Raw genomic sequence first — 227,795 nt, 5'->3', positions numbered from 1 at the left:
ATTGTGACCCACATAAAAACGGATGGAGCTTCAATCACACTGTTGTGACCACCATCTTGACTTTTTTGACCATACGAGGACACCCATGCTGCATTTCTCCCCAGCCCAGCACACAAAACAAACCATTACTCTTAAGTTGGGGGCAGGAAAAACAAAGCCTAGACTTTGATCTCTTCCAACCAGCCTCTGCTCTCAGCCTGAGTCATTAAAAGTTTACTATATAAAAATCCAGGAAGGAGAGGGAGCCACAGGGAAAGGTAACTGGAAACTGGGCGTTCAAGACAGCTAAAGAGGAAACAGGCCGTAGCCAGAAGAAAGGCTGGCTAGGCTAGGAAAATGGAACAGCCACGGGAAAGTCCCAGGTCCCAGGCTGCTGGTGTTATGGACCAAACTGAAGCAGCCCCGTGGTCGTGGGCATATTCCAGCTGATGTTGTGAAAGGGGTGACGTACGCCAAGATACGGTGAGCAATGAGGGAGGACCCAGCCAAGATGATCTAAAAAACTACGGAAGAGGCCAAGTCAAGTTCCCAGCATCCTTTTTTTCCTCTCAGGACAATTACGCAATGGGTTAATCAACAAAAGGCATAGATGCTCCCAGAGCATGGCTAAGGAACCTCCCCCCCCACTCGGTGGATCGAGGAATCAGTCTGCTCACTCTCCGTGGCCAAGTCCACGGATCGAGCTAAAACCTTCTCTTAAATCTCAAGCGAAAAGCAAAGTCTAGCCACTAAAAAAGGGGAATTAAAACCAAGTGATGTTAACTTAGAAATCACGGCCCTGGTTTTCATCTTTTCATGGGACTGCAAAACAAGTTGGTTAGCAAAGCCTTTGTATGGGAAGGGAGAGATGTGCTGAAGTTGTCCCGTTAGACAAGTGAGCATGGCTGACCCTGGAGCTCCGTTTTATTCCAGATGCTCTGAGATTATCGCCAGGGGTTGGTTTCCTCACATTCCCCTGGAGGGGCCTTGTAAAGAACCCAGCTTTTTCAGACAGATGCTTCACCATCACCCACCGCCGCTCTGCACTGCTGTCTGCATCCCAGGGTTGTCCTGGAGACGCTTGTCTGCACAGTTAGACCGCAGGCCAGCCGGGGAGGGGGTCACAGCATTCACTCCTCCTTGGGCATTTCTGCCCCCAGCTAATGAAGCCGTCACGTTTTCGGTACAGCTGACTTGATATATCCATTTCCTGAGTTAACTTCAAGGGTCCAAGATCTTCCAAATGACAAATACTCTTCAGCTGCACAAAGACAGTGGATTTGAGGGTCCATTAAGAGTTACAAACCCACACAATGTAAGAAGGCTGGATTGGATTCCTACAGGCTATTAGCCGTCTCGAAAAAGAGGAAGGCCGTTGCTGGAAGGGGACATGCTGAAGGAGCAATGTGGGGAAAGGCCGGGATGCCTGCAACCCTTCTTCACATCAGCAGAGACAGTATGGAGGTGCTGTGGCCACAGTTCCGGCTCTGTTGGGCAGCAGGGCAAGCAGAGTTTTTGTCCAATCTTCTGGAATTTGTGCCGGAAGTTCCTGTTGACCCAAAAGTAGACAAAGCAGTTGAGGAAGCCACTGCCAATGGGGAGCCACAAAGCAACGAATTCTACCCATTCGTGGACTCTTTCTTGAGTGATTGCTGGGGAGAGAGAGAAGACGGGCATGAGTCGGTTGCTACAGGGCACGTTTCATTTGAATGTCTCGGCTCCGTCCTCTTGCCGTAGGCGAGTTCAAGACTTCATCACTTATACCAGTCTGATGCCTTCCAGGTACAGCAGTGTTGCGGCAACCAGAATCCTCAGGAAACACGTCGTTTGAGGATTATGGGATTCATAGCTTATCTGGAAGATGTCAGACTGAGGAAAGCTGGTCTAAGCATTGAGATCTGCACGTTTAGACAAAACGTATTTGTTCTGAAAAAGGCCTGCTGAATTTACTCACAAGCCCATGAATCAAAGAATCGGAAGTTGTTCTGCACACCCCCCGATGACATTCTCTTGCCTCCTCTTCCCGTAGGAGAAACTAAAATGATATCCACACTCACTCGTGCTCAGGAATCCACTAATCCATCCTCACTCTCAGATGACAGAACACACAACCTCCAGCTCCGTAGACTTACTCCGCCACCTCCAGTCTTTTCATCTAAATGGCAATACTTAATCTCATCAATTGAGGCAAATTGTACAGCAGCCTTTGGCCACCTGGTATTTTTCAAATGTGCAGAACCCGAACCTCTGCGTCGGGGGAGGTAATTGGAATCGCACAGAGACGACTGTCTGCGGGTCACTAGGCCGGGGAGGCTGATTAGAGCATAATTGCACATTACAACTGCCGATCCCAGAGCCCTGCCGTCCCTCCCCTCCGCCCCCCCGATGGCGCACGCTGTTTTCCTTGACCACAGTGTATACGCCCACGGAGTGAGCTGACCGCCTGGGTGAAAAGGAGCACTCCTGGGGCAAGAATGCAGGGGGTGCAAACGCCTCTGTGCCTTTGCCCGGGAAGAGGAGCCGTGCCACCCACCGCCCCGGGGCACTTACAGTTGTACACGATGGTGCCGATGCAGGGGGCCCAGCAGGCCAAGAAGGCAAAAACAACTGGGAGCAGGACCCGGGCAGCAGCATCCAGCTGGAGCAGCCGAAGCCTCTTGGGGCCCCCCGCCTTCCCCAGCAAGCTCAGGTCCTTTCCACGCCGGCGCTGGGAGCGGGCCACTAGCCAGAGGCGCACGTTCGTAACGGTGATGGTTCCCGCAGCTGGACAGAAGATGGTGCCAGCGATCCAGAGGGAGTAGAGGGTGTTGGAGCCATAGTCTGGCTCACACAGCAGGGCGGCTGCGGAGAAGCGGACCTGGACCACCGCCGCAGGGGCGGGGACGGCCAGCGGCAGCAACAGGATCGCTGGCAGGAGCCAGGCGGCCGCGATGAGCAGAGCCACCCGCCTGCCGCTCAGGAGGCGGCCGTAGTGGAGAGGGAAGAAGACGGCCACGTAGCGCTCCAGGGAGACCCCCGCCAGAGAGTAGAGGGAGGCACCAAAGATGCTGGAGTTGACAAAGGCCACCACCCGGCAGTAGGCAGCCTCTTCCCCAGCAGCCTCCTCGGGGGCTGCCGGCCCCAGCTGCAGGCTGCGGTAGAGGTTGAGGGGTACCACCAGCACGGCCAGCGCCGCGTCTGACACAGCCAGCGAGAGCAGCGTGAGGCGGCTGCTGTGGCTCCAGCCGGACACGGAGGAGGCCAGCACCGCGATGGCCAGCCCGTTGCCCCCCATGACCAGAAGCCCCAGGACACCCAGGAGGCTCACTTTCACCATCCAGCTCTGGCTGCGGTCCCCAGGCGGGCACAAGGGTTGCTGGCTCTCATCCTGGGGGTCCCGCGCTGTCTCCTGGCTCGTCCCAAGGCCGTCAGGCACCCTTGTCCCCCTGCTGGTGTGGGAGACCCCCTCCAGACTCAGGATGGGCCCACCTCCCCAGCCTTTGTTCCTTTCTGGTGTGCCCAGAAGCTTCTCCCGCCCAGGCACTAAGAGCTTGGGCTCTCTGGTCAAAGGGATTCTGGCTTCTGCCCAGGTCTCCTCCTCAAAAGTAAAGGCCACAAGCAGCAGGAAGATGCAACAGTAGGGGCTGCCTGAGGACATGATGATTACGAAGGTTATGTTGGTGGTGGTGGTTGCTGTTGCTGTTGCAGCTGCACACACACTGTCCAGGGAAGAGTTTTGGCCTGAGTGTCTGCAAGTGGGGCCTTATATGGCTTGGCTTCCTCCTGAGAAGGCAACATCTTTCCTCAGGCTGCCCAACTGAGAAGCTGTGGCCAACCAGCTCAGAGAAAGAGAGGGGCCCCAAGGGCTTCACCTGAAGTTCATTCCCAGCCTTGAGTCTTTCACACCTCCCGGTGAGCAGCCCAGCCTGATGTTCTCCAGGTGTGTTGAAGGAATTGTAGTCCAACAGCCCTGGAAGGGCCCAGCTTGGGGGGAGTTGGAGCAGTTCCACAAACGATGAGAGAACCCTGAATTTGGGACCCTTGTGAAGGTGATGTAAAAATCTGCCCTCTAGATACGTATAGGACCATTTTCTAGGCTACGTCACCAATTGACTTTTTCCAGTTAGGTCTGCAGTATTCCTCTTTTTGCTGAGATAGTTTCCAAGCAGGAATTCTTTCCTTTCCACCCGGCTCCAGCAGCTGAGGGTCCATTCAGAGCTCCTCAGAAGCCCTCTTTAGGGCTGAGCTGCCGACTGGGGGAGGGAGGAACGGAGGTCAGATGGGAGCCACGCTAAAGTTTCAGTCCCAGGGAGCCAGACCTTCTCAGCTGAGAAGTACTTCGTGTCCACATCGACCCTGGACTACGGATTGCTCACCTACCTGCAGTATTTGCAGAGTTAGAGCCTGTGTTTTTAAAACCGTCTGGAAACAATGCAAACTTGGTGAAAATGAGATCAAGAGGGAAGTGTTGACAATTTCGGTTGACTAATTTGTGGGGGAGAGGTGGGCTGGGTCAGGCTGTAGTGCGAAAAACGATCCCTGCGTTCTTTTATTGCAAAATGAGCCCTAAGTGTGGTGGTGAACATCATTTTCGTCTAACTTGCAAGCCACAAACTCAATGGCCGGTCGGTGCAGGGCACCTCCCAGCACCCAACCGGGAAGGGGCCAGAATGAAACTTGGAGGACCATAAGCTGAGCTGAGATCAGCTGCTTCCTTGAGTCTCCCCCATCTCGTCTTGATCTGCTGGAACCCCACAGATCTGTGGCGGCAGGTCCTCAGCAAGGCAGGGCGGCTGCCTGCAGTTGCGGGGAGCAGGCAGAAAGGCTGGACCCTGGTTCCAGAGAGCAGGAGAGGTAGCCGCTTGTCAGTCCAGCAATTTCCTAAGCAAAAGTCCCTGAAAGGAGAATGTCCCCCGCTTCTCCTTTCCCTCCGAGACTTGTTAAATAGCCACCGAACTTCACATGTTTGCATTTGAGGATAAATGCAAGCAGCGTGTTGCTGGCGCTGCTCACCAGAGGTTTGGGCCCAGGCCCAGCCCAGTCTCCTCCAGGGCGTAGACGGCAAGGAAGATGACCTTTACTGTTGGAGGGGGGTGAGATCCGTTACCAAAGGGACAAGGGAAAACAATATCTTCGATCCCAAACAAGCAGAAAGCCTTGGAAGTGGCCCAGGCAGACCCCTTCCTACAGCCCCCCTGCCAAGTGGGCAGAAGGAGGAGGAGGAGATGCAGCCCAGTCAGACCTTCACGCTTCTGTGATTATCGCCACTCTCGATAAAAGTAGTTTTAGCCTTTCTTGGCGCCGATTGCTTGGCCTGGTCTCCCTGGCTGGGCTGACCCGGGCGACCTCCCTCTTTGAGATCACTTTGCTGTCATTTGGGTAACAGAAGGAGAGGAAACCACACTCCATGGGGTGGAGAACATTCTTGGGGCTCTAAAATGTGTTTGCACCCCCATGACATGCGGACAGAATATTCTTTTCATGCAGAGCAAATTGCAAATCATCTTCTGACGGTGCCTAGCAGGTTGGCAGAGGTGGGGCTGTTGAAAGGGATCCCCCCGAAATTAAGGCTGCAGCGCCCACCTTGCCAGCCGCCACGAGGGGGCAGCAGAGCCCCATTAAGGGGACCTCAAGAGAGGGAGGGAGGTAGAAGTGGGCCGGGGTGGAAGGAGGGGAGTTGGCAGGGAGGCTGAATGGGTGCGCTTGCCCCCTCCGTCTCTGCCATTGGCCTGGGCTGAGGCTGAATGGGGCCTCCCTGAGGTTGTACAGGGGGCCCAAAAGCCAGCCCAAAGCCTTGCATTTTGGCCACAAGGGAGGGGCAGAAGGAAGAGGAGGAGGGGGAGATTGCAGGGATAAAATGCAAGTTGGCCGGGATGGTCAATCTGGACAGGACTATGCAAATGCCTCTGTGCGCATCTCAGTCTGCCATCTTTGTTTGCAGGGTGCCCCTGGATGCGTGAAGCGTTCTCTGCCAGAATGGATAGTGAGGAAGTGCACATGGGGTTAAGGCTGCACCCCTGTGACTGAATTAAACATTCACACATTACTTGCGGGAACAAAAGCCTTCGGGCCTCTCCTCTGTTTGCTCCATCTCAGTCAATTCCTTGCCGAATACCATCCGGGGAACCTTGAGGGGGGCGTGCAGTGCCGTCACCAGGCACCAAGAGCCTCGAGCGAACCACAGAGACCCTCCAGCCCTTTGCAGGAGTTCAGAGGCACCTTTCCTCGCCAGGCATCCCAAGGTGGTGCGGCCCACAGACGTGGAGCCGAGCCTTACGGGATCCGCCCCGATACTTTGGCTTGTTTGACTGTATTTCACTATAGCTGATGAAAGCATGTTGCTTAAGAACCAGGAAAGACAATATAAAATCACACTGATGTCAAGGATGGCTAGGAACAGCCACTCCCTGCCCCACTTGCAAAGCTGGAAAAGATCTTGCTGGGGGGGTCACAGAGGCATGAAAAGCGAAGCCCCCCTTCCTGTCTCCTGCCTCCTGTCTCTCCGCTTCCTGGCGCAGCAAGCTGCTGTGGAGAAGGGGCTGGGTGGGGGGGCACTACAAAAAGGCCTGCCCCTTGTCACTGTTGTTCTACCCCAGGCCAACAACAGCCCCCCCCCCAAAGTCTCACTGAACAGAGGAGAGGGGCTGATACAGGGAGAGGCAGCATTTTCTGCATATCAGCTCTGGAACATGAGAGGATGAATCGAATTATATCTGAGTCTGGTGCAGATCTCTTTGGCTATTTGTCAATCTATCTATCTCTATCTATCTATCGCTCTCTCTCTCTCTTGCTCTCTAATCATATCTATCTATCTATCTATCTATCTATCTATCTATCTATCTATCTATCTATCTATCTATCTAATCTATCTATCATCTATCAATCATCTATCTGCATGATGCCTTAATCCTATTGTGATTCTACAATAGGATTAAGACAGCAAGTAAAAATATCTAATAACAAAACAGGACCAGCAAAAAATATATGGCACGCATTGCAGAGGATGACTAACACAAACATATTCCCCACCAAATACCACTGGGGAGATGAGCCTGATGAAAAGAGCAGGTCTGTATGGCTTTACAGAAGCCCAACAGATCAGGGCCGTACAGGCTTTGGAGGAATGCTATTCTACAGCTGCCAAGACAGCACGTCTCCAGGGTCCTACAAGGTGACAGTATTTTACAGCTGGAACCTGGAGTGGGCCAACTTTTCCAAATCTTACTGGCCAGAAATGATGGTCCTATAGGTAACCATGTCCTGAGTCTTGAAGGGCTTTGTAGGTGACAACCAACAGTTTGAATTGCACCTGGAAGTCACCGGTAATCAGTGCAACTTGCAGAGCAGTGGTGTTATCAGTTATTTGAGAGAATCTCTGATCTGGGCCTACGTTCCCTATTCTGCTGGAAGGCATTGGGGCACACTGAGCAATTGAGCTGAGATATGGAGCTCTTGCTCTCTTCTTTTTTGGAGCAAGTCCAAAGGTGAGAAGGAGCCTCCACGCAAGAGACGGGAAAGCCATTCTTAATCCAGTAGTTCATTTCTGGGACATGAAGAACCATCTGTTGCTGTAGTGGCTGTTTCAGAGATGGGATGCTGGCTACCAACTTGGCTGACTTCAAAAAAGGGTTGGATCAATTCAAAAAAGGGTTGGCTCAATTTGGAAGTCGTGAGGATCAACAGCCATTGGCCTCGATGGCATGGGACCCCTCTTCTGGAACACCTTGGGCAGTTGGTGGGCCACTGTCAGAACAGACTGCTGCACTAGACGGGCCAGGGGTCTGATCCAGCAGGGCACAGCTTATGTTCTTAAGGTCTTAATCTGGTTTGAAACCTTCCATCTGACTGGAGAAGGCCCGCAGCCAGGTTTTTGACCGGTCTAGAGCAAACGATGATCTCTCTCCATGCCAACAGCTGCGAACCTTAACAGGTACAACAATTCCTAGTGAAGGAACTTCCTAGTGATTTGCAAAAGAGCCACACCAGGTCCTTTCACAAGCCAAATAGTGAAACCTTATGAAAAAGGGCTCCCAGTTTCTCTCATCTTTATTTCCTTATATTTGAAAACCAAAGGGATAACAAGGAAACTGATGTTCATGAACCTTCACACATTTCCCTCATCTCTGTCATGTTGAAAGGCTTTAGGCAGACATCCTGTCTCCCAAAGTGTCGAGGCCATAAAGATATGGGAGAAAGTGACCCCGATCTGCATTCTAGGGAACAATAAAATTCAGAAGATCAAAAGGGGGTGCCCTGAACTCTGACCAGTAACCAATAGGTCATCAGGAAGATAAGTTTCCCCCAATAATAAGGACGATCCAAAACTTAGGCCAATTTCAGCCAATCATTTGTTAATTTCGGTACCTCTTTGTAAGAAACATGTATAAAATCTTCTTCTTTGGGTGTGACCAGGGCTCTTCTCTATCTTAAGGGGAGACCCCAGCTGACTCTATTGGCTTTCAATAAAACTTTAAAATCTCAGCTGGTACTTTCGTGTCTGATCTTCTGCCAGACTGAATCCTAACTGCAGAGAGTCAGAAACTCAAATTTTGCTAATGATAGCAGAGCAGGAGAGCGAGGGGCAGTGACTGAGGAGGGGGCACCAAAAAGGAGTCAGGTGCACAATTCTGCCAGGGCGGGGGAGAGGCTGCTCTCCTGTTTCCGTTGGCCATCCCGTCCCAAGCCTTTACTGACCTGGAGAAGTGGCCAAGCACAGCCTGCTTAGTTCTGGAAGATGGATGTGCGCGCAACTGTGCTTTGTGTGTGCCAAATGGAGGAATGGACGGACAGGTTCATACTGCAGAAAAGCTCCGTGACTGAACGGTTTCCAGAGTCCTGGGGGGGCGGTTGGGGAACTGCTGGACAGGCATGTGCGCATCTCCCTTTGCACCCTGCAATCATTCCCGCCCCCTGCTCAATCGCGCCCTGCAATTAGCCGTGTTCTGTGTGTCTCGGCGCGCAGCTGTGCTGTGCCCTGTGCTGTGGCTGGCTGCTGGTGCTGCTCCCGCCACCCCCGGGCCTTGCCGAGGGGGCTCCTGCACCTCCCTGGCTGGAGAACGAAGTCAGCTTCTTCTGGGCAGCTCTTAGGTCGCTAGTAAGGCAAACCTGCCTACCACGTTCTTGGCTTCCGAACGCAGCGAAGAAAGACGGGGAGGCCAAGAGGAGGGCTGCTCAGATGACAGAAGAAGCGGGTTCGGGCAGGACGCAAAGCCCCCGAGGCCTCCCTTGCTGGCCAGGCTGCTGGCCCGAGGGACAAAGAGGACCGCAGCTCTCAAGCCCAGGAGGAGCCGTCCTGCAGTGGGGGGGGGCGAGCGGGCAGAGGGAAGCGAGGCAAACCGCCCGGTGGGCCGTTGAGTGGGATCTCCTCCCTCTTCCCAGTACTGGGACCAGCTGGTGCAAGCCCACTGGCAGGATTCCTACTGGTGAGGACAGCTCAACCGCGGGAGGGGGGTTGCCGGGGGGGGGCTGGCTGAATGTTGAAGGATTATTTATTTATTTCAAGATGCAGACGGCTGCCCACCTTAAGCGACTCTGGGCGACTCGCAAGGACAATACAGGCAATGAATAAAACAACCGTAAAACAGGAAAAACAGTGAAACAGTGAAACAAAAAACGTAACCCATCCCCTTGGGATGCCCCCCAGCAGGCTCAGCTGCCCCCTTCCATGCTTTCCACCTGTACCACCCTATTCCACCACCTCAGTACAAGAACAGGCCTTCACGGCCTCCCGAAAGGCTGGAAGGGAGGGGGCTGCTGAATCGCCAGGGGGAGGGTGTTCCACCAGGGAGGGCAGCCACAGAAAAGGGTTTTGGGTCCCATGTGTTCTTCTACCATTTCTGGTGGGTGCCAAGAGGAGGGAGAGTCCTCTCAGCCTTAGCTGAACTCACCCACTTAGCTTTGACTTCCTGCTGAACCCCGGTCAGGACTCGGCACGAGCTCCATGGCTGGCAGGGCAGAGAGAGAAATGGGCCGGTTTGGGCAGCTGTGCCATCTTTCCTGGCCTTGTAGGGCAGCTGACTGATTCTGTGGCTGGAGATCTCATGGCACAGTGGGCAGAGGGTCCTGGGTTCAACCCCAGACACGTCCACCTAAAAAGCCAGTCATGAGACTAGATCTTGGGTATGGACTCAGCAATGGCCGCAGCAGGATCTGGTCTTCCAGATGAGCCAGACTCCTTTCCCCAGGACCTCCGGATGCCTCCAAGTGGTGTCACTTAAACAATGACTCCTTCCAGCTCAGCTTCCAGTGGCTCCTCCATTCCACACCCAGGTGGCTTTCTTGGCCACAACGTGGAGGAGGGTTGCCACTGCCTTCTTGTGGGGTTTTCTTGATCTTCCCGTCCCATCTACAGCCTGAGATTTTCAGGGGGCTCCCATCAAGTACTGATCTAGACCTTTGTTTCCTCCCTCGAGACTCACCCTCTTGCTGGGCTGCGAAAGAAGCTTCGGGGCCCTGATCTTCAGCTTCAGAGAGTTGGCTTTGGGGCTTGCTGCCTTCTGGCAGGAGGCCATCCCCACGCACTGTGAGCAATCCAAGTGTGGGGTGCTGCCTTTGGGCCACCCCCTTGTCTCTTCGACTGGGTTCACCCAAGCGTTCAGTGTGTTACTAAATGAACCCATTTTCTGCATGTATCTGATACATCTGAATGGTAAACTACCACACAGGCTGGATCCACACTATCTCCCCCTGCCCCTCCAAGTTTAAAGAACGCCAGCATATTGTGCGTGAGCAGCTGTGAGGCTTTTAAGTGACCTGCTTAAGGGTGTTATGCAAACACCATTGCTGGGTGTTTGCATTTAGGAAAGCATTGATTGGCCATGCGATCCTAGAGGGGGCATGAACCCAGGACTGAACAACTCTTTGCAGGGTCATTATGGCTGATGGCCATGGTTGTGGAGACCAGACTGTGGAGCAATACTGGCAATCAAATCCAGTTAAGCTTGGAATCAGAAAAGGAGAATCCATGGATCCCTTCCTTTTTTCCTTCTCTGAATCCCAGGTTGAGCTGGTCACATTGTCATCTCTCTGTGGCCTTGTCATGAGCTGCATCCAACAATTTGAAACCAGACTGGGACACGCAGCTTGCTTCTTCCACCCATAGCACATGATGAAGTCAAGAATTATCTTCCCAAGGTGACTTTCCTGCCAGCCTGCTTTCCTTGGAACCAGAGAGGCACCAACCCCACTTGGTCCATCAGCCTCACTGCATTGAAGGGTGGCCCTCAAGAGCTTCTTCCCTGAGCTAATCCTCAGGGTCCTGAATGCCAGGCCACAAAGAACAACTTTTTGTGGTGAGATGAGGCCTACTGAGTAAAGTCAGCCTCAGTTTGTCGCAGTGCAGACTTTCCAAAATTGCACCTTCAGTTCTTCTCTTCCATCACATTGTGGTCAGGGCAGTCTAGTGAATGTCCTAGGTGGATTCTTATGAGCCAATTTCAACTCAGTTCAGCACAGAGCAAAGAAAATGGCTCCCTCCTTCTCCAATTATTGATCTTTTCATTTCCTTTTAAAACTTGAGCCTGTGTGTTTTTCAAAGGAAGATCGGCCAACTTTGTGGAGGCATGGAACACCGCTAGAAGGTCTTATATTCTTGGAGAGAAGTCAAGTAGAAGATCATGGATGAAGGATGCACGGGGTGCAGAAGTTGGTCAGACTGTTGTTTGGAATGGCTGAAACCAGGAAAAGGTCCATCTCTATATTTATTTATGATATTTTAAAAGTTTATTCTCTTTACCTTGAGCCCCAGGGAATCTCTAAGTAGGGTGGGAAGTTAACCCTGGTCTCCTCATTGCTAACCTAACATTCTAGGCAATGCACTGATCTTCCACAACCTCATCAAGGCAAGGCAAGGCAAGGCAAGGCAAGGCAAGGCAAGGGAAGGGAAGGGAAGGGAAGGGAAGGGAAGGGAAGGGAAGGGAAGAGGAGAGGAGAGGAGAGGAGAGGAGAGGAGAGGAGAGGAGAGGAGAGGAGAGGAGAGGAGAGGAGAGGAGAGAAGAGAAGAGAAGAGAAGAGAAGAGAAGAGAAGAGAAGAGAAGAGAAGAGAATGGTTACAGCGGTCATCCTTGTCCAAGGTGATCTGAGTTTGTAGTATGAAATTTGCCTTCATTAGCACATGGCGCAACATATTTTAGTAGCAGGGACAGCCGTTTCTCTAAGGTTTCCTCCATTTAAGGACAGCTCCATCAAAGGGAAGAAAGAAGGTGACCTGTATTTGTTCCACTGGTCTCTGCTCAGTGCACACCCTGTTTCAGATTAGGAATGGGAGCCCAAGGTTGGCAGCTGACACACAATACTGAGTCAGACGAGGATAGTTCTGCGAGAGCGGAAGATGGAGCTGGTTTTTCCCCATCAAGGTGGCCCACTCTGCCATGACGGAAGCACACAAGGAGGTCTCCAGTTCCTCCTCCTTCAAGAAACATCTGCTCTCAGCAGAGGGATGGGCTCCAGCATGAATCTTATCAGGCACAGGAGTTACTATGGTGACATCTATTATCCCTCTTTATACAGAGATGAATCAGGAGCTATAAATAAGAAATCTGTGGCAGATTGATCGGTGGGAGTGGGGGAGGTAAGTATCTGGGGCAAAATGGATGAGGAGGATATTGGGGCATCCGGAACATTCAGCTCCTGATTCCCTTTCAACATTAGCCAGAGGTCAACAGACGGGCAGGTAGATCTCTTTGCACGGAGCAGATGGGAACATCAAAATCAGGTCGCATCTGCTTCTGAGGAGGAATAGATTAGCAGGTCTGGAGTCACAGGGGAGATGTGCCTTCCCTCCCTCTGGCACCTACTTCATGGGCAGCCCTTTTTTCCTTAGATGCTTGTTTCTCTTACAAGACGGGGGCCAAAGGTAGCAAGGACCTCCTTGAAGATGGAGGCTCTTTGGGGAAACAAGACTCCGGTGGAGCCAGGCCTGCTTTCAGAAGCCAGCCAGCAAGCAGGACAGCTGAGGGGCTTTTTGAACAATTCAAAACAGAGACGCAGAAATCTCAGCCTCCAGCAGCTTTGCCAGACTCTGCGGTCCATGCAAGCCCATTTGCTACAGCAGGTGCTTTCCCATCAAACTTCATCCTTGTCAGCATGAATACATCTCGCTTCAAAGCCCCATTTATTGTGAGAACAATTTGAGCAATTATCCTGACAGTCAGAAATAATCACTTTGTCTCTGCTGAATAGAGCTGTTTCATGGTTGCAGCCTGGCTCCTTTTGTTGGGGGGGGTGTCAGGTGGGGGATGGCCGGAGTGGTGAAAAACTGATGTTTTTGAATGCCCCAGCATTATGGCAGGCTTGTGGAGTGCTCAAACATGCACTGGAGGGGTGGTGTGTGTGTGTGTGTGTGTGTGTGTGTGTGTGTGTATGGGAGGAATATATTAAATTATTGCATTGTGTTATGTGATTACATTTTACAAATTTGTGTCCAGACGTAAGGAAAGCTGCACCTCAGAACATAACCATGCATTAAACCGGCTGGGAAAAAGGGAGTCCATCTTCTCAGTGTTAGAGAGTCTTCCTCAGTCTGCTGCTGTACAGATGTGATGTATCTCAACTCCCAGCATTTTCAGCCAAGGTTAAGCAAAGGCCAGAATATCTTAAAGATGGCAGATTGGAGCAACTGGCACCGGGGGGGGCGGCTTATTTCGGTAAGAGAAAGGATCTTCATGCATTTTTAAAGGGGATTATCCATGAAGGAGGGAAGAAAGATTTTAATTATGAGTCTTAGTTCCATGCTGGAGAACTGGAACCCCTGTCATTATTATTATTAGGGTTGGTCACACAGTCAGCCAGATGTTTAGACTGGATTTGGCATTTTTATCCACCTATTGAGTCCTTCCCAAGGACCTGGGATAGGCAGATATTGTGGTTTGATGGTGTTACCATCATATTGTCGCAAGATGTAGGCTGTTCCAAGTAAAGCTGTCTTTTGCAATTGACTGATGGCGATTTTGTCAATGTCGATGGTCTTCAAAGGGTGCTCCAGATGTTTTGGGATTGCCCCCAAGGCACCTATTACTATTGGTATGATCTTTGCTGCTGCTGCTGCTGCTGCTGCTATTATTATTATTATTATTATTATTATTATTATTATTATTATTATTATTATTATTATTTGTATGGCCGCCCATCTCATCTAAGCAACTCTGGGAGACTCACAACAGCTAAAGACAATCTGTTAAAAACCAATATACAAACATATTAAAACTATCCATAATCAATTTAAAAATTAGGATCCGTGGCAGAATTCATCCTATATCAGCTCAACACAGAGCTCCCTCCATTGCCAGACCCGCAGGCGCAGTGGCAGAACCGTGACTTCAGGGCCTTCCTAAAGGCCGGGAGGGTCACGTTCAATCGAAGGTTCAAGGGGATGATGTTCCACAGGGTGGGTGCCACGGCCGAAAAGGCTCTCTTCCTGGGCCCTGCCAGATGACACTCTTTCATAGATGGGACCGGTAACTTGCCTCTCCTGCCAGTTAAAGCTTATTAAAGCTTAGCCAATTAAAAACAAACAAAACTAAAAATCCATCAATGGCTGCAGAGCACAACAGAGAGAGAGAAAAGTGGATGTTTTTGTTGACTGCTTTCCTGGAAACCCAACACATTTGTTATTTTGGAAACTGGCCATAGAAACTCTTCTTCTGTCCATGGTACTGAAGCATCACAAACCCGGATCTGGAGTCATCGGCTGCTGCTTTCCAAGTGCTGAAAGAGCTTGGCAACCACTTGCCAAGAACGTTGGCATGGGCCTCCTTCTCTCCCCACCCCGACCCCTCTTTCTCCCCTTCTTGTTTTTAATTGTATGACAATGGGACGCAACGGCCTTGATGATGCTTCATTCCAGTTTTCATTCAATGCTCCCCTTGAGTCTCAGAGCTTCCAGTACTTGGCATTTTATTCATTGTGAAGGGTATGAAGCAGCAGTTAATCACATGGAAGTGCTGACTGCCCTGGAATCTCTCTGCGCTGAGCTCCTGGGCAGCACGTCAGGGCGGCTGTGATCAAAAGCAGGAACGGACAAGAAAATCTGTGCACCGTTTGCTGGCTGACATGGCTCACATTGAGACGGGTCATGAGATGGAAATTGGAAGGCACCCTACTGAAGGCATAAGCGGTGGTGGCAAGAGAGAAAAGCAATAGACAGACTGAAACGCAGAATCAAAGGCATACATTTTGAAGCTCTCTTTTCCGTCTGATTAACCGCGTAAGAGAGCCACTGAATGGTGCTCCCCCCTTCCTCCCCCAGCCTCGCAGTTGATTTAGCTCTCTCTCCTGAATATGGCAGCAAACCAGCAGGACAACGTTTCATCCTCCCAGGATAGTTACGGCTGCTATTCTTGAACAAAAGAAGTTCAAAGAGAAGCTGTCATGTTAAGCCACTGAATTTTAATTTATTGACAAGCTCTTTTTGTCACCGATGGTCTGCATCACGATGATGAGTTTTGATCACATTACATGTGTAAATTAGTTTAGCAAAGCTGGGGGGTTTGTACTAGGGCGGCTGTATGAATGGTGGCCATGAAGGTTCTACGGCACGATCCTTCTCTGGGCGTCCCCCGTCTCAACCTGCTCCTCCTCCTCCTCCTCCTCGTGCCTTTATTCCCCTGATTTAGGATAGGGTTCCATAACATAGACTCTAATTCCACCAATGTTGATGTTGCAAGGCCTGTTACTTTGTATGGTGCCGCCGGTCTCTTGGCTATTTCTTGCTGCAATAAGACTAACGTGCGGCAATTAAGAGGTGTTACAATCGTGTCCTGGCAGTGTCTGAAGAGCTGTCACTGGAGGAGTAGCTGAGGCCTTCCTCGCTCTCGCGGGAGGACGCGACCCGGGGCACTGAAGCGCCAGCGTGTTCCACTGTGTTGCCTTCTGGCCTCCTTTAGGGCTTTGTTTTGGGAGGCGAAGCCTCTCCCTTCAACCTCAATTACCGTTTGCTTTGGGCGAATTGGCATCGGTCCTCCAAACCAGACAGTTCGGCCGGAGAGTGGGCATCCTGTGTCTTCGAACAATGCAAGGCTTTGGAAAGGGTTTTAAGGGAAGCAGGTGAGATTTAGAACGTCACGGCTGCAAAGAGAGGAGCCTCGGGGGAAGGAAATCCTGCACGTGTACGGAAGGCTTGTTCTTCTCAGTGGCGTCTGCACGCAGGGTGACTACCTCAAATCTCCGTCATTCATGCTTTTCTGCCAGTTAAATAATGTGTTGCCAGTTCTTAAACTCAATGAAACGCCCTCTGTAAAGCTAACCCCCCCGAAGTCTGGCTGCGCTCGTACAAGCGGTTTGTCGCTACAGATTTGGTCAGTGGGCACCTAAGTACCCATCTGGTCACCATGACTGTGACACAAACCAAGGGGTGCCACAGCACATTTTGTGACACGCCGTGCATTTGCCTCTGGCCAGAAATGGCGTTGTGTTTGAAACTGGCTGAAGCTTGCAGATGCACTGTTGTTTCAAGATGTTTACTGGGACATTTGTGCCTTTCCCTGTCAAAAAGGTGGACTGCGGAGGAAACATAATCTCTTCCTTTATTTGGCCGACTTCCTCAGTACATCTAGTATTTCTCATGCAACCATCAGCAAATGACAACATCACAGCAAAAGACGACCACGTAGCACATGGAGGGAAAAGGGGACTGGACCCGAATCGCTTCATGCACAGAATGAGGCCGTGAAATGGACAGAAGGGCCTTCACAACACGGGTGGGGTCCTTTCGTGCTGCAGACGTGGCCGTGTCCCCTTTGCCACGTAGAAGGGAAGCCTCATCGCCGTCTGAGCCCTTTCTGCACATGAGGGGGGGAGGGTCCTGCTGCGACACCCCAGTTGAGATGGCAGGGACCTCACAGCTGAGCCTCTGGTGTGGGAAGCACCGGCGGGGCTGCAGGTCACTTCACAAGGGCCAAAAGCCCTGTGGCAGGGAACCCCGGGCTCCAGCTGCAGAATGCAGGCTGGTGACTTCCTCAGGTGCCCATCCTGGGGGCATGTCACCCCACTCTGTGAAGCTCATCCCATTGGGGTGCCTCTCTTTTCTGCCCCCTCCCCAGGGTACCCTGGCTTTATTTACCCCTTCATTTCCAGGGGGGCCCTTGCAAAGAGAACCCACTGATCCACCGAGGGTGAGGCTGCAACACCAACGGAAGCCTGTGAGAGACCAAGTTAAGGTCAGGAGGACCCGGGCCCTTCGTGCGCGCTTGTGGGCGTATCTGAAGGACGGGGACTATGGGCAAAGGGCACTGCACCCCATTCCCGCTCTGCCTGTTGGTTCCTCTCTTTACACTCTCTCACTTTCCTTTGCAATCATGGTGGCTCTTTGGCACTGCCCCAGCTTGGAGCCTCTGCTGCCCAGGGAAATCCTTTCTACCTCCATCTGTTGGGGACGTTGCCCTCCCTCACAACAGGGCCATTCCTGGACTTGCTGGCCTCCGACACAAGACTCTTGCGCAACGTCGCTGTGGTTGTGCCCACACGGCAAGGGGGGGCGAGAACACATCCTGCTCTGCAGGGGTGGGAGGAGAAGCTCTCTCTGGCCTTGCTTTCCTGGGGAAGGAGCACAGGGAGGGGAGACAGACGCAGCGGCCAAGGCCCGGCAGGGTCACTGAGGCGAGTTCAAAGCGGAGTCAGGGGTGTTCCCTTTGGGGCAACGAGGGGGTAAGGCCTTGTAGCTGTAATATTCCACCACCTGCTTGGGCACCTCTGCCAGCACACACTTTGCCAGGGCAGTTGGAGAAGCCTGGAAAGCAAAGGAGGCCGAAAGGTTAGTGCCACTTTCCATCCCGCACTGGCCTCTCTGTGCTGCTTGGCACTCTTCAGGCAGGTGGCGAAGGTAAGAACACAAAGACCCTGAATACAAGAATGCCTACTGGCGGAGTACAAAGAGATCTGAACCGCCCATAAAACCAGGAAAAGATGCACAAGGAAAACCCCCTCCTGCTTGAAAGGGGCGGTCCCAGGACACACGGGCACGCAAAACGCGCAGCTGACATGCAAGGACACTGCCCTTCCTCCAGACTGGTGCGCCCGCAGCAGCCTCCTTGCTGGAAAACCTTTCGGGAGCAGTTTGGACATCCCGTCTTTCCCTAGACCCCTCTGACACGCAGAGCCGAGTTCTGCCTAGAGCAGAGGGGTGGCCCTGCTGGGCTTCCTGGATCAAATTAGCCTTAGATCCCATTTTGCTTGCAATGTGTCCAGTGATGACTGAGATCATCCGGTGGACCCTGCCCTGCTCCGAGAGGGAAACTCTGGGCTGGGCGGATGGTGTGAAGGGGAGACCGGGAGTCAGTGTCACCTTGGCCACATCTGGGCAGCGCCAGGAGAGAAGGGAAGAAAAGCCTCTGGAGCAGAGCAGGAAGGCCGGGAGAGGCCAGGGAAGAGGCCTGGCAAGCTGTTTCCCAAGGGACACCCGGGGGACCCTGCAGCTCAGCAACGGGAGCAGGGCGTTCACCGGGGGCGCCTACGGCTGCAGAATCCGCAAGGGCCAGCCAGCTGGGGGGCTGCATTTGCTGTCCTCCACTGGGGGGGCGACTTACGTTCTTGAACTCCCGGAAGGGGACGAACTGCACGATGTCCCGCATGACGGGCTCGCCCTTGGGGGAACGAAGGATCCCATCGTCCCCATCCAAAATCTGCATGTCGGTGAAGTCGGCATTGCCCACCCCCACAATGATGATGGACATGGGCAAGTAGGAGGCCCGGACAATGGCTTCCCGCGTGTCTGCCATGTCGGTCACCACCCCATCGGTTAGGATCAGCAGGATGAAGTATTGCTGTAGAAAGATGTGCCGAGTCAGGAGGCGCTTGCAAAATAAGCAGATGAAGACGGGAGAGACCCTGGAGGGGACAGTCGTGGTTGCAGACACATCTCCTCCACGAACGATTCCCCTTTTACACGGCTCTGCCCCAACAGCCATCGGCCTACCCTGCTGCCACTCGCTAAAGGCATTAAGAGAGAGCAGAAAGCACGCTGGCTCATCCTGGAACGGAGACCGCTCGGGAAGCCAGTGGGGAGAGGTCAGGCTCCATCGCAACCCACCAAGAAACCAGCCAACCCACCTCCTCAGGGCTTCCTCCTGCAAAGGGGGGGGGGCGGAGGAGGGGGGGCTGCCAGAGCAGGCGCCTCCTCTGCTCTTGGCAAAGGACAAGGGCGTTCCCTGCCAAGAGCTGCAGGGCTCCTGCGCGTGGATCAAGAGGAACGACTCCCGGGGCAGCCAGGAGCTCAGCCCCAGTTAGCACAAGCCAGAGTGGGTGGAGGGCCTAATGCCGGAGAGGCCGTCCTCCACAGGGGCTCAGCAAAGGCCCGGGGGGCGGCTGGCGACATCCAACGCGTCACAGGGCTCGGCGTTTGGGCAGATGGCGCTAGTTCCTACGGAAGCTCTCCGCAAAGCTGAACGAAGCTTCGGGGCAGAGGTGCCATGGGAAGGCAACTCATTCCAATCTTGAAATCGGATCACCATTCAAAACAAATTGTCAAATGCCTCTGAACTGATCAGGCAATTCATTTGTTCTGTTTTGTTTTTTAAAACTGAATTGCTTACCTTAATCAAATTGACCTGATTCAAAATGTCAGACCGAACTGATGGCTCCAATAAGGTTGGAGCTGATTCACTTCCTCAAGTCCTTCTGCTTCCCCACCGCCCCTCTCTTGCTCCCCCCCTCTCTTTGCCTCCCCCCCTCCCTCCCTCCCTCCCTCCCTCCACCCACTCACCCCCCAGGGCTGTAACGATCCATTAGCCGCTGTCATTAATTGATAAGACCGGCAGCAAAGCTTTCAGCCACCTACTGAGCCATGAGCTGACAAGATCCCAGGACAAGAAAAGTCGTGTGTGGCCCTTGGCCCTTGCCTGCTTGGCACATGTCAATAACGAGGGAGGATTTTGTTACAGCCCCCAGCCCGTCCAGCGCTTCCATGCATGCAGGCAAGGGGCCCAATCCCCAACAGTAACGCTCCCTCCCAGTTCTATAGTTTTCCCTCAAGCAGAAGGAAAGCTTGCTTGCTGGAAGTCTGGTCACAGGGCTTACATCCCATAACTGTGGAAGCGCCGAGGTCAGAGGAGTCTCGGTCCCCAACCTGTCCCCCCAGAGGCTTTCTGCTGATTCCCACATGCTCACCGAAGCTTCCTGGGTCTTTTCTTCGTTAGCGGCTACTCCTGCCACTTTGGAGATGATGGGTGCCACGTTGGTTGGTCCGTAGAGCTGAATCTTGGGCAAGCAGCTCTGGTAGGACTCCACCACCCCCTGGATCCCTAACGAGGAGAGGGGAATGGCTCAGTGGGGCTCCTTCTCTGGGGGACAGCAGCAGCCCAGGGAGGGGGCAGTTTTTCCCAAGTTAAGGGAAAGTTTGAACTTAAGCCAGGAGCAGAGAAACATCCTTCCTACTGCTCCCAAGAAGCCCTGGGCAGAGATTACGAGCATTTCTGCGTGCGTTTTTCCTTGTCTGGATCCAGAAGGGGTTTTAGCTGTCCCGGGGGAAACGTGCTATGTGAACAAGCTAGAGTGAGGATGTGCTAATCCGGCCACAGGTTCCAGCAGTTTTACTGGCCCTGGCAGGGGCGGGAACAAGCATCAGTGACAGTGCCAATCAGAAAAGCGGGAGGAACAGAAGCCCTCCAGATTGTGCCCTTACCTTCGCATTCATCGTTCGCTGGGTTGAAGTTGATAGCAAAATCATGGGAGACCTGAGGGAGGGAGGGAGGGAGGGAGGGAGGGAGGGAGGGAGGGAGGAAGGAAGGAAGGAAGGAAGGAAGGAAGGAAGGAAGGAAGGAAGGAAGGAAGGAAGGAAGGAAGGAAGGAAGGAAGGAAGGAGAAGGAGGAGGGCTTTATGAGGATTCTCCCCACTTGGATCCGCATCAGCTCAAGCACGCTGCTTGGCTTCCCCAGCTGAGCTGCTCCCCCCGCTCGAATGCATGCATGGCACACTCAAGATTGATTAATCGCGGAGCCTTCTCCAGCCTCTGCTTCAGAGGCTGCCCTGCTGGGCATCGCGCATGGATGGAAGTGGTGGCAGCTGCTCCATTACCCGGGAAGGCTCAGAGCTGTCAAGTGCCAGGGGATCCGACATCTCAGCAGGTCGGCAGGAGAGGGTGGAGGGAGGCCCAGAGGGCAGCAGGGTCAGGGCTGGGTGCAGAGATGGCACCGGGCCACCCGCCCCCTTTGAGCAGCTGCCTGACTCTGACAGGCACGCCCACACCCAGAAAGGCCGGGCAGCGAGGTCCCGAATTGGGGCGGCAGAGCAGCTGAGAGTCTTGCGGCCGAGCACTTTGACAGAGGCAGAACCTTCAAGAGCCAGCATCGCGCTGAGCCCCTGAAACAGGTCAGTCGATAAGACGCCAGGGGTGGTCAGAAGAGCGGAGAGGCCAGCCGGACAGTGCGATTGAAGCTCACCCAGCTGGCGATCCGGCCTCCCACAGAAACAGTGACCAGCCTCCTCTCCAAAGTGCCAGTTGCCTCTGGGACCAGGATGCGTCTCCTCTACTGACCCTGCCCAACCATCTCCTCTCGGGTCCCCACACCTTGTTCCACGCACGTCCCTTGACTTACTTCATAGTTGGGGGGGATCCTAGCTCCAAAGCCCAGGGCAGAGAATTTCTTATCACTGTGGAGAAGCAGGAATCAGGGTCACTCCGGCTGCGGAGGGCCAGGAAGCCAATCACCCACGTCCCACCCAATCTTCAGCTTTCCCCCAAGACCCCTGGCTTCACCACGGCAGGGGGAGACTCCTCCAAAGTGGCTGGGATGAAGCTTGAGCTGGCCAGGGAGGGACCCTCTGCTCTGAAGTGTAACATCCCCTTCGGGGACAGGGGAAAATGCCTTGGGACTGAAAGCAGCTTGGCAGAGTTTGGGGCTGGACTTTTCCCAGCCCCTTAAGCCCTGCAGCAGCCAAGGAGGGGTTCAGTCCCTCTGCTGTGCCCCCCCCCAGAACTGTCATCCCTCCCGGCTGCTCTGTGTGTGGGGGGGAGTCTTCAGAGGTATACCTTCAGTCCAAACACACCAGATCACATCTAGAATGGCCAAGTGATACATCTATCAGGGCCACAATGATTTTGGGGTGCCACAGATCCTGAGAAAGGCTCTGCAGATGGCATGGAGGAGATGCCCCAGCCCAGGCCTACTTTCTCTGCCCCTCCCCCATCCAGGAAGGGTGGAGGAAGGGGGTGAACCCACAGGGCAGGGCTGGGGCCTGGCAACACTGGGCCCCCCTCGGTCACCTGTCATAGTCCTGGCAAATCTCCCCCACGGCCACCAGAGCCTTCAGGTATTCGTTGGGCTGGTAAGGATTGATGTAGTGGAGGGAGCAGCTGTTTCGGGGGTCCCCGTTGGAGGCTGTGAAGTCAATGGCAACCTGGGGGGAAGGCAGATGGGGAAGAGGTCAGAACCAGGGAGCCAGGGGGCCTCCAGCTCTAAAGGTTAGTCTCCCCAGCTCTTTGGCTAAATCACGGTGGGAAGACCCACCCTTGCCCATCATTTGTCAGGAGGCCTGAGGATGATGGGCCCCGAAATCGGCCACAGTCGAAAGGCGTGAGATTGGGAGAGGCTGATAGAAGATCCCCAGGATCTTCTACGTTTGCTGCTCGAACTGTCCTGCGGGCTGGGGGCGTAAAGACAAACCCACCCGAAGGAACCAGAATCACCTGGCATACCCTGTTTTTTGAACTTGGAACGATGGCAGAGTTGCCGTCTCCCTCTCTCTCCCTCACGCACACCCTGAGAATGACGGGCCCTCGTTCCTGGACGCTGCCCATCTCTTGCCCTAACCAGCGAAGTGGGCCTGGAGCCAGCAATCTGTTCCTGGCATGTTCTGGGAACTGACTCACTCCAGGAAGGAGATGCTCTTTCAAAACGCAATCTGCCTGCTTCTTGTTTTTAAAGAGAGAAATCTGTGCAGAGCTGTTGACGGGGCGCTCCAACAGGGATGGCGAGGAGCTGAGGGGACCAAGGAGCTGGCATGCACCCAGCCCGCCGGGAGGCACAGCCGAAGATCTATAGCCCACATTTGCAAAGCCCCCTGCCTCCCCCCCCACTTGGCCTGCAAAGGACAACATCTCACTTGCCAAGATAAGAACAGATATCTGCACAACTTGGCTGCAAGTGGAAAAGCAGGGATTGATAAACAAGCCCCCCCCCCCGCACCGAAAAGCACTTGGGCTGAAGCAGGAGGGGCCCTCCTGCCTGGCTCTGGCTGCCACAGACCTCTGGCTTGCTGTGTGCCAACCGAGGAGGCCGGGCGCGGCTACTCACCGTGAAATGGATCTGGCAGCCGCCCATGATGTAATCCAGGAAGGAGTAGACCCTGTGAATCTTCCAGAGAAACCGCGCGTCAGCCAAAAGCAGAGGTGGATGAAACCTGCTTCCTGCCAGCCAAGCTCTGTGCCCAACTCAGGCGACAGATCTGCAGCCCAGCAGGCAGGAGCCCAACGGGCAGGAGGAGAGAATTACGAGGAGGGGCCCAGGCCCGCTGTGACCCACAGATAGGGTGAAGGGGGCAGGGGCCTGTTGGGGTCGGGTTACAAGCGCTCAGAGGAGACCAGTCCCCACCGGTCCGCAGATTCCCCTTTGCCCAGGCCCCGTGCAGCCCCCGCTTAGAATGAGGGGCTGACCCACAGACGCTCCCCTTACCTTCAGGTCCAGGAGAATGACCACGCCAGAATTTCGGTAGTTTCGCTTCTTCAGCTTGTACTTCGGATTCATGCAGTCCCACTGGATCTGGTTTGCGGGGAGGGAAGTAGAGTCTCGCCCTATTTCTGCTGGGAAATTCAGCTCCCTGGGCATGGTCCAGACCCATCCAGCCCCCGTGGACGGCCGCTTTCTCTCCAGGCAGCCCCCCGGCTTTGGAGCAACCTGGTGGGCTGCCGGCCTCCTCCCTGAGCACCAACCTTGTTGCCGCCCGTGGCTTTCTGCATCTCCTCAAAAGTGGTGTAAAACTCTCCGATGAAGTCATGCTTGCCCCGGGAGTCATAGTCGAAGACAATGCACTGCGCGCAAGGAGACGGCCCTTCAGCACCCCACAGGGAATGGGCCCCTTTATGCCAAGGGCCTGACCTCCTCGCCCCACCCTGGAGCCGGGTGAGGCAGGCGTGACAACCTCATTGCCCCCACGCAGCCCTGCGCAGGCTGGTCTCGGAGGGCAGGACGCAGCACATAAGCAAGCGGTGTTTCGGGGTGCCGGCACTGTGGGCAAGCCACCCTTCTAGTGCCCTGGGGGCTCTGCTGAAGTTGCAGCCCAAGTGGCTGGGGGGCTGGGCTAGGGCACCAGCCCGTTGAGGGGCCCTTCACCCCCCAAAAACTCACCCTCAGCTTCCGCTTCTCTTCACAGCTGCAAAGGGAGTTCAGCGACACTTTGAAGGGTTCCCAGATGGGGCTCAGGTTGTTCTTGACAAACTGCAAAGCACGGGCCCACGTCACCACAGGCAGCCCTTTCTTTTAGGGGCTGGGGGGTCCCTGTCCACAAGGGCCCAAAGACCCCCTGGCTGGGCTCCACCTTCAGGGCCTCCAATGAATGCCTCCCTACTCTGCTCCTTGAAGGTCTCCGGCTGATCCAAATCGAGGGGGAGGACAGTGGCGAGACAGCGGCAGTGGGGGGGGGAAGGCCTCGGGAGGGGGCCCGTGAGCCCCGAGGGCTCTCCAGCGCCAGGGCTTCCGTGGGTATCGTGGCAGTGGGCTGGAGCAGGGCGAGTGCGCAGGACCAGTGTCCCGGGCTGCCTCTGCCCACTTCAGGGAAGCTGCCTCCCCTCCCCTCCCCTCCCCCCCTCCTCTTCCACCTGCAACCTCGCCGCACGAGGGGGCTGGGAGGATGGGCAGGGGAGCCCCTCTCACCAGGTGGCTTTTCAAGGAGATGGCTGCTCGGTCGCAGCCCTTGGGTGGCTGTCACCCTGTCGCACTCTGCCGCGAAACAGGGACGGGGAAGGTAATTTCTTTAATCAGAAATGACGCATCAGTTTCATGCAGTAGCTCTGAATGCCTTAATTTTGCCTCTTTGCCTAATTACTATTTCCAAGTTTACTGAGTTTCAGGTTCATTTTTCTAGGGTGGCCGTTTGACTTCTTGTTCTCTTCTAAGGCCTTTTCTCCTTTGCCTTTCTGGCTGATTGAGGTTTTGGGTCCCTTTCCGCCACCTTCTGGGAACCACACATGGTTTTGAGAAGCAGTCGGGGCACCTCCGGGCACTTCTCCTCAGCTGCCCGAAGGAAGGAAGGCTTCCAGGCCTCCCTTTCACCATGAGGACCAGAAGCTTACAATGAGCAGCAGCAGCAGCAGCAGCAGCAGCAGCAGCAGTGCTCCTGAATCCCGCCTCTCCCCCCTCCCCCCGGCCAGGGGGCATGGGGAATTTGTCCCCGGGGCCTAGGAGGGGACTCTTACCTCAGTCCGGTGGACCAGCTGCTCACTCCCGTCATCGTTGATCCGGTAGATCTCCAGAAAGGGATCTGACTTACTGAAAAGATCCTATGGGGAGATAGGATTAACCGCTGCCAGGTGGCTGGCTCTCCAGCTTCTCTAGGGTCCCAGGGCAGGGGTGGGCAAACGGCCTGATGCAAATGACGCGGCATATTGCAAGCCCACCCTCAGCTGTGTCCTTTGTGGGCAGGTGGGCGGGCAGGTGCAGGTGGCATCGTTTTCGTGCCATTGAGGTCTGTCGCAGATGCCGCCGGCGACCTTGGGCAGGGAGTGGGCTGGGCTAAACCTGGGGAGATTCTGCTTAATCCCACCTGACCTGTTACTTGGTGGGTGGCTGAAGGCCCCTCCCCACTCCGCTGGATTGTTGGGAAGGTGAAGTGTGGGGGGGGCAGGGTCTCCTGGAAGGAAAGGGGGCAACGCGATGTGAGAGGCAAACCTCATCCTGCACGCAGGCTGGCTGGCACAGAAGAGAGAGGCCGAGCCCCAGCCCCACTCGGGGGATGCAGAAGCCCCTTCCCCACTGACAGACCCTGTGCCTGCACCTTCTACCCGCTTTCTGCTCCATCTGTTCAACTTCTAAATATCCTTAAAAAAAAAGGCATTCATATTCAATTTCACAGCTTTATCCTAGCCTGATTTATCTCTGTCACGTAAGATGACGAATTTGCACGGATGGCTCTGACTGCAGGCGCACCCATGCACGCACACACACACAGACACACACAGACACACACGCACACAGCCCATTTGCTAGATGTTTGCTGATGATGTCAGTTTTTCATTCCTAATAAAAACCGCAGCTAAAGCTGCACCTTCCTGTCAGCTCCTGAGCAGATGGTGGCAGGCAGGGCCCTTGGCAGCTGTTCGGCTCTCCTGCTCCAACCTGGGCCTTCCTGTTCCTCGGGGGGGGGGGGCGGGCAGGGAGGCTCTACTGGCACAGCACCCGTCCAGACCAACTTATCTCCAGTCTCCAGTCTGCATGGCTGTTTCCCCCTGGACCCCTTCAGCATCGCAATCCCTTCTCCGTTGCCCGCCTCCCCCAAGCCAAGGGTGGCCAACATTGACCCCTCGTGACCTCCCTGCCCCCGCCCGCCCGCCTGCCAGGGCTACCTTGTCATCCAGCTTCTTTGCCCGAAAGAACAGCTCCACGAAGCCATTGTCTCCAGAAATCTCTTCCGAGGTCACCTGTTAAGGGGGTCAAGTGGGGGCCCTTCAGAGGCCAGGCCTGTTGGCCTGGAGGGCCCCGGAGCTTCCGCTTCCAACCTGCCCGGGCTGCAGAGGGGTGGGGGTGGGGGTGGGGGTACTCACTGTGATGGTGGACTTGCCGGCAGATTTCCCGTACTTGAGAAAGAGCAGTTTGTTCACCCGCTTTTGGGCCACGATCTACGAGGAGGAGCAGAAAAGTCAGCGGGTGGCGCCCTGCTTAGGGCAGCGGCATAGCTTGGCCCACTTACAGGAGCCTTTCCCTGCAGACGCTTCTCCTGGCTCTCGTGCCTGGCCCACTGGCTGGCAGAGAAATGTTTGCCCTAACCCTAACCCTAAGCCCCGGCCACAAGGCCAGCCACCTTGCGGTGGGGGCAGGTGGCTGGCAGGTGTGGGACTCGCTCACGCCTCTGAGCCAGTTCGTCACCCCTGAGCCAGCCGACCCTCCCCTTACCAGGGACGCAAACCCCGTCCTGCCTCCGGCCCCTCACGATCCGCCTTCCCTTCCCTCGCCTCACCTGCCCCACCGTGCACTCCATGCCTCCCAGGAAGTCGTCATCGCCACCGCCGTGCCCGTGGATGTCATAGACCTCAAAGCGCAGCTTCTGCACCTCCTCAAAGTAATAGTCCACCATGAAGACCTTGGCGAAGACCGGGTTCAGGTTGCTTTTGATGACCTCAGTTCGGTCCACCTGGGAGGTGCAGAGAGGGCGTCAGTGTGACCCACCAGGGGCCGGGACTGCAAAGTCCAGAAGGCTTGGCCTGCGCAGTGAGAGGGAGAGAAACCCAGAGCCCCCCGGCTGCCTGTGGGAAGAAGCGTGGCTTGCAAGCCAGCTCCGCGAACGGGCGCGGCGCTTGTGGTCACCGGGGCCAGGCAGAGGCCCCCGGCTGCACGTCAGGAGCGCTCCAGGGGATGCAGCCCAACAGCGCTCCCCGGGAGCCCTCGGGCATCCCTGGGCCTGGCAGCTGCCTTGCTCCCGAGCTCCGCTTCTCGGCTGCCACTCCCGTGGGCTGGGCGCGGGGCTCCTGCAGGGCTCCAGAGCCAGAGGAAAGGGAGCAGCGGAGAGGCTGGGACGGGCCCGCGCCCCTCAGGAGCCTCGCTGGGCTTCAGTGCCGCTGTGCCCCTGCGATGGGGAAGCTATGGGGGGGGAGATGGGACGCCTCTGTTTCGGCTGTGGCTTCTTGAGATGGGGACACCAAAGGGGGGGGGTCCTGCCATCCTAGGGACCCTCTGCCGGAAAGGATAGAAACTTTGACGAAGCCTTCAGAATGGAGTGAGCGGAATGCAGATGAGATGGAAGGAGCAGCCGTCTCCCAGGCACTGAGCCCAGCTTCGAAGGGAGGCTGGGGGTGGGGGTGGGGAGCCAGGTGTGGGGCTGGCAGAGCTGCTTGAGCAGAGGGGTGCTGGCAGCGTCTTGCTCGCCTTTTCACAGCCGTACGGCCTTGGCCCTGCTCCGGCCACAGGCTCACCAGGCCATCCCTCCGCCTCCCTCCCGGCCCCAGTGCAGAAAATGCTGCTTCTCCCACTGTCTCTGGGGTCTTGGGCAAGCTGCCCCCTCCAGGTGCCTCCGAGGGGGCCGGCTTGCACGAACCCACCGGACCCCCAAATCTGGGTGCTGTCTGGTGGGAGTTCACGCCCGGTCATCATGGAGGGACTGGGGGCAGGACTGGGTCACCTTGTGGAAGGAGGGGGGTGCAGGATGGTGAGCCTTTCCTGGCCATGCAGCCAGCAGCGCTCTGAGCCAGGGACCTGTAAGGGCTGTTTGCATCAGCAACTTATGCCCTCCAGCAGTTGGGAAGTGCAGCCCCTACACCCTGGCCACGCCGGCCGGGCGCAGAGGGTCAAATCCAGTCTGCCTGGCACTTTCCCAGCCCTTCGAGAGCTCTGGCTCCAGACACCACCACAGCAGACTGTGGGCTGGCCAGGGAGGAGGCGCCTTGCCCAGGGACCGAGTTTGGTCCTGGCTGAGGTAGCAGCTTCTGCAGAAAACCTTATTCTCTTCCTGGAAGCCACAGTTCGAGAGTGGCAGCGAACGCTTCATGCTGAATTTACCTGTTTGCTCTCCCCAGGAGCCATCATCAGTCACGCTGCCTTTCAGAAAGGAAATCAGATTATCTTCTTATATAACTTTATGAAGTTTTACTGCCTGGATCTGCCTGGTTTCCCATTTCCTCCCCATCGTTTGTATCACGCATCCTAGATTGCCAGCTCCTCATCAGCACCCATGTCAGCAATTTCATCTCTGTATGGTTCCTAGAAAACTATCTGTACCTTATCAATAAGTAATCGTTGTCAAAAAAGGAGAAATACAGAAACTACCAGGAGTCAGGCTGCATCTTAAGCACAAGCCAGCTGGCCCTGGCAGGAGACCTTCTGGCCCAGCGCCACAAAGATTTTGGCTAAAAAAAAATATGTTAATTGTTAAGATGCCGAAGGACAAGGGGCCCCTTTGCTGCTAAAAGCCTCTGTGGAAGCTGAGCAGGTAGACGAATCTTTTCTCAAGATACTGACCTGTCCAGACATAAAAGAGAAGGCATAGATTTCCAATTCGGATATATATTTATATCCAGAGAGAGAGAGAGAGAGTCCAATCTGCTCTTTCTCTTTCTCGGGGCAGCCAAAAACAGACCAGAAAGTTAAGGACAAACAGCCAGCCTTCTGGTGGTCTCAGCCTGCTAATTCGGCTTCACTCTCTAGAGCTGGGCAGCTTTCTTGAGCTGAGGCAAAAGTTCCCTCCAGCCTGGTGATACCCCTTTTCTTGGCGGGGGGTCCTTCAAACACACACACAGAGGTACCCTTGCTCTCTATCTGCACCACAGCAGAGACTTCCATTTGCCTCTCCAAAGGCTGGTTTTATTTGCCTTTCGGTGAGCCAACCCGGGGAGGGGGGGGGGGCTCATGGCAGTTGATTCCCCCAAAGCCCCTTTCTCTACTCCTCCCCAAATATCTTCTTCCCAAGGAGTGGGAGGTTTATTAATTAGACACACAGTCGGAGATAATCTTCTCAAAATAAGCCACGAAGCTCATCTTGAAGCGGAGGCTTAATCCATCTCCTCCCTCGTGACCCACATGTCGAGCGCAGCAAACCTGCAACCCGGAAGGGGCAGCGGGTGCCTCTGGAACCCCTCAGTGGAAGGGCCTCAGCCCAGAGCAGGGAGGGGGCAGAGGAGCCAGTGAGGCCCTGGAAGGGCAATGGCCTGCCTTGGGATCGTCGCGGGCACGGGCGCGGCAGGAAGGAAGCCCCCTTGCTTGGGCTGAGCCGCTGAGATGACTTTGCCGTCTGCAAGAACAGACATTTGCACAGACACAGGGACGAGACGAGCCTGACTTTTCGGCTGTGGATGTAAAGAAGGGGACGTGATCTGCACAGGGGACCCTCCCCTCCCCTCCCCTCCCCGCAGCTGGAAGAGGAGAACGCAACCGACCTTTCCCATCTCACGAGCACCCCGAATGCTAAGAGGGCCACAGCACCAAACTGCAGACCAGCTCCCCCCCCCCCCACTGGAGCCGCATCAGTTTTCAGCTGCTCACAGAGGAAATCAGGCCTATTGCCCCCTCGTTCTACGTTGTCATAATTGCCAAATGATGCCGGAGCATGAAACGGTAACTTTATCAATGTCAGGGCCACACCACCCTTCGGGACATCAGCCAATGTGATTTTCCATGGCTGTTGACATGGGCAAAGACAGCCGGGCTCCCTTGGAAATATAGCAATATTTCAGTATTGATTTTTAAGCCGACGGGTCCACCTGCAGCGCAACCTGGATCCTCCCCCTGGGCTGGGTGGCTGGAGCGGGGCCCTCCAGCCTGGGGCCAGCCCCAAATTATCTCAGCCCAGCGCACGTTGCCTCCAGCGAGGCCCGGCTGGATGCCCGGGAGGGCTGCGGTGGGAGGAGGAGGGGGAGCCCGGCCCCTCCTCTGTTCTCTGCAGGGCAGGGGATGATGTGGCTCAAACTCCCCCCCAAAAGGCCCCTTTTGAAGGCCAGCTGTCTGCCTGCCTTTCAAGCGTCCGGCCCTTGCTCGGCTTGATCGCGGCTTCACTGTACTTTCCTAACAAAGCGACTGGCAATCAGTGCTGGCTTCAGAGGAGATGAAAGAGACGTATCCTGCAAAGCTTTGCTGCCAAATCAACGGACACCTTTTATATCTGCTCAGGGGACCTGGTGTGATCCGTGATTTAGGAATGAGTTGCTCACCGACGCGGTCTGCGCATGGGCAATTCTAAAGAAAGGGGGTCCTCTTTTATTGAAGCTTTTGTGTGAACGTCTGCAGACGGGCACGAGATGCGCTTTGACATCATTGCTCTTTTCCCCTCTTGCTTCTGTGCTGCTGAATTCCCGAGACCCAGGCGCGCCCCCCCTCGTCTCCTTAGGACCCAGCCCTGGGCGCAGGAGGGCTCGGCCTCTGTCCCTCAGCTTTCCTTCTGCCACACGGAGGGGTGCCCTGCCCCCCCGGCCACAGCCCGAGGTGATGATTCTGGGATCCTTAAACAACTCAGACGAGCAGAAACTGAACTGAATAAGAGAGGTGTGCAAGGACCTCTGAACGGTGGGGGGGGAAGGGGGGATCCGATCCGCAGGGCATGGTCAAAAAAGTCAAACCAGCAGCCGCCACTGGGCAATCAACACTCTGCTTGCTCTTATGTGCGATACATGCACAACGCAGATAAAAACGGGTGGCGCGTTCATCGCTTTGGTGACCACCGCCTTGACTTCTTGGATCCCAGCCTGCAGACCCCCCTGCCTCTGTCCCCGGAAGCATCGCCTTCAACAGCTTCCCGCCGGTCGCCTTCTCCTTCTCTGCATGGCTGGGAGGCAGAGGGGTTTTCCGTAAGCCCCTCGCCAGAAGGTTCTGGCTAGAACCCCGGCTCCTCCAGCTTTGCGGCCAGGTATGCGCTGCGCAAAGTGGGACGGGGCCAGAGCCCCTGCAGCAGAAGCAGAGGTCCGAAGACAGGGGGAAAGACCCTGAGCCCAGCTGGCTGACCGGCAGGGCGCTCTCGGGAAAGGGGACGCAGAGTCAGGAATTGCCTGCTCCAGGGGCACTAAAGGCTGCGTCTACCAGTCTTGTTTCAACGGAAAGGATGCTCCCCACCCCACCACACACACACGCCCCACAAACGTATCTGTGCTAGAAGGTGCCAGGCCTCAGGTGTTCCCAGCCCAAGGGGAGACCTCCTCATGGGGAGGGGCCCTTTCAGATCAGAGAGGAAGCTTCGGTTTCCTGAGCAGAAAGGAGAGCAAAGCCAAAAGCTCAGGACTGAGGCTGGCAGCAGACTCAGGAGCCACATCTTGGAGAGGAGCAAGGAATTGGGGGCCAGAAGCTCGTCAGCCTCAACGTTCACCCGGGCCTTGCTAACAATAGCTAAAAAAATAAGAGTGTTGTAATTAACGTTTATGCAACCATTTGGGCTGTTTCAAGCAACCCTGCAAAGGAAGTTGGTGTTGGCATCACCTGTTGGAGCTTCTGCCAACCTCCAAAGAGACACGGGCAGCGTTGCTCTGCTGGTCTTCAATCTCGGTGCCACTGCGGCCACAAAGGTTCTAAAAGACGGTTGCTTTTTGGTTCCCTTGAAGCGCATGTGAAAGTCTCTTTCGTCCCCCCCCCCCCGCCAGTGAGCAATCAAGAGGTGCGGCTCTCTGCTCCCCCCTCAGGACCGATACTGCCAAGGGGAAGCCTCTGGAGTCCATCTCCCCAAAGCAGGCAGCCCACCTTGCTGTGGGCGCCCTCGCCCGCTGCTGCACCGCAGGAAGCCTCTTCCAGAGGCCCTGGAACACCTCCCCCCCCATTTTACAGGTGCCACAAAGATCGCTGCTGGCCATGCGCTGCCTGGAGGGCTTGGGCACAGGGAGCTCTAAGCCCTTCTTGGTTAGGCTCTGCCTGAGCCCCTCCAGACAGCGATCCAACTCCTTGTTCCACACTGGAAGGCCCTTGATAGACAGGGGCATTTTCTGCTTGACTCCTGGCCCAACTGCCTGGGCACAAACTGCTGGCCTGTTGTCTGGGAGCCCCATGCAGAGGAGGAGGAGGAGGAGGAGGAGGGAAGTCTGCGGTGCCAACATCTAACGAGCATCTGAAGCTGCAGGCAATTAACCCCGAAGCACTTACAGAAACAGCCATATGCCAGAAAGCAAGAGAATCACACGCAGACTGGAGCCTCAAGGACACCTGGCAGACCCTCCCGCTGCTGCTGCCGCATGTACAAAAGGCAGGGGGGCTCCCGGGCGGGCGGAGCAGCAGGCCCGGGGGGCGGGGAGGAGGGGGGAATCACCTGCACCTGCTCTGATTTCAGGGGTGACTCACCTTGGGGGGCAGCGGCAGTGCAAGCCAGGCAGGCTGGGAGTGCCATCGCCCAGTCGCTGGATCCGACCACTTTGCGCCGTGGCAGGCATCCGTTCACACTGACCGAATTTCGGGGCTTGACTTGGGGCTTTCCCCCAGCCCCAAATAATACCAGAGCTTGCTCTGCGAGATAATGGGAATGAGGCTTTTGCGCATAAGGGAATTTCTTTCAGCAAACTTTAATGTCCTTGTCATTAGGAAGCATCATTTCAGTTTCGGGGGAGGGAGGAGATGCCTGCTACTCAGGCTGTACGGCCCTCAGCACACTACGCCGTGCACATATGTGTCTCTGGGTGCTACTCGTTAAACTAGGATTTCAATGGCATGTGATGATAGCTAAGCCTCCTTTCCAGTGATTGCTTTGCTTAGCTTGTTCTTGGATTATCTTTGTTGACTTGATGAGCTGAGTGTGGACATCAGCTAGAGACCTGACAAACAAGCCAGCCTTCCAATAATCAGGAAATATTCTTTCTTCCAGAGGGCCCCAGGCCAGGGAACCTGAAGTGCAAGCCAGGGCAAAACGTTGCCTCTTTGGGTAGCTTTTCCAGGTAAATTCAGCCATGCTGGGGAACTTGAGCGGGGAAGATGACCGCAGCAGATGCTCCTGACCTGCACGGACCCGCTGGTTCATTTGACTGGCTTTGGCCCATGCAGGTGAGAAGAAGGCAAGGCCCAGGCAGAGCGGGGCCACCTGAGGACCGTGCCAATCGAGGGCAGGACTGCGGGGCAGAAGCAAATGGAAGCGACAGAGCCTCTGAGCTTGGGGCAAGTCCATTTCCCGCAGCCCAAGTCTCTGACATAGGAAGCTGGATTTCATGCAGGGTTCTCAAGCCTCCGGGAAGGAACATCAGCGAGGGGGTTGGAGTGGCCACCTCCATCCAGTTTGCAGCCAGCAGTAGCAGAAATGAGAGTCCATTTCTCATAAGTGCCGAGATGGAGCGACTCCAAAGAAGCCTTTGGCCCCATCAGCATCAAGGAGTTTCTGCACGACTATAGTGCAATTTCAGCAGGGGTCTGCTCCTTGGCCTTGCGCACTTGACAGAGTTGCATTAATCCTAGCTATGGATCTGAGAGTAGAACTGGCTTCCACCACAGCTGGGAGGAACCACAGGACCAGAAGCTGGAAAGCCACCAAGAGCTCACGCCTGGCCAGAGAGAACCCTCTCTGACACCTTTCGGCTTCAGCCCCTGCGCTCTGACCCATCAAAAGAGCAACAAGCAACGAGCAGCTAACCCCTCCAGGTGACCCCAGAAGGTGAGCCAAGTCACCTCCGGGAGAAAGGCAAAACTCTCAGAGCAACTAGTAAAGTTGTAGTGCCTACCTTACTCAGTTTAGTCAACTAGCTTAGTCAATTAGCATGAACTGACTCAAAATACCTCCAGTTAGCTGGGCAGATCCTTTAAATACACGATTTTTTTATACGCGTGCTAGTAATTCCGAAGGTGTTACGCATCCTCCTGAGAGACATTCCACTTTGCTACATCACAAAAGAAGAACCCCATCTTTTCCTCTTTTAAAACGCAATTTGCATGTATTTCACCCACATGTGAATAGAGACACCTCTAATAGCTGACTTCCAATCGATTAATAAGTCATCAGTTCATTCCAGTGAAAAAGCTGGTCCCTTCATCCGGAGAAGCAGACAAGCAGACTGCTCTCTCACCCCACCCTGGCAGTAGAAACCAAGGCATCCAGCTGATAAGCTGCCTTAAGGGCCATTTAACACCAAGACCACCCCTTGGCCAGATCATTTCTCGGGGGTGGGGGGGAGATGTTTGTGCTCTGTGGAGCAGCAGACAGATGGTCTGTGCCCAGTTCTCCTGTTCTGTTCCTCTGGCCCTGGTCCTGCTCTTGCCCACAGGGTTCCCACCTCAGGCCCCTGAGATCCCCGCGTCCTACCAACACCAATCCTCCAAGTCTTCCTTCGAAGGAAGAAGCAAGCATCCTCACACACAAGCCAAAGAGATCCAATGCAGCCTTCAAACAAAAGACAGCCGAGTCCTTTCGCTGGGCTTAAAAACCTGGTCCCAAAAAACAGACACCTAAAAACATCTCAGCATATTCCGAAAAGATGCTTGGACTTTGGCGAGTCTCCTGCAGATGTCCCCAAAAGGCAGGGACAACCATCACTGATGCATTGCAAGGATACACGCTTTTGCCCAGATGCATGGCTGGTAAATGGGGATGCAACAAACCTGTCCCTAATTTGTCCCTTGGTCCATGTGGAGAGAAAGGTTGACCTGGAACAGCCTTTCCTAACCCCCTGAAGTGTGGGCACAAGTCCCACTGCCTTTGAACAGCTTGGAGAATGACTTTGCTGGTTGGGTGTGATGAGAACTTCAGTCCAGCAGATCAGAAGGACCCTACGCAGGGGAGCTGCTTTGAAGGACAGGCAGGAGATGCGCATTTGGGACCAGCCCAGATGGTCAGAGCGCCGCTGCTGGGACTTGGGCAGCAGAGGTCCTTTACGTGCTCAAGATGCTTCCCTCAGGAAGAACTGCCCAGCTTGCCCTCCTCCTGGGCGCCAGCTCAAGCCCCCCGCCTTCCCTCTCTCCCCCCGCAGCCGCTCCCACCTACCTCTACCCACTGTCCTTGGGACTGCATGAGGAGGGCAACGCAGGGGTCCGACTTGTTGAGCGTGTCCCGGTCAAGCAGGTGCTTGCAGCTGACGCGCAGCTCCACCTTGGAGACGCAGGTGGCCGAGACAACGCCCAGGTTGGCCTGGGATGCTGGGTCCAGAATTTCGTTCATTCTCGCTGGGGAGCAGGACGGGAGCCTGGGGAGAACTGCAGCGGCAGGAGGCGGCGGAGGCCCAGCCCGTGCCCACAGGCCAACCGCGCGGTGGGGCTGGCAGCGGAGCCGGATGACGCTGCGAGGCTGGCTGGTCAGAGCATTCCCACGTGCCAAGCGCCTGCTTCCACGGTCTGGGCTGGTGCCTGCTGGGCGGCTGCCAAATGAGGCTAATGAAGAGGGCTTTCTCAGAGCAAATTAAACAGCGGTGCCGCTTCTTCCTTTCCCTGATGTTGGTCCCACTCAGCTCCCTTGCTGCTGGCACCGCTTTCACCTGGGTGTACCCGCGCCCTGGCTCTCACTAGGAATTGGGGACGGGGCAGAGACCCCTCAGTCTTCTGCTCTCGAAAGAAGTGGAGCAAAGGCAGAGAAGGGAAGGGAAGGGGTTCCCGTTTCACATCCCCAACAGCAGAAGCCGCTCTTGCCTGCGGGGCTTTCTGGGTGTTGGCTTCCAAAGCTTTCGCGTTGGGCTGGTCCAGCAGAAGCGGTGCCTACTGGGCCGAGACACCCACGTGCGCTGCCTCCGGAGGAGCCCCCCTGCTCCTTTGTGGGAAGGGTTCTCTGGCCAGGAGGAGGGTGGCCTGCAGATACCAGAAGAAGCACAGGTGAGATGAAGGGACAGTCTAGGGGGTCTCGCCTGCCTCGAGCGCAGCCCTGCCCTTTGGATGCAACCGCCAAGTTCTACATCCTGTCAAACCCTGGGCACCTGGGCAAAGGCAGCAGCCTCCAGAAGCAGGGGCAGGCTAACACGAGGTTGCTGATGGTGCCAGCAAAGGTAGGACGGATGGTGTCGGACCCCTCTGATCTTCAGCTGCTGCTAGAGCTGCCCTTTCTGCCTCATCTACTTCACCCGGTTGTACTTTTGTTCAACCAACCAGAACTTGTCTATGGCCTGAAAATCCAGCCACCCTGGACTCTGGCAGATTCCACATCTCCCAGGAATGCCGAAGCCAAAGGACTTTCATGCTGCAGTTCCTGCCCAAACCTTGCTGCCCCTCAGTGTGCTCCTGGCCAGTAGCTTGGGGGGCGGTTGCCCAGGGTGGGTGGGCAGGAGAGCCTGCTGGGGCTCCACCACCTCATCTTGTGAAGGCTGAGGAGCAACTGCCGTGGTGCCAGCCCTCCCCTCTCACACACCCCCCTCCTTTTCCCCTCTCTCTCTACAGGATAATCTAACACAGGGAGGGAGGCAGGATGGCCCACGTTCCACGCTGTTGAAGCAGGGTGTGTGTGGCTGCTGGAGGGAGGAATGTGGCGGGGAAACCCCCTTGTTCAGGTGGGACAAACACAGCTCACGATGCCCATGGCTTGCCCTGGAAGGGCAGACGCCGAGGGCACTGGGCCCACCATGAGCAGCAGTGGCCAGTCCATCTAGGCTCCGCAACAACCCTAGCTCAACTCTGTGTGGCACAAAAGCCACCTGGTTTGCCCCATGGCACATTCTGATTTGGAGGATGAGAAGATCGGGCCCCCATCCCTGGGACCAGGGGGCAAACCCTGCTCCTTCCCTCCCAAAGGGAGGGCTGCAAGGGGTCTGGGCTTGGACCCATGGGTGGGAGATCTCTTTGGTGGGAGGCCCTGAGCCTTCCAAGGGTGCTTCTGCCAGAGCAAGCTTGGGCAGCTCCAGGAAGCAGGAGGGGGGTCCCCTGGGGAGAAAGGCAGGGGGGGCTCTTCCTCTGATTGCACCCAGTTGGTGTTTTGTCTGTGGCTTCCGGTGGACGGCAGAGTTAGACTGTCTCCCCCACATGCCCTCTTTGCCCCCCCCCCCGGAAATTATAGGCTCTGCATTCAGCACATTTGAAAGGTATCTGGATGGGGAGAGCATCTTTTGCTGGATCCCACAATACCGATGCCCATCAAATCACCCGCCAGCACCTTCATGTGCTCTGCTGCCCACGTAGCACATCCCCATATGTTGGGATTTTAATCTACCGAAAAGGATTAAGATCAACATTGCCTACAATAAGGAAGGATGCATGAAGCAAGTTATGAGTTAAACTTTGGGGCTGAGTTTCCACAACACACTGGCTATGATCGCTGGATTAATCCAGGTTTGGTATTTACAGAGTATGTCAACTTATCTTTGGCCGGGCGCAGCCAAAGCAGGAAGGGCCCCAACCAAGGTTAGAGCTAAGCCAGCTTCACCTGCTGGGGGAGGGAGGGACGGAGGGCAGCCCCTGCTCCTCCTGCACTGACCAGACTGGGCGCGCGACAGGAATGCCCTCCCGCAAGAGCCCCTTTCCCTGTCCCGGCGTCTTCTACGCCACCAGATAACACCCGGACAATTTCTGGGCAAAGCGGCTCCCGGGGCCGCCCTGAGCGGGAGAGCAGCTGCCCTTCGTCTCCTCCGGGGCGCGTCCCTTCCTCAGCCAGCCGGCGAGGCGGCGTAGCCCAGGCTGCTGCGCCCACACAGCCGCCGCAGGCATCGCGACGCGCCAGATCCGGCGAGCTCAGTCTTGGGGCTGCCGGGCGCCCGATCGGCCACACCGGCGGTGCCGAGAGTTCGTGGCTCCTGCCCGGGGCGAGCCCGGAGCGAGCGTGGCAGGAACCGAGCCCAGCGGCTGCCAGCGCACAGCCCAGCCAGTGGCCGGCCGGGACTGCAGCGTTTGCGCGCCCGTCCGGAGCCTTTCCCGCCGCCGCCGCCGCCGCCGCCGCCGCCGCCCTCTTCCTCCCGGCAGGTCCCTGCGCCCGGGCGGGACGGGAGCCCAGCGCGCCTCTCCTCCCGCTGCCGCTGCCGCTGCCGCTGCCGCACCCGCCGCCCCGTCCGCTGGCCAGCCCAACCTCGAAGTTCCGGGCGGGGGGCGACAAAAGCCCGACCCCCGTCCCCGACGCCCGCGCCGGGCTCACCGCTTCTGCCGCCGGCCGGAGAGTCGGGCTCACGCGCGGATCCGTCGCCTCGCCAGCCTGGCTGCGCCCGAGACTCTCCGTTGCGCGGCGGCGGCGGCGGCGGCGGCGGTTAACCACTTCGGCGCCAGGCTAGCCGCGGAGGCGGGGGGCAGGGGAGGAGTCGGGCGCGCCGCCGCGCCCCCCCTCCCGCTGGCTCCTAGGCGGAGGCCGGGGGGCAGCCCCACTCTCTCCCTGGCCGGTTCTGACCACGCGCTTCCCTCCCCGCGGAGAACCGAGCGCTGCTCGCCGGATCCAGCTGGCCGGGCTCGCCAACGCTTTGGGGTCCGTCCATCCGCTCCGCACACGGGCGTCCGGGGTCGTGGGAACGGCCAGCCCGGCCGGCGGGAGAGAGAAAGGGCTGCTTCGCTCTCCGGCCCCAGTTCTACTCCTGCCTCTCCTCGACCGCGCACGTTTCGGAAGGCGGAGCGGCGCCGGAGCGTTGGCGGCGCGGATCCCCTTCCCGGAGCGCTCCGGGCGACCCTCGCGCGCACCTTCGCTCGCTCTTGGCGGCCGGCGGGCAGCCGGACCGTCCCCTGCTCGCGCCTCCCGCGCAGCCCGGGAAGGACAAGGCCGTTTCTCTCTCACTTCCAGCTCTTCTCTAGCGGAAACGGCCCCTGAGCTGCTCTTGGGGCTCAGCTGCCAGGCAACGTTTGACCCCCAACCGCCCCCCACGCTGCAAGCACGGAGCTCCTCCTGGGCGGGATCGGCGCCAGTCCTGCACTTACGGCTGCTGGGTGCCGCTGGGAACCCTCGCTGGTCTTTCTCCCACCCGACCAGCAGCGGAAGGCTTGCCTATCCCTGAGGTCGTAGCTTGGGCCAACCTGCCCTAAACTGATGCTGTGGGTTAATCAGGCCTCTCCCAATACCATCACTTTGGACAATCAGTTTGCACTCTTGAATCTCCAGCATTTTACCGCCACCTTGGCTGCTGACGCCATGAGACGACACTAGCCTCAGTTCTGCTGCCATTTTTAAAACCCTGCAGCTCATTCGCCCAGTGCCACTGCTGCTCGTGAAGGTCTGGGGTTGTAAGAGGGCTCCAGGGAAGCAGGTGAGGCTCCTAACTTGGAACTTCTTCGTAGAAGAGGTTAAGAGAGGTTGGCGGACAGCTCTGATGTCCTGCATATCGCATGTCTTTTCTGAGGCGTCACCTTTGTGAAATGAGGAAATTCATGCTTCCAACTGTTTATGAGGCAGTTACTGCAGGACATGCCTCCAGGGCAGGGTCGACATCCCATTCATCCTTTTTGGGCCCTCCCTGCAAGCTGAAAGGAAAGGGGTCTTGGACTCTGGCCTTTGGGGGCCTCTCAGACTATAGGCCTTTCTGGCTCAAATATTGCCTACATCAGCCCCCCGCTTTCTGATGGACTACATTTCCCATCATTGTGGCTCAGGGAATATGAAAATTGCAGTCTGGCAGTGTTAGAGAGTTCAAGTAGTGGCTCTTCAGGCATTCAGAGTCAGCGGGCAGGTGCCAGCATTCTGGGACTTCTCCTCTCAGGGCTGCTGGATTCTGAGGGCTCCAAAGCTGTTCCTGCAAGGCTGGCCAAGCAGCTGAGGGACGTGAGGGGGTGGGATCCTCTTCTGGGATGCCTTCGGGGGGAGGCTGTGGCTCCCCAGGCGCAGAGCAAAGACGCCGTCCTGTGGGCTAGTTGCTGGTGGAAGGAAGGGGTTCTGCAACTGCTCAGAGACTTCTCTTGCAACGGGGCAGGGGAATCCCAGCCAAGACTGCATGAACTGGGATAAAAGTGGGCTTCGGGGCTCTTGCCCCAAGAAGAGGAGGGAGGGAAGGGGCAGTAGTTTCCACCCCATGTCCCAGGGTCCTCCTGGCGCCATAGATGCTGTGCTGCCATGCCCTCCCCGGGTGCTGCTGAGGCTGGCTGAAGAGAGACCAAGGAAAGGTCTCTCTCTGCTCTCCTGCCTGAAGGGGAGAGCGAGTGGTCTTCAAGTTGCAAGCAGGCAGAACCCCTTTCGCCACCCTCCAGGATCCCAGAGGCACCCTCAGGGTCCTGGCCTCTGCCAACTTCAGCTCATTTTCCCCAGGCAAGGCATCCTGCACCCCACCCACTGCTAAATTCTTGGGAAAGCCACAAGGACATGGCTCTCCAAAAAGGCATTTTGGGACAAGTAAGACCACACTACCTCTGAATGCTAGCACCTTATATTCATCGTAATTGTACTGATTTTTATTTTTATTAGTGTCTTTGGCAGTGGAGTAGCATAGCAGCTGCAGTAATAAATACACAATAAATAATAAATACACTTTATAGATGCCTCCTTATAGGTGGAAATCTCCAGCCTCTGCTTGCACGAAGTCAAGGCACCTTTTCTCTACCACATCTACAATAAGAGAATCAACAACATCAGCAGCCAATCTTATAAAGCCAAACAAGAAAAGATTAATGCAGAGGAAGCCTTTTAAATACTTCCAATCAGCATGTAAGTGGTAACTATAATTGTTTTCTTGCAGGCGTTGTTACTCTGCGGGCTTCAAGGCGTGAGACCTCATGGCCTTCAGCTTTGCTCGACACCTTCAGCTGCCCCGTACTTGGAATCCCATCTCTAGTAAACCGGGCAGGAGTTTCATAGGCCAGGGTAGGAAACGGATGAGGTCTGAGAGAAGCAATCAAGACTGACAGGCAGGCAAGCAGACGCAAACAGCAGCTTTTGCAGTGTTCTCCCCATCCAGAGATTAGGTCTTAGTCCTCAACCACAGGCCATCTCTCCCCGGCAAGGCTTGTCTCAGGCTGCAGGTAGCCCCTACCGCCCCCGCTAGCCAGGGCAGCTGGTCTGGGAGGCGCAGGAGGAGGGTGCCAGCTACCCCAGGCAGGCCGGGGGTGAAGCCTCTGCCCAGCCAGGGACAGTCTCCTTGCTCTGCAGGGCAGCTGCCTGAGATAGATGGGTTTCATTAACCACCTTATTGCTCCATCCATCCTTCCTTCATGAGGCTCGGCGCCTGAGGATGCTTTTGGTGCTGGCTCACTGCTAATGGTCAATTTGCCATCTTCATTTAAGCCTTGCCATTCCCAAAGGTGCAGCTTCGTGAACTGACACAGCTGGTTGCCCAGAGCAAAAGAAAAACAATATTGTCACACAGCACAGTGTCAATGCCTTCCGACAGATGTTTTCGTACTCCGCCTTTCAGCCCAGAGAGAAGCGCTCTAAAATCAGCAGCAATGCAACCCCCCCCCGTGCTCCAGTGGGTTCCCCACCTGCACCTGCCTGGCAAGCCCTTCCTCTTCCCAGAATGGGCCCCTCCCCTCTAATTTAAAGGGGCAAGGAACCAGATCTTGCCTTAACATGTTAATATTTTCCTGGCATTTGCATAGCCCACAATGGGGCTGAAGTTTTAATTTCAGGTTTGGGAGGAAGGAGGAGTGCAGAGAGCCATCATTTTAAAATGGGTCTTTAAAGCAGAAAGAACACCAAGTGATGATTTATAGGCACAGAAGAGTTAAAATACATTGACAGACATTATTGGCTTTGGACCCCCCCACCCAAAAAAAGTCAGCAAACCCAACTCAGAGCCTTGGATGAGCTCTCTATGGGCTCAATGAGCCGGGTGGGATTCTGTTCATTTCAGGAACCATATTTTGAACTGAAACATCCCACTACTGAGAAACGCCAGCTTCAGACCCGAGTATTTTATCTGTTCAGCCACAGCAGATCGCAGTGAGTCACTCCTCAACAGTGCTCTTGCTATTGTGCATGCTGCACGTTATTTTTTTTCCTTTTCCCGAACAAAACAGGTATGATGCATAACGGAAGGTTTGTCAGTCTGCAACCTTGCTTTTAGTGTTTACAGCCATGAACTCCGTCATCTGAAGGTCATTCCTGAATTCACAGGTTGTCCTCCAAAAAGCCTGCACGGCAGCACCTCTGGCGCAAACCCTTTCCCGCCCCCTTCTACACCTGCGATTACTTCCAGCGCATAACAGCATGGAAACACACGCCAATGCAATTGCGACATCACGCTTAAAGTAAGGGCGAGCGTTTGGACGGCTGCATCTTAATCATTGCAACTTGGATACCAACCCCAGCACGTAAAATGATGCACACACAGAGCATACGTAGATGCTTTTACCTCCTTATGGGACTCCTGGCCTTTTGTACGCAGGGGGGTTCTGCAGGGACGCAACGGAGAGGTGCAGGTTCTTCGCTGTCCCCAGAACCCTTGGAGGAAGGTGGATTCTGTTTGTGCTGCCAGAAGTAGTGGGTGTCCCAGCGCAGACCTGAAGCCCACTGACAGTAAACATGTTTTTCTAAGAGGGTTGTTGCCAGAGGAGCTGCTCGCTGTCAGGCTTGAGACACCCACCCGTTTTTACAACACCGCCGAGGCCCTCTCAGATGGCCTTTCCTGTCTCCTTTGCAGTTGCAGAGACCCAAAGCTGTGTTTAAACCTATCCAATCAGTGGTGTGAATTGGTCTACGACCTTGCCTAGGCAGGGGAGCAGCTAGATGACCCTCTTCAGACTCAACCAGTGATTGTTGGAGGGCTGACGATCCCAACTCCCAGCAGCTGGCAGCAGCAGCAGCAGACCACCTTGGGTTTGGAAGCTCAACAGGAGAGGCTCTGCCTGGTTAGGACACGGAGGCCCCTGGGAAATTCCCAGTTAGAAGACTAGCCTGAGAAAATGAAAGCCACCTGGGCAGAAGACAAAGGCAAGCCACGTCCACGTGGCTGCTAAGAGAGCCACCTTGATGGCTCTGGAGAGAACCCTGGCATCATGCTCAGTTCAAGAGCATCTTTGCAATTCTAGGGAGCCCCAGCAGCTTCTCACTCCACCATGGCAGAGAAGGCTGGGCTCCCAGGGCCTATGCCAAGGAATTGGCAGGGCGTTGGCCTAATTAATGTGCTCAGTCAAAAGGAAGTCATTTGCTAATTAAATGAGAGTTAACAAGAGTCTAGTAGCCAAAAAAGAATATGTGTGTGTGTGTGTGTGTGTGTGTGTGTGTGTGTAGAGGGGGAAGGAGAGCCTGGGAGCTGGGTGTTTCCATTGCGTGCTGAGCTGCCCCACAGGGTGGGGGGCTTGGAGGTGGTCAGGATAAGCAGCCTCCCTCCTGAGAAGCAATCCCCTCCCCAGGCCGCTGTGGCCTATAGAAAACAGAGGAGCTGATCAGCTTAACTGCGACGTTACTGAGGGTCTTTTGAGAGTCTCCTCAAAGATGCTTCTTTTTGCTGTTGGTGACAACTAACGGAAGCTGATGCGGCTCGGCCTTGCCAAGCAAAGGGCTGGCCCTGCTCCACCTGCGCCCCAGGGCACCGCTGCCGAATTAAGCCCCCCCCCCCCCCGCGCAGGGTCCCAGCAGATGCAGGCAGACAGTGAAAGTATCAACATGCCCACGATGGCCCAAGAGCCCATTGGCTGAAGAGAGCCCAGTCTTGGCCTCTCCTGGATGACATTTTGCTCTCTTATCCCTGCAGGGTCCCTGTGAGGTCGGCCATCACCCTTACCCGCTTTCAGACGAGGCGAGGCCGGGAACATGACGTCACGTAGAATCACCCATGAACTCAAGGCCCAAGTCCAGCTTCAGGCCTACATCTCAGAAGACATGTTCTTTCTCCTTCTGCCCAGCCCATCCTCCTTGGGTACTGGGCGTAGACCCTTTCCCACCTCAGCCCCCTGTAGATAAGCTTCTCTCTTGCACTCTGCCGGGGGCAGGATATACTTCCCGAACCAGCTTTGCTTTGTCGTATTGATTGGCAGGGCTTAGAGTCCACTCCAATCCTCCGACTCTGTATTGTACTAGAAGTCTTTCTGTGATTTTCTCCTGACAGCCAAGACACTTCCACTGGGATGCTGCCAAGGAATCTGAGCCCTGACCGATCCACGAGCTACGCTGGCTGTAGCTTTGCCACCCCCCCCCCGTCCATCCTCCTCCTCCTCCAGCTTATGTGCCTTGAGCACCACTAGAAAGGTTGGCCTATTTCAGCAGGACTCCTACATATTGCTAAATTACTCCGGTGACGTATCTTCACTGAAGGCAATTACAGGAATTCTGCAAAACTTCAGGAGTCTGACAGCTCCTTTTCTGACTAAACAATCTGATTAAAAGGTAGCAGCTTTCGTGAGTTGCAGCTCCTGCCTTTTAATCACATTGGTTGGTTGGAAAAGAAGCCACCCGAAATCCAGAGACTAACATGGCTCTCCTATAAGGAATCCTGCAGGCAGCTCTGATTGCCACGTCTCAGAAAGCAGAGCCAGAAAAGGAGGCTGAGAACAGAACGGAACCAAGGAGCTGGAGCAGCTCCCTTAGAACAAACAGGGGCAGTTGAGGACCTTAGTTTAGAAGGGACACTTTCCCCCCAATTCTAGAACTGGGATTACTGAACAAAACTGATCAGGGGAGGACAGTGACCACTGCCAGAGGAAGCCTCCACCCGTCCAGCACCTTTCATGCTCCCGCTCAAACGAGGCACCGCCCAACGTCTTCCGAGCGGAAAGCCTTTGCCTATCAGGGTCACCTTCCTAGCAGGCGCACTGGGCTGAGAAGTCAGTTTGCACATATTTGAAGGTTTGCAGCTCTCACAAGCCAGGAAGGTGTAACTGGAGTAGCCACTTTCCCATCTGTGCTGACAGCCTGAGCAGCTGGTGCATGGAAACCTGGCTACTTTGTCAGAGCCCATTAAGAGCGCGCGTGCGGCAGATCTCAGAGGAAGTAGAATGTCCTGTCTCTAATGAGAACAGTTGGCAGCACTGGCTGCTTCCTGGGGAAGGCTTGGGAACACAGCCTCCAGCGCCAATTGCTTTGCAAGGCCTGCTGCTGACACGCATTGCCCAAGTCTGAAGAGCTCTCTTGTCCAAGGATTCTCCACCAAAGTTGTTGCTTCTAGCACAAAGGGGTCTAGCCAGTAAACTGCACAGAAAAAGGGATGCGTGCAAAGGAACGTATGCCAAGTTCAGGTGGCTGGGCAGATCGATCTGACCTGCTCTGCCATCTGCCTGTTGACACTGATTCTATACTAGCTGTCCCCTTCCCACCGAAAGCTTTAAAAAATTAATCAGGAAGGTATCTGCTTTGCACTTCTCTGCAAGGAAGTCTCTTGATGCTCTCTGAATGCATGGCAATTTGGCATTTTTGGGAGGGCACTCAGTTGGGGGAGGCTGCTGTGGAACACAGGGATGGCCCACTTTCAGGTCTTGAAATTCCCAAGCTACATTATAGGCTAGTATATTTCTGCACTGTAAATACCAGGGTTAGGGAGAGACCCCCCCCCACCCTTTCTGCATCAGAATCCTGAGGCATGTATTGAGCCAGGGATCTCCAGTAGAATTTGCTCTGCTAAACCGCAGCTAGAACAATGCAGCATGATGCATCAAGGAAGGGCCATTTGTACAGGAGCTCAGAATGTGAATGCAGTGCCAAAGGTCTGCTTCTCAGGTTTGGAGTTTCAACAACCCTTCCAGGGCTGTAAGTAGCGGGTCTCCTCCAGTAGCTGAACGAGTGCCAAGTGACTGCTGGGGAAGTCTCCAGCCTGACAGCTACTGCCCCCGTGCGGAGACTGGTGCCTCTGCAACCCTAACCGAGGCAAAAGACATTAGCATCTTATTAAATGGTGACAGATGTCCCAGCCTGGCTCGCCATCCCAAAACTTATCTGAAGCATAAATGTCATTCTCTTGGCTTATACCTTGTCAAGATCTACCTAGAGAAAACCATACAGCATATGCCCCAATCAGCTGCCCGCAATAAGGGCCCTGTATTGTTGAAAGATTAAGATGTTGGCAGGATTTCAAAGACCAAACACTTCCTAAGCAATCCGCCACCTCCGCTTCTACCAAGCAACTGGAGCGCTCATGCGTGCGCAGATCTGCCCAAGAGGCCCCAGCTCTGAGCAAGTGACCCTCCCCTTGCGTCCAAGGGCATTTCTCAGGACCGTCAACTAAGCCCAGCTTCTGACTGACTGACTCTGGTCACCGTTCCATCCTGCCAATGTAACGCACAAGAGGTGAAGGGGGCAGACCTCACTCAGGACAGTGAAAAGAAAAAACCCAACTCACCCACAAGACAAGAAACCGCAGAACTCCTAGCTGTGCATTCCCTCTGTGGCTGTCTGGATTCAGAAGACAAAACACAGATATGATAGGAAACACCTCCCCCAGGAAGCATCACTAGGTCCCACTTGGAAAAACTTCTACATTTATATAGAAAAGCATGAAGACAGCACCCCAAAACAATAATGTATGACTTTTCCTTTCTGATCCCTCGCAGGCTCCTCTTGAGTACACTGAAAATCTTATGTGACCCACCTGCACCCTGGACAAACAGCAGCCCATCCTTCCTCCTGTGTTGCTTTCAACACGCACGCCAGTGGCGGTACCTGTCCCATTTTGTTCCCAACCACCCAAATGATAAGGGCCCCAACTACCTGCAATTACCCAACTCAAAACTGCCAGTGACCCAAATGCTAGAACTGTCACAGTCCCTGCCCAGCCAGCGAGTGCCACACTGCCAGGCAGTGCGCAGAGGATGGTAAGGGCACCACACTTCTGAGGCAGCATTTCTATCCCCCCCTTTCCACTGCTGTATCCAAGCACAGGAGGACACCACACCATTCCAAATCTCTCCTCTTTTATTGTGCAGATCTGTCCAAGGAGTTTATTTCTTCTTCTCCACGTCCTGCTCTGCTGCTTCCTTGGCTCGTTTAGCCCGGATGCCAAAGAGCCGAGCGTTTGCCCTGGCCATGCGCAAAGTGGCAAAGGCCTTGAAGTTCTTCTCTTCTTCCGAGATAACCCGGGCTTTCTCCTTTTTGTATACCTATGAAAGGGGAGAACACAACGTCACACGCAGCATATACTAGGGTTCTTTTCTGCTTTGGACAGGTTATCAACTGCAGCTCAACCAGGACACTGGGCCTGGCTCTAGTAGCAGAATGTTCACGGTCCCATCAAGAAGTACCTAGTAGCAGGATTTTCCAGGCTCAGTCGTATTCAGCACTAAAACTCTCCAGAAAATATTTTTCTCCGCAACCCACGTGCTTCTAATTATGGTTTAAGATACTGAAAAGAAGCTGGCCAGCTGTCAACTACAGAGCTGCATACAGTTCTGATCATCACATCCCAATTAAGGAATCAGAGTCATGAAGGGAGACCAAATGAATTAAAGGGTTGGAATGGCAGCATGAGAATCAATGTAGAAAATGTCTTGTTTAGGGAAAAAATGAAAGGTGGAGGATGCGTGAAGGCAGGGCAAATATCTACAGAACTAAACAGGATGTGGAGAAAATGTATCTTCCAATGAATTAAACCCAGTGAAACTGTTTCTTCACACCAAGTATCATAACTTATGAATCTTAGTGCCACACTGAGGATATTTGCCTTATAGTTATCAAATGTGATTCGACAAATTCAAGGGGAAAGAGATGCCCGTTAACAGCTTCAAAGCATGATAAGGCTGTCACTTTCATATCCTGCCACCAGAAAATTTTCATTGTTTAAATACAACAAAAAACAGGCGAAACTTGAGTCCCTTGAATTCAGCACCAGCATAATAATGGCCAGGGGGAGCAAAAGCAGGGCAGGTCCCCTCTGTGCCCATTCCCTGGTGGTTCAGATTTGGAGCACAAGGAGTGCGACAGACAGCTGGAAGTAATGATTTGGCAACTTGCCCTTTCCAAGCTTCTGTGCACATTGTAATGCTTCGCTAACAGGCAAGAAGCCACCAGAGAATGTTCGCTTGGACTGTCCATTCAGCTGTTTATCTGCAATTTCAAGGAATAAGTCTACAGCACATGAAAAACCCATCCTCCCCCAAAAACACCCAAAGCAAAACTTCAAACTTCAGTTAAAAGCAGGAAACATCTACTGGCTAGCACCAAGTGTTTGACGAAAGATATGGCAAATGCAAGAATGAGGGTCACTCACGGTTTTGATGGGCATAACTGGTCCAGAGAGCTGTGTGGCCATCTTGAGTTCCTCTGCCTATAGGAATAAGGAAGGGAATAACGATAAGAGACCATGCTATTCCTCATCTGGACTGCAGAAAAACAGTTCGGTGAGGAACGACAGATGGTCCCTATTATGCGCACAATGTTTTTTTTTTTTTAAAAGAAAACATACACCCAGAAACTTGGGTAGTTGTCAAATCTCTTAAAATATTCATGTTCTTATTTGAAATCTCACAGCTTTTGGCACTATTGTCCCAAAACTTGCAAGAACTCAGGTGGAAATACAAAAAACAAGTGAGACTGGATTATTTCCCAAGATCGCAACTGTTTTACATTTTTTAAAAAAATATTGAATGTTGGAGCCCACTGACAACTTACGGGGAGGGGTGCTGCATTTGCTAGGACGTCTGCAGGAAGCCAACTGCTGGCCCATGGCTTATATGGGCTTTCAAAAGAGCTTCCGGTGATGATAAAGTAGCCCGTGTGGAAAAGGGGCTGGGAATCATCAGTGCAGGAGCCTCTTGGGACCAGCACCATTTGAGGTAAGTCCCCACTATTATTTACTAAGCAAGCCACAGTAACAAATTTCATCTAACAAATTAAGCCAAAAGTAAACCAACACATTATGGCTTAGTGCATGAATCGAGCTTGGGGGTCTCAAAGCTTCCAGCTTGGCAACTCAGATCTTCCTTCAAAAGCATGTTTTACATTTCACCTTGGCGCTGCCTCTTCTGCTCCAATACAAGCAAACGCTAGGCTTTCGGGTGAGGAACTAATTACGAGGTGAATCAACAATGGGCAATCCTGTTAACCGAAGAACAAGCTGCAGAGAACCATCAGCGCCAACAGAGGGAAGATCTATTGCGCCTCTTATTCTAGGTAGCACGTTTGACACCCAGATTTTAAATGCAAACTCCTACCAAAGTCAAGGCTGAGATTTTAACGTGCTTTACAACACTCTTTGCTCCAGCAAAGCTGCAGACAAAGAGGCTTCCAGACACAAACCCCGCACTTACTGCGCTGTCTCCTTTCTTGGGTGCAGAAGACTTCCGGGGAAAGAGGATGAGTTTGGAGCGATATTCCTTTAGCCGTTGGACGTTAGCTTGCAAGGCTTCGGTAGACCTGTTGCGGCGCCTGGGATCCACTGCAATACCAATTGTCCGGGCAAATTTCTTGTTGATACCAGCCATCTAAGGAGTTATTTCGAGAGAGGCCTCACATAAAGGTAAGCTCTGCATCGCTACTCCTGCTCCTTCTGGGGAGGCAGGACAGTCATCAACTGGAAAAGGGTTCAAAGCACCATCATCACGGAGATTACAGATATCTTGGGGTGTCATCATCTGACTGTAAAGCTCTCACAGACAGCAAATGGCTTACTGGGACTAAGATGAGAGAGACACTGGCAGGATCTTGCTTAGTTTATCAGAACCTAAAGCAAATTCTCTGAAAATACATACCTTGGCCTACCAAGAAAACTGGCCAAATGAGTTTCTAATATAAAAAGAAGCCTCAGCGTAGAACACCCCAGATTCTCAAGTACAGGCAAGACACCCCATTACGCTGTACCCCTACAGGCATTTCTCTCCCGCGCCTCCCCGTTTACTCACCCTTAGCTCTTCCAGGCTGAATCCTCTGCCAAAACGGACTTTTGTATGGTACCGTACAGTGGGGCACCGCACAATTGGTCTAACTGGCCCAGATACTGGGCGTGGGGCGATACGACGGGCTTTTGCCTGGCGGGCTTTTCTCCTGAGAGGGAAAAAGCAACAGAAAGGCATGCATCAAAACCTGCTTTTCCTCTCTGAAGATACGCTACAGCAAAATCATGCGAGGTGGTCACAACAAGGAGAAACAAGGCACTCCACTTTTTTGCGGGGGCTACAACCATCAGTTTTATGGGTTCAAAGGATCATCAATGCAGTACAGCGATTCCGGAGAATTCTCATCATCTGGCCGCAGCAACAAAGCCCCAAGGGCTTGTCCTTCGTATTATCGAAAGAGCCCTTGTCGTTTGCTGGAAATCACAGGAGCTCAGCGGGCTCTCGGACCTCACCTGCGGATCTTCCTGGCAGGCTGGTTAAACCATGTGGCCACTCGTCTTTGCCAATCCTTATGGAAATGGGGCTTCAAGATCATGCCATTCCGGCTGGGCGCCATGCCTGCTTAGATCCCTGAAAATACAAAACCGTCTGGGTTACGCTAAGCTCCTTCTGGATACCGTTTCAGCAGCAACTTCATCGCTGACAACATTTCACTTTTCCCCAGCAGCGGAAACTACTGATTTGAAACAGACAGACAGCGAGATGCATCAAACCCCTCTCAACCGACGCCCTGCCCAGGCGTTACGAAAGGCACTTCCAATCATTCCATTTCCACGTGCTTTGTTTTAAACCGAGGTTACACTGACGGGGAATGGATGCCACTCAGAGCTGGCTTCGACCGGCTGGAGCAGCTTACAGGCCTCTTAAACTGAACAAGCTGCCCTGCTGCCAATTACGGTCCCTTTAACACCGCGGACCCTCAAGTCTACTGAGCCCCCCCTTCACGCGGATCGCGGCTCCCGCAGAAGCCCCCACGCGGCTTTAACGGGGCAGCGCGTTACGAGGTAAACCCGAAAGCGGACCGGCGAGCGCGAGTGGGACGCCGGAATGCCGCGCTCTTCCGGGAGTTCCAGCCCCGCGCGAAGGCCCGGAGCGGCGCCCGAAACGCCGGGCCAGGCCTGCCGCACCCGGCCGCCGACCTCGGCTCTCGCCCCGTGGGGCAGCCGGGCTGGCAGCCTCGGAGGACGCGGGCCTTCCGCGGCCCGCCACCGAGAGCTCCCAACGGGGCAAGAGGCCCTTCGCTCCAAGCAACGGCTCCGCTTCTCGCCGCCGGAGCTCAGCCGCAAGGCCCTCCGGAGGCCGCTCGGCCGTCTCGGGGGTTGCCTCCGCAGCGCGGGAGGCGGATGGCGGCAGATGCGGCCCCGGGCGCCCCCCCAGCACGAGAACTCACCTCCCGGGAGAGAAAATGGCCGGCCGGAAAAAGAAAGAGGGGCGCGACGGACGCCGGGATATGTTGCCGTCGCCGCGTCCGAGGCGCCCCGGAAGTGGCGCCATTTCACCCCGGCCAATGCGCGCAGCGGAATTGCCAGTTCCCGTTTCCAGTCGCTTTGCCCCTCACAAAGATGGCGCCTAACTTAAAGGAGCCGTCCTCCCCCCCCCACTGGTTTCCGTTGTACCTCCTTTTACGAAGTCGAAGAAACGCAGGTCGCTTTTTCCTAATCTGGTGCCTCCCAGATATACTGGATTACACCCCGCCATAGACTTAATGAACATGCCTGTTGAAGATGATGGGAGCTGTAGTCTGTAATATCTGGACAGCATCTAATGCAGGAAGACTGGTATAGACACTGGCATAGACTCGGCCAGAGACCCTTGGCGCTCAACCGTGTTTTGAAAGCATCCCCGACGCTAAAGCCTGCTTCTGTGGGGATGGCGCTCTAGTTCAAGGAGGGGATTTTTATGTTCTTATGGAGGGAGCGCTCAAGAAGGAAAAGGCAGCCACGTGGTAAGAAAGAATCCCACCAACAGCCGTTGGCTGCCAGATATGATAGCTGCTAGAAATCAAATCTAATTATATTGGGCTCATGAATTGGTGGTCCTACAACATTCCAAGGCTTTCAGATTTACCTCTAGCCACAAATTACAACTGGTGCCGTTCAGGAGTCAAAACCAGGAGCATCAGAGGGCTGGTCCTAAGAAACCGGCTCCCGCCGTTGATCAGAAGCCGCACCGCCCTGGCCTCTGCCTGCTAAAGCAAAGGTCCAACACACTGTTGATCTTGCTGTTCGTCACCGAAGACAAATTCCTTGTATATATTTTATACTTGGTCATTAAAGTATTTTGTATTGTCTGCGGCTCTGTTAAGCCTGCACGCGTGAAGAAGGCAGCCCAGCCACATCAAGAACGTTTTAAAAAACCTTGAAAGATCATTTGCAAAAGATCCTGACACCAAGTCTAGGAGAATTGCCCTCGCTAGCCTTAGGAGGAAAATGTGTTATCTTGAATGAAACCCTTGTTGTTGTGCCTCAGATAATTGTTACAGGCAGTTGCATCGTATCAGCAGAAACAACAGGTCATGCTGAATAAGCAATGGAAATAGGCAGTTAAGGCTAAATCAGGTGCTTTTGGAATTTTGTAATACAGCATTTTTTAAATAGTTGGACAATATGGAGTCCTTGGTGCTCTCTGAGCTTGGTGGTTTGCTTGCAGACGTTTCATTACCCAACTAGGTAACGTCATTAGTGCTGGTGAGTGTGGGGTTTTGTTCCCCATTATATACAGCAGCTTGCCCTGCCAGTTTTGGTGGGGGTGCGGTTTTCTCCTTGGCAGTTCCTCAATTAGGGTATTGTTTTCTGCTTGTCTGGTGTTAATCCCTGCTTATCTGGGCGTCGGCTGCTGGAGAAGACGTTCTGGTCTTTCCATTTCCTCCTTAGCTTTTTTATTCTCTGTTTTGAATGGTGTGTAAGTATTGGACAACGTACAATTGTTTGGAAAGATGGTGATCATATAGCAGTAAATCATGGTTTCACAAATGTAATAAACACATTTTTTATGTAAAAGAGATGGAAGATTCTAGAAAAAGCAGAGAAAGAAAACTTCACCTTTATATCCCTCATCCTGAAATCTGAGGACATTGTTCAGAACAGGGAATAGAAAATGTGGTTTTCCTAGTTAAAACCCCCTTAAGGTTCAGCAATACTCGGATGTGCAGCACTTCTGAATCTTTATTAAAATACAGCAGCCCGTTGCAAACAAAATACAAGCCTCTCCAGTTTGCCAAAAAAAGGCAAACACGTGGATGTGCCCTAAAATTACACTTCATTTATGTTGCTGTTCCTGAATTTCTTTAACAAAGGGGTTTTCATGAAGACGTTGCTAGGCTGCAGACTTGGATGGCATAGGGAGCTTATGGCCTCACTTTGCATCTTGCTGAGCCCCAATGCTCAGAACCCTCTGCTACCACCTAGAACGGCTGGGCTGTCCCTCACCAAGAACCATTTGATGAGCTGAATATGAATCGGGGGCCCTTGGAAATTGCCATCACCAGTCAGGAACTGGGTAGCTTAACCTCTTAGCTCTCCGCTGGAGCAAAATATGGGGCAGGTTCCTCAGCAGACCACCAGGTGGCAGCGACGGATCATCGGAGACTGCTGGGCTGAGGCAACGGAGCTTCGCGAAGGCTTACGCAGCCGAACTAAAATAGCTGCTTTTCTCAGTTCTGCAATGCAATGGCCTATTTTGAAACTGTACCAAATGTCTCTCCACACTGAGGTAGCTCAGTGCGTGCGTACAAGCCAGACCCTCCTAGCAGGTGAGGTGGAAGTGAGGCAGTGCTGCGAGTGGCCCACACTGCCTTGGACAGGTGTGAACAAGAGTTCTCTCTGGGAACTACAGTCTCCTAAAGGAGATTCAAATTAACTTTGGGGAGATCCACCAGCCAAAGCTGTGCCCGTCCTCCTCCTCCTCTCCGTAAGTAGCACCCAGAACTGTTGATAAAGCTCGAGTCCCTACAGTTTCTCCCCGTCCAGAGCAACTGGAGGAATGCTCTTGCATCCAAGACGCAGGGTCAACTCAGGCTGTGTACCCTAATCCTTGCTGGTGGGTAAACAAAACGGTTCTAGTGAGGAAAGCTAAGCAGGAGACGCCAGGCAGAGAACTGGGTTTGTTCCACAAAGGGTGGGTCGCTCAGAGCAGCTCTGAACCAAAAGCCAAGGGGCCTCAAAAATGGTGCTTCCGGCACCGTTCCCTGCTCGGCCCACTTACAACCCACATCCAAACCGGGCTGGACGGATGATGCAGAAGCAAGGCTTCCCCCAGCGCCTCTCGGTTTGGAAAGGAAGCCTGACTTCATCCCGCTGCTCTGCTTCATGAACGGGTTTCAAACGGAGCTCAGGTGAGGCTCTTGCTCCTCCTTGTAGCGGGGCGATTGTGGAGGCGGGGGTTCTTCATCTCCTACGTCCTGTTTGTCTCTCTCTGCTTCAATCCAGCTCTGGGGGGAGATCATTTTCTTGGGCCCGTGGGGGTGAGGGCCAAGAATGGCTTCAATGTCATCGTAGTTGATGACTTCTTTCTCCAGGAGGGCGTCTGCCAGCTAGAGAGGAAGAAGTTGGCAGATGGTAAATATGCCTAAGTAAAAGCTTCTCCATTTGCCACAGGAGTGTAAAAATGGCCCCCGATAACAGGAAACAATTGGTCCCTGCAAGCACTCTGAAAACGCAGAGCTTTGGAGAAAGATTTTAGCCCCTTCGCCACTTTGGAATCTTCCAATGCTGGGTGTAGTCTAAGGCCATCTGCAAAATGTTTTGTGCCAAGGTAATCTGGCTCTAGAACATCCTTCTCCCCTCTGAAAGAGGCTGACCAAGGACTCCAGGTGAGGTACATCCACTTCCAGAAACAGTTGCCCAGAGCCAGAAATTACTCTGTCAGTGAGAAAACTGAAAGGTGGTAAACCTGCCACATTTTTTTTCTGAAAATACAACGTATCTGGAACATCATGAGCTGCCTTTACTTCTGCATGACCTACCTCCAGATATTCCAGAACCAAATCTCAGACCAGCCTGCTCTGGAAGAAAAACGGGATGTTCTAGAGACATATCACACCAACGTGAAATGTTTTGTGCACCCTTGGCAATCTCTTAGTTCTGGCGCTCCCCAGGTAAGTGATAACATGGGAGCAGTTGGAAAGACGCGGGACAGAATTCATCCTCTGACATACAGCTCTCTTCCCCTACCACAGATCCCGCTAGTCCAGAAAAGTTAAAAGGTGAGAACGTGCACCATGGACAGCATTGTACAACTAGATGTAAGCAGGAGAAGCTTCCTGCTCAAGAGAGTAGCTGGTCCATTAAAGAGTGCAGAAAGCCTCTCTGTTTCTTTGGCCTTTCGAGGCCTGGATAGCTTCCCAAATGGCTTTGGTTGGGAAAGGGGGCACCTTTCAAACCGTGTAGTCTTCAGGGTGCTGCAGCGAGGTCACCTTAGCAGAGGTCTGATTTCTTTGTTAGCTTTAAAGCAGGACTGTTAACATATATCTTTCTTTTAATGCAACACTTGCTCTGAGGTTCACTTTCGCCTCACAGGAGAAGCCAGAAGGGAGCAACTTGTTCACAGCTGGTGCTGAGCCCCACCTGCTGATCCTCTGCAGCTTTTCACCCTCCCCATGCCACTCAGCCCTCCAGAACTGTATTAGGGCCTTACCATCTTCAGTTTTTCCCGGTTATCCATCAGTAGTTTCTCCGTGTGCCTATAAGCTTGGGCTATCAGCATCTTCGCTTCCTAGAAAAGATACCAAATGGCAATGGGGGAAAGGATTGGAACAAACCCACTGACCACAACTCGCGCCCTTTCAGGGACAGCTCCCAGCCAGGAGAAGAGGTGGCTCAGAATTAAGTGTCCTGGCCCTGGTAGGACTGTGCCACTCAATAATCTTCCTGCCTGGGGAGCTGCAAAGGGGGAGGGGGTCTTGCTTCAGGAGCGCTGTGACGCGAAAGGAACCAACGCCCCATCTCCTCTGCAGCTTTGACTCCAAGGTGAAAACTTACGTGGTCCATCATTTGCTGCAGCCCTTGGCTGAAGGGGCGCCGTCCAATCCCCGGGCCACTTTCAGTCTCTGGGAAGGACAGATGGCCAACAGTGGGCATCATTCCATATTGTTTCACCATCGAATAGGCTATCCTAGTGACCTTCCTGAGGTCATCTTGGGCCCCTGGAGCAAGGGAGGGAGGATAAAAACAAAGGCAATACCAGAAACGTTTTAAAATGCTGCCAAATGGCTTTTTTACTTCATCAGAAGGGAGGCATTTTGAGAGAGTGGGGCACCCAGCTGCCCCATGGGAGGCCAAGGCAACCAGGTAGCTTCCTGCTCCTCTTCTGTGCAAGGCAGGCCTTCCTCACCTGTAGTCACTTTGTTAAAGGTGATGGCTTCTGCGACTCTGCCCCCCAGGGCCATGCATATCCGCTCAAAGAGCTGATCCTTGGTCAGCAGGTACTGGTCCTTTGGCAGGATCTGGGCAAAGCCCAGTGCAGCATTTGTGCGAGGAGCTATGGACACCTGTGGCAGGAAACGGGGGAGGAGGAGGAGCCATGAGCTGACCTGCCACGCTCGGCGAATCTAACCTCGCGGCAGAGCGCCAGCGTACCTTCATCACTGCTTCGGTGTGCTCCAGCATCCAGCCCACCAGGGCGTGGCCTGACTCGTGGAACGCCACCACCCTCCGCTCCTCCTGCGACAGGATCTTGCTTCTTTTGGCAGCTCCTACAAAGGGGTGGGGGGAAAAGCTCTGTTTTCCAGGTTGTTCCTAACATCACAAAGAGGGAGAACCTTTGCCTCTTTCCTTCAAGCTCTCAAAAAACCTCTTGCAGGCCTTGAGACATGAGGCGGCCAAGGAAGCAGGGAACGACACTTGCTTGAAGGAAGGTTAGAAGTGGATCGCTGGCCATCAACGCAAGTCCACAATCTCACACCTGAGACTTACAGATCCATTTCTAGTTTTAACTGCCATTAACTCTGCCTCACAGAAAGATATCCTTGCAGCAAAGACACATCCATGCGTAAAAGCAATGCCTGCAGTTAGAACCATACAAGGTTCTTTTCCCAAAAGAGCCGGCTGTTTAGGTGAGAATGTTTCCCACCAGAAGACCTCTGCCAGCGTTGCTCTGCAACTCATCCTCTACAAATTCCAGCAAGCGTGGGTACTCTAGGCCAGCAGCTCTGGAGGACCCCCAACTCAGAAAAGGCTAAGCTAGGGTCTGCATCCATCAGAAAATCCTTACTGCAACAAAAATGCAAACGAAGAACCGCCCAATCTTTGCCAGCAGTCTGGAAGCTTGTACCCATTCAACTGTGTTTAGAGAACTCCTGTCAAGGCCAAGGCACGTCGTGCATGTTTTTCTCCAAGCGTGACGTACCAGAGATGATTGTCACGTCTGATAGCCTCGTGGTCCACGTCTGATCCTAAATCAACCAGGACTGGGACCCCACATGCTTTGCTTGGCCGATGGCCTCTTAGAGGGCCTGCTCAGGTGAAACCAGCTCTTCCTGCAGAGCTCTCCTCACGTGCCTAGGCTGAAGAACACTAACACTCCCCCCCCCACCAGAAAGCAAGCCTTACCTGCAATTACTCTCTCCACAGCGCACTCAAAATTGAATGTGTCGATGGATTTATGACCCTCTCTCGCAGCATGCAGAGCAGCCTCGTTACAGATGTTGGCAATGTCAGCTCCTGCGGAGAGAAAGCCACAACTCTTGCTTGGCTTCTAGAGCAGCGTCTCTCAACCTCGGGAACTTTGAGATGGGTGGACTTCATGGCTGGCTGGGGAATTCTGGGAGTTGAAGCCCACCCATCTCAAAGTTCCCGAGGTTGAGAGATGCTGTTCTAGAGGGTCAAACAGTTGGAAGACAGCTGGGCACTCTTAAGTCAAGATAGGATCCTCAGTGGGGCAACCCACATTGTCCAGCATACCACGTTAGAAGAGGAGACCCAAAGGGCAAGCAGTGAGACCAACGAGGGAGAGCGAAGTGTCAGCTCCACTCCTCACTTGCCAGCCCAACGCGGAAGGAAGTGCCGGGCAGCCAATCACCTCTTGAGTTGCAGGCGGTCCTCTTCTCCTGGCCATCCGACCAGCTAAGTTTCAGCCAATGTTTCTTTGGCTGCAGCCTTCCCTGTCTGTGCAATAGTGGCTATACCGCCTCCTCTTGCTGGATCTGACCTTGAATGTGAATCTATTCACTGCTCCACTAAGAGTTTCATCTCTCATCTCTAACATTCAAAAACCTTCAACCCGGGCTGTGTTCTATTATATGACAGATATTCGGGAGGTCTCGGGATTTACACAAGCTCCTTACCCTTGGGGGCTCTGATCAATCACCTTTTTAGGGAGCAATATTTTTCATCATTTTTCTGCAAGTAAAGGCACTGGTAGCTGGACAAAGTGGGGAAAATGTAGCTGACATACTGGTTCATTTTCCTGTTGTTGTGCAAGGTAATAAAACATTTTTATTTAACATCTGGCAGAATTTACGGTAGAGAAACCCTGCAGAGAATGGGTTCTGGAATTCTTTCCAACTTCTTTACTGTTGATCCCCGTAGATGGCATCAGTATTTTATTCTACATAATGAAGTAATGTATTTGGGGGGGGGGTGTCTGTGTCTGTTGTCGTGTGGATGTGTGAACTGGGAAGTCCAGGGGAGGCTGTATAAGATTTGCTCTTATCGTGTGACTGGGATGGGGCTTAGAAAGAGGCAGCCAGCAACTGTGTGAGCCGCTGCTCAATGGCCCCCCTTCCCACAGGGATGCAGGCAGGAGGAGAGTTTCTGCCATGTTTTCCTCTGGAGCCCCCAGCTGAATCCAGCCCGCTTCTCCCCTGCCCCATGAACTTTGGTCCTGTTCAGTTTTTGGAGGGTTCTCCTGCGATTGGACAGACAGACAGGCAGTTCCCAGTACCTTTACAGAATTTCTTTCCAAGATTTTATGATGTTGGAAAGAATCAAAACGATTTTTAAAGGCCCTTGTGCCTCATTTACAAGGACGTAACTCTGGGAATGCGGTTGTTTTTCATCCCTTATTTCCATTACGGCTCACTTTTTCTCAGGAACGGAGGGCCGTGCGCAGGCTTTCCCTTTGAACTGAGAACGGTGACCAGTTCAAAAACACTTGAGGGGCTTCCCAAGTGGGAATCTGTATCTGGGTCTCCCCCATCCCGGTCCAACATTCTAGCCTCTACAGCTGACAGATTTAATAGGATCTTTACAGTGCAGCTAACACAACATCACCCCTTTTATCCCCCACTGCCCTTGGAAGATATTTATTATCTTCCCCACTTCCTCAGTCCTTTTATTTGGTTTTCTCTATTTAATCCTCATTCAACGCTAGCATCCAGGAATTCTCTTCTAAAAGCTTTTCCATCAACCGTGGCATTTTGTTTGATTTAAAAAACTTAGAGAATAAAAAGTTCGGCAGAAGAAAAGAAAACCAAGCGTGCTGGAGTGGGAATTCGGAAGTGGGCTGGAAGGAGGCTTCTGCAAATGAGAAACAGGCTTTTCAAGGAGGGAGCAGACAGCCCGGGCTGCTGATTGTGCTGTTTAAGCAGGATTCCAGCCACAAGCCAGGCCTGGCTGCCCTCCCAGAGGTGCTCCACCGGGACAGCAAGGAGTTAATCAGGCCCAACCCCAGGGTGCTCCTGGGAGGGGAGCTGGGAAAACCTGGCTCGGCATGGCCCTGGGGCTCCTCCGATGCTGACTACACAGTTTGCTGGGGAAGAGGAGGAACATCTGTTCCGAGTTGGTGTGTGTGGGTGGAGTGGACAGAGGCAAAGTGGCAGCAGCTACGGGGTGGGGGCTGGGGGCGAGAGGGAATGCACGGCGGGGACTCTGCTCCCTCTGCACAAACAGGAAACTGGGATCAAGAGCCCAGTTTTAAGTTTAAAGTGGAAGGGCTCCAGAAGCAGGTGAGTCTCCTTTCTTCCCCCTTCGTTCAACCCTGGCTACCACACTGCTACAACCGTGAAACCTTCTTCTTTCCCATTCCCTGCACGGACTTCTGAAAGCTAAACTGGAGAACGGAGTCTGCTGCTCCTGCCCCACAGAAACTGGAGCCACGCATGCAGGGCAAGCCCAGCAGATGTGGCTTCAGCCCCCTTTGGCTCAGGGGGATGGGGCCTGGAGAAGCTGGAGCTCGCTGCTGACACGTACCACTGAAGCCTGGGGTGAGCTCGGCCAACCGCTGGGAGTAGTAGCTGCTAGGCTGGGACAGCTTCAGGCCCTTCAAGTGGTGCTCGAAGATCTCCCTCCTCTCCTGCAAAGAAGAGAGCAGAAGTGTTTGGGACCTGAAGGCACACACAAGCGGGACAGGCGGGCAGGTGGGGCTGCCAGATTTTCCAGAAGGGGTGGGACTCCGTCAGCAATTGGGGAAAGGAGGGCAGACCCTCAGCCATTCAAAGGGCCATGTACAGGCTCTGCAGCGTCTCGGCCTGGGCACGGCTGACCTTAAGAGCCGGGGCCTAAGCGCTCCAGGAGCCTGTCTTGGCCCTGACTGCACCAGGCAGCCCTCGCTGCTCCACGGCAGGATGTCTGCAGAAGGAGTGGGCGCTCAGCCAAAGATGCCTGATCTTGGACGAGACTTTCCGAGGCGCAGCCACCAAGCCTCGGCCTCGACAGCCCAGCCGTGACTTCATTCAACAGGGAACGAGCGAAGCAAGGTGACTGCCGAGATGGCCGGCCGGCCCCTCTTTTCCCCAACGGTCGTGGCTCTCATCGGTCCACTTTCACCCCAAAGCCTTTTCACCCTCACACCACTTGCACCAAGACAGGGAATCCAGACTCTCAAACGCTCCCCATCCTTCTACGCATGAATGAAAGGAAGGAAATGGCGGGGGGGGGGGCGGCAGACCAGGTTGGCCCTGTGCCAGAAAGTGACTCATTTGGCTGGTTACAATGGCCTTGATTAGAGCGTCAGGCTCAGCTGCCAGGATTTCCTGCTCCTTCTTCCTTCGGGGCAGCTGCGCAGCTCACGCTCCTGGTGCCAGATCAGATCAGGCATTTGAGGAATTTTATGCCAAAACAGAGAGCAGCCAGGACAGGGCAGCTTGGCCAGAAAAAGGAAAAGTAGATGCTGCTATTCTTGAAACAGAGGAGCCTGTTTCTGCCCCAAAGAAGCCACTGTGGAGAGAGAGAGACGTGCAGTTGGGGTCCTCTCTACATGGGGGTACGCCAGTGCCCTGAGTTCAGCACTCATCCGCTGGAGAGCAGAGACGGCTCCAACTCTCTTTGCAGACCCAGCTTCCTCGGCTGGAGGACACAAGCAGCAAACTTGTTTAAGCTCTGTGCTTTATCTGTTTTTAAACAGACATCTGGATCACATGGATCCAGACTGAATGACAACAACAAAAGTAGGGCAATCGAGGCAAAAGTCAGCCCATGCAGTTGGAGATCTTAGATTCAAGAACCTGGGTGTGCACATCTGCATCGACCTACCAGCCTTCCTCACGGCTGCCCTCTTAGAGGGCTGAGACCAACTGATCTATGATCATACCTGCAGAGTGGGCAGATCGATAAAGATGTGGCGATCCAGCCTCCCAGGTCTCATGAGGGCATTATCCAGGATATCCGCTCGGTTGGTGGATGCCAGCACAATGACGTGATCCGTGGTCCCCATACCTGCGGAAGAGAAAAACTGGAACCAAAGAAACAACTGGGATGGGCAAAAGATGCAGAGATGCCCTTCTCTGGGCAATGGGCACAGCTGCAAGCCATGCGTGCAAGGGCAATCCAGTGTGGTATGCTGGGCCACTGTAAGAGGAGAGAAGCTAGGGAGGAAGGTGCTCATAAAACTTCGTGGGGAAAAAATCCCGAGTCACACAATTATAAATCTGCCAGGCTCTGAACTGTCTCTTTAAACCACTTGCTGCGTTCTTGAAAATACGACTCAGACATGGGGTATGACTGGAAAAACGCCACCCAGTCTTTGCAGGCAGCTCCAACTGTAAAGATGCTGGCCCCTTCTGGATCCCGCATACTTAGCCCACAACTTCCCCAACCATCTAGCATCAGCCAGCATTTTGGGCCACAGTTTGCCAGAAGCCTGCCACTTTTAAATGGAAGGTCCGGCTCCTTCCAATTCATGCAAAACAGCCCTGTAAACTCTTTCCGCTTCTTGAAACAAACATGGCGACAGAACAATGTTGGTACTGCAGCCAGAAGGAACTTGTCTTTGCCACTTTGCTCAACACCAGCCCAGCTGAGGACTTCTCCTCTCAGGGTGCCGGAGAGGCAAACCCCAAAGAAACTACCATCCAGTTTCTCACTTCACTTTGCAGCATAATAAGCAAGGAAAAGGAGCAGCAGCAGCAGCTGGGAGCCCCTTGAATGAAGCTGATCCACACAGCACTACTGTCTTCCAATGGCCACAAATCCACGGATGTAAGCCTGTGGGACTTAACTCTGCAGGCCAAGCCTTTACAATTCCAAGACCTGACACCAATCTTCAAACTACAGTTTTTAGTTTCTGTGCAGAAGTGTTAGTCCTCAGCACATGCTGGCTAAACATACACAATGCCTCCAACATAATTTCTTCCTTCCAGGCGCCCTATCCTTTTGTTCTCCTCCAGATACGCACCAGATTGTCAATGCCTGGAACTGGACACAGTACTCCAAGTGGGTCTGGCCAATAAGAAGAGTGTGGAATGATGAGGACTTTTTTTTTTTTTTTTTATCATGACCGTACAACTCTTCTTGATGAAGAACTGGTCAACTAGCTTTATAATCATCTAATGGTCCAGCCCATATTTTGTCACCTTCTCTGTCAGGAAAGGTGGATGCCAAATATAATCAAGGAGACAGCGATGTAAGAGGGCTACCTGCTTGCCTGCATTTGTCTGGAAAAACGGGCTTCCCGACCATCACAAGGTTTGCTATCTGGGATGCCTGGCTCTTAGAAAAGGCACTAACGTTTCAAAGCAAGGTTCAAATGTAAGGCAGAAGGAGCCACAGAAGCTTGAGGAACAGAGACTGGCCAAACATACTCGGAGCAGGGAACCAGAGAGTGGACTGAGCGCTCACACGCCAGCGTCTGAACTTGACCCATTCTCAGTCAGTCTAAGCAGCAATCCTTCTAAAAGCAGAGAGATTCGTTTGCTTACAGCTCTATAAACCAGGCAATGCTGCTGCATCGATCCAGAAGACCAGACAGACAGTGGCTGGCTCTGCCGCCTCTAACGTGTATCGGGCAGGACTTTTGCTTAATTCAAGCAAAGCTGCTTCTGTGGAGGCCTCCCCCTCTATCGGTCACTGGCTGGAGGGCAGGCTGGCCATCTTCCCCACACTACTATGTGCCTCCCTTCTCTGAAGTGACTTAGTCTTTATATTTTTTTAGATTTTAGATTTAATTCCACCTTTGTTATTTTTTTATAAATAACTCAAGGAGGCGAACAAACCATACAAACCCTAACCCTAGCTCCTTCCTCCTCCTATTTTCCCCACAACAACCCCGTGAGGTGAGTTGGGCTGAGACCGAGCGACTGGCCCAGAATCCCCCAGCTGGCCTTCGTGCTGCAGGCGGGATTTCAAAAGAATCCCCAGAAAACACGGAGAGCCTCCTTCCTGCCCGAGCCTGGGAACTGTCCTGGCTGAAGCACTGAGGAAGAGAATTAGAGCAGGAGGAACTCCTTGAACTGCTCTGCTTCCCTGGGAGAGGCATGAATTGCCCATCTTGGATGGCACGTTTCACTGTCATCTCCGTGGCCGGCAGTGTCAAGCGCAGCCTTCGTCTTCCCTTCTTGCCGACAAACAGAAACTCATCAAAGGAGACGGAGCAGAGAAAAACATCAAATCTGACAATTAAGGGAAGCCCAGACCTCCAGATCTAAGGAAACAGGCAGCAGCTTAGGAAAATGATCCAGAAATGGGGCGGGGAGGGAAGAGGCATATTTGAGGCTCAATGCCATAGTCAGGAGAGGGGAAGAGCTCTCCTTCTTGGGAGGGAAGAAAAGACCCTGGACTTCAAACACTTTGCCATGAAAAACTGACCGTCCATTTCTACCAGCAGCTGGTTCAGAGTTTGCTCCTCTTCTGTGTTGGAGAAGCCAGACATGTTTGTCGAACGCCTCTTCCCCACCGCGTCTATTTCGTCTATATAGACAATGCATGGGGCACAAGCTCGGGCTTCTTTGAAGAGACTCCGCACCCGGGCAGCGCCAAGACCTACAGATAGGCAAAGTGGGAGTTACTCTCAGTGCTGGCCAAGGGATTCCCTCGGTTGCATCGAAGGAAGGGAAACTTGGCCCTCAAGCTTCTGCTCCTGTTGGATAGGGACCGTGACAACGCTCAGCCCAGCAAAGTCACAGGCTGCTGTGTGCATTTGTAGCAGGGCCGGTTTCTGCCAGGTGCCAGCAGAGAGCAAAGGAGCACCAAGGAGGCCACTGGAGCCCAGGAAGCGTGGCTAGCAGAAGTTCCAGTGCTTCCTCTGGGGTCTGGGAAGCCCCTCGAGAGAAGTGTTCTCTACAGAGCCACCCAACCCCCGGAAAGACCTTGGGGCCCCAGCACAAGCTTTCTACGGTCAGAGGTGGTGGAGGATCAGTAAGAGGGAAGCATGTAGGAAGGAGCAGCAGCAGCAGCGGATCAGTAACAGGTCTTTGTGGGAAAGCTTTGCGGTTCCCGAACAGCAAAGTGCTCTTTCCCTGCAGAACAAGATACTTGAAAAATCGCTTTCAGGAGAGACTCAGTAGCAACTCACTGAATTTTCTCACTGAATGTTTCTAAGAAATATTCAAGTCTTCGGATCAGTTGTAGGGAGGATGCTCCAGAAAGAAATCTCCCCAGAGGTGCACAAGCCTTGCCACCCGCCCCACTGCCCCACCCCAAGGAGATGCCTGGAAACTGGCTGAAGCCCCCCTCTGGCGGGCCAGGAGCCTCCAGCCAACTTCTGCTCTGCATCAAGAGCCAGAGACCTCTGGAAAGCCTCTCCTTCCCCCAGGTGGCTCCAAGACACCCTCAGACTCACCACCGATCACCTCCACAAACTCGGAGCCAGCCATCGCCAGGAACGGCACTTGTGCCTCCGTAGCCACTGCTTTGGCCAACAAGGTCTTGCCACAGCCCGGTGGCCCAAGCAAGAGGGCACCTCTGGGCACTTTGGCACCCAGCTGCAGATAGCGCTCCGGACTCTAGAATCAAAAGAAAGGGATGGAGCAGAGAACGCCAGAGGAACAAGGGGCCGTTCTCAAAGGTCCTCTTTCCCACACATGCAGCAGGGGGCGAAAAACATTTTGTAGCCCCTCCTACAGACTCCTTTGTCTGAACGTGTCTTGGGAGGAACACTTCTCAGTTCTTGGAAACCCGGGGAAAAGGCCTTGCCACATTCCTAGATGAGGCAAAAATTGGTCTGCAGCTTCCCCTAAGGATCCCGTCTTTGGCCTGTCCATTTTCCAAGGAAAGTTATGGTTTTTACCTTCAGATAATCCACAAATTCCTTGACTTCTGTCTTGGCTTCGTGCATGCCTGCAACATCCTTGAAACTGATACCTTTCCCTGATTTGCCATCCACAATTGTGAAGCGAGCCCTTTTCAGCTGGTTCTGCCAGGGAGGGGGAGAAGAAAGCAAGCTCTAATGCCTGAATCTGTTGTGGCGCTCCGTGGGAAGGAAAGTTCAGATACTGACCGCAAGAAATATGGGGCGCATGGCACAGCCCGCGTGTCACCCTCCCCAGGGCAAAGTCTTGCTTCTCACTTGGATTCTACTTCCTGCTCTCAGTCACAAGGGCTGGGGCTGTGTTGACTCAGCTGCTGCCTTGACTGAGGTCTGATTGGCCGCGAGCAAGCCATGGGGAACCCTCTAAGCGCTGCAACTATGCTCCAGCTAAACACGTGCCTAGCAATCAAATACAGAGATGCCCATCTACGCTTTGGAAGGCCTGATGGTGATGCACCTGAGCGTAAGCAAGCTTTGAAGCAGAACGTGCAGCTCCCAGACCTGCCTCCTTGAAGGGTTCTGTGATTGGGGGCAGTGGAACAGCCCAGAAAACGGCAGGCGTCACGTTCTCACCATCCCCGAGCCAGAGTGACGGACAAAATAACAATTCACCTAACCAGCCACAACACAGATTATTATCCTCTGCCGAGCTGATCTTTCAGCTCTACTCTCAGATGGGCTTGGACAAAATGTGCAGGAAATGTAGCTCTCGAGAGGAAGGGAAGCCAGGCTTGTGAGCTTCTGCAGCCGAAGTCAGAGGAGAGGCTGGAAACAGTTTTTTCCCTCTGCCCCCCACCCCCCCGCCCAAGGCGGTCTCTAGGTTTTAGGGGAGAACTTCCACATCCCTGGAGGTGCTGACTGGGGAGCCTGGGTTGGAGGCACAGTCCCAAAATCTTTGAAGGGGCACGCAGTTGGGGAAGGCTGGATTCTGAGCGCTTCCCCATGCCAGGCGAAGATCAGCCGTCTCTCCTTAGCTGAGCGAGTGCAGGGGTCTGCCCAGCACAGATTAGCAGGCGTGTGACTGCTGGCGGGGGGAAAGGGGGCGGCTTATAGCAGTTTACAGTCCTAAAGCTTAGGTAAGAGTTGTGGCCAAGACCTGCTGCCGGGGCAGGCTGCTGGCAATGCAGAGACCAGAGAAGCTTATGCCCAGCTGAATTTATTAATAAGCCGCATGCTATGCTGCCATGCCCCAAGTAGAGGTCTGCAGACTTGTTCCAGCGAGGGCAGCGGCCCTGACAGCTCCTGGAGCTCAGCTTTCCCACCGGAGAGGGGAAAGGGGCTCCCTTTTTGCACACGCCCCTGTACAGGAGGTAGAACAGCATGCAATCACAGCAGGCGACAGGCAGGATGCAGGAAGATGGAGCCCTGGACCGGCCAGTCTCTGTCCACCCCCAACCTGGGCGATGTCAACCCACCCCAAACAGCGAGGCTACTTACGAAGGCACTGAAGGCGCCTTCCCTTCCTGATGTGCCAGCCAGCCGAAATATGTACCACAGAATGCCAACGCTCACCACAGTCATTCCCAAGGTGTAGAGGGCACTGCCAAGACAGGAGCACACGAGGGTCAGGCCTTAGCAGCTAGAGACAGGTCTGCATTTGGGGAGCCAGAAGTATAGTAATTTGGAACAGCTTAAAGAAACTGGCTTTCTTAAAAAATAAAACAAACAGAGTATGCTTTTTTGGTGACTGTAAATGCTTAGGGTGCATGTTCACTTTAGACCGCCAAGAGAGGAAAGACAGGTCCCATACAACTTTGGTTTGGTGGGCAAGACTTAAAGGAGAACCTAAGCCAGCGCGCTGCAACAGAGTGATGCTGCACGTCTGTGTTGTTCCACAGGAGCCTCTGGCGACCTGGCCAAGAGGCAGAGTTTGCTGCCAGAACTGGACCACCAGGCCACTCCCAGGTAGCAGGCCTTACAGCTAGCAAGGGAGGTGCCATCTGATGGAGACCGCTCACTGGTCAGAGGAGAACATGGAGAAAGGATGTTGGAGGGGCAAGAGATTGCCAAAAACTCCTCCAGAGCCTCCTCCTTCAGACCCAGCCTAAACCATGCCACTACAGCCCACTTCTGCCTCACAAAAGCTTTCACTGCTTCCTCTGAAAGCAACACAGAGCCTTGGAATGTCCTTTTACTGTTAGCATTAGAGAACCCAGTCAGCCTTGAAGGACAAAATTCTTCCCTTCAAACTCCAAAAGTCCCTTTTGGCCAGCTTTAACACGTGCAGAAGCATGCAGCAGCAGCAGCAGCCTAGGGCTTTTCGAAGAGGTTACCTGCTCTATGGAAGACTCTTAGATTGACCATTCTCCCACAGTAGAAACTTTTAACCTCTGCAGAACTGGGCTTCTGCAGGACAAAATCTGTACACTTGATGCGATGACCTGCCTTATGCTGACATGTGGGCCTTTCCTAAATCAAAGCAAATACCGCCAGAGAGGCTCGTTCATGCCTCAATGCACTGTCTCTGCTGAGCTCACCACTCTGTGATCATTAAGTCCATTAAGCCACCGGTGCACTGGGAAATTTGGCTGTTGGTCGTTTCCCCAAGAAACTCCTTTGCTCAGAGGCCTTAGGCTGGGCTCTGGCTGCCCACATCTGCAGCCTCCTATGGAAATTAGGCTCTCTGTTATGCAGCTGTGCGATTAAGCTGTGAGCCAGACATTCCAGGCCAGAACTTGTCCTAGACCCCCATCTTCAGGACAGGCCATTTGTGCTGGCTGCCCAGTTCAGCACGCCCACTCAACCCCTCCGGGCTACTGTGCACCTCATGATCAAAATGCAGACATGGTGGACCCCAGAGGTTGCCACAGTGGTGGCAGTTCAAGTCCTCCTTCCTAAACTCTTCGTACTTTCCAAAGAAGCTGCTGCGCCGGTAAGAGACGGGGATTCGGTCATTCAAGTCGATGTTCAGCTCCTCCTCAGCTGCTCGCAGTTTCTCCTCGAACTTGTCAATGTTAGCCACCTTCATTATGTAGGTCAAGCTTAGTTTCTGTAAGACACAAAGAGGAGCAATGTTCCTGTGGGAAAGAACAGCCTTCAGCAGGGAAAGGGAGGGGTGGGCTATGCACGCAGAGCTGCCATCTGCCAGGAACTGGTGGGAGGGGCAATTCTGTGGAGGAAGAAAGCAGCCAGACAAGGCAGGAAGGGCTCCTCGAGTTGCACGACCTCCCAACCTGCCAACTTCCTGGCCTACTTGAAACCTGGGCCAAAATGTGCTTCCCTGAGATTCAGAAGAACAAGCCGAAACCCTCAATCGGCAGGACTCTTTTTTAGGGAGGGGGTCCCTTCCAAACTATAATCAGATGTATTCAAGATCCCAGGAGGCAAAACTAATCAGCTGAAATATAACACCACGGATTATTTCAGTATTGCATGGTTTCCACACGCAGCCCCAATTTTGGGGCTACTGACTTCAGTGGACTAAAAGCTATGGAGGGAAATTACACCGAGGTCGGGTACAGTGTGAAGCAAGTGGTATGTATGGCAGCGGTGGTGGTGGGGGAATAATACTTAACTGCACATTTTGCCTCCAAACCTCTCAGAATCTGAAATCCACTCCTATCAAGACTAATGGTTTTTCCCAATGGCCCAGAACATTCAAGGGGGAAACTGCCCAGTTGATGGCATGCCACGGTTGAAGGTTAGGTTACAGGGGAATCCTCCTATACCACCTTGCCTGTGCCCGCAGACGGGATGGGAAGGCCCTTCTCCTCTCCACGAGATGGGTGAGAAAGCAGAAGAGCCTCTTTTTTTGCAGTTACAGCTAAACATCCCTTGAGGAATTCTCACGCAAGAGGCTGTTCGCTCCCTCCCTTTGTAAGCAGCTAGCCGCAGGTGAAAACTATTTCACTAAGTCAACGGATGATCTGCCATCTACTTAAATTTCAATGAATTATACTATTTTTATTGCATTATTTGCTAATAGTTACTATGGAGGGGAGGTGGAAGCTATAACTCAGTTTTTTTTCAGACTAAATTCCCAGAGCCCTTGATGGAGAGGCGAAGTTCTAATGATAAAAAATTGGCTGCATTTGAGTGAACTCTTTTTTTCTTGTCCTTAGTCTCTCATGGACCCCCATCAGGTTTGAAAACATCTGCTATAAGTGAACAGGAAAATGGAAAAGTGGGATATAAATGATTCCTTAAAAAAACCCAGGGGCTAAAGCGATCCAGAACAACTACAAGCAATCTTTTGCTTATCCAAATATTAATATACTATATTCTTGGTATCTGGAGTTTTCCCACTGGTTAACTCCTGAACTCAAAATTATCTAGATCAGTTCATATTTAAGCTCAAATATTCTATTGTAAGAGTTTGACCAAATGGCATCAGCTGCGTTCCATCTAGGAGGGCCTTGCAAGTGATCAAGTAACAGACATTCATCTGCTGACTTCTTTCATTCTTCACATCACCTAATGAAATTATTCAGAAAAATAGGAACAATTCATAAAATGGGGTGGGGGAGAGGAGGACTTAGCTATGACTGAAAAATTTTTGCTCCTGATTTAAAAGCTCAGGGGTCACAGTGGAAGTTTCCAACGTCCTGAGGACTGGCCTTGCTGAAATGGACACTCACAGGCCATCCAAAGACGATCGCTCCTGGATGCAAGTAGATTTCCACGATTTCGCTCTCTGGCACCACCTGCACGCTCTGGACTTCCCCCTTTGCCAGCAGCTCATTCACAAAGTCATTCCAGGAGATGTTGCCCGCACTGGTGGTCAGTGAGTTCAGCAGGCTCATGATGACAGCAATGAGGAAGAGAATCCTCAGGCGCTCACGATACATCTGGTCTTCCCTCTCCCGGCGTCTCTTTTCCTCTGGAGAGAGGAAACGTAAGAGCACATCAAGATGAACATTACAACAAGCTGATTATGCCTCAGGCCACAGTCTGCCTCCCTGGTCTGTTTTTTGTTCCACATTTCAGCCTTCCTCGGAAAACAAAGCCAGGCTAGAAAACTAGCATCTGGTTTGCAGAACAGGGTTGTGTTTCAGCCCTTGTTGCAGGGGCTGAATGAAGAGAGGCCAGCAGCGGGGCTGGCCAGCTGGGTGGCAGGCCAGGCCTGCTTAGGCCAGGCCAATGGCTTGGGAGCAAAAGATGTTATGGAGCTACCTAGCTGGGATTTCAAGCCGAGTCCTCAGCAGGCAAGGGAGCCTCGTGTTAGCCAGCAAATATTTAGTCAGGCAAAAGTAGACAGAAGGAAAAGATGACGAGGCAGTGTATTTATCTTAGAAACCGCTCAGGCTAGAAGAGCACGGCTGCCTTCTGCAACACACGTGAACCAGTGGACAAGCTGCCCTCTCCAAGGCGAAGGCTGCAGACAGTCCAGCTTTGCACCAACTCCTGCACCTTCCATAACCTTCCCTGGCATTACAGGGAAGGAACTTCTCTGTCCTGTGAACCTAGCTCCTACAGCTTCCAAACCATGGCTTAGCACTACCGGTGAAGCTGCTGAACGTGGCATGATTTTGGCAGTCTAAAAACCTAATAAATGCATACATAAACAAACAGGCCACACTGGCTTCTAACCACCTATGCTGAAAACTGGGCTTAGCATTACCATGACCTCAGCCCATCCACACGTGTGCTATGCTTGGAAGTGGACTGGAACCCCATGAATTATGGAAGGAAACAGGCTTCACAGGAATGGCATCAGACAGCTTGCAGTCTCAGCCTCCTTCCACACTGTAGACAGCAGGGTCCTTCTCTTCAGCACGTCAAGCCTTTTTTCCGAGTCACACTTGAGAACCGTCTGCCACTTTGGGGCCCACGTCTGCTCATTTTCAGGACCGTTTAGCAAGCCCCAGAAGTCTCTCTTTGTCAAACACCTCAGAATTAAAAGGTGAGATAGCTCTCCTTCCAGAAAAAAGGCCCACGGTGCTTTTCAAGCACTCTCCACAGTTCAGACTCCCCAGTACATGGCTGCATTCTGGTCAGGAGATCTATCTGCGGTGCTTCAGATTTACAAACGAATCTGTTAACAGAGGCACCTGTCAGCAAGCTTAACCTGTTAAACTGAGCACCCCACAAGAGCGACGGGGCAGAGGTGCAGCCTGATCCCGTCCTGACGACATGCAGAGGCTGGCGCTGCATTTTGCAACTAGTTCTGTCCCCAGTTTCTGCAGGAAAAGGAGCACGGGAACGAAGGGCAGCTGCAGCAGTGGTTCTCAAGCGAGCCCCACTACGCCTGCCTTTCGCCTGCAACGCAACTGGCCGGTCTTCCGTTCCCAGCTGCCTGAGCCAATTCACCCCCCCAGCTCCCCCCAAGATGGCCCAGGGATGGAAAGCAGAGCTGGCAAAGACACACGCAGACGATCCAGAAGCTTCATGAGGGAGAAAGCGACATGGCCCAGCAGGAATCTCTTATGAAGGCGGTCCCTGACGCCAGAAGTAGGTCTCCTCTAGAGGCAGGAAGGTGACAGCCCCTCCCTTGAAAAGTCTGTTGTCCGAGGCCCAGTTTCTGGCTAAAAAGGAGGCTGGAGCAGCAGCCAAACTCCCTAGTTGTTTTCAGGAACTCCCAAGACAAAACGCTCCCAATGCCGCCTGACCAGAGATTCCAGGGGACTTAATAGCTTGCACCGTTTTAAACCACAAGCAGACTTGCAAAGCCCTTTCATCCTGCGCTCTGTCTCAGACGGCTGGCACCTCCTCTAAAGAGGCCACAGGAGGCTCAGGGAACAAGGCAGTCCGCTGCTGACGGCCTCTTTGGACAGCTGCCCTTGCAGCCTGGCGGGGGCTCAGGGCTCACACTCTCCGCCCGGTAAAACTGTCTGGCCCGATCAGAGGAATCTCCCCCCAGCAGTCAAGGCAGATGTTGCCCCTATGTTCTTTGCTCAGAGTAAGCCCCCTCCCCATTACTGGGGGTCTCCCTCAAAAGCAAGCCAGAACCCGGGGGTTGCTGTGGGAAAGTTCAGAGAAGCCGACTGGCCAGCTGGGTTCGCACGCAATGCTGGTCTCTAATACAGTGCTTTGGTTTGCACGGGGACCAGTCACTGGGGTTTCTAAAGCCCAGCTTATTATTTAGCCTGCGGTATATTACTCAGTGAGCCGGTGTGGTGTTGCGGTTAAGGCTGGAGCCTGGGAGGCTCTGAATTCTAGTCCCGTCTTAGGCGCGAAGCCAGCTGGGAGACCCTGGGCCTGTCCCTCGCTCTCAGCCCCAGGAAGCAGGCAAGGGCAAACCGCTTCTGAAAATCTTGCCAAGAAAACTGCAGGGGCTCGTCCAGGCAGTCACCAGGAGCCAACAGTGACTTGAAGGCGCCCTTCACCAAAAGTTTACTCAACACAAACCAGGCTCACGTAGCTTGACTCTATCAGTAAAACTGCAGGAGAGTGAGAGAAACCGCCTTTCTCTGCTCTGCTTTTGGTCTTGTGCTACCTCTGTTGCCACTGGTTACGCAGAGCCTCTGGCACCAAGTTTTATCAGCCGGAAACGGCCATCACGCCTCTCCAACGCCCTAGATAGTCCGTAACTACGTCGGCTTCTGGCTGGAAGACCCCCTTGCAGGCAGCCTCGGCAGGGAAGTGATCTGCCATTAACTCCCTCCCTCCCCCCCCGCCTAAAAGCTTGCAAGAGTTGCAGTGACCAGGCTCCAGAATGCCTTTTAAGTAATTCCTGCTCAGGTGATCTTTCTCCCCAAGACACAGAGGAGGATTCCACCTCCCCTCGCAAGGAGGCAGAACAGTCGACATAAGCCAGTGAGACTCGAGGCTTGTTCTCTGAAGATATTCCCTGGGGCCCTTCAGACACCCTGAAGCCCCAGGTCCCGCAAGGAGCGCTTACAAAAGCCACTGTCCTTGCCAAAGAGGCTCAGTTGAGAGAGAGGTCCCAGCTGCCAGACCCTCCACTCTTTCTTTGAATCAGCCACGTACCATTTTAAACTGGGACCGCATGGGAAGAGAGCTGCCTCTCCCACTACGGGCAAATACACAGAAGTTACAGCAAGAACGTTTCCAACTAACCACCAGTTGCTGATTTCATTTGAATCCTTCTGTTTTTCCCAGGGGACGTATAAGCTGACTTAATGGATCGGAGAGACCCAGAGTCACCTTCTGTTCTTGAGTGGCGCTTCTGGCCCACCCTCTTTCAGGCACGCTCTTTCCAGTCTGTAAAACCCAAATAGCAGTAACTGCCTCCTGGGGATTACGTCAGAGCAATGTTTCTCAGCCTTGGCAACTTTAAGATGTGTGGGCTGGCTGGGGAATTCTGGGAGTTGAAGTCCACACATTTTAAAGTTGCCAAGGTTGAGAAACGCTGTGTTAGAGGAACTCAAGAAAAAGGATCAAGGGTTTTACATGGATCGTATTGTCCGCGTATGACAAAGAGTGGCTAGAAGGCTAATTCTTATGGAGGGAACTGTGAGCCACCCTCCACTCCCTGGTACCGTCTCAAGGGGCCAGAACAGCACGCCTCGTGGCCAAGAGACAATTGCAGTGTCTCAGTATGGCTACGGTGCACATGATGAGCGGCAAATCTCCTCCCCACCTCTGAGAAAAGCAAACCTGCCTCCCTACCGGGGAGCTCGCTACTGTTATAGGCACCTCCTTGCCTATCAAGGAAGGGTTTTCAAATGGACCCCAAACAAAATGGCCACACAGACCTCAACGCTTCAGGCCGCAGGGGAGACCATGCCATAAAGGGCTGACCTTATCAGGAACCAGGCTTGTAGCCTGCTGTTTTGCCCTCTTGGTGCACACAGTGTTTGAGATAAAAGATGTGAGCACCTATGCCTGGTCTGTATCAAGATGTACGCAGATATAAATCTTTAAAACAAAATAGTCTAATAAGATCCTGAATAAGCATACGGGTAGCTCTTTACAACAGAAACATCTAGCAAGGCTATTCTTTCCCTGTAAACAATTTTAAGACTGATGTATTAAAAAATTAAAAAGAATGAGATGCAGGTATTCCCAGCTCCAGCAGAATAGCCAGCTCCTTTTCCCCCACCCAGGGCACAGCTCCCTTATGGCAGCGTGGCTTAGCGGTCGTTTGTCGTACAGTACTTGCAGGGTCACCAAAACTAAACGCGCGCAGGCAAGAAGGCACAACCGGTTGTCTAGGAGAAAGGTGTGAAGCCCCTTATAAAATTAAGCTGGGGGCATAAAACAGCCATGAGTGCAAAAGGTTTTTTTAAATCCAAGAACATGATGTCAATTTAACATTCATATGTTAATACTTGAAATACATGTAGGTTTGTTCATCTAGGAGAACTCAGCAAAGCCAGACAAGAAAACAGGAATGCTTCTGGGCATACCCTGCAGATCAGATCCAACTTGTTCGGAGAAAATTAATTCAAGCCTTTCTTTTAAGATGCAGAAAAATCTGAACTGGACGGGAGGCTAACCAGTTTGACAGAAAAGAGAAGATGAACGTGCTCCACCAAACAGATAAATCCCTTACAAAGCTTCCCCCTCGTCCAGCCCATAAAGCCATTCTGTTGGGGGCTTCATAGCAAAACACTATATACGTCGGAACTCACCCTCATCTTCCTTCGGGGGTTTCCCTTTGGGCTTTCCATCGCTTCTGCCACTGTGATGAGAAGCAGAAGTAGAGAAGTAGCAGCAGGTGCCGCCAGTAATCAAACCCGCAGTCACGGCGAGGCATCTCTGATCTGTTTCGCACAAAGAAGAGCCACAAGTGCAGAGCTGCTCAGCCTCCATTCCAGAGCAAGCGGAGCTCTCGTCGTTTCAGGCCCAAGGGCACGGGCTTGGCTTGACTTTTAGCACCCCGGGGAGGAGACGGGACCGCAGCCTCCGCCTGCTCTGCTAGGAGACCGGCTTGCCAGGCGGCTCTCTAAGCCTCACCTGGTGGGACCCGTTCCGTTTGGCCGGGGAGGCGGCAGAAGGGGAAGGCCAAATTCAAGCTGGTGGTGGAAGACCGCCAGCTTGAGAATCTCCAGGGAGCTCCTCCTTCCCCGGAGCCGTTTCAGAGCATCCTCCGCATGAGCTGCTCCTTCAAGGACTGTTTGGGTGGGGGGCGGGGGGAGAAGAGCTCCTCTGCTCAGGGCCCACCTGGGCCGGGATGCCGATCTTCTGCGCCGGATCCAAGCCCGGAGAGGCGCCCGGGCACTTTAAACCGTGTTATGAAACGGGGGGGGCGGCGGCGGCGGCTCTGAGCAGCCTGGTTTACGAACTGCGCCGCCGGAGCTGCTTTCTGGATCCCCTTCTCACCGCGGGTTAGCCCTGCGCCCTGCGCGCCGCGCACAGGCCCAGCATCGCGGAGGGAGGAGCGATCTGAAAACGTCCAAGCGGCCGAGGGAACGCGGGCAGGCCCCGGCCCGCTCTCCTATCTAACCCGGCGGCAGGCCCGGGCGGCTCGCGGTTCCCGCGACACGGACGGGGAGCGGCGGCCCGCCAGCGCCGCGCCGCGCCGCGCCGCGCCGGGCGAGCCGAGCCGAGCCGAGCCGAAGGGCGCCCGCCGGGAAGGGGCTTCCGCGCCGCCCGGCGACGCCTCCTACTCACCCAGCAGCCGCCGCAGCTGGACCGCGGCCCACGCCGCCCGCGCCGCCGGCCCTCTCGCGGGCGCTCGGGACAGGAGGGGCTGCAAGGCAGAGCGGGGGTCAGCGGGCGCCCGCAGCCCGCGGGCACCGCCCGGCTCGGGCCTCCCGGGCCGGCCCTGCCCACCCCCGCGCCCGCCGGCCCGCCGCGTACCTGAAGGTCATCGCCTCGGCTGCGCCCCGCGGGGGCCCGGGGCCAGCGGCGGGCCAGAGCCCCCCGGGCGCCGGCCGGCGGGGGAGCCCCGGGCCGCAGGGCGCCGCGGCCTCCCCGCCGCAGCAGCAGCAGCAGCAGCGAGGCGGCGCCCGTCATCCCCGGGCAGGCAGGCCGCGCGGCGAGGCGGCGGCGGCGGTGACGGAGGAGGCGCCGGCCATCTAGGAAGCGGGCAGCCCGTTCTCAAGATGGCTGCTGCCGCCCTGCCGGGAGGCCCCGTGCCACCGGGGGGCGGGGGAGGCCCCGCCCCTCGCGCTCCATCCGTCGCGGTCCCCAGCCCTTAGGGGCGGGGCTTCAGCCGCCGCCCCGCCCCTCGCCTAGCCGGGACCCATGGGCCGTGTGGTGCCGCGGCTCCCCGCGGCCCCGTCCGGGAACCGGGGCCTTTGTCGCCCCGCAGTCCCCCGCCCGTCTGCAGCGGAGCGAGCGAGGATGGGCCGGGTCTCGGCGGCCCCCCGCCCGTGGCCCCGGGAAAGCGGGCTTCCTGGCGGGCACGGCTCGCGCGGCCGGCGCGAAGGGAGAGCCGGGGCGCCGCTTTCCCGGGTGCCGCGCTCGCCTCCCGCTTCCTGTCCTGCTCCCGCCCCGCCCCCGCCCCCCGCCGGTAGATCAGGCTGCGGGTAACAGAACCGAGGCCAGCAGGACGCGCGGGCGGGAGGGAGCGACGGGCGCGCCCGGCGTCCCGCGCTCAGGCGGAGCTCGGGGCCGCCGCCGCCGCCCCGCCGGGCCGGAGCGAAACCGGCCGAGCGCTCGGCCGCCACGAGGCGCTCCCCTGCACGTGCGCCGCTGCCGTCGTGCGACGTCGCGGTTGCAGAAGCGGGAGCGTCCCGGCGGGGAGTCTGGGGCGACTCAGCGGCCGAAGCGAAGGTGGGACGCAGAACGAAGAGTCTGTCACGGAAAGCGGAGCCAAGTAGGGAGTGGGAGAACTCAGCGCCCCGGCAGTATCTGTCTGTGTATGTATGTTCGCTTGTTTTCTGGCTCCAGAAGTGGGTGCGGTGGCCTTCCAGTTTGCATGTGGACCCGGCAGGGTTACTGAAAGGGTGTTCCCTTCACCCAGAGACTCTTTCTGAGTTTGCACACACCTTTAATCCCTGTGGGCTCCCTTCATAAAAAGGCATGGGGAGTCAAGTTGCAGAAGTCAGTTTACTCAGCTGGATAAGCAGGAGATACTTAATAGTTGAGCAACAAAGAGAAAAATGATTTGGTATGGCATGACTAGAAAGCAAAGTTAGTTTAGGCAAAAATAATGCTAAAGCTGTAACATTTTGTTTGAAGACCAGATTTGTAATGCTTGAGAGGCTTTCACAATTTCACTGTCAAAAATATCACTGCTCTTCCCTAAATAAATGGTTCCATCCTCTGGAGACCACGTAGCAACAATTTCCAAACAACAACAGACTTGCAAAATTCTTCCTTGTGCTGTTCGTATCTCAACAATCATCTTTGTGACAGACACACCCAGGATGTTAACTGGTTTCCTCCGGGACCCGTGTGAGTAAACTTTCTGATCGAATGAAGAGCCTGCTGAATAACCTATGTGCCAGTTTAGATAACTGGTTTTTAACTGACAAGCAGCTTGATGTATAGGCATAAAATTCGGCTAGATAGCTTTGTTGACAGAGGTGACTGGGACTGTTCTGAAGAGTACGGTAATGGGTGTCCTCTGAAAGAACTCACAGGGTACTTCACATGAATGTCCTCATGCTATATATATCTTCTCTATAGGCAGTCCTTTTCAATTACTTTTATTTTCAAATAATTAGGGTTAACATTGTAGCTACATTTGAATTTCCAATTTGTGATTATAAAATTGTGTGAAAAACACTTTTATTACCACAAGGGTCCATCAAAACGCATGGGGGTACTTGTTTCCCCAGACTCACTCTGGCATGTTACCTATGGGAGTTAAGGGGCAGCAAGAAAATTCTTTTGAAAGTGAGTTTGGAGGAAGTTGGCTGGGAGAAAAAAAATCTGTCAGTTGCATTAAGATAGTATTTCGTATGATGAAATACTGCAAATGTCTGCCTTGAATGTAGCTTCATATGCTGGAACATTGAAGCATGCAAAATTATAAAAAGATACTCATCTCGGAAACGTCTGGTGCAGAGTAAAACACAGTCAGCTTGGTTCTCTCATAATGCCTTTTACCTTGCTGTGGATGATCCTTATGATGGATTATTAGAGTTACAGGCCTCTCCATTTTGGCTCTGAAAATAAAGTTTAATTGCAGCCATTCAGAGTTAATATGTAATTGCATGCATTATCTTCTACTCTGTGGACATATGAAATGTAACCTTGAAAAAAGGTGATTTCATGCAGTGTCCTTTGAGTGGTAATAAAGCTTTCTTTGGGAACACATCCAATGTTCAGCCATCACAGATAGAGCCGTACTCTATCTATGACATCAGTGGGGGATTTTGGTAGCATTTTTTCAGGTTATTTTGCTGCTGCTGGAGGACATTAATAGAAATAAATAAATAATTGCGATGGCTCATGCAAATGAATTCATAAATGGGCTATGTGGCATAGGACTCATTCCTTTACTTCAAGGAATCATTTTTTAAAGCTCCTGAATTGTGTCTCGGCCATGAAATAGGAGAATTTCAATTTCTAGGGCAGCCCCTATATTCTCCACAATTGCTCAAGAAATTTTAGGACACAAGCGGGGAATCTTTTGCCTTCCGAGTTTCTCCTCTCTCCACGGGGCGGAACAGAGCCAGAGAGGGCAGCCTGGAATTTCCAGCCCCTAAAAAAAATACCGCGTTTCTCAGCCCCCTGGGCGCGTGACAGTTCGTCCCCCTTAGGAAGAGAAAATCCGGGTTTCGGTGGCGCGATCTCGGGCCGCCCTCGCTGCCAAGCGGAGGCTCGGAGGGACCGTGGGATCCGCCAGGAGACGGGGGGGGGGCGGCGGCGGATGACGCGTGTCTTGGGCTTCCCACGCCGGGACTCCGGCCGGCTCCTCCGCCCTGCAGCCAGAGGCGGAGGGAGCCCCCGAGGGCCGCAGCTTCGCGGGAGAGCGCCGGCAGGGCTGGGACGGGCAGGGGCTGCCGAAACGGGGATCGCTGGCGCCCTGGGGCCAGAAAAACGGCGGCTGCTGCCTGCGCCGGGGCGCGGGGGAAGCCGCCTCCCGGCCGGGGGCATCATGCAGCCAAGCGGCTGACTCGCGAGCAGCGAAGAAGACCCCGCCGGCAGCAGACGCGGCGCAGCAACTGCGCGGCTCCGGGGCCCGTCTTCCGCGCTGCGCCCACAGAGCAGGCCCGGGGCGACGCGGCCACGCTCCGGCTCGGGCGCCCCCTTTCCGGCGACCAGGCCCCTCTCGGTTACCCGGGCAACTGGCGCACGGGGCAGCGCGGCGCCCCTCACGTGACCTGCGAGGAGACTCGCTAATCCGCCGGACTTCGACCAATCCCAGGGTGCCTCTCCTCTCTCTCCCCTCCCCCTCTCGCTTGGGCTGCCCGGGAGAGGTCCTCCTCCGCACGCGCGCGCCCGCCCAGAAGAGGCCCGATGTCCCTGGGACACGTCACGCGCGCTCTAGTCAGCGTCGGGGCAGCGGCCGGGCTCCGCCTCGCTGCCTTCCTCGTCGCTCCGCCGCCAGCCAATGGGGAGGCCCGTCTCATCGGACCAATGGGGAGGGCCGGCTCTGGCGGCGGACGAAGCGGCGGTGCCGTGAGGAAGGAAACGGCGCTGTCGGGCGGCCGAGCGAGCTTGGCAGGCCGGGCTTTCGAGCGAGCGGGCGGCCGGGGGGAGGCAGCGAGAGCCGCCGGGGAGGCGGACGAGCCATGGAGCGGGTGGGCCGGAGGAGGCGACGCCGGCACTGCTGAGGGCCCACCGCTCCCGCGCCGCGCCGCTCCGCCCGCCCGCCCGCCGCCGCTCCCTTCAGGCAGGCGGCCGGGCCGGGCGCAGGGAACGAAGCTGCGAGCAGGCCTCGCGCGCTCGCCGTCGGGCCTCCCGCCGCCACGGAGAAGAGGCGGCCGTCGCCGCCGCGCGCGGGTAAGAACGGCGGCCGGGCCTCCCCTCCCCTCCCCTCCCCTCCTCCCCCCCGGCGGCGCGGCAGGCGGCGACCTGGGGGGTCGTGCGTGCCCGGGCGGGGAGGGCGCGGAGCACGTGGTCTCGGGGAGGCGGCGTGGGAGGGCCCCTAACTGAAGCGGAGCGCACCTCCGGCGGGAGCAGGGAGCGGCCTCCGCCGCGGGGGAGCGGCCGCGCGGCCGAGTGACAGCGCTCCCCTCCCCCTCCCTCCCGGGGGAGGGTCGCGGGGCTGCGGGGCGGAGGGCTCCCCCTGCGCTGGGCGGCGCGGGGGCGCGGCACGGGGGCTCGAGGTCGCCCTTGCTGGCCCGATTTCCCCGGACGCCCCTCCGCCCCGCCCCGCCCCGCCAGGGGTTCCCCGCGCGTCGGACCGGCGGCGGCGACGGTAAGCCAAGCGCTGCCGGGGATGGCGAAGACTCGTCCTGGTCTGGAGGCGCGCCCCCGCCAGCCGTGCCCGGGGCGTCACGCAGAAGCAGCTGCTGGGGGTTTCCGGCATGCCGAAAAGGAAGGTGGTGCGGATGCCCAGGAGGAGGCCGGGGGTCCGCTTCTGAGTAAGGGGCGATGGGTGGGAAGGCCCCGGCGAGAGAGGCGAGGGTAGCAGGACCGGGAAGGAGCGGTAGCGGGGCAGGAGCAACTTCCAGCCGGCCGCAGAGATAGGCGCTCGGTGCGTCGAGCCGAGGTAGGTGGCGCAGGTTAAATGAAGGGTAGCCTCGCTCGGGGCCTGCGCATCCACAGCCGAGCGCAGAGGTGAAGGAACCGGGGTCGGCGTAGCAGCACGGGGAGGGATTGCAATTGCTGGAGCCGATGCGGTGAAAATGACTTGGTTCTGCTAATCTCCCTTTAATATTTCATCATCGCTCAGCCAGCATTGCTCTGCCTGTGTACAGAAGCAGTCATCCACCAGCGAGGCAGGCTGAGCTGCATTTATTTTCTTGTTTAATCTCTAAATTGCTTAGCCTCTTCCTTGGGCTGCCCTCCTAAAACAAGAAATAAAAAGCAGCTGTATGTCTTCAAACAGAATTTAAAACCTCCCACCCACCTAGTCTCTTAAGAAGAGGATTGATTACATGTTTAGAAAGGCAAATCATCCCCCCCCACCAGAAGCCTTGAGGAACTGAGCCCTCTAATGCCCTCTGCCCTTTTCCCAGAGAAAGCAGCTGTCCTGTGAAGGATGTGTGCGTGTGGATTGAAAGTCCGCCTGTTCATTGAGGCACAAGGGCTGGTGTGTTTGGATCTGCTTCTACTCTTAAAATCGGAGCTCTGTTTTGATAGTTGCAGGAAGGAACTACTGTTCCCTCCCCCTCCTTTCCTATTTTGTACACAGATCTCCCTTGTCACCAGGAATATGGCCATAGAGGGAGCAGATCAGTCACTCTTTCAAAGCCAAATGCATCTCTGGGGATTGTTCTAGAAACTGAATATGGACAGAATAGCCTAGTCGGACAGAATAGCCTAGTCAGGCAGGCAAAGAGGAGAATAACAATCAGCAAACGAGATGTTTATGGTTGTGCTTGAAAATGTTATAGGTAGTGTTCCTAGAAGTAATTCTACTCTTATGGACAATGGGAGCTTGCATCTTGAGTTTTTCACCTCTTCCCCTTCCCTTCACCATTTTTAATGTGTTTTTCTATGGCCTAGTGTACTCAATTATTCTGTTTCCTGATGAAGTTCAAGATATCCTAATTTTTGAATAGAGTTAAAGTGTTCATAGTAAAACTTATTTTGATTGAAGTAGAGGGCTTAAATCTGAGTAATAAAGACCCTCAGGTTCATGCTGAAAGAGAACTCTTAAAATAGGTTAATTAGAGATGCTGCTAGTGATGAAAGTAGTTGAAAAGTAAGATTCTTTCTTCGACAAAGTAGAGACATTCTTTATAATCTCTGATTACAGTGGGTATTTGTGGGAGGCCCAAAGAACTGATTTGTACTCAGAATGAGAAGAGAAAGAGGGCACTGCTTCATGCAAGGGCACAGAAATTCCAGGTAGGTCCCTGAGGAATTGAGAGTATTTTAGGCTAGAATTCTCTATGAAATAGAGATAGTCACACAGGCAGTCTGGTATTTACTGCTCAAGTAAATACTTATTCTGCTTTCTGTCCTTAAAGAGTTAACTGGCTAAACTGGTTGAACAAGGCTGCATCTTGGAGGCTGGGCTTGGGGACTGCCCTGTCTTTTGAACCTTAAGCATTAGGAACAAGATTAGAACAGTGTATTGTGGCTGCTGCATGTGCATTTGTGCTCAGTTGTTACGCATAGTTGCATGTCGAGTTCAGTTCTCATGGCAAAGGGACATTAAGTGTTTCCCAAAAGCATTTTTAGTTGTTGGACATTGCCTGGAATGGATAATTAAAGGCTTAAATTATAGCACACAGTAAGGGGTACCATGACATGCTAGTGATGGCACATAGCTGCTTATGGGTTGTGCTTCTCACCTAAAGGTAGATGTTAACATAATTACTTTTTGGCATATAGCTGCGGAGCTTCGCATTATGTGTTTTCCCCCTTGGTTTAGGTACCAAAGAGATAAAATAATAAAGGGTAAGCTGTGTAGATGAGATATTTCTCCAGTAAATTTTATATCAGTTTGTCTTGCTTAAAAGGAAGATGGGCTAATATTGTTAAGTCTAGGATGGAGATGAGGAGAGACTTAGTTGGGCAGTATTATTACACTTAATGGGTAGCTCTAACGATACGTCACAGTGAGTGCACCAGGCGGCATTAAGATAATGTATATATTCTGGGTTAATAGTATTCTGAGTATTGAAATCTGAATTTAAGCATTTTTCCAGGGAAATATTTCAAGAAGACACAAATCACAACTTTCTGCAGAAATTGCTATTAAGAACATAATCTTTAAATCTTTAATATTTCTAGTTTGCTTCACAAAATAAAATGTCCAGTGATGCTTTAGAAGATTCTGCTTTAATTTCTGTAGTAGGCCTCTGTTTGCCAGGAAAGAATTGTTTCTTAGCAATGCTAATCGTATTGTGTCATCAGTCTGGTCTCTTTAAGTAAACCACATGTATATAGCCATTTGAATTTTATAAAAATAGGTAGTAAATATGTTGAGGTTCCATACAGCTTTGCTTAATTTTCTTCTACAAGCCTTTTTCTTACAGCAAACATACAATTAAAATACAGTTTTTGTGTGTGTAGTGCTGTAGGTAAGCAGTGAGAGAAACTGCAATGTCAAAAAGGCAATTTCATATGATAAGAACCAAAATACGGGGGCAAATATGTTCAGAATATTTATGGCTACGGAACAGGGAGTGGAATAAAAAACTGCATTGTCCTTTGATTTAAACTTGATGTCTGCAGTATTGTTGCTGCTGCTACTGTTTGTTTTTAATCCCTGTATGTGTTTTTTCATTGGTTTGCTATATTCACTATTTTTAATGGAATAGATTTTCTTGGTGTGGTTCAGTTAAAAAAACGTTTTAATGATATTCTTTAATTTTGCTGCTTGACTCATGCAGTTTTGCTAAATAACCTTCTGCTGTATCACCAATACTTCAGTAGCATTTTGGGGAAAATGCATAAGAAATTTGTGTATATTGCAGCAGCAGCAGTTTAATAATAAAGTGGAGCCTATTTAAAACACATGTATGTAGCCAGATTTACTTGCATTTGAATCAGAACATTTAATCTTGATTTGGAAATTGCTATCAAATCATATTAAGGGCAATACTTTGTTGCCAAGGATAGACTTAAAACCACATTTTAAATGGCATTTTTAAATTATTAGAATCTGTCAGAGAGGTATGTTATAGTATTTTAATTTATTACTCTAGTGAGTCTAGTTTAGAACAAGCTGTTCAGTTCAAGATTTAACCTGGGACTTGTCCAGTGGAGGGTATAAGGAAACAGACCCATGCTAGACAGCATCAAAAAGAAAAGCAGCATAGTCAGGACAGAGATGCTGTGCTGATAGAGATAAAGCAAATTATCGTTGATAACATTTATCTTGATGTGCGTAATCACAATTTGTAACTAGAAACCCATATGACAGATCTGACAGCTGTCCTATAGTTAGTTTTCAACCTAGGTATGAAAGAGGTATGAAAAACATGGCTTTGTCTCAAAAGCACTTGGTAAAGAGAGGTGGGGGTTGGGGGTGTCCACAATGTCTTACATCTCACAGTGGCAATTCATAAAAAGTGGTGCTTAACAGTTGGCATCAGAGACAATTAGCGACCCGAGATATAACTAAATAAAAAACTGGTACTGGTGGATCAAGTGCTCTGCTAGTGCAGTTGACTAGCTGAGGCAGTTCCAGAGAGTAGTTGACTCATTAGAAGATGGCAGGGTTCCTGTGTGAGTGGTTATGAAGCTTCGGCTTGCATGCTAAGAAGCTTCTGTACCTTCCTCTGTAGAGAACTCATTTAAGAGGGTTCCATGAGTTTAAAAGAGTTGCTTGTTGTCATACCCATTTTGTTAAAAGGCATTCAAGTGTTAGTGGTTGTTTGGTTACCAACAGTGTAGGTAGTCTATGTATGGTTGATGGTTATTTCATTTGAGAGGATTTTCCCAGAGGTTCGGTAACCAAGAAGAAGTAAAAATAGTTTACCAGAGTAGGGGGTGGGTTTCCAGTACCTTGCTTTGGTAATACTTAACTCTGGGTGTTTGCTTTGCTTTGCTTTGTTTTTTTTTTTTTTTGCCGTGGTTTTAGAAATCTGTAAACTTGGTTAATATGCTGTTTGGATTTAAGAGAAAATGCTGAACCTTAATTGTGAGGCCTGACCTAATTTTTTAATCATCTTTTATAATACTATGGCACTGTTTCTTCAAGGTATGTTTTTTCTAGAAGTTTTTACTCTGACCTTTGGTTCAGCAAACATAATGACTGTTATAAAACTAAAAGGATTACACAGTGTATCTTATATGAATACCTTAATTTTATTAAAGTTGCTTTATTAAATTGTGAAATATAACTGGAGATGATATACTTTCTTTTGTGAATATTGGTAATTTGATTTCTCATTTTCCCTTTGTTGTTATAATCATATTTCGTGTGTTAAATATTGAAGAAACTATATTTAAACCTCTTTGACAAATCTTGCAATTTCTTAGAAAGTTGCTATATAGATTCTAAGCAGTGCTTAAATCTGTCCTTTTTCTAGCAAGCTGCTTTTTTAGCTCATTATGTGAGTAAGACTGTTCTGTTTGGCACAGTCTAGATAAAAAAATTGACACGTATGGGAATTCAGCAGGTACTTCCTCATAGCTATTAAAAATGTGTCACTGTTTTTGCTGGTGGGGAACATGACCTGAGAGAAGCCGGGTGTTTTATTCCTCCCCCTCCCCCTCCCCCTCCTCCTCCGGTCAAGTTCTTCATTGTTTTTACAGAGAAAAATAAGCATCCACATTCTTGTCAGCATTGCCCCTGCCATCTGCCATTGGTTTGCTGCACTGCCCTTGGCATTTACGCTCTGAATTATTTATCCTCAAGGAGTCTGTGGGCAGACTCTGCCTCTTTAAAAAAAAAGTTGAGAAGAAGATTCTGTTTGTGACAGCAGAATGATCTTTGGTATAAAACAGATCTGTTTTTAAAGGCAAATATTCTTAATTGCTCAATAATACAGAATTTTATAAACCTATCAAACACTGTCTGAATTCCTCTGTAAGACTGTTTTATCTCTAAGGGTTAAATGTTTGTTGGTAACATATTTTTATTATAGATGATCCAGTTTTTAAAGATTTTGCTGGAAAAAGGAAGTGTTATGAACAAATGGGCTTTAAATGTAGAGGTGAGAATAGCAACCTTGGACTTTCCTTGTGATTAGAAAACACAGTAGTAATATTTGTGTGTATTATTATAAAATCTAATGAGTATAATGGTACCATTTGCAGGAAGCTGTTAACCTAGGCTTGCATATCTAAGTAATGCAGAAAGGAAGTTTGTGGTGAAAAGTAGTGGCTAGTTCATGACCATAGCCCACTAACAGTACTGCTGCCTTTTATTGGTCTGTGACTAGGAAATGGAATTTTAGCATTTGGGAAGGCACATTTGCAGCTGTTGAAACCTCATCCCTAGTCATTAGGCATGCTGTGGATGTGGAATAATGGAAATTATTCCAAAGACTATTCTAGATTGTTAACTGAAGAGGCATCATAACTAGTGGTGAATGGTTGAGTTTTAACCCTATGTTAAGACATGTTTCGTTTATCTGTAGGTCATTTACTAAATCATAATTTGCTGTGCTCATGAAATGTGTTAAGCCTAAATTTACATTTTGGCTTAGAATGATGTGTGAACCATATTGTGCAATTTTTAAATGGTCAGGGCTGAGGTTCTTCCTATGTCAAAGGGCAGTGGGCTTTATGAAAATCTGTTTCACATGATGCATTCTGAGGTCCTTTAGAGAAATTTCTTCTAGTCCCAAGTGCATGAGTGCATTCATAACTTTCACTGTGTAGTTACATAAAATGAGAATTCCTATGTTCTACTTATGTGAAATAGTTTAAGCAGAAATACAGATCTAACTATTACAGGAAAATGGTGGCAGGGAGTGTGGTGGAAATAATGAGAGCTTTTGTTGCATCTTTCATTCAAATTGGGAGTTATAAATACATAAGAGCCCTCCTTCAGGAGTGAAGGCCTGGATGTTATTTGCCAAGGGGCCAAGCAGATGCCTCTAATGAGTCTGCATGCAGGACTAGGAGGCAGTTGGACTATCCTGCTTCTATCCCCTGGCAACTGAGATTCAGGGGAAGATTGTTTTTGATTCTAGAGAGAGAGAGCATCATACGGCTATTTTTTTGATAAAAGTAGATTCTAACATTCTGGCTCATAGTTAAAAATACACATCCATGGCAATCTTTTTGTGTTATTTTATTTAGTCCTAATAAAGGTCACTTCCCTATGGATTTTGGAGTGGTTTTCCTAGTTGACATATTGCTTCTTGAAAACCAATGTTGGTTTATTTCCTTGCAAGTCATATTGTGTTTGACTCTAGTTCGCATTTTAATGAGTTTGGCATATGTGTTCAAGGTTGCCTTGTACATATCTGTAGTTAGGGTTGTTTTGATTATATCCAAAAATACAATTAATCATGTTTTATATTTGCAGATGTTTAGGCAAGCTTTAGAGATGTTTTCTGACATTGGTTGTCTTGAGTATACTCTGGAGTTAGATCCAAAGATTGGTCTGCATGACTGGAAAGTGTAACTGGAAATGGTGTCCAATGAATGACTGCCGTTCTTTTGGCTGTGACATAGAAAGCAATCATATTCAGGAATTCTTACAGTCCTGATAATTGGAATTGGGTATTCAGGAGTTTGTTCCAGAAGCAGATTGATAGAACAACTGATTGATTATGTGCCATCAAGTTGGTGTTGACTCTTAGTGACCACTAAGGATAGGTTTTTCTGCAGGAGGATCTTCCCTAACCTGGTCCTTCTGATTTTCCAGTGGTGTACCCATAGCCACTGTAACTGAGTCCATCCACCTTGCTGCTGGTCATCCTCTTCTTCTCTTTCCTTCCATCTTTCCCAGCATTAGAGCCTTCTCCAGAGAGCTAGGTCTTCATATAATGTGTCCTGAAGTAGATAATTTGAGCCTGGTCATTTGTGCCTCTAATGAGAACTCTAGTTTGATTTGTATGGTGATCCACTTGTTTGTTTTCTTGGCTGTCCATGGTATTCTCAGGAGTCATCTCCAACCCCAGTGTTCAAAAGCATCATTACTGTTTCTATCCTGTTTTTTCAGAGTCCAACTTTCGCTTTGATAGTGTGTCACAGGGAATACCATTGCTTGACTCATTCTGATCTATACCTGCTTAGCTATAGACACATCATGGCACCTGAACATCTTTATAAGACCTTCATGGCTGCTGTACCAAGTGCTGGTCAGTGACGTGTTTCTTGACTGTTGTTCCCTCACTGTTGATGGTTGATCCTAAAAGGCAGAAGCTATTTAGCACTTCGATAGGACAACTGGGGAGACCCAAATTCAATATTCAGCTATGAAGATCTAAGTAATTACAAGCCAGTCCTCCTCTCTTAGCCAAAATTACCTAAAAGGATTGAATTGAAGGTCAACTGGATTAATCTATGTACTGCATTCTAACCTGAGAAGATTTAGTAACTCTTTTTTTATAATAAATGTGACTTGTAGATTCTTAATTTTAATCTTCTTGAAACTGTGCTGGAAATAAGTAAAGGAATTCTGATTTCAGATGCTTAATCCAAACTATATATTATCTCTTGCCCCTCTTTCTCCTTTGCGGCATAGACTTTTATTGTACTGGAGGCTTTTTTTGGATTTTCAACATGTCCTCAGGAGATCCTAGATAAAAGCGTTGCCATTAGTTTGCATTATTACTTTCTGGCATTCATGCTGAAGCCTTAGTAAGCCAGCAACTGAAAAGGAAAGTCCAAAGTTTGTAAATGGATTTCAGTCATTTTGCATCAGTTATTTTTAGCTGACACATTAAAGCATTGATTTCAGATAAGATCTTTTTGATTGATTTGAGTGTTTCAGAAATCAGTGTTGTAAACACCGATATGCAATAATGCACTTCCTAAAAAAGCATGAGCCACTTTTGTGTTGTTACAAGACAACAATATGGATATGCCTATATAGTCAACAGGAGTTGAGTTTGAGGGAGTTTTGTTTCTTTTTTTAGATTTTTATCCTGCCTTTTTTTTTTTCATATACAGGTATGACAGGTAATAGTGCTATAACTACTGCTTAGTTTATTATGCTTGAGTTTCTGCTGTGGCTTAGTACAAGATCAGATAGCTGTGTTCAGCATCAGGAAGTCTGACCCAGTAGATCTGGTATAATTGCAGCAATTATCTGTCTTTGAGTAGTAAGGATCTACATTGCATCCCAGGAATTTTCTTCTCCTAGAAGCCTCATCAGTGAAATGTGAAAGGGCAGTTTTACTGCCCTTAATGAGTCATGTTTGCACTGTATGGGAACAGGGCACGAGTGCTTTATTTGAGTTCAGTCTTGGCAGTGGAGATAGGCGTCCTGCCACCCTTGGCTCCTAAAGTGCTTTTGCAGTAAAGTTCTTCATCATATGGTAATATTCTTAAAGAGAATTTAGTTTTGTATACAATAGTCATTTCAGCAACCTTTAAAAAGGAATATCTATTAACCCAATCTCTGACTCCATGCCAGTTTAGATTCCTAAGGGGCTCTATTTGTTTTGTGAAGAAAAGCTAAGAGTAGTTTTAAAATATTGTTTTCTGAACTGTCTTCACAAGATGGAAACAAAGTGTTTGTATTTTGTCATGCATAGTAAGTTTATGCAGAAGGAAATGCCTGTAGAGCCCCAGTCCTAGCAACATCATGCTGTCCTTCTGTGGCATATTTAGCAGCTTTGAAAACATGTGCATTCTTTGTTCATGAGTCATGCCTGTTAAAGTTTGCAATACAGCTTGTAAGAGGACATGTAGATACTTTCCAACCAGCATTGTATTTTAGATTGCTAAGGCTGAGTATGCAGGGTAAAATCTAGTGGAGCAAACAATAACCCAATTTATTATATAAAGTTTGATTTTCCGAGTGAAAATTCTCAGCTTTATAGTGTACTTCAATTAATTGTGGCAAATTCTGACCTATATATTTTGTTTATTGAAATAAAGTTGTAGATGCCTGCTAACCAGTGAGATATACAGATATTGTAGTAACTGCTTAAATATTATGCTTATTGAAAGATAAGTCTTAATGTTGCTTTATAGAAGATGGGAGGTGGATTCACAAAGCCCATGAAGCTCTACCACTGCAATAGCCGGTTCTGATGATTATTGTGGCTAGGGGAAGGGAAGGCGAATTGCGAGGCGTATCTCACTGGTTGTTGAATTTATTCTGAAGGATTGTTCTAATACTCCCCGTTGTTACAAAGGCTCTCAAAATGGTTGAATTATTAGCAGCCAGCATTGTGACAGGCTGCAATGTTCTTGTAAATCTGAAATTGTTCATTTTCTCCTAAAACACAGGTGCTTTCAGACACCTGTGGCTGCAAATCTTGCTTGATTGTTTTTAGTTGTGCTGTATAGTCCTTAGAAAGGGCATAGTTCTGAAAATCAATCTAGAAATATGTAAGTAAATGATGCTTAAAGTAACCAAATGATTGAATAATAACTGCACAGGTATGGGTCACATAAGTTACAGTGTTTTTGGAAGGCTTCCATTTATGGTGGGATGAGGTGCAACATTTACATTTTATCCATGTGAATGTATCTAAGAAATCTGTTAGTGGTTAAGATTATACAGCATAGATATCTCTGTGCCCATTTTGATTGTGAAATTGTAGAAGTAATATCTGAGATGGTAGTTCTATCTAAAGTCGGTCCAGATAAAATGGAGGTCCATTTTCTGATAACATATGGATTAGGCTGCTGTGATTGATGTTAATAGGATTGCCTTTGAAAACTGGAATCTTCAACAGATGCAGCGATATTATGGATCAGGAATCATAATGTGAACATTTCCCTGCAGCTTTAAAACAGGTATAATGATTTTTGGTTAATAATCATATGCTAGGGCTTTTCTATCATACAATTTGTCTGTGGACCCTTTCTAAGACCCTATTTTGGCCCCTTTGTAGATAGTAATCTGTGCATAAAAATATTTTTTTAATGTTGGTGATTTATTGTGTAATTGCAATCCTGTATGATGCTGGCATGGACTTGACTTTACCCTTTCAACATCTGATGGAGGCCCTTTGACTATGGCATTTAAACTTTGGTCCTGAATTACTGCCTGTTCTGTTTTATTCACTTTTAAAAATCCTTTTATTTGGTCCAGTTTCTGATGAGTTGTTCAGGAATCTATTTCAGGTCTTAAAAGCAAGATTAAAAATCTCAAAATAAACCATTTCAGATGGTTACATTTATTAGTTGCTGATCTGAACTAAGGAATTAATGAATATTTTAACCTTGACATAATTTTCAGATAATCGTCAGGGTGTATGTCAGAACTGTTTCACTCTTCTGTGTGAAATACTCTGCTTGAAAGTTTTTCAACAATGCTCTTTGTGTAAGGAATAGCCATTTAAGCTGCAAGTCCTTGAGCAATGAAAATGTTTTCCAGCCCAAATAATTTCAGAATTTAAATCATCTTAATATCTAGTTAATACCATATGTTGTTTTGGAAAGCACTTTGCACATTCACTAGCTCCTTGTCTTTGATAGGGAAATCACAGCCTTAGTATATTCAAATAGTGTACCTTTTACATTAGTGCTTGAAAGGTAACTGTAGCAGTTTGTTCTTAAGCTGTTACTGTTCTGAAGGTGTTTGCATGAAATGGGAAAAACTGGTTATGAAAAATACACCTCAAAAATAATTGTGGTAGTTACTTCTTATTTTTGTCAGTTTGCAAGGTGTATGTTGAAGCATTCTATCAGCCATACTGCTAATGTTCTTGCATTGTGCATGTATTGTTATGGGGTATAATTTTTGCTTAACTGTATTTTGCTTTATATATTTTTTCTCCTGTTGTTATGGAAACTCAGTACAATATAGCAGTGATTGCTAACAAGTGCTAGGTTATATTGCCTTTTTTAATGAAGATGTGTTAGTCATGTTGCAGTTTTTCGGCCATGGAATTTTGCCTGTTTGGAGATGTTCTTAACATATTGTAGCATGACTGCAAGTCCAGCATCTTTCAGAATGTAATTGTAAATATATTTTACAAGTAGTTCTTTTGGTTACAAGAACTGGATTCCTCAGTGGGGTCTTAAAATTTCCACAGCATCTGTTGAGTGGGTTTGAAATCTTGTATTTTAAATTTATGTAGCTAAACAATTTTATTAGAGATATTTTACTTCTGTGTCATGGAGTTCTTTTGGAAGATTTTAATATTTTGAAATGTAGAGGTTCACATTTGTGTGCATAAAGAAGAAATATCTTTTAAAATACATTGTAAAGCAACAAATGATTTGTGCTCTGTCATACTGTCTGTCTTGTCCTTAAAAGCTTGACCTTTTTGTTCTTTATTTAAAAGTGGTTCCATATTATTATTTATGCTAAAGGGAAATGAATTTCTGCTTAGTTCATGTGGCTTTGTTTACTTCTCTGTAGGAAAAATGTTAAAATTAAGTTTCTTTTAAAGCAGTAGAGTTCTTATGTAAAATAAGTCAAAACATAAACTTCATGTTGTCCCAGATTGACAGAACTGGCCTTATCTCCATTAACAGACACAGGGAAACCATGGCCTATAGTGCACAGTTAGTGAAACACAGGCATAGAAATAGTCCTGCATCTTGGATTATTTTGAAAAACATCAGATGGACAATTTCATATTCTGGATGTCCTTATTTTGTTTGTGTGATTTAACTAGACACCAGTGTGGATTAGTTAGGGATGTGTTCTCTGTCTGGCTTGAGCCTTTAACTATCTAAAAATTCAGATCTGTAGTAACTCCGGTCCTTGATTCATACGATTATGGAAAACATGATATAGCAAGACAAGGCAATGTATTATTAAAAACAGTGCTGTCATGTACATAAGCACTTCACCACAGCAATGTAGTCTGGAAACATTTTCAGAAAGCAGGAATTATTTTTCATGAAGCTGTGGGCTGCCCAAATATCTCAGCATGTGGCTTGTGGGTCTTACATGGGTTGCCTTTGGCACAAACTGATTTAAGTTTAGATGTGACCTAAGATGAATAAAAACCATTTGAATAATTGTTCAATACTGTAAATGTTGTACATATTACAGAAATTAATATGAACACAAAAATACACAGTTCCAATTTCCTCCTAAATTTGGACACACAGCCTGCTTGACCATAGAATTGTCTTAATGGGTAAGTTGTTTTTCAGAGACCTTTTGCATAGCTTTTCATAAAGCAACAAGAATTAGAAAAGAAAACCTGTAAGAGCATTACATAAAAATGAAAATAATCATACACCTTAAACTAAAACAAAAATCAGAGGAACTTGTGGTCATCCTTAATTTTGAGGGTCAGTTTCCATTTTTGTAAGTAAATGATGATATCTAGGGGAAGACATGATAGGAATTACTGAATGTACCCATTGCCTGCCACCCCCCCCCCCAGCCATTCTAAATGCTTTCCTCTTGATGATAAGATGTTTCTAAAAGAATCACATTCTTGTGGGAATGTTCAAAGTCCTCTGTTTCTTTTCCAGCATAAAAATAGCTGACAGAATAGATATTGGCTTGAATTAAGCAAGTTCCTTATATATCGCCAAATGCTTCTGTACATGCAAACGTTGGAATTCTCTTGGGTTTTCTTTCTGAATACTGTACAGCTAATACGCTGCATTGGAGAGTTTTCGAGAGCTTTCCTCCTATGTGTGGGAGTGCCTCGTTGGATGAATAATGGCGGCAGCGGAGCTTGAGAGTACTGTGGCCTATTCATCACAAGGGTTGGATATAAACTACCGTGCATGTGGGCAAACTTTCCCATAGTCCTCTGCTTTCTGCATATCATCTAAATGGTAAAAATATTTGGCTTTCTTAACATCATAGTTTCCAGCGGCATATTCTTTCTCTGGCTTCAAAGCAGCCGCCAACATAAATCAGCAATTGTTATAACTGTTCTACTTGCAGATAAACAAAAACAAGAAAGCCAAGATTTCAGTGAGCTTATGTATGAATTTAATATTAAATCACAGTTGAGGAATATTTTGGAATTGATCTGATTACTTTTTAAATTGTACTCTTTTCATCTTTTCATATAACTCATTTAACAATAAATGATTGTTTTAGTTTTTTAAACCCCAACCCCAACATATAGATGGTTCTGATGTTCTTTTAATTAAAAAAAAAAAGATGATCCTGATGGCAAAAGCGTATTTGAGAGAGTACATGGGGCTCGGGGAGGATTCTGGCTGGCTACTATGGAGAAAGAGTATTTGTTCATTTAATATGGTTTAGTGGCTATTTAAGATTCATATTGCATCCTTTTTGCTCTGGTATCACTCCATTTTTGAGGGTATGAGAAATTAAACAGGGTATACCAAGAGTCAGGCACCACAGACAACATATTACATAAATTACGTTAAATATTTGATTTGGAAAAGGGGACGCGGTGGCACAGCGGCTTAATGACGCTGAAAGTTGCCGGCCAGAAATGGTCGACACTTTAGCGGTTTGAGCCTAGCTCCGCACAGCAGAGCGAGCTCCTGCTTCCTCCCCAGGTCCTGCCAACCCAGCAGCTCGAAAACTTACGTGAGTAGATAAATGGGTACTCTCACCCCGGTGGGAGGAAAAATACTGGCAGCGCTTAGATGCCGGGAACGCGGAAGCTGCGCACGCCCAAAAAAGGCGCGAAGCAATGGAAACCCCGCCTCTTGCGCTCGCCAGCTGGGCTCTGCTCTAGGAAGGACGCAATGGCAAACCACTTCCGAATCACCTTGCCTTGAAAACTGCAGGGACTCGTCCAGGCAGTCACCGCAGAATCAGTAACGATTGAGTGTGGATTTAAAAAAAAAATTGATTTGGTTGCCATTTTCTTTTAAATTCTTCCTTATTTATTTGATGTATGACCTTTGAACATTTCGGAGTACCTTAATATTTTCTCTGAAAAAAATAAAACATATTGTGATTGGCCTATGGGGCCTGATTTTGGTGCACCCTATATATAATCAAGCTTGTGAAGCTTTGTATAGAGTGTTTCTGTATTTCAGAGTCATTAATTTCTTAAGCTCTCTTTGGAGGAAAAGATTGTCTGTTGAAATAATCATCAGATCATTGCATGTTCCCAATAAATCATTCCTTTTGTTAAAACTTACAATTCCTGCTAGTTGAGAGACAATTTTTATTTTCAATGGGTGGTAAAGAAGCAGAGTACCTTGAGATGTATCCTGAAGAGATCATTGTTACCACCTAAAGAGGAATCTACACCATGTTGGACTTGTAACAGGAGTGTGAACAAATGGTAGTTATTCTTAGTTCTGTATCATGTTCAATGCAAATTAGTAGATTTTAAGCCCATTAATTCTGTATGTTTAGTGGAAATATCAGGTATTTTCTTTTATCAAGAATAAGGGAGTATAATTTAATAGCACTGTTGTCCATTGTAAACAGACCATTGCTCTGTATTGTATTTCTGGCTAAACAGTATTGTTGCTAGTGTGCCACTCAGTGTTTCTGCTTGCATCTAAGTTTTTATTTATTTATTTTATTTTTATTTATTTAATGTATTTATTTTTCCATAAGTAAATAGGTTAATGATATTGGATAGTGGAGAAGATGTAGAGAGAGTGGGAAGGAAAAAGCAGAGAGACAGCAACTACTTTGAGGGTAGGGTTTAGTTATAATAATGACCAATTCAGTTATCTTACTTTTTACTTAAAGGTTACATAAAAGCTAGATTAAAAATTTTAAAAGTATGTAGGATTTTGCAGTTAAAATTCTGATGCTTTTAAGTTTATAGCTTTCTATTGGATCTAAACCTAATCTTGTTTAGAGTATTCTTTCCTCCATGTCAGGATATATACTAGGGTTGCTGGAATTTTCCAGCATCTTCCATTTGCCCAAATCCTGTTTGCATGTGAAAACAAAGCAAAACAAATTACTTCCAATAAAAGCAGCAATATGCAGTTTCACATATTGAACAGGAAGACCCCATGTACAAACTTCAGTAAGCAGTTACAGCAGAGTAGTTAATACAGTTAATTTGTCTGGATACTTTTTTCAACTATTTTTTTTTAATTGGGTCTTAAATTATGGGCTGAAGTTTTGAACTTTTATGGTAATTAACTTCTTAACTGACATCATAAATTGCCCTAATGGAGATACAGGAAGGATTGTTTTGGTGTTGCAATTAAAATGTTGAACCAGTACCTGGGTCTGGGGTTACATGGTCTAGCGGTGAAGGCTCCAGGCTAGAAACCAGGAGACGGTGAGTTCTAATGCCGCCTTAGGAATGAAAGCCGGCTGGGTGACTTTGGGACGGTCACTCTCTCTGAGCCCATGATGCCAGGGTTGGGCAACAAGGCGGCCAGTCAATTCCTATTGCAGCCAAATGGATCAATATTTGGTTGATCTGGAGGAAAAAAAGTGGACCCTGCACCTGCTGGAAAAACGCTAGGAAGAAAAAAATATAGCTTAGTAGCTTGTTTTAGGATATGTTAAGTTGCTTTTAAAGACAATTATTAGGAAAAAATTGTAAAAATCCTGTGAACTTTTTGAAGGAAGATTCAGACATAAATATGGTAGTCAAGGATGAAGGTTGCTTTTGCCATCCTAAAAGTTCTGTGAAGTGTACACAATGCTGTCTATACAAACAGTGTTAGTAAAATGTATTACTTTACTTGCTTTGTTTCATCTCTGTATCACATGCAGCCTCTTTCTGTTTAGAATTGCAAAAGATCCCTGTGGCAGCTAACTGAAATAGAAGTGGTAATATTAGAAAGGCATTTTTCTTTTCAGGAGAGCACTTTTTAAAAAAACCAGACTCTTTGCTTTTTATTTCAGCATTCCCTCTCCATCTGTTCCTTACTTTACCCTGAGCCCTGAAAGTTCATCCAGCACCTGTCCCTTAAATGTATCCTCCTTTCTCATATATTCCAGTTTAGATCGCTTGACATTATTGATAACTTTGTTTTGGTGACTGCTGGTGCGTTTCTTACTTTCTGGAGAGTGCATTGAAATGGAACCTTTCCTAATTGTTCTTCTGCTGTTCTTCTGGATTGGCTTGGTTTGCCTGGCACCCCATTGGCTCATCGTTTTTTCAAATTCAGCAGAGATATAGAAAGTACTAAGGCATTCCCATAAGCTATTTGGTCCCCCCCTCCCCTGGCAATTTACAGTTTAAAAACGCTCTGACTATTGAGAGGATTGCAAATAAAATGAATAAGCAAGCATACTTTAAAGCAAGAAAAACACTTTAAAATTCGACGTTTGTATTTGTAAAAACTAAGAGTTTTATGACATGAGCAAATGAACAGTAGCCTACAGAAGCTGTCTGATTACCTGTTTGTAATTACTATTGTAATTGTTTCAGGCCTGTGTTAATACTTTTTTAAAAATATAAATATGTGTTTTATCTGTATTTGATATATTTTTATTTATTGGTCTTGGACTATAAATAAACTTCAACTTGATGTCTGGTTTGACAGCAAGGTATGAACTCTCTCCCTCAAATAAATAGTGCCCCATTTATGCAACCAACATGGTACAATAATGCTTATAACTCTCATTTATTCTCCCAGTGTTTCTGTGATGTTAGATGTGATTTTCAGATGCATATTTAAGGCCATTTTTCCAGTAACCTTTAGTTAATATGAACTTCACTGAATATTTCTGCAGCCTTAACATTTTATTATTAGTTATAGTACACAGTGTCTTGCTTTTCCTCTAGAGGTACTTAGGGTTCCATCCAAAGGGATTTACAAGACCAGATATGATTAGCTTCAGCTGGTGCATTATATCATGTTAGACAATTATTCAGCTATCCCATTTCATTGCTAAAATTAATATTTTATGCATTCTTTTGTTTAGTTTATTTTACTAGAGAATGCCGCATGTGTAGATGTTGTATGCTTGCACAAGTCTTCCTTTCCTAGGTTTGCCTTGGCTGCTTTGACTTAAGAACAGCTGGCTTCTCTGCAGTTATGAGTCACATCTTGTCCTAAAATGCTAATACAGACATCAGATATTCCTATGTGTTAGCTTCTAGAATACTGCTTCTGTATTTAAAAATAGCCATAAATAGTTTAATTTTAAGGTTATACCTTTTCTTTAGAGGTAGAATATGTACTAGTTTCTTCATATATCCTTTACATTCTCTTGTTTTGAAAAAAAAAATTCTCAGAGCAAGGATGATGAGTAAACAAGTTATATAAATTTGTGAGTTGCAAATTATCCCAAGTGGTAAACTTGCTATAAGATTAGTGTGCCATCCCCAACCCCTGTCTTCCTGGTGCTAAAGAGCAGGAATAATTCTGTATTATATATATATGTGTGTGTGTGTGCGCGCATACACAAAATTTCAGTTGTATTATCCTGTCAAGTATTTTGTGTGTTTGAACCTTTTCTAGTAGTGGAGTTTTGGAGGAGCTAAACAAATGAAATGAAAATAGAATTTAAAGGAAGACATTGTCTATACATTTAAGCCTGCATTTTTCTCTGAAATATTTATGGGCTATTTTTTGTTTTTCAGAATATAGCACTGCTTGGGGGACACCCTTTTGTTGGATTTTATCTATGTCCAGCTAACTGCTGCTTTCAGCTATGGAATCGGTAAATATCATGCTATTTTCTTATGCCTTTTTACTTTTTCAGTGGTATAGTTTACATAAATATGATTTTAAAAAATAGAAAGTGGGTAGTGTTTTTTCATGGCACTTAAATAGAAGTCTTTTTAATGGTAAGTAGCTGAATTGGTGCTGGTTTGTAGCACAGGGTAATGTCTTAAACTTGCTCAGAAATCATAGTTTTGTAAAAAATCAAATATAGCAAGCTGCTTTTACCTTCTGAGCCCTTCTGCTGATTGCAGTCTAATGTGAGATTGGCTGTTCCCTTTTTTCTCTCATCCCCTTGCCAGGAGAGAGTTATGTGGAAAAGGTTATATCTGATAGCACTTGCTACTTGCTGCAAGTGACCAAGTGCTGAATGGCAAGATAGTTTTATGATAGGTTATTATACATCCTTGGCTGCTGGCTCAGTAGTGTTTTTGCAGAGTACTGTGCCGAAGCCTAGCTTTATTCATACATCTGAACCGAAAAAATCATGGTAATGTGTTAAATAGACCCCAAAGATCTTTTCTTTTTTCTAAAGTCTTTGCCAGTTACTATTAAGTGATCACTAACTTGCAAAGAAACAACTGAAATTGCACTTCAGAATATTGAACATGATTTTTAAAGGGGTTTCATTGCACTGTAACAGCCATTCAGCAAGTATGGTGGTCTAATTATGGATTGTGCTGTAGATTTGTACCTGACTCTCCTCTCTTCCATCTATTTGAATCTATGCAAAAATTATACATTAACCAACTTTTCAATTCTGGTTGAGACTCAGCCATGAGAGGCAAGCAGAGTGACTTGTTAGTGAAAAGGAGTGTTCTTTTCTACCCACTTCTGCAGGAATGCTAGGAGAGATTCATGTCCTTCAGTTCAGCTGAAGACCAAAGTCCCCCAGTTGCTTATAGCCTGTGGACTAGTGTTTGCCCATCGTAGTGCTCCTAAAGGGTAATATGGCCAATGTTTTAGTACAGGATGGTTGTTAGCCTTTTGTTTGTCTGTCACTTAGAGTTAGAAAATATTAGTATCCTGGCAACTTTGCTAGATAAAGGATTGTTTTCCTTCTGCAGTTGGAAAGTTCTCTATCAAAGTATATTCTTACTCCAGTCTATAGCTGGAGTAGCTGTTACTGAAAAGCAATTATTAGAAAATGTGATCTGTTACTGAAATTAATATATCAGAGCAGAAGATCTAATTCAGTTAACTGGAGTAATTACTTGAATTTTTTGATTAAGGCTCTAACTGAAGTTGAGCCCATTAAATCATGAGATGTGATTTTTGGTCCATGAGACTGTAAGAATTCTAGATGACAAATTGGCAGCGTTGGGAAGCCTGTCAATTGCCCATCTATTCAGTAGTGACATTTTATTGATGGAGATCTCTGTTAATTAAAAATGGTATTTTGCTTTGATGAGCATCAGTTCTTCTCTGTGAAACTTAATACAGGCTATGTATTTGTAGTGGTGTTACCTAGTCAGTGTTGGCTGATCTTGAAAAAACTGGATTTGTAGGCTAGCCTGGCAGGTTGGAAAAAATCATGGAAGGAGGCTGTGACAAACCACTTCCATCCTATTGCTAACAAAAGCTTGAGTGCTTCTGCTTAACTGCCAGGAGTCCAGTCTGATTTGAGGAGGCTTTATTTTATATGCAGTAACAATTCTTTTTTCTTTCTAATCCAGTGGAATATTGGAAATAAATTATATAAAGGACCTCAGGACTTTGTCTTTTGATCTGCCTCTCTTTCAGCAGGATAACTTTGAAAACTGAACAGAACTGGACCAAATGTTGGGGGTGAGGTGGGAGACAGCAGAAGAAAAAAATGAGTTAAAAATGGTTTACATCCAGCTGGGCTCTGTGGAGAAAAAAAATCCCAGTTGCATCCCTATGGGAAAGGCAGTTCAGCAATGGCTCAGAATGTTGCCGAATCCTCCATTATAAGCCCTCTTCCCCCTTTCTTCCTGGTTACGAGACTCAGGAGCTGTTGTTTCAGGGTTGGCACATCCTTATGAATCACTGCTGAATGCACTATTTTTATTGTACTTTGATCAAATAAATTATAGTTGCTGTAGCTTTGACTTTACATATTGGGTGTGAATGTTGGCACTCTTAGTGTTAATGCTGTTTCAAACTTTAAAAAGGGTTAGTTAAATGCATTCCAGACAGAATACTCAACTTGCCTACCATTTTTCACAAAAAAATCTGGGTCTTGTAAAGGTCCCCAAAAGATGAGTGTCAAGTGACAAGTGTCACCGCACATATTCTGCATTTTGATGACGTAGGGCTTAAAGATGATATTCCCATGGACATAAAAACAGACTTAAAACTGTTAATTAGAGGGCTTACTTTCATTATCTTATGGAGATGTTCTTTTGATTGACAGTGATCCATTGAATGTGCATACCTATAATCCTTTACCAAATTTCCAATCTACAACAGTACTAAAATTTCATTTATTTCTGATTTATTACTTATTTAAAAGTCTCATGCCAATGATGAATGATAAGGGGTAGGTTGCTGGAATGTTGAGTGTATACTGATATCTAGGAATTATAGCATATTTTTAGATTGAATTGGAAAAAGTACTTTTTCATGCTAGAGTATTGAAAGAGCAGTAGCCGTCTGGTAAATTGGAAAGGTGATTCTTGGATGGGGAATTATTTGCAAATAATGATAGGCTGCCATCAGTGGATTCTTGACTTGCTATGAAGGAACATACTATTAATGAAGCTGAGCTGCGGTTGTAAAGGTGACTAGGAAACAAATATGCTCTTACATTGAGCTCTAGTGAAATACCAAAAAATGCAACACAGCAAAGTTGTTAGGTCTTTGAAGTACTTATGCCACGTTAATAAACATAATTTTATGTGCACATTCCTCAGAGTTAGCCAGCTTTTGTTTTCTTGTAGAATGCTGTTTCTTATCATTACGATCCAAAACCGATACACTGGGACTTGGTGACTTCAGAAACAAAGAATTTTGATGTATACCACCTGACAGCTGGTGTAATTCTCACTGCTCACAATTTTCTGTACGGAAATTGATAGGTCAAGTCTTTCTTTGAGCAGGAGTGAAATTCAGATAATGGATTCAGCAGTAGAATTTCACAAAGTTTCCCGTGAAATGTAGGTGTAAGAATAAGAGGATGAGTATAGTTATGCCTCTAAATAGAAATTTTCCAACCTTAAATCCTGCTACATTTTGACTTCCCAAGAATACAGTTACAAAATTAAGGGTAATAGTAAAAAGAGAGCTTTACCGTGTGATTCAAGAGAGAAGCTATCTTCTGAAAAGCTGCATGTTATAAAGTAAAATGCTTAGACAAAATGAGACCAAATTATTAGGCTTTTATATTAGCAAAATTACATCTTGGGTACACTGCCATTTAAATTATTACTGATTCTTGAATGATTAGGGAAAAATTGTAATATAGCTTGAGCTATTCAAAACCTTGAGTTAAATTTCAACTGCTTTCCTGAATATATTTTCAGACATTTTCTCCTATTAAGGTTAGAAATTGTGTCTTTCTGTGGTATAATGCTGAGAGAGAAAAGGTTAAAATAGTTGGTGTGAATCGATGAGGATTGGGAATGGAGAGATAACAATAGATCCATATGGGCTTATAAAATTTCTCTAGAATGTGTTAACTATGTTCTATAACATACACATTCCTTTCTCTGGAATAGCTCAAGAGTTTACCCACATTGCTGCCATGGGTTATGACCAAAAATATTGTGAAGACAGTATGGTTTGTATGGCATGGGCAATGATTCTTGATCATTCTAGTATGTTAGTTTATAAAAAAATTGCATGTATGCTGTTTTGAGTTTTATTACTCACTATATGACAAGACTCATATATTCTTACAGTTATCTTTTAAAATAGCTTTCAGCTGTTTTTCAGAGTCAGGCTCATATTACCTTTATCTTTTGTTTTGTAAAATACACCAGTTGTCTGCACTCTTTAATAGTAAACAAAAACATTCCCATGAAGGTTCGGTTTATTTAATTTAATTCCAATTTGTTCAAAAGCACTTTCACCCAAAAAAATCTTTCAAAATAACTGTCCCCTTTATCTGTTTTAAGCTTTCTTACATTGACTCCTTGTTAAGCTTTTTGCCAAAAGTTTTTAAGTCTTTAAAACCTTTTTTTTAAAAATTCCTTTGTAATCCAGAAAAAATAATTCACCAAGTGGAATTTTCTTATCCTGCCACTCAGAAAATCCCTCTTTAGCTGTACATTAGTTACATCTGAAAGTGGTTAAGAAATTAGCCTTGTGCGAACCTTATGTCCATATAGGCTGCGTTACGGCTGTGAGCTTGATTGAAATCCCTCGACTCCGAGCCATTCAACTCATGAGCTGACTGTAAAAACCTCAGGTCCTGCAGTCTACTCAGGAGGAATAGCTGTCTGGAGTGCAAGTGGGCGATCTCACATTCTTTCCTTTTTCTGGAGAGACTTATCCAGCCAGAATTCACCGTCTGGCTGCCAGTCTCCACTGCAATGCTGTCCCTGCTCCTTCAGGGACATCTAATTCTCCATGAATCGTCACTGGAAGCTACTAAAGTTTCTAAAGTAGAGATATTACCAAAGACTTTTTCGGATCATAATCCTGTGAGTTTGGTTTATAAAAGAAAATCTAATTCTATTAGATGGAGACTAAATGAAATGTTCCTACAGAAAGAAGCAATAGTGGAGGATTATAAAAAGAACACAATTTTTTCAAAATAATTTAGGTAAAGGCACTGATTTAAGAATGGTTTGGGATGCAAGTAAAGCTTTTATTAGAGGTTATTTTATACAACATAACAGTGAACTTAAAAAGAAGAGCCAAGAGAAAACAGAAGCTATTTTGGATGAAATAAAGAAAAAAGAATTAAAGAAATTTCTAGAGAAGATAAGTATTTCTCAACAAATTAAGCTTTTACAATGACAGTTATCTGTGTTAACAGTAAGAGAAATGGAAATAAAAAGGAATTATGTAAAGCAAAAATTTTTTGAGTTTGCAGATAAACTAGGGAAGTGGCTAGCATATAAATTACCAAAAGAAAAAGAAAAGAAAATGATATTGAAACTACAAGAGGGAGATACTGTATTAATGGACAGTGCAGCTGTATAAAAGGCGTTTCATCAATATTATTCCAATTTGTATACAGGAAGTGACATCTCTCTAGAGAAAATAGATGAATATCTAAAGAAGCAAAATTTACTAAGGATCATGAGGAACACAGATGGATTATGAACAGACCTAGAACAATAAGGGAAGTTTCTGAAGCTATAAAAAAGATTAAACTAGGAAAAGTGCAAGGACTAGATGGATTTTCAGGCTCTTATTATAAAAGTTTTGAGGACGAACTTTTACAACCTTTACAAAACACGATGGACTCTATGCTACAGGGAGGAAAGATGCCAGAGAGTTGGAAGGAGGCCAATATAACATTAATACCCAAAGAGGGACAAGATTTGACTTTAACAAGGAACTATAGGCCAATATCATTATTGAATGACTATAAGTTGTTCACAACGATTCTAGCTGATAGACTGAAAATAATTTTGCAAGAATTTATTCATGAGGATCAATGTGGGTTTTTACCTAAAAGACAGTTAAAAGACAGTGTTAGAAACGTGTTGGGCATTTTGGGATATTTGGAGCAACATAATGAAAAACAAGCCGCATTGATCTTCTTAGACGCAGAGAAGGCCTTTGACAATTTGAACTGGGCTTTCGTGTTCAACGTTTTGGAAGGTATGGATTTTGGGGAGAACTTTATAAAATAGGTAAGATTGATTTACACTTCACAGAAAGCACAAATAATTGTTAATGGAGATCTAATAAAAGGAACAAGATGGGGATGCCTACTGTCTCCTCTCTTGTTTATTTTGTTCTTGAAATACTGAATAGAGATATAAGACAAGATGAGAGGATTGTGAGAGTAAAGATTAAAAAAACGTACAAGTTAAGGGCTTTTGCAGATGACTTGGTGTTGGTTCTGGAAGACCCTTTAAAGGGATTTGAAACATTAATGGATGTTTTAAATTAAAACATGGATTAAAAGAATTTGGTGCATTAACAGGTTTCAAGATTAATAAACAGAAGACGAAGATATTAACAAAAAAATGTGAAAATAGAAGATCAAACAGAATTGATGAATAAAATGGGTTTTAAGATTGAGAAGAAGGTAAAATTTCATATCACTATGATGAATACGAATTATATGTTATTTCAAAATAACTCTGTTAAGACGGAATGAAGTTAAAAACGATATGTTAAGATAGGAGAAATTATAACTCTCATTGCTGGGGAGAATTTCTGTGATAAAAATGAATGTCTTGCCTAGAATGATGTTTTTGTTTCAGACAATATCTGTTTTGACAACTGATGCACCATTTAAGCAGTGGCAAAAGGAGATATCTAAATTTGTATGGCAGGGGAAAAAACCACGAGTTTAATATAAGGTGTTACAAGATGCAAAGGATAGAGGAAGATTGGGTTTACCTAATATGAACTTTTATTTTGCAGCTTGCTGTTTGGTTTGGATGAAAGAGTGGGTGTTGCTGAGAAATAGAGGGCTTTTGGAGTGAAAAGGACATGACCTGGGGTTTGGGTGGCATGGATCTTTGTGGTATGATAAAGTCAAGGTTAATGTGGATTTTAAAAATCATTATGTTAGACATGCCATATTGAGAATATGGAATAGATACAAACTCAGGTTGTGCCTGAAAACACCTTTGTTGATCTCAGCACAAGAAGCAATTTATAGACGAGAAATAATAGGCAAACACGAATGGCTAACTTATTGCCAGATACTAGAATTTTGTCAAGGGGAATACAAAATAAAATCAAGAGAAGAACTGGTGGCAGAGGGATATAGTTGTCAATAGTTCCCTTATTTACAATTATTAGAAAGATTTAAACTAGACAAAAGAATTTACGGTTTTGGTCATTGTAAGACTGAGTTTGAAATAGAATTGTATACAAATGATGAACATGTGATTGCTAAAAGGTATAAACTTTTATTGAAATTTGAAACAGAAGAACAAGTGAAAGAATGTATGATAAAGTGGGCTAAATATTTTGGTTATAATACACAGATGGAACAAAGGGAAAATATGTAGCTGAAAGGATTGAAATTTACACTATGTTATAATCTTAAAGATAATTTTAATAAAATGATGTGCTATTGATATAGGTCACCAGAGAAATTGTCTAGAATGTATAAAGGCACTTCAAATTTATGTTAGAAATGTGAACAACAAGAAGGGACATTTTATCATGTTTGGTGGACATATAAAAAAGCTAGAAAATTCTGGATTCAAATACATATACTGATTCAGAGGATTTTAAAGATTAATATACAATTGAGACCAGAGGTTTTTCTTTTTGAGATTGATCGAGCAGTTGGAAAAAAGTCATGGAACTTTGTTTTTGTACATGATAACTGTAGTGAGATTAACATATGCACAAAGATGGAAAGATTTGGCATTACTCACAATGAAGGAATGGTTGGTGAAGATGATGGAATTTGCTAAGATGGCTAAATTGACTTCTTTGATCAGAGAAAAAACAATATGTACATTTATTGCTGACAGGAAACTCCTTTTAGACTTTTTGTGTGAAACAGAAAAAAAACAAACTTATGATTTATGGTTTGGATGATTAGACAGGATAGATTATAGAAGGATGTAACCATAGAGTAAGAGGTAAATTTATAATTGTATTTATAACTGCTGTAAAGGAGGTCACAAGCTGCTTCTCTGTATCTTTTTTCTATTTTGCTTTTTCCCCCCCTTCTTGCACTTTTAGCTTTCTTTGATTTCTTTCTTTTTCTTTTCTTTTTCTTACTTTATATTAGTTTGTATTAATTTTTATGTTTCTTTTAAAAACATTTAATAAAATTTACATGCATGCATATATATATAAAATATAAATATATTTATATAGCCGCATTATATCTCACATTAAAGTGGCTCTGGGCGGCGTACAACAATTAAAAAGAATAAATACATAAAAAACAATCACAAGTAAAAATAACTATAAAAGCACACAAAACAGGAAGGGATAAAATTAATAAGGAAGCCATCGCAAAATCTCCCCAGTCCCCTGGGACCTCCCGGCTTGATCACATAGCCAGGTCTTGAGAGACTTGCGGAATGTTGAGAGGTATCGAACTGATCTCACTTCTGGGGGGGAGAAGATTCCACAAGGCGGGCGCCACGGCAGAGAAGGCCCACCTCCTGGGACCCGCCTCTCTAGCAGACGGGATCCGCAGCATGCCTTCTCTGCCAGATCTGATGGGATGGGCAGATGTAATCAGGGAGAGGCGGTCCCTCAGGTAACCCGGCCCCATGCCACGAAGGGCTTAAAGGTCAAAACCAGCATCTTGAATTGGACCTAGAACCAAACTGGCAACCAGTGCAGCTCATGAAGCAGAGGTGTAACGTGTACCATCCTAGGGGTACATATAACTGCCTGCGCCGCTGCATTTTGCATCAGTTGAAGCCTCTGGATACTCTTCAAGGGCAGCCCCATGTAGAGCGTATTACAGAAATCCAAACGGGAGGTGGCCAGGGCATGAGTGACAGTGATTAGGTCCCTCTGATCTAGAAATGGGAGCAACTGGCGGACAACACGAAGCCGTGCAAAGGCCCTCCTAGCCACGACTGCCACCTGCTCTTCAAGCAGGAGTCGTGAGTCCAGGAGGACCCCCAGATTGCACACAGGGTCTGTCTGGGGCAGTGCAACCCCATTCAGTACCAAAGATGGCATAACTCTAGCACCAGAAGGCCCCAGAACCCACAGCCACTCAGTCTTGCCAGGGTTCAGTTGAAGCCTGTTGTTCCCCATCCAGACCCTCACAGCTTCCAGACACTGGGATAAGACATTCACAGTATCGCTTAATTTGCCAGGGGCAGAGATGTGTTATTGGGTATCATCAGCGTACTGATGATACCTCACCCCGTGGCGACAGATGAGCTCACCCAGCGGCCTCATGTAGATGTTAAATAGGAGGGGGGAGAGCGCCAAACCCTGTGGCATCCCACATAACGGGCCAAGGGCAGGATCTCTCCTCCCCAACCACCACCGACTGGAATTGGCCCTAGAGGAAGGAGGTGAACCAGCACAACACAGTGCTGCCCACCCCCTGTTCTCTGAGCCAATCCAGAAGGATACCATGGTCGATGGTATTGAAGGCTGCAGAGAAGTCAAGTAGGGCAAAGATGGATGTGCAACTCCTATCACGCCCTCACCAGAGATCATCCAGAAGCGCAATATTTCAGCTATTTTTTTTGCCTCCAAAACCAGCGTATTAGTTTGATTATGCACTACTGTATGGGACCCAGGTCAATGAAGTCCTGCTCTTTCCTGCTGCTGTGGCTCTTATGGGGACAGTGCGTCAGTTTTTGAAACCGTTCTGTGTTAAAAATGCAGGGGAGAGGTAACCTAGACAAGACAGCTATCACATAAGTAGTTGGTCTGATTTGGTGGTATGCAAATCTGATAAATAAATGAGGAAAACACTTGGAGCTTGCTGCAGTGGCCTTTTGCTAGTGGTTATACTGAGGAATACAAATCTGTTGGATTTTCACCAGAAAATCCACTGCAGTGTACAGTGCTGCATCTGTTTTTGTGATATTACATGCTGTTATAGTATACTCATATTTATTTACTCAGTGATGAGTTCCACTGAGTTCACTAGGGCTTACTGCCTCATAAATGTGCTTAAAATTGCAGCTCTATTTTTTCCACAATTATGCCAATTTGGGTAATGAACATAGACCACCAAATATTTAATGCAGCAAGAAGATGGTTCATTTAAAGTAAATTCTGTTCTTGTAATATTGCTAGTAGAGAGCTGGTTTGGTGTAGTAGTGAAAGTGCTGGCCTAGAAACCAAGAGATGGTGAGTTCTAGGCCTCCCTTAATCATGAAAGCTGGCTGGGTGACTTTGGGCCAGTCCCTCTCTCTCTCAGCCCAGCCAAACCCACCTCACAGGGTTGTTGTTGTGGGGAAATATAGGAGGAGGAAGGAGGATTAGGTGTGTTTGCTGCCTTGAATTATATATTAAAAAAAGACAGGATGAAAGATTAATACTACTACTACTACTACTAATAGGAGGAGGAAGAAGAGATGAATTAATTTATTACATGCACATATTTAGGTGGCCAAGTTCTTTAAGAAATACTGAGTAGTGTTCTTCATTCAATATGTCCATGTAAATAAAGATTTGGGACACTAAAATGTTATTTTTAAAAGAGCAACCCTACCTCTGCCAATTCTGTTTTGAGTAGCAGTGCCATTCACAGCTTCAATTGATTTAACATTCAGTGTTCTGTATCTGAAATCTATAGAGGAAGTGGCTTCAGAAAAAAAAATGAATTAAAAAAATCACTTCCATACATACCCTAGGTTCATATTTAGCACTTTTTTTATATCATAATAAAAAAGGATAAACTCTTACACTTTACTTTCTAAGCTGAACATGCCAGAGAGGATTAAAATCATGTGTGACAAGTTAACATTTTAGTGACTAATGCTGCTATGGGTCTTGGGAGTGGATGTGCTAATTTTAGTTCTTCTCCAGAGGCATAGCTAGAAAGTGGAAGAATCATTTGGGCCTACCATTTGCAGTCCTGAGCATATACACATGTTGTTTCCTTCTTCATAACATTTCTTCTCTTTTCTGACTTGTTCTAAATTAATTTCTTAAATTTCTTAAATTCTAAACTTCTAAATTAATCGACCATGGTATCCTTTTGGGTCGACTTGGGGAGTTGGGAGTGGGCGGCACAGTTTTGCGCTGGTTCTCTTCCTCCAAGGTTGATCCCAGTTGGTGTTGATTGGGGCGAGAGGTCCAGCTCGCGGCCCCTCCTTTGTGGGGTGCCCTAGGGTTCGGTACTCTCTCCGCTCCTTTTCAACATCTACATGAAACCGCTGGGTGAGATCATCCATCACCATGGGATGAGGTATCATCAATATGCTGATGATACCCAGTTATACATCCTCCATTATTGTAATTTTGCAATTTTAATTTACTTTAATTGTTTTGTAAACCACCCGGAGTCGTTTAACGAGATGGGCGGTGACATTCAATAAATAAATAATTAAAATAAAATAAAATAAGCAAATAATGGGTGAGGATATTCTCTGTTCAGATGTCTCTCCAGAGCTTAACTGGCCATGTTAGTAATGTGGGGTTTGCAATGGAGATGCTCATTGCCTTGTTGTAAAAGCAAATATATTCTCAAGGCTTGGGATAAAACAGACTTCTGGTTCAATCAGTTCCATCCGTCACCACGGATGATAAGGAATTGGGGATGATACAGTCTAAAATATTTGGGCTATCTTCTGTTTATTGCAAACTAGAAATGAAAATTTGTCTCCTGTGCTTTAATGAAGAGCATGAAGTGATCAATGATTTGCTTTTTGTATCTGAGTGGTTACTTTTTTTTGAGACAGTCAGTGCTGTGAAAGAGTTTCTGTACTATAACTCGATACTGAGGACTGAAGAGCAATTTTTTGCAGGCACTAATAAGTAGCCTCTGATTCTCAGAGAAGAAGTTCTGTTGAAGCTCTAGAAGGACCATCCACTGTCTCTATTTGGTCACATTTTACCTGCTTTTTTGCATATTGTTAGCAGTGGAGCTCTGCCCTTTGTTCAATTCTGAAATAAATAACTAAAATTTTGGGACAGCTAAAATGAGAAACATTTTGTATCATTTTTAGACATGCATACATACTCTGCTAGATGGAGGAAATGCTCTGATTTAGTTGTCAAAATGCTTTAAGAAGAAGGAATAGGTGAATAGGAGGGGGAGAAGCATATAAAAGACTGGAAAATGTTAAGGAGAAGGGCTATACAGTGAAAATAATGAATTTCTGCTTCAAGAAATATTGTGCCTGGAGTTAGAAGGTAGAGCCCAAACGAATTAGAGCTCCATGGAAATGACGAACAAAGAAGGATCTGCCTGATGGAATGGACCCATAGCAAAGGAGGATACTAGCCTTGCCTTGGAACGTAGTAGAGGATGAGGCTGGCCCTTGAGAGGACGGGGAAAAAGAAACAGATTCCTAAAGGTGATGACAACTACTGCTCCTGTCATGTGCCGGCCCTCAGTGCCTGCAATGAGCATGGATTCATTTGATGGTGAATTTCTCCCTCGTGAGCTACCAGAATAAGCAGGGAAAATTGGGAATGTTTCAGTTAATACAGTTCAGCCTTTCCCAATCTGATGCTTTCTGGATATGCTAGACTTCATAGCCAAGCTAGGAGAGGATGGCATATCCCTTTTCAACATAGCTATAGCTGACTTTACTTGATCCATGATGGTTAGCTTAACATGGTTGTTCAGGGTTCTTAACAGTTCTGGTTACTCTCTGGCAGTGGTAAACTTATTATTGCAGCCTTTTAAGAAATAGACTTCCTCTTTATGTTGTACAAACAGAATAAAATCCATTTGTTGTACTTAGCAGTCTTTTTTTTAACCTCATTCTTGCAGTCTTGCCAATATCCTGTATTTGTTTTTCACAGGAAAGCTTTTAACTTTTCTTTAATGCAAGCTACATTGTGATAGATTCTACTGTACTTGTTTTAATGCTTTGTAGTTGTAACATAGAGCAAATAGATTCAAAAACTAAACATTTTTCCCTTAATTTTTCAGTTACAAGAATTATTTCACTCTGAGATTTTTTTAGTTTGAAACAGGAGGCTTTCTTGGTCTCCCTGTTCCCTGGCATGAAGTGAAAGTCCATCCTCAGTCCAGGTGGCTCCTTGCGGGAGATGGGGTCAGCCGCGGCAGGGGAGCTCGCCTGCTATTCTTGCCCTCTTCACGGAGAGTCCTTGATAAGCGGCCAGGGTTCTCCGGGGGTCCTTGGAATAAATCAATTTAAATTGTTGCTGTGGTATGATTTGGTTCAATATAATTTCAGTCCTTTTCTTAGTTGTTAATTCAGAACAGCTAATCTGCTCAAACAGAATGAAAAAGAAGTCCCTGTTTTTGGCTGTTATTTTTTTAACTACTCAAATTTATTAATTTTTAAATCAAATGTAACATTGTGTGACTGTTTACAGAGAGTGATAATTGAGCATGTAAACATTGTTGGCAAAAACGGGCTACCAGTGCATAAAGTATGGCTTGGATCTGTTACGTGGATTTTTAAATTTATTTGTAATTTCCTCCCATTAGTTCAAGGCCAAACATGTGACTGTTTTACTCTCATAACAGCCCTATGAGAAAAAGTTGAATTGAGAAATAGTGACTAGCTCTACATGCACAGTCATAAGCTTCATGGCTGGATGTGATTCTCTGGTCTTAAGCTAACATTTTAAGCACTGCGCTGGCTTGTCTAGCAATTTAAAGAACTGTAGGCATTTGGCTGTTGACAATCTAGATGCATCTATTATTGTTATTTTGTTGTGGTTTATTCTTTGAACTTTATACAGGAGATAAAATTATCTTTGCTGTAATAACTCAGCTGTTTTTGTATAGTGCTATTTAGGTACAGGATTTTAAAAATATTTACTCAGTTTCAGATATCACAAATATAAATACAATGAAACGTGACATCACTTATATATACCTCAAAGCAGTTTGTATATGTTACGTTAACAGATTGTGGCATTTGGGTTTTTCTTCAGACACAAAGATGCACCTCCAGTGCAATAAAGGATGTTGCAGTTGTTGTATATGGGACATCTAATTGATGCTGTTCTTGCATCAGCCATCATAATTGCATCTTTTGTTTTGTCTGAAAGTTCAGTTTGAGACATATGTTAACATAAGGAACCAACTAGAGAGGTAAAATCAGAATGTTGTTCAGTAATGAATGTAATAACAATGAAGAATTTGCCAATAAAGCGCTGTAAAATGTAGCATGATTGAAACTGCTTATTCACAGGCCCAAACGTGTCTAAAGAGCCGTAGCAGAATTAGTGAGTACAAAGCATGAAATTTACAAACAGCTAATATTTTGGCAAATGCAAGGCTGCATATATTTAGGTTAGAAAGAAAATTGGGTTTCTTAGACTTGATAAGACTCGTTTGAAAGCTATTTGTGTTTAAACTACTGTAGAACTGTCCAACCATAAATAAGCAATGATACATTGGGAGTAGCATGTAACGTTGAAATGCTGCAAGTCTAAATATTATCAGTTTGCGGAGATTCCTCTTTCTTCATTTAAGTCAGGTTGCCTAATTTGGTGGAAAGGATTTGGCTTTGGTGCCACAGGAGTCTCTATTTTCCTACAGGTAGGAGAATGTCCCTAAGAAGATTGAGGTAGATTTCCTGCTTTATGAGGATACAGATTCTGGATTGGCTTCCACATAGCAGCAAACAAAGAGTGTGAAAGCAAGTGTTACTTGGAAGTTCTAGGGAATGTCAGCTCAGCACCTATCCTGATAGGCAGGGTACCTCCAGGTCTCTCCACACAAGGTTTGAGATGGTATTGGAAGCAGGTGGGCAAGCCAAAGTAGCAGTGGGTGGGACCCAGTGAGACTAGCAGTACCCTCACCAAAAAGCAGATACTGTAGTACACTGGATGTAGACATGCATAGTTTTTCTCAGGATGATCAGGGCTGGAATCAAAAGATTATAAAGTTTATACAAAAATAGTAAATTGATGCCTGTGTTGATCAAGTCAGGCATACATTTCAGATGATAAAGGACGTTCTGCTTGAAAATTCAGTGTTATGGTTATTCCATTATTATCCATGCACAAAATTATTAGTCCTTAAGCACAAAAAATGCCATAAATGTTCACTAGTGTGGAGGGAGGTACCAGACAGACAGATTTTGTGTGGTAATTAATTATTGTATTAATCCTTATCAAGGAATTTAGCAAGGTAAAGTTAGTTCAGAAGATGGTTGAAAGGGCCCAAAATATGAAAAGGCCCAGAATGAAGAGAAAAAAAACTATTATCTGAATCATATGCTGTTACTGAAACTATAAAAATTCTTTTCAGAAGTTTTCAGTTGTGTTGAATTCCTAATTGTCTGTTTTGATTATCCTGGAAGTATTTTGAACTTGAAATGCCTGCTGAAGGTCTGGAACAACCTGTTTCAAACATGAAACAGAACATTTTGCACTTGAAAGTCTTGCATGCCTCCACAGCTCACTCTGTGTCTTTTAGACTGTATACCTGTCTGGGCATGGAATGCCTTATTACTGATGATACCTGTACTATGTAAGCTGCCACGGAACCTTGTTGGCTAAAGAGCAGGGCAAAAAGGATTCCACAAGATTTATTTATTTATATCTATTTTACTACATTTCTGAACCCCCCCTAAGTAGAATATAAGAGCAAACTCAAAAGATAGAACATCTAATCTGTTAAAAACAACATATACTAATGACAGATATTCCTAATCGTTTTAGGGATTACACTCCTGCTTACTGGGGAGTATATTCCATGATGTGAAGGTTGCTGCCAAGAAGGCCTATCTTCTAGTGCAAGCCTCCTTGACTTAACATGGAGATCAAGACCTTAACAGGTCTTCTCTCAAGATAAGCATATTCATACTCGGCAAAGCGGTAACTGATATACACTGGTGCCTTGCTGTATAGGGCATTATAAGCAATAACCAGCACTTGGAATGTATGTGTGTATGTATTTATGGATAGATGGATTTATTTCATTTATACACTGCATGTTGCAGTAGTCCCATTGTGAAGTGATCAGGGTGTGGGTTATCTCCCAAGGTGTTGTAGTATAGGTAGGGTAACACTGACACACCAGCTGAAGCTGGCAGAGGCACTCTAGGTATGGCCTCAACTTGTTGATCAAACAGGAGCTGTGAGTCTAGAAGAGTCCCCAGGTCATGCACCAGATCAATTGGGGTGGGGTGGGATGGGGTGGGGTGGAAGGTAACTACCAAGGCCTATCTTAATAGATAGTAAATAAATAAATTAGACTTGATTTGTGACTAAAATCTGAAGTAGGAAATTCATTGAATTGCAAAGTACTTTGAATTAGCTATAGATGTTATGATACACTAAAATTTCTTTTTTCTTCTGAAAAGCTAAGAGTGCATAGAATTCACTTTTGATATTTTAACAAATAAATAAAGCCACACATTCCCAGCATGTTTGCACATTTGTGTTTGTGCTTGCCTGCAGTTTAAATAGGCTTGGTTCTCTTCCTTTCCAGCTGCACTTTAATGCTAGCTTTTATAAATCCCCTCAGGTCCACGCCCTGATCTGTAATACATCCAATACACAGATGCATTGTTTAAGGCCTTGCATTCCGCGGAGATCAAAGAGTCATTCGACCACATCCCCTAAACATCTGAAGCTGTTACAATCCTGGACATTCCTTCCGGATCCAGGTGCTACACAATTATTAGGTTGAAAGTACCAAGAATTTCTGCTCCTAGCTTTTTGTTGTTACTTAATTCTGACTTCTTTGATTCACTACAGCTGGGGAAAACAGATTTGGTTTAGGCTTGTATGATGGTAGCTCATTTCATGCTCAGAATTGTAATTATATTCTTTTCTTTCAAGCTTACAGCTGTAAAAATGTCTTTTCCACTGTATTACGTAAAACGTGTGTGCTTGCATGTGTGTGCATCTAACTGACCTCATGTACAAAACATTACTAATATTTACCAGCCTTTATAAACTTTTAAATTGATAACTTCTGGCACAGAATGGTTGATTGGCTAATTTTACCATGTATAACTGCTGTGTTTCCAGTTGAAGGTATGAATAAAACCATTCCATTCATGAAGCAAAAGCTGTTCTCTCTTGCCAGCTGTCACTGACATCTGTCTGTGTACCTTGAATATAGCAGCATTCTACATGTTTTTCAATGCTTAAAACTATTCTAATTATTTTGCAATATTTAAGGCCCTATCAACTGTTTACTTGGTAAAAGGAAGCCCAGCATATTTTATTTATACTATGCAGAAGGGATTTTTAAAAATCAAATTCTTTATGGAATAGGCCTTCAGCTCTTAGTTGAGCTAAAGTGTCTTTGAACTTTGATTACCCAACACGGTGTCACAACAGTCTGTAAGCTTTGGAGCTTTTCAGAACTTTTAATTGGACAAAATGAGAAAAGAGGCAGAAAAGCTGAAGAATTTTCCCAGTTCCCTTTGTGTACTGCTAAAAAGTTCTGAGGAACATTAGCAGTGACAGATCTTTCAGGAAGCTTGACTTTAGGGGTGTGCAACATTTTCCTGTGCATGGAATAGCTTGTCTGGGTGGCCTGACCCAAACTGAAACACATGCTTTGGGTGTTTCAGTCCATGAATGGAACAGAATTGGGCTTTTTTGATCCAGGCAGCAGTAGTTCATCAGGGAATGGAGAAGCCAAGGTCATGGGTGACTGAGGGAAGGGAGAGCGCTGGGAACACTCGAGAGAGCAGGTGCGCTGGTAGTAGGATCTTCTGTGCTCGAGCCAGCTGAGAGGGAAAGAAGGATGATGCGCACTCTACTCCCTTCTTCACATTTTGTTTAGTTCGAAACTCAGAACAACCAAAGCATTCTGGATCTTAGCTCAAACCACAGCTGACCCAGAACAGCCTGACAGACTCTCCAGAGTATAGTGGTTCTGTTCCAGGTTCAAAACAAACTCTGTCCCCCTTTTTGTGCTCAGTCTTACTTGTCTGGCATTATTGGAACTTGGCCCTTGATGTGCTTCCAAAGGACACCAATCTACCCAGTTTAAAAAACAAAACAAAACATAAAATATTAATTTAGTTGCTGAGAATTCTGAAGCTTTTGACATTAACCTGCAATGTACGTTGAACTTAATAACTAACATGTAACTTGATTGGTTGTATTAATATTTTTGTTATATACATGACTAATTACATTCAAACATATTTATTTTCATTATTAAGATTTTGCTGTGATCTTGAGCTACCTTTTTAGGAAAATAGCATATTGAAAGATTTTTAAAAGTGAATAAATAATTATGAATACAGAATTATTTGTTTAACATTTTTATTGAATGTATGTCTGTTGAAGTCAGAAATCTTGGAGAGTAATGCATGTGAAAAAAAATTTCCTTCTTTAAAATTAAGTGTTCCTTTTTTGGGGGGGGAGAAAGGGTTTGCCTCTTCCTGGATTTCTTATTTTAATTCACATATTTAGTCTGAAATAGATTGAAAACTTAATACAACACTGTAAGGAGTAATTCTTAAAGGAAAGAGATAATATTTTCTGAAAAACTACCATCTGCTTAAGCAGTTATATAAATAAAACAGGTAGATTATGAATTCAGATTTGCCTCTGGGGCTTTTAATGTAAAGTTACTTGTACACGTTCATGGTTTGGTGGTAGATGTTGTACAACTTCCCATTTGGGCTTTATCTGAACAATAGTGATTTAAATCTAGAACTTGTAATAGGTTGCTTGGGTCAGAATATTAATAGAAATGCCTTCCAGGAAAACAGCTACTTGTCTCTGCCTGGTTAAGGATAGGAAGACCACTGCATTCTGTTAAATAATATATACATAGGCCAGTATTTATAGCTGTCCTTTATAGTATGGCTGTATAATGCTTCAGATTCAATTCAGAATAGTTACTGGGGAGATCTGCTGGTAGCGCATTAAAGCAGCAGTGCCCTTTTCCAGGCTCACATGGCTGCTGCAACTCTATGCCATAAAGCAGCTTTTCGGCATCTAAAGCAGGGCCCAGCACTCGTCCTCTTTTATTTTCAGCCCATTTGTCTAAAGATCGTTGTGAATTTTAATTTCTGCCTGCTAGGATAGTAACTGTCTCACTCATCTTTGTGTCATTAGCAGAAGCAGCTAATGGGAAAAGAAGCTCAAAGACAGACTTGCTAAAAATGAAATACTAAAAGCACAGATGCAAACAATTCCAGGCAGAAAACAAAACCAACCAGAAAAAGAAGCCAGCAGAACAAAGCAATTTAGCTGCACAGAAACCCTAGCAAAGAATGGAAAACAGAAAAAGACATATACAGGATAAGGAAAGTCATCAAGACAGAATGTAACAAGACAGTATATGTGCCACCAAGAAATTATGTAAATATAAGATTGATGCTAATAAATAGCAACATGGTTAAGCAATACCTGTTTACTTTAAATTTAAACCTCTCCAGGTCTAGATGAGTTACTTCCTAGGGTACTCCAGGAAATTCCTGACATCTGTTATCTTTGAAAGATCTTAGGTGAAGTAGTAAATGACTGGTAGGGAACAAATGTTATGCCTGTTTAAAAATGGAAAAAAGGAGAATCTAGGGAATTAAAAGCAGTCACTGACTGTAGTAGTAGCGGTAGTACAGGGCTGCCATCCTGGGCCTTGCGCTGTTCAACACTTGTATCCATTTGGACGAGGAGTGGACACTTAAAAAATCTGCAGGGGACACAAAATTGGGGGGTTGCAGCTAATATAGGCAGCCTTGAGGAGTGGGCCAAAATGAATAGGATGGCATATAACAGGGAAAATGTAAAGTTTTGCATCTGAGTAGGAAAAAGTAGAGTATAAGTATAGAATGGGGGAGACTTGGCATGGCAGCTAGTACAAATGAAAAAGATCTTACTGAACACACATTAAACATCAGTCAGCAGTGAGATGCAGCTGCTAAAAAGAGAAATGCTATCTTGGAGTTCATTAACTGGAGAATTGAATCCAGATCGCACAGTCCAACAGTTGTTCCATTCTGATCTGACCTGGTCAGATCCTATTTGGAATACTCGGTCCAGATTTGGCACCACAATTAAAAATGACAAATTGGAGCAGGTTCAGAGCATAGCTACCAAGAGGATGAAGGATGTAGAAGCCAAACTTCTGGGGAAGAGTTAAAGGTCTGTGTTTGTTTAGCCTACATAAACGACAACTAAGGGGAAAGGTTGGATCTTCATCTGTCAGAGATGCTCTAGTGGATCCTGTAATGAGCAGGGGGTTGGATTGGATGATCTCAGTGGTCACTTCCAACTCGGATTCTATGGATGAATGCTCATCATAGTGGAGGGGGCTTTCAAACGGTGTGCCCCAAGGTACGATTCTGGATCCTGTATTCATCAACATTTTTATTAATAGTCTGATGAGATAGAAGAAATACTTATCCAGAAAACTGAGAGCATCGTCTCAAATGAACCTTCTCTGTTAGTACTATTTATGAAGCCATTAATTTCCTACCAGTGATTTTCCTCCTTCCCGACCCATTTCCATGGGTCAGAAGGATGTGAGAGAACCCTATCTGAACCCATTTGAATTCCTTATGACTTTGGAATAGTACCAGCTATCTCTGTGTGGATTAGTGAGAAGAAATAATTATCATTGGCTTTGATAAATCTTGGGAACTTGTTCTGTTACATTGCTTATGGATGCTCCTGTCAGCAGGGCTGTGGAGTCAGCACATAAAACCTTCGACTCCCGACTCCTTTATTCATGGTACCTCCGACTCTGACTCCTTTAATTATATATTGATATAGGAAATAAATTATAAATATACTAATTATATATTTCCTATATCAACTATATATATCAACTATATCCTATATCAACCATCAAACAAGGCATTAAAATTAAAATATATCCTGAAAAAAATAGGGTAATCAAATTATTATCTATGAAATAGGAAATTTTAACATATTATATTATTTATATTATATACAATTTAAATTTATTAGGAGTTGGAGTCGGTACTCCGACTCCAGTAACCCAAGGATTGCTTCCAACTCCATGACTCCGACTCCACAGCCCTGCTTGTCAGGTAGCACTGATCTCACAATCCAGTGACTCCAGTGGCCATACATTTATTTCTGTTTCTTCTTGTAGTGAGTCACTGGTTACTCTGAATCTTCCCATTCTTTTGTAAGACACAATACTGTCCTTTCTGCTCTTCAGAGATCTGTTTCTTATTTTGCAGTGGCTCTATTTTTCAATCTGAAGGGTTACAGCCCGTTTTTTTTGCATAAGCCTCAAAACTATTTCTGAGTTTCAATAGTCCAGAATATTTTCTATATATGTTTTTCTAATTTTCACATTCATCAGCTGGGCTTTCTGCTTTGCTTAATACCATTCTTTATTCAGCAATTGATATTGCACCTCCTTTGTTGGGCTAATAAATCTTTGTCTGCTCTTAGGAGCTAAGTATGGCCACTTATTCCTGTCTTATTTGTACTTTTTCTTCAAGCACTGCTACAAACTTGCAAGATGATGACGATGATGATGATGATGATGATGATGATGATGATGATGATCTGCCATCAAATAATTGTTGACTCTTAGTGACCACACAGATAGATTTTCTGCATGGTGATCTGTCCCTAACCTGGTCCTTCAGCTCTCCCAGTGGTCTTGCAAAGTGAGTGAGAAAGAAAACAGAAACATGGCCATGCCACAAGCATTGCAAGTCAGGGCTGTAGAGTTATGCCCTTTAGTTTCTCTTCTGTTTCTTAAGGTGCCACCAGAAGACTTATTTCTTTCAGTTGTTTCCTCAAACTTTTAGGCTGGTTAAGTATACCTTGCTGATTTAAAGGGCAAATTCAAGGCCCTCCCCCTTGAATTTTGCTACTCAACTCTACTGACAAACTCATTAACACTCATTCAGTGAGATTGCTCCCTAGAAACTGACTGTCTTATATCTTCCTACAGTTTGCCATAGCCTCTGGTTGTTCAGCAGGAAACAGATATTCAGTCATCCACAATGGGCAATCAGCAGCTGTCAGAACGTACCTCTTGCAACCAGCCCTGTAGGGGAGATGACCTTTTCACCCACACAGCTGAGCACAAAGTCTGTTAGAACACACAGCTCTCTGGTCACTCCCCTTTCTTCCTTATCTGTTCCTCTTGCGGGGCATTTCTTTTTGTGAATAATACAAAACTTTAGCTTGAAAAAGGAAAGGTTTAATACATTTACTGTTCATATAGATTGTCTGTTGAAGTGTGTTTGGAGTGTAAAATGCAAACAAGAGTGTTTTCTCATTTTAAAAGGTGCCCATTTTGTATAGTAGACCAGTGTTATTCAGTGGTTAGAGTACCTTGGCTTGGCCAAGTCATTAGCCCAAACGCCTGCTATAGCTTACTTTGAATCTCTGCTAGGAATTACTGCCTCCCAGCCTAAACTATAATGTGCTTATAAAGTGAACCAGATTACTTAGTGCTAGTGTTACCCTGGATTTCAGAATGCTATTTACTGGCCTTCAAAAGAGAGATGAAATCTATCTGATCTATATTTGCATGATGGCCTGTTTAGGTCTGATTCTTATTTTTTATTTATTTATCATATTTATATATTATACAAATGTATGTTATTTCTCAGTGCCAAACATGTAGTTCTTTCTCTAGTAAGTCACACAGTATGGGCATTTCCTGGATGGTTTCATGCTTCAAGAAAATGGAGGAACTTAATCTATAAGTTGACTTGCAAATAACACCCAGGATTGGAATATTTTAAATATGAAGGCCTACAAATTATACAGCAGAATCAGACTGGTTGGCTATTTCTGTTTCTGATAGTCATTATCTGTACAGATCCATTGAGGACAGGTTGGAAGAGCTGATAGGAAAGGCGGCTTGCCTGCTGAGCTTCTGCTCATTTCAGTTAAATGGTTTTGGTGAAGTGCAGTCAAAGGAATTATGTGTGCTTGTTTTTAGGCTTCTAAAACCTTAAAAATAACCTTTAACTTTGCATTTGTGAGCTGAATCTGTTGTGTTGAGATATATGAACTGGAAAGTAACCAGGGGGTACATTTTAACGTTAAAACAGATTAAAAATAGCCTTGGTCCTCAATTTCTTTTTAAAATTTATGTATGAATGCTAAGGTAACCCTGACCTTTTTTCCTGGTCTACTTAGGAAGCCTACTTTTGGGGATTTTTTCCACATCTGGTAGCAGTGATACAGCTTTCCAAAAAGCAGAACAGACTTTGAAATCTTAAAAGTCAATAAAGGCAGCTGACTGTACCTATGAGCATTGCTCAAAAAATATATCCTATGTGTTATTCAAGCCAACTTCAAATCCCTTGAACTGCATTTCAGTATTAACAGCAGTTTGACTATCAATAATTGAAGTGGACCTTTCTTACTATTATTTGTCAGTAACTGTAAAGACAAGTATATTTTTTCTGTGAAATTAGTACCTAAGGACAAGAGTTGCCTCTTCCTTGCTAGTTATTTTCAACCCTTGAAAAATCAAAAATAGATTTAGATTGTAAGTACAAGTAAAACCTTGATTTAATGGATACCCATTTAGCAAATGTAAAATGAAATGGACTAAAGTTCCATCCAGTCATCCTTGATTAGCAGACAAGTCTGTTGCATCCAAAGTAGTAAGTACAAGGCAGTTAAAGTCATGTTATTTTTATCTAAATTGTACAGCATCCGTTGTGATTTGTGTAATGATGTCATTACTCAAATGATATAAATTAATACATATCACATCATCTGGATTAGTTTAATCATTTTTATTATGACATGATTATGCAAATGATATAAATAGATGCAAATGGCATACTTTTGCATTTAGCAGACAATTGGAAATAATGGACACCTCCCCTCATTAGTCTGTTAAATTGAGGTTTGACTATATGTTTTAAAATCATAGGCCAGTTTAGATAATTTTTGTGACTGTGGAATCTGTCTATCCCAGGAGGATTAAAATAACAGCAAACTAGTTACAGTACCCCACTTTTTGGTGCAAAAGAGCTACAATATTTTTTCTGGGAAATGGAAATTGGTTCAGAAGAAATTTGGTGGCAGGCATTAATAACCTCCTTGTGAATAAACGTGACAGGCTTGTATTGATGACCATGTTATTTAGGATTGTGGAAACATTGAAAATTAGAAAAAAATAGTTGTATATGTAGAGTACACCTTTCTTAGAGCCCCAAATTTCATAGTAAAGAATGGTTTTACTCTAACTGTGAGCCACGCAGAGTCACAAATCTAATAAATAAATAAGTAAGTAAGTAAGAGGTCTGAATGTTGGCTTGAATTTTGGGGGCAGTGCCTTTGGAAATATTTGAAACGTAGGTGTATGTAGCTCAGTTGGACTTCCTGTCTATGACCAGGACTGCTTCATTTATTATATTTTAATTTATCCAGATAACAGAATTGCATTGATGGATCACAAAACTATTAAAAGAGTTAAGATAAATCAAAGAAACAACATGAAGTGCCACAGGAACAGTATTCAAGACACAATCCTAGAAAATATAGGCATTTAAAGTTCAAAACTGAAATACCACAATCTAAAATCGCTGTGAGAATATAAGTGAGTCTGGTGCTAAGAAAATAGCAGTTTTAAGTGCCATGTTCTCATGACTAGCTGAAACCAAGGAACGTGCAAAATGAACAGATATGTGCAAATGTAATTTGCATGCTGGTTGGTGGAGAACTCACACTGTTTTGCATTCATTTACTCTTCTAATATAGATTTTCTGTATGAGGGCTGGAGTGCTATCTTTTAACAGTTTGCAAGAATTGGATGCTTTTTGAAAAAAGAACAAATCAGCCATTTATTTATTTGTACATACATGCATTCTTAGCAGAAGATAAGGTTTTCAGGGAAAGTTTTCAACATATTTAGTTGTTCCAGCTTAGAGTTGTTGGCCAATTATGCACATAGTTCAATGGAATCTAATTTTTCTGCAATTAAGAATAAAATTAAATTTGGTGGGCTTTCTTCACATGTATTAATTCACATTGCAGCCTGGACAATAAGAGAGTTGCTCAGATTTAGATAACACAGTGTGGTCTTATGTGTTAGTTTGCATCGCAGGAATGGAGAAAAGTATGGTTTAACAATTAGCTGAACTAAAGCATGTCTTGGTTCTCCCAAGTGGGATGCAGTGGATGGCATGAAATGGCTGTGGCACTGAGGTTTTGTACGGTTAGGATGACCTCATTCGTTCTGCTTTATTTAATGTGTTAGTGACATACAGATATCGCTAAAGAAAACGTGAAGATGAAAAGACAAGGTGAAAACTGCATCTTCACATCAGTCAGCTAATACATAGCTGTGAAATGCTAGATTTTCTACATTTTAATCAAGGTAAATTAAAATTAGAGCCTTGGCCCTAAGTGATTCCCAGGGCTTCCCCATGGTTGCACATGCTTTCCAGCAGTCTTTCCTCACTTGGTATTGTCCAGATGCACTGAGCTACGATTTTTATCACCCATGCCCCCAAAAACCCTAGGTTGGCAATGATGGAAATTGTAGTCCAGACATTCTTGGAGCTTGGGATAAGTGAATGTATAGCAGAGGACATGGATGAAGACGCCATCATCGGCTCTGCTGAGAAAGCAGTCTCTGTCAGCTTCCTCATAGAATTGTTGCCAGGCAAAAGACATCAGGTTCCAGAGATGGCCATTATCGGCTTTGCAGAGAATGCAGCTCCGTCAGGGCTTCCTCCCTCCCTCAGCCAGGAGTCTTTCTACCTGGCTGCAGCAGAAGAGAGAGATGAAATAGAGCCCTTCCCTTGAACTGTGTGCAGTCCTCATGACTATTATGAGAACTTGATAACCTTTTCCTTGCCAGAAACTGGCTTGCAATGAGTTTTTATAAGTTATTCTAATATTTGGCGGGGGGGGAGAGAGGATGGGGGAATCTTGGATAAATGGTCAGGGAATTGCACACAAGCTGTTTTCAGTAGAAAATCAAGTGTGTTGTTTTAAACACTTTGGACAGTTTCCCAGGCTTTTAATTGGCTTACCTTATCAATAACCTGAGAAATGTTGAAATATTTCTGTGTGCCAGCAGTGGACATTGTGAGAGTACTTTTCTAAGTTGCATCACTTGCAGCATCAGCAGGATGTGGAATCACTAGTCATGATGTATGCTTGCAGCTGTTTGTCACCTCAAGGTTAGCGGTGTCTGCACCCTACGATATGTGGTGATGTAGGAGCAGATGGGCACAAACAGTAATAACCTCAACGTGTGCGAAATGATCAGGTAGGTGGGAAAATGAGGGTGGGCAGGGAGCGGGTGCTTAGTAAGAGGAAAGTAGGGAAGAAGTGGGAGAAAGAAAAATGCTGCAACCTTGATTCATACTGTGTAACACCTGGAAGTAAAAATTAAAGAAAGTGTTAATTTGCAAAATAAACTTTTGTGTTAGGAAACTGTATTTTCTTGCTTTCATATGAATGTTGATTATTAAAACACTAATTTTCTAGCTGTTAACTATGGACTTACTGCTTTTTGGGGGGAGTGTCATTGGATATTTTCACATTCAGTACTCACAGTTTGATTCTCATTTTAAAATTAGAATTCTTAAATAGTCCTCTAAGGCCTTGAATGTGGTTCCTTAGGAAAAAAGTAGTAATTTGTAGATTTTGGTACCCTGACTCTGATGATGTACTTTTTGACATTTTGGAGAATAACAGACTGTTGAAAGTAGCAGGATGGTTGCTCTGTACAGCTGTGTACTTGATGATTTGTGAGCAAGATTTTATGCATAACTAAATGCCATTATCAGAAACTGATACTACAGAGATTTCTTTTCACTGGTAGGGAATGCAGATGTTGCAATAGGCCTGCAACCAAGAGAGCCCTTAAAAAAATAATAGTGTAATTTATGTTAGAAGTAGTCACAGATTTCCTCCCCCCCTCCCCCAGTCTCTTTCAGCAAACCACCATTTCCTCCTTAGGGGAGTCCTTAGTCTTATCTGTGAACTATGGGTACTGCTATAGTCATGCTATCCTAGCATGAGTACAGTTAAACCCCCAAACCTTTTTCAGAACCTTTCAGAATATGTTACTAGTGAAAATAGTTTCTGGGTCCTGCCCAGTTGTTTTAAATTAAAGTGTAATGTATCAGGACTGTAAAGCTTAAAAAGATGAGTTTTCTTGCTGCCAACAAATCAGTCTTTTTTTTTTCCCCCTCTGGAGACCAAGAGACTGGCTAAGTTCTATCTTTGGTGGTCTGGCTGGGCAGTGTTTATTAGTTCTCTGCATGTTGTGCTAAGCAGTGTTACCTTCTCTATAACAGATAAGACACGCCTGCTAGTTTTATTTCTGTTTGTCTCCTTTAAAAAAAATAAGGAACAAGGCTTTGGCCTGTTTACTACAGCAAGATGTGCCTAGATTACATAAAGATGAAGGTTCTTATGCGTGTGAGATTTAGGAAGGAAATACTGGAGAGATACTCCAGTATTGTTTTTCCCTTGGAGTGGTTATCAAAAGTGAGATTTCATTATTGTCTGGCTACTGAGGGAAATTCTTTTGAAGGTTATATATAAGGACAAAGCTTAAGGTAGGAAAAGGTTATGTGATTAAAAATTGCATATAGGTGGGGCTGATAAATTACTAGAATCCTTATAATAAATTGTAGGTTCCTGTATATCTCTTTGAATAACAAGATTTAATTAACATGGATCTGAAGAGTGGTTAAGCACCACAGTGGTAGTGCCATATTTCGACTTAATGTTGTCAAAGGTTGGAGGCTTCACAGAATAAATCCACAGCTGCCAAGCAATGAATGTTTAAAAGAAAGATTTATATTACTGCCAGTTTTGCCTGTTTTCAAAATCAAAGATTTTCTTCTAACAGCAGCAGAGCCATTTTGAATGCTCTTGCATCAAAGCTTTTTTACAGAAAGTTTTTTTTTACTGGTTGCACCAGCTTTTTCATTGCACATAAACAATGATTTTGAACTACTATTAAAAAAAAAGATTCCTAAAAGGTCCAGGGGAATATCTCTGAATAAGCAAGCCAATATTAGGTCTAGGATACAGCCCAAAAATGAAATAAATGCAGCAAGTTGTTATTTTACTAATTTCACAACAGTATTGCAAGGTAGAGATTGCCTATTTTAACATTTTTGTTTATTTTATATTCAGACATATTTATGAATCACTGCCCAGTAAGTGCTAAAGTTATACACATTAAGCAAAATAATAAAACAACACACAATAGGAGCATTTCAGAGCAGAGCTAAAACCCGAGTGGCCCCGTGATGTATAATCTCTCTAGGTGCTGGAACACATAATAAGGATGATGATGATGATGACGACGACGACAAGTTAGAAGCAGGTTTGTCTGAGTAGAGGCATCCTCTCTGGTATCTAGGACCCTGGTGCTTATAAGAATCACTCTATATTTCATTAGATAAGTTTGAGTAAAAGCTAGCTTCCTGTATCCACATAATTCACAAAGCAGAATTCTGTTAACATTATGAAATGATGTGTGACTGAAAATTCTCTGCCAAAATCATGTACTTAAAGCTTCCTGTTATACCGTGCAGTTATGCAGTTGTATTTACCAAAATAACTCTACTGTAAATGAGAAATCTTTATTTTCCTTCTGCTACCTTTTCAATATGGATAGGATAGTGTTTAAAATGTGAATCTCAATCTTCACAATTTTATTTACTTTATTTGGGTCCCATCAAGTAAGTGGTTTCTATGAGCACATTATAAAACAGTAAAAATGCATATATGATATATGCAAATATATGTATGTTGGAATGTATTTTGCCCAGATTATATAATACCAAAGTGTTGGTATAATTCTTTTAATGTTCATATTGCTCTGGAATTTATTACAAATTGAAATAAGAAAGGCCATTCATGCTTGAGATGTCCCATTTCTAGTAGCAGATGAAATCAATGTCTACCCAGAAAACTTTTGTATGGTGTTGGGGGCAAGATGAATCTCTGTAGGTGAGGAGCTCCAAAACCTGAGCATGACCCCGTGGAAGTACTTCCTTGCCTCTCTCTGGAGGATCTTCATGAGCAGGCAGAATCATATCTGAAGTGATGAAACAGTACAACTAGCAGACAGAGGAGCCACATGTTCCAAGAACAGACACCAGTCAGCATTTCCTGAATAATTCTTATTACCTATGAAAAGCAACACTCAGTTTCGGCAAGTAGAGTGACTTTTCACGTTACAGGACAAGAGATAAGAGATAAGAAGAGTGGGAAAAGAATAGTAAAGACTAAGGAGTCACATTTGATTTCTCTTTGGGTAGTGTGTTGTGCAGTAGAGGAATATTTTTTAAAAATATAAATGTGGGATTACAATATTATACATGTGCCAAAGACATGTATCTGAGATTTCCTGCAAACAACTTTAAAATTTCTTTATAAATAAATAAAATGATTGCATTTGGACAATGCAAATCCTAAAGTTTAATTTAAAATGGGGGCGGGGAGAGGGATCTCAAAAATCCTGTTTGACATGTGAAACTATTGAGAAAACAAGACAGCTGCCAATGTCTGTCCTTGGAGAAGGGTTTCCCCCCCCCCAGCCAAGAAGTATAGGGGTGGCAGCACAATATTTTTATGGATCCATAGTTCTATACTCATTAATGTTAAAGTGACCTTTATTTGGTTTGGGCATGTAAAGAATAAGTGATGGCCAAACAACATTAACTTCAGTAACCTGGTCTGCTACTCCAGGATTGAGGCTTTTCCAGAGAGGAAGAACCAACTTCCTATTCAGCCAAGGGTTAGATTTTGTTGGATAGTAAAAATAGAACTGTTTATGATGTCAATATCACTTTTTTTCATCTAACTGGGCTTCCTTAGCAATGCTGAAATATAGCCTTTCCTGACTCAGAGTTTCTTTATGCATAGGGCTGTCTTAGCTATATATTTAAGATGGTTTAATGAGAGTCTTTGTTTTATGAGCTCAGAAATGGCTTCTGAAAAATAGATTGAGTCTTAATTTTGCCAAAGACATGGCTGCTGAATAAAACAGACCAGGCAATTTCAACTAAAGGTTGAGTAATGATTGATTGATTGATTATGTGCCATCAAGTGTTGACTCTTAGCAACCACGTAGATAGACCTTCTTCAGAATAATCTGTCTCCAACATGCCCTTCAGGTCTTCTAATAGTATACTCATTACTGTTGTAATTCACCATGTCCATCCACCTTGCCGTTTGTCATCCTCTTCTTTTTCCTTCTAATTTAGAGATATTTCATTTAGAAGTCTGTATTTCTGCATTCCTTTCAACAAAGGAATTGATTTTTTGGACATTGTTATGTAAGAAATAGTTTATGTAAAATATGGACTGTTTTCTGTTTTTATTTTGTAATATGTTAACTGTTTGGAATTTTATTTTTTAATGATAAATGCAAAAATTAGTATTGATTTTAAGCTAGTGTTCAGTTGGTTGTCATATAGACCTAGTGGTAGAAGTATGTGTGTTGCAGATAAGAAAATGAAATGTAGGCAGTAGAAACTGACAATTATGGGAAAATAGAAGGGAGTATATGTAGCTCAGGGTTGAAATGAGGAGTCCTTGGTGCTCTCTGAGCTTGGTGGTTTGATTGCAGACATTTCAGTACCCAACTAGGTAACATCAATAGTGCTGGTGAGTGTGAGGTTTTCTCCCTACTTATATATGGTAGCTTGCCCTGCCAGTGTTGGTGGGGATGTAGTTTTCTCCTTGGTAGTTCCTTGATTAGGGTATTGCAAAACAGTACTCTAATCAAGGAACTACCAAGGAGACCACCAATCAAGCAGAAAAGCAATCAAGCAGAAAACAACACCCTAATCAAGGAACTACCAAGGAGAAAACCACATCCCCACCAACACTGGCAGGGCAAGCTGCTGTATATAAACAGGGAGCAAACCCCACACTCACCAGCACTGATGATGTTCCCTAGTCGGGTAATGAAACGTCTGCAATCAAACCACCCAGCTCAGAGAGCACCAAGGACTCCACAATTATGGGAAAGCTAAACATACGTAGCTACAGTTCTAATCAGAGTATTCCTGTCTAGATGCTACACAATATAGGCCTGCTTATTCAGGCTATATGTAATGGCATTGCCATTTCTTATTTGCAATCCAGCATTTTCACACTGGAGTACCCTTCTGAATTCCTTTTCCAAGAATACACAGTGTAAGGATGGCAGTAGAACATTCTGAGAGGTTGTAATGTAATGTGGTTTTATTTCTCTCCTTTCTGTAGAAGATACTAACATCAGAAAAGGAAGGTGTGATTCTAACGTTTACATCAGCTTTGAGTAGTTGTATCTTTGTGCTGGGAGAACTGCCTTGTAGTTGAAAAGGGGAAAATTCTTATTTTTTTCTTAAGTGAGGTGTGAACTGGCTGATGTCTTCTATGAACAAAATACCATTGTTAGGTTTTCATTATTTTAAAATATTTACACTCTATATATTAGCAGGAAGGGGTCTCAGAGAGGCATATTGATAACAAAGAGAGCCTCTGGCTTCATACTTGTTTATCTTTTTAAAGTTAGAAAGAGAAGAAAAGCAAAGATATTAAGGTACTGATTCCTAATTTTATCTAGATCTCCTAGCTAGCAGTAATGCAGATATAAATTACGTCAGTCCTAGGTTGATCATCTGGAATAGTATATTAAGGACAAAATTTTTATTCCTACAACCTGCAGGCTATTCATACCTATATTAACTAACTCTTAGAGAAACCTTAGATTTGTTTTAAAAGAAAGAGCTCAAATAAAATGTTGGAAACAGGAAGCTGGAGTGAAAATATGCCTCTAGCAGAGAATGCTCTCCAGAAGCTCTGGCAGCTACTACTCCAGCTGATTGAAGAGCTACATTAACTTCGTTGAATAGAGCCCTTGTATTCCCCCCACTTCTAATTTCTTTGGCTCAAGAGGCAAATGAGATTTCTTCCCCACCCTCCAGTATAAGATCCCCAGCTCCAGTTCAAGTTGGAGGAGGCAGAGCCTCTGGGTGTTGATGTGTTCTGTCATACAGAGCAGTAGAACCTGCTGCAGAGGTTGGGCAGCAGCTCTTTCAAACAAGGACGGCTTGTACCCGTTGTAGACGCACCCCAGCTTCATTCCAGCAGAGCAGGAACCAAGTTCTATTAAGAGTCGGCTCATCGTGGGAAGACTGGCTTTGTTAAACCCAAATAAAAGGGTCTTAAGATATGGCTGCCCTCCCTGCCATTGTTTCCCTTCTTTTCTAATGGCTGATTTCTAGTCCCAGTGCTTTGGGGTGCTCAGCTGTGACTCTTTGTGCTTCTCTTTCAACGCCTTCTGCTTGTCCTTTTGATCTCTACTTCCCAGCTTGAATTTTTGGCTGCTCCTTCCCCCACTCCTTACTTGTACTTTTATTAGGACAGGAGGTAGAACAGCTCTAAGGTTGAACAATGCTCTCAAGTTGAAAAGCCCTTTGAAGCTGAATTTCGTTATTTACTGATGGATTCCCCCAATCTGCAGATGAAACAAAATCACATTTTGCCCTTAGGAAAGTAGTAATACCCAGCTTTTGCTTGAAAGTACTTCCACAGACCAGAGCAATTAGAAATTAATTGTGTGATTCCACTGAAAGTTCACTGAAAGAATGTAGAATTGCCTTCCCTAGTATTGACTAGTTTGGCTCAGGATTATGGGAATGAAAGTTGAATACATATGAGAGGCATCTAGTTAGGCAAGGTTGGTTTAGAAGATATGCTCATTTAAAAATAGGTTTGCTATAATCAAACAAGCTAGCAGGTTCTGTCCCCTCCCCTCCAAAGACTTTTTTGGGAAATCCATGTACATTAGCTACATGGATTAGCTACATGGATAGCTAATATAGAATACAGCTATAGAAGAAAAAACCCTGCCTAATCCTCAGGAAGATACACACAGATGCTGACACCAAAACAAGCAGCCACTCAGTAACCCAACCCCACCCACACACCCCCAATCCCCCTTCCCCCCAGATCTCTATAAATACCCACAGAAGGGTCACATCCCCCTGGGCACAGAGAGAACTGCTCCTGTCTGTGCTCCTGCACTCTGAAGATGGTCACAGGTGCTGGCAAAACGTTAGGAAACAGAACTTCAAGACCACGGCCACACAGCCCGGAAGACCCACACCAGCCATCGTATGCCGGCCGTGAAAGCCTTCGACAATACATTAGCTACAGTTGGTTCATACCTAGCAGATTCCTTAGATATTGACATGAAAACTGATTTGTAATTCCTTTATGGGCATTTTACTAAAAATCTGAATAATCTTGATTAGGAAATTTCTCACCTGGATTATTTTTTTTAGCAATATACTAAAAGTATGTCCAGTTGTCCTATTTTAAGCAGTGGTCAGAGTTGAAGAGAATGCCAGTGCTATATTTATATTGCCGAGCGTTTCAGCATGCCGAGCCTGTACAAAATTAAGCAACTGTTCCTCCTCTTTGAGGTTTGATGGGCCTAACCGGCAGGAAAGGAATTAAGTTCACAAAAAATTGCATCAGCATGGGTTTTTTTCCCCTTTCAGGGGCAACCGACCTTGAGAAATAGCAACCATTGGTCAGCCTTCTCTTTGGGGTGCTTCCCCCCACTGAGCCTCGCTATATTGTAACTACAGGTTTTGGCCAACTTAACAGTATTGTTCTCCTCCTCGCTTCTGGTCATTCTTAATATTATTTTGGCAGACAAACAGCCCCCAGCCTTTCTGGTTCTGGACCAGGAGCGGTGAACGGAGAAAGGTTAGATGCTGTTGCTGGAGGGCGCCCACTGCACCCATCCATAGCAGCAGATTATTGTTTATTCTCTTCGTTGGGCCCTCCTGATGGAGGGTGTTTGCTTGTTTGTTTGAGCATTGTGGACTAAATGACTGAAACTGCGGGCTAGGATTTCTCCCCCAGCCCCCGCTCTAAAATTGCTCTCACTCAGACCTTTGAATGTAGCAGTCTTGCACAGGGGATCACTGCCTGGCAAATAATGAAATGTTGACAGCCATCCCTTTGCCTAGTCATGTGTTCACATGTAGCATTTGGGCAGATGAGAGTAGCACATCCTTTATGGGTTTTTTTTCCTTCCTGTTCTGTCCTTGTTTTGCTACCAGCATGTCTCAGCTACTAAATTTGGTGTTGGAGTATATGCTTCTGTGCAAGGCTGTACTTTGGTTAAAAAAGAAACATATTCCAGAAAATCTGTTAACTACTTTATGAGCTCAAATATGCCTTTGTATTTTGCTAAGGAACACATGAGATCTTTATTACAATTCTGTCAGTTCTCCTTTTTGTGAATCATGCATATTTAAGAATAAGTAAGCTGTCAGCTAAAGTTTTACTTTCTTAAAATTTCCTGGAAATCAGAAAAGGGCAATTGCTGCATATTTGGCCTGTTCTTTGTTCTACCTGGTGCCTCTTTTTAATGTAACATTTGGGATAGATTTTGTTTCTGAGCAAAGTTCTTTTTTTTAAATTTGTTGGTGCTTGAGTTGGTTTTTTTAAAGTCTGTATTGAAGATTGAGTGGGCAAATTACAGCATAAGCTACTATGGCAACTTCCAGAGAGCTTCCACCTTAATTGTCAGCTTAAGCACCATAGTGATTTTTAATGTATAATAGCTTGCATGAAATTTAATTACTTATTATTTCCTTGAAATATCTTCTCCTGAATATCTGTGTGCTGAATCTGAATTTAAGTTTTTATACTTGCACAAGTCTTGATGCTACTTCTGAATACTGTTATTTTCTTATGCTTATTATTGCTTTATTCTTCAGGTAAGTAGATACAAAAATCAGGTTCTTGCAGGCTGAAAAAATTAGGTAGGCAAGGCATTTCCTATGCTTTTGTTTCTTTTCCCCATGGAAGTAATAGTCTAGTGTTCATGCACAGATTCTAATAGAAGCCTTTCTGTCGTCTTTCAAATAAGCTGCTTTGTATTGTGAAGTAGCCTAGCAGTTTGAGATGAAAGATACTGGAACTTCATTCATCATGCTACAATCTCAGTTTAGCCTAGGACAGCCATTTCCAACTTAGTGCTCTCCAGACATGTTAGGGAATTTGGGAATTGTAGCCCCATTTGAAAATCTCAGCACACTTGAAGATGCCAGGTTGCAGAAGAGTGTTTTAGAAGATTGTGTCTTGAAAAGCATTCTTGCATGTTATGTACCAAAAAAGAGCAGCAAAAATAAATGATTGTAAACCAACAGACATTTGGCAAAAGTCCTGTCCTCCTGGCTCAGAACCTATTTCTAGAAATGGCAGCCATGTAAAAATGGTCGATTTCTGAATTCAGCACACTTTTTAAAATTAAGAAACAGTTGCCATTAATTTCGCCAAATACCTTCATATTTTCCAGAAATTTGACTAGTCTACTAAGATTATTAAAAAAACAACTTGGTGTTTCATTGCCATAGAAGGCTAGCTGCCTATCTTAAGTACTGTAGGTAGTTTGTACAGTAAGTAAGATTTTAACTGAGATGGTTAGAGATTCAGCCCAATGCTATATTACATCTAATAGAAAACAGGTATTGGTAGAAAAAGCAATCTGAAAAATCAGATTGTACTACCCTACCCATTGTCTGACTGATACAATAGGATTACAGGCTAATCCTTGTAGAAATCAGATACATTTCATGAAGGCTTTGAAATATATTCATGCTAGAGGAAGCAGGACCCAAATTATGTGAAACACAATTGCTTCGACAGCACTGTGAGAACAAAACCAAGGTTCTTTTTTTAAAAAAGGTCTCTTGTATGATGTTAAAAAAAAAAAAAACAGACCTCAGATTGGCAAATTTAATGTGGGTCTAGAAGAATACGATAACTTTGTTAATCAGTTTTTAGAATTGGTGGTAGCTAGGTCCATATCATTTTAATTTACATCAGGGTATATCTTCCTAGAAGGACACTGAAACCCAGAATAAACCAGCTGTTGGCTTTGTTTCCTTGCCTGGATTGCTCACTCCCAGAAAGAACGATCCAGTTGTTGTGATGGGTCTTTATTGAATCTGAAATGAAAGAAGCCACTGTTCTGTAAACTTAACCTTGAACTAAGTGAGCTGAGTAGCTTGTCTGCTCGTTGGACAAAAGTGTACAAAGAATATTTATTTTAGAAAAAAATATAATATGCCTTTCTTTCTCATATGCTACTCTACCATGTGGATGGACAACTAATACATTTGGCAAAAATAAATTCCCTTCCCCACAGTTCATACAGAGGGCAGCTGCAAAGAACAGCACACCCACAGTTCTGTATCACGTGCTTCAAACAACTAAACTCTTATCTCCAGAATGAAGTGAAAATAGCTGTTCAGATTACCAGACTCTTATTTAAAATGGTTCACCTTTTTTCATTATTATTATTATTATTATTATTATTATTATTATTATTTTGCTTGTTACCCTTCTAGCCACTTGCCACCTGTTCCGCCTCCTGCCCAGTCCTTTTCAGCAAATCACAAGGGACATCCTTTTGCTCACTGCTACCTGCTCTGAATGCAACTCATGTAGCAAAGCCTCACTGGGGGGGGGGGAGAGGGAGAGGGAGAGAGAGAGGCAGCACACACTGTTTTGCGGCAGAGGAGGATGGATTATGCTGGAGTCTGCTGGGAGCAGGGCAGCCTAGAAATGCAGCTAAATAAATAAATGAAGGAAGGAAGCAAGCCAGGGCAGCATGAAAGGGCATACTTGTGAGTATCGTCTTTGCTAGGAACATTGCAGTTCACTTGCTACCTTGTAAATGCCAGACCCTTGTTTTATTCAAGAACAGCACCCTCCAATTCGCGTTCTCGCTTTCTCACACACACACACACACACCTATTGATGTGGAGCATGTAGAAACATGTAACACTCAGCATGTAGTATACAAAGCGCTATTACCAGCAGCCTTTCAGTATTTGAGCTTCACTTTCATGTACCTGCTGACTGTATAAACTTCACACATGCATTGACTTGATTAGGTAAGGATGAAATGGTGGCATTTGCAAGTTGCAAGAATTAGTTGGCTGAGAGGCTTTTAATACTCAAAACAGGAAGTGAATTTGATCTTTTCCATTGCAGCCCACTGGGTCAGTTGATAGTCCAAGAACCATTATTTAGAAAGCACAAGGCAATTATGGTACTTTTCTAGAGGAAATGTCTCAGTTTAGAAAGGGATGACATGAAAAGCAGCAACGCTATTAGTGCTCTGTTCTACTTATCTACCCATTCATATATAACAAATGTCAGAGGTGCTGCACAGACTTTATACCACACATGTAATATGATTTGGCACATGAATACACTTGAGAGGTAGCCTACTTGCACCTGTTCTTGAGAAGAAGTCATATCTTCCTTTCTGCCTTTGCTAATAGTGGGCATGCTTAAGCTTAGACCATTGTTTGCAGAGCTCTTTTAGACCTCACTCAGTAAGCATTCAAATGAAGCCATGGGATTAGGTAGAATTTATTTTTATATCTCTTGTGTAATGAAGGAATGAATGATGCTAATTAGGTCTGCATCAGAGAGAAAAGTTGTCAGCTTTTCTACAGACACTAAGCACTTTTGGCCATTGCAGCAGTCTGGCTTAGTGATGTATCTTGGATCCCCTAAGCTTTCAATATGAGTGATCAGGGACTCTGAAACTCTGACTTAGTTTTGCTGAGACAATATTTTTAGAAGTAAAGAACACTATCATTTCATTGGCAGCTATATATCCTACCTCACAAGACAAAACTTGACAGTCAAAAAGCAGAAGCCTGTTTAATGAGGAATAATAACTAATTTCAGGCATTGTTACATTATGGTTTTAACCAGTTAAGTGTTTGAGTTGCATTACAAATGATACTGAAGACAACAGTCAAATATGAGGTAGAAAAAATAATACCGTTGCTGAATGCCAGGATGTCTGGTAGTAAAGAACATGGCACCTCCAACCTAATATTAAAAACTACGCAGATCTGGCTTGTGTCATATAAGCCATGTAGGATGAAGAAAAAGAAGCTAGCTTCTCCCAGGTGTGCGGTCCAGATTTTCTTATGCAGCAGGAAGCTTAATTACAGGATGAAGGAATGAGGTATCACCATTACCCTTTGGGATTCTCTCTTCCTTAACAGTGTTCCATTCAACCAATCTCATCTTGGCATTGGAAACCCAAGACAATAGTGGGATTCTTTGGGCAATTCAAGACAGATAATCTGCATAGTGGAATTGTGGAATTTGCTACCAGAAGAATATGGTGAAAACTACTGTTTTGGTGCCTCTTTAGGCCGAGAGGTGGGAAGCTGTCTAGGAGTTGCTGGAGCAGAAAAGCACACAGTGGACACCCCAAAGAAGAAGGGAGTTGGATTATGTTTGTTCACTAAAATAAATAAGGTAACCCTCAGGGCTTATTCTCATGGAGGCTGGTGCTTCACCACACCACTAAGTGAGATGGTTAGTTAGCAGGGCATTAGATTCATTTAAGAGTAGGGTTATCAGTGGCTGTTGATCAGGATATCTCTATCTTGTTTTCAGGACCACAGGCAGTTTGCTTCCCATTGTCAGTTTTGGAGAGCATTGGCAGCGAGTTACTACTGCACTTGTACACAATATCATAAAGAGAGCAAGTAAAAGAATACACATATCAGTGGGGGTTTTGGCACAGCTCCATGGCTGTGTGATAGGTTGCAGTTGCAAGTCTATTAATCCATATTTCAGAAGACCATAGGATTTTATATCTGTAAGCCACTTTGGGAGTGTTTTTTTTTTTCCAGAATGATTTGCTGGGGGGATTTTTAGAGCATTTTAATTCCTATGAACAAAGTATGTATTGATTGAAAACCAACAATATAGCTCCATAAACTTCTGGGTATGATGTTTGTAGTTGCTATTAGATTATTTCATGCTTAACTTCAGGTATAACTTCCATTACAGTATTGTGTTCAAAATAAAAAATGCTAGTAGGCATGGATAATTGTTCCAAAGATTTTGTTTGTATATGCAAACTTAATTTAAACATTTGAATAACTTGTAAAAGAGAAAATACTTCCATCTAATCATATATATTGAAAGAGTAAATAGGTAGTTGGGCAATCTGATGGTTTTGCAAGATGAAAAGTTGTGAACAGAAAAAGACAAGCGGTGGTTGTATTATTGGGACTATTTTATCACTTGGTGATGGGCATAGGAGCCTTTCTTGATACAGACCCATTTATCTTTCTTATTTTAGTGTTGCACTTTGTTTCTCACTAGCATTATAGGATGGGTAGTGTTAATACTTGGGAAGTTGACAGCCCCTTATTTGACTCCTGATTCAGCTGAATGTATTCTTTGTTAGATATAGGTAATCGTACTTTTAAGTCCATTTCCTGGCTTCCATCTCTTGAGACAGAAGAGATGTCACATGTACACATCATCACAAACTACAAAAGTTAAACTTCAGGGCAGGAGTTTATTCTTTCCTCTTTCAGTTCCCTAAATGGGCTTGAAAAATTCACATGATAATCCCCCAAAGATTTCACAGCACTTTAAAATATGGAAGATATGTTTCTTTGGCATTATCCGTTAAGACTGAGAATATTGCATTATTTTCTCTCTCAGAATTAAGAATCAGATATGGTTAGACAACACATTTTGCTTAGAAAAACTTGGTGACATCATGATGTTACTGACTTTTATGATTTATTTGGAACTGTGTGTGACTTGTTATTTAGCTTCTTAATTACATTGCTACTTCTGCCTTTGCTGGAAATAGAACAAAATCAATAGTACCAAGCTTCTGCTGTTTTTCTTGGCAACTTATACAACCTCCACAATACCCTAAAATAGTGATAAGGGGGTACCACCATTGTTAATGTGTTTTCCCAAAAAGTTCCTAACCATGGCCAGAATGGAGCTTGAAAATCAAATTTGTTAGTTAAATGAACATCTTGGTGTTTCTAGGCCAAATTCAGGTGCAAGTTGAGGTCCTATACTTTCTGCAGTGAAGAAAGCTACTGCCCAAAAAACCCAAACCCACGATGTCTTCCGTTTCATATGGGAAATCAGCGTATATCTCTGTGTTGAAATAGGTGGAGCTCAACTGTCTTTCAGAATTAGTCTAGCTAACGGAAATGCTATGCTGTTAGCTTCTATTCATTTTTAAGTGATTTTCATTTTAAAATATAGGAGTGCAGTATCTTTCTGAGTACAGAATCACAATTTTGCCTTGGCTATTCATTTTCTTGCATAAGTAGAAGAGGAAATGGCATGTTTGAAGATTTTGCCATAGGTATATGAATTAAGGAGTTACAAATCCCCCCCTCCAAGGCAAAAGTGGTCTTGTGCTCAGGCTTCAAGCTAGACAGTGTACATGACTTTCCTTCCACCACACAGAAAATATCCAGGGTGAAATGCCCATGATATGATGATGTTCGGTATGCCACTTTCACAAACAGATACTTTTAAACATCAAGATCCATCACTTTTCGTTGTTTTGTATAGCTACTATATTGATCATTTATGCTGTTAAATTGCATGCTCTGTGTTATGCTGTTAGATTGAAAGGAAATCCGATTTTAAAAAATTAAATCAAAAGGTATTACTGTACAGCTCCAGTTTGGGGGTGGGGAGAGGAGGAGGAGGAGGCGGCAACAGCAGCATTAGCGGATGTAGAAGTAGCTGGAATGAGGCGCTTTTGTGCCATTAATAACAGTGTTGGCTGGCAGCCAAGGCTCAGTGTGGGATTAGCCTGAACAATCAAGACTGCAGGATCAAAACAAGGAGGCAGGAACAGCGAGGTCACACCGCTGCCATCTGCCTTGCCGCAGTGCTGGGAGGGGAACGGAAAAAGGTGGGGGCAGGGCTGGATGAGAAACGTGCTGCAGCCTGGAAAGAGCCTGACGATCATTTAGGTCCTGGAAGCAGCCCGGCTGCTGGCAGGCATCCGCCTCTTCCTGCAGCTTCCCACAGAACTGCAAAGCCTCTCTGGGAGGGGGAGCCCTGGACAGCATTGCCAGGAGTCACAAGGCTTAGCTCCCCCCCACCCCCGGCAAACCCGGTCTTTTTTCAAAGGTTACCTGGACCACTCAGCTGGGTGTTGTGCTTGAGATTTTGGTCTCCTGGCAATATTTATATCTCACTAATATTTTAATGTGCCACATAGTTGCTATTATAACTGGATTTTGAGGCTATTTTGAAAATGGGCATCTGTTAATTTTATACCAAGTATGTTCAGGCTCTTGGGTAGTCCTCCAAAGCAATTACAGTATTATTGACCTGGCTATTACATTTGAGGAAGTAAAATAGGGATATGGTGTTTTGGCTATCTCTTCTTGAGGCTTCTCCAGGTACATGTTATCCAAAACAGAGAGAAGTAGATAGTATCTCTAAGAGTAATTTTTAAAAAATCTATGCTGTAGTTATAAATGTGGAAGCAGAAATTCCACTGCAGAGGCTCTTGATGTTTGCTGAAACTATTCCTGTCTAGCTGTCTCATGGTGTTTTACTCTAGAGATGTTTGTCTGACTGCTTTTGAATACCCTAATTGAAGTGAGATGGAAGGCAGTATGCATGTTAGGTAAATTGTAGATGACAAAAAATGAAACAAAATCTGCCTCGTTTGGCAACAGCACTTTTTTGGTTCATATATCCAAAATATGGGTGGCTATTATGGAACTTTCTTAAGACTGCAGTAAAGTTTAGTCTGTTTGTGAGAGTACAACCCCAATTCATCCTATATATCCACCTTTCAAATGCTCTCAAAAACTATGATGCAAATCATGCTCAAGATAGGCCAAAGTGCTAATAGAATCCTTTGCTAAAAATTCTAGTGTCTGTAACGCATTGGAGTTGAGACTACATTGCTTTATTTAACTAATTCTCTTACATCTGATGGATTTTAAAAATAAATGTTTTGCTTGGTGGTGCTCTAGAGAAGGAAGATCTTTTTGCTCTTTATATTTGTTGCTTCTTGAATGATGCTGTTTTCTGTATTATGGTAAATTGAAATTAACACAGGAGATGCTCCCTGTTCCGCAGAGTGCTATGTCAAATCTAAAAATTATTTCTTCTTGAATCCCCTCCTTTCCTTCCCTCCCAATTCACCTCACAGATCTCTCTCTCTTTCTCCGGCTTTTGCAGCTGTGGCATTCTGCTGAGATTTGTCCTCAGAAGGCTAAGGGCTTAACACCACTATTTTGAGGAAGCAACTGAGGGACACTTAGCTTTTCTGTGCTACACTGGGAACGGTTTCATTGTAAGAGGGCATCATCCCAAATGTTGAAGAAATCGGGCCTTTTCTTCATTCTTGTGAATGCTTCTTTCCTTTTTGAGAGCTTACCTTACAACCACTAAAATAAGTGGTGTTTTTCAAAGAATGCAAACGTGTAAAAATCAACTCCTCCATCCCACTTACACAGCGAAGGCTGACTCAACCTTAGTGCAACAATTTGTAAGATATTCCCATGACACAATACTGTGAAAATATGTGCTCTTAAAGTATATTATATATTGTGTGCATTTGGTAGAAAAACCGGAGTGCATCCTGCTGAAGTAGTTTTGTCTACTTCAGGAAAACTTTGTGCTACATTGAATTTGTTAGATTAACATGGCTATCTTTTTGGAAGCCACAAAAAAGAAAGATAGCTTTCTATTTATAATAATTTCTGTAGGTGGCCATTGTTTTTACTTTTACTTCCCAAATTCCTCAGTTGAAATGTTGGCCACTTTGGAAATCCTTTTAAAAATACCAGTGCAGTAAAATTGTGGCAACGCAACTTACTCATTCACCACACTGTGGGCACGTTTGGGGAATATAAAGCAAACTTAACGCTTCACGTTTCCTATACATAAATTAGATTGGGAAATTGCACCAAGATGGTTTTAGGTAACTACATTTTCAGAAATCTGAGTTTAGTTGCGGCTATCTTTTCTCGGTGATAGGTTTTTCATGTATGTGTGGCAGTAACAGCAAAGCAAATACTCTTTTCCTTAGTTTAGAATCAGTGCAGCCAGGTTTGCCTGGGGTGTTCCTCCCTTGTCTTCTCTGTTACCCAAAGTTATTCCTTCCCATCCTCCCCTTATATAAACATCCCTCTGCACAGTTTTAATGGCAGGCTGAGTGAGACAGCAGTCCTGTCACTCCATCCAGCCCAGTGCTGGCTTCTCTTCCCCCAACAGGCTAAGAAGAGAGGGGGTTCTTCAGCATATGTTCATCCCTCCAATCTGGATATTTCCTAGTGGTACTGAAGATTCAGAGGAATTTGGTCTGCCTTTGTTTCTTGGAGAGAAGAGGAGATGGTAGCAGCTGGCTGAGTTAATTTCCTATTTTGAATTCTCTGCTGCTCTCGACGTTGGCTAAAGAGCAGCTAGATAATGTTGTTTAAATATTTTCAGTAGCATTACACTGAAGCCTTGTGTCTTAGGACCTGCAATTTCTAGATCCAGGGGAGGTGGGGGGGGGAGAGGGCTGGGCTATTTGGTAGCAATTTGCTGATCTGAATACAGGAGAAAGTGACCACTCGTTGACAGAATCTGTGTTTGTGGAGCATGAATAATGTATGCATAATACAGGCTTCTCTAGCCAAGGCTGTATTAATCATGTATTTCCTTTGTACCTATAGCTTGGAGAAGCTCTTTGTTTTTCCCCAGAGTAAGCCAGCATTATGTGCCAGAACAACAAATGTAGGTCTGCTTACTCTTAGAATAGCACGTTTGATCTAGAGCAAAATAAAGGCCTAAAATCTACCTTGCTTTATTTTTCTGTAGTCAGATCTGCTCTGCTCATTTCTTTCCTGCAAATGTGTTGAGGGGCAGGGAACACTAGAAAGATCTATATTTGTCAATTATGCACTGACCTTACCTGTTCCTGATTGATTGGTTGAGGGGGTGGAATTCTTTACAAACTGTGGTCTGCCTGCTTGTGAAAATATCTGCTTTTTGCAGGAGACACCATGGCCGTCAGCTCCTCTTGCCGGCCAGAAAGATACAGGCAAGTAGCCAGTGCCCCCACCCTCTGGAATTTGGCAACAATAGGTTACTTGATTGGTTGCTTTGGGGAGGGGAGGCTAAGGAAGGTAGCCAGCTTGTCCAAGGGGATACTGCTGCTTGGGACAAAAACATAAATTTCTTGGTCAGATCGGGCTTCAGCAGCAGTGGGGGTGGGCTGGCTGGCTGGCAGCAATATTAATTTTGAAACCAGTAAAACATATGCAGTCTTACTGCATGCAGATAGACTCATTGTCCAAACTTGTAAAGGCATGACATTTTAAAATAAGGTAAGATAAGAGAGAAGGGGAGAAAGGAACAGAACTGTCAAGATTGGACTTACACTTAAATGGGTTATATATTTGATTTTTGTTCTTCAAGATAATGTGTCCTGTTTAAGAGCCAGGCCCCGGCAAGGGGGAGATTTCTGTTTAGTCTGCCACTGTGGATGCATAGCAGATTTGACCTCTGGGAAATGAACGAGGAATTTAACTTCAGATGTATCCCCCCAAAAGACGTGCTGCAGACCAGCCCTGCCAAACGTAGCTTGTGTAGCTGCTCGTCTATCTCACAGTCTATTTCTGTTTGTATTTGCACAGTCTGCTCTGGGATGCCAAAGTTGGTGTTCATATTAGCAGCGTGAACCTCTTTTAAGACACTGAAACCAAATTGGGGTAACAAACCTGTTCCACTTCTGCAACCCCATTTTAGTTGCTGATGTTCCCTTAAACACTGTACCTCATAAATGAATAAAACAAAACCCCCATACTTCCTTTCAGGTTTGAGACACCTCTACAAGCAAGGCATGCCAAGTTTGTGAAATCTCTCAGGGAGGCAACTGGGACATATTTTTCATTCTAAACATGAACGGTGCCTAATAATTGCTTCAGGAGCAAAAGGAGCATCAACCCTCCTTTTAAATCCTCAGAAACCTGGCTGAACAGATCTTGGTGGTATCCAGTTATTCAGGGTTCGTGCTGCTGATTTTTGCATTGTGTCACAGGGAGTGAGGTGATTCTAAAGTGGAGAGCTTTTTAAGGAAACAGAGTTGCGTGCATAAGCCACACGGACCATTTTAGTCATTCTAAGTTGCCCTGCCTCCGTTGCTCATTGGAAAGAGCCTGAGTGTATTGATGATGGGAAAAACCTCTTCATTTGGAAGAGCAAGATACACGCAGCTGAACTATTATTCTTGCAGTTCGCTTCCTTCTGCCTGGCAGTTCCTAATCTTAGAAAGCTCTCTAGTCAACTCTACTGACTATCCTTTACAAAAGCTTCCAGTTCACAGCTGATACTTCTGGGATAATGTATCCAAGGATGGAGGATCTATCACAAATACTATTAATAGGCAGTGGGAATAAATGTCTCTGTGTGATTGTGACGGCGGAACACTTACATTGATACTTAACTTCAGATTTGTGAAAGGGAGAGGGAGAGCTTTGTTTTGGAGCCAAAATGACGCCAGGAAATGCAACTAAAAATGATAAATGAGAACTAGTAGTTAAGTTCTGTATCCAGCTGTGCCACTGACTAAACACAGTCTTTTACTGGGCTGCTTAATTCCTTTATGTCCAGATCCCTCTTACCGCCTGCCCCTGCAAACAGTTTGGCAATGGGTGGGTTATTTATTGATTTATAATCTGCGAGCCTGCCATCTTTATTTTAGTAAAGCTGGATTGTCTGAAAACAAATGATTTTCAAAGGGTAGGTAAATATTGCCAGTACCTTACAGAAGTTAGCATTTTCAAGAAGACTTGCTTTATCAGTTGGCTAGATGGGATACAGTCTTGAAATTTCTCCTTTCAAGAGACTGTCCTGAATATTCACACCTTGTTTTAAAGCATTCTCAGCTGCTGCCTGAAGGCCACCTCACTGAAGCCTTTTTGTACATTCATATGAAAGCCTCTAGGTCTAGGAGCAACCAGGCCACTGACTCTGTGGCTGAGATTCTGGCAACTCTGAGGTGATGCAGAGACTCCTTCACACCTCATTCCTGGGCTTTTACCTTAGACTGAGCTTACAGATCCTGCCCCTCTATGTGGGTCTCCCCTCCAGTTGAGGTGGCCGGGGAAGATGAGAGGGTGAGGCCATCTGTCTACTCTCACTGCCCCTTTCCTGTGGCTTTTGGCTGACAGCTTGGGCAAGGCTGCAGGGACAGGGGACTAGGCCCCTGCTGTGAGAGCATCTTGCTGGGGGAAGGGAGAGCAGCCTTTTCTCAGCCTGCCAAGCGTGCGCGCCACTTCTTCTCACTCAGTAGTGCCTGGCAAGATCAGCAACGTGCTGCCTTCTTTGTGGAAGTCTCCCCTCCATGTGTACCAGCGAGGCGCTTTCTCTTGTTCGGGCTGCCGGTGAGCTGGCCTCTGCTTTTTCCTCCTTCCTCTGCTGCCCCCCTCCTGTTACACCTTCTAAATGGGCATGGAGCAGAGCCGCCTTCCTTGGGAGCAGCCACCTCTAGCTGAAAGATGCACGGCCTGCCTGCAGGGCTTCCTCTCTCCCTTGTTTCGCTGCAGGCTGCAGAAGGCGATCGAGACCTGTGAGTTGTTTTCACCATTATTTGTTGTTCTTTTCACTGAGCCGCCTTCATCCTCGTTCAGGAAACAGTTGCAAACTCCTAATGTAATCAGATTGTCCCCTTTACCTGGCTTTGCTTGCAAAGATGTTCAGTTCTCATGAGGTAGTAGAGATGGGAGAATTCGAATGCCATCAGAAATGCAGGCTTCCTAATTGCTATGGGGACTTTTGAAAAATGTTCTGCTAAAGCTACAGGCAAAAAGCCACAAGTTATTTCCAGAGTCATGACTAAAATCTCACTGATTTCAATAGGTGAACCCTGTGTTTAATTCTGTGACAGCCCTATTAGTATAACTGAATTTAAAAAAAAACAAACCATGGTGCTTCCAGTGTTTCTTGGGGATAATGCTAAAAGAGTGAGTGAGATCACTTGGAGAGTTGAAGATACCATCTGACTCTCATATGAAGTCAGATTCTGTTTCAGAGCACAATTAATAGGCAACTTGTAAAAAAGGAATAGTGTTGCTCTACTTATAATGTTGTATTGAAAATGTTTTATAACTGACTATTTACAATATTGTTAAACATAGTGTGGCTTCCTTCAAAATAGAGTTACCATTCTGGGGTGCTTATATATGATGAGTACCACAATAGAGGAGCGGAGGCTTGTGCCTTAATTGCCAGGACTTACTTGAAGGACGGCTTCTCTTTTTGCAGTCGGTGCATGCTGATTTTAAACTAGTGGAAGAAATTAGTTCACCCTCTTTGATACGCTTACACTCTTGATACAAAAAGTGAAATATATAACTTGGAGAGCTGAAAATACCATCTGACACTCATCTGAAGTCAGATTTTGTTTAAGACATGAAATTATGTTTTGGCTTGTAAACAAATACCTGCCAGCCTAAAAGTCTTTTGAGGACCTAAAAAGAGCTTCTCGTTAAATTTTTCCCACTGTCAGAGATGAATGTGTCAACAAGATGGGATTATTCTTTTGGATTAATGTAATTTAAAGTGGTTAAAGTGGTTAAAAGAGAAACGTTGCCAGGCATGAGGTCCAGAAGCTCACTCCCAATCTCCTGTTGTGCTTTTGCTTGATATTGCCTCTATTAAATTTGGCATGGTGGGTTTTCATTGCCCTTGGCTGCTACTAGTTAGTAACAGGTTTTAAATGTGTCCTGTCTTTTCAAATGACCTGCCTAATTGGTCTCCTGGTCCTCTTTCCTTACTTTCTCACCTGGGGATTTGTTTGGATTGTTCTGGGTTATCAAATTGCTTTCTTCAGTGCTTTGTCCAGCAAACTGTTTACTATTTTCTCAGAAAGCTTGGTAGCATCATAGGATTTGCAGAGTTTTATTATTTTAATTGTCAGTCTTTACTGATGTTGCAGAAGAGTGGCCTGGTTGAGGGTTCAGGAAGGTAGCATAAGAAATTGGGTCATACTGATAGCTTTACAGCATTTCTCCCTAAGTAAATGAAAGGTTAGGTGGGCAGCAGTGCCTAATATATTCCAAGATTATCCTCTTACCCTTTTAAACTGTTCCAGCTTTGCTTTTAGCTGATGTTTCTTACCATTGAATTTGTGACCACACTGTCAAATCAAATGTAAAATAAGCTGATGAGAGATGAGGCTCAGGCAGAAACTTTTGTTTGTCTGTATTGATAAAAATTTATTGATATTTTTTAAGAAGTCTATGTGACTACTGCAGCAATGACTTTTTTAGCTTAATGCAAAATTTATTTTACCATATGTAAAATTCATTTGTGTAGTTCCACACAACCTGATAGACACTGAGTGGGCATAAGAGTATTTCAAGTCCCAGCACAATTTATTATTTAAAAGCAGTAAAATTACATTGCAGATAAGGAGTGCACAAAGTAGAGAGGAGTAATGATGTAATGGGTGTTCGTACTCCAGTTGCTGCCAGAGCTCCTCTGCGCATTAGTGTGTTGGCTAGGGTGGCTGCTCCTCTCAATTATTTATAGTCTTCTGGCACAGAGCCTAGATGGGGTCACATCGCTGAAAGCTAACTTTATCTTCATTGTTCCCAGTCTCCTGCCCAGCTGTCATTCTCTACCCTAGTTTAATACACTCAGAGAGGGGTATAAAAGGATGCGAGGTTTCTTTTAGCTATTGACCATCACTTAGTGCAAAAATACTTACACTTTTAATTTAATTTGGGATATAATACTCTAATATTTATCTGACTTTTTTCACTCTTGTCTGCAGTATGTTTCTAAGTTAGGTCAGTGTTTCTGAGACCTGAAGTTTTCCCTTCTACTTTACATCCATCTATTTAAGAATGTATTGGTAAAATGCTGGAAGCAGGCAGCTGCATGACTAAAGTTTGCTGTTACATGAACATTTTAGACACAGAGTAGATGATACACATGCTTCATTTTCTTATGGCAAAAGGTACTAAAGTAATGGAGTTAAGTTGATGGTAGCTGCAGAATGCTGCAGAATTTCCAAGGCAAAGACAGGGAAATACATCCTGTTCACATTTGATTAATTGCTATTCCTTATTCTGAGCAGATAGCTTCCTGAGTGAAGGCTCAGTTGAGCTAAAACTGGAAAAGACTTTGGAAATGGAATGACCAAAATCTTACTCCTTCTCTTCTTCCAAGTAATTCTTTGGTCAGCTGTTTCCCTATCTTTCCAGAAGCTACTTACAGGTAGTCCTCGACTTACGACCATTTGTTCAGCAACTCTTCAGAGTTACGATCGCACTGAATGAAGGGACTTAGGACTAACATCTGAAGTTACGACCATTGCAGCGCCCCCGCGGTCACGTGATCAAAATTCGGGTGCTTGCCAGCCTGCCTGCACTGACAACTGCAGGAGTGCTTTGATTTCCTCAACCTGCCTATCTTCCTCACCATCTCTGCCCTTTCGGGTGCCCTGCTTGGTGGCATTTCTTGGTGGCGGCAGTCCTAGGACTGAATTAGTGAGAATGGGGCATGCAGGCGGTGCCTGGGAAGACCTCAGAATCTTTCCAAAGGTTTTCCAAGCAGCGCGGGAACAGAGCACGCAGTTTGGAGAATGGCACAAGTGGCCTCAGGAAGAAGGGCCGGAGCGGCCGGCAGCTGCCTCACATAAGGCAGGCCAGGCGCGCCTCATCAGCAGCAAGAGGAAAATGGTGAAGGTCACCTGGGCACGGCAGGGGGGCGGCTGAGGCTTTTTGCTGTGCCACTGGCGTGCCTGGCGATGGTGCGGGGCTTGTGGCGGCACTCCTCAGCAGTGGTGTTGGCTGTGCTGGGACTGAAGTAGAGGCCTGGGGGCAGTGGTGGCTGGCTGAGACTGCTGAAGGCTCCGGGCCTCTTTTTCTGCCCCAGTGCTGCTGCAGCCAAGGAATGCCACTGTGCAGGGCACCCAAAAGGGCAGAGATGGGAGTGAGATAGGCAGGTGAGGGGAGTTGAAGTGAAAGCGAGTGCAGCAGGGCTGGAGAAGCGTGAGGTACTCACCTAACAATGGTGCTATCCTGGGCTAACGACTGCAACTGGGACTACTGGAACTGCTGTTGCTAAGCGGTGCAGTCGTGATGTTTCATCTAACAACCGCATTGCTTAGGGACAGATGTTCCAGTCCCATTTGAGGTCATAAATCAAGGACTACCTGTACAGAGTTTCATGTCGTAAAGGAAGGAGAGAAGAGAAGCTCAGGAGAAAGGGACTCATGCCTCTGAACAGGCCACAAACAACCCAGTACCTGCTTATATTATTTTTTCTAATATTTTTGGCTTTACTTCAGTTTTAACATGTATATAATTTTGAATGATTTTGCAGAAAGACCACATAAATGCATGTAAGTAAATAATGTGCTTCTTGAAAGGCATGTCACTTCAAGTATGGATGGTATAACAGTTGGTATAGCCAGTGCTTGTAGGTATATGTATGAACTTTTTTTAAAGATCCATTTTCATCTGGTTTCAAGCCTGAATTGGTCTCTGTGGCATCTTCTGTTGGGAGAGACAGGGTGATACTGTCATGAAACCCCTGGGGAGTTATTCAGAGTTTGTAGGTTGGGTTTCATGTAACAATACCAAATAGAGTAGGGGTACCTTTTACCCATGGGGCCAGGCCCATGGGTAGCTCTGAGTTTTCTACGAGTGATGCTTTGGCAGAAGCCTAAAAGGAATGTTGCAATTCCATTTCTCAGTCACTGGATGACTGGCTGCAAAAAGGGAGTTTGAGAGCCATATGTAGACCATAGGCTCCCCACTTTCTCTGAATGCTTGAGGCAAAAAGTAATACTGTATAAATATTCTTGGTTAAATATTAGTTGATGTGAGAACATACACAGGAGATTTCTGTTGCTGGTGTGGCACTGCCTTCTCTTGCTTGCAGACTGTCATCTTTGCACAACAGATTTTGCTTCCCAACCCACTGACCATCAGAGATTTGTGTAAATGGGGTGTGCCTGTGTATGTGTACGTGAAAATCCCATGGAAACTATTCTTTCTTCCAGCCCTTTCTACATCTTCCTATATACTTTTAACCACAATTAATGCAGAGAAACCAAAAGCAAAGCAGAGGCTTGTTTGTCTGGCCAAGCCACATTTTAAAGGAAAAAAAAAAATCAGAATAAGTCACTGAATAAAAATAAAAGTATATTGCCCTCCTGTTCTTTCTTGGTGGGAGGCTCTGCAAATGACATACGACCTTAAGGAGGAAATGCTCCTCGGCCAGGAACGGAGAGATTCCAGCTGCCTGCTTGTCAGCCTGGCTTTCCTTTTGCATGAGTGTGAGTGAGTTTTGCCCTCAGTTCTCCCATAAGCTGAGATTGGCAGGAGTTTAGATACCCCCGTCTTCAGGAAGAGGTTGCTTATGCAAAGAGCAGATGTGAAGAAGCCTGCGATCCTAGATACAGAACAGTCATGCAACCTACTGCCTAAAAAGATGATGCTTTCAGGCAGTGTGCAATGAGGCGTTCTCCAGGAGACTGAAGTACCTCCCCGGTCAGGAGGAACAAAAACTGGAAGGAACCCTTTAAATAGAGGGGGCATCTTACGGCAGTGAAATAACATAAATCATTATTTTCCTACCTTTCTTACTCTTGATTGATTGTAACTTAAGACTCTTGGCCCTTCCCTTATTTTGTAGCCCGCTTGCAGCTTTTACATGCTTTGCAGTTGTACTAGAACACCAGACAAACTGCTTTATTTTGTAATTACAGACCTCACCAGTCCAAAGATTTGAGGGACGACGGGTGCATAAACAAGTTTGCATATATTACATTAGTGACAGTATCTTAATAGAGTGGGGTTTAGGGCTTGGCTTGGGTCCAGGCTTTTCTTCCATGCTATTGTCCCTATTTGCAGCTTTCAAAAATCAGCTAATGTCACTGCACATATGTTTAGAGCTGTTGCTAAGGTGATGAGCTGCAGAATTCAGCACCTACGCAGTCCTGCTGGAAGGCTGAGAAGCTCTGTGGTTTAGGGGCTGTTTTCGTATCATCACCACCCAACCCTCCCATGAATCAGTATCCCTCATTTTCAGTTAAACATCTTGACCATGAGGGATAGCAGTGGTGGCAACTTTTTCACAGCTGCAGATTTGCTTCTACACATCTGCCTGTCATCAGAATTTAAACATGGTTTCAGATTGAATAGTTTAACAAGATGCCGTTCCTCAGTCCTGAAACTGCTTCAGAACATTCTGCATTTTATTAGTCCCATATATATTGCATTCTGGGATTCAGAGCTATAAAATCATTATTATCCTTGTTTTGCAATTGGATTGCTGATGCTAATTGAGCCATTTCACATGGAAGCAAGATCTAAACTGCTGTGGCCTGTGATCTCCACCTTATTTGTATTCTTGAAGGGGGAGAATTGCTGATGTTTTTAAATTCATCACATGGATTTCTACTCCTGCAGTGTTAAGCTTAAAGCTGCTTCACGTGAATCTTTGCAGGTCTGATTATTTTGTTGTTTGAACTATAAATTCTTGCATGTCATGTTTTGTTAAAAGAAATCATAGAGTGTTCTGCAAGTCTGTTCCTTTCTGGTAGAAATGAATGCAATTTATCTTCCACCACCTCCTTTTTAAAATATGGAACTGTATCCAATTGTGTGTGTGTGTGTGGTTTTTTTTTTACACCACAGCTGAGGTTCTATTAACGGGTACCCTCCAGACTTTTTAGTAAACCAAGAGAATGGCTTTTATTCATAACAAGGAAGCCGTGAAATACAATAAACCCAACCCACAGACTCCACTGAGCTTTGGTAAACTAATTACTCTTTGACAGAACTATAGGCAAACCTCCCTCTTGGTATATGCAAAATAAAACAATATTTTTCTTCAAGGCCTGAGTAATCATTAGCTTTGGTTAAGAAGATACTGTTTTTCAAACTCAAAAGGGAGGATTCTGTTCTCACTGACAGACGCATATCAAGATACTACTTTTTTTATAGTGTTGATGGCACATAATCAAAATCTGTTTGGAGAGCTCTCTTTCCATCAGTAATCACTATTCAGCATAAAGATGAAACAGGTGTTCATCCAAATGATTTTGTATGTAAGATTGTCATACCTAACTCTTTCTCTCTCAGTTCTGCCTCTAGTACATACTTCCTGGATCTCTTCCTCTTCTACTTATTCTTTTTTTAAAATAGACTTTTATTCTGCTTATCATACAGAATTATCTCAGTGTAGTTTACAAAATATGAAATAAACAGAAGAGACACAAATGTTCATTCAGCATTCATACAGTGAAGGCCTGGGTGAGGAGAGAGGTAAAAAAAAGATGCAACTGTTGGTGATTTGTGCATTTCAGGGGAGAGTACAATCCAGAATTTAGGGCACCACCACAGTGAAAACCTGCCTGCAAGTAACAGTGTGGTGGCACTTGCCTAGTTACAAGTTACTTGTCCCTCACAACTGGTTTCTCTTCTATTATTAGTTAAGCTTACACACCACTTCCCCCTTGTCCAAGAAAAGACTAGCTGTGATTGTTAAAATAACGTATTTCTGAAAAGGAAGATTATAAGGAATCAAGGTGGGAAATAACGATACACTGCCACTTGCGGCTAAAGATAGAAGACCAAATGGAGGTAGTTGGAACTAGATAGTTGTTCATAGAAAGCATGTGGAGAACATCTTTTAGTTTTGAGTAACCTGAATGTGAAGATTCTCAGATATATGTAGCACAAAGAAAATGTCACAGTAGCAGCAGAAATTAATCAGGTGAACATCGGTAAATGTGGAAGGTGGGTGCAAAGAAAGGGAAGGGGCTCCTTTCATTATTGAGCCATTAACATAGAACATGCATAGCTAGATTTGTTCAATAAAAATATTGCAGAAGATCTCTGCTGTTTTGCAACCTATGTTTTAGAAGAATCTGACGTTTAGAAGATGTTCCTTGAAAGGCTTGTTTGTCATCCTCTGAGTAACATTCAAGGCAAGGCTGTTTTCTGTTACTTAAACTCATTCTGCTTCAAGCTTAGATGCTGCATGTTGTCTCCAAGGTTCTCCCTTCCCTTTAGGTTTCATTGTAAGCAGTAGTGATATGTGTTAGTTCTCAATTGGCTAAATTTTAAAACTGTAAGGCTACCAAATTGCTTTGAGTTCTCAGGTGTTTGCACTGCACTGGAATTTCCAGAGTCTACCCTGTATGTTTAGCTCCTGCTATTATACAGATAGTCCCCAGGTTAAGAACACCCTGGTTACAGACAACTCATAGTTAAGATCAGAGCCTTTTGTAGCAAAATTCAAGTTAAATACACAATGATTTGATTTAAATGCACAATGGTTTGAGTTCGTTACACAATACTACTTACACAGTATTATACAATAATACTGTTACAGCTTACGTGCAAATTCAACTTAAGGACAGATCTTGGGAATGGAACGCTGTCTTAAACTGGGGACTGCCTCTAGTAGGGAAGAAGCTGTTGGAATCTGAATGAAGCAAAAGCAGATGGAAAAGTATCAGGTGTCAGACCTGGCCTAAAAAGGACAAGAGCAGAGCTGCATGAAACATCAGCTTCCCTCATTGGAAATATGGCTTTTTAAAGGGAAAAAAAATGTTTTTGCACTGCTGTTGCTTTCCTGCTTGCTGTTTTGCTGAACAGTAGTTCAGCTAGTATTAGATAGAAGTTTGTTAGTGCATAGAACAATTTTTTGCAATTTTTTTTATCACTCAAAATTATACATTTACAATTTGAAGTCCGAAGGATGTTGAATGTCTCAGAAGGTCACTTCAGCTCATGGAAGTCTTGATTTTTGAGGCTATCTTTGGACAAAGTCTGGTAGTTCTGTACTTGATCGGCCTCCCAGCTGTTGATTATTACCTCAGCAATATGTCTGATCTTGCATGTGGTCACTGGTAAGCATTCATCTCAGTTCTAGCCTCAGACTATAATTTTTCAGGCATTAGTGTTTCAAATTAGGTAACTGAATATCTGGTCTCCTCCAGTATTTAAATTCCTGTTTTATTTATTAATTGCTGCGGATCACATCTTTACTTCAGATCTGAATAAAGGAAAGAAAATGGGTCAGTGTAGCGTGTCATCCCTTCCTTACCAGCCTTGTTCGTAAATCAGCTTTCATTTCTCTCTCTCTGTCCTGGTCTCCCCCTCCCCCCCCTTTCTGCTTCTTCTGTCACCCACTACAAAGATGTTCCCATGGCATAAAGAGCATGAATAGAGATTGCCAAATAGGGCTTTCACTCAAGAGGCAAGAAGATATAGAACAAAACAGACTGTGGCCTCTCAGTGGAAGATTGAAAGGATGGGGAGGTCATTGACATGCAGATGTTCTCTGCTGGAGCATTAGGGCTGCTTTAATCTGTAAGGTTCAGGGAGAAATAAGCAGAAGTAACAGAGCACTTTATCTTCCGCTATATATTAACAAGTTATCACATTGGTATATTACACCAAGCAGCTCAGGCAGCATACTAGATGTTATCCCAGTATAGCCCCTTAATCCCCCTGTAAGAAATGTTAGGATAAGAGTGCATGATTGTTCCAAGGCCACCCAATACGCTTCATGGGAGAGTTGGCTCCACAGCTCCAAATCCAGCATTATTTCCTATAGATCACATTGCCATGTATTCAGTGTTTTCAGAACTACACTTTTAAGAAGCAGATTGCATTATTATTCCACTTCTTTGGACAATCATCCATTGTATCCTTAGTTAAGCAAGAATTTTAACCTAGGCTAGGTTCTTTGGTTTCCCACCAGTCTATTTGGTTATGTGTGGATTGATTGTACATAGAGGTTCAGAAGACCAGTCTGAAACAATAGAGTGTCATCTCTTCCTTTGCTTGTTTCTGTATAACATCTCTAGAAATTCTTATCTATTCTTGGGAGTAGGAATTGATGAATTCAGTTTACATTAAGATCTGTTCCCCACTGTAGTTTGTTACACAAGTTTTAAAAAATCATAAACTGAGGAGCTCCTGTTGCTGTGGCTGCTGGTAGGAATTTCCTTATTTCTGATGAGGTAGGCCTCCCACAGATTTTGAACTGCTGTCTAGAATATGACAGTTCAGTATATCCACTCAGAAGATCTGACAGTAGAATAGCTGAAATGTAGGTCCAGTGATTTAAAAAAAGTGAAAAATGTTTTTAGTTTCAGCTCGTGTTTCAAAAACCAAGTCTTTGAGAGAGGAACAAAGTTTGTGCAGCTGGCATCAGATGATGACCAGATAACCAGATGACAGACACTTTTGAACCGCTGTCCTAAACCATCAGTCTAGCTTGAGAATCATGGTCTTGTCCAACATTTCTACATGCAAGAGTCAATACCGGAGAGCTTTGTGTTGTTCCATGCAGGTAAATAAAGCAGAGTGACATGCAAACCTTGCTTTCACATCTGGCCATAACAAGCTTTCTTGCCAGGCCTGGCACCACAGGCAGTTTCACTTCCTTTCATGGCTGTGCCATGTGCCTCAGGATATAGCCTGGCTCATGGAGGGCTAGGAAGTGCTTTAACAAGTATTTCTTTAAATGAAATGTTTTCCCTAACACATTTACAAGCATTAGAGCTGGTACCTGGTTTCCTGCTTTTCTCAGTTAACAATAGGTAAAACAGCCTTCACCAATCTGTTAACCTCTAGGCATGTTTGACTAGAGGATCCATGGTTCCCAGCCAGTAGGTATTGCAACCTGGCCTATTTGAAGGTCCCAAGCCGGGGCAGACTATTTTAAAGCCTAAAGCCCACCCTGTCAAAAGATGGCAGGGAAGTTGGTAGCTTCAGTAAAAGAGCCCTGGAAATTAGAAAAGAACCAAACAGAAAATAATACTTGCTAATAACAAAAGAACAGGCATGAAAGAGCCTGGACAGAAATAGTCCAGTAAGGGGGGGAATGCTAGCAAGTGGAGAAAGTAAGTGCCTAGACAGTGGCAGCTGCAACCGTTTTCACCTAATTGAAATGACTAGGGCTTTACAGCAGAGGTACAGTTAACATAGGAGGCTATGTATACTAGTCATCCCTTATATTTCTAGTTTTTATATTGCATTAAGTAAAATCTTCTATCTGCCCCACCTCCAAAACACCCAAACGCACACACACAATTTTCTCTTTACTTTCCCAGGTAAGCAGTTGCATTAGTTTGCCAGGTGGATGTTCTGTTCCCTGAGGACTGGAAGAATTCCTAAGCTGATTGGTACATTCTCGCATAACTCTTAACCCTGCCATATTAGTATCTTTGCAGAGAAAGAGTGACTTGAAATAAAGGGTTATGCTTCAACAAGATCCAGCTCCCAACGCTTTTTAAAGGTGAAGGCTGTAGGGATGCTTGTATTACCTAGTAAACCTATGGCTTAGCTGTGAATTCTTAGGGATCTTGTGATGTATTTTATGTTTCCTCTCCTGTCCTCTTTGGACAAAAGGAACCTCTGCGCCATATTTGAATGATGTAGCAGCTTTGGAGCTTGTCATTCCAGGAATGTTTGTATGTAGTTAATTGTAAGCCTGGTTTGCTTTATCATCCAAAACAAATCACTGCATCTTTTTTGGCATTAGGACAGGACTGCTTTTTCCAAACAACAATTTTTATAGAGGTTATTTATGTTTGGTCAAGGTTGTATTGGGAGTAAATGGTTCCCAATATTACTCAACTAATTACTGAGCTAATCAGAACTTTGGAGAGAGGGAGGTGTTCACTACATGCCATTAAAATTTATTTCACCTTTGCCTTTTGGACTAATTTCTCTCCTCTGCACAAAAAGATGCATCTTAGTATTTAATAACAATCCAGTTATTGATTAATACTCAAGATGATGATCAACCCTTGTATGATCTTGTGTGATCTTAAGAAACACTAAGTTTCTTGAGAACTTGGCCATATTCACACAAAGTGTTGAATAATGAATACATTGCCATGTAGTACTGTGTTATGCTATCCCAGAAAACAGTTCAGCTAATAATGGGTGTGAACCCAGTGGATACGTATGTCATATAGGATTGTTGTCTCCATATGAACACTGCTTCCATATGACAGGAAATTGTCACAAATGTTTTTGTTTAGCTTAGGTAGATGCAATGCCAGGGTCTTGTTTCTGGAGAAAACAGATCTGACCCCTGCTTCATACTGCAGTCCTATGACTTACTCTATTTCCACTGTCTTTAAGTTTGGAAATTTTAGTTGATGCCAAACAATGCAGTTTGTGAAGCTTGTAACCGGAACTAGTTCTCTGAAGCATTTGATTCAGTCCAGCTGCCTTCCTTTGTTGCCATTTGAGCTTTCCTGCTTACTGAATCACCTGTAGCAATGCTGTAGCATAGATTTCTCATACTTGAGACCTTAGTTACCAGCAACAAGCTGTAGTGCAACCTTTCCCAACCAAGTGCCCTCCAGATGTGGGATTTCAGCTCCTAGGATCCCTCAGCCAGTGGCACATTGGCAGCAGGATTATGATTGTTAGAGTCCAAAGTCTCTGGAGGCCAAAATTTGGGGAATGTGGCAATAGTGACCCGATTTTTAGGTTATTGGAATACCATGCAGCAACACATTTGGTCCCTTCTCTGAAGTATTCTGGGCAAAACTAATATTGTCCTGTCTACTTCAGCTATTTTGGTGCGTTTATATGTATATTCTCTTCTATGTTCGATTTTAATTTGCTTATTTTATTCATTGAAATACTTGCTTTTTGAAAAATCTTGAGAACTTTTGAGGCAGAAAGTTTGAAATAAAAGCTTTTAACTACATTAATTATATTTAACATTTATATGCTCTGGAATGTGTAAAAGCTTGCTAGAACTCTTCAGATGGTAACCATTGCTTTACACGCAAGTCTGGAAAGAAATAGCAAGAGGTTACTTTGATGGTCAACATAAGCTTTCGCTTGGGAGCTTCCTGCAGATCTAGCAGCCACACATTTAAGTAGAACGTTGAATTAAATGGTTCACTCATGGTACCATGATTTTGGTATGATTCAGAAGGATAGCTGTTTAATTCTTGCCAGGTTGACCCATACATAGCTGGTGGTAGTCAGCATATGTTTAAACTCTGCACCCATTTACCCATTTCTTTTTTTCTGTATGTATGAAGTAATATCTGGAAAGCTCCTGAATTTTCTCTTGTGATGTTTAGTACTTGGTGTTTTTGTGGTGTGGCAAGTAATTAGTCTTGCTTGCTCTCCCATCTGCTCTTCATGTTTGCCCTGGTTCTGCCCTTATTGACATTGTTTCTGTGATGCTGTTGAACACAGTTCAGACCTCCAGAGTCTCATTCCTACATGTGTATGTGATCACAGCTTCCTTTTTCTTGGAGGTAGCCTTTTCCTTTAGCATATTTCATTACAGAGTTCTTGCTTTTTCATGGTTGAGGTTTTTCTTGTTCTCCCATTTTATTTTGTTCTGTTGTTTGGGGTATGTTAAACTGGAAATAATATACATTGAAAAATACACTATAAATGGCTTTAAAGAAATTGGTGCAAGGCTGATTGGATAATGGTGAAGTACATCACTGTGATGTGGGCATATGGCAAGTTGTTTTCTATATGTTTGTCTATTTATTTCTATGCCATTTTTTGTATTAAAAAAATCAAACTATTTTAATCACAAGTCTCTATAAGACAATAAAATAAATATGATAAAAAGTAAATATTACAAACATTAAAGCTGACAATGAATAAACAAGTACGGTTGACAGCTGTGGGAGGAAATAGAGAAATCAGAAAAGGGCCTAGGTCTTTCTGTTTTTAATAGAAAAGACATCACAGCGGGGACTCACCTAGTTTCAGGAGTTTGTATCAGATGATGGTGGGTACCATTAAAGAGAATGTCCACTAGTGCACCATGGCAGCATCTCTCTCCTGAAGTAATTTAGACCTGGACTTTGTGCAGTCTCTTGGTTGCTTCCTTTCGTGTTTCATGGCTGGATACATGAAGAAATTCCACCTTTCTCTTGATTCCCTTATGCAGAGTTGACAGGACACATGTCCATGAAGAACCTGTAGTATTTTCTAATGGTAGAGTTCAGATTTTCAGATATTCAGATATTTCAGAAAATACCTGTAGTATTTTGTAATGGTAGGGTTCAGATTTTTTATCTTCTAAGTGATGGCAGATTTAAATAATTTCTGTTACCCTCAAAGAAAGAACAAAACATTTGGAACTACTTGTGTATTCTATTAAATATTAGTAGATTCTTTCTAAAAGTAAGGTGGATGGATGTTTATTTTCCCATGAAGAGCCATGGGATTCTTTTGTCCCTTTTGAATTTCAGGCATCTATAGGTTGGGCTGAGAGAGAGTTAATTATGGCCCAAAGTTACCCAGGCTGAGTGTGGACTAAAACATGGTTCAGAGCTACATCTTAACCACTGTCTGAGCCTTTTTGGTGAGCTCAGCCTGAATTCTGTTTCATATTTACACTAACTGATTTTATAATATGTTCTGTGTTTGCTCTGGCTTAAAAAAAACAATTGTACATAAGCTGCAAGAAGGAACTAGTTTCCAGTATGTGGTGCCTGCTTGAGCTGTTTTGTAAAAAAACTCTCTTGCATTTGTTTTATTATCATGTCCCAGTGTTTTTGTAACATTTACATCAGAGTTTCAAACTCCAAAGATGACAAAATGTGTCTTCCAAGCTCAATAAGATTGGATGTAGAAGACATTTTTATTCTTCAGTGCCACAAACCCTACGAATGAGAACTAGAGATTTTGAGCAGTATTCCTGTATTCCTTCCTATAGGCTTTGCAGTTCCTTCCTGTATTCTTTACCAAGACAAAATTTGGGATTTGTGTGTGACAGTGATTCTCTCCTATTCGTTCCCCTAGATTTTCTGGTACAAGCAGTAGGATACTAAGGAGCTCATTCCTAAGAAATAAGGGAAGGTACTTTGCCAGTCTGTAAGTTGAATGCATATTTTGCTGGTATTCTAATAAAGTACCCTCTTGTCCAAACTGTAACATATATAAAGTGCCGCATATCCATTCTGTAGGATTAGATTCTTTTGGAGAATTGTGTTAATATGTCAGGACTCATCTGTGAGATTGATTTACACAGCAAGCAGTAAAAATACAACAGACTAGGAATGTGGGAGATTGTGACCAGTCATACTGATATTTTTTCTTTTGCTTGGTCCTGGTCACTAGGATGCTTATTTGTTCAGAGTTGTTACAGAGATAATTAAAACTGTGTAACACTGTAAGAACGTTTTGCAGTAATTTTCTTCCACTGTTGTGTGGGTGTTCCAAGTAACATCATTAACAGCCATGAGTGGATCAAAAACTAAAAAGTCCTGCTAGCATCTTATTGAACATAAAAACAGCATTTTGAACAGCTTAGTGATTGTGTGAAATTCATGCTCTTAGGTAGTTGGAAAGTCATATGATGCAAATCTGAATTTCCTCTTGCCTTTCTCATTCCTTCAAAGATAAGCCAGTTGTACTGCAACTTGTTCAATGATGCATGTACCTAGTCAGGCACGCTTGCCCTGGCTTTTTGCTGAAACATACGTCCACTTTAGAAGGTTTGTGCATACAGCAGTGAAAAGACTCACTGGTAGTGACCTTTTTAGGAAAGAAAAACCAGCTACATTAAATCAGTTGCAATTTTTGTTCTGGCCAGTCCACTTGAGATCTAGTGTGTAGCTCTTAGTCTCAAAAAGGTTGCACATCCTTGATATAATGAAATATAATGTTCCCACATTTTTTTTGCATATTTTTTTGTTCCAGTTGCTCCCATGCATTTAACTTACCCCGTGTTAATAATTGCCAGCATGTACTTTTGTGCCCATTATTTGTTTTTCTTCCTCATGATGTGCAAAAGTAGATAATGAAATCAATTTGCTCACTTCATAGATCCATGAAGTTGGCTTTAGCCACGTTGCCAGGAAACAGTTGGGCCAAACTGCTTCCAAGGCTTGTGTTTGTACAGTCGGCTTTGAGGCAGCAGTCCCTGCTGTCACGCGTAAACAGTGTTCACAAGAGAAAAGGTACTTGGATCATGAGAAAGTGGTTTACAAAAACAGCAAGAACTAGAACACAAGATTAAGAAATTAAAATAACATTCAGGAGCTTGAAATATACATTGAAATTGGCCAAATAAACAGTACAAAAGTTAGCATAAAATAGCCCTTCTTAGCAATTTCTTTTACCTAATGGCCACTCAGATGGAATAATAAAAATATACAAGGGCTCACCTGAAAACTAACAGGAAAAGGGAAAGTATTGGGAATTCAGAGGTCTACATCTATAGGATGAGGTGTTTGTGAAACTTCCTGGCCATAATTGATGATGCAAAAGTAAGAAAGCTGTAGTACATGAACTATTGCTCTGCATCCCAGCATGATAACACTTAATCCTAGTGCTACTGCTGAGACTCTAGAAGAGTCAAATTAAGAATACAATCAGTTCCAGCAATGCCAGAGCTCCCTTTGGGAACCAGTGTGGTATAATGATTAGGATGTTAGGTTAACGCTGAAAGAGATCTGAGAGCAAATCTGCACAGAGGCATGAAGTTCACTCCATCATCTTGCAAGAGTAACGATATTTCAGCCTCACCTTTCTCGCAGGATGGCTGTGAGAATAAAATGCCAGGTAGAGAAAATGAAAGTATATTCTGTTCCTGGCTCCTTAGAGAAAGGATGAGATAAAAACACCATAAATATATTTTAGGGAGTAATTTCGTTTAATCCTGTTGGGGAATATCCTTTGCCCTAGCAGTTATGACATCTTGGTTCAAAAATAGTTTGTGAGAAGTCTTGATAAAGACCTTCCAGTGTAATTATGTGCTTTATTTACAGTCTAAACTTAGTTGACACAAATCTGGAGAGATACTTAGTACATAAGACCTGCCCAGTCTCTCCATGGAAGGAGTAATTTGCTCTGGACTAAGCAAAATATCTTATAGGCTTATGCGCAACTTTTATGGGATATGGGCAAGTCTTACTTCAAAGATTTAGAAATACTGCTTGTTGCTGACTTTTATTGTATGTGGAAGAAATGCTATTCAATTAAAACAAATAAAATATAAAATAATTAAAACACATTGTTTAAAATTGCAATAATTCAAAATTGTTATTAAAATAACTGAAAAGTCACAATGGTCTCTCTTGACACCCTTAATATAAAATGAAAGGATGGGGGCCAAGAGAATTTGTTATATATGTTGGGAATTATTCAGAAGAATAGTTATTAGTTTATTTCTTACAGGGTTCATAGGCTGATCCAGTCAGATGACTCTGAACAGTGTACAACTGCACAAATCTATAATTTGGCATTAAAATCGAACAAACACATAATCAGATTTTAAAACAAACCATACATTGTAATTGCATATATAAAACTGGGAATCACATTCAATGCAATAAATACCAATTCATTATTTGGAAGGATAGTCATACTAACCCAGTCCCCATGGCTTGGTAAAATAACCAGATTTTTGCTGATTTTTTTGAAAACCAGAAGGGAGGGGGCCATTCAAATGTCTGGGTAGATGCTATTTTGGGGGGGTAGCATCTGAAAAGGCATGCTTCTGTAGCCCCTAAAGATGACAATCTCTAATTGAGGGGACAAGTGGAGAGAGAGTCTGCCCTGCTAGGTCTTATTCAGTGGGCAGATGACACTGGTGGAAGGCAGTCCAGATAACCAGGCCCTGAATGAGGAAAGGTTTTAAAGGTGACAAGCAGTGGCTTGAATTGCACTTGAAGCCAACTAGCAACCAGTGCAGCTGCCAGAGTAGAGGCATTATGGTGGTGCCTTGAAATGCACCCATAACTGCTAGAGCCACTGCATTCTTCATGTTTGACTAGCTGGAATATCTAACAATCAGACATCCTCAGAACCAAAATGTGGCAAATAGTGCAAACCTTTCAATATGACACAGTGTAATCGTAATATTATACACTGATTAGCAGGCTAACTGCTGCATTTTGCATCATTAGAAGCTCTTCAGGTGTACCCCATCTAACCTACACAGTAGGTGACTTGCGACATAACCTGTTCGTTTACTGTTGATACATTAATTTAGCAGCAAGCACCTTCATCTTAATGCTTATCAAAGTAAGTACAACATTCCTGATGAAACACTGGATTCCCCCAAAAGCTAAGCAGAATTAGGCCTTGGTAGTATGGGAGCCCATGAGGGAATTTTCAGGTAGAAAATACCCAAAAGAGGAAAGAAATATTTTAAGTAAATGAATTTTAAATAAAATAATTAAGCCATCGCTGAATTACCTAGGCAGTGAAAAGCAGAACTACCTGTGAGAAAATGTTATGTGTGAAGGGTAGGATTGTTTCATGAAGGTTCAACAGAGTGATTCACTAGCTGAAAAGCTGGTCTTATGAATGCAAAAATTAGGGAATTCTCAGTGTTGAGAGTTTGAGCAGTGTCACACGTTCTTTGTGATGAAGCATCTTTCTAGGATAAAAAGGCATTTGGAGTTTATACTTAGCATGAACCTTTGGTTCTGGTAATGCCCTAACATTTGTCTGTTTGATTTTGAATGGTCCTTGCAATCACTTTAAATGAAACACTGAGGCCAAATGCTTTCATGTTGATGAATCATGAGCCTTTTGACAGCAGAACTGTTTGCTATATACAACCCCACTGGCAAAACAGGAGGACCATTAAGGCATAGGCAGAACTTTAGGTTAGACATTAAACTGGTTTTCTTTCTTCATGTCATATTAGAATTTTAGGATAAATTTGAAGGCCTAAAAATGCATCACCATTCAGAAGATAAATTTGAGAGTGTTATGCTTGTAAACATAAAACAGATGTGGAGTCACACTTATTTTCAATAGAAAAAATAGAGAGAGAGAGCTCAGGGTTGAACTGTGGAGTTCAACTGTAATAGGCAGAAGGCTAACAGAGCACATCCATGAACACCAACTAGCAGTCAGAAGACACGATGAAAACTCCTTAATCTCACAACACATGGACAGTCTCAACCATAGTTTCAACTGGGAGAAGCATCCTAGACGAAGCTAAATCCAAAAACGCTAGGGAATTCCTGGAAGCAGAGATAAACCACATTTACAGACCATTCAAAAGAGACAATAAAAAAGCTAAGAAGGAAACAAAAAGACCAGATAAGCAAGGATTAACACCAGGAAAACGATCAAGCAGAAAACAATACCCAATCAAGGAATTAACAAGGAGAAAACCACATCCCCACCAACGCTGGCAGGTCAAGCTACCATATATAAACAGGGAGCAAATCCCACACTCCCCGGCACTTGATGATGTTACCTAGTCAGGTAATGAAATGTCTGGAAGCAGACAACCAAGCTCAGAAAGCACCAAGGACTCCAGCTTACAGGTAGTCCTTGACTTATGACCAGAATTGGGACCAGAACCTCCATCACTAAGTGATGCAGTTGGTGTGAGTTCCGCCCAATTTTACAGCCTTTTTTTGCCATGGTCGTTAAGCAAATCATGCAGTCATTAAGAGAATCTGACTTCCCCCATTGACTTTGCTTGTCAGAAGCCCCCTGGGAAGGTTGCAAATGGCGATGCAACCCCGGGACGCTGGAACCGTCGTAAATACATGCCAGTTGCCAAGCGCCCAAATTTTGATCATGTGACTGCTGGGATGCTGCAATGGTTGTAAGTGCGACAACCGGTCATAAGTTGCTTTTTTCAGCGCCGTCATAACTTTGTGAGCAGTTGTTAAATGTATAGTTGTAAGCGAGGACTACCTGTATTCTCTTTGTGTATGTATATCTTGCTATATTTTATAATGTCTTTGATTGTTCTGAGCCGCCCAGAGCCAGGCTGCATACAAGTTTAATAAATTATTGTTATTATATAACTTATGTGGAATTGACATTTGAGATATTAATGCATATATGTTGAAAGGTTTCTGGGAGAATAGAACTTAAGCATGATAATTTATGTCACTTTATTTATACTTCTTATATTGAAATTCAGTTTTAAAGAGCTTTAAAAGTTTAAAGCAGTCTTAAAAGTAAGCTTTTAGGAAAAGGTGAACAGTTTTTTTATGTACCTGATTTAACTGTTGTTCCTTGAAATGCTCAAAGATTACTGGGAACAATATTTGAAATTTAAATTCAGCTAAACCCATGACCAGAGATCTTTCAAAGCTGTATGGTAAATCTATTTTTGTACAACAGCAGTATGCCTCTTTTTGTTAACACATTTCCTGTTTTGCTAAATATTACACGCTCCTCTAAAGCGGCTAATTATTGTTGTAGTCCTGGGTGTTCATGTGGACCAGGCAGAGAAATGTCCCCATCCTTTGCTACTACTAGTTAAGCTTGGGTTAGTTAGGCTAGCTTGAAGTAACTTGATAAGTTCATAATAATTTTCATCTTACCCTTTGTATTCAGCACTGGAGGAATATCAAGAGTATTTGTTTCTGTGCCTTTATTCACATATGGCAGATGGAGAAATTTTACAGTGTTATAGAGTGATCTATGAGGAAGGAGGCTTCCATGTGTTGGGCTTAATCTATTAAGTTTCGTCAAAAGCAACATTTGGACTCTGGCAGAAAGTCGTCTTTAGCACAATGCTTCTGCAGTGCAAAACACCATTGTGGTAAGGGTGGAGTACCTACTTTGAGGTTGATTTTTTTCCCTAACAATCAGGTTAAGAGTTATAAAGGCAAACAAAATATTTTAAGCTATTGATGAACTTACATGATAGATTGAGAAAGGAAATAAAATCATGCAAAGCACAACCAGTTCTCAGTAGGCTTCGCTTGTATTGAAGTATATGCTGATATGCTGTTACATACATACATACACAGAAAGAGGGGGAGAGAGTTATACACACTACAGTTATTATATTTTTACAAGAAGTGTGTGTGTGTGTGTGTGTGTGTGAGTGCACGCCTTGACAAGTCCATACAGATTTCTCAGCAACATTTTAGAAGTGATTTGCTGTTGCCTTTTCCTAGGGCTGAGAGAGAGTGACTGGCCCAAAGTAACCCGGCTGGTTTCGTGCCTAAGGCAGGACTAGAACTCAGCGTCTCCTAGTCTTTAGCTTGGTGCTTTAACCACTACACCAACCTGGGTCTCTTTTGTAGCAGTTACTGGACATTTCCAACCATTTTAGTTGAAATTCTAATGAATTTTAAAGGAAAGAGGACTGATTTGAAAGGGGACAGGAAATTATTCATTTGGGTTTGTTGGTTTTTAATTGTCCAGGCGTTCTAGAGTACAAGCAGAAAGAATCGCATTTCTGCAAGACTTCAGATTTTCTCTTGAATATACATATTGCTAATGCGGGATCATAAGCTATATTTGGCCAATGTTTGTGGAGGCCTGGTGAGAAGAACAGTGATGGAAGTATGGAGTGGTCCTCCCACATCATTCTGAAAGTTGCTACTTTTTGCAAAAGTATAGAAGTACCAGCAGGGTCTTTAATTCATTGCCTAATGAAAAATTATTTCTCTCTTTAGGGCTGCTGCTCCATTAAGTTCTTTATTTCATAGTTGAGGATGAAGTGCTGTTTCAGAACAGTTCAAGCAATACTGATCCTCATTATTATTATTATTTATTAAATGTATATGCTGCCCGACTCCCCATGACTGGGTGGTTACAGATTAAAAAACATCAAAAAATACTACAGTAGACAAAAATGAAAAGTGAAGATAGGAAGAATGACAAAAAAGTAAGATAAGAAATAGGATTTTCTAGATGAGTGTGCAAATTAATCAGGAAAAGCATCATGATGCAGTAGTGCAAGCCATAGTGAAATATACTGAAGTTTACTCACCCTTTCCCCTTACTCTTTATACCAAAAAGTTATAGGAAGCATTAATGACAAACGCACACCAGGTTTCTACTTTAGCAGTTGTGCTCGGCTCTACATAGTTCACAGAAGCCTGCATTTAATTAATTTGTTTAAAATTAACTGTACCTGGAGGTCTGTACTTAATCATCCTTTTGCTCATTCTCCGTATCAGTTAAAACTATGCAATACTATGTATTTCCAAGAAGGAACTGAGAAATTCAAGAAAAATAGTTGTAGCCTGAAAGTTACGAAATGGTTGCACTTCCTTTTCTCTGCACAATAAGGTTCTCGGTATGTGTTTCCCTTGATACTGTAAAATATGTCTGCACTCCAGACAGCCATTTTGCCTGAGAACCCATTCTGAGAATGGCCTTAAGAGCTGCCTCATCCACTCAGGTGCTCAGACCATTCGGCTGTAAACCTGGATGGATCATTGAATGTGCTCTCCTCAAAGCTTGTAAGTCGTAGATGAAGCTGGGAGCAAGGAAAAAGCAGGTGCCTTTAATTCAGAGACTTTTCAGAACGTAGCACGAATTTGCGGCTGCCTAATATCAGGAATAAAAAAATGTACTGTTAGCGGTGACTCATTTGGCTTTTATAGGCCAGCCTCCTGCTGCGGCAATTCTCCTGCTATTGCATTGGCCGAATCCCTTGGCATTATTGTTGCTTTCCAGCTTCTCTCCTCGGGGCTATCGCTTCGAGGCATATTGGGCCATTGTGGGAGAATTCTGGCCTGGACGCCCTCAACCAGCACGGATCAAGAACCTCCCTAAGCTCTTACGGGCTTTAAGAAAAAACCCAGAGTGATAGAAGTTGGCAGCAATTAAATTAATTCAGCATTTGAGTTCATTTACAGGGTTCTGTTCCTAAAGTGCTTGAATTGCAGTTTCTCTGGCTGATGTCAGCAGAACCTCTAAAATGAAGTTGCAGCCTGGGAAGGCCTTAAAAGCTGCTGTGGCTTCACATCCAAAGAGAATTTTGCCTTCGTTCTTTTACTTTAAAAGTCCCAATCATTAGATATTAATTTAATGTAAAAATAAAGTCTCCTTTGAGTCAAATTAGACTCCCAGTGCATCAGTGGAGTGTACTTAGCAATGGGGCAGAATTAATTTTCTGACTGTTTTGAGTTGCTGGTCCAGTCTACTGCCTAATGTTTCCTGGAGGTCTCCCATCCAAATACTATCTAGAGCCCAACCTGTTTGGTTTCCAGTCCTATACTAGGGAGTAACCTGTCCTAGATTAGAGTGATACAGCTGCTATCTAAAAACTATATTTTTTGATGTCCTCACAGAACTGAAGCTAATAACTGTGGTCAGCCAGGCTTTGGTGAAAGGCACATCATTACTGAGATGTTATAACCTGAGAATAATCAGACCAGTGTTTGAATGTTAGGCAAATTTCTGAAATCTAGTAAGCCAAACTAGTATTTGAAATATGCCTCATCTTTTTCTTCCTTCAATCAATCAAACCTTTATTACAGTCTTTAGGCCAAAGAGGTCCTTTAAATAAATATAAAAACCCCTTGGATACAAAATCTGACTATTAAGTCACAAAAAGTGATTGTTAGAAGCAGCAGGCCCAGAAGCGGTGCTTGGATGAGAGGACCGTGGGTATTCCTGGGTTTGAAGCTGTGCTTCGAAGACCTCAGGTTCAGGCTTCTCATTTGCCTAAGAATCAAATTTAAAAAGCATGTAATTATCACTGATTTAGCATCCCATGTGCGCTAGTACAGGAAGAAGAGATAGAGCTAAAATGCCCGGAGATATTACAGCAACTTGTAATAACCTGTTTGTGGCATGCATTATTTTAAACTTTACTTACTTTATTTTACTTTACCTTACTTCAATATGCTTTTCATCCCAGAGGATCCAAAGCAGTTTCAAAAAGTCTTGAAACCACAATAAAACCAACAGTGCTTAATAGTACCATAAAAATTGAAAACAAAGTTCGTTTTAAAACAAATTGTATTCAGACTTCAAGGCAGTAAGGTCCCACAAATGCTTGAGTGAACACACGTACCTCAGCTTACATCTGCCACCATTATCCAGTGCGGCTGCAGCCGAGGAAGAGCCTCCACTCAGAGAAGGGGAAGCTTTCTAGATGTTTTCACAATATTTCGCTTTTTGCATACTTGGGGGGGGGAGAGGAGAGGAAATGCACCACCCAGGACAAGGCTGAAGAAACACCCTATTCTAAGTCCACATGCCTTTCAGCGGCAAAGCAGAGCAAAGCAAAGCAAAGCGGCAGGGAGAACCTGCAAGTCTCTCAGACTGAGACAAGGATTTGGGGCGCAAAAGCGGGGAAGCCGAGAGTGGCTTGGGCGGCACCTTTCATCGCCCCCGAAGGCTGCCTCCCAGTCCTCTTGTCGCCAGTACTATTATTTCCATGCGCTTTTCCACCCAGAGAAGTTTACAGTGCTCAGAAACTGGGGGGGAAGCTCTTTTTAAAGAACAAACGACATTCGAACCTCAGGGCGGAACAGTTCCACAAGTGCTTAGGCGAACACACAAACCTTCAGCTGTTTTCTGAAAATGGCAGCTGTGGGGAACCCATCGTCCCTCCGAGAGAGTTTCCTGGCCGGGCGCTGTCGCTCGCTCCTGCTCTCGCCGCAGGGGGAGCCAGACTGGCCCCGGGGAGATCCTGAGCAGAGCCTCCCCAGCTGAAGGCAGTGCATGAAGTGGGTGGGTTAGAGGAAACAGTCTTTTAAGGGCTATTAAACAATGTAGGGTTTGACGGACTAATGTCAACAGCTTAAATTGGCCCACCTGTGATAGTAGTAACCAGTGCAACTTACAGTGATGATGGATTCCTTAGGTTAGCCATCCCCTTGGCATCTTGCAAGTAGGAGCCTCTTGAAAGCACTCACATATTTTAACTCCTAAGGTGCCCTTTTGTTGAATGATTTTTCTGGGCTTTCTAGAGCACCTTCTGTTGGACATGCTTGCCAACAAGGTGGCGTTGGTGGATCCTGTGGGTGGCAAAAGGCACCTCAAAATGGACTCATGGTGCTATCTAGCCTTTCCAATATTTTTCAAGAGAAGTTATGCTGTAGAGGGGGGGGTTGTCCTTGAAAACCACAGTCAGAGCAGACCTAACTTGCCCATTACAGCTTGCATGTTAGTCTCCTATTCTGTTTAATCTATATCTGCCTGACAATAATAGGGTTTCACAGATTTCACAGTCTCGGGAAGATTTCTCCCTCACCCTCAACCGCTTATACCATTTTTTCCCAAAGAGGAACTTCACTAAAGCAGTTTATAAAAATGATTTAAAAATAGAAATGGCTACTATTTCAGGTTGAATAGGTGGTGATACCGATGCAGGGCTTGGTGGAGTCCAGTTGCACGTGCTTAGCTGTGTGCCAGATCTAAATAGTTTTCTTTGTTGTAGCTGAGAATAGTTGGAGGATTATTTATTATGTTTCTGAGCCTATTTGGGCTTCCATAGAAACAAAATTGCATGGACAAGGATTCAGTTGGGCTGTCTTCAACGTATTTGTTTTCTAAATAGTGTTCTGCATGGGAAGCAGAGTCATAGTTCAAGAAAGTAGATTGGTCAGAAATGATAGCTGACCATTTCTTAAAGGCAAGATGAGACATTTTTTTAAATGGAACATAGAGGCCATTTCCCCCCACTGGTGGAAAGCTGGTTCAAAGTGTGTATTTGTAACTCTTCTCTTTTCCCCACCTCAGACTCCTTAACAATGTGCTGTAAAACAAAATGGAGATTTCAGGCACTGCTGGTAATTGTTGTGCAAATATAATACTCCCTCCAAGCTGCTAAATAGGCCAGTGCTCTGTTTACATGAAGAGGCAGCCAGCTTTCCAAGTGTAATGAGTCAGCTACATGAACAGAAGGGGTGTGGAATTAATCTGGCATCCGTCTGGCTTTCTCTCAGAAAACCAGGTTTTCAAACTCCCTGTAAAATAGGTATATATCCTAACTACAAATGGCTCTGTTGCTCTCCAAAGCAAGCGAGCAATTTTTTTTCAAGCGTAATTGAACTAAATGCATGGCCAAATGCCCATCATGGATTCATTTTGAACTGGAATACCCATTTGGATGTGGCTGTCAGTGAATATATTCAGAAAGAATTGAATGCCCTGGCTCCCATTTCCCACATGCTGCTTTTTATCTCACTTTAAGTGCTTGGCCAAAGAAAATACGGATGCATGCTAATATCACGCATAAGCTCTGTCTGAGTAGAGGGCTGTTAGTCTGATTATTTCTTGGGTGCCCAGCTATGTAAACAGTCACAAAACGATGGTGCAGATGATGCAGTACTTTCCCCACACGTATCATTACTCCAGACCTAACATTTCCCCCCCTCCCCCAATTTGGCAATTCACTGTAAATCTTGAATGATCTATGAGATTTTGAAAAAGCAGTTTCTGGTGAAAGGGAGCTTGGTTGAAGCCTTAGGATCTGAAGATGTTTTAATGGGGACTTATCTTTGAAAATGGAAAAATGAGCATTTTGAAAGCAGAAAAGGCAGTTCATCTTTTTCTTATGCAGAAGTAGTTGGGACCTTAGGAGACCATTACATATTGCCTAATTGGATAATAGTTATTAATTGAGGAGCATATCCTGAGTGCAGCACTACAGTGCATGTATCTCTGATTGGTGGGATGCAAACAACAGTATTTTGACTTGCAAGATTGTCTCTAAATTAGAAATCCTGGCTTGCATAGAAGAGCCCAAACATACTTGGGGTAAAACTGGATTTTGGTTGTGCTTGTGGCATGCTAGCCAAAATGTGCCAAAACTGACAGGTATTGTCCTTATTGTTAACAGGGAATGTTGCATATGCCATTTACCCAGTTAAGCTGTTAATGTGGTTGTCTCCTCTCGCTTACTAAAAAGCATTGTATGAAAGCCATGATGAGCAGCCAGTGTTAATAGGGAGTTGGAGATGACCACAGCATATGGAAGACGAATCAAGAAACGAAAGGTATTTTGTAGTATCTGTGAAACTAAGAGAAAAGGGGTTTTAATAGGTCAGAATAAGGTGGTCTGATCTTGTGGAGTGAAGCTGATGTATACACACAAGGAAGTGAAAGTGTGAGCTTGATTATGAATGAAAGGGTGAACGTGTATGCCAAAAAGTATGAATTGGTGTCACTTAGATTGTTGTGGGTGCATATGGAAGTAGGAATTTTTTGGTGCTAGTTGCATATTATGCGTTAGTAAATGGTGATACTGGAACAATTAGGAATAAATTTTGGAAAAATTATGCAATGTTTTCAATTAATGTGATCAGGGCGGGGGGTAGGAATATTCTGTTAGAGAAAGGGAATGGATCAGTGGGAATGAGACGAGAGTACAGAAAATGTGATTGACTCATTCAGAGACCAAAACTTAATGAAAAAGATGATGATTTGGTGCTTAGAAAAAAGGTCTGCCTGTTTCAAATGCATTGTTTAAGTAGTTTGTTCATTATCTACATGTGGAAAAAGAATGAATTGAAAAGCATGATTTATTTGATTCTTTACAGTGAAAGATTGAGAGAACTAATGAAGGACTGGAAGTTGATAAGATGTTCTGAATGTGAGACAGGCCGTTTTTTATAGTGTCGAGTGATCTTGGAAAAATAGACATGAAAGAAAAGGGAAGAAACTGCATTGAACGAATGAACGTAAGAGACAAAGTTGTATAATGTTGCTGATCCTGAAGGGGAATAGCATGATAGATAATAGATATATAGAATTATGACAGAAATGAAAAAAATAATTTTAGGTGAAAAGGGCTAAGCAAGCAGCCCTCAGCAGAGTGAATGGAATTAAGAATAAAAGTGATGAAAGTATATGGAATGAAACTGAAATGAGGGAATATAGAAAGGAGAATTTTAGAGATTCTGCATCATGGGGTGGAATTGAAATGAACGTAATAAATGTGACAGATTGAAAAAAATGAAGAAAAAAATCAATGCTGTGAGAATCTTGAAAAGAAAGTAAGGGTGCAGGTATAGATAGCGTAACTGGAAAAATGGTAAAATATGAATATGGTTATAAAAGGTGTGTGAAGACTGCAAAAAGGAAGGTACTTAGCAGAAAGTGTATAAGAGGCAATAGTGAGCAAAATTTGGGAAATGCAATGCTGTTTTATGTGGGTAAATTTTTGCTCTTTAGCAAAGATGTGTGTGTCCCCTTGGTTGGTAATGCATTTATGAAGAATACAGGAGTGTGTCTGTGACATTGGGGGACCTGAATGCATTTATGTTTTTCACGCATATGGTGCTGTATTGTTGGCTGAGAACACGAATGATACATTGACAGATTAAGCAGTTCTAACCATTATAGCTGTTTGCCAATACAATCGTGTTTGGAAGTCTTTCCCTTAAAATTTGTTGGCAGCGTTGTCATGTTATATTAGGAGCAACTATTGCCTAGTTTAGGAACTGTTTTGATCTCCACTTTTGATTCTTGTCATCAACTTTTCTTTTAAGTTGAATAGCATTTTCTTTTTGTAAACTTTCATTATTTATATGGTATCGTCATTGATATGGACTCATCAAACCAACAAAAAGAAGTGGTCTATTTGAAATCTGTATTTGCATGCATGAAAAAGGGTTCCGTTGTATACCTCTTCTGAAATCACTATTATACTTTCTTTTGGTTGGAGTCTTTCGTTGGCTAAAATTTATTTTAAAAGACTATATTTTGTCTTTTCAACTGACAAATGGCTTTCAAGGCTGATATTAGAAACAAAGGGTTTGGGGGAGTTTTGTCTACTTAATATTTTAGGCATAGGATTTTTCCAATATAGTTGTAATTCAGAGTTTTAAATACTAGAAAAGGTCATAAATGGTCAGGAACCTGTAAATAGAGCAGACCAGATATTTAACTGAATAAAAGAAATTCAGGTAGCTACCCTGCAAATTAATGTGTTACTCCTCTATGCTGTAAATGAAATTTCAGCTGCTTTCATTATATTATAGAACTTCTTATTGTGAACATTTAGTAAAATAGAAGAAAATTATGGTAATTATAACTTAGCGGGTCATCTTTTTCAAGAGATGGATTTAGGATTGTTTTGTCTTGAACCCTTATTGTGTGATTTCTCTTGTGCCCAATAACTGGACCCAGTACGTCAGAGCAATTAGAAAGAAGTTGTGTTTTCATGGAGCTCTTGCTGGTAGAAGTATTGATTTGAGCCTTAATACATCTCAGCTTTTTCCTTCCCCACTATGCATACCATAAAATTTTCAAATACTTGAGAGAAAAGAGTGAAAGTTTTTTTTGTCACCAATTTCCCCCAACCCAACCCTAATTAGTCATGCATACTGGAGTCTATCTGCTCCTGAACAATTTCTTTCAGTTGATTTTGTTTAAAAAAAAAAAAAAGGGAAAGGAAAGGAAAGGAAAGCTTGCTTGTATACGTGTAGCCAAATTGTGGGATGTGGCAACTATCTTACATTGTACTGTAATGTGGTAGTTAGTAAGGGAAACCTTTTTCAGTGGTCAGTCCAGCACTGCTTTCTTAGGTTAAAACAAAGCCATTACTGGTCCATGCCATTGAATTCAATTTTAATGTGTAAATGATTGTAAAATGTGTTGGAGATGTGTTACAGTGTTTACTACTACTACTACTACTACTACTACTACTACTGTTGCTACTGTGTACTGCAAAATTTAGTTGTTTTTTTAATCTTGTAACCAAGCAACTCACGGCATGGGTAACAAAGCTTTGTTGCTGTGCTTCTGAATTATGCTTTACCTAGACTTATAGAAAAAGGTAGCACTGAGTAGCACGGGGAAGACATTTTCTCATTTGTGCGAAAAACGTTAGATGCTATCTTTATAGTTTTCCATCTCTGCTTGCTTCTAGCAGTGGTTTGGTATCAGAAGCAAATTTCTTTGGCAATTTAGCATCCACTATAAATTGCTTTATGTGATACTCCCATGAGCATCAGGAGAATTCAATTTAATTGCATCAGCCATATGAACAAGGGATTAAGGTTTGATGGAAAAGCATGTGCCTGTGTGTATGTACATGTACACAGATTTTGAAAAAAGACTGTATCACTCTAAGGAATCCAGAGAATTGTCCTTGGGACCGTTATCTACAAGAAAAGATTTTCCACGCAGGTGGTACTGGGAGTGCTGCCTGCATTCCTTTGCACATGAAAAGGGGAAGGTGAAGTTCCAAACTCTGGGTCCATAGACAGTTTCCATCACAGTTCTTGTTTTGTCAACCTGTGCTCCAGGGAGGCTCACACTGTGCCTCAGTTTGTGGGAATAGCAATTATCCCCTCCCCCAACTTTTTTTCTTTTTTTAAAGATCATGGTTCATCTGTGTGTTTTCTTACTTCAGACAGTTGATGATGAAGCGACGGCAGCGTAAATGAAGGACAAGTAAGGAAGGCAGAACGATGCCCAAGGGTGGGTGTTCTAAAACACCACAATCAGAAGATTTCTCTCTCAGCAACAACATGGTGGAGAAACAAACTGGGAAAAAGGTAATGTGTCCTCTTCATATTTGCAGTACTTTGGTGAATTTTGTTGGGAGAAGATTACTCAAAAGATTTGAGTTGTTAGGTTTCTGGTTTTGCTGTACTAAGTAATCAGCTCTCCTCATTTGTAGGAAGTCTTAATCATATTTTCATGCCCACCCAGTTGTGTGAACAAGGAAATGCTAACTATTCCCATTACCTTTCACATATTGGTGGTAACATGCACTGATAGATCCATCATTGCTTCTCAGCCTTTTGGTTAAAATTAGGTGTATCCACTCTGATCCCTGTATTTGCAAGGATGGGCAAAAATGTTAGCCAGAAGGCTTAGAAACAAATGCAGAGCTACAGAATGCTGCTGATTATATAAAGAGAAAATTTTGCAGGTAGTCCTTGACTTACGACCATTTGAAGTTATGACTGTGCTGAATGGTGGTTATGACTGGTCCTCGGAGTTCCGGCTGTCCTAGCACCCCGACAGTCACATGATCGCAATCTGAGTGCTTGGCAACTGGCTCGCACTTATGACCCGTTGCAACGCCCTGTGCACGTGATTGCCGTTTGCAACCTTCCCTGCTGGCTTCCCCAGAAAGTCAGTGGGGAAGCCAGCCAGCAGGAAAGGTTGCAAGTTGCTGGGGTAAGTCTCCCCCACCTGCGCACCCTCTCCCAGCCCCTCTGTGCTTGTGCTGCGCCAGCCACTCACCCCCCCGACCCTGGCTGCACCTCCCTCACACCCTTGCACACCCTCTCCAAGCCTCACTATGCCTACCTTGCACACCCACACACCCTCCCCGACCCTCGCTGCACCTCCCTCGCACCCTTGCACACCCTCCCCGACCCACACCATGCCTCCCTCGTACCCTTGTGCGCCTCCTCACACCTTCCCCCATCCGGCACCTGCCACTTGCCTGCCTGCCAGTCTGCTTGTGAGCTGCCTGGGATTTGCAGCTTCCTGCTGGCTTCCCCACTGACTTGATTGTGGGAAGCTGGCAGGAAGTTGCCTCGCCTAATGACCGTAGGATTATGTTAACTACAGCAACTAGGACTGCAGGGATTGCTGTCGCTAAGCGATGCGGCCGTATTTTACCGAATTCCGATATTTGAGGACTACCTGTATATAGTTACAAATGATAAAATAGATGTTGCTGCAGTCTTCATGCAAACATCCATTTTTCTTTTCATCATTGTAGTGAAATGTCTTGAAGAAAACAGGTATGACTTGCAGTTCTTAGGAATACTGGGAATGTAATCTTCTGTAACCCCCTAACTAGAATGTGATTTCCACTGCTTTCTCTTGATTCATAGCAGGATGGACTTGACAAGATTTAGCAAGAATAGATCCTCCATGCTTGCTTACATTTAATTTTCTCAACCTGTAAAAAAGAGTACACGCTGTTGTTCACAAAGGGCCAAGCATAGGAGTCTAGTTAATTGGCTGCAAGAAAGTGTACCAACGTATCCTTGCTTTCTAGTTAACTGCACTGCTGTGTGCCGAAACCATGACTAAGAGAAAAGGCAGTTGGTCATTAGACCTTTGCTTCTAGGGATTGCTGTGTGTACACTTATGGGAGTATAGCTTTTAATTTATCTTGTGTTTGTCAACACTTCCCAAAGGCTTTTGCCCGCATGCCTTCATCTGGCTTGACTTTGCTTGCTCGGGAGGGGCGTATTAGAATGCACACTGCTGGGAATGCTGTTCCAAGCCTTGGCCTGAGACCAGCACAACGCTGGTGTTAAAGTAAAAGTGCCTGGCAGGATGAGCTGTTGATGGAGCTATTGTCTGAGGAGGATCCTCACTCTAGGATAGAAGCTAGAGTGAGAGGGAAGAGTGTGTTTAGAGCATGTTTATTATTGGCTGAGTTCTCCTGTCTCTTCTCTGTGTACTCATCTGCAGAATGTCACAGCCAGCCAGCTGGGAGCTGTTGTCCTTGCAGCAAAAGCTTGCCGGATTGTGTGAATTTTGGTTTTTGTTTCACCAAATTTAACTCTGTATCACCTAGGCTTTAATAAACAAGCTAGCAGGAGAAACACCCGCACAGTTTCTCACCACTCTGCTATTTTCCACTCTGCTTCATTAAAGTAATAATCTCAAACCCTGAAATCTTTCTTTGTAATATGAGTTAAGAGGGGCGGAGGTGGTGCTAGTTCTCAGTCTCAGAAAGGCCATAGTGCTTTATAATGTGACGGAGGACTTATGGCCCCATTCCAACTTCCATTTCCATCATCTTATACCCACCACTTGATTAGCTGTGAGGGCTGCTGGGGGTTGTAGTCTCATAGCAAGTACAGGGCTATATATTCTCCATCTTTATATACACATTTATACCCTGCCTTTCTTTATTTCTTACTCTTTGTTTTATCCTTACAACCACAGTCCTGTGAGGTAGGTTGAATTAAGCACAAGTGACTGGCCCACAATCTGCTTGTGAGCTCTGTGGCAGAATGGGACCTTGAACCGGGTCTCCTTGGTCTTAGTCCAACTCTTCATCACAAACGCTTTCTGAATTTGTAGAGTAATATTAAAAATAATAATTGCCCTGAGGAGCTTATACTTTACGTTTCAGGAGAGAAGGAAATGTGGAAATGAAAAAATAGCAATTGATCTGATACTGGGGGTGCAAATGCCATTGAATTTACTATGCAGCAGTCTCATGAAGGTGTGGGATGAAATGTTTAGCACCTGTACCTATGAAATTCTCTTCTGAATCCCATGATAATTGAAAATGGCAGAATCTTCTCTTCTGTTCCCATGATAATTGGAATTGGCAACCAAAATTATTTTTGTGGAACTGTCCTACTTGGAGTATAACTGGGATTTAGGTTTCTTTTATCTGGTTCTGGAGAGCTTTGTGCAACAGACAATACTAGAGTATGCATCTGTTTCTTCAGATCTAAGATAAAACTTTATACGGTTGAAATCCAAAAAAGCGAGACTAGGTTGTCTACAGTCATGGTTGTGGTGATAATGAGACCTGTTTAATATTATCCCAGAGGTATCTGCAGAATGAGCAATTCATCACAATGGTGAAAGAGGTGTTTCATGTTTCATGTGAGCTCTGCCCTCTATGCATGTGTGTCTATCAAACATCACAATGCTGGCGGCGCCCTAACTGCTTAAAGGACCGTTGATGTTGCTTTTCAAATTGTGATTGTTTCATTCTGTTTTTATTGTGCTTTTGATTGTTAGCCACCCAGAGTCACGTATATGAGATGGGTGGTATATAAATTTAATTAATTGTGGGAATGAGTCTCCCTTTAACATGAGGTTCCATTTACCCATCAAGAATTAATTTTTCTTGATAGATCTCCCTACTTCCTCCATGAATTATTTAATCCCCATTCAAAGCCTGCTAAATTAGTGGATGTCACCACATCTATTATTGAAATGTAGAGAATACTTTGCCATGGTATCCTTTTGAAATAAACATTCAAAACTGCTCACCAGTTTGAAGTTGTTTCCACAAATTATAAGTTCATTAGGAGGAGAAAGTAGAAGATGGGATGAGTAATTTTGATTTCGGAAAGGATTCAGAATAATCTGCTTTACAAGATGCAGAGAGCACTAGGAATTTTCACTCATTGAAATCAGGCTTTAAGCTACAGCAATATAGGAATTGTAATTTGAGGTATGTATATTTAGCACAACTGACTTCATTGCTGGCATTGAGATTCTTAGCCTGGAGTTTTTTAAATAAGTGTGTTATTAATTTAAGAAATTGTGGTTTCAAATGTTTAATTGTGACTCCAGCCATTTATTGAGGAATATATACCCATCCTTATGTACTAAAGTTGCATCCTCTGGACGTTAATGATGTATCAGCCTCTGTTCTAAGGTAGCACGGTGGACCTGCAGTTACCTTGTGATAGGTGTGAGATTTCTGACTGTTTTTGAAGAAGCGTCATCTTTCTTTGGATACTGATGCAGTTTGGAAAGAGACAGCTGAGAGGTACAGCAAACCCTGTATTGTTTCTCATGGATATATGAGGAAAGGCTTCTGCAGTGTTCATTCTTAAGTTCATACTGAAAAAAACAGAAAGCAGGAATGTAGCATTGGAAGAAGTAATTAGATTGTTATTGTGCTGCATCTTTCAGCAAAATTGGAAAAATAATTTCCCCTAATAGTCTGTCTTCTTAATAGAGCTTTTCTAAAGAAGGGAGGGACCCTGGTTGCTTCCGATAGGAAGGCTGTAAGAAATTAGAAATGTGAGCCACAGCTGAGAAACCTGGAGGGGAACTCGCTGCCCTTGAGTGCTAGAACGGGGTAGCTCTTCTGCTTATCAGCCGTTGGGTGATCCTGAGGAAAGAAACAGCTCTTTTAAAGAATTGCAGAGAGGTGCTATAATTGTATCCTAGCGGGCTCTAAAACACCTTTTTGGAATTGAATCTGAAGAACTAACCAGCCCAATAAGCTTTTGTTCCTTTTTTGCCCACCACTAATAATAAAAATCTCATGTCCAAAAACATTTTGCCCAACAGCAGATAGATTTGCACAGTGCACTTCCACTTCAAAACTCATTGGCAGGCAGAAAAGAAACAAGAGCCACTCCAGTTTTTTCCCCATGGCTGCTGCTTTCCATGTTGGCTGCTAATTTTTTTTTCTCCCAGCTCGAATAAAAACTTGAAATGGTATATTTTACACATAATTTTGACCAGAAGGCTAACGGTAACTCCTTAATACCATCAGCTGTTACCTAGTGATTTGCAGGTAAATATTTTTTATATTGAGAAGCTGAACGGAAGTATTAATGTGCCTTTCATTTGACTCTTAAAAATTTGTCCTGGCGCACAAATAACTTCATCAATAAGAGGGAAATTTTCTTGCTTTGAACTAAGGAAGAATTTCCCTGCTAAGTGGCCCCTCTTTTTTAGGGTTACAGAATTTCTGAAACTGATTGCAAAGCATTACAGTATTGGATTTGTTTTTTCAAAAGTTAGGTGCATTGTGAAGACCTGAATTAAAATTATTTAGAAATTGTCTGAAACAGAAACTGCCCTCTGAGCAGAAGATTCCTTGTCCATTTCTTTGGAACATTACTTAGCAGAGACAATCTAGAAATAAATAAATAGCCAATCATCCAGAATGGGTAATTGGAAATAAACTTAGTATGCTTTTTTAAAAAGAATTGCACAGAAAGTTCCTACTAGAGACCAGGAAAGAGAAGGGAACTTTAGATGTGCAGCAATGGCCTGGTCTCATCACTGGGACTGCAATGGCACACAAAACTGCCCATGAGGGAAGCAGCCAGCATTACTATGTGGCATCCCCCCCCCCACACACACACACACGTCAACAAACTTTGGAGGGGGGCACAGGACTCTTGTCAACAAGATTATATGGCTTTCCCAAAATAGTCCTAAATCAACTACAATAATTAATGCTCTATTTTCAGGGTAACTTCTACCAGGAAGGAGTTAGATTAGCTAAAATATTGATGCATGCTTTTATCTGATGTACACTTTTATTTAAAACAAAGTCTGCAGTCTCTTTGTCCTGCCCAAAAGCTTAATCATATCATTTTAGGTTACAGTAGTCTCCACCATACATGCATATACAAACTGTTATATAGCAGCCTTCCCCAACCGGATGCCTCCAGATGTAGTGAACTTCAAATGGCTTGATGTCTTCCTGCACAGTCTTCATTTGACCACAGAGAGAGTTAAAAAGTGTAGAAAATATTTGCTGAGCTAAAAACAGCTTATTAAGAGTGAACCTCAATTCATAAAGTAACTGACATGTAAATTACAAGTTCCAGAACAAATGTATTTATTTATTCAAATCTAATTTATAGGCCACCTGACATTTAAATGACTCTGGCCAGCTTACAACTAAAAACCAACATATTAAAAAAAAATACTTTGGAAATTTATTTACATTAATGCATAATATAATGAATAAATAAATACATTTAAATTGTTGTTCTGGAACTTGTAATTTACATGTCAGTTACTTTATGAACTGAGATTCCCTGCCTTCCTCTAGGAGCTCATATATGTAGTGCTTCCTTCTCCAGTTTTTCTCTACAACAGCAAACATGTAAGAAAGGTTGGGTTGAGGAACCATAATTAGCCCAGTGAGTTTTCATGGTTGAGGATGGGCTTGAACCTGTGTCTCGTGGGTTCTGATTCAGCTTCATAAGCATGACTTCATGTTGGCTCCCTCATTCGTTGTTGTTTCTGAAATGCAGTTCCTGGAACTTTTGGTCCTTGAAAGTCAATTGTAATGAGAAAAGTCTAAGCCTTCATGTAAGGCACAACTTTGTTAAGAAGTGTTTTCAGATCAGCAGATAGTTAGCTCATTGGTCCATTTGACATTTGTTGCACTCATAAACTTTTTTACAAGGCATCTAGCAGCAAACGAATCCTGAGGATAACTAAAAGTTATTGGGCACTCTGCTTTGAAACGTTATGCACGGTATCATTTATTCCTAATGTGCTTCTGAAGCCCTTGACATCAGAGTCTTCCTTCAGTGTTTGAGTCACAAGTTTTCTAAAAGACTCCAACTGGTCTAGATACCTAGCTGATTATAACAAGATGTCTCTAACATAATGGGTTTTAGAAACTGATTCATCTCTTTTTGAGGCCTTCCAAAATAGCAGCCTCCTTGCGACCCAGAGTGAGTCACTAAATCAGGATTTAAAACACACACACACACACACCCGCAAGAGTTTTTAATGTACATAGTTCAATCCATTCCCCACAATGGAATGTACTGATTTTAGCCCTGGATAATGAACATATTCCTGAGTTGCATGTTCTCACAATGCAAAAATTGGTGTATATTGTTATTGGAAAAATACAACTGTTTCATCCTGTTCCATTGCCACTAATGTTGATGGGATTTCATCTAAGGGAAAGTCTTTATGACACCACTGCCAGTGGGCCACACAAATTTCTTTGGATCATAGAGCTCATAGCTTGCAAGCATGGCCCTTAGATCAGAAACGACTGATTCCTGGGGCCTGGGCTTTTCAGGGGTCACCAGCCCCATTACTGGAATGCTCTCCCCAGTGGAGTACCCCTGCCCCCCAGTTGTCTTTTCAGCATGAAGCAGAAATGATTTTATCTCCCAGACATTTTAGTAAGCCGGTTGAGTTTTTAAAAATGCATCTTTTTTGGAAATGTTTTGTTTTATTATTGATTTATTGTTTCAATATTATGCATTTTAAATATAGTGTTTGAATATTTTTGTTTTAGAAATTCCTCAGAATGTAGTCTGTTGTGAGCTGCCCTGAGAAAACCTGCCTTTGAGGGGTGGCGTGCAGTCTTTAAAAAACAAACTAATTTAAAAGCAGCACGTTCAAACCCACTTCATCTCTGCAGGGACCCCAGCTAAGAAGCCTGCAGGCCCATTGCAGACCATCACCTTTAGGCATTTCTGTTTCTTGTATAACTACTTAGAACCTCCCGTGTTCACTTTACTCTGAATTTGTGTAAAATTTAGTTGGAACAGGTAGGTAGTAGTAGTGTTACATTGCTGAACACAAGTGTTGATATAGAAAACATTTAGTAGGTACATTTGATCATCAGAAAGTTTCCAAATCGTCCTCACTCCACAGCAGGGCTGGGCAGCTAAGCGGTCTCTAACATCCCGCCTAAAGCCGTACGGCATCGGTGCAGGCAGTACTCTTTGTTTGCGGTTCTGCATGTGCAAACCTCAGCATACATGTAAAGGGTTTTATCCCCTTGTTGTTACTCTAGGTGTTCATAGATGGGCTGTTGTGCATGCGTAGATATCGTTCTAAAGGTTCCAGTTATATCATCTGCACAATGTCCCTGTATTTGCTTCTCTTTCTTCACGCTCAGATGTGGTGGGTCTTGATGCATCTATAGACTTTCTTCACAGCAGCAAACTCTTCTTTGAGCAGTTTGCTTGGCCAGTGGTGGAGGGAATCACTCTGCTTGTACCCTGTGGTCTAAACTGACTTCTCTCTTCTTTCTTGGTCCCAATAGAGGGGCCTGTGAATTGTGCTGAGATCATGAAAGAGCCATACGGCTTACACCGATAACCATGTGGTGCACAGCTGCAAGTGGTCTGTGGGCAGCACTAATGTCCTACAGTGTGCTCTAAAGGCCCCTCCACTGAGATAACAAAAGAGCTGTGCAGAGAAACCCATGTGAGCCACGTTGTGCAAGTGGGGTGACTCTCTCCATCTGACCGAGGAGGAGGGAAGGGACCAGTGCAAGTAGATAGTGCAGACCAGCTCTGTGCAAAGGAGAAGATGACCATTGGCTCTGGCATACAGCTCTTTGGTTCCCATAACTCAGGGTCTCAGTATTCATTATTGTGTTGTTGGTGCTTTTATGCAGGATCAGAACCCCCAAGATTAACCCCTATCAGTATTGCACAGTTGCCTTTGAACTAAGAGTTTCAAGACCATTTTGCAAGTGTTAAAATACCGCAAAGCTGCATCTTGAAGTAAGAGGTTTGACAACTATCTTGCAACTGTCATAAACTCTGGCAATGTGCAGACAAGCGTACATTTTTCTGTGGACAGTAGTTTGATAGTAAATTTGCTTAAGACAATCAGCCTTGCTAATAGCAAGTATCAAGGAAGGCCTTTGTGAAAATCCTAATTTTCCTGTCTCCTTTCTAGGATAAAGATAAAGTTTCTCTAACCAAGACTCCAAAATTGGACCGGAGTGATGGTGGCAAAGAAGTGAAGGAGAGAGCTACAAAACGGAAATTACCTTTTACTGTTGGAACAAATGGAGATCAAAAAGATTCAGATACAGGCAAGAATATGGAAACATATTATTTAAAACTGGTCTCTAAATTGAGTGGTGTTGGACAAAGGTCAAGTGAACCTTTTATAATACCCTCCTCCCAGAGAGGTTTCCTGCCCTCTATTTTCCTTTAGTTTTAGAAATGTTAATTTCATTGTTGCCTATTTTATCAACTATTTTAAACTTCTGTTATGATGACTTGTTATACTGCCATGAGAAAATTTTATGTTGGAGTGCAATATTAAAATTTGAAAAGAGATAAAAATGATAGAAAAACTGCAGCTGTGAAGATACTTATATTTTATTTATTAAGAAGATTGTGCTTGATGACCTCTTAGGTTCTTTCTCTTGTCTGACTTTGTATTTGTTGTCTCTGTTCAAATTAGATTGCTGGTAGCCTAGATTAGGAAATTGTCCTAAATGATATATCATGCTGCTGGATCCTGTCCATTTTAATAGTAGCTGCCTACTGACCACTAGAACCTTGAAAAGCAAGATTACTGCAGTGGAGAACTAATTTGCACATACTTCTCTCTGTGCTTGATCTCTTTGTCTAAAAGAACCATAGGGTTGGAAGGGGCCGTTGAGTATTTTTGCTCGGCGCAACTACAATATCTCTGACAGTAACATTAATATAAATCAACCTTCGTGAGTCTCATGATTTACAAGTCACTGGGTCTTCAAAACCCGCCATCCCCAGACCCACGAACAGGGAAAGTTTGGAGCTGTAATCCAACACATTCGGGGTCCAAAGCTCTATTTACAACTCAACATTGCTGCCAAGGTTGCTTGCCTTTTGCCTATAGATACGCAAGATGTATCAGAGATATCAGTATGGTACTTCAGGAGTATCAGATATGGTTGAGAAGGTGATGATTGTTTTCCGGGCGGTGGCTGGGTGCTTGTAAGAAGAGGGAGAAGTAAGAAGACTATATGTTGCAGTTGGTTACTTTGGTTTCTGCTACTGTGAGGTTTTTTTGTGGGGGGAGGGAGTTGTAATTAGAAATGTTGGAAAAATAATGCTCATCTGTAGAATGCCATGCTGGTAGAAATAACTGTATATTGACATTTAAAAAGTTTTCATTTCTCCTTAAAATCTCCCTCCCCCCACTCAACACACAGACACAGACACACACCCACATTTCATTTCTTTTTCTTTTTTTAAAAAATTATTTTCTCAATCTTATGTTCATTCAGTAAAAAGCTAAAAAAAGTATGTCTTGCCAGATATAAGATAATTTATTGATTTACAGCACCATTCTCCAACCTGGTGTCTTCCATATACCAGGAGACTACAAGTTCCAGATTTCCCAGTGTGGCTGAGAGTTCTTGGAGTTGTAGTCAGAACACACCTGGAAGGCTCCAGTCTAAAGAAGGCTGTTGTGGAGAATATCTATTCAAGTGACCCTCAGCCTAGAATTAGTTGGATGAAGGCTGGTTTTCTAATAATCTCTTTCTCACAGTATCTGATGCTACATCTGCTACTCTGTTTTTGGAAATTCATATCAGAATTTTATTTTTCCTCATCCAGGATCACTGAACCCATGTCCCACAATGTGCCTATAGTGTGAGCTGGGGGGGGGGGGGAAGGTGATGGGTAGTTTGGAATCAGAATGTCTCTAGAAATTGATGTGCAAAAGCCACATTTAACAGCAAATCTTGCACCCATTCTGATCGGTGCTTTGTATGCAGACAGCAGCAGTAAAACTCTTTGTTCTCTCCTTTTAATACCATCTCAAATAGAATACTTCACTTTTAGTTCTCCTTTTGGTATTTTACTAGTCTGTCAATTTGTATCTTTTCAGGAGTGCCAAAAAATTAAGCTATGCAATTTTTCAGATAAACATATAATCATTAGATCATCGTTTTGCAAGCATCATCTCTCTGCCACCTACCCTTTTAGCCTTTTGTGCTGAATATTCATACATAAATGATGAAACGAGTACTGTGTGTAGATTGTCACCTGTTTTATTCTGTCATACACTGAGAAGCCACAGTTGGCCTGTAGTATGGTTAAGTAGCTAAACTTGTCCCACAGATGGGAGCTTGATTTTCCCATAATGTACCCCTTTAATTGGAATGTTAGTTATCTGTTTCTGTGTTTCCGAAGCTCTGTCCTCTCCCCAGTGTAAAATTTGCTTCTAAATATATCAAAAGTGAGAATTGAAATGTTTCACTTGATGTTGGTGTTTTGTTTTGGTTTTCCTCTGTATCCTTAATAATCAGAGCAGCAGTGGTAAGCCCGTGGCATAGTACTGTATTGCCTCCTTTGGAAATTAGCAGCAAGTTGCATTCACTGCAGATTAGTATGTTCCTGCCTGAATATGAGAAATCACCTGGCCTGGAAATGGAGGCTGCCATCATTTATGGAGGCAGTCCCCAAATGTGTCACTGGTCGGAGGAAGAATGCGACTCAGCACAATATAGGAGGCTTATGCCACTCAGCCAGGGCTGCTTTGGGGCATTCTTTTTGGCGTCCCCAAACACGTGCCCATTGTTTTTGATGTAAGTGATTGGGCTTTTTTCTGAAGATTGGACTGCTGAGGAAGATGAGTGACAGTCCACAGTTTTTCTTGGCTTTGGAGATGCGCCTTGTTAGACCAGGGATTGAGTCAAGCTGTACGTTGGGAACTGGAGAGATGGGTAGGATTGTCTTCTCTTCGTATCACCTTTCAGAACCCGGTGCCGTGACCGGAAGCACCCCTGTTCTTCCTGCAGTTCTGGGGGAGCAAGGGAGCGTATCACCATTGACCTTGCAGTTTGTTCAGCATATAGGGACGGAATCCACCATGCTAAACCAGCCACTCCAGCTTGCTCTCCAGCTTGTAGCTGAAGCTCCAATTACATTCCTCTTTCAGATGCAATAGAAGTAGATCCAGCTTTCCCAGCTCCAAGATGGGCAGGAGACCAGTGGATTTTCTTACGACTATCAGTGGTGGGAGATGGAGTCCCAGTCATTGCAATTTCCTGAGGATAAGGGCAAAGCGGACCTTTTGTATCCCTTTCACTATCAAGGAAACCCCCCCCCTTTTTTAAATTCCAGTGGCTTCAGGAAGCAGTGCAAATGGCAAATCGTACCTGTGGTAAAATAAGAGAACAAATGGAAATGAAATGGGGGAGTGGGGATTGCCATCTGGCTTGATGAAATATGCTTGGCTATCGTAGGATGGCAACCCCGTGCTTGGTTTAGGGTTAATAGAGAATTATTGTGATGTTGTCTGAAGAGTCCAGCTAGACTCATCATCACTTTCATCATGCAGTTAGTAGCAAGATTGCCATCCCCATGTGAAACACTGTGGTCCAGCTGCTTGTGATTTTATGTAATGGTAGTGAAATGTGAATAGGGTTTTTTGTTGTTGTGTTGGTTTTTTGTTTTGTCTTGGGTTCAACTCTGCATGGCTAGAAATTTCATTATGTCTTAATAGCTTCTGAAATATGGTTTCGCAAGCTCAGGAGTAATTGATAGACTTTGGCTTGAGTGATAATACTCCTTTTTGGGTCAGCTGACCGCCTGATGCGGCATAAAATACCATGTGATTCAAGAAAATAGTGGTAACAGATATCTGGTAAGAAGGTACTAAATATAACTTCTCTTTCCTGACATCTGAGTATTGCACTTCTTATCTTACTCTGCTTATTTTTCCCAGCAGTCTCCAAAATCTGCTAGAAATAGTGGCTTATTTTTCTTCCATTCTGTGCAAGCTTATTCTGCATATAATTATATCTGCTACATCCAGGACAGAATGGAACAAGAAATCAGAGGCCAGGAACATATTTTAGAAATTCTCATACTTATCCAGCCTCCAGCAGATCTTCAGTGCATATTGAGAAAAGGGTTTGGAGCTCTTCCAAGTCTACAATTGGCACTCTTTGTTTCTTTAAATCCAGTAAGGGAGATGTCTTATCAGCAGAAGGAGGCAGCCACAAGATCATACCTTTGAAGAAACCCGACGGGTGGCGAGGCTGTTTCAGCAGTTTCTCAGCAGAAGAAGTTTCCACAGATTTTGTGTCTACTTGGGTTGACTGCATCTTTTGTCTGACTTTCCTTGACTTCTGGCTGAGTCAGAGAGCTGACTAGAAGATGCCAGAAACCTCTTTGTTGAGTTGTATGCTTTTCTCCTGTAAATGTGTATCGTCCTATGGTTTGCTTGTTTTTTTGCTCTGTTGTTTCAGGAATGCTTGCAAACGGTTGACGTATTCCTCAAGTTATGTCTTTTAAATGTTGAGGATTCTAACTGCGGGTGCTATTCAGTGTTCCCTTCTAGCAGTTAGAAAATGGGGCCATTGTCTTAGAGGTGTGCAATATTCAGATCTGAAGTGGGCAGGGGTGCTTTAGATCCTGTGTGGGCGCACTTTCGATAACCAACAAGCTGTGCCTTTTCCTAGCCAATATGGGCTAAGGAAAATAGTGGTCAAGAAGATGGTGGTAGGGCTATGACAAATGGTCATCCTCTGTTATCAGCTTCTTAATGCCTCAACTCAAAGGGTTCCTAAGCCTGTGTGGCTACCATGTGAACCCCAGAACAGGAATGACTTTTTTAAACAGGGATGACAGGCACCTCTCAAACTCTTTCATATCTTGACTGCTTAGGAAGAATAGCCTATTGGCCTAATATATATTAATTGGACCTTCATTCTGTATTCTTAGAGCTGAGATATAGCATCTGCACCATCCACCTTTCAAAGCCCGGGGTGCAATTCTCAGACCTTTTCCAAAAGTTGCTGCCTAATTAGATTTTTTCATGTAACATAGCAAGAAATGTACATTAATCTGGGAGCAATCACATTAATTTGTTTAATTATTTTCTGTTTATCTAAGTTCTATCTACTGTTTTGTCACCACCTCTACACACGCACACACACACACACACACAGCCCAGCATATCACTCAAAAGCTAAGTTGTGGCCCAAGCCTCAAGAAAGGTTGTCCACTCCAAATCTAAGAAAACTTAATAGATTTCCTGAATTAATGAAAATGAGAAAAGCTGGAGTTGTAGAGCAGCAAATGTTCATCCTGGACCTCTTATAAGTAGGAATTTTGTGCCTTAGAAATATTGTCTGCTTGCAGTGTAAAACTTCTTTTCAGATACGCCAGGGAGAAAATGTCGTGTTCTACTGGTGATTTGCAGAATGCACTCTCTCTATTTCCATTCCACCTTTGCTTCAGAAGGACCAAACGGTTACGTTAAGGGCTTACTTTGGGGACAGGCAACAAAAGCGAAGTCTCAGAGATGCTTTTTGCCACTGAAGCTTCCCTTTGAAATAGCAGAACAATCCTATTTGCTCCTCCTGGCGATTTTTGGAGCTGCTGCTCCTGCTGCTGTTATAGAAGGTGCAGAGGTCCAGATGTTATGGCTCGCTCTGCCAAGAACAGCACCTCCCACCTTCTTTTCCTTCCTCTTGCTAAGAGGAGCAGCCAGACCATCTCTCCACACGCAACTGTCAAGTTCCTGCACTACAAGCCTGACCCGTATGGCACTGCTGGCCTTGGTCCAGAAGTTCCTGAGTTCAACTCCCCACTCATTTATGAAAGTCAGCATGAGCATGGCTGGTCTTTGTTTCTCATAAAATGGGGAGTGTCAAGGAATTCAACCTGAGCTGACTAGGAAGATGGAATAGTAATATTATACACCTGGGAACAGTTTGATCCTGTTGCTCCTGAGGAAGTGGACAGGGTCCTAGGGACTGTGAAGGCCACCACTTGCCATCTTGACCCATGCCCCTCCTGGCTAGTGAAAGCAGCTTGGGAGGTGACATGTGGTTGGATCCAGGCGATAGTTACTACATCTTTGCAGGAGGGAGTGTTTCCAGCCGCCTTCAAGGAGGTGTTGGTGCACCTCCTCAAGAAACCCTCCCTGGATCCTACCGTACTGGACAACTTTCATCCAGTCTCCCACCCCCCACCCCCCTTTTTGGGGAAGGTGGTTGAGAAAGTGGTGGCTTCACAGCTCCAAAGAGTTCTGGAGGAAACGGATTATCTGGACCCCTTCCAGTCAGGTTTCAGGCCCGGTTATGGAACGGAAACTGCATTGGTCGCGCTTATGGATGATCTCTGGCGGGAGCGGGATGGTGGAAGTGCGACCATTCTTGCTCTCCTTGATCTCTCAGCGGCTTTCGATACCGTCGACCACGGTATCCTATTGGGACAGCTCAGGGACTTGGGGGTGGCTGCACAGTCTTGTGCTGGTTCACCTCCTTTCTTCAGGGCCGATCCCAATTGGTGTTGATAGGGAGCGAGAGGTCCCATCCTCGGCCCCTCCTTTGTGGGGTGCCGCAGGGTTCGGTTCTCTCCCCGCTCCTTTTCAACATCTACATGAAACCGCTGGGTGAGATCATCCGCCACCATGGGATGAGGTATCATCAGTACGCTGATGATACGCAATTATACATCTCCATCCCAAGTGAAGTAAGTGATGCCGTGACTGCCCTTTCTCGGTGCCTGGAGGCTGTAAGGGTCTGGATGGCGAACAACAGGCTTTGGCTGAACCCTGGTAAGACAGAGTGGCTGTGGGTTAATGGCTTCTCTGTATCTGGGACTTGGTCATCTTTGGTGCTCAATGGGGTGGCACTACCTCAGACAGACCCAATGCGTAATCTGGGGGCCCTCCTAGACTCACAGCTCCTGCTTGAAGAGCAGGTGGCAGCCGTGGCAAGGAGGGCCTTTGCACAGCTTCGGGTTGTGCATCAGTTACACCCTTTCGTGGATCGGGATGCCCTTCGAACAGTCACTCATGCCCTTGTTATCTCCCAGATAGACTACTGCAATGCGCTCTACATGGGGCTACCCTTGAAGAATATCCAGAAGCTACAACTGGTCCAGAATGCGGCCGCGCAGGCTATTTTTGGAGCCCCAAGAAGGGCCCATGTAACACCATTGCTCCACGAGCTGCATTGGGTGCCAGTTTGCTTTCGGGTCCAATTCAAGGTGTTGGTTATCACCTTAAAAGCCCTACATGTCATGGGACCAGGTTACCTAAGGGACCGCCTCTCCCCTATGTCTTCAACCCGTCCCACCCGATCACACAGAGAAGGCATGCTTCGGACCCCCTCAGTAAAAGAACTCCAGTTAGTGGGGTCCAGAAGGCGGGCCTTCTCTGTGGTAGCCCCCGCTCTTTGCAACATTCTGCCCCTGGAGGTGCGAGTGGCCCCCTCACTCCTGGCCTTCCGAAGGGCCTTGAAGACCTGGTTCTGCCACTTGGCCTGGGGTGGGGAGGGAATACTTCAAGCAGGGGGATGGCTAGCCCCATAGTGGCCAACTGTCCGCAGCCTGATTTTCCATCTTCTTGGATCTTCCTTTTTTAGTATTGTTTTAATTCTGGATGTATTATGTCTTTTAGATATATTTATAGTTTTAATGTTTTTTATAAGTCGCCCAGAGTCCCCTATTGTGGAGGAGATGGGCAGGGGAGAAATCCAACAAATAAATAAATACATAGTTCACCCTGGAAACCCCTTAATTCTTCACTAATAAAACAGAGGCACTTCAACTTTTGCTTCCCAGAGTGTCTAGAAACTAGTAATGCATACATAAAACATCAGTTTAGCAGTCTGTTGAAGGGGGAAGCCCCCTTTTCCCTATTTGGAAATCAAATATAGGCACTTCAAAAGAATCCCTGAGGGATGTCATTCTAGGTGCCAGCCTTAAGGGCATTGAAGAACCCTTTTTTCTCCAACTGCTCCACCAACAAGGAAGGGTTGGTTGGGCAGGAGGCAGGGTGGGCAGAAAGAATCACCTCTGCTCTCACTGCCCCAGGGTTTATCCACCACCTGGCCAGCTTACTCAGTCTTCCTACCACCTTCCCTCCCTCCTTCAGCCCTCACCTGCCCAATCTGCTCAGTGCCTCCTAGTCTCCCTCCCTGGGCTCAGCTGCTGGGCCACTCCTGTGTGCTGTTTGCCTGATCTTTATACACATTTCTCCCTCACCTAGAACTCAGAGTGAAGTACATGCAGAAGAATATTCATTGTTTAAGGAAGGCAGCAACCACTGCCCAGATTGCTTCTCCAAATAATGGAGAGTTTATAATTGTAGGGTGCTGCCCAGCCAAAAATGTTGTCATGTATATCGGAAATTGCTAAACTGAGGTCCATTAAACCAAGGATTTACTATAAATTGATAGTCAGTGGGGGGCGGGGTTGCTGATCAGTATAGTGGAATAAATATAAAAAGCTGTTTTGGAGGTTGTAGTCTGAAAAACTTTAAAAAATGGCAAAAGCTAAACAAGGAAGTATTTCATCTGCTACTGAGAAGTTTCAGTTCATGTGTGAGAGGGAAGAAATTGAGGGCAGAATTTGTAAACCCATTTTTTATTTTTGTTGAAGTATTTGTCTACCTTCAGCCAAATATACAAATCCTGAAACATTTAGGGTTTTTTAAATGGGAAATTGTGAATAGGAGGGTCAGGGGGAAAAAAGTGTTTTCTTCTTTGACCATAAATAAATTAAAGAAAAGCTTTGCTACACTATGGTTTGAGACACTCTAAGCAATTCCTTATGTCTAAGGCTTGAGGGTGTTCTAGTGTGCATTGTACTTAAAATGCAGAAAGAAGTGCAATATTTGGACTCTTCATTCTTGCAAAAATACAGTGTTTTGATTGAATTTTTCCCACTCCATAGATAGATCAATTTTTTTTAGCTGCTTAGGATATTCCATGGTTGATTTGTCATCTAAAACTAAAGCCCAATTTAACAAATCATCTAGGAGTTAAACGTTAAAGCTTTATATTAAGAGGAGCCCAAATTTCGGATGTGGTGCAAGCCCATGTTAGAATTATAGTCCAAAAAAAGTTTTTCATGTTGAAAGAAATTCTGTATCAGATTTGTATCAGATTCCTACAACTTAATTTGCCATTTGTCCACAGAAGAAATTGTAGATTTCTAGTGAGAAGTGTTCAGTATTCTTGCAGCTGTTACAAAGCTAGTTTGGTGTACTTTGTGGGAATATAAAATTTAGTGATATTTAATAAAAAGATGGCAGGTTGGAAAGGTAGATCAACTTTCATAATTTGTTTTGTTCATTCATTCATTCCAAGTCATTTCCAGAATTGTTGGACTTAGCAATATTGCCACCAAAATATGGATTATCCATATTGTTACATTTCCAACAATTTTTAGAAAAAGAATTATCAATTTTAGCAATAAATACTGGAGTAATATATCCTTGATAAAGCATCTTGTACCAGTTTTTTAATGTGATATTCACTGTAAATGTAATATTTTTCTTCCCTTGAGATTCCCATTGTTTCATATCAATTGTTCCATCTAAATTCTGCATCCATTTAATCATATTTCATCAGCAACCTGTAGATAATGCCCAACAAATGTTCCATGATTTGTGGGTTTTCAAATTTGGTCAAGTCTCTATTCCATCTTGTTTGTATAATTCTTTTAAAACTGTATTGCTTATTTGAGGATATTAGAACCAGTCAGGAAGCGCTGACCATTCCAAATAAAGAATCTCAAAAGATTTCATCTTTGTCTTGTTAATAACTAAGCTTTGCAATCCATATGGTTTATTGTCTTTCTCCACTAGCTGAATTTCTTTGTACTTTTCGTTCTCATGAAAATAGATATTTAATAGCAAGGGTTGATATAACTGGGGTAATTTTTCTTGCACGTTTACCTCATACTTTCTATACTGATTTTTATTATTGAATGATCTCTTATAATTTATCTATTTTTGTTTGTGTCAACCCAGAGTTCAGGTTCAGCATTCTTAGAATCAGCCACTCTTGAGAATTTGTCCAAGATTGAAAAAGGGAAATGCATACCAATGGCAAATTTAGCCCATACTAAAAAGGAGGAGGCTCCAAATCCTAAGGGGAGAAAGAGACGTCTTTGTTTTCACCAGATGCACTGAGGAGTGCCTGCCTTCTGGGGCCTTTTCTGTCATGCAAGAGAAGGAAATGCTGTTGGCAGGTTTGTCTGTCTTTGGAGCAGAGTGGAATGCAGCAGTTGTTCCATAGCACAACTCAAGATTTCACCGTTGGTTATCCTAGGTAAGAAGGGGGAATCCCATATGGAGCGAAAACTCTGGAGGAAGTCTTCAGAAAGCAGAACAGAATGTGTGGTGGTCTGCAAAGCACTGCGCTTAGTTAGGTGCATCCATCGAAAGTTGATCATTAACCTTCCTTTTCAACTGTCCTCCAAGCAGCTGCAGATTCACCCAGTCGCTCAGCTGCTCTCTTTCAAACTGCCCAGCTGCTTCTCCCCCCCACCCCCTTTCCCCTTTAGCCTGTATTCTTCTCTGTTGATTCCTGTTTCAAGCTGAAAGTTTGTCAAAGGTGCATGGTTTTTGCTGCAAGGCAGTGGTGTTGATGCTAGGGCTGTTTGGAGCAATATACTGTAGTTGACTCAAGAATAATATTCAGTGTATGCTTTAAAGACCAACTCCAGAGTTTGTGCCTGGGACTAAATTGAACATGCGGGCAGGTAGGTAAGTAGGGAAAAAGTGCAATCAAGCCTCTCCTTCACATGCCTGACTTCTTACCTGATAAGCTTCAATAACTGAGGCCTAGTTCTGGGGAAGGAGAGGAATCAAGATGTCCCTGAGCTATAGTGCGTCAGGCAAAAAATGGGGTTTAACATGGTTTGGTTCTGTTAGGGAACCATGATATGTAATTTGGGAGGGTGGAGACAGTAACTATCATGTCTATAACTGCTGCAAAGAAGATTGGAAGTCTTTAGATATCTTTTCTTTCTTTTTTCTTTGTCTTTTGCTGTCTTTCACTTCTTCTTTCCTCCTTTTATATATTTTTCTTTTTTCTATTTTTCTGTTTAAGTCTTTGTAGTTTTTTAGTCTTGTGTAATATTCTCTTCCAATAAAAATTATGTTAAAAGCATGGTTTGTTTCTGTTAAATATCTAACATTTCAGGGAAGATGTCAACCTTAGGATTATTATAATGAAAAGTAGTTTAAAATATCAATAAATAAGAAGGAGCTGTCTCTGATACACTCATAGTCTATATGGGGAAGCATTCCATCATGTGAGACAGCATCATGTGGGCACAGACAGCAGTTGCCTTTACTCCACAGGACGTATTTTAAGCACTGGCTTTACATTACATCCTTGGTGAAAAGTAGTGCAAAGCCGTAGCTATCTCCCTTACAGTTCGAATGCGAAATAGAACTTTACATTACATAATTTGAGAGTGGCAAAGAACTCAGCCTCCACTCCAGATGGTGAGAGAAATATTCTTGCGTCTTTAAATCTTCAGCGTTGCTGTGATAGCAGGCATAATCTGAAGTAAAACAAGCTAGATGACTACGCTATGGATGTAGCCCAAAATCTTCCCCCTTGATCCAGTTTGGCCCTGTTCCAACCCCCCCCCCCCAAAAGAGAGCTTCACGAAGAACGGGGTGAATTAGTGTGGATGATACATACATCATGCATTTCTTTGTCCTTTCAAATAAGTAATTAATAATTAAATACATCTTCTAGCCTGAAAGCTTTTGACATACATGATCACAGTTACCTTTACAACTAGAGAGACTGGCAGTCCTATGCAGTCAAGTAAATTTGTGTGTGCTTGGTTTTTGCTCTAATGACAAGGAGTATATTGTACTATTACGTTTGAGAACTTGCCAAGAAATTGTAATGAAGTGGAAGCTGCATATATACCATCTAGAACACTAATCCTCTGCGACGGGTTTTAATACAGACTTCAGTGGGTTAGGGCTAGAAACCTGAAGGAAAGATTTTCAGATATTCACATTGGTACGTAATGCATGGAAAGATACTTTGTCTAGTTGCAATAGGAACGTTTGTGTCTTCTGGGTGGAAAGATGGGATATAAATGGAATAATAATAGAGAAGAATTCAGTGCATGGGAGCTAATTTCTTCCAGGCCACATAAACTCATAAAAAGATAATCAAGGCTGACTACAATATGTTATAGTATATCTCTCCTGAGCTGCTACACTGAAAGTGAGGTCACATCTTCATGGCCTTGTCTACCACCTAGTACCCTGAGGTGCAGAGCTGCAAAACCCAAGGATTTCCCTCCGCTTAGCAACAATACGTTACTGACTTTAAGTATTACCCTTTCCGGTTTTAAGAATGCTTCGAAAGAACAGGGCCATGCTGTAGCCTGCTTGGTTTATTCACCTGGGCATGCCTTTGTGGTGTGACAAAACAGTGCCGCATTAGGCTCCTCTGTGCTAATCATTAAATGTGTTTCTGATACTAATTAGCAGGTTAGCAGCACTTGATAAATGAGATGGACTGCCATCTCTTTTGACTGTAATTCCCCCCAGCAAGGCTGTTCGGTCTGGCACCTGGGGGGAAGGGTATTTTTGGTTTCATCTCTGTTTTTATTGATTGTAGTGAGCTGCCTAGAATCATTATATAAGATGGGTGGCCATATAAGTCTGTATACCAACAAACAAACATTGTTGGGTTGTTGATCATAATATACGTTGAACTGGCTTCTTTGGAAACAAGCTTATTAGTCACTAGTTGGTTAATTGTGTGGACAATCGTGAGAAGCAAGTTGTTGACTGGTTGAGAAATGTTTTGTGTATGAGAGTCTTACGTGTGTTTTCTGTTGCTGACTCCAGTACCATCCGTGCAGCTGTTGACTCAGATGGGATTGTTCTGCATAGCCCTTTCTTCTTTGTGCTTGGCTTTAAAAAAGGAAAAAAGTTAAGATGTGGTTCTTACCTAGCAACCATAGAGAATTAATTGAATAATTGAGACTCTTCCTTTTAGGCCACACCCTTTGATGTTAATAGTGTACTTAAGGCGAGACTCCTTCACCTATAGAAGAAACCAGAGCACAGATTATTCTGCCATCCGTGTTGGCACTGAGAAGTGAGCTGTAGGAGAAAAAAGTTGCCTGCTCTCCAGAGTCTTGGTAGTTTCCTTTTTGAAGTCTGAGAGGAAGAACTAAGAGAGCGTCTTCTTGTGGTGGTGGTGGTGGTGATTGTTGTTGTTGTTGTTGTTATAAACAACTCATTAATAAGGCCTCTTCCTTACCCTTATGAACAATGTGGAATATTTCTCAACTTCTTACTTTTGGAAAGGGATCAGAAATTATTTTTGTTTTCATTTCCTAATGGGCAACAGTAGGCCTAAGAAAAATATTTCAGATTTCCTGGCAATGGGGTAATTTTTAGGAACCTGAGCAGGGATAGAAAACATTCCACAAAGCAATTGAGTGACCATGTTTCTGCTTTTATTTCAGCCATGACAAATAGTCCAGACTTTTAAAAGCTTATCCAAGCATTCAGAATAGTTTTAGGCAGTATTTCTTCAAGGATGTCTTTGTCTTTGCAAAACAGAATACTTGGTCCATACTGTTGGTGGATAAAACCAGGTTCCTGGTGACAGTTTCATATTCACAGAAAAGTATTTTTTCAGCTGCGTGATCATAAAAACGATACTTGGCCAACCACATCTACATCCATCCGACACATCCAGTGGCAATTGGCACCTCTGAATGTCAGTACTTGAACCCCCTTTAAAATTACTGCTGCTTGATGTCTAGAGCTGATGGTTCAGTTTTCTTTAGACAAAACACTTGAAGAGCCTTTTAATGAGAATGGAATTGGGCACACTAGGAAAATTGTCCTGCTGAGAAATCCATTAGAAGCAGTGGAGCTGTGCTGACTTTTTTTTCTTGGCCTTAAATTGAATGACCATGTTGTCTTAGGATCTGTGTTTAAATAATGCCACTTTCGTAGTCTGCCTGTGAAAAGAATATAATCTTTTTAATATTTGATGGGAATGTTTGCGTGTGTTTCTGTTATACTTTGCATTAGGATTCCCTACTATGTCTTATTTTTTTAGGAGAATGAAATTCCCACATAAGCTGTCTGCTGCTACCCTGCCCTACTTCTCCTTCAATTTATTTGGCTCATCACTCTGGTGCCCACGCTGGATTTAGTGTATTCTGTAGTCTTTGTAGTGTTAGTACTACTGTTCCTCCCACCTTCTTCCTTGGTGTTGCTTGAAATATGTGGCATTTGATTGGAGAGGAGCACACTGGCCTTCTTTCTCTTCCCTCTGTTACTTTATGCTAAAGATCTTGCTGCATCTTCTCCAGCTCTAAATCTGTGTGTTTTGCATAATCTGGATGGATGTATTATGTTTTCTACATCGGCCTCATTCACCCAACTCTTGGCACTCTCTCTGGTCCTCTTCCAGATCCAGGACTCCTAGAGAAGCTAGGGCTCCAGCAGCAATATGGGATTCCGCCTTCTGAACCTGGCTATATTTAAGTAAAACCCATTTCTGTATATCTGAACTGACATTTCCAAATGTGTAGCCTTTTGGGGTACCACAGAGCCATGGTAAAAGAGCCACTCTTCATGTGAAGCTGCAAATAAGAAAAATGAAGCCTGTTTTGTACTTCCTCCCAGGGGCATAATCCATCCTCCCTCGTTCTGTGTACCATGTTAATTTATTTTTATTGATCTTTGTTTGGCTGTGTACTTGGGAATTCATTTTCCTGAAAATGAAAGTCTTTTAATAGGACCAAGAGGGGGCATCTTTCTGCATACCACTAGTGAGGTGGATTTGGGATACCAGCAATCTGCATTTTTGATGTCACCCTCTGCCCTGTTGTAAGTCATGAGGCTCTGCATTGCTTTTAAACCTTCTGCACTACTACAGAAATACAGGACTGCTTTTTCATCGTTATCGCTCTTTATTCCTGTCTTGACTTGCTCTCTCACATTTGCCTCCATGCTGAACTAGGCTTGTGATTTACTTCACATTAAATGCAAAACAGAATATTTGGGGCCGGACAGGAGAGACCTTTGAATCTCTCCTACCAGATTTACAATAACCAGAGATACATGCTCCACATTAAAATTTAATATAACTTAGAATTTAATGTGAACCATCTAAGGTATGTGGCTTCAAAACTCTCTCTTACCTGGACCTCATTAAAAAAAAATAGAGTAGCTCACTAAGGCTTAGTGCTGTGAGAGAGCAAGTTTCATGCCTTAAATTCTCTGCCTGGGCGCCTTCTCTATGACCCTTGTGATGTAGGCTGGAGATGGGAGAGTTGCATCAAGAAGAGAGCAAAACGAGGGAGGGAGTGCCTTGCTGCCCTGTTTCTAGACAGTTGGCTCATGCCTGGGATTGTTAATATTTTTCAGGCAGTTCAGGAAATGTTTGCTTAGGAGTGGCTCTGATGGTCGTACTTCGTGTGGTGCATCCACTGTCCCACCAGTCCACGCACACTGGTCCCTTTAGGGCAGGCCAAACAAAAGACCAACAAGGGAAAATGAGGAGTGCCCAGCCAGTGAGCCAGAATGGATTAGCCTGAGGAAGGAAGTGCTTCGCTTTGCAGAATTTTAACCAGTTTAGGCCATCTGGTCCCCTTAGCAAGGTCAGGGCCATTTCTTGCTGTAAGGAACTGAACAGACAGCTTAGGAACAAGCCTTAGCAGGCTTTACAGTTTGGGAAAACCAAAATATACTTTGGAGGATGAGTTTCTAAGAAAGTATGCTTAGCTTTATTTGGATTAAAAGGCTTGATGACTATGTAATGTGACCTGTTTATGGGCCTTTCTCACAGCCCATCATATATAACCTACTGCAGACATAGCTGATGCACCCAGCCACTTTCCTTCCATTTATTTCTGAACAGGTATCTTCTGGACTTCCATAGATAGTGATGACATTCTCATAATAAATTTAATCCAAGGTTCTCACTGTTTTAGTGTGAACAAATTGGGCTAAATTGGTCCTGCTGTTTGCTTATGAAAATAAATTCCAAGTCACAAGAGCTATAAGAAACTTGAAGTAATTTTTTACTTCAGAAATTTCTGCAGCTTCCAGTTCTGGAAACAGCACAGAGGATGTAGCCAACCAGAACTTTGTTGAGAGTTTTTTTAGATCACAGTTGTTTTGTTGGTTTAGAAAAAATTGGTCCGATTCAGGGAGACCTGTCCAGCCTCCCTCCTCTTTTATAGAGGGTGGGGTAGCAAGCTTCTCTCACCTAGCCAGGCTTGGAGCGCCCTCTGCCCACCTCTCTCTGTTTCCTGCTCCCCCCCCAGCAGAAGAGAATTTTTTTTCTGTCTCAGTTTCTGCAGCCAACCACAGAAGGATGGCAGGAGGCCTCTGCAGTTTCATCTCAGCTTTTCCCACCCCCTCTTTTGTCTGGACTGACATCCAGGCCAACTGGGGGGCTTACTGTTATACTGGGTTGACTTCGCCAAAACTCTCTGGGTGACAGGTAGCAGACTTAACCGCTGACTCCAAGCAGGGCAGCAGAGACTATGTTGGGAGGACCTTCTTGTTGCTTTTTCCTTGGGGGGATGTATTTATTAAACATATAAACCCCCACCACCCCGCCCCCAATCTAGTGACTCTCGGCAGCTGACATAATATATAACAAAACATTTAAAACATCCATGGCATGGTTCAAATGAAATAACTAACAATTACAAGAATAGCGTGAACAACAAATAAAAAGCAAAAACAAATAAAAGCAAAATAGAGTAAAAGATGGTGCAGTGCTTAAACTTAGGAAAACCTTCTCTGAAATAATTCCATTTTTACTGTTTTCCTGAAGACCAGCAAGGAGGAGGCTAACCTGATCTCCGTCGGAAGGATATTCCAAAGCACCAGCATCACCATGGAGAAGCAGCGCCTTCTAGCTTCAGCCCCCCTCACTTTGCGGAAGTGTGGGACTAAAAGTAGTTTCCCCTGGAAGATCTAGTAGGTGGGGCTGATTCTGGTTGAATCCTTTTAATTCTAGACATATATAAAAAGTAGATTAATTTAAAAAGAGATGTGAATTTAATGCAGGGACATTAAAAATAAATTCAGTTGTTTAAACTAGTATCAACTACAGATTTAACATTTTGAACGGTGTTCCTATGCAGTGCTAAGCCAGAAGTGTATAGAGAGCGGACTTATTGTGAATGCACAAGATTGCTCAGTTGCTTTTGCTAGGTTTCTTCTGCCAGTGAAAGCTATTAAGGAAACCAGATAGATGGTTCCATCAGTGGGTTAATGGAATGCCCAACTAAGCCAAACCTCCAAAAGTAAGTGTGGGGCTAAGAGGGAGCTAAATGTGATTTATTTAAATATAGTTAAGATTAAATAGAATTATTATATATTGCATAACTATTCTCCAATCATATGTTTAATAATCTACCCTGTCTATCAAATGAAGACTTTGCCGTGTAGGGCTTTGTAAGTCATAACCAGCACCTTGAATCGCATCTGGAAGCAGACCAGTAGCTAGTGCAGCTCGCAGAGCATAGAGGTCACATGGGCATACTGAGGCATGCCCATCACTGCCTGCGCCGCTGCATTATAGATCAGCCGAAGCTTCTGAGTGGCCTTCAAGGGCCGCCTCATGTAAAGTACATTGCAGTAGTGAAGCTGGAAGAGGACTAGGGCACGAGTGACTGTCTGAAAAACAGGTGTCTCTGGCTTTTTCCTCTATTCTTGATTTCTAGCTCCTGACACACTTGGGAAATACAAGCCAGGCACCCCAGTTTTCATGTAATTCTGACAAACTGTACTAGGCTTCCAGATTTGCCCCAGTGGGAGTATTGAGCAGTGTGCACTAGCAAGCATTGCTTTCCAGTGAAAAAAAGGAAATTCTGCATTATAAATTACCTAATAAGTCATGTAATAAATGTTTTATAATAGAGGACTCTCTGTTGGTTGCATTAGCCAACAAGTCCAAGAGATGCTATCTTGCCTCATAACAGGACCATCTCTCCTGTTCCAGTCCGGCAGCGTTCTTCCTCTTTGTTCTCTCCAGCTATCAGAGCTCAGCAGTGTGGATGCTTTTGATTCTATCAGTCTAGCAGCATGGAATTTGCTTTTTATCTCCAGGCAAAACTTTATTTTGTCCATTAACTGTTATGCCTTCTGCAAATTTCTCAACGCTTAAGCTTCCTTTCTGTGCATTTTTCCTTCAAGGTCCCCCTTTCTCCACTGTGCTTATTTACAATAAGTGTATATCAGATTCCAGCAATTGGCTGTATAGACAGTCCTCTACATTCCAACAGGTTATGTTCCAAGAGGCTGTTCGTAACTCCATTTTGTTCATAAGTCCAACCAAGTAAAAAATGCTCAATCTCCCAACATGCGATGGTGCTGCCAAGCACATGTATGTGGCGCACTGTAAACTAACCCTTTCCTACCTTCTCCCACCTTCTGGGACTTCTAGGTTGGAGTTGAGAACAGGTTTGTTCGCATCAGCGAAAGTTCGTAATTTGAAAGTTCATAAGTAGAGGACAGTCTGTATTGAATATTGTATTGTGTCCCATATGGTGGGATATAATAAATTGGGAGAGATGGGCAAGAATAGAGCAGGCCTTTGTAACTTCAGGTGCAACTTGTAGAGATTTGTCAGACTGCCATTAAAGCTTGGGAGTCCACTGCTTGGACTCTGGCTATCCCAGCAGGATCAGAATTTAGTTGTGGGGGAAGTGTCCATGCTTCTTGTCCTCAAGCATAGTCAAACATAAATGTTAATCTGTGTATCTGGAAGGTGGCATAGTTCTGCAAAAGTGGAACTAGGATTAATTGCAAACAAATGTATTTTATAATTATAGGAAGCTAATTAGTATGGTGGTGGTGATGAAGATGATGATGATGATGTTGATGTTGATTCAGGAAATAAAGCCAGTTGAAAACCATGAATTCTAGTCCTGCCTGAGACATGGAGCCAGCTGGATGACCTTGGGCTGGTCACTCACTCTCTGCCCTAGAAAAGAGGCAATAGCCAATCACTTCTGAAATTTATTTATTTGTTTGTTTGTTAAATTTGTATGCCGCCCACCTCCCCCAACAGGTGACTCTGGGTGGCTTGCTGTGATGGAATGGAATTATGAAGGCCAAGCTCAGGGAGATAAACATTTTCTTAGCTCACCAGAACTGCATGGGAGGAACAAGAGGATGAGACTGGCACCTCCCTGAGGAATTCACACTGTTGTGGCTGGAGGACTTTGGGAACTGGGGTTTTAGTCTGGGAAGATTCTTGCTAGAAGTTGTAGCAATAGTAGTAGTAATAAACATAGCTGGACTGAATTGGCATTGTCTCTTGGAGTTCCTTGGACTAGGCCTGACATCAATCTTCTCAGACTAAAACCCCAGTTCCCAAAGTCCTCCAGCCACAACAGCGTGAATTCCTCAGGGAGGTGCCAGTCTCATCCTCTTGTTCCTCCCACGCGGTTCTGATGAGCTAAGAAAATGTTTATCTCCCTGAGCTTGGCCTTCATAATTCCATTCCATCACACTTGCCAAGCAAACTGCAGGGACATATCCAGGCAGTCACCAGGAGTCAACACTGACTCAGAGGGACCCCAATAAAAATTTTCAGGAAATACGTTAATTTCAAAATGGAGAACGGGCTATTTTTGGAGCCCCAAGAAGGGCACATGTAACACCGTTGCTCCACGAGCTGCATTGGGTGCCAGTTTGCTTTCGGGTCCAATTGAAGGTGTTGGTTATCACCTTTAAAGCCCTACATAACATGGGACCAGGTCACCTAAGGGACCACCTCTTCCCCATGACTTCAACCTGTCCTACCCGAACACGCAGAGAGGGCATGCTTCGGACCCCCTCGGAAAAAGAGCTCCAATTAGCGGGGTCCAGAAGGCAGGCCTTCTCAGCTGTGGCCCCCGCTCTTTGGAATATCCTGCCCCCGGAGTTGAGATTGGCCCCTTCACTCCTGGCCTTCCAGAGGGATTTGAAGACCTGGCTCTGCCACTTGGCCTGGGGTGAGGAGGGAAGACATCAAGTGTGGGGATGGCTAGTCCCTTAGAAGCCTTTCGTCTGCCGCTCTGGAAACCATCAGCTCTTGGACTTTTTCTTTTTTTGGTAATGCTTTGTATAGTTTTTATGTTTTTTGTAATTTTATATGTATTTATTGTTTTAATGGATCATGTGAGCCACCCAAAGTCCCCCATTAGGGGGAGATGGGTGGAGATAAATCTAATACATACATACGTACATACTGGATTTAAATGGCATTCCATATGGGGAAATTCCTTATTACTAGCACTAAGTTTCAGTATTGAGTTTCTGGGATTTTTCCCCATTCTCCACCCTAAAGAACCGTTTGCAAATGTTGTAGGAATAGTGTTGGAGCTAGTGTGGTGCACAGCTTCTGTGATGTCACTGCATCAAATAAGTCCCCTCAGTATCCTCTGATCCACAAAAAATATACCAAAATAGCTAAAAACCCTTTATTTTTAAAATTGATTTTTAGATTTAGTATACCCTGGTTGTGGCATATTCCTGTCCCTTTGTGAGAACACATGTAGGCTGGCTATGGAAGAATGCCTGACTTGTAGAGTGTTTTTCTTGTTGTTGCTGGAATGAAGCAACTGGTGAATGTGGGAATGAAAGGGAGCCTTTTGCTGTTTGTGCCAGAGGCTTTAGATCCTCTAGTATACTCCAGGATTTCCATTCTTTAAACCTACTGCCAATTCTAGCGGAGGTTTGAGGTAGTAGTCCACAAGCTTTCCCGTCTAGTTGAAACAAGATATTTCCACCCTTTGGGATCAGAGAACACTGATTGTATGAAAATAGAATGCCCCATACTGCCAACAGTATGAAGTCATGAGAGTCGGCAGGCACTTCCCTTTTTCTGTTTTGGATTTGGTTGAGAGTTATATTTTTTAAAATCTCAGAATTCATTGAGCACAAAACTGTTTTCTGAGAGTTGGATATTAACAGTAAATATCTGCAGTTTTATTTAAGTAGTAAAATATACCCCTGTTCCCATGCTGTATTTGTGTTTCAAAGGTTCTTAGACCTCTAAAGCAAAGCTGCACCTGCTCAAATTTGGTGATTGTGTGTGTGAATACACTTAATCTGGTTTCCAGATCTCAGGGACTGCTTCTTCTCTTAATGTCTCTGCTGCACACTCACACACACACACACACTGGCTACTGCTTGTGTGGGCAAAATCCAGCACAAGGCATAGTTGCTTTTAGTGATGATTGTCACTCATGCTGTAAGCCCTCCAAAACTAGTTAATGCTAGTGTAGCTGGTAGAAGAACATGCAACTATTTGATATGGCTGCATGACCTTTTTTTAACTGAGTCTTAAATCATAGCTTGTGTTGAAACTGTTAATAAGCAGGCCTGCTCAGAAAAGGCTTCTTTTACTCTTTTTCTGCCTTTTCCTCTCAGCTTTTTCCAACATATTAACCATTTTAAATCATATTTTGGCTTGTCAGGTTTTTTTTCTACTTGCTACAGGAAAAGTATTAGGAAGAAAAGCTGCATGGAAGACAGTGGTATTTGCAAGTAGGCCATGTGATTGATGTCTGTGCCATTTTGCTCATACATACTTAAGAGTGAAAATAAGGATGCTATTTTAATTAAAAAGTCAAATCCAACAGTTCTTATTTTTGATTATCCATTTATACTTGCAGTTAAATATGTATCCGGTTGGCTCTATCTGTCAATCTATGAAAACATTTTCTCTCAAACACTGTTCGAAAGAAAAGATACAATTTCAAAGGCAGGAAAAGAGCAAATTAAGTTGAATGTGATTCTGTGCATTCTCTGAATACAGTGTGTTGAAGCCTCTTGCTGACATTTGTTGAACATAAGTTGCAGCTTCTGCAGAATAAAGACCTGGGAGCAATGTAGCAAACTGCACTTTTTCATATTTCCCAGCACATTAACATCCAAACAGGGAGTAAAGTTGAAATCACCACATTATTTTTTAGAAAGAGTGGAAAAAATAGCAGTTCTGAAGAGCAGGAAATTACAAAGCTGCCAAAGAAGGGGAAAAAAACGTGTGTTGATTCCTTGCTGTGATTTCCACATTGAAAGGGGGGTTTAGGTGGTTGGCAAAAGGCAGAGATTTAAGAAAGGAGATGAAATAGTAATCAGTCAAAAATGAAGATGTTCTGTCTTTGTACTGTATAAAGAGCCCCCATGTGCTTGGCAGATGTTTTCTCTACTGTATGTGCTGCTCCATTGACAACCGTGGTGTGGATTCCCTTTAAAGGCCTAAATTGTTTGGGCCTAGGGTGGCCAAAAAATTAGTTCCTCATAAATCACCCTGCAAGCTCCTTAAGATACTATGCTGTCTATTGTTCTGTGTCTCTCAACTACAGCTGAGGAACCCTGGTCAAGGCACTTCTGGCTTCATCAGAATTAGGGATTGATCTTCCACAAGAAGTCTGATTGGCCCTCTTCCTGTCTGCCTTTTGCAATCTTATTAAGACAGTGATATAAACAGACTTAATCTGCCTGCTAAGAAATGTTCTAGTCCTGTTTTCAAGGTGTTTTTTTTTTGTTTTTGTTTTTTGCTGAAGTTCTTTAATAGATGTTCATGTTACATGGGGTGAGACAAGAGAATATGTTTTCTCTCACTTGAAATCGGTAGATCTTAGTCCTACTTAGAAAAGTCTTAATGTAATGTAAACTTCAGTGCTGAAGGCCAAGCATCTGGAAGGCAAACATTAAAATACTGCGGTCCACCTTTTGAAGGAATAAACTTAGGAAATGTTTGTGAAATAGGTTTTGGCTATACGAATGTTTGTTTTTTTGTGTCTCTCTTTGGCCTCACAGAAAAGCAAGGTCCTGAGCGGAAGAGGATCAAGAAGGAGCCGGCCACTCGGAAGCCCAGCCTGCTCTTCGGAATGGGGCTTTCGGGGATTCGGGCAGGCTACCCCCTCTCTGAGCGCCAGCAGGTTGCCCTTCTCATGCAGATGACAGCAGAAGAGTCTGCCAACAGCCCAGGTTGGGACAGGATCGTTGGTCTTTAGGGCAGAGTTAGAGCTTCTGCTTCTTTCTAACGGCATGCGGGTGCCCCCTCAGGAATGCCTTTGCCAAGGTTGGGAGGTTTACATTACAGAGTTGCATACCCACCTCTGATGAATGGAGGCTTCTCTTAATTCCTTGTATCATAGATCCTTTTCCACAGCTGCTTTCTGTGGTAGTTGCTTAATCTCAGTTCTGCATCCAGAGGCGTTCCTCTGCTTCAAAAGATTCGTCTCCCCCCCCCCCCCCGTCCTCATGTCTGCTTGTAACTCTATGTGCACAGCTCCCTCTAAAGGCTTTGGGGGTTTGGGCCTCCATTAAGCTCCTCCTTGTGTTTCTCCCCCACCCTCTCCTGCCAGCAGTGGATACAACACCAAAGCATCCCTCTCAGTCTACAGTTTGTCAGAAGGGAACTCCTAATTCTGCCTCCAAAACCAAAGATAAAGTGAACAAGAGGAATGAACGTGGAGAAACACGGCTGCATCGGGCAGCTATCCGAGGAGATGCCCGACGGGTCAAGGAACTAATTATTGAGGGTGCTGATGTCAATGTAAAAGACTTTGCAGGTAATCTCTCTGAATCAGCTGGGCAAAGATGTTGCCGGGCTAGGGGATGCAAATATTTTGCCTGACTTTGGGCTTCTCAGCTTGAACTGCCATTAGGAGAACATAAGAGCTATCTCAAAACAAGTGAGGTAAATTCTGGACCATAATCCATCTATGTTTTGCAGTTATGCCCCATAACATCTTTGTAGTCAAAAAAATTGACAAATCTCAAAAAAACCCAAAAGATCACAGATTACCTTGATTTGGAATGTCTCTCTCTGTAACTTCTTGCTCCCCATTTTAAATGTGTTACATATTCATAGTTGTAGCTGTCTAGTTAAACAATAACATTTTTATCCTCTGAGCTAGTTTTCCTTTGGTTCTTTCTGGCAAAGAGTTACCTCCACCTCCCTCTCTCTGTCTCACAAACACACACGTTCCACTCGTCACTCACTGCATTCCAGAAGCTAAATCTGAGTTTCTTGGGCAGTATTTTCTGTGTGTGCGTTTCCATGCAGGCCACTGAGCCATGAGGAACTCCAGCAAATCTTGTTTTTGTTTCTTAACACCTTGTTAAACTAAACCCCAGAGGGGAACAGAAGTCCTGAGAAGAAGTAGGCAGGCATATTCCACTGATTCGTGCAAAGTTTAGGAAAAATAATGTACATACATACATACATATACACACATATACATACATATTAATTCACTAAAGTTCTTTTGCCTTCAGTTCTGCTGGAGAGCAACCGACTGCCTTATATACATTACCAACCCAAGAGTCCGGACGGGCTAAATACTAGACAGGAATCAAGCTTCTCAAGATTTAACCCAGTACAAACTAGCAGATCTTTCACCAGGCAAGCTGCCATCACCAGCTGATGCATTGTGTGGCATATAACTACTCACCTGGAACTAGGCTATACAAGTCCCTTATGTGATTGATATATACATTTGCAGGCTGGACTGCTTTGCACGAGGCATGCAACCGGGGTTACTATGATGTTGCAAAACAGCTGCTTGCTGCAGGTGCCGAGGTCAATACCAAGGGTTTGGACGATGACACTCCCCTGCATGATGCAGCCAGCAATGGACACTACAAGGTCAGTTCTTGCTTTATTTGACAGTTTGGTTCTTTTTCTTTTTCAGGTTGTCCCTTGCAACCAACAGAAAGCATACCCTTCCTGTTTGTTGCTTTCCAGCTGTTTACTGCTTGGAAACTCCTACAGCCCCCTCCTTTCATTACTTGCAATAACCCCAGTCTCTGCTCCTGTCTTACTGACCCCCCCCAATATGCCATAGAGCCCTTATCTCTAGGTGCTTGGAGCGCAACAGCCTTTTTCTGTTCTGAAGATCAAAGCAGACCAACTGGATAAGGGGACAAAGCATGTAAGCATAAAGGGTGCTTTGACATGGAATCAGATTGGTGCTCCCTGTAGCCTGGGACGAGCCATGCTGAAAGGCTGTGGGCTCCAGATGCTTTCCTTCGCAAAGGAGGGAGTGAGGGCTGCAGTTAAGTATTGAAAGGTTTCTTTCCTCTGAGTTGTGACCGTTATTCTGCAGGTTTCAGGTTACATTAATGCAAGCTGGTAAGGGCTAATTTGTTTAGATGATTAACTTTAGGATGACCTTAATTTATGTTCTTTAATCTATTGGATAATAGCACCTGATGCAACTTACTGAAATTTTGTTTCATTAGGTGGTGAAATTGTTGTTACATTATGGAGGAAATCCTCAACAACTTAACAGGAGGGGAGAGACCCCACTAAAAGTAGCAAATTCCCCCACAATGGTGAATTTGCTCTTGGGAAAGGCCACATATCCTTCCAGTGAAGAGAGCTCCACAGGTAAGAGGTGACAAGTGGCGTGAAAAACAATACATCTGTGGATGATGGAGGGGTATAAATGGCCATCACAGAGGACTGTTGTTTGGTGGAATATAACAAGGCATGTTTAATTAATCAAAATGCCATTCAGCATGCGCTAACCAGTATTGAACTCAAGAATAGTGGCTCTTTGCTGCTGACCCAGGGGTGTGAAAAGAGCATGCCCCAAATGCCTGTTTAATGCTCAGGAGTGTTGCTTTTCTGGGCAAATGTCTTCCCTTTCATGGCCTTTAAGACTGTCCTTGGCCCTGGTGAGACTTACATTTATGCTGTTACTCTGTGGTTGCAACAGCCCATCATTGAAGAATCAGCACTTGAAAGGCTCCACAGGAAGAATCCAGGTCAATATGGAATCAATGCTTTGTAGTTCTTCATTCTAAAATTCATAGAACTGAGGAAAAACGCAGTTGCTTATCTTCACTTTGCCCACATTGTGAGTTTCAATCATTGCTTTTGCCAGAATTTGTGATATTGAGCAGTCTTGCTTTAGTGTGACCTTCCCTAACCTAATGCCCTTCAAATGAATTGCAACTACAGTTCCCAGAATTCTTAGCCAACAATTCTAGAAGCATATCTGGAGGGCAGTACAGTGGTGAAGGTTGGATCAGGATCAGTTACATTGAAAGTACAGCTTGGTGTTTGGTTTCTTATGTATTTTTCTGCTCTGTACAGAAGCAGTACTGGCATTTTATATATGAAGTTGGAGCATTAATGGAATAAGAGACCTTGAATTAGTATCCTTTCTCTAAGCTGCTAATTGTATCCCTGCCAAGACATGCCACTCATGTACTTCTTTAGAAAGGCACTATCTCAGCCATTTGCTGCTTACTTTTCCAAACCATACAGCAACATCATGATGCAGATAGAGGGAAGACTTAACAGGGATGGGCTAGGTTGAATAAAATACTTCTCTGTTCTTGAAAATGAGGGATGCAGAGAGAAGTTTTGGGCAGTATTGCTAACACATCTCTATATTCACTTAGAGGTGTATACAGTGAGAATTGTGTTGCACTGTGTGGTTTAGAATAGTGAAGCTTCCGAGAGAAGGTACTGGAAGCTGTGCAGACTTAAAGAGAATAATTTCAGAAGGGTGACAAGCAGCGCAGTGAGCAGGGAAGTCTTGGTCCAACTCTGATCCCCCCAATGAACTTAGAATGCCTCTACCCAAGTTCTCCTAACTCCAAGAGTTAAGGGTTGGTAACACAGGGGTAATAACTGTCCCGCTTACAGAAATGTTGCACCAGTTGCTGGGGTAATATACATTGAATCCTTTTAAATCTCTGGTGTTGGGGCATTTAGAGTTGCGGAAGTTAAGCACCAGGGACTGAGACTTCTCTGTCTGCTGCACAGGCTGGATGCGGAGCTCGATCAGTGCTTGTGGGTTTCTTTAAAGAGGTAACTGAGGCACGGGGAAGAGCTGCACTGTTTATCTAATCAGAGATTGGCACTGCAGCTGCTGGAAAGAGCCCCCTTTTGAAACAGATGGATGCTATCCACAGGCCCAGCTCTTACTAGATTTGCACCCTTTCTGCCCAGATGCACCAAATGGATGCCAGCCATTGACTCCCTGCGCAGCTTTGGCCTTTTATCCCAGAGGACCTCTCAGACCACCGTGTAGGTAGAGCAGCCCCAGCTATGCTTTGCGCATGGAAGATAGATTGTCCACTCAGGTATTGTGAGCAGGTTTCTGTAGAGAACACTGCTAAGTGAAGGCGAGCGTAGGGGCCGTCCTTCACCCTCCTTGGTGCTCTTGTTCTTTCAGAGACTTCAGAGGAAGAAGACGCTCCTTCTTTTGCACCGTCCAGTTCCATTGATGGCAATAACACGGATTCTGAGTTTGAGAAAGGCCTGAAACACAAGGTGAAGAACCAGGAGCCCCCCAAAGCCATCACACCTGTGAAGGATGAATACGAGTTTGATGAGGACGATGAGCAGGACAGAGTCCCACCAGTGGATGACAAACATCTGTTGAAAAAGGATTATAGGAAAGAGACTAAAGCAAATAATTTCATTTCCATTCCGAAGATGGAAGTTAAAACCTACACTAAAAACAGCACAATAGCACCAAAGAAAGTAGCTCATCGCATTCTTTCAGATACGTCTGATGAAGAAGACAGCACCCTTGCTGTGGGAGGGGGTGAAAAGTTGCGAATGACAACCCATCCCACTCCTGCCAGCAACAAGGCTCGAGAACCACCTAGTGCCAAACAGCAGAAAGAGAAAAATAAGGTGAAGAAGAAACGTAAGAAGGAAGCCAAAGGCAAAGAAGTTCGGTTTGGCAAAAAAAATGACAAGTTTTGTTCCTCTGAATCAGAGAGTGGAAACCTGGAGAGTGAGGAGGATGACAGAGACTCTGTACAAAGTACTACCTGTGTAAAGGACTCTAGACTGGTGTTGAAGGAGTCATCCTTGTTTAATTCTCTCTCGGCTTCCTCTGCCTCTTCCCACGGGAGTTTGGGGTCACAGAAGCATAATTCAGCCCTTACAGATCAGCACTCCAAGCATTGGAGGACTGACAATTGGAAAACGGTTTCTTCTCCAGCCTGGTCAGATGTCAGCTCCTTATCAGATTCGACAAGGACAAGGTTGACGAGTGAGTCAGATTATACCTCTGAGGACTCGAGCCTGGAATCCTTGAAGCCTGTGAGGAAGAAACAGGAGCCCAAAAAGCGAGCGCAACATGGGGCTGCTGTGGTGGTGGTGGATAAGAAAAATTCATTCCATGCCAACGTTGATGGAGCTATTCCAAAGCTGGACAAGGAGGGGAAGGTTGTAAAAAAGCATAAAACAAAACACAAACACAAAAACAAAGAAAGAGGCCAGTGTCCTGCCGCCCAAGACATTAAAATAATCAAAGCCTTTTCTTTTGATTATGAGGACTCTAAGCAGAAATCCGAAAAGGCTTTGATTGTAGAGACAGAAAGCCCTGTTGAAAACAAGCTCAAAGCACTAAAGCATGAGAGGGAGCACTTCAAGAAGGAAGACAAATTTCTGAAAACCAAATCTGAAGAGAAGGAGTGGCTGATTAAAGAGGAGGCTGGGAAGAATTCTAAAGAGGAGAAATCCTTGAAAAAAGCTAAGGAGGCGAGTAAAGACATCAGTAAACCTTTCAGGGAAGAAAAGACCAGCAGATTGGAAAGGGAGAAGCCCATAAAAGAGAAATCTCCCAAAGAGGAGAAGCCTCGAACGCACAAGGAGGAGAGGAAGAAGAAGTCCAAGGACAAGCAGTTCAAAGCCGAAAAGAAAAATGAACCAAAGGAGGAAAAAACAGGCAGGATAGAGAAAGAAAGGCCAGTGAAAGAAGAGAAAGAAAAATGTAAAAAAGACAAAAGTTACCGAGAAGAGACTACCTTTGAAGAATTTAGTAATAAAAACCAGTTTTTGGAAAATGAAGATACAAAGTTTAGCCTCTCAGATGACCAGCAAGATCGATGGTTTTCGGATTTGTCATCCGATTCTTCTTTTGATTTCAAAGGAGAAGATAGCTGGGATTCACCAGGGACAGACTACAGGGAAATAAAAAATGACACTGTGGCAAAACTAATAATTGAAACAGTAAAGGAGGAAATAAAAGACAAGAAACGAGAATGTAAAACAAAAGACAAAAGAGACTACAGTGAAAAGCGTAATGAAAAAGACACCTTTCTTAAAAAGAAAGAAAGAGAATATGTTGAGCGGAATTCTGAGAAGAAAAAGGACCAAACTGAAAAGCATAAAAATATTCCTAATTATCTGCCCGAAAAGAAAAGAAAGGATTCTGCTGAAAATTTTAAAGAGAGAAAAGAAAAGGATGGCAGTGAAATTAGAGAAAGAAGGGAATTGCCTGATAGTTCTAAAGATAGAAAAGATGTTAAAATTAAACAAGACGAGTCCTACAGGGATGAATTTAAAGACTATAGCTGTGAAGCATTTTTCAAAGAAAAATCTGACCCTGAATTCAGTGGGAAAAACATGGAGACCTGGGAAAGGCATCATTCAGGAAAGGAGAAAAAGGAAGCACCAGAGAAGGACAAGAAAGAAAAATCAAAAATAGAGAAATACAAAGAAAAATCCAAAGTGGAAGATAAGGAGAGAAGTGAGAAGACGCCTTCTGAAAAAAACCAAAAGGACAAAGAATTGGATAAAAGCTTTAAAGAGAAAAAGGACACAAAGGAGAAATATAAAGATCCTCACAATAAAGATAAAGAGAGGAAGACTTCCTTGGATCAGGTTAAAGAAAAGAAGGAGAAGATCTTCTCTGGGGATAGAGAGGACTTCCATGAGAAAAAGGATGAGAAAAAAGGGAGAGAGAGAACCTGGTATAATATATTAGACATTTTCACTGATGAAAGTGAGGATGAAAAGGAAGACTACAGTCTGACTGGATTCAAGCTTGGAGACGGCATTGCAAATGAAATGCATCGGATGGATAGTCTGCAAGACCAAGATGACAGCGTGGTAGCCGAGAGAGACCTTTATGTCTCTGACAAGCATAGGAAATATTCTTCTGATCGGCAGCCACATTCTGTTGAGAAACCGAAAGATAAAGAGTCAAAAGAGAGAAAAAAGGATAAAGGGCTGTCTGAGGGTGGAAAGGAGAAAAAAGAGAAAAGCTCACTCGAAAAACACAAGGAAAAGAAAGACAAAGACCGGAAAGAGCGAATTTCAGTTGATTCTGGCCAGGAAAGGAGGACTAAGCAGAAACTCCCTGAAAAGGTAGAAAAGAAACATGTGGGAGAAGAAAAGGCTAAAAGCAGACACAAGGAAAAGCTGGAGAAAGAGTACACCAAGGAAAAACGCTCTTCCAAAAGTGGAGAGGCAGAGAAGAGCTTACTGGAGAAACTGGAGGAAGAAGCCCTCAGTGAATACAGAGATGACTCCAATGACAAGATCAGCGAGATTTCTTCTGATAGCTTCACTGACCGAGGGCAAGACCCAGTGCTCAGCAGTCTCTTTGAGTCCTCCAATCTGTCTCTCGCAGACGCCTCTGAGGAGAAGTTCAAGGAGTCTTTGCCTTTGCCTTGTTTGGCAGAGAAACTCAAGGAGAAGGAGAGGCATAGGCATTCTTCCTCTTCATCAAAGAAAAGTCATGAAAAAGAGAAAGCAAAGAAAGAGAAAGCAGAGAAGAAAGATAAAATAGATGAGCTGAAAGACTCCAGCAGCAGCAGGAAGGATGCCGCTCAGTATGAAAAAGATTTTGCGCTGGATGGGGAAGGTTTTGGCATTTCCTACAGCACAAAAGCAGAGGCTGAAGAAGAATTGGACAAAAACATGGAGTATCTTTTTTCTGAAAAAAAGGACAAGAATGAATCAGAAAGAGAGCTTCCTAAGAAGATTGAAAAAGAAAAAACTTGCAGCTCCAACACATTTAGTACAACCAAAGAGAAGAAAAAGAGAGACAGGCACAAAGAAAAGTGGAAAGATGAGAGAGAAAAGCACAGAGACAAACACCCAGATGGATTGTTCAAGCACCACAAGGAGGAGCAGAAGTTTGCCAAAGACAAAGAGACTTCTCAAGTGATCACTCCTAAAGACAAGTCTAAGGAAGAACCATCCAAGTTGAATGATCTCAAAGTAAAGGAGAGATTGAAAGAAAATCAAGAAAAGGATAAAGCAGAGTGTCTTAAAATGAGCAATGGGAATGATAAAATTGTCTTACCCAAAGAAGGCAGCAAAAAAGATGTCCGACCCAGGGAAAAGCTTTTAGGAGATGGGGACCTGATGATGACCAGCTTTGAGAGGATGTTGAGCCAAAAAGATATTGAGATTGAAGAGCGCCACAAAAGGCACAAAGAGAGAATGAAACAAATGGAAAAGATGAGGCATAGATCCGGAGACCCCAAATTAAAAGACAAAGTTAAAGCCAATGAGGACATGCGCAAAAAGAGTCTGGATTTGACTACCAAGAAGCCACTAGCTCTTGACACTCAGTTAAAAGACAAAAAACTCAAAGACCTAGGCCCACTAGTTCCCATAGCATCTCCTGATATCAAGACCCAACCTGCTGTGGGGGTGGATTCCAAGGACTGGATAGCTGGCCCCCAACTGAAGGAAATCTTACCTGCTTCTCCGAGGCCAGATCAACACAGGCCAACAGGGGTTCCCACACCAGCATCAGTTGTTTCATGCCCAAGCTATGAAGAGGTGATGCAAACACCACGAACTCCATCTTGCAGCAATGAAGATTACACAGATCTAATGTTTGACTGTGCTGATTCTCAGCATTCTCTCCCCATCTCTACTATGTCTATGAATGCTTGTTCTCCGTCTTTCTTTGACAGATACTCAAATCCTTCAAGTGGATTATCTGAGAATCCAAGTCAAACCCCAACAAGGGTCATCCCCTCTACCAATCTCCACCGGTCAATGTCTGTGGATATTAGAAGGGCACCAGAAGAAGAATTCAGTGTTGGGGATAAATTTTTTAGGCAGCAGAGTGTCCCAGCCACATCCAGTTATGATTCTCCAGTTCAGCACTTGATGGAGGAGAAATTGCCTCTTCCTTCTGTTCCTACTGAAAAGTTCCCATGTTTATCTCCAGAATATTACTCACCAGACTATGGAGTCCCATCACCTAAAGTAGAGGCATTGCATTGCACATCAGGAACTGTTAGCAATGTTGTCCAGTCCCCTGAAAGTGTATTTTCTGGATTGCAAGCCAAATCTTCCCCTTCTCACAGAGATGAGCTGCTTGCCCCTTCTGTAGAAAGTGCTCTCCCACCAGATCTTGACATGCCTTTGGATGCTACAGAGGATCAACAAGCAACTGCTTCCATTATGCCCCCAGAGACCAGCTTTTTACCCCCAATTGAGGAGAACGAGTTTGATTCTGGCATTCCAGAACAGAACAGTGCAGAATGGGAAAACACACCAAAAAGACATCCTCCAGTGCCACCTAGTTTAATTGGCAATCCTCCTGAACATCCTGTAAGCTGGCCAGTGGGATCTGAGCTGCTTCTTAAATCTCCTCAGCATCGCCCTGATTCCCCAAAGCCTTTCTGTTCTCTAGATACAACACATCCCACACCAGTGCCCTTCATTTCTGCAGATACCCTATATCCTAACTCCCCTGCTTCATACCCCCTTTCAGTGATTGAACCAAGACTTGATAAAGCAAAAGAAGATGCTGAAGAAACAGTTCCACCGGAAATAGTGACTGCAGAACAACAAGCTTCGTATGTGGATTCCCCTGCTAGGTTAGATACCTTTTTCAGTAACTGTAAGGCTGTCCCAGAAGAAGCATCTGACATGGCTTTGCAGCCAGCAGAGCCCCAAGTGGAAGTTGTTAATGCTCTTGAAAAAAATTTCTTAGAGAATAGTAGCATTGCCCCTGTAAATCCAGAGGAACAAGTCACATGGCCTGATCCATTTACAAACTCAGAAGATGATTTGGACCTGGGCCCATTCTCTTTACCAGAGCTGCCACTTCAAACAAAAGAAGTTCCAGAGGTTGAAATGGTGGAGGCAGGTGAAGAAAGCCATGCTGTACCTTCAGAAGCCATCACTGCAGCACTTCTGGATGTTGGGGTTCCTTTGGGGCCTGCAAAGGATCAGGAGGAACTGAGTCTAAATCCACAAAGCATTCCACCTGGGGAGTCAGATCTGCAAGGTGATGAACAGAAGCTGGAGGAGATTTCTGGAAAAGTAGTGCCAGATGTATGTAGTACCCCAGAGCAGAAAAACGGAGAAGAATCAGAGACCTCCCAGAACGTTCAGGAGGCAGGATCAGTAGATCTTGTGCAGTTGGAGCCTAAGGAGGTAGAGGCCAGTGGTGAAGAACACTCCTCAGCTGCTCTTGCATCCAGTGATGGTTCTCAAGGCTGTTTGAGCCAAGCAGACAGGACTGAGAGCACTGAAGTTCAAGATGCAGTAGCTACGAGGGGCACCAGCCAGGTTTCTTCTTCTCAGGCAGAGGTGCCCCAAGGGAATGTCCAGTTGGAGACTGCAGAATCAGCACCAAAACCAATTCCTGAACCCCCAAAGGCTCCCAAAATAGAAGAGATCCCACAGCGGATCACCAGAAACCGAGCCCAGATGCTTGCCAATCAAAACAAGCAGAATGCTGCTGCTTCTGAAAAAGAATACCCACCTGCTTCTGCTCCTTCCACAAGGGCGAAGGGACGTGTGACTGAAGAGGAGGATGCACAGGCCCAGCACCCCCGGAAGCGACGGTTCCAGCGCTCCAACCAGCAGATACAACAGCAGATCAACACCACCACCCAGCAGACCCGGGAAATGATCCAGCAGACATTGGCCGCCATCGTCGACACCATCAAATTGGATGATATTGAACCTTACCACAGTGACCGGTCCAATCCTTATTTTGAGTACCTGCAGATCAGGAAGAAAATTGAGGAGAAGCGGAAAATTCTTTGCTACATCACTCCCCAAGCGCCCCAGTGCTACGCCGAATACGTCACCTACACAGGCTCCTATTTGCTAGATGGAAAACCTTTAAGCAAGCTCCACATTCCGGTGGTGAGTAATCGACTTGTTTTTCTTGCTGCCTTTTTAAGGTTTGCAGGTATGGCAGCAGCCACATCAATTCCTGCTGGCAAGGGGCGCCCTCGCTGCATCACACAGACCTACTGCAGCCTCATGGAAGTATTTTCAGTCAAGTGCTTTATAGAGCAAGAAGGGAAGGCCCCCATTTTCTCATGCCTCCATTGTTATTCTGACCTGATGCCACCAAAGTGAGGAGATAGGCTGGAGTTCAGCAACTCCTTGAAAGCCTTGGAAGGGATAGGTGGGCATTGGACCAGCTAGTAATGGTGAGTTTGGAGAACAGTGCGTTAAAATTAAAAAACGGTAAACTCGGAAGGGAAGTTCTAAGCCCATGTCAAACAAATCACCAAAAATAATAGCGAGCCCAGCTGGCGTCAGATCAGGCTTAGTATGACTTTGTATCAGTGTGACAGTGGGAAAGCAATGTATACATACAGCTCTCTGGCCAGACAGAAAGAGGAACAGAATCTTTGGTTTTCATAGGTGCTTGGCTCCCATTATTCTTGGCATGTTCTGCAACGAGAGGATCTGCCAGTACAAATTCATCTGTCAGGAGGCACTAAATTTGAATCTTTGTTACTTTGGTGTTTACCACTGTTGAAACCAAGAGATGAGAGCAGAATGAGGAGAACTGAATTCTTTCCAGTTGTGTTTTAGGAATCTTTGCCATCAGGAGAGGACAGCTCCTCACCTGGCCATTCCACCTGCTGTCTGTCCCTCCACACTGGGACAGAGGGACTCCCACTGAACAGCTTCCAAACGCATGGGGAGCCTTTCCTTGCTCCCCTTGTGTAGGGCAGGAAGGCTGGGAAATTGGGAGAGTCACTGTCCACACATACTTTTTAGGGTGGTGGCAGAACGGAAATAGCGATTCAGTTGATATTCCCTCGTCTTTCAGCTGTAGGATAGCGTGAGAGTTGGCTTTTGATTGAGGGCAGGAGAGGGGAAGCTGAGCAGTCCAAATAGTTCACCCTTTCTCTGGGGGCCCTGTTTAAAGATATTAGTGGGAAGGCAGCAGCTCCAGGGGGCTTGGGTTCGGATGTGCTGCAGCCTCCAAATGGCACGTAAGTTAGAAACAGCCTGTTTGAGGGCCAGAGAAACAGACCCTTATTGCCCCCTCCCACGTGCAACAGCATGGTGGAAGCTGCTTGCTGCTGAGGGAAGATGACAAGCCCACCCCAGGCTGCGTTCCTGCTTGGTGCTCTGCAGCATAAATGGGAAGACGTTTGGTTTGTTTGAGAGGAGGGAGACTGTAGTGAAAGGTGGAAAGGAAGGCTGTGTGAGCCGTGTCTCCCTGTCTGGGCCTTGCTTTGTGTGGAGCCCTGTTAGGAGCACAGGCGTGTCTGGCTGGGCCTGCCCCAGGCACAGATCCGTCATCCCCTGGACCTGGCGAACCCTGGACAGACCACCGCCTGGTGACCATTCCCAGCTTTCTGTGCCTTTCAGATTGCCCCGCCCCCATCATTGGCTGAGCCCCTGAAGGAGCTGTTCAAACAGCAGGAAGCGGTCCGTGGCAAGCTGCGACTCCAGCACAGCATTGAGCGGGTAACTGCAACTGCTTGGGGTTCAGAGCCGGCCTGGTGGGGTGGGGTGGGGTGGGGTGGGTGTCCCTTGGTCCCCGGTAACACTTTCCTCCTTTCTCCAGGAGAAGCTGATTGTGTCCTGTGAACAGGAGATTTTGAGAGTTCATTGTCGGGCAGCAAGGACGATAGCAAATCAAGCCGTACCCTTCAGTGCCTGCACCATGCTTCTGGACTCGGAGGTGTACAACATGCCTCTAGAAAACCAGGTCTGGCTCTGCCTACTAGGATTCTTTTCTTTTGGGGTGTCTGCAGGGGGATGATGAGGCGTGAGGCAGAGAAGATGTTTTTGTCACTGCAGCGATGCCTACTTTTCCACTCGTGCGCTGGCCATGTGCCAGCAGACTCTGCACTCTTCTTATGGCTTTGGGAGAATGGATGAGATTTCCAAAGGAATGCTAGGGGTGAGTGGGGGAAACAACTGCTGCATAGTTGGGTGACAGCTCTCGGGGACTGGCACCAAATTCCCCTTCGGCCGTTCTTCACAGCACCTTTGTTAATCATGTTGCTTCAGATTTCTTTCAGAAGAAAATACATCCTGCAGAGCTTCTGAACTGTGCAGAGCAAGCCTCTGTCCCTCAGACTGCAGGTGTCCCCCCCTGTGCTCGCAGCTCAGTACAGCTTTGTGCAAGTAAAGGCTAGAGATTTGGGGATGAGTCAGATGGAGCCTTGCTTTGCGGCAAGAGGAAAGGTACAAGTGGCTGCAGCTGCACAGAACAATGAGACCAGCACCTCCTGCTGGCCGCTAGCTTTGAAGCTGCTCTCCCTGCTGGCTATAAAGCTGTCATTTCGGTGGGAAGCTGAGTGGTGCATTGCAGGCATCAGTCCCCATGCACAAAGCAGGGTAGGGGGAATTTATAGCTATCCATCATATTGATCCTTTGCCTCTGATTTAGCACACAATGAGAGATTGAGCATTATTTTCTACCACAGAGAAGATGCTGGGGTTGGGGGCTGCACTCAGGAAGGCTAGGAGAGCACCTCTCTTGCAAAGGGTCCTCGGAGTAGGATGCTCACGCCCCAGACCTAATGCATAGGGTTGATGGAAATAACAAGCACCTATTTGAAACTCTTCTGCAGGAAAGACTGTGTGTATGTGTGTATAGAGAGAGAGAGGGGAATAACTTCTTAGCCTTTCTGTCTCCCGCTTACCTTCGTCCTTTATCTCTCAGGGAGATGAAAACAAATCTGTCAGAGATCGTTTCAATGCTCGCCAGTTCATCTCATGGTTGCAGGACGTGGACGACAAATATGACCGGATGAAGGTGAGCAGTGAAGCCAGGAGGGTCCTGCAGGGTTAGGCAAGTGGCGTCAGTGGCAGCCCAGGCGGAGTCTTAGGCGTGTGCTACGATCGGGAGGGAAAGGGCTGGGTGCACGTGCTGCTCCCTCAGATCTGTTCTTATCCACCCCGTAGCGCTGGTGAGACTCTACTTGCCTCCCCTCCCCTCCTCTTTAAAATATCTCCATCATTCAGCTGGGTGCCTGATTCTTAGAAGAGATTCCTCTGGCCCACCAGTTTCTGTGATTGTGATGTTTTTAACTGACAATCTCTGAAAATCATGATTCTCCAGAAGAGCCCGTGCTTGGGATCTTTGTATCTGGCTTCTAACATGGATGACTTTTTACTGTGCACCAGTAAAATTTGATAACAGTTCAGAGGAGATTCCATTAAAACATGGCGTAGGTTCGTGACGATCCATGGTTTTATTGGCCACGACTCCCCCACCTTCCATAATTATTTTATAGTTGCACTGATAGCACTTACTTTCCAGCACTCTGTATATGTTTGCAACCCCAAAACACTGGGAAACCTGCTTGCATATTCCATCAGGTATCTCCAAATAAAGATGCTCAGTGTCTTTGATTCAGAAGCAAACTGGTCTGACGTCTATGGAATTGGGACTGTTGCAGCCACACTAACCATCTTGCCCTGCAAAAAACCTTTCTGTGTAGGCAAAAAGGGTGCATTATTGGAGGGGGAGGGAGGTGGTCTATGCTTGGGTTTATCCTTTCTCCAAAGATGTTCCTCATTCAGGAGGTAAATGTTTTAAACCTTATTGCTTCTGTTGTGAAAGGGTGACAGCGGGAATATTTAGCCTTAAAAACTGTTAATTGAGCCATTCTTGCAATAAAATATATTCCTTCAGGTTTGCTTTGTGGGGGGGGAGGGGTGATATTTGGAAATGGGGCTGTCACTTTCATTCTGCCCCTCTTCGGTGTTTTTCTTCTGAAAATTATTTCCATGCAGAGAATCGGGCAGGGTGGCGGCTTCAAAAAGTGCATTGGTCACTGTGAGGTGCCTGGAGGGGACTGAGAACTCACTACCCCTCTTTACTGTTGAAGAGTACCACTTACCTCAGGCTCTGAACCCCCGCCCCGCCCCAGCTCTGTGGCTCGCTCCCCTTCCGTCTCCTTGCCTCCCATGCCATGCCATGGAGGAACCAGCTCTTCTGGCTCTTGGGAACAGTTCATCTTCTTTGGCCACATCTGTGGCCCTCCCCTCTGGCAGCGAGATGCCTTTATGCGCTTTTCTGCCAGTTGCTCCACGCAGGCAGGCCCATTACAGGCCGCACATGCTCTGACTTGATGTTTTTCCATCCTGTAAATCGCTCTTCTTAAAATAGAAAGAAAGAAAGAAAGAAAGAAAGAAAGAAAGAAAGAAAGAAAGAAAGAAAGAAAGAAAGAAAAAAAGAAAAAGAAAAAGAAAAAGAAAAAGAAAAAGAAAAAGAAAAAGAAAGAAAGAAAGAAACTAGGTGGCAGGTTACTGAGAACATTTACAGTTCTGATAATGGAATGTTTACAGAGCTCTCCATTTCGTTGGAACGAACCAGTTGTTCCCATCCCAGGATTGCCCAATTTCCTTGTATATCTAGAGTTTGGAAGAAACCTTTATTAGCAATGCAACATTCGTTCGTTCGTTCGTTCATTTTAAAAAACTAACATGGCCACTTATTCATGAAAATCCTAGGTGGCTCACAGCAACATTCAGTAAAAACAATATAAATATAAATCCACAGAACCCCACAAAAGACACCATCATTCCTATCCCAGCCCCACCTACTCTACATTTGCTGGAGTCACTTCCATCCTAGCCCGGTGTTTGGGAGAAGAACCACGTCTTCACCGTCCTCTGGAAGGCTTAAGAGGCTGGGGCCCCTCCAAATCTCCGTGGGGAGGCTGCTCCAAGAGGCCAGGGCAGCCACAGAGAAGGTGTCCCTCCAAGGCCTTGTGAGATGGCAATATTTAAGGGACAGAACCTGGAAAACACCTACACTCTTTGGCTTGGTGAGATAGGCAGATGCCCTCAGAGAGGCAGTCCTGCAAGTGACCTGACCCCATGCCATACCGGGCTTTAAAGGTGATGACTTGCACCTTGAATTGCACCTGGGAAGGAACTGGAAGCAAAGCAGCTCACACCACAGAGGTGTAACATGGGCAGATTGCAGAGCACCCAGAACAGCACACACCACTGCATGCTGACCAGTTGAAGCTTCCAGGTGGTCTTCAAGGTCAGCCTAGTATATTGCAGTGATCCAACTGAAAGGTGACTAAGGTGTACAGGAATGGGTGCAATTGGTGCACAAGATGAATTTGTGCAAAGTCACCACCAGCTGCAAGTTCAGGAGGACTTCCAAATTGTGCATCAACTCTATCCAGGGGAAGGCCACCCTGTCAAGTGTCAAACATGACAATACATTGGACTCTGGGGGCCAAAGCAGCTCCATGTTGCCAGGGTTTAGTCATAGCCAATTCCTCTCCATCCAGGCTTTCACAGATGAGATCCTCACCACACCTCCCCCCCCCCACACACACACACAGGCATTAACCACCCCTTGGACCCAACCATACGCAATCTCCCGGGTGGCCTTAACCGACCAGGAGGGGCATGGGTCTAGAATACAGGTGGCAGAACTCACAGCGACAAGGACCCTGTCCAATAACTCAGTTAAGATGTGCCTTGGGCATCTCCATAAAACCCGCCCAGCCAGAGTCTGACTCAGAGTGAAGCCAAGTGACTTTGCCCAACAGATGCCTGGAATAGTCCTTGCAGCAGCCCTGCAGAGGCTCCCCCCATCCTTCCTTACACGGAAGGAATTTGGTCACCCAAAACAGGACCACTGGCCGGCTATCTGTGGACACAGTAAGACCAGAGAACTAAGCCTGCTTCACTGCTCTTATCGCCATGAGGTAGCTCTTAGTACAGGTTCTCACCTGTGCTTGGCCAGCCTTGCTCTTCATCTTCCTCCAGCAGCACTCTAGGCATCTCTTGCATCGTTTCATCTCCCAGAGTTGCTCCATCAACCAGGGAGCTCTCTGGGATCCACGAGCACAATCTGGTCCAAGGCCCTCACCACATGCTCATTCCAAACTGCAACCAAGACCTCAGCCAGACCTTTTCAGTCACTTATAACCTAATTTCCTTGTATTCTGCCACTATACTGATTGGGTCTTTTAAATTTCTTTCCTTTCATCAGAGCTAAAACCTTGCAAAGCTATTAACCTGGTTTTAAAAGCAGAATGAAAACTCCGTGTAGTTCATCCTTTTAAAAGACTTCATTCTTTTTGAAGAAGCCCTTTGTTGCCTCAGCAGGCCTCTTTCCTCCTTCCAGCCCATCCGTCAGGGGAAAAACAACATGTCTAAGTTCACATATGCACTTAATTAAAAGCAAATTTAAAAGGGTGTGTGTGTCTTTGTAAATCAACATTTATTTGAAACTGGCCTAAGTGGTGAGATGTTGCTACCCCTTAGTGTTTCTTAGATTTGAGTTCTTGAACGAAATGTGGGATATAAATCCATTAATGTCTGTCCATCTGTCTGTCTACCTCTCTCCATACATTCTCCCCAAGGTGAGCAGGTACTCAGGGACAGTGACCTGAGAGGATGGAACTATGATGATGGTGTTATTTTTATGACTATCTGCTTTTCTCTGAAAATAAAAGTTGAAGAAGCTCAGTCGAATAAGAAACAAGAGCAAAAATTCAGTTTAAAAACTAACAAAAATTAAAAATGATAAGACCCAAGGATGTGTTATTTCTGAAAGTCCTTTAAATCGCAGAGCACTATCTTCTCTTGAACTGCCCTCCCAACAGGAAATCCTTCTAATCTTTAGACTAAACATTTTGAACCTATTGGTTCAGGCATCCACTGATAAAATGGATAACATTTTTGCTCCTCATCTGCATGACACACGAACTCTTAATTAATCTTTCTCAAGCTAGCAACCTCCAGCTCATTCAAGATGTAGCCATCTCCAGTGGATGTCTAAGAACAAAAAGAGGAGAAGCTTCATGGATCAGCTGGAAGAGGGCATCCCGTTTCAGCTTTCCCCATACCTGCTCACTGACTCCCCGAGGGAGGGAGGGAGGGAGAGCACGGCCCTCTGAATTTAAAAAGGGGGGGGGAGTTTCTAAGCAACCTAGGCCTAACAAGGCAGCCCCAGGCCCGGTGTGCATGCCTTCCTCCTCTTGTGCTCATGTCCCTTCCTCTCTTTTCTGATCCAGACGTGCCTGTTGATGCGCCAGCAACATGAAGCCGCAGCCTTGAATGCAGTGCAGCGAATGGAGTGGCAGCTGAAAGTGCAGGAACTGGATCCTGCTGGGCACAAATCGCTCTGCGTGAACGAGGTGCCCTCGTTCTACGTGCCAATGGTGGACGTGAACGATGACTTTGTGCTCTTGCCGGCATGACAGTACCACGCCTGGAGACTTTCTAACTGCAAACTGGCATGGGTGGGTGCCCACCCCCTAACTCCCCTCTCCAGGATGGGTGTAGGTGTTCACACACGCGCGCACACACACAAACACATACACAACTGCTTGCTGATGAATCCCTAGTCCGACGAGGAGGAAGCAGAACATCAGTGACAAAATGATATGTGGCACTTTCTTCACGTAGCCTCCATGCGCACCAGACCGCAGGAGCAGGGAAAGGAGAGGCACCGCTCCTTCCACGCCGTGCTCTGCAGCAGAAGACGGCCTGCACCCGGCAGCATGTTCAGGACTAGAGGAGGGGAGAAAGACTCGACGGGTGCCAGGAGATTCCTGGGACGCACACTCTTGTGGCGGGGCTGCAGTAGCTGCTGAGACATGAGGCCGCCGCAGCGTTTGGTGCACTCACAATTTCCGCAGTCTCGAGCGCTTTGATTCTTCCACTTGCCTGTGGGTGGATCTTCCCTCCGAGACCCTGCAGGGCTAAACTGTGGGGGGGGGGCTGGCAGGGAGGTGGGCGGGGGAAGAGACAGGGCAGTACTTTAGTTTCTTGTTGCAACCAGGCTACACATCAGGAAGGCACCAAGCTGCACCCTGGAGGTGGTGCGGAGAGTCACACCACTGGACCGGAAATGTGGGGCATCTTTCAAGCAACCAAAACCTGGGGAGGCACCTGACCACGGAGAACAGAGAAGTAAGTGGCGCAGAGCGAGGACTGTGCAATTCTGTTTTTAAGTGGAGTAAAATCCATGTGGTTTATATATATATATATATAAATATATATATATAAATATATATTTTTCCTTTAATCTTGGGCATTTTGTTTCTCTTTCTGAGACCATAACTTGAAAAAAAGAAAAAGATAAAACACTACAAGAGCCAATACTCATATAAAAAGAAATTGTATCCCTTAAAAGCTGTACAGTTTTATATACATTAACAATGTACTTTTTGCTGCCTTCTAGATAATTTATTTTGCAACACATTACTGCACAGTTGTAAATAACTTATGTACTGTAACATCACTTTCAGTCATGTGTAAAGAAATAAATTAATTAATTAAAATGATCTTTGTACGTATAGTTCACCCAAGGCAGCACTCCCCCCCTTCTGCCTGGTGCTTCTCACTCGGCCCGACCCATGGGCCAGACGGGGTCCTCCTGCCTGCGCAGTGGGGCTAGCGATCCATCCCCCAGGCAGGCCGTGTGCTCACGTTTGCACGCCACCCCTTTTCCTTTCCTTCCTCCCTTGTCAGGGTTAAATTGAGCCATGCCCTGGGCCTTCTCTGCGCAAGGCTTGACATCTCACAACCGACTGACTTTGGAAGCACTTCATGCTCCACTTTGGGGCCTGAGGAACCGGGCGGCTGCTCTTTGCACATGTGGGCAGAAAAAGACCTTCCATGGGAAGGTCTAGACTGAACAAGGCCCCAGTGGACCAAGAGGATGGGGATGGAAGAGGGGCCGCAGCGGCGGCCGTTTTTGAAGCCCAAGCTGCTCGCTGTAGAGAGTGTCTGCAAGACAGCAAGGAGAGCCACTGGTCCAACTTTTCTCAGGTTCCAAGTTGTGGATTATCTAGTAGAATTTTGTAACCGGGAAGTTCAGAACAGAGTTGGACTGGATTAGTCATCCCCTTAAGAGGCTCTCTGGTTGTGAACAGGGAGCACGGCTTGCTGTTGAGAGTGTGATGGGGCAAGAATGTTCCTGAGACAAGCAAGGAGGTAACTGGGTGGAAAAGGAGCATCCTGTTTTCCAAAGCTTTTGCCAGTGGTACTTTTCTGGTTATGTACGCTAGGAATGTTCAGTTCTGTGATTGCTTTCTGACGTAACCCTCGCAGAAATCTCTTGCAAGTGGCTGCTTCCAGACCTGAACATGTGGATTGACAGCCCTGAGTCTTGGGGAGCTGGTAGCTAGGAAAGAATGGAGAAAACACCCTCCCAGAGAGACTTGATGCAGAAGTAAATTTATGAAGGCAAATGTGGACCTGTCACTCTGCAGCTTACGGAGAGATTTATTCCTGAATCTGCACCATTTTGGCAACATGCATATAGAATTCAGAATGTATGACTGGCACAGTTGCATTTTTGTGCTAGCAAAGAGGATCTTCACTGCCCCACAGTTCAGATTATGCGCTGTTGTACATAAGGTAAAAGTAGTGAGATTATGGCGGGGGCAGAGTCTGAGTGAGCGTAGCAAGGAAAACATTGGGGCTCCTGCCTGCCCCGGAAGGATTTGACTCAGATCTCTGTTCCTCTTCCTGAAGGATAGCATTCTTTGAGAGGCCTTGCTGTTTTGCATCTCCTGTGACTGGAGGAGGCTCGTTGCTTGGGCAGAGAGTGATGCCAGGTCATTGCCCACCTCCCAAACTTTGAACCAACAGAAGCCCTTCTCTAAGGCAGACTGGTAGAAGTCCTGCATTGTGGGGAGCTGGCAACACCCAGCCTTTGCCATGAGACCCAGGACACTGGCAGACGATGCATCTCTCTTACAAGCCATTTCTCCAGGGCCTGATCAGCCAGTCCACCTCTTAAAGGCTGGCCCGCCAGGAGGGAGGGTCCTGCTTTCAATTCCGTTCCATGCCAGCTGCTCCACTGGTACATCTCTCCTGTCTGGCATGGATTGCTAGCTGGCATGTTTGTGCCTATAAAGCGCCACCAAATGCACGTGGGGGTGGGGGTGGGGAGAACAGATAACAAGCCATTGGTTCCTAGTGTCCAGTGCCAGGAAAAGTTTCTTTTGGAATGCAGTGCAGAGAGGAAAACCTTCTCTGCCTAAAGATGTGTAGGATTTTTAATAGACAGAGCCTTTATGGAATAGGGCTTCTGTGTGGGAGGTGGTAGGGCGTGGCTTCCACTTCCATCCTCTTCTATGAACATGGATGGAGCCAACATCTGGTTGAAAATGTGGTTCTTCCACTTTGGTTAACCAGGGAAGTGTAAACGCTTGCTCCCCACTGGCATGGCACTTTTGAGTGGGGCTGGCAGCACTTAAAGCTGCTTGTCTTGGCCACCTCCAGCTCTCTTCTTGTGGCTGATCAACTCCAAGGCCATGTCCAAGGCCAGCTGCCCAGAGCAGCTTCTGAGGGAACCTGCACACGCAGGAGGATTTCCCTGGAAGTGTTTGAGCCCCAGTCCTCTAGAAGCCTTTTTACTGCAGGGAATGCATCTTACCATGCGGGGGGGGGGGGCGGCACAGGGCGATTGAAAAGCTTTCCATCAATAATCGGGAAAGTTGCGGTCTAGCTGTTTCGCCCAACTCAGCGCCTCTACCCGCGTTTCACCTTTTAAGCCACAGAGGGATCCGGCTGTCTTTTCCTTTCCTTCTTGATAGTAATGGAATTCCCCACCCCACCCCACCCCACCCCACCCCCGTACATTGAAGCCTAAGTCACGGCAGGCACATAGCCCTGTGTGATACCGTGCATTCTGTTGATTTGGACACCAGTGTAAATATCCCTTCTTGTTAAATTGCTCCTACAAGACAATTGTATATATACATGTAAATAAGTCTCACAGGTCAATTCACACCCTTTTATTTGTACTAGTGCAACTTGCATAGAATGTGGAGTTAAAACAGCAGCAGGGTGCATTGTTTGTAATGTAATCATGTATTTTTTTATTTTTTATTTTTTACCAATGTAGTTTGTGTACATATAGTTTGTCAGTGCTGGTGCTGCCGAGGCCACCATAAAACTGCCCTTCAGCTGTACAACTTCCTGCAGAAAGAGGCAAAGTAAATACAGGTGTTATTTTCTACAGTTGCATGTACAGAGAGAAGTGCAGAGATGCTGTTGTCCCTCAAGAGATAATGTTCATAAATAAATTTTTTTTAAAAAAAAGCCAGTGTGTCCCGTGGGCTTTTTGGTTTTCTCTGCCTCTCAAAGGGTTTCCGAACAGGCTCTCCTCCTCCGTCTTGTTCGTGCAGCTGGGGCTTGTACATTCCCAAGGAAAGTTCCCCTCCACAGGCATTTCAGTTTCAGAGAGGAAACTGAAGGAGCAAAGGCAGACATACCTCAGGTAAGATTTGAACCCAAACCTACCGGGTTTAATGTGTCTCCCATCATATGCCAGTTCCAGACTTTGCTAAGCAAGGCAGATGTTGGCCTTTGTCAGGCTGAAGAGAGGTAGAAAGTTGCCTGCTGGAATGTTGCTGTATCGCGGGGAATCGGGAGGGGTTTCCCAATTAACGCGTTTTATGCAGGGCAGCCCT

General features: G+C 45.5%; 5 protein-coding genes and 1 non-coding gene across 10 annotated transcripts; 1 reads left to right on the top strand and 5 right to left on the bottom strand.

The window, feature by feature from the left end:
• Positions 1 to 1,309: 1,309 nt before the first annotated feature.
• On the bottom strand, positions 1,310 to 3,298 carry LOC103058726 (melatonin receptor type 1B-B-like). The gene is made up of 2 exons (XM_007441061.2): positions 2,530 to 3,298; positions 1,310 to 1,631 (listed from the first exon to the last, which is right to left on the bottom strand). The coding sequence occupies exons 1-2, from the start codon at positions 3,293 to 3,295 to the stop codon at positions 1,327 to 1,329; spliced, it is 1,071 nt and encodes a 356-aa protein (XP_007441123.2). The 5' UTR covers positions 3,296 to 3,298; the 3' UTR covers positions 1,310 to 1,326.
• Positions 3,299 to 15,347: 12,049 nt separating this feature from the next.
• Positions 15,348 to 36,327, bottom strand: CPNE7 (copine 7). 2 transcript variants are annotated; one of them, XM_088136279.1, is made up of 15 exons: positions 35,456 to 36,327; positions 27,056 to 27,229; positions 26,643 to 26,717; positions 26,445 to 26,519; positions 25,299 to 25,382; positions 24,232 to 24,321; positions 23,817 to 23,915; positions 23,560 to 23,646; positions 23,182 to 23,241; positions 22,152 to 22,285; positions 21,484 to 21,538; positions 20,570 to 20,621; positions 20,056 to 20,189; positions 18,477 to 18,713; positions 15,348 to 17,680 (listed from the first exon to the last, which is right to left on the bottom strand). In XM_088136279.1, exons 1-15 carry the CDS (start codon positions 35,627 to 35,629, stop codon positions 17,543 to 17,545), a joined length of 1,668 nt encoding a protein of 555 aa, XP_087992405.1. In that variant the 5' UTR covers positions 35,630 to 36,327; the 3' UTR covers positions 15,348 to 17,542. The 2 variants fall into 2 exon arrangements, with proteins under 2 accessions (XP_087992405.1, XP_087992406.1); XM_088136280.1 differs by lacking the exon at positions 18,477 to 18,713.
• A 10,780-nt stretch (positions 36,328 to 47,107) lies between these two features.
• On the bottom strand, positions 47,108 to 51,545 carry RPL13 (ribosomal protein L13). Its single transcript, XM_007432939.3, has 6 exons — positions 51,431 to 51,545; positions 50,493 to 50,610; positions 50,047 to 50,188; positions 49,456 to 49,629; positions 48,417 to 48,473; positions 47,108 to 47,310 (listed from the first exon to the last, which is right to left on the bottom strand). The coding sequence occupies exons 2-6, from the start codon at positions 50,594 to 50,596 to the stop codon at positions 47,152 to 47,154; spliced, it is 636 nt and encodes a 211-aa protein (XP_007433001.1). The 5' UTR covers positions 50,597 to 50,610; positions 51,431 to 51,545; the 3' UTR covers positions 47,108 to 47,151.
• LOC112541203 (small nucleolar RNA MBII-202) lies at positions 50,309 to 50,386 on the bottom strand. The gene has a single exon (XR_003085234.1). It is a non-coding gene; the product is annotated as a small nucleolar RNA MBII-202 (small nucleolar RNA).
• Positions 51,546 to 53,186: 1,641 nt separating the features above from the next.
• Positions 53,187 to 76,365, bottom strand: SPG7 (SPG7 matrix AAA peptidase subunit, paraplegin). Its single transcript, XM_088136259.1, has 17 exons — positions 76,087 to 76,365; positions 75,898 to 75,976; positions 74,916 to 75,047; positions 70,017 to 70,258; positions 68,289 to 68,428; positions 66,877 to 66,979; positions 65,419 to 65,544; positions 64,972 to 65,134; positions 63,999 to 64,172; positions 61,507 to 61,631; positions 60,168 to 60,270; positions 57,588 to 57,698; positions 56,616 to 56,731; positions 56,371 to 56,527; positions 56,019 to 56,182; positions 55,675 to 55,752; positions 53,187 to 54,571 (listed from the first exon to the last, which is right to left on the bottom strand). Exons 1-17 carry the CDS (start codon positions 76,240 to 76,242, stop codon positions 54,359 to 54,361), a joined length of 2,382 nt encoding a protein of 793 aa, XP_087992385.1. The 5' UTR covers positions 76,243 to 76,365; the 3' UTR covers positions 53,187 to 54,358.
• Positions 76,366 to 79,779: 3,414 nt separating this feature from the next.
• On the top strand, positions 79,780 to 227,417 carry ANKRD11 (ankyrin repeat domain 11). Of its 4 annotated transcripts, none has more exons than XM_088136254.1 (13): positions 79,780 to 80,127; positions 98,250 to 98,329; positions 173,818 to 173,962; positions 182,553 to 182,691; positions 205,194 to 205,364; positions 205,748 to 205,951; positions 206,888 to 207,030; positions 207,627 to 207,774; positions 209,576 to 216,270; positions 217,744 to 217,842; positions 217,943 to 218,086; positions 219,050 to 219,142; positions 223,380 to 227,417. In XM_088136254.1, exons 3-13 carry the CDS (start codon positions 173,876 to 173,878, stop codon positions 223,563 to 223,565), a joined length of 8,109 nt encoding a protein of 2,702 aa, XP_087992380.1. In that variant the 5' UTR covers positions 79,780 to 80,127; positions 98,250 to 98,329; positions 173,818 to 173,875; the 3' UTR covers positions 223,566 to 227,417. The 4 variants fall into 4 exon arrangements, with proteins under 4 accessions (XP_087992380.1, XP_087992376.1, XP_087992378.1 ...); XM_088136250.1 differs by having other exon boundaries at positions 205,745 to 205,951; XM_088136252.1 differs by lacking the exon at positions 98,250 to 98,329 and having other exon boundaries at positions 205,745 to 205,951.
• Positions 227,418 to 227,795: the final 378 nt, after the last annotated feature.

Source organism: Python bivittatus, unplaced genomic scaffold (genome assembly GCF_059951505.1).
Source record: "Python bivittatus isolate LINGU-HERP-01145 unplaced genomic scaffold, Pbiv_v1 ctg000190_np1212, whole genome shotgun sequence".
NCBI classification, from domain to species: domain Eukaryota; kingdom Metazoa; phylum Chordata; class Lepidosauria; order Squamata; family Pythonidae; genus Python; species Python bivittatus.
The sequence above is the reverse complement of the archived record's forward strand: the minus strand, read 5'-3'. Positions and strand labels throughout refer to the sequence as shown.

Coding starts and splice junctions, on each gene's coding strand:
- LOC103058726 (XM_007441061.2), bottom strand. CDS start 3,295: ATGGTGAAAGTGAGCCTCCTGGGTGTCCTGGGGCTTCTGGTCATGGGG. Junction 1,632..2,529: donor CGGCACCATCGTGTACAACT/GTAAGTGCCCCG, acceptor CTCTCTCCCCAG/CAATCACTCAAGAAAGAGTC.
- CPNE7 (XM_088136279.1), bottom strand. CDS start 35,629: ATGAACGAAATTCTGGACCCAGCATCCCAGGCCAACCTGGGCGTTGTC. Junction 23,916..24,231: donor AAGAGAAGCGGAAGCTGAGG/GTGAGTTTTTGG, acceptor CCTTGCGCGCAG/TGCATTGTCTTCGACTATGA. Junction 18,714..20,055: donor AAAAGACCCAGGAAGCTTCG/GTGAGCATGTGG, acceptor ATCTTTCTACAG/CAATACTTCATCCTGCTGAT.
- RPL13 (XM_007432939.3), bottom strand. CDS start 50,596: ATGGCGCCCAGCCGGAATGGCATGATCTTGAAGCCCCATTTCCATAAG. Junction 50,189..50,492: donor CCTGCCAGGAAGATCCGCAG/GTGAGGTCCGAG, acceptor TTTCCCTCTCAG/GAGAAAAGCCCGCCAGGCAA. Junction 47,311..48,416: donor CAGTTATGCCCATCAAAACC/GTGAGTGACCCT, acceptor CCCCTTTCATAG/GTATACAAAAAGGAGAAAGC.
- SPG7 (XM_088136259.1), bottom strand. CDS start 76,242: ATGACGGGCGCCGCCTCGCTGCTGCTGCTGCTGCTGCGGCGGGGAGGC. Junction 64,173..64,971: donor GTTTGTGGAGGTGATCGGTG/GTGAGTCTGAGG, acceptor GCCTATCTGTAG/GTCTTGGCGCTGCCCGGGTG. Junction 60,271..61,506: donor TCGATCTGCCCACTCTGCAG/GTATGATCATAG, acceptor TCTTCTTTGCAG/GAGAGGAGGGAGATCTTCGA.
- ANKRD11 (XM_088136252.1), top strand. CDS start 173,876: ATGCCCAAGGGTGGGTGTTCTAAAACACCACAATCAGAAGATTTCTCT. Junction 173,963..182,552: donor AGAAACAAACTGGGAAAAAG/GTAATGTGTCCT, acceptor TCTCCTTTCTAG/GATAAAGATAAAGTTTCTCT. Junction 217,843..217,942: donor TCCAGCACAGCATTGAGCGG/GTAACTGCAACT, acceptor TCCTTTCTCCAG/GAGAAGCTGATTGTGTCCTG.